Consider the following 288358-nt stretch of genomic DNA (forward strand, 5'->3'; position numbering starts at 1 on the left):
TTTCACATTCACATTCTAGGTTGCCATCCTGCTCTTGAAATTCTTTTACCTTTTATTCACAAGTAAAATGCAGCAAGAAGGAACATTTTCAAAGACAACTTACATTTGCTTGAAGCTACAAAAACTATGACTGGCCTAAGTGAGATGATGAGTTACTGAAAATATTTCTTAACATTGATATGTAATTATCTGAAACTTTAAAAAAATCAGTAACAAATCAACAATTGTAAGAAAAATGAAATGTTTCGAGAATAATTTCAGTGATACCTTTATTTTCAAAATCCTAAAAATAATTATTTTTAATTGTTGCAAGTGTAGCATAAAATAATTTTTAAAAGTTGTCATTGAAAAAACTGGGGTGGGGGGGGAGGTGAAGACCACTTATCTTGTAAAATAGTGAAGTGAATGCCTTCAAGTTTAATATTAAAATTTCATCCATCTCTACTTCTTTGTTAATTCAATTTTTATCCACTTTCTTCTGTTTCTCTTTTCCTTCCCTACTCCTGGGGATGGGAGGGAAGAGATGTGCTTTGATCTTTATTATATTTTGTATTTTTTTTCTTTTTCAAGTATAATTTTAGTTGTAGGACAGGGAAATGGGTATTCTTTGGATGTTCTCTAACATTTCTAAAAGCTGTGTAGCAGCTAATACTCCCCTGAACAAACATACTATTTCTTAAGTGAAAAAACTCTTAGGGACAACTTGGAGTCTGCAGAGTTGAATTTTCCAGTGCTGAATTTAAACCTAATGTAAACCAAAAGGGATTATACATGAGGATCAAAGGACAATGAAACCCCATTATTAATATTAAAAAAAGGCATGTAGTCAAGATTATACAGCTGAAATGTAGTTTCTAACTGGTGAAAGATTCGCATAAATCATTTCCTTCCAAACATATAAGGATCCAGCATTTTGTGAGAAGGCATTGAGAACTGAAGTTGTGTTTACAAATAAAAAAGAAGCTTGTCTGCTCTTATTTTAACCCTAGTTTTCAGTTATCTAAAATTTTGTAAAATCCCAGTAAAAATATTCAATGTAGAAAAATATAATTTCAGTTTTCAGCCTTACCTTTAACTTTGACATGTATCAAGCTTGTTAGCAATTGTATCATGTCATATGTAATGTAATAAAAATATAAATTTCTTACATTCTGTCATTGTTTTGGTACTCTTAGCATACAAAAAATTAAATGCAAAAACTAAACAATATTTACCAGGAATCCCATGAAACATCTCATAAAAGCCTACACTGTTCTGCACTATGCAAAACAACGCTTTTCAAAACATTGCTAGCTGTATCTCATGTGACTGTGCGCCTCTGCAGTACTTTTCCCATTACCAGGCTCCAGAGTCCTCTTCGAAGCTGAGGTACCATGGTTCTGAAGATGGTACTGACAAAGCAAAGTGAAAAAGGAGCTGCTTATATAGCATACACTTCTGAAAGGAACTCTAATAGGAGATAGAGCTCAGGGCACCTCCATCTTCAAAATGTTCTTCCATTAGTGATAATGAGGCCACAACATGCCCTTGCTGCAGAGAAGGTTAATGGCACCCTGGCAGCGTTAGGTGAAGTGTGGCCAGCAGGCCCAGGGAGGTGCTCCTTGCCCTCTGCTCAGCACTGGTGAGGCCACACCTGGAGCGCGGTGCCCAGCTCTGGGATCCCATCTCCAAGGGAGACTTGGGCCTGCTGTGGGAACCAAAGGCCGCAAGCATGATTAAGGGACTTGAGCACCTCTCCTATGAGGAAAGGCTCAGGGAGCTGGGACTGTTTAGCCTGCAGAAGGCTCACGGGGGTGTGGGGATCTTAAACGTGTATAAATACTTGAAGGGTGGGTGCAAAGAGGAGTCACGCTCTTTTTAGTGGTGCCCAGTGTCAGGACAAAAGGCAATGGGCACAAACCGGAACCCAGCAAGTTCGATCTAAACACCAGGAAGCACTTCTGCACAGGCTGCCCTGAGAATTTGTGGAGTCTCCCCCGCTGGAGATCTTCAAAATCCACCTGGACCTGGTTCTGGGCAGCAAGCAAAATCACCCCGAAGACACAGATAACGGTGAAAATTTTGTAATTGTTAGAAGGCCTTTCAGGAAACAGTGGAAGAAAACAGCTTTTTCACAGGAGATAACTGAAGTAGTTAATAACATAGTTAGTACTTTACCCCATTTCGCTTTTAACATTTGGAGACAGTTTGTTTATACTGAGAAATAATGGAGGAACAATAAAATGTCTTCCCACCACCATGTTAGTTTAGTACAACTCAGTCACTGTTAGAGTATTTCTCTGTCACAGTTTCAGAATCCTAACAACCTCTTCACCTAATGCCCAAGCAGATAGAGCACAAAAGACAATCGCTGCTGGACTTCCTTTTCTGAGTTCTGTCCCTGTGTGTTGGGCAATGCCTTCAGTCGAATGCCTTCAGCACAAAGGACTTCAACTGCGTGAAAGTATACTAAATTGTTTGCAGTTTAGTCAGAAATATAGGCTATTTGATACCTCAAAAGACAACCTTTGTTTTTTGTTTTTTTGTTGTTGTTATTCTGTTTTGTTGCATTGTGGAAGAGTTTTATAATAAATCTCAGTTGAATAAATGCCTTGGGCCAATATGATTGTCCTCAATGTGCACTACACTAATAGACAATACACATGCCTGATTTTTCTATTAAAGCAAAGATTATGACTCATTGCCTTAAAAAATGTATTAATTTCAATCTGATCTTGCTCTGCACATAAATACAATACTGCCCTGTCAACAGAATCAACAAAGCTCTCAGATCATGCAGAATACTTAAACACTACAGAGCCCTCCCCTGACACTTTTTGAGAAGATGTACATCTGTAGTAAAAAAAAAAAAAAAAAAAATCACACAAATTCTGACTTTTTCTGGAGAGATTAAAAAAAAAAAAAAGTTTATCTGAAGTCTTTCTCCTTCACACCATATTGTACTTTGATTTAAAAGCAGTCCCAATAACACAGGTAAAACAACTTTCAAATCATGCCCAGAATAAAGGGATGAGGCTCTACAAGCGGTGTAAATGAGAATGCTTTTCAGTGCCTATACACATAGATAATACAAATACAGCCTTACTACATCTGACCTAAATAATCGTGATGAGAGAAAGACTAGAAACAGAAGAGGGCTGAGAGAGCTCAAGTATGTGAACAACATTTATCTTACAAGGCCTTCCTATGAGAAAAGTTGTAACGGAGAACTAAGCAGCCAAACGTAAGGTAACAAACGCTGGACTTCCCTAGGATCCTACTTCCAAGAAGAATCAGTTAAAGAACCATACTCTTATGTCCAAAGTCAGTACAGATGACTAAGGTCTCAAGGGCTGTGAAAGGAAGGGAGTACAACAGTCTAAAAAGTATCAGAAGTTACAAGCATCATCAGAGTTAGTTTGTCATTATCCAAACCTTTTCTTTTTCAATTAAAAGAGACTACAAGGAACAACAAATAATAACAGATATTGAGTCTCAATGCTGTATTGTAAAATATGCTGCAATAGGCTGAGACATCTTCATGAGATACGAACATTTTATTCTCCAAAACCAACCAGAAATAAATTGTATACAAATGACCTCCAAATATACATCCCTGCTCATTCCTAACGTCTAGTAGCAAATTTCCTTGAAAATTAAAGAGCTGAAGCACACACACACACACAAAGCAGCAATCCACTCAGGCATCATCTTTTCAATTTCAAAAGTTATCCTTGTGTTTAAATTCCAAAGTGTGCTGCTCATTAAGTTTGTAACTACCATTGGAACATCAGATCTGTGTTATCAAAGAGTTTGCCATGAGATTGTCATTCTCGTTTGACTCTTAAGAGTTCACATTTTCCACATGCCAACATATAGCAAGATTATATAAATTATCATTAATCTCTGCAGTTCCTAAATTTGTTTCCTATTCACAAGATAGAGCTTGTACACAATCCAGCTGAGACTTACAAAGGCAGATCTCAGGCATAATATTTGGGCAATGAGGCAGAAGAGAATAGCTCTGACTCCTTTTCTGAAGGTCTGAGTTTAGAAGTGCACCCATGACCTTCATTAAGAATATGATGGTCTTCTTGAAGGCTTACAGAAAACAAACACGCACAGCGCACCCGGTCTTGTCAGAGAAGAGCTGCAGAAACATCAATACAACGTGAAAATGAGTTTCCACATCTGACTCTCCTTGATACACTGGATGCCAAAAAATATGTCTGTCTCAGAAAAGATCACAGACAGAATGCAACCTTTTTGAATTGCGGCACTCCAGACTTGATCCATCTCTGGGTGATCAAAGCAATAAATCCTCACTGATCAAATGAGGTGCAATAAAACAAAACTACTTAACTAGACATGTGGACAGAGCACTTGTTCTGGCTGCAATAGTACATATAAAAGAACTAAGCTTGGAATTGTCTCTCTTTTTTACAGGCAGGTCAAGTAAGTTACCTGACAATGAGCACTACTGCACCCCTTAGCAGATCTGGATTTTCTAAATCCCAGCAAGAAAAGATGCAAATTCTGGTCCTAAAAATACCTGGAGTTCCTTACAGGAGGAATTGTTTATCACAAATGTAATGCTCAGGGTACTCAGCAACATTATTTGCTTTTAGGAATAGTTTTTATTAATTAAAAAGAAATTTTAAAAATGCATTTTCTAAGTAAAATACCAAAAATGCCTCCAGTGGTTAGTTATCAGCAAAAAAATAGTTGTAATTTGTAACTTTTTTCCTGGTTCCTTTTCCTTCTCTCTCTATATGACTCACAAGCAGTTTTAGGGCAGCTCTGCAACATGTGTCAGTATTAGTTCCAGCTCTTTTAATATAATTGCTATCTCAGATATGACTAAAATGCAAAATTTACCTAGCACATACATTATTATTTTTGCAATACTGTTTCTATTACTTGATCATTTAACAGTATGGTTCAGTGGTTTAGAAGGACTCCGTTTGTAAGGAAAATAATGATTTTTACCATAAAAATGGATTTCACATTGTTAAAGCATATGGAACTAGAAGCCCCACTCTTGCTGATCCTGATGTGAGAACAGATTAGCTATATTTGCTTCAGGTCACCACCTAGCTTCTCTCAAAGTTTTCACTTAGTTGGAATAAATAATATTAACGGAATAATGGCAATAACTGTATTTGAATATGGAATTATTGAGTAAGCAGTATAGCTGGCATTAGCAGAAACACCTCGAAAAGGAAAAATTTAGGACAAGCATTTTATTTATGCAAACAAATCAAAGCAGACACCTTCAGCTTTCTAGGCAGCACTTTCTGGAAGAATGATTACAAAATGCAACATGACAAAATAAACTTCCTGAGGTTGAACTCTCTGGAAAGGACTATGGATTTTGTTTGGTTGTTTTTTTTTCCTCATCTTTCTTTTGGAAATCCTAGTATTAGGGTAGCTCCAGGACTTCTACCAGAGACAACAGGATTCTGGAGACAAAGGACCATATGTGGCCCTCTCCCGTATTTCCATACATAGGCGCAAGACAAGTATGAGCAGAAAATACATTATTTATAGATATATGTAAGAATTATTGTTTTTACTTCATGTTTACCACAAGTATTTTTCACTGTGCTCACTGAAAATAAGTTTAACCTGATCGTAGTAAATATGGTTAATGTTTATTCACAACTGAAAATTACCTCTGTGGCTAAGGCTCAGCTCAGCATACAGGAAATTATTAAAAGGTATTTTACTGCGGTCCAAGATGTTTACATGGGCTAATTTTATAACATACCTGCAGTGATGGAAGAAGCCAAAGAATTATCACTGTTAGCTATTTTTAATACAACGTAGTCAACAGATAATTGTGTTTGCCTTAATGTTAACTAATGCCCCTCCTACTGTGTTTTAAAAGGAAGTGGATCAGCAGGAAACATTTAATTTACAGCAGCTTCTTGCTGTTTATGTGAACATCAGCTATCAGAACACTAACCAGTTATTTTATGTATGATTTATTTTGTCTTCCTTATTGACAAAAGTTTCTCTTCAGAATAACACATCAAGAAACAGGGTGAAATATAAAAAATAAATATATGAAATGACAAACGTTCCCTATTTTGCATTTAATGCAGCCTACACTCAGGCTGTTTCAGAATATTAAGACTATTTGTGAAGCTGTGTCCCTCAAAGTTGTAGCTAAGGAAACATAGCTGTATATAACAATTCAATCTCATAAATACTATTAATCGCTAATTAATATTATTAATCACTTTCAATGTCATTAGTGAGTGCTGAATCTGTAAATCTGAAAAGCAAAAGGGCAAGGTTTTCTGGATTCTGCATTTGTTTCTTTTAGGATGCTTTGTCTTGGATTCTTTTGCAGGACCTGATTTCATTTGCTTTGATTTATTTTACTCCATGTATGCATAAGTACCACCTGAGGATGTGCTTACACAAAATTCTAGACAATATTTTCAAGGGCTTTTCAAACGGGACCACAGCTAGCCAGTTTGGGATGCTAGACAAGAAAACAGATCAATAAAACAAATAGCTGCCATTTACCCTCTAGTATATCAGCAGTGCTACACTACAGGTTTATTTCACTTTCTGACATTTTCTTACACTTTTACATACTGTAATTCACAGACACTTCTCAGGCTTACCTAAAAAGGTTTTTGACCTCAAAAACGCAAGCTGCAAAACTGGTTGTGAAGTCTAACAGTCTTAAGTGATTTCTAGTGTATTTGGGGATGGAGTTTGGAGCAGCTGCTTCAGTATCCTGTCTCTTGCCTACTTAGCTGGAAAGCACAAGCAGATCTAGCAAAAGCAAAACTGGACAAAGAAAATGATACAAGAGATCAAAAGCTTTGCACAAACAACTGGAACTCCACCTAGAAATCACTATGACAAAGCAACTTCTGAACATTTCTTGTCAAAATGAGGGGGGGGGATGACAAAACACGACACAAGGGACGAGTCTTACTGATACTGAATTTACTTCTATAGTTGTTGTTTATTTAGAAAGCACTTTTATAACTAATAATATAGATGAGGTTCAAGTTTCCTAAGTTTCACTTCCTTGACCTTCTACCTGTGGAGCACACAGAACTACACCTCTGGACCAGACAAAAGCAAAGCAAGTCCTTCAGCCTCTCTTGCCTCAGCCCTGTCCTCCCTTACCCACTTTCATCCTTTCCAAATGCTCTTTGGCTTATATGAAGATGAGCTTGGCTGGGAACTGTAGCATGGCCATTTCAAACTAAATTTTTCAAAGGCTTTAGGGTAAAAATATGTAATTTGATAGCTCTTACCTAGTGGGGTCTTTTCACTCCATACAGTTTTTAAACAACTTATCTAAGATGCTGCACAAAATCGTATGTGGCATACGAACACCACAGAACCTAACCCTCTACTATGGAAATTTCAAATCACCAAAATAAGTTTTTCTGTATTAGAAATAAATTTTGTCACGTTGTTTCAACTGGTTTTAAACTGAAGCTATTTGTACGGAATTATTTCAACCAAGCAACCAAATAGAGACAAAATAAATGTAATCTTTCATTACACAATGCTTATTAAGGAGACAAGGTGGGTCAGCAGACTAGAAAGCCATCCTTTGCTTTTGTAATTTATATTATCTTTAAATGATTAGAAGTAAAACGTGATATGGCAATAACAGATCTCTCAGATTTTTTTTTTCTTACAATATTTATACATACTTGTTATAGTAACAGTAGTGCCATTACAGTTGATCATCTGAAGGTATTTTAAAAATCAATTTCAGTAAGAAGAAATTCTTTTCTTGGGCCAGATGATATGAGGTGTACATCAGACTTGTCTGCTAAAATATTTCTATATCAGAAAAACTTCTTTCTCCTTCTATGGAAATTATTAAATATTTTACACGTATTGTATGCTAGTTGTGTATCAGTACTCTCTGATAAGTAGACCCTCATAAATAAATAAAAAAGTCTTTTATGTATCTTACCCACAACCATTTCAAGAGAGCATCTTGGCACACTTTTCCTTGAAAAAGATCGTTTCAGCTCGTGAAATGTTATTAAATACTCATAAGACTCACAATTTCAGGAAGCTGAAATATGATCTCCAGCCATATCATTTCAGAAAAGAGTTAGTGTCTGGACATCAGCTGTGAAAAAGACAGTTTCTCTTTTCATCATTAGCAATAATCATAGCACCTCATTTATTCTGCTGCAATATATTAGCTGGGCAATAATTCCAGAGTTCTACATTCTGAAAAACAGCTTTTCGTTCTGTGAGCAATGAGGCAAAACGCTGTTGCTTAACTATCTCACAAAATAATTGTATAGATCTTTATAGAACTAACTTATGTAGGTCTTTAAATACTTAATTTCACTGATAAATGAGACATTTCAAGGTATAAATAGTGTATGTTACCCAAAAATAAGAATTTGGATGAAAAATGAAAGCCTGATAAAAATCACAATGAAAATCTAACTCATCAGAAAAGGCAGTAAGCTATTTAGCCAGGCAAGCAGATGTGAATTTGGGAAAAAGAATTCTTATTTAACAGTGTTTCTAACTTGTGAATAGCATAATTTTCTATTTCTACTATAGAGATCTTCAAAATTTTTACCTACTACCTTGCTCATGTCTTCTTCTCCAAAATTCCTTGTTTCAGGGATCTTGCAACCACAGAGAACTTCTTCCTTGCAGGTGTTCTGGATTGACTACTAAGAAATAATGGTTATATCCCAGAACAGGGTTTCTAGTTGTTGTTGCTCACTCCTCACTAAAATACACTAAAAACACACTTGTGCCCACATAAACCACAGATACAGATGACTAGCTATTCCCACAAGATGTTATTCCTTCTGCAATCCTTTATGCTGAAGAATACAGAAATAGCTTAGTAAGTTATTCTGTTAGTCACAGTGTTGGAGAACTAGCAATGGAAAATCATTAATTTACACAGTTTATTAGATTACATAAACAGATTTTTAAAAGCACACTCTGAAACTTGCTCTTTTGTCTAAGTCCACATCTATTTTTATGAGCTTTTTCTCCCTAAAACAGTAAAATTAAATTCTGGTATTTAAGTGACAATTAACTGTAATGCTTTATTTCTTTCCATTGTATGTTAACAAATTTGGCCGCAAAATGAACTTCAATTCACATTTAAATTTATCATTATGTAAGTTTTCTGCAATTAAAAAGTAATGAGATGCTATATCAAGCATGTATGTGTAACAAGTCAAGATTTGAATATTTTACTAGTACAGTTAGTGCCTCAAAACATTGGCTGAGACATGGTGGGCTTTTTTTTTTTTTGTCTATAAATATAGAAAAAAGGGATAGTAGAGAAAAATCACATAAATTCATGTTTGACCAAATGATTAGACTATTATTCCCAAAGGAAACAAACCCTATTTAAGAAAATAAAATGCTCTTCATGCCTAGTTTTCCTTAAAATTGTTTGTTAAAGTCTAATGATAATATAAGGAAAGTAAACCACAGTCATTTTCTTAGGACTGGTGATGTGGTCCCACCTCTGACACTACCACTGACCTGCTCTGAAATATTGTGCAAAATTTCACTTATCTGAGCCTCACTTGCCTTCTGACAATGTGTAGGCTCTATTGAAATATTTGGAAACCTTTCCCGTGTATAGCTTTTCAGTGTATTTCTACAGTGTTTCATGGAACAGGCTTTTTGACGCACTTAATACAATAATAATTTACTGTTATTTATCAAGATTTTCTAAATTAGTACACACTAAGGAAACACAGATAAATTTAATGTGATATTTCCAATAAATGGTAGATACGTTACCATTAAAAACTACTAATGGTTCACAATCAGTTCAGGAGCACACAACAAAACAACAAAGAGCTTTCTTTTCAAGTGCTGCATGTGCTAACACTTAAGTCTTAAGCTACTAAAGCAATTTGCCACGCTGTGCACTGAAGGCAGGTTAAGGAGTTCATGCCCACACGAAATCCTGACCCACTCTGCACAGCTAACATTTGTTTTTGTTTCTTGGGCCATAATGCAAGCCCTGTGAATACTTCTGTGTAAACAAATAGAAACCCATTGTCTCTGACTTCTATCTGTATTTGCATAAATATCATATATGGTTCTCAGAAAGTCTTTAAGAAAAACTTGAATTGCCTCTTATTCCTGACTTTCTTATATGCAAGACAGTGATGTTCATTTTCCTTCCACAAGCCTCTCTCTCATCCACCCCAATCTCATGAATTTCAGATCCTACCCACCTTGTCTAAAATGTCTTTGGGCACTTGTAGTCACTCACAAGAGAAAATCAGTGATCACCCATACCCGTTTTCCAAATGCCTAGAAGGAAAAGTCCTAAAGTTTCTGCTTAGAATTGGGATCAAATAAAAATGCACTGCTGTTCTCTAGATCTGTTTATCACAAATCTTTAATCATATCAATATTACCAGTTATAATAATTGTTATTACTGTCCCTCCTTATAATACTAACAATTATATAGTTAGGAAAATGTTTTTTATGCCTCATTATGATTTATCTGATGCTCAGTACTCTCAGTCCTACAATATTTTTTCTATTAGGTTCTATTGTGAGTGCAACTTTCCTGCAAACTTCTTACTGGTAATAGTTCAAACAACAACCTCAATGTTTTTGTTCACTTACAGTTTGAAGAAATACCAGTTGGAATGCTTTGAATGTGTAAATTTAGCTTATTTTTAAGATAATTCTAATTTTATGTCATTTTTATGCTCTTTTCACAGTACACTTGAGCAAACAAGGACCTGAACACTAGCAGGTGAAGTCCCATGCTTCTTTTTAATAACTCTTCATTCGTCTCACATCTCTAAGTCCCTGAACCTCAAGTCAGAGTCTGGGGGAGCAAAGTCCATCCCCCTGTAAGTAAAGGTTGGGTTCGAGACCACCTGAGGAACCTGAATGTACGTAAGTCTATGCGGCCCAATGCCATGCATCCCAGTGACCTGAGGGAACTAGCTGATGGAGTTGCCAAGCCTCTCTCCATCCTATCTGGAAAGTCCTGGCAGTCAGGTGAAGTCCCCACTGACTGGGGACATGCATCAAAAGACGTGTGGCCAGCAGGTCGAGGGAGGTGATTGTCCCCCTCCATCCACCCTCATGAGACCCCACCTGGAGCACTGCATCCAGGTCTGGGGCTCCCAGCACAAAAAAGATATGGGGCTGTTGGAGCGAGTCTACAGCTGGGCCACAAAAGTGGCTCAGAGGGCTGGAGCACGTCACCTGTAAAGAAAGGCTGAGAGAGCTGGGGATGTTCAGCCTTGAAGAACAGAAGGCTCCGGGGTGACCTCACTGCAGCCTTTCAGTGCTTAAAGGGGACTTTATAAGAAAGACAGAAGGAGACCTTTTACAAGGGCATGTAGTTAGATGACAAGGGGTAATGATGGCTTTAAATTAAAGAAGAGTAGATTTAAATGAGATATTTGGAAGAAATTCTTTACTGTGCGGGCAGTGAGGCCCTGGCACAGGCTGCCCAGAGAAGCTGTGGATGCCCCATCCCTGGAGGTGTTCAAGGCCAGGCTGGATGGGGCTTTGGGCAACCTGGTCTGGTGGGAGGTGTCCCTGCCCATGGCAGGGGGGTTAGAACAAGGCGATCTTTAAGGTGCCTTCCAACCCAAACCGTTCTGTGACTTTTAAAACAATGCTGTAAGAAGAACAAGTATTTTTAACTAAGAGCAGCAGAAACTGCTACCCTAAATTCCATTTTGGGTTGCTCTAATATATATTTAACAAGAAAGATTATCCAAGTATGATATCAATATGCCATTTATTTTTAAAATATCCCTACTGAGAATATATTTAAGATCAATCAATACAGTGCCTTACTCCTAGCTGCTGTAGGTCTTCTCCAAACTTTTTCCTATAGGGCAAAAAGCTGCACTGAAAACTGGCTGAAGCAACACACTAATATTCAGCAACTGCTTAACATTTCAGAACCAAATAAATATTATTCCTCCAGCCTCTATTGGATCATTGTAAAAACCACCAGCTCGGCATGATTTAACACTACACACAAAAACTGCTGTGAATGGAATAGCAAAAATATTACAACTTAAAAAAAAAAAAAAAAGATATAATGTGAATTACACAGAAGAGCTCTCTTGCCCATCTCCAGCAATTAAATCAATTTCTTATAGTACAACCCAAAACACAGAGCTTCCTAAGTTTCCTGTTTAAAGACTAAAATAATTAAGTAGTCATCCTGGTCATCTATTCTAATTTACAAATCCAGATGACCTGTGTACTTTCTGCTAAAAAACTGCCCCTTAAAAAATGAAGTTACGTAATGGTATATACTATTACATTTACTCACACCACATTTGTCAGATGAGTGTTTCCTGAACCCTATTTACATTCAAATAAATGATCACAAGTACGCTGAGCCAAAAATATTCCAGGTAAATAAGTCACAGAGTTCCATATAATGATTAAATACCATAGCGCCCACTTATTCTTTCATTACATAAAGCCAAAGGTAGGCTTGTAAAGGTAGGCTGCCAGTAAGATCCTGTAACACTTAAGTACATCAGTAAACATTTCTTGCATCAGGTGTCAAGCAAAAACCAAGTTGTGCTGTTGTGTTTCTTTTTTCTTTAATTGAACACCGAAGAATATCTTATTTGTGTTCTCTTCATGTAGTTCTATAAGAAGCAGTTGATTTCCTGTCTTTATGTCCTCACGATTTTTGATCAGATGCATAACATTGCAACACTTTCAACTAAACTACCTCCCTTTTTTGCTAGTGGCATTGTCATTTAGTTCTCTCTGACAGCACTAATTAAACAATTTTGGTATTAGATGTATACAAGATGACAACCTATTAGTCCATCTGTCAAAGACTTAGCAAAGAAAGCTCACCCATTTCTATTTCTCTCATCTAGGTTAAGAATTCTCTGAAAAGGTCAGCTAATTCATTCCTCTTACTTTTACGTTTCGTACAATATCAAGGAATGATACCACAATAATCAGTATTTCTGTGCTTTTAAAATGAAATGTTCCCAACCTCAAAAACCTATTTTTATTTCTCCATTCAAGCTTCTCTGTCCTCAGGTGATAATAACTTTTAAATTGTTCAAATAGTACACAAACAACTGATACAATATGGCAGGGAAAACAGAGGAAGAAAGTAATACAGACACAAGCAGTATATCTCAAATTTAACGAAACGTTATTGTGTTTCACTTGACGGGACAAAAGCTTTCCCCTCTAAATACCAAATTCTGGTCAAATTGCAATCATCAAGTTAGCTGCTCCATTGGTGCAAGTCTTTGCATATGATGTACTTGTTCAGATGCATTTCATGCTAGAAGTAAGTTTTGTAGTAATTATCAGAATATCAACCAATAGATATATACGGATACAGTATGTATGCTTCACAAAATACTAAACAAAACAAAACAAACAACAACAACAAAAAAAAACCGTGCTGGTCCTGTGCTTTAAATTATTATCTTATTAATTCAAGGAAAACTAAATAATTATTTTCTCAATGATGAAAATCATAAAATAAAATCCTAACTAAAGCTTTATTTCTCCAGAAGACAAAACGATACAAAAACAGGAGCAAAAGAAGCATCAGGTGCTATGTGCATCCTCTCCTGCAAGGCAGGATAAACTATATTTATGTCATTAAAAAAAGATGTTGGCCCTTTTTTTTCTTTCAATTCCAGAGACTGAGACAAGGTTTTTCCTCTGCTTTACTATTTCGGAGGGCAGGAGGAGAGGTTGTTGTTAGTTTTGTTTATATCTCTAGTATTTTTCTCACTACTTTGAGCTCATTATTCCTTTTCCTAACTACCATTACGACAAGAAAAAAAAAGCTATTCCTCTCCTACTTGCCTTTTGTATAGTTCATGACTGCTGTCCTGAGTAAGTCTGAAGGCAGCACATTCAGGCTTCTCTATACTAAACACCAGCTTTTCAGTACTTTGTCACAGCTCACGATTTCTAGTCTCCAATAACTCCCAGTACTTTCTTCTGGATTCTGTCCACATGGACCATATGTTTCTTACAATGCCCCAAATCAGATAACTAAATCCCACCGTAGTGTTAACAGCATAAGTAAAATGAAAGATTATTTTATGTGCTTTTGTCAGCTATAATCCTGTTTACTCGCCCCTTTCTCCAACCCCATACCTGTAGGATTATCCCAGCCTAAAGCATTATACCTCTTTTGTGTTGTATAATATCCCTATTTTTCATTCATTAAGAACATTTTCACTTGTGTGGTGCTCTTTATTTGTTAATTCATATTTCTGATGCAGATACTGAACAAAACCAGACCGAGAACAGGCCTCTGCAGAATTTCATTCATACCTTTACACACCAGCAAGGTACTTCTACTACTACGAAGTATTACTCCTTGTACTACTGTTATATTCTATAAAGTTACACATTTTCCTGAAAGGATTGGAACACTACGGATTGATTTAAAATAAATATATAGATAAGAGATAGTGTTCTGCCCTGTCTTAGTTTCCTAGTACATCATGTATCTTGCCCAATTTCTCAACAGCCCCACAACTTCAAGTCTCCAAGACTGACTGGGTACGCTATCACCAGCAGAATCTGAAATGTGCGGTAACCATCATGTGTCATTGTCACCACAATACCTGTGCTAGCTACCTACCTACACACTCCGGACCTACCAGTAAGGTTTTATGCATGACACATTTAACTTACCAGCTCAGTCTGGTGGAAAACATTAAAAGACTTCTCTTGAGCAGACACTTCTACTTTTTTTCTTCCTGTTTTTCTATGCTATTTTTTACTATAAAAGCAAAAAATACTGCACATACACTGAATTCTTATTGCTGCCCAGTATCTATCCCTTGTTAAGCCTCAGTTGGACCCTACAAGTTCAAGTTGTTTTTTAATACTTATCTTCAGCAAACTCGCCTAGCTTCCATATAATCCAACCTTCCTGCACTGACTGTAGCCTTCACGCCATGTAATGCCAATATCCTTTAGGCCAGTAAAAAATATTTTGTTAGTTAATATTTTTGAGGCTTACTCACATTTATTTTCATATTCCCTCTATATTCAATACAAATTGCTTCCTTAAATATTCTTTAATTTAATGCTGGAGACATAGGGACAGCTAAAAAATATTATTTAAAAAAAATTGGATTGTAAGTATAAAGCACAGAACTTCTAAACCTGTTTTATGAAGATAGATCCCCATACCAGAGTCACTTCAAGCACTGGCCTGTCTGGTCTCTACACTCTGTCTTGATTTTATCAGCCATACCACTGCTACTCTCGACCTCCATGCATATTTCGTCAGTCTCTATAAAACTTGGCTCAAAACAGACAAACAAACAAACAAACAAAACCACAACCAAACAATACTTTCCTGTATAGTCTACAACCAGATTCCCACATATAGCAGAAGTAAAACATTTTGCCTTTTCAAGTTGCCACTGATGTATTTACAAGTGTTATTTTATTTTATAGATATCAGAGCACAAAGAAAGCAATGCTGATTTGAAAACAGAATGACCAGAAATTAATTTTTGATTAAATTAAAACCTTTACTGCATTATAATACAGCACTTTCAATAGTTTATGACTATAAAATGCCATCTTTTGCAGATTATGAGTGCAAGCAGATTTCATTCTGTAAGTTCCTTTCTTCCTAAGTAGACAAAAATCAAAATACATGCATTGTACATGGCAAACTGAAAAGAGATTAATGATAATTCCCTTCTTTTTCTTTTTTGGGGGGACTTGTTTTTATTTCAGAGTCTTAAAAGAGAAGTAGAAAAGGCCAATAGGGACTATAACTAAATTAGCGTGACCACATTTCTTACCTAGGTTTGAGAATCTCCTGCTATTACAGAGACATTTAGTTTTTATTTAAAGAATCCATGTAATGACGACCTAAATAGTGTGTTCCAAAGGTTAGCTACCCTCACTGTTAAAAAATATGTGGCTTATACACTAGTCTCCGTTTTCAGTTTCAAGCTTCTGGATTTCATTATATTCTTTACTGTTTTAAAGCCATCAACCACTAGAAATCTCGTTTTCATGCACCTTATTTGTGGACTGTGATCAAATTACATCTGAATCTTCCTTCAAATCTATCGAGCAGAGTGAGCTTTCTCAGCCTCTCATTATAACTCACAATACAAGAACCCCACAATCATTCTCATAGCAATTTCTGACCAATTTTTCAATATTTTTTCTTTTTAGAAATATAACAACTATAACTGAAAATAATATTTCAGGAATAGTCTAACTTCTGCCATTAGCTAATATTGCCCTACTTCCCCACTGCTATATCATTTCTATGTCAGCAAACAGTAAAGAAAAAAAGTGATCTATGCACCTATACACGTTGCTCCAATCTTCGAGTACAAAGATCTAAAATTGTAAAGGAAATAACCATTAAGTATATAGAGGTAAATGGGAAATAAGATAAATGGCATGACTACCAAAGTAATCATGTTACAATGAGTGGATGTCTTTGATAACGGAGCAAATTCTATGGTCAAAGAAAATACAGGAGAGGATTTATCCAGACTTCTGTAATACACTACAAGGAAATTTTTAGATAAAACAGAGATTAAAGCTACATTTGTATGAAGCAAGGAAGTGGCTATGAAGGAGATGTCAAGTTCTGTGTGCTGGACCTCAGCGCTAGAGTGAGGTTAGTGGTGGAGTTCCTCAAACACCATCTTTGGGAACAATCTTCCAAAATATTTTTTTGAACTTCTTGGCATACGAAGCAGGAGTGGTGCCGATGCCTCCTAACCATGTGTCAATACAGAGAGCTGAACTATGATAAAGGAAAAACTGGGTGACTTGGGGACTGGAGTAATAGAAGTGTCGTGACATTTAATAATACAAAGTATGAGGTTGGGACACCGGCTCAGCACTCAAGGCTTCTTAGCAGTGTATACCAAATTGGATTTTGATGCCCTCAAGGAGAGGATAAAATTACCTATTTTCTCAGCATGAACAGGCATCAAAACTATATTTCATGGTGATGACAGAGGAACCACGACAGGAACATCCTCCCTGAGAAGTCTGTGAGTTGCTGAGCTAAGTGGCATCCCAAACACCAACAGCAGACGGCCTCAGCCCCTCTGCCCCTTGCACAAACACCCCTCCTCGGCCTTGGGGCTGGTCCATGCACCTTGCCAGAGGAAGACAAGGGAGCACTGCTGGCGGAGGCAGAGAGGTGAGACAAGCACATCGCAGGTCAAAAGGACTTCCAGCTCCAACGACAGAGAGCCAAGTTCCCCGAGTCTGCTCTGTGCTCACCTCTGTCAGTGGCCAAATCCCCCTAGGACACTTTATTATCTCTAATATGGAGAAGGGAAGAGGAGGGGAAAAGAGCCACAACTGAGTTAAATTCCCCAGTCCCAGTAATTTGTGGCTGGTAATTTGTGCTCTTGGCACCCTGAGCTGCTAAGGAAGGATGAGCTATGGGAGCCATTCTGTCCCATGAGAATTTTGCAGACATCAGCATGTCACCATGCACAAGGATTTATGCCTAGATCTAGTTCTGTGACAGTTCCTCAGTAACTAATACACTGAAAACCTATTAGGGAAATGAAGATCATAACATATTAGTCAATCTCAGGACAACCGAACCACCAATGTGATGCAACCCTACAAGGCAAACATGACCTTAAATCAGAAAAGATCATTGCAGAAGAGTAAGAGATGTCTTTATGCTATTTTTCATTATACTAATGAGCTCTTGTGTATACAGATCTGCCAAATTCTGGCAACTTGCATTAAAGAAAAATGGATTTAAAACGGGACATGTACAGAGAAATGTTACTAGGATGACCAGGGAATGGAAAATGTCCTGTTTTATAAGAACTGAGTAAAAGCACTTACACTTGCATAAAGTGATGTCACGTTAGTTTTCCTCCCTTATCGCCAACCTTAGATCTTCGACCCTTACCCCTAAATTCCATGATTGTTTCTGCTTCAGCTTCAATAACACCACTCTGCCAGCCCCAGTGCCCATGTAGCTACACAGTGAACTGGGTCAAGGAACTAATTCTTCATTAAGACAGCTTTCACACATCCCTTTCCTGGTAGGGTTTATTTTCTGAGCATGTATGTCTATGCTGACACACACAAAAAAAATAAGGAACGAAGTTGAGGAAAGAGTAGCAATGCTAATTTATGGTGCAAGAGGATATTTCTGTTTGCTATTAATATATGTTAAAGGACAGCACCAAGAAAACAGCTGTTTAAACTCAGGGACAACAGAAGACAAAAGAAAATGGTTATAAATCTATTGCAAATCACTTCAGGCTTGAATTCAGAAGACTTCTATCACTAGAGTGCAGCTTTATTTTGAGGTAGAGGAACAAAAGCACACCTAGTTCTTACAGCAACTGGCTATCTATCAGTACTTCAAGGTTTTTCAAACCGATATTGAACAAATGTTCCATAGTTTTCAATAATAGATGTACATTTAATTGTGTTGCAGTGTGGTAAAAAAAAAAATCAGGAAACCAAGATTAGTAAATTAATAACAATTGTATCGCTTGTATGAACTAATGCTATGACATCTGAAAAAGCAACTAATAGGAATATTTACTAATAAAGTTAAAGGAAGCTCCAGGATTAGCACCATTTCCCTAAGATCCCAAAACTATTCAGACAGCTTTTTCAAAAAATTAACCACCTATATGTAGTATGAGATTTTCAGGAGGTGTCCTGTATGCCCTGATAACCATTACAATACTTATGAACAGATTTTTAAGGGAAGTTGATTTTCAGTATTTTGATTGTTTTTTTTATTATTATTATTTTTATTTTGTCCATATACTTTGATGTCTAAAGCCAGTGATTTTACTCAGAAAAGGCTAAGTATGTAAAAAAATCCCAGAATAAAAAACGCCAAAATGTAAACAATCTTTTTTGATATACTTTAAATGGGAGCAGAATGTTTCTGAAAGTCATTCTCCAAGTTCTTTGATGCAACTTTTGAACATGATTAGAGCTCATTATTTTGCATATGAAACATGATATACCACGGAGTCTCGAAGCATCCCAAACCACAGCAAATCATTTATATTTAAGCACACATGGTAAGCTGTTACTTTACATACCAGTGACTTGTAGTACAGCAACTCCTTTGGAGCTGGGAGCAGTGAACGTGCATTGCTCTGTTTTCACATTTTTTACAATTAAATAGTAAATTAGGGGATTTTTATAACAACTGGGTAGTTGTTAGGGATTATGATTATCAGATACTATAAAGTTGGTTTGTAACCACTTTGAGCAGATTCTAACACATCAAATGGGAATGAGACATACAGTTCAAAGGCTGCCTGAATTAGGCTGTTGAGCATAACCACACAACCAAAATATTGACATGCCAGTTGTTAAATAACATTCATATGAAGCTATATAAATGAGAACTATGTCTAACATCAAAGAGGAATAACCAAGTTTTCAGATTTTAGACTTGATATTGCTTTCTTCCCCCTCAAAGGATGCCACCTTTGTGATTCTTGGTTCTGTTTAAACTATCTACTTCCAAAATACAGAAGTACACTTAAACTATTGACTTTCAAAATAATGAAACCACATGAAAAAGCAAGTAAAAAATCTGTAAAACATATGCAGAAAATAGTGATGTGAAAGGAATGCAAAACTAAAATTATATTTACAAATACAATAGCTTTTATCATGTATTAAAACACATTATTATGGTTCTATAGATAAGTTAAAAAATAAAACAACAGTTAAAGTGTATTCTGGCATAAAACCCAACAGAATATTTTTTTCTTATTGCATATTTATTTTTTTAAGAACCTGAGGCACTTAAAGCCTAGAAGTGGTTAACAGTAAAAGGCACAGTTCGAAAATATGAACCTAGCCTCATGCTTTTCATCAGTTTTAATCAGAACATTAGAAATGTATATTTTACAACATTTCATAAAAGGCCCCACTATTCTCTTGTGCAATACTGTGCAATTGTCAGTTGCTTGATCCTCTAGTGCTGCCAAAAAACATTTCAAAACCAATATAAGCAGAAGCCAAATACTGCTGACAAACAAAATACTTATAATGATTATTCATGATTTCATTGCATTCCTTACCTGCTGAAATTAATGGTATTACTACAGCTGTTGTAATTGATTTATCATGCCACACTAAAAATAAGCAAAGAATAGTATCAAATAATTTCAGCTTGATTTTCAAATTACTATCTTTTTAGATATGGAGACCATTGGTCTCTGTTACTACAAGTACTATTTTTAATAAGAGCAAAAATGCTTTCTGTACCACTAATAAATATAAAGATATATTAAAGTATTGTTAATTTCATCTTTATCTCTTTTTTTGTTCTATTTTTGTGTATGTTTTATAATATGCATTAGTACAGAAGTACATATATATCATTTATAAAATAAGTATAAACATACTAATGTTATTTTTAACAAGAGCTAAGTGATTGAATAAGCTTTTTTTTTTTTTTTTTCCCTTTTAAATCTTGGTTTAACACCTTTTGACACAGTAATTCAAAGGTCTGGTTCTAAGTTCAGTTTATTTTGTTACTTGGCTTTAATGGCTGTCACTGTTAAAAACCGCACCTCAAAGACAGGTAGATCCAGATGGAAGCACATTGTTGCCTTTGCTGACTAAATCATGATCCTTATTTTTCAATCCCAACCACTAATTATGCAAAGTTTTTTCTTGAAATTGGGCTGGTAAATGTCCATCTTCCCTGATGTCAAACAGTTGTTCTTCCAAACTAATCATAACGTGTTGCATGCTTATATTTTTAACAAATGGGTTCAAAACCCACTGAATATTTTAGCTTGGAATATTTTTCAACAGGTTAGAAAATTATATTTCCAAGTTTAAGCATAAAGATACAATACAGTTTTATAGCTGACGCACTTGCACTGTTTCCAGCAACAAAGCACATCATGGAAACATTTCCAAGCATGTTTTCAAAATGCTGTCTCCATAGCACGAGTTCCTTTCAAAAAGCAGTTACTTTCTCTATCAGTGTGAAAACATCACCTTCGCCTTGAAGGGACACATTGCGTTGTTTGTTTTTTTTAAAATATCTACCAGGTAGCAAGCTACTTGCAGCCACCTGTCATCAGAGAAAAGGTCAGCAAATCTGCAACACTTGTCTTTTTGGAAAAGGAGAATGCAGAAAGTTTGAAGCCCTTTTAAGCACTTTGCCAGGAGATAGCCAGTCAACCCCTGCGTGGTACAAAAGATTTTCATGGTCACTGCCCATCTCATTACAAAGTCTAGGACAGATTTTGTGGCTTACAAAGCTGGTTTTTATAGAGTTAACCACACTGATGACATTGTGTAGCCACTTCTGGCTCCAACATTGCTGCTACAAATAGCTTGCCTATGAGCGATGCAGTGGAACAGTTTCACAGGCGGAGCTCTCTGTAACCTTTTCCCTTTTCATTCCAGTTAAGCCAGCTGCTCTGTCAGTGGTTACACTTGCACAGTTCTTCCATAAAACATTGTTTTTTATTTAAAAAAGCCACTTACTGTTGAGAATATATTTAATCCAATACTTCTTTCCTTTAGTGATTCAGAAGGGTAGTTCTGCGTGCATTTCATTATTGAAATGCAAATAGCATAAGCTGAGGCATGTTAGAAACATGTACCTTCATCCAGCTGCATAGCAAACCTTCCATACAGCACAATTTGTTCTAAGAGTTGTTTCTTCAAATCTTCAGCAATGTCCTCTATGCATCTTCCAACAGTATTTGCTGACAAAGGAATCTATTTTAGTTTGTTGCTATGTTGTTTTCCATGTACTTACTTTTTTTGCCAATTTAATTTCAGTCTTGTTTTGATTGATCTAGTTCATTGAGCAAATGGTAGAGCAAGGAGAAGCATGTTTAGGGGGATTAGGACAAGCAAAGAGAAGGATGGGAACTCCTGCCCCCTTGGCCATATTCTTAAAGTAATTCATAAAACATGACTTGGGAACATCTGAAAGTGAGGTGGCCACACACTGAGTTAATTCTCAACCATGACATTACCTTACGCAAAGGAAACTTTGCAGAGGAAGGTGGAAGAAAGTTACTGTATTGGTGATAATTCAAGAGAGAACAACAATTATTAACAAAGAAACCATGGGTTTTCTTTTTGACGTGAATGCAGACAAACACTGCACAGGAGGTAAGAAGGTGTGAGTCACTCTCAAACATAGGCAAAAGTATAACACAAAAGACAAAATGCAACATTTAGGTGGGATTAATGATTAAGGTACTGACTACTGAAAAAGTGACGTTCATTCTGCTGTGGTAACTCCATGTTTTAATATGTTCACCTACCATTAAGGCAGCAGTACCTGGAATAACCCCAATTCAAGACAACAACTTCAGTCAGAGTTACAAATGCAGATGCATCAGGTAAGTACATCATCAGATAACTCACCAACTTTTCCAGGCAAATAAGCTAGACTGTTACCCAAGAAGAGTCAAGCACGGCATCTTAAGGATGGTCACACTGGTACCCCAATTCTACTAGCACTGCATTCGGACAGAACAATGTAAGTAGTACTGAATGTGTCTTTTTTTGTTGTTGTTTGTGGGAGGTTTTTGTTGTTACTTGGTTGGTTTGTTTTGTATTTTTAAAGCTTTAGGGGAAACGAAATGGACACGTGGGCTGATGCTAAATGGGCCTTCAATAATTCAACAGGTGAAGTAGTCATCCAAAACAGTTCAAGAGCATAGAGATTGATCAGGGCTGCTAAAAAAAAAGAAAACAAACAAACAAAAAAACCCTAACAAGACAAAGGATTTCCTCTTTCACATAAATTATTTTCTGATAGCAGACATTCTGCTGTGCAGAAGACTGAAATGTTAAGACTGTGACAAAGGGTGGCAGCACACAGCACACCATCAAAGTTTTAGTGCCATTTTTTCTTTCTAAAAACTTGCATCAAAGAATAATCTTCCTCTTCTCTTGCTTTTTCTCAACACCAAAGTTGTGTAACTGGGATAGAAACTACTATAGGTGCAGACACATCCATAGCAATAGCGTGAAAGTTGTACCAGATGATTTTTAAGATACAGGCCTAGAACATATGGTGCTAGCATGGAGAAAACAGATGTGGGCAGTGCAGATGAATCTTTGCTTTGAAGAACCACTGTTAGATCCTTCAACTGACTGAATAACAAATCACTACTTACTCTAGAGAATGAATATAGATGGAAAGATTATTATATCCACCAGAACTCTCTGAAGTCTACAAGTATCTGGACGAAGAAATCAGGTTAATACAGTTTTCTCATGCTTCCAGAAGGTACTTAAGTTTCTTACCATAAGCTCTCAAAATAAGATTGCCATAGAATAAGGGTCCTTGAACGAGAAAACCAATGACCAATAAATAAGTAAATAAATAAATAAAACCACCACAAACATTACAACATAAAAAAGGGGAAAATAATATTTGGTGTTCTCTCAGGAATGTCATTTCTCTAACAGAATTCCCAAATGGTCTTTGCTTGACCTTAGCTATGCAATATGTTCATAAATTATCTTGAAAAAGGAATAAACACTGAGATAAAGTCTGATGATATTAACTTGTTCCAGCAAGATGGGAGGCAGAGGGACAAGGAATAGAAAAAAAAGAAAAAGGAAAAAAAAAGAAAGCTTTCTAGTTCTGACTGGGCAGTAAAATCCAGTGTAAATTAAAACCAAATCCAATGTAAATCCAGTCAATTAAAACCAAAAATTTGTTAATATGAAAAAAATCTCAAGCTTACAGATATGACAGGCTCCGCATTGAAAACTGCCATGCAAATGTGACCTCAAGGCTATAACAGCTCTCTGAAAACATTTGTTCCATCAGTTCAGCAATAAATAGAAAACCAAGTATTAGGAATTAAGGGTGGAGCAGAAGAAAACATCACGCTACTGTGCAGTTCCACAATGCGCCCAAGTGTTGGAGGCTGCATACGTTTTGATTCCACAATCACCAGAACAGTGAAAAACAGTAACAAAAATAGACAACAAGGAACTACCATAAAATGACTTTCATGCACTGAAAAGGTAGAATTCCTTAGCTTAGAAAAAGGATGGCTGACATGGTGGTAAAGGGGAGCTCTACTAAATCTTGATGGCATAGAGAAAGTGAATATGGAATGACTTCTGCTGTCCTGCAGCATGAGAACTAAGTGGCAGCAACTTTTGTGCACTGCAGGCTCAAGGCTAACAAAAATACTTCGTACAAGTTGTATTCACACTGGAGAACTCCTTGCTACGTCACATAAAAGTCTGTATGTGTTCAAAACCAACTGAGCAGTTTCTGGAGAAGAAAAGAACAAATCATCAAGACCTTTACTTGCGGAAGAAAGCATAAAGCTATAAAATGGTGAGAAATGGGTGCTCTAGGGAGGCATCAACACATGTTGGTGTTATTGATATATTCTTTGCTGGATATTCAGTACTGCCTGATCAGAGAAGGGGTGGTGGGCTAGGTGGACCAACAGTCTGACTTGCTAGAACTACTCCTATATTGCAATTAAGTTATGCTCGTTTGTTTTTACCATTTCCATTCATGCCTTCTGGTATTTTTGTACGGATAGCCTTGTTTACTTTTGGAAAGAGCATAAGTCAAATTATTTGGAGGAAGAACAGGAAGACAGGAAAAATGAAAATTTTGGAAGAGGAATAAAAACTTTGTATATTATGCTACACGGGGACAGAAAGCAAAACAAAACAGTGATGTATTGGAGTAGCCAAGTAGGAAATACACTGTTCTTTCAAGAGGTGACAATAACTGATGGTAGAAAAGAATTGCTGGGGGAGGTGGATCACACTTCTTTACAGCAATAAAGCTTTAGAAATAGAATTCTGAGTCCAGAAAGAGAATCCTGGCTTGGAGATTACTGCAAGGCCTCTGAAGAACTGGCTTATTGGCAGGAACATTAGTAAAGTGGCAGCCCTTTCAGAAATTTGCCACAACCAAAGGGGAAGAGACTTCCAAAATTCCTGTTTCGTTATTGTTTTTTTATTATTTTTTATTTCCTGTTTTACTATTCCCTCATAAAAATAAAGATCTGCAGTTACAGCAAAAAGGAAAGGCCATTACTTAAGAGAAAGCAAAATGGTAAAGCTATGAGAAGTCCAAATGAATGTTTGTCACGACACAGAAATAGTTCAACTAAAAAGTTAGTAAATGGAGAACAAATGTTATAGGCAGAGGAAGAAAGAAATATTTGCCATTAAAAACCAAACACTTCTCCAAAGACAATATTAGAGTTCTGGAAAAAAAAAAATCTTTACACATAGGTTAAAGAGAATGCAATGAATGCTGTTAGCCAGTGTTACACATTCAAAGATAGGTGTGTGACATCTAGTGGTCAAACACTTTAAATGTATTAAAAACAATGCTGCAGGGCACCTTTGTGCTTTAGTGTTAAAAGGACATTCTGATGTCATCATCAATGATAGGCATTTACAATTTGGAAAGAAAATACTGGGGGAGGGATAGGCAAAAACAAATGTATACACTACTAATATTCTTATATTCTGTAAATATATATGTAGTTAATTTCTGGAAACTTCGGAAGAGTGTGTATTAGTAGGGCCTCTCCCTTGACCGTAAGATCTTAAAATGTCAAGTTCTAGAGTGATATATGAAAGCAAAAATAGTTTTTAACTCAAATGATATTCTACTACTAAAACAAGACATTCTTTAATGCTGTTAAAAAGACATTCTTTAATGCTGTTAAACATGACACCTCAAATATTGAGGAAAACAGGCTGAATTGTGAGCCTAAGCTGAACCCGGGTTCATAGACCATCTGAAGAACGCCCCCAAAGCTGTGGCTGCAATTGGATTTGAGTCACAGCGCACACTTCATGGCATGGCTCCACCAGACAAGGACACAGAATCCAGAAGACCAGTGCCTGGGAAACAAACTGTATCCTTTCATTTGGAAACCCTTCTGGAATGCACCTTCCTCCTATCCATTTTTTTGGCTCCATATACCTGTTAAGAGCCATTCAGTTCAGCACTGCAAAAGCAATAATAATTTTATTTTGAGATGCTTAAAAGAAAGGGGCATACAGAATTGATGCAGCATCTGTAGTAGGAACTTAGAACTACTACAGATATTTTCATTTATCGGCTCTTAACTTTGTAAAATGATTGAACATTTAATTTTAAAAGTAAATATTTTCACATAGTTAATGTTGAATTTTGAAGTACAAATATATTGAATAACTTGTTCACCTATTCAAGCATAAATTTCCTGTCAATCAATCCCGCCAGTTGACAGAAACATTAAATCAGAAAAACAACCTTCTTGATGAATAACGTAACAGGAAGTGATTTTAGAAACCATTCATCTACTTACAATCCAGATAAATCACCTTCCATGTAGAAAGGTTAGCAGACTTACTGAACTTGCATATTGATACACTTGTTTTCTGTAGTTATTTCTATTGCCCAGCTCTAATTCATTCTCTGCATATTCAACACTTCAAGAATAAACAGTTTAATTGTCCTGCCTTACAGGTAAATAGATTTTATTTAAAATGAGAAATTCAAATTAAAAAAAAAATAGAGAGAACTTTATTGTTAGTAGTATAGAGAACAAATTAAGTACACAAATGTACCTAATGCATCCTCATTTGTGATGTCTGTCTACAGATGTCCAAAGAAAGGTCTATTTCTTTATTTAAAGACTTTGGAATGAGAGATTGAGTGAAACTTGCAAGTGGAAAAACAGCTGTTTCTTTCCTTGTTTTTGCAGTTACCCTCACTTGCTGTCTACAGCTCATATTTTATGTGGTGAATGCTCCTTTAAGAACAGAAGCTTGCCTTTTAGGGTCAGCCAGTATTATATGAACTTTGCTCATGACAAGCTTTCTTGGGATGTGCTTTCTCCTGAAGCTATGTTGCTTGGCTTCACTGAATCTCTCCTGCTCTACTCACTTACAATAACCGCAAAACTGTTCACATCTTTAACAAGTCCTACAAAACTTCTGTATTACTTGTTCAAGGGGATTTCCTCCTCCTGAAGCCTCAATTAGTATTTGGTCCAACAATTTAAAAATGTTTATATATGACAAGAGCTCTGTAGTGTTGCAAATCACACGAAGCAACTTTTTCTTTTTAAGCAATCTACAATCCAGACGAGAATTTAATTCTAACTAAATAGAATGAACTAACAACCTAAATGGCAAGGGCATGAATAAGTCTGCTTTTCCTAGATGAGAATGAAATACTTTCTTGTAGAATACAGCAATGTGTAGATTAAAGACTCGCTTTCACTTTTTTTTTTCTTAAGTAATAAAAATGCCGCCTTCAACATAAGCAAAGAACGTCCTGAACATTCCAGAAGGAAAAATCTTATTCTTTGCATTCAGTTGAGATCACATAACAGAATGACTTTTCTGACAAGAATGAAGTAAATCCTTTCACAGGACTCCTGGTTGAGAGCATAAGGTAAGTTCAGAGGGAGGACGGAAGTACCTGGATAAGAGGCCAAGAGGAAGACAAATACCTCTTGTACAACGTGACTAGACAGATACAGAATGAGGGGGAATATGGTGCTCTTCTACAAACAGTATTTTCTCCTGAGCGTATACATTTCCAGATAGCATCTTTACTTACACACAAAGTTAGCTGTACACAGTGTTGTATGAACTAAGCCATGAAAAAGATAAGGATCACACAAGCTTCTGAATTAGCTGTATAGAAAGGAAATATTGGTAAGAGGTGAGAAAATGTCTGTATCATTACTGTCAGACCCATACAGAAGAAGCCATTATGACAGTGTTATTCAGAGTGTATCTGTCTCATCACCACTAGAACTGACAAACTCACAAAAATAAATTCAACAAAAAACATTCATGATCAGATTACCATCCACTTATTTTTGACAGCAAAAACTGGGAATAATTCCTATCCATTAGGCCAAATTCTATCTACAAATTATAGAATCATAGAATAACCTGAGTTGGAAGGGACCTAGAGAAATCATGGAGTCCAACTCCCGCCTCCACACAGGACCACCCAAAAATAAGATACTATGTCTAAATGCACTGTCCAAAGGCTTCTTAAACTCTGGCAGGTTCCGTGCTGTGAGCACTTCCCTGGGGGGTCTGTCCCAGTGCCCGACCACCCTCTGGGTGCAGAACCTTTCCCTAACTCCCAGCCTGACCCTCCCCTGTCCCAGCCCCATGCCGTTCCCTCGGGTCCTGTCGCTGTCCCCAGAGAGCAGAGCTCAGCGCCTGCCCCTCCGCTCCCCTCGTGAGGGAGCTGCAGGCCGCCATGAGGCCTCCCCTCAGCCTGCTCTGCTCTGGGCTGGACAAACCCAGGGACCTCAGCTGCTCCTCATACGTCTTCCCCTCTAGACCCTTTACCACCTTTGTTGCCCTCCTTTGATCACTCTCTAACAGTTTTACATCTTTCTTATCCCGTGGTGCCCAGAACTGCACACAGTACTCGAGGTGAGGCCACACCAGCACTGAGCAGAGCAGGACAATCCCTTCCTTCAGGCTAGCAATGCCATGCCTGATGCACATCAGGGTACGGTTGGCCCTCCAGGCTGCCAGGGAGCACTGCTGGCTCATTTTCAACTTGCCATCAACCAGAACCCCCAGACAGATCATTTCACATCCTGACCAGTAAGCTTACCAAAATACCACAGTCTAATGACCAGTCTTGAAATCCTGAAGCATGAGGTTGAGTGCTGCTGGTGGAGTTTTACATCTGCTTGGCAAAGCCAGTACCAAAGGTGCCTGAAAAGCTAGACACCGATCTCAAAGTGCTAGTACGATGAAAGCAAATATACACCCTTACGTTCACTAAAATGCAGCTTTCTGATTTGTGTTAGCTGCTAAAAGATAGCACCCCTTGCTCAGTTTTGAGGGGAAGAAGGCGCGGGGTGAGAACACTTACCTAAAGCTGCATCGCCCAGCCCAGCCCTCTCTCGGTCAGAGACAGCCTCTCCACCAGGGAGATCAGATGTGTCTAATGATCAGAACAGATGGATGTGAAAATTGAAATAAAGGCCTGAAGCATATTATCTTGGAGTTCTCACTAGCAGATGGTTCTGAGGACTTTGGAGGACTGCTGCACAGACCTCATATACTACACATTCGGCGTTAATTTTGCTGCCAATCAGTGCTGTAAGTAATCACTTTCTTAGACAGGTACTAGGGAAAAGTATATGAAAGAAATCAACAGGACTATTTAATCTCAGGTGCAATCTTGCTTCGCTTGTAGAGCGGCCTAACAAGCTTCCTCATAACCTTAACTGAGAGATGCATTTCAGCCAAGGGCAAGAACACAGTAATTCCTTTAAGAAAGATTATTTTCTTTACAAGAATGGACATGTCTTTATTGAGAGAAAGAACTGAAGTGTCTGAAAATAACAGAAATAGGCATATTAAGAAATACAGGAATGAATTGGGTGACTTAAGCAGAAGTCGTATCGGTTACTTGGCAAACACTTTTGGTCCATCAGAAAGGCAAAAGGTTCCAGTTCACCCCCTACACACAATTATTCCAACCAATCTAAGTCAAACTGGAAACCATTTGAATTGTCAACTCTGCTTCAGGCTTGAGGACATCTGTCCACACTTTACACCTCAGCTTTACTGTGGAAGGTAGAAAGATCAGCAACTGGGATGTGCTATCTTCCCCCACTCAAACACTTCTCAGACACATAAGAAAGATGGCCTTTTCAGGCTTTTCCTCTTAAATAGCAGCCTAAAAGAATACATTAAAACAGAAATTAAAAAGGACATTTGCACTTGGATTAGCAAAGTTACACATAAATAAGAAAAGTCCACAGTGATGTTACCAAATTTTTTTTTAAAAACATTTTTAAAACATTTTCAAAGGGGTCTTAAAAACCACTTTCTGCACAAAACAATAGATCTCTCAGGGCTGCTTTTATTTAAAAGAAATTTGTTTTGTAATTTCAGCAATCAAAATTCCAGCTTACTGGTAAGTGTATGTCTAAATATACAATGTTACGCTGTTCCTGAACACTCAAAAATGACAGTGCTGCAACAGTTTCCAGTAGGAAAAAAAAAAAAAAGTGTATATTGAGACTTACAGACTCTTGTGTAAATATATTAGCATTCTGCCATTTCTATCAGGATAAAATAGGCACGGGCTATGGGTGATATAGCAGGTAGCATGCAATGCATTACTGATTTATTGAAAACTAAGGACATCTGAATAATGGTTAAGATAATATTGAACGAAAAAGATGGCACCTTTGAGTGTTTTGCAGTTCTGTACGTGGGTTGTACGTAGTAACATCTTCCAGAAAAACATGTTATGTTGCTGAGGAGCAAGTGCTAATGAACTGAATAACTGGAGGAAAAGAGGATTACAGCTGATGACAGCACCCAGAACATACTCTCAAAATATCCACAAGCTATTTTACATTCAGAATTCCAAAAGACGACATTTCATATTTGATTCGTTCTGGCACAAGTGTGCACAAACCAGAGTGCAGGACTACCCAACACAAAGTTATTAAAAGGAAATTATACCCACAGTCTAATCCCTGGCAAGCACTCAAAAGCAGTCAAAGCAACAGTCATGCAACAGTTTTATTTTATGGTAAATATCAGACATTTTCATTAGTATACACCAGCAAGAAATGCATACCAGTCTTCTGAATGCCTATAAAAAGCAAAATGAAGACAAAAAAATAGAATAATTACAAGTAATTTATAAAGAAGATGCTCTTAGTTCTTCTTACCAGTTGTAATTCTTTTGAGGTTGCCAGCAAATTCTAATAGAAAAAATATTTTTGGAACGAAAATTGAATATTTCATATGAAAGAACTATGTCTTGCTAAAGCAGACCACAGGTCCACCTAGCACTGTACTTCAGAGTGGCAAAAGGAAATGCTGTTTAGGGAGAACACACAAGTCCAGCCAGTTTCTACTGGCACAATCCCACAGCACTCACAAATGTTGGTTTATGGACATTAGGAGGCACTTGCCTGCCTAGTCTTTTTATTATAAAATTAAGCTGTCATTTTGTTATGACATCAACCCCTTCTTGAACCTGCTTATGCTGCCTGACTCACGTTGTCCAACACACATTGCATAAAGCAGCATTTTATCTGATTTAAATTCACCTCCTACTAGTTTGAGTGCCCTCTAGCTTTAGTACACTTTAGTACATTTTAGTGACATTTTGCAAATAACGGCTGTGTTCTTTTACCCACTGCCTTCATGATCATGGAAACCTCAGTCATATCTCTGCAACTTCTTTTTTCCCCCTCAAAGTGAAGGTATAGCTTTGGTCACACTGCTGTAGATATAAACATGGTCTATCTGAAAGTGTACAAAACATTTTAAAATCTACTTTATATTTAATTTTTACTTTTGAGTAGAATTTTAATCCACTTCTAAAATATGGTTTAACTTTTCAATTTTTGAAACAGGGGTTTGGAATAACCATTAATGTTTTACAGCAACGCAAGCTCTGAAACAATGACTGACCAGAAATTCAACGTGACTGTTTTAAACCCAGACATCTAAATCATACCATGTACTGTCTGCTGACAGATTAGAGCAAAGTATGCACCAGAAAGTATCTGAGAAAAAAAAAAAATACACCATCATAAGTAGTCTGTTTTGGAATCCTATCCACATCTCCATTGCCATCAACTACTGCATGGAATGAAATAGGAGGAAAAAATAAAGTACTTATCTTACTTTAAAAGCTCTGTAAAGATGAACACAATATATGATGAACGTAACACCCATGTTAGCTTCATCTGAATTTCGTGATAAACCAGTGTATCAAGAGAGAACAAGTTCAATCTGTCACATTTAACAAATCTAGTTTCCCATTTCATTGATATCCCTGCAGTGACAGGATACTGACTGCTCGTTTTTTGAGTTCAAGAATTTGCATATTATAATTAAAAATAGCACAGAAAATACAGACAAAGCTTAGAAGATCCTTCAGTGATACAATTTCCAATTGCAATCGTCTTTATTCAGAAATTCGCACTGTGAATTTGAAAGGCCTGTTAATACTAAAATCCATGACAAATATTAGTTGTGCAGTCTTGCTCAGTTAGGGATCATCTTAGCATCATCTAACTCCCAAAGAAGTAATGACTGTAAAATTTCAATGGAAAGAATGTCCATGGCATCAGTATGCAGGATGCATGTTTTTATAATTCCTACGTTCTAAGTATTTTTGTAAAAGCAAAATTCACAACAGAAATCAGAAAGCTTTTCTGTTCCACAGCAAAAGTCCATGCATTCTGTCAGGGCGACAATTGGCACGCCAGAGCCAACCTTTGCTCCAAGAAGTGCCGCAGCTGTTTAGACTCCTTACAAACAGGCTTGGCAACTGTAAGGCAGGACATATGAGTGAGCACTACAAAAAGCAGCGCTGTCGGCAGTTTTAGGGAGGGTAGTGCTTGGTGTGAGGTTCTCCAGAGAAATGGGCAGAAGAGCAATTGTCTGCTAGAGAGCATCAGACAAAGGTTTGGAAGAGTTGGACACATTAATCGGTGGGCAAGGTACTGGTGTGTTTTTAATAGGGTAAAATGAACAGAAAGCCCCAAGGAATAGAAAGCTTTGTGAAATACAGGTGGGGGGAGCTGGCAGATTTGGGTCTGTTAAAGGATATGATTGGCTTGCACACATCTATTGTCTCTGTACGCCTAAAACAAGTCTTTCATCATCAGAAAGGTCACATTTGTTGAAAGGCAAGTAGTACTAGAAAGTAGAAACCTTAAAGACTTCTTACAAAACAGTATTCAGTAAAGTTAAATAGGTATCAATGGAAAAAACCACGAAGCACAATCTAATAAAATGTCATGGGTGGTGAAAATTAAATATAAATCATTTTACCCCAATAACCAAGCACATACTCAACAGTGGTTGAGCTAATATTGAGCATTTCTTTACAACTCATATTTTTTATACTAGGGCACACTTAGGAAAAAGAGCACATACTACTAAGTAAATATATTCATGTCTCAAGGAAAAAAAGAAGAAAAAAAAAAAAACAAGCAACTAAGATTACAACATCTGTAGCATTATCTTGGCCATCTGCACACTTACCAGAACTATTTCCTAGAGGAAGCTCCGAAACTGATATCCTGGCTTCCATTTTTATGGAGCTCAGACTGTTCAGGAAACTTTGTTAAAACCACTCATTTAACCATGCATTAGATATTCATATCACAATACCATGGCTGATTTGTATAAACTTATACAGCACTGTCACTTGAAAGTAGTCCCTGTTTGAAAATGGGAAATGTTTAACTCAAACCCCACACTTCACGCAGACAACATTTTAATTTTCTATCCATAGAAAAATCAAATTTTTGCCAATCCTTCAACAGAGTGTTGAATTGTATTTATTTTATGCTGAAAAACAATCATAACCACAAGTACAACAAAATTTCTACAAGGAAGATTTAATTATTCCTAAAGCTATTTTTGAATATTTTTTATTATCCAAAACAAAAGCACTTTATCTTAACACTAAGCAAGGACACCAACAAACTGGCAGTCACTGGATGTGTAACAGATTGCTTCAACTACTTCTCTATAAACCTAGGAAGGTAGAATAAGAAAAAGAAAGAAATGTTGTGGAGGAAAAGTGGAATCACATAAAATACATTTTTCAGTACACATACTTGAAATCTCCAGTTCTTCATATTTTTTACATCCAAAAGAATATCAAATATTTAAGATGCATGAATAATTTTATGCAAACTTGTACATGGATTGACTTCCCATCTAAGAACTGTTTCGATTCCCTGAGTTGAGAACAAAAACCCATCCAGAAGCAAAGTAGAGAACTGTTAGGAAAGAGGAGTTTTAGTTGCACACAGATGTGCTGGCCAACAATCTGACATCTGCAGCAGTATGTACTGGATGGGTTTCAACCATCCAGTGATGAATGGTCTGTTCTAGTGTGGGAATCACATCCTCTCCATTTCTTCAGTTCCTGCACGTCAACAATCAGCATTCTTGGGAAGCATCAAGAAAATATTTAGTCAGCTTTAGTTAAGAAATATGACTTTTTTCTTCTGAAATATGCTGCTCTAGATCTATACAGTGAACATAATCACTGGGAAAAAAAAATCTTGCAACTTCTGAAGCAAAAACAGGAACAAGTATTTTACAGTCACTTTAATGCCATGGTGTTCAAAATCTTCTAGTCAAAGTTTCAGAAAGATACATTAATACTCCTTCTACCTGGAATGCTACAAGGTAGATCCTTAAATTCAAGCACAGAATTCTTCCAGACAGTCGAGAAGTTCAACGTTGTTGTTTCTTCAAATGGAAGGGAATGATCTCTTTTGATCTTCTTCAAAACAAAGCAGCAAAACTCAGATGCTCACCTGTTCATTTTTCAAGAACACATTTTGAACATTTTTCAAGTACAATCTGCTGAAGGAAGCTTCATTATGGTCAAACTTTGAACACCTCCTGAGATTTAAAAGTGCAAGATACCTTCACAGATGAATTCCAGTTTGATGCCCTGTGCCACTGATAATTCTGTTCTAAAGTTATGAATTTGTGTCTTATAAAGATAAAGCCACTAGATGATATGTTCAGGTTTTATCTAAAATGCACTCTAGTAAACAAAACAGAACTGGCCAAAATTATTATTATTTTTTTAAGCTATGAATGGCTTGCAAGTAGTTCAAGTGAACAGGCCCACTTATGTTATCTAAACAAGCTGCAGAGCTCTGCTGGATAATAACCTAAATATCCAGAGAACTGAACACATGAAGAGAACTAAGGAGGAGGAAGGCAAGAAGAAACTAAGGAATTTGCAGGGCTGCCTGGATTCTGGTTGTTTGTATCTCTCAAATGGAGTGGTAGGACCCTCAAGAATATTTTGCGCTCTTTCTTTCATCTTTAAGCAGTTCCTTGAGCTCCTTCCTCAGATATCTGGTATGCTCTTCACCAGATCAAGATTTGAAGTGTGATTTATGGGATTTGAAAGAATAATCACCAACCAAGTAGAGCATTGAAAATTATCTTTGTTTTTTTGTTTTGTTTTGTGTTGTTTTGTTTTGTTTTTTGTTTTTCACTACGGTAAAAATCTCAGCTACCATGCTGCAATTTCCCAGATACTGCTGAATAGTTTATCTGCTTTCCTGCACAATGATGACATTTCAACAATGAAATCATCATGTGCCCATCTACCTTCACTCATCCTGTGAAGAACAGCTCTGTTTTCTTGAATTGGAAGCATGACTATCTGTCATTCTTGGCTTTTAATTTTGTTAAATCAAAAAGGAATATTGCACAAAGGGAGTCTGCTTAAAAATGAATTGTTTTGATGCTTGAAAATGAGATCAAGTTTGACAGCAAAGACCCTTGCCCACATTACCAGGACAGTGCAGGGATTACAAACTATGTCAGGCAAAACTTAAAAACAGGACTGTTTTAAGTGGTTTAATATGACACTGCTGGTACATGTATGCATGTATGTATGCATGGTACATGTATGCATGAAAAATCAACAATGTGGATATCCTGTGACATCAGGATAAAGTCCCTGGTTCGAAGAATATTCTTTTTCTGTCAGACACATTGAAGACAATCAGTCATCTAAAAATGCATTCTCATACAAAAGAAACAAGAGGAATTAGATGAGGAGCACAAAGAGCATAGAGTTTACCTTCACTGTAGTACACCTCTCTATACTTCTCTCATGATTCAAAACAGTGGAGAAAAGTCCCCAGGAAAATGCTGCTTTTCAGGGGAGTACATCCATTTATCTTGAACTATAATTACACCCCTCAGATGAGCAAAATGAATTCGTTCATGGCCACCTGGAACATTCTACAAATCCACCAAGGAGCAGACTGGGACATATCTATACTCCTTTAGACACTTCCCAACTTATGGCTTTGAAACTGTCTTGTTAGATCCTGAGCAGTTCATCTGTATTTAAAAGTAAAAAACAGAGGTGAAAATAATGCCAGAGGCCCTCCTTCATTCACGCTTACATTACCAGCAGTAGGCCCCAAGCAGCCACTCAGTTTCTCTTGAGAGAAAAAAAGAAAACAATTTCTTCCCCTTTCCTTACATTTTATTATTGTATTTCACCAAATTTTATACAAAAATAAAATTAAAAAAAAGAAACAGCAGAAAATGCCTATATTTGAGAAAGTAAGTTTTAAAGACTTCCAGCTACAAAAGTATTGAAATTCCCAATTCTAAATACACATAAAAGATGAGCAGTTTGGGATTAGTGCTGAAATAAAATTAAAATACATTGTCAGGAGAAGGGAATGGAGTTTTAACTGCTTTTATCATATTAGCATACAGAATTTCAAACTTCCTGCAACTAATGAGAATGAATTAGTGCACTCAGGACAAGACCCTGGTCTATTCCTTTAGCAAGAAGGCTACCAGAACACATTCTGAGAGACCAGAGATCTATTTGGCTCAGATACATTGATTCTATACTGTTAAAGATAATAAAAAGTGTTAGACAAATTAATTCAGAGCACTATGCAAATAAATAAATACATTGGCGATGGCTCAGGATACAGTTGTTTTTGAATTCATAGAAAATAATGTTTTCAGAGAGCTACAAGTTCTGAACATTTCTATCTTGTATATTTTATTCAACAGACATTAACCCAGAGCTAACTACTACACCAATAATAAATATATTACTTAGCTTATGAATTTCACAATCAAAATAACAAATGTCATAAAGAAACAAATAATTCATGATTTGATTATCATACTGAAAATCCTACTGCATTTCCTCTGACCCACTTGCACTGTATCCTAATTGTACTGCAGAAAAAACTAATGCATACGTGAAACAGGTAAGAAAAAAGACAGATAAATGTCACTTAAAATGCTTAGTTAGCTTGCTTCCATACTCATTAAGCCAGTGAAAAAACTCATACGAAACTCCAGTGTTCCTCCCCCTGCCCTCAATTCCTTCACAATCCCAAATCTATTTCTCTAAAAGCTGTAATGTAAGTTTTAAATTGCCATATTTGGAATGGAAATTCTCTTTCAGAACAGCGCTTCCTTCATGAAAACGAGCACAGTGTTTACCACCACATTAGTTCTGGACAGAGCTCTTCCCATTTCATTTCTCTTCTCATTCACATGCATATTTGCCTCCTGGCAACATCAAACAAAAGTAAAAATATGACTTCTAAGAACCTTTTCAAGTCAGTTGTAAAATTGCATGAAGCTTCAAATAGACAGCTCTTTCTAGCCTACTTTGATGCTTAGAACACTTTTGATGGATGTATTTTAGCTACTTTAGCTAAGAAAAGCTAGGGAAAGCCTCTTAACACAAATGGGGACAATTTTTATTTTAAACCCCCAAATAAGGAAGGGACAAAGTAGAAACATGAAAATAATATTTCACCTAAGTTCAAACACAAAATATTTATTCTTAATGTGGAGAACAATTTAGCATTTCAAACCCCGTGGGTATTACAAGGGCAACAAAAGAAATTTAGCTCAGCAGAACTCAGTCAAAGTTTTACCATTGACTTTTCAGCAACAGCAAGCACTGCTTAAGCTATGGATGACAATAAAAGTTTGAATTTGGTTATTTTATATTTTTCCCCTTTTTAAATGACTTTCTCCTGACAGAAATTAATTCTTTACCTGCTAGTGCACACACACACATATATCTATATATATTTACAGGGATTCACTAGTCGAACTAACACAGCTTCCAACACAGCAGCATTAGAACTAAGCAAGCTGCACTTCAGCTCGGAGATCCTCTGAGGAGCTCGCTATTGCAGCCAGTAACTTCCAGAAAGACTGAGCATAGAGAAGAGGGAAAAAAACAGCCAGCAGACACTAAGTTTCTACCTGCCACCACTCCTTCCTTCACCCTTGTTTAGGGTGAAGGAAAAGGGAGGTTTTGCCAGCGAGCCCAGAAACCCCGAGACCGGAGAAGGCCAGAGCGAGCTGCCAGGAGCTCAGGGGTGAACCGAAGCGCGGGTGGTACCTGAGGTATTTAAGCAGCACCCACTGCTTTGAGAAAAATTCGTATCGCCAGCTCTCCTCTGTCGAGCGGAGCCCTGATGGAGACGATCCTGTCAGCCAGCGACTACTCGAGCCGAGCTGCCGCTGGCCAAGCTGCCGCTCAGTGCGGCCTGGCCTGGTGCGCCCAGCGCCATTGCTCACCAAATGGTCGCCCGGGGCCGATAGGGCAGGGTGTGAGGGGAAAGGCGGCGGTTGTCCCACTGCCAGCCCCAAGCTTGATGGCTTTTTAGCTTCCAGATAGGGCTGAAGGGTCAAAGAGCTCTTAGAAACAGGACTCTCATCTCTTTTGAAACTAATTGTATGCTATTTTCTCAAATGCTTTTTCTAAACCTCTGGAAATGACCCTCCCAGTTCTCTTCCTACTGTGATAGCAGTAAAATGACTAACATGTACAGCAAGTTTCAGAAGAAAGATGCACTTTTTTTTTTTTTTCAGAAGTGCCTGTGAAGTGTTGATTCCTGTCATGCTTTGATAAAAGCATCACCTGTGTCTACCCCTCTTGCAGTGCTGCATTTCTGGGGTTTTTCTTTCCAGTCCTGTCCTCCTGTAGGGGTTGAAAATGCCTGTTAACTGTGGGAAATATACAACCTGTTCTATTTTTCTGACATCAAACCTTTCTTTTCATATGCTTCTCAAAGAGGCTCTATGGCAATAGCCACAACAGCACCAACAAACTGCAGTTGCCTGAGATAGCAAAAAGGTGCGGATTTACCTTCCTGCCTGCTCTGCTGTCTCCAAGAGCTGCTTGGACTTCTCACACCTAATAAAGGCCTTGGCTTTGTTACAGATTCGTAAAGAATCAACTGGAAATCAAGCAATGAGGTGAGGTTTGGTTTTTTTTTTTGTTTGTTTTTTGTTTTTTTAACCTTTTTCTATCTCTATAGCTAGCTGTGATTCTAAATAAACCCATAATGGTTGAAGTACTGATGTTGCTTACACCTTATGGGTGTAGTGTTACGTTCCCATCTATGTTTTTGCAAGATAGACTCTGCAGGCAGGACAATTCTGCACTTCTGCTCTTCCAGTGTTTGAAAGACTAATGGTGTGGTCTCCTGTTTTGCATAGGTTTGTGTATATGCTATTTCTCTCTGAAGGACTTGAGTTCATTTGCTATGAGTTTCTATCTTGAGTAACCTGAGGATACCTGATGAGTTGATGAAACTTAATATTGTAGAAAGAGCTGCAATGTAATGACTATTTCAAGAAAAAGTACACAGTAATTTTGAAAACTGTTTAGTACTTCCTTTCAATTATATATCCTGAAAAAGATTGAGTGACTTCTGTAGAGGAATTTATACTTAATATAGTACCTGTAAACCCATAACTAAAACTCAGCAAATGCCCTTTGTATTTAAATGTTACATGGCCTTTAACTACAGCTAAGAGAAATACATGGCAATGATTTTATTTGCATATATTAACATTCTTTACTTCCATGTTATTATTGTAATGTATATTTCTGTCCTATTCTGATGATACAGAAGGATTGCAAAGACAGTGTAAAGGCTGTTAAAGCATTACCTTTGTGAAGAATGTGTTTTATGATCTTTGTACCACTGAGCTATTTGTTTTTACACTTTATAATCAGCTTTTTAATCCATAACCTGTTCTAGTACTGGGCTGATACTAAATCAGTTTTTCCTCTCTTCAGAAAATGTTATCTCTTTCTGGAAAAGCCAACCTGATGCCATTAACTGTTGTTCACCTACATATTTATTCCCATAATACACAATATTTTTCCATCTGAAATGTTAAAATCTGACATTAATTCTAACATTACTGTTTTGAAGCTGTTTTTAGATTTGTGCAACTGAGTTTTATCAATACTGGCCAGTGGTTGGGTGTGGTCCATTTTTTTTTCCCCAGCATATATGATCCCATGTATTTAAAAAAAATGCAGATTAAATATACGGATAAAAATATACATCATACTTAATGTATTAATGCTATTTGTAAAAATAGTGGACATAGTTGGTAGCCCAGACCCTTTTGTTCTGCATTTCATAATGGCACCATTTCAAATCAATGATGATAGAAGTGACAGAACAGAGGTTTATTATATAAGGACACGATTGGTTATGAACATGGTTCAATCTATGCTATAATAATTATTAGGAAGAGGTTAACTTGGAGATAGTAGTCCTGGACGTTAGGACACTGTTTTTGATAGTAAGGGTTTTAAATACACTGGAGAACAGAGCATTTGGCTCATAAAAAGCAAAGGTTACTTAAACTAAACTTCTGGTGAAAACAATTGTGCTCGTGTGCTGAAGACTTCAGCTGTTTTGAGGCCTATGGACACGACTAATGGAGATCTTATGTTTTTTTTTCCTGTCAGGAAGAACCTCCTGGCAGCTCTGCGTTCGCCCTCAACACCGTGGATCCAGGCTGGTTGAATCGGCTCGTCAGAATCCCTACAGCAGAGCTCCCGGGGCGTGCTTCAGCCTTATTGTTGCATCGCTTTGAACTTGACCGAGGAAAAAGAAAAATTTAAAAAGTGGTTTTGTAAGAGGGTGTGGTGACACCGGGCCTTCCCGGCGCGCTCTATGAGGGGCCGCCCCGCCTCGCATGCCGGGACTTGTAGTCCCTGCCGGCCGCCTCTCCCCTTCCGGGAGCGGCCGTTCGTTGCCCTGCCGGCGGGGCGGGGCCGGGACTTCCCGGCGCGGCGGAGGCTGCCGGGGCCGGGGCCGGGATCACGGCCGGGCCGGGCCGAGCCGGGCGGGGCGATGGGAGCCCACGGGAGCCCGAGCGGGGACCGCGACGGCCGGCACCGCCCCGCCGCCGAGGCCACCGCCCGTTAGCGAGGCGCCAGGCCCGAGCCGGGCCCGCAGAGGTCGGTGCAGCGGAGCCGCCGCTCGATGGGGGCTCTGCGGGTACAGGGGCGGGGGGCACGGGCTTGGGGCAGGGCCCGGCCGGCTTCTGCTGTGCAGGGTGTGACCGGGGGAAGGGTCAGCCCCTAGGGGCAGCACGGGTTGAAGTGCTGCTGAGGAGCCGGGCTCAGGCAATAAAGGGAGCCAAAAAGCGGCCAGCAGCCTGGGTGAGATCTTACAGCCGCGATTTGTGCGTTGGTGGAGGGCAATCTGGCAAAGGAAATGAACAAACTGAGAGCTTTGGTGTGAGATTGGGAACGGAAGCGGGATGAAACGCGAGAGCCGGCTGGAATACAGGTGTTGCAGGCCGTGTTGCACGGGAAGGAGGAAGTGGGGATGAGTGTTGCGGTACTGTCATGCTGCTGATACCGAAAACTGCGCAGAAAATACGTTTTTAAATCCTTGTGTTTCACCTGGCAGGGAATTTAATGTCCTTAAATAAATCAGTCATCCAGTAACTTACAAGTGTGAGCAGCTTGGGCTGTGAACTGTGCCACTGAGTGGTCCTGGGAGCTTTGCGTTTCTCGGAGAATCCCCTAATTTCCTTTCTGCCTTACACTGTGCATGCAGTAAAATCAGCATACTGGAAGCCAGCACTTGAAAAAGCAGAGTGAGGGAAGAATTATTGTCATAACAGGCGCGTCTGCCATGGGCTGCAAGGGTCAGATGCTCTTCCGAGATAGAGTTGCCTGTTGACTGTGGGAAACATTTAATTTCCTGGATGTCAGTGTCTAATGAAATGCTGCTACAGCTCTTATTACCGGTTGTCTGTCAGCATGTGTATCCTGGAATTTTTAGCTTAGAAACCAAAACAAATCTAAATTACTTCTACATTTAGTTCCTCAAATAATGGTTAGTAATAAAAGAACTCATGATAGAAATAAATGTTAATCATATGATCCTACTGTAATTTGGGTAGGAAGTTATTACGCCATTTTTGGGTAATCTGAGCACAATTTTTGATGTACTGATATGCGAGTGAAGTCAGTTATTTTTATTGGAAAGCTTGAGTCTGATACATGCAGAAAACTTTTGATTGTTTTGGTCAGGAGAGACACAAAACACTTACAGTGAACTCTAGAACAGATTCTGTGAGGGTTTTAAGCACACCCTGTCCTCCCCCCAAAAAAAAAAGAATTAACACATTTTTCCTAAAAACTGCTTTTTTTCAGTCCTTGTATGCTGTAATGTGGAGTTGGGAAAAGTATGAAGTGATGATTGACAAGGATTCAAGCTAGGTAATGTTTTAGAGAATTCTTAAGGAAAGGGGATAAAGTGACACCTTTGTGCAGCAAAAATGGATAATAGATAAGATTTTAGGCTGGCCAGAATTTCAGCAAATATTCTTATTTGTTTTTCAGCATGTCTCTATTTTCCGTATGATTATTAAAGGGTAGGGAAAGTGTGAGAATGACCAGGTCAAATGCATGAACAAACTGCATTTAGTATACTAAGAGTGGAAGAACAATAAATTCATCTCACAGTGTTAGAAAAACTGTTACATGAAGTTGCAAATCCAGTAGTATTTGTTCTTATGATATTAGTAGAAGCATTATGACTGGAAAGCATTAATTGAATGAATGGGTGTTTAGGAAAGTGAAAACTAACCTCTCCTACGAAGACAGGCTGAGGGAGTTGGGGTTGTTCAGCCTGGAGAAGAGAAGGCTCCAGGGAGACCTTATAGCGGCTGTCCAGTGCCTAAAGGGGGCCTGCAGGAAAGCTGGGGAGGGACTCTCTCAGGAGGTGTAGGATAGGACAAATGGTAATGGCTTTAAGTTAAAAGGGGGCTGGTTTAGATCTGATATGAGGAAGAAATTCTTTGCTATGAGGGTGGTGAGGCATTGGCACAGGTTGCCCAGAGAAGCTGTGGGTGCCCCATCCCTGGAGGCGTTCAGGGCCAGGCTGGATGGGGCTTCGGGCAACCTGGTCTGGTGGGAGGTGTCCCTGCCCATGGCGGGGGGTTGGAACGAGGTCATCTTTAAGGTCCTTTCCAACCCAAACCATTTTATGATTCCATGATAACTTGAAAAAGTGTAGACCTATTGCTGTACATGCTATTGGTATCTGATTTCTTTAGGCTGAAAATGCATGAAAAGGCTGAGGGAAATGGGATAAAACACAGTGGGGGTTTGCCTTTTGTTACGTGTTCTTTAAACAGAGGAAGCCCAGATAAAGGGGTCCATATTCAGTAAAACAGAGTGGCAGCAAGATTGCATTTCTTAAAATGGCAAAGCTGGAACTAATAGTAGAGTCAGGCTAGTAACTAGCATGCTGAAAGTCGCTGGTGGGTTTAGAGACCCTATCCAAAGGCGATTTATTCAGAATCAACCCATCTTATGTTTTTGTTAGGTGCTGTACTGTAATTAGATTCATTAAAAATACCGTGTGTCATAGAAAATTTGGAGTTGCGACCCACAAGCGACATGGACATGGAGTCCAACCCCTGGCTCCACACAAGACCACCCAAGAATCAGACCATGTGTCTGAGACGATTGTCCAAATGCTCCTTGAACTCCAGCAGGCTCAGTGCCGTGACCACTGCCCTGGGCAGCCTGTTGCAGTGCCCGACCACCCTCTGGGTGCAGAGCCTTTCCCTAACACCCAGCCTGACCCTCCCCTGTCCCAGCCCCATGCCGTCCCCTCGGGTCCTGTCGCTGTCCCCAGAGAGCAGAGCTCAGCGCCTGCCCCTCCGCTCCCCTCGTGAGGGAGCTGCAGGCCGCCATGAGGCCTCCCCTCAGCCTGCTCTGCTCTGGGCTGAGCAAACCAAAGGACCTCAGCCGCTCCTCATATATCTTGCCCCCTAGACCCTTCACCACCTTTGTTGCCCTCCTTTGGAGGCTCTCTAACAGTTTTACATCCTTCTTATACTGTGGTGCCCAAAACCATACACAGTGCTCGAGCTGAGGCCACACCAGAGCAGAGTGGGACAATCCCTTCCCTCGCCCAGCCGACAGTGCCGTGCCTAACGCACCCAGGGTACGGTTGGCCCTTTTGGCTGCCAGGGCACGCTGCTGACTCACGTTCAACTTGCTGTCAGCTAATTGTGCAGTCATGTGTGTAATCATGTAATTAATAGGTATGTGGTGCGCTTAGTATACAAAATGGGTGATGCTCCTAAATTTTGACAACACATTTGGGGAGAAGAAATGACGTTTGTGAAGGGGAGTGAAAAATGAATAACTTGAATGTTGAAAGTTGAATCCACTTACAACTTGCTTACAGAAACTTGTGTTCAAATGATTGGGTTTGTTTGAAATGACGAGATGTAAACCTGAATGTTAATGAGTTACAGGATGACCACGGGCTATCAGCGCAAATCAGTTTAACTTGTCTTTTAATAGCTGCAACAGGTGAGGTGTTTCTAGTTGAATTAACAGTTAATGCAGTTACACAAGGCTTTTACAATACCTTGTCGCTAAACCTGTGAACTTACTGAGCATGATTTAATATGGCAGTTGAATTAAGTGCGAGGAAACAGAACTAGGAGGTAGGACGTATTGTATATTTTACAAAAGATGTTGTTTTCAGAAAGAAAAAGAAATAAACCAAACAACAACAAGAAGGCAACCCTCTTAGTTTTCCTAAATGTTGTTGTTGTTGTTCTTTATAAACATTTTGAAATGGGAAGTGTCTATTAAAATAACAGATAATATTAGCACAAGAGCATATGATTCTCTCAGGAACCTTTGAATAAACTTGTTTGATGTTAAAAGGATCTAACAGCCAGAACACACATTGCTCCTTCCTGTGTTTTTTTTGGCATTATTGCTTCTAATGAGTTTCAGGATTAAGTCCGATAGTTTAATAAACAGGATTACATGACACAGTGGCTTCAAATATTGGAGAACAATATTTGATTGGTTACAACGCCTCTTTCTTCTCCTTTTCTTATGGATGTCAGGGAAAGTGATTAGGGACAAAGCAATTTGCAGCGCTGGAGGCAGCAAAACAAAGTAATTGGAAGTTCTGATTTAGCTGACTTTGTTTTGAAGATCAGTGAGTATATTAAAACTGCAGAGCTGTGTCCTTGTAAGCAGCGATTCCTAGGGAGGGTTGTGGACATTGCTGAAGGACAAGCAGTAGCCAAAGCTAACAGCGACTGGGACGTGTGTAGGCAGAGTTTTTGTTCTAAAAAGGAAGCCACTATCTGTTTTTAAAAAGGAAGGTTTCTGTAGAACAGACCATTGAGGGCTGGAATCACAAAAAACTTGAGATCTGAGAGATGCAAAATGACAAATGCTTTGGAATGTCTTGCTTAAGTACCGTGTGCCTTGCGCTGTGTGGGGTTTTTGATGTTAGCTGCAGGAATTCTGTATTTTATTTATTTCTATTATTTTTTGCTGCTGTGCTGGAGTATCTTTCTAACCTCTGAACTATCCTGAAATTAAAGTGGGGGCAACAACATACTCGTTTCTGTGGGTCAAATATATTTGTTGGATTTAATGTTTTATTTTATGCCTACGTGCATGTACATGCCCTACATAAGGCGAGGTAAACCAGTACAGAAATCGTACTTTGTACTAACACTGGGAGCCTGTTCATACTACCACTGTGAAGTCAAACCCCTCGAGTCTGAGAGGTAAACAAAGTAAAATGGTTCAGACTCTCAGTAGCCTAGGGAAAAAAAAAATCAGGAAAACACCATCTTGAAGTGATTTGCATTTGACATTTGGAAATATTTCAAAAACCGTTCTGTTCTCCCTCAGAGCACAAGAAGGGTCAAAATGGGAATCTGCTTTATACTGTGAAGAATTGCATGTAATCCTGCTTTTACCGTCTTTCCTGCTGATCCAAGTGAAAGATTAGGGTTTCAAACTACAGAAATCTGTTTGTGCAGGAGTCTGTTTGCTATTAGAGCCTTTGCATCCTGGAATTCATTTAAACTGTGTTCCTCATATGTAAAATGTGTTTTATATTTAACCACCTCCCATGGTGTTAATGACTAATATTTGTAAAGCTCTCTGAAGAGAAAAGCTATGGTTCTGCCAAGCATTATATTTAATATATTAAATCCTAAAGCTGTTCTATAACTTGCATTAGGCGTCAATGAACAACAGAAGTGATTTCTGGAAACCATTCTTTTCTGCAGTACGTGAAAGAAAGCTTGTGTGCCATCTATTCAAACTCATATGCTTGTAAGCAGAGGACATAATTACTTCTGCTAGAACTTACTGCTACATCCTATCCTATGTTTCCTTTTGGAGAACATGAATTATTTCATACAAGTGCTGATACTGGTATTCATTTAATGGTTTTATTTGGGGAAATAAAGATTAGAGCCCTTTTTAATAGGCCGTTTAATGTGCAGTTCACTCTAAAAATATTATAAATGTAACGTGCCTCTTTGCCACAGACCTTCCTTATGATGGGATGTGCGGCAATTGGGATTGTAAACTTGCTTTAGGTAGGCTGAGATGGACACTAATTCTATTTTGAAACATTAATAACTTGTCTGTATATTAGTATAAATGTTTTAGTGAGAAATCTTTCATGTTAACTGGTTATCAGAGATCCATGTTCACCCAGGTGCTTTTAGAGTGACGGCTGTGTGGCATTTGCAGCCGAGCACATGTGCAGCTCCCAGCTGGGGAAGCCAACTGGAGTAAAAGACAGGCAGGCCTGTGGCTGGACTCGGCAAGCCCTTGTGCTGGATTTGAAGAGTCCTGACTTGTGGAATAACCTAATACACGTATCCTCTCAGAGGGCACTTCTTTGATTGCCCTTTGCAGTTCTGTTTTTTTTTGAATGATGTAATATAACAGTGGAGAAACTAAATTTTGATTCCTATCCTTAAACAGTAGAATTGAAAGCTGCAGCTGTTGTCAGGGATTTCTTAGAGACACAGTCCCATTTTTTTGAAGCCTTCTCTTTTAAGGGTTTCTCTCCATTGTTTAAATATCTTAACAAAGCTTCCTGTGAAGAAAAGTATTTGTGAGCATGCTATCTCTTGTTTTTATATTTTTTCCTGACAACACAGCAAAGATCTGGGTAAACTGTGTTTCACAGTAACCTTTATAGAACTGCTGATCTTACTGTTTAACAGCCAGGTTTTATTCTTGTATGAGCTTACGTCTCCTATTGGCCTTTTAGTACCAGCTTAGCAGGTGCAGGAGAAATTACTTTGGGTTTGATGGTGGTTTTGTTTTGTTTTGTGGTTGTTTTTGTTTTTTTTTAATAATTCAGAAAGGTTTTTGCAGCATAGAGATGCACTTTTCTGGCTTTTTCCTTTTTTTTAGGTTGTGTTGTTTTATTTAGATAAATTCAGCAATGCCTCTCTAATTTTCTGTTGCAAGTTCTTCCCTGTGCTGGTATAAAGTATCCTGCAGTTGGTGATGTGTGTATTGTAACTTACCTTTGGGTCGTCGTTGAGTCATCCAGCAGAGAAGGCATAGCACCTTTTTTCCGTAGACATTTGTGTTATATAGTTGCATGGGTTGTGAGATTTGAAACCTTTTGAAACATGTAATAAGGAATATTTAGTAAGCACAGACAACAGTGATCTTTACTTATAAAGTTAATTATTAAAATTATGTTGTATGAATTCATACCTTAGATTTGATAAATACATTTTTCTTTATTTCTTGCTTCTATAAATTTGGTGCAATTTTTGCAGTTTTATAAAACTAGATGGTAGAGAGCATTATTATGAGAAAAATGGGGAGCTGTTTAGAGTGAAATAGGTGAAGACTTCCTTTCAGATTATGACTGGCGATAGCATGATGAAATCTCATAGCAGTCCGAATGGTTTGTTTATTCTATGAGGAATGGATGCTTTCAGTTTTGAGAGCAGTGCTCTTTCCAAAACCAGAAATGTCCTTTTAGATGCAGGGGGAGATCTCCAAATATCAGAAGCCTATTGTTTTTATGAAATATCTGCGCTGTAGCTTTCTTTAAGTGATGTTACGCCAAATTTGCAGTAATGTAAAAATTTTATTATTTTTTTTCCTCCATGTGACACAATAAATTGGTGTTCGGTGGCATTTATGTAACCATCTATTTCCTTGCAAGCGACATCAGTCCAAAGTCTCAGTTTTGTTTTCATGTTGGGCCTGGCTGCAGTGGTGGCTTGAACTGTGTTTCCTGTAAAGCTGGAACGGCTGCACTTCTGTGTGGCTGTAGCGGTAAAAAACAGCATGCGGTATTTCACTTTTATTTTTCACTATCTCTATTGAAGTACATACAATGTGAATATCCTGGTGAGTTTTCATTCTTGGCTGAAGCTGTTGAGATTCCAGTCGAGAGAAGCATGTTTCATGATAAGAATTTCCTTTTATTGATTGAAGCCAGCAATTAAAAAATCTGACCGGTCTTTCTGAATATCCCCCTTTCTGCATTTAAGCATGCACACTCTCTGTTGCCACTGTCCCCTCCAAAATGTGTCATCATCAGATCTCCTTCTTTCAGGGGATGTGCAGAGAACTGTCTGAAGTGGGGCACCTGTCTCTCAGGCGAAGCAGGCTCTTGTTTGGTAGGCTATTTGCCTTCTCTTGGTGTGCAGTACGATTACTCAGAAAACATGTACTAGAGCTGCCTGAAGTGTTAAACTTGTGCATTGAAATGTAGAAAAATATATATTAAAAGCCCTTCTGAATTACGTGGAGGCTGATTGTTTGCGTTGTAAATAGCATCCTTATGTGCTGCTTTAGAGAACAGTATCAGAAGTCCAGAGTTCAATAACACTGTAGGCTAGCTGACAGCTGTTATGTAAAATCCAAGAAGTGTAACTAGTCCTCTTAGTGGGTGCAGTTTAAGGGTGTAGTCAAATTTATAAAAATATTTGTGCATATGGAGTCCTTATTTGGAAGGCCTTCCTCTTCTGGGAGGTCATAAAGGCAGTAAGCGATTCCTTCGATCAGGTAATGCCGTTTGAATGACAGTGCTTTTGGTCAATGTCACCTTGTACATGGAGCTTTAAAATTCTTACCAGGAGAAGGAAGCAAACTTCCTTTGCAAGGGTCTTTGTATGTAAGCATGAGGTGGAATGACAGGCAAGGGAAGCTTTTTTTTTTTAATCTAGAATACGTAATACAGTGTACAGTGCATCTGTTTACTTCCTGAAGGATAACCATTGGAGGAATTTCAGCCTTGATTTGTGCATAGTTTTCTTACTGCTGCGACTCTATCACTGCCTATTTAGTATAAGCAAGCTGTCACAGCTTTTATCATGTTGTCTGTCTGGCTTGGAGCAACTTGAGACAAATGTGATAACATCACCGTTGTTCAGCTGTGTCTGGGCTATAGAGCTCTTCATAAAGCTGCAGTCCACGCAGCTTTTCCATCGCTAGAAACAGCAGAGTGAATTTGACCACATAGATGAAAGGTCGAAGGCAGTTGATCCCTTTACCTCTTAGTATTGCTGAACAAATATCCCAGTCTAAGAAGGAATTCTAGTAACTGAAATAGCAAATACACAACAGAGGCAGCAGTTGTGGGTGTGGGTTTTTCCCTACCCGGCAGTCCACGTCTGTCCTGCAGAGTTCTGCTGATCAGGTCAGTTCTCCATCGAAAAAACTTTTTCGTTCAATACAAGCTGTCTTTGTTACATTCATTTCTTTCATTCCAGTGTTTCTGTTGGTTGGCTATCTAATCATCAGGAACGGCGGGATTGGGGGCGGGGGGGGGGGGGGGGGGGGGCGAGATTATTTCTGTTACTAGTAACATCAGTAGTTTGAGGGTGGGGGGAAACGTTTTCAAATACTGTATGTTAGTATTGCACATAAAGACGACGAATCTTGATCTTCATAACTAAATCCATGTGAGTGACCCGGAACTTGTTTGTGATAACTAGTCATGTGAAGGAAAATGCTGTTGGGGCTTCTTGTTCAAGGCCTGGAGTTACAGAAAAGATAATGGAGAGCACGATAAGAAAATGCACTAGCTTCTTGTTGAGTATTTTGCTCAACCTAAACAATGTGTTGGCAATGAAAGCTGAACGCAATCATTACTTTGCATTTGTCATTCAGGTGGATTTGCCTAGTGATGGTGATACTCTCCTTATGGTCAGATTATTGTCAGTTTTCTACATGCATGTTGAGACAGATCATGTTGTGAAGTATGTTTTCGTTTGCATCTTATCTGCAGTTAAGAGTGACTAGTTGTTTGGCAGGATGTTTTGTACTGTGACTAGAGAGTAGCTAACAGTGTAGGCTTTTTAAGGATTAATCCTAGTGTTAAGGTTCCATTTAAAAGTTTGGGAAATGTAGAAATATTTGCATTCAAGAATGAATCAAATTAAATGCCTTTCTTTTGGTGTGCTTGTGCTCAGGAAACGTTGTAGTTAGTCACTTTCTCACAACTGTAATCTCTCTTATTATAGTTCAGTGCGGAATTGAAAAAACCCTAGTGAGATGTGTCTGTCAAGTTTAAATATTTCATACCAGCCAAAGGTTATAGGATGGTGTTAAACCTTAATAAAAAAGAATTTGGGGGCTCAGAAATCTGATGCATACTCAAAATATTTTTATCAAGTAACATATTTTTTTTTCCTAACATGCATATCTTAAATGTAAGATGGGTTTCAAGATTTTCTGCAAGGTAAAGATGTTTCCCAGATATTCAGCCTTGCTGTCATACTTAAGCAGAAACATCTTGCAGTGTTACTTTGGAAGGTTTTCAGACTTGAGACTCTTGATGAACTTGTCTTTGCAAAAATTTGACTCGCATCTATCTTTTTAAACAGCTGACATGGAGGAGCTGATAGAGGATGACATCTGCATTTTGAACCATGAGAAAGCAGACAACAGTCATAAGAGAGATGGGGAGATTCCTGTTTCAGCTTACAGTGGAGATGAGTCTGTTGCCTGCCACTTTGCCCTTGTCACCGCATATGAAGACATCAAGAAGCGGCTAAAGGAGACAGAGAAGGAGAACTCTGTTTTAAAGAAAAGAGTGAGAATTTTAGAGGAGAAGGTAAGAAAGAAGTTAACTTATCGACTTCACCAAGAAACACGTAGGTTGTTACCTTTTCAAAGTTGTAAATTTCAAAGTGCATGGAAAGTCAGGAAGTTTGGTAAGGCTTATGTTCTATCTGAATGCCTCTATTTGGAAGTAAAAACTTTTTTGGGGGGTGGGGGGGAAATGTAAAGGACAAAACTTTTAATAAGTAATACACATACTTTGAAGATCAGTACAAAATCAAAGGGCAGAGATAGCAAGCCATAAAAATAAGATTTCTCGTACTTTCTTTCAAATTAATACCTAGAATAGGAGATATTCGTAGTAGCTATATTCAGTCAATGCCTTGATTTATGTATTCTTTTTGTACAGGTCCTAATTTAAAAAAAAATACTTACAAATCTGTCACGAATCTGTATTACGTACACTGAATGCTTTCAGATGTCTCAATTCTTTTATAGCAAGTGTGAAGAATAAAAAGAACGAAAAGCATAGTGTGGTACTTAGTCAAAACAAGAACTTTCTATGTGAACAGTTGTAATTTGAGGTCTGTAAGGCTTCTTGCTGTCTTACCAAATACGCTTTTACTCTGTAAGAAAGAAGGGAGCAATCTCATTGGTAGTGCTTATTCCCCCTTGCTTGTTTTTTTGCCTTAGCAGGCAATGAGACAGTGGTGACCTGGAAGTTAATAGAGGTATTTTTAAAATAATTCTGCTTTAGCTTTTCTCATAGGAATACACCAGGAGAAAAAATACAGTATTCATGTTATGAGTCACTATAAACGTTTAGTTTGCTCAGAATTTTCTGTATGTTAAGCATACGAATACGTAAACCATTTTTTCCGAAAAGTAGAACTTGGAGTTTTTCCATCTCTAGAACTTGGAAAAAATTAAAAAATTTGTTTAAGGAATTGTTAGTGTAAGTAATCATGACTCATGGATGTGTTTTTTTAAATACTCATAGCAGAAGGCTAGCAAGTACTAAGTACGGTTAGAGATTCCAGAATTCATAGATGGCCTTTGTTGTACTTCTGTAAAATTTTGCTCGATATCAATGTATTTCATTAACTTTTTTCAAAACTTAAAAGAAAAAAAGAAAAGTTCTCACTATAAGATACAGAACGTGTTTCTCATGTCTTTTCTTGTCTCTAACTTGCAGCTGCTTGGCTCCCGACTGGAGGAAGAACGCAGTTCGGTTGGCCGTGAACAAGTAAATAAGGCATACCAAGCGTATCGGGAGGCCTGCATCGACCGAGATAATCTGAAAAGCAAACTGGATAAAATAGTAGGTCTTTTAAAGCAATGACTTAAACACTTTATGTAAGTACACTATAGTTAGTTTATTGTAGAATGAATTTTTAATTGCTGAGGATCTGAGGTATTTGTTTTATCACTCCTTTAGGTTTTCCAGGTACATGGTGATACTTTATGTAGGAATGACAATAGTTCTAAGTATCTTAATTTTCTTATAGGGGTAGGCTAATGGTTTAAAAAAAATCAAAGCAGTATTTTCCTAGTATTTACAAAAAAAATGAATTGTATTTAGGAAAAAAAAAATTACTAGTAAGATGTGATAGAAGCAAATTTTCACAAGGTTTTTATTTTTTCTTCTCTCTTGGAAAACAGACAAGAGAAACTGCAGAATCCTTGAAAGCCTTGAATGAACAGCTGCAGTCTAAAGAAGTAGAGCTTTTGCAACTAAAAACTGAAGTGGAAACTCAACAAGGTATGCATTTGGTTACATCTTAATATATGCTGACTACTTTTAGTGGTTATATGATGAACTCAGGGCATTAAGAGTTTTAATTGTATATAGCGGCTAGGTAAGAGAGGTGAGTACTGTAGTGAGGTACTTCGAGTTTGTGTTGTCTATGATGATAGGCATGTTATATTATCAGAGGCAAGGAGCTCCATGGTAAAGATCTGAGGCAGTTGTGTTCTTCCATTGCAGTTTATTTTAATCACTTGAGAAATGTGCACAACTTGACAGTTTTAATAGGCAAGCAATATACATCTCTAGACCTCACCAGCTTTTCATCGGAGTAAGGCAGGGACCTACTAGTTCAAGTATCAAATACCACACAGTCGATACCACTTCTTCTGATACCTGTAGATCATCTGGTATAGTGCTTTGTCTTGCTGTTGGGATGTGACAGGAAAAAAAAATATGGGTATGTAAAATAAAAAATGGGGAAATAAGATCTTTATTTTTGTACTTTTACAAGAAAATGCTGTCTGTATGTTTAAATCTGTGGACTGGACTTCAGATTCTGTACAAACGCAGTCATTTGAAAGGTTCGTATAAGCAATGCTATGCTTGAATTGCATTACTTTCCAAGAGAGCCTGAAGCATGTGATGTGGTACTTCCATCACACAATGTTTTTAAACCTAGAGGAGCAAACTGCATGTTATAATAGCAATAGTTGAGGACGTAATGGTTTAAGGAGATATGGAGTGCAGAGTTTATAAAGAGAGCTTTGAAAATGTGATGATTGAAGCCTTGTTGGGTAATCAGTTTTATTCCTAAGTGGGCTCTGAGTGCCTTGTTTAAGAAACATGAGTGTAACTTAAGCTTGTATAAATCAATAAATCTGGAAGTGAGTGCACCATGTCATTGAAGACTGGGGAGTTTTTTCCTGTCTCATTCTTTTTCTTGTCCTCTAACTAGCCTCCTACAACTGATGAGATTAGGTTGCTTCTTAATAGTGATCACATGATATATTTTTTCTTCTTTCTGTCTAATGAAAAAGTCTAGAAGTTACCGAAGTCTTTTTCTTTTGTTTTTCTGCTTGGAACTTCTTGATATGCAAACTTGGGGAAAAAGAAAGTTCAACTGTGCAATGATACAAACCTGAGGGGAAATGGCTCATGTTTTCAAAGCGTGTATGAAGTGTGCAAGTCAGTAATATGCTATGGGTTTTTGCCATTAACTGATTTTTGTATTTCCAGTGGTTTTTTTATGTTACTTCCTCTTTTTGTTACTTAAAATCTCTAGTGCAGTTCTGGAAAGGAGGACTCTACTTTAAACTCAGAAAAATGGATTATTCCTCTGCCTACAACTTGACCAGTGTTACTGTTTCTGTTACCATGGGCTGCAGTTTATTCAGAAAGTACAGAATAAAGTTTCTGTAGAGCATAGACTGCTTGAGGTGAAACTGTATGTATTATAGGAGTTATATTTTTTGAACGAGGACTGAAATCTGATTGTCTTGTCTTTTTTACAGTTATGAGAAATCTGAATTGTAATCAGTCCAGCTGGGAAATAGAGAAGCTGAACAGTGACCTGAAAGTGCATAGTCTGGAACAGGATCTAGAAAACCTCAAGCAAGAGTGCAGTAGTCTCAGAAAGGAATTGCAAAAATCTAAGCAGAAGGTACCTTCATTTTTAAGGATTTTTTTGTATTAATAGATTTGACTTTGTTAGAACATTATTTTAAATCCCTTGTCCAAGCAAAATAAAGGGTGAAGAAACGGATACAAAAAGTAATTGGTTGCATGATGAACATCTTAGTAAAATTAACCTTAAATATTGCCATAGACTGGCTTACTTCTGGAAATAGTGCACGTACATAGGTGAGATTACCCAGATGTTATCAACAGAACAACAGAAAATAAAGCTTTACTGTTTCTTTAAAGTCACCATTCCGATCAAAGTGGCTTATGTTGGTGTTTGTCTCAGGCTGAACTTTTTTGAAAGTTTGAGCCAAACGTGGTCTTTTTTTTTTTTTTTTAAGCAACAATGGAATGCTTGTGTGAAAAGATTATGAACTTTGTTTAAGGAGTTCTAACACTTTAGCATAGTGGCATGAAGCCTGTCAGAAAAGCGCTTTTTTTTTTTTTTTTGTAACAAGACGCATCCTGGGCTGAGCTAGGATACTGGTGAGAACTGGAACCGGTAGTTGGGACCTTACCTTGAGGTATCCACAGGAAACAGTTGAAACAACAAGAGGAGAAGACAGTAGGATTTGAATGGCCGAGGCTAGAAGAGACTATCATAGTGGGAGAAGAAGAATGTTGGGAATAGAAAGAACATGAAAATGTAAGGTACTAAAAGAGAACGGAACTAGTTGGGCAAGTAGATAAAGAGGGTGTTGAGGGAACCAGTACAACTGTTCAGTGAGTCTCAGTCTTATCCCTAACTATTCACTCAGAGATTGAGCAGAGATCTGTGAAGCCTGAAATTGGATGATGAATTTAGGATGAGAAAGCAGGAATTAGTAGGGTGGAATTGGTAGTTTGGTTAAGAAAATGAAAGGGAGATCTGAGACAGAACAGGCAAATATAGTTCAAAGTAAGTATCAGTATCTGCTTTCTCTCCCCTTGTTTACTCCTGTAGATCTTGGGGACAGTGAAAAGGAGCTACAGAGGGAGAGGAGGGAATGGCTGTGGAAGAAGGATTGTTTGGAGAAAATGTAGCAGGAAAAATATGGCCACTTCAATACATTTCTCATTAGGGCTTAGGAAGAAATACAGGTTTACAGAATCTTGCCATGCCTCTTTTGATGCCCTTACCTGCTGTTTCTAAATCAGGTGTCTGTTTTGAGGAACTCATGGTATAACAGAGATATGGTTAGGACCTCAAAAAGGAATATTAAACTAGCTTAACAGTAATAAAATACATTATAGTAGGTTATTTAAAAAAAAAAAAAGGTGAATGTTTACCACTTTACATCTTACCTTAGATAGAAGGGTACAGTGGCAATCTCTAGGACTCTGCAGTTATATTGAAGTTACACAAAACATTGAAAACATTTAAATGTGATAGTTTCAAGAGGTAGACTATGTTAGGTTCTCCGGTCATTAATAATTTTGATTATGAAAGTTTGATTCATGTAGTATTTAAGTCAATATTCAGGGTGTATAAAACTCTGAAATATAATTCTTGCATGGCGATCATCCTGCCTACAGACAGGATTTGTTTTAATTTGGGAATGTTTCTTTGGCTCTTTTTGTTATGGGCACATTTACGTTGCTACAGAAATGTACTTTTGAAGCAAATCTAATCATCACTGCCTACTGTGCCTTGTATTACGGAGCAGACTGAAGTATGGGAATTGGGTTCCTTTTGGATGAAACTAAGATGCACCCCAACCTCTTCTGGGCATTCAGAGACCAGACCAGAGCTAGCCTCAAGTAATGTCCTACTCTCCTGCCTCCCTCAAAGCACACACAGTTGGAGCATTCGGTTCTTAGCCCTGAATGGGTCCCTACAGAGTTGCTGCAGCCACTCTCCTAGCTTATGTGGATGTGCTTACATGTCAACCGTCTTGTGTCAGGTTTATTCTGCGTTTGTTCCACTAGGTGGGGATAAAGCACATCACCTGAAAGGCAGGCAAGGTGTTTTGTTAACTTTCATTACTGTTGGTTGTTGTTTTCTCTTAAATCTGGAATTATTGTAGATATTTTCAATAGCTTGTAAATTCTGAAGGCGTACTTTAACTTTTATGCAGTTTTGATGTCTTTACGTGGTTTTATAGAAATAATTGAAGATTGCAGACTTCAGTGTGAGAATGAATGTTGCTAGAAAAAAGACTTAAATAGTGTTTCTAAGAGATACCAAACACGACACTATTTAATGTTTATGCCAGCAGCTTTTGTTGTAAAGAACAAATAGAAGGAACGATGGACTTTTTTTTTAATGTAATTTCTCCTTGATACTGGTAACTGCTTAACATAGGAAGTAAAAAAGTAGGAGTTTTCAAATGTAGAGTAATATACTGCAACTGAGTTTTTTGAACAATGAAATTGAATCTCTGGGTGGCGGTAAGAAAGTCTTCGGAGAGGAAATTCTCAGGTGAGATACAGAGAAATATGATTAATGGGTAATTAATCTAACAGGTCAATATTGTTTCAAAACCAGATGCTGCTTCCCTGATTATTTTCTAAATTCATAAACATTTTCAGACGTTTTATATCTTAGGCAGGTATGTATATATTTTTTCCTGTATGGGTAATCTTACTCAGGTTTTGCATTGTAGTTGATGCTATACGTACCTTATACTGACAAGTTGCTTGACGTTTCAGTAGGCCTTCATGAAGCCACAGTAACTGGTATCAAATTCATTATAACTTTGTCTAGAGGAAGGTAGTAGGAAGGGAACGTGAAAAGAAGGAATATGAATGAGAACTCATTGCAGTATTTTCAGATCGGTTTGGACTCATCTCTTCATTTTCTTTCTTCCCCTCACTCTGTTACGCAGGACCAGGCTCAAGATGAAAACCCATTAAATGGAGACCACCTCCAAAGGCAAGACATTCAGAGGTATGAAAATCAAGTGGCTTTCATGTTTTATACTTACTTTACTGAGAGACAGTTATTTGAGGGTGTAGATATTCTTGCAGCCTGCTCAAGTGTGTTATTTCAAACTACATAATCTACTTTTAAATCTGGGCACTCATTTAGCAAAGTCATCGTCTCTTTCCCTTTGTCTATGAAGACAGAACGATGCCTGAAGCCCAGAATGATAAGAAAGTATTTACATTTTCAGATTGTAAAGAAAATGAAATTATCTTGGACTTAAAAATCAACTATTTAATAACACGTTGACTTGAGGAGGCGGTAGGTGAACTTCCAAGTCTCATCTCAGCTATAGGAATTTCTTTGTTTTGCATATGAGGAGGTTTCTGTGTTTGGCTGGTGGCTTCTAATCTCTTGCTTAGTGTTAGAATGTACATTTACTTAGTGCAGTATAATAATATTTCTATTAGAAGACATTAAAGGATTTTTTTTTTTAAGTATCAAGGCATGGATACATGACCTATGCAAAAAGAAATTATTTTCTTTAAAAGTTTTAGTGGAACAGAAAGCATTGTTCATTATTTTACAGCCATTCAAATAATGAGTAATTGTGCTTTTGGTAGTGTCCTATATTATCCCGTGTTCAGTATGTGTACCGTATTAGATAGCAGATATATCCCTCAAGTCTTTCATGCATTCATGAATTGTTCTTTTGCATAAAGTTCCCAAATGTTTTGTCTTGCAGAAATGAAATACCTGCATCTCTTATGCATGGTTATGCCAATTCATGCACTTCCACAATTTTCCACAAGAGGGTAGAGTGCTCCTTCATAATGACAGGTTGTTGAGAGCAGTATCTTTTTGCTTACTTGGCTGTTGAAGAGATGGGAAAGGAAATCAGTCACTGAAAGAACCCTACAGACATTTCTTTCATATGTTCTCTGATATAATGATGATAACATTGTAGACACTATAAACAAATTATACTTTCACCTTTCATCTTGACTGGATAGCTAGCTCACACTTTTCTTGTGGTTTCTGCTGGAGCTTCGTAGTCAGTCTTACACGCCTGAAAAAAGGTGTTATCTCAAGGTAAAACAGCTCTGTTTGATCTTCCAGAGCAAATTTATTTCAAGAAGTCGTGTTCAGGCGGCAGCCATCAGAATTAACATATATACAGTGTAGTGTTTAGTGTAACATGATACACATAATGAGCGTGTGATGCATTTGGAATACGTCAGTCCATCCAAAAATCTGTGTGTGGGGATGAGGGGAACACTTGAAAACTCCTATGTGAAACATTCATTGTAGCAAGCAATCCTGCTATTTATGAAAGCCAAGGGCATTTGCAATTAGTTAAGTTTTTGGAAAGGAATTATTTAACATTTGTCAGCAGCCTGCAAATCTGACTTTAAATTGTTTTGTTTTGCAAATCTACTTTGCTGCAGATTAAGCTGTAGTGATTCTAAAATCTTCTCACGTAATGTTTTTTTTTTTGTAAGGTGATTATATTCTGATTGTGCTTTTCAGGATGGGGACTGGTGGCAAAATAAAATATTGTAAATGTTTCAGACATGTACAAATCATATGTTCTGCTTGTGTTCTTACTGTGGTAATTAGAATAGTAAAAAAAAAAAACTGATCAATTGATTAAATATAGTTCTGTATCAGAAGAAAAAATGAGGTGTATTTGTGGCTAAAAATGCTTTGTTTTTCCATACAGAATGTAAACTGTGTAGAACACAGAAATAAAAGGGGGAAAAATAAGTTCTTATATTCAATGTTTATGTTACATGTTAAAGGGCAATATAGGGTAAGCATCCAACTACATGAAATCCTTGGTTTTTCATTGAAACTTCCTTGAAAATTGGGCTTTGCAGTGGGATTCTAGACTAGTATCCACAAAAACAATTAAAATATGTTGTGTGATTTAAGTGGAATTTTGGTAGCTGCATGCCTTTGCAAGATCCTTTTAATGGAGCTAAACTCATGTTACAAAATCCTTTCTGAATCACAGAATTGTGGAATGGTTTGGGTTGGAAGGGACCTTAAAGATGACCTCGTTCCAACCCCCTGCCATGGGAAGGGCGCCTCCCACCAGACCTCCCAAAGTCCCGTCCAGCCTGACCTTGAACACCTCCCGGGATGGGGCATCCACAGCTTCTCTGGGCTGCCTGTTCCTGTTCCTCACCACCCTCATAGTAAAGAATTTATTCCAAATATCTAACCTAAATCTACCCTCTTGCCAATATACCCCCTTGTCCAATCGCTACGCTCCCTGATAAAGAGTCTCTCTCTATCTTTCTTAAAAGCCCCCTTTAGGCACTGGAAGGCTGCTATAAGGTCTCCATGGAGCCTTCTTTTCTCCAGGCTGAACAACTCCAGCTCTCCCAGCCTTTGTAGGAGATCAGTGGTGGATAGATGGGGACAGACGCTGAGCTGTTCCTATATTCACAACTTCTGTGTGTAAATATTGGACAGTTCTGTTTTAATGTAACCAAAGTTTGTTTAATCTTATTTTTGAGACTTTTGAAAAAATAAATAAAGGATGGTTGCAACATCAACTTAAGTAGATGAAAATTTTACAATTAAAAGTTCAGAGTCAAGTGAATTTTACAGGTAAAGATGACAGAAGCAGAACTTCTTCAAATACAAAGCTGTTAACTTTTCTGATTTTTGTTCTTCATTTTCTCACTAGCTAATTATCTGAAACTTCAACATTGGCACAGAGCTGTTGTTGCTAAATACATTTCTCAAATTATGCTGTCTTATCAGAGAATGAATTGGGTCTTCTAATTTTAACCCTTTCTGATAAGGCGGTATATTAATTTAAATTAGATGACTCGAATATGAAACACTGTGCTGAATTATTTTGCCCTGTGTGCGTATGTGTGCTCTGTTTGGACTTCTAGAATCTAGTCTGAATTCACTGTAGCAGAATGAATGGTGTAAAGACCCGAATATCGATTTTTGAGTATTTAAGATTGTGATCAATTAATGTGACTAGGATCATAACATATAATGGTGTGTGGGGTCATCTATCAAAAGCCATTCAATGATAATAGTCTACCTTGCTTGCAATTTAGTGTTCATTTAATGTCTTTTAAGAAAATACTCCCTTGAGACTACTAATTTTATGGGAAGATAAATAACAATATTGGAGAGTAAGCTTCTTATTTCTTTCCTTTTGGGCAACTTGAAATTATTAGTATTATCTAGTATGTTAATATAAGACTTCCATATTTTAATGTATAATATATATATATGTAACTTACAAAGATTATAATATAGAAAAGCTGTTCAGTTTAAGGTAGTTATTAGTACTGCTCAGCTCATTTTGAATTATGGTACTCTAGTAAAATTGTCAGCGTATGTCAGGTAAAAACAATTTATTAACAGTTAATGCTTGTTAAGCCTTGGAAATGTTAGTAGGCATGGGAGTGCTTTAGAGGTGACAAGTATTTAACTTGGATTTTTTTTTTGATAGTGTGCAACAAGCATATTGGGATCTGAAGAGAGAAATGTCTAATTTGCAGCTAGTGACTGAAGTGCAAGCTGAGGTTCTACGAAAACTGAAAACGAACTCAACACCGACCAAGAAAGGCAAGTCAGTGTTTGCAGTAACAGACCTTACAAGCACAAATCGTAGATCCAAACTGCACCATTTTAAAAAGAAACTAGCTATCATATCTTATCAGAATCTCATCAATTGAAGTTGATAAGCTAGGTTATATTATGGTTCCAGCCTACCCATTTTCTGCTTCTGTCTTATACTGGTCAACTTCACACATAAAGGTGTTGCTGATGTGTTTTTTCTTCAGTACTGTATTCTGTTCCCCTTGTGGCTTTTTTCTCAGTCAAGTGTTGCTTATGTGCACAAGGCTGAGGTGTTAAGTTTACTCGCATTTGACCTTTTACCACAACTACTTCATGTTAAAAAAAAAAAATCTTTTCAAATGCAAGTCCTATTTTCCCTGTATAGAATATATAAAGTATTCATTTTTCAGCATTTTAAAAATAACTTTAATTCCCTTATGGCTGTATATTTTACATCAGCATTCAGAAAAATTGCATTTTCTAGCATAGTGCTATGCAAGATGACATTTCCTGACTGATGTTGCAAAGCTGCTTTATTTCTGCTGCTACCTCGCAAACAATTTAGGGGAGAATATTCTCTGTTAGCAGTTCATCAGATGTTTTTCTCTATTTTATTTGTATGCTTCTCTTGATCCAACTGCTTTACAAGAAGGTTCTCATTATGGTGGGACCAGACCTAATCAGTCTGTTTATCTTGGTGTTTATTTCCTTTGCTTTCTGCTCACTTGAGCTGTGGTATTTACTGTGTTCAGAATACAGGAGGTGGTGGTCAAAGAAACTGAACTTGGTGTAGGAGTGACAGTCTTGGATGTCCCTATCTACTACAAGATCAAGATATTTTGTTTCTAAACAGCTTTGATGGGCTCAGTGACCTAATGATAGGATTTATCTCCAGGTCAATGACTGGCTTTGTCTGTGGCCAGCAGTGATTAATGATCATTCTCTGGTACTTGGCTGATAAATTATTAACACTCATTCTAGACTTGATTGTATAGTTACCAGGTAAGCTTGTGTTCCTTCAGTTCTAAGACACATTTGTCAGATAACTTCAGTGGAGAAATGAAGAACTGAATGAGTTTTTAACCCTCAAGTCTATCAGGGTTTGATGTAATTGTGTAGTATCTTTCTGGTTTTATTTTTAACCCGGAGTTACCTGTCTTGCCACTACACAAGTACTGATCTTTCTCTTCTACCTGGTGAACAAACGGAATTTCTGCAGTTGCTAAGGCATGTGTACATCCACAACAATAAAAGGCAATCTCGATTGATTGGAAAAACAAGGTATTTTTCCTTTTGCTCTGTAGGTTCCTCAATAAATTTTCAGAAGTATGTGAGTGGAGAGCTTTGGTAGAAATTAGAATTTTTTATTTCCTTGTTTACCTTGCTTGTTAGCCACATTGAATGCAATGCAGACATATCTGTGTTAGTATTGGTAGAAAAATACTGGCTTATATAAAATGGGAGTAGAATTGACTTAAATCTTCCTCTTCCTGTTTTTTTAGTACTAGTTGTTTTCCTTCACTCTTTATAGCAGCAACTAGTTTGTATATGGTATCAGGGATGGAGGGGGCTTTTCTTTAACTACTATTCATCATCTTTCAAGGTGTGCGAAGTCTGTGGAACATGGTATTTCTTGCTGAGTGTTTGATGTTTACAGTATCAGTTAACACACAGATTCTGCTTAGCTGTCACTTATGTAAGGAGGCAACTTCTACACGTATTTCCACTCATGAGTTTTTGTTATATTTTCAAAGGCCTTTTCAATAGATCACGTGAAGCCCAGCCTTCTCTTTTTGCCCAATGTCTTGGAGAGTACCTTTTAGCAGGTAGAACATGAACAGATTTAAGATTGAAAACCAAATTTCTGCTTTGCTGACTAGTATTAGTTGTCTTATAATAAATACGTTAAATAAACTACTTCAGGTATCTCAACAATTGACACTGTAGAGAGATCTTCTTACCTGAATTTACTTCCAGATAGCCAGCAAAACAGGTCAAGGATTGCTCTCGTACTCTTTGCATTGCTGCTATAGTTGAACAAACCTTGACCATGGCAAACTTACCTGGCTTCTTCTGTTTAGCTCTGGACGAACTGTTTTGCCACTGAAAAAAAAAAAAAGCCTTATTTCTTGAAGAGTAGCTGTGGCTAGTCTTCAATATGAATACTGCAGACATTGGAGTTTGACTAGTTCTAACCTAAGGGATCATTGAAAATAAATTATAACACCTTTTCTCTTATGGGGCTGTAATGCCACACAATTCTGAATATAGGTGTGCTGCTTCAAACTGCCAAGGTGTTAGGTAACTCAGTGTAAACGTTCCAGAGTGTAAAACCTGTTTATTTGTGTACAGGTTATTAATAATTACTACAGTTCTCCTAACTCTGATGCTAAGGTAGTAGTATTTCAAGTATGTTACAGTGGATTACATTTTCTTTAAACTTCTAAGGGTCTGTAGACCTTGAATGGCTTTTTATGCTTGTCAGGATGAGGAGGCCAAATCCAATTTTGGGTCTTTCAGGCATGGTGTCTCTGCTGCTGGAAAGTGCTTTTGGCTGATATTTGCAAATTGGGTAGCATTCTTTAATTTTTAGTGACAAATTGCAGTTGCAGTCTTTGTCTGAGATACTGGCTCTTCTTTTTGTCCCTAGAACCGAAGTTACAAATTATGCTTCCTACGTGAGCTTCACAACTATTCTAGAAAACTACTTAAGAGTTTATTTAACTATAGGAATCACTTATCTACTCCATTAAAGTAACACTACAAAAACATTACGTGAATATATTTGTTTGTCTCTTCAGGTGTCTATTGAAGTTGCAGCTCTTTCACGTCAGGTAGATACCATCCTGTTTCAAAATCCTTCCCTTCCTAATATGGTTTAAAACTCACCTGGAATTTCAGATGGCTGAACAGTGCAATCTGTGGCTGTACTTTCAAAAGTCAGACAATACAGGAGCACAGGGACCCTGTAACATGCATTTCCTCCTGCTTCATGGACTGTAAGAGTTTTCAGGTTCTTGGCAGCCTGAGAGCACGCCTTGTTAAAAGAATCAGTAAAGTAGGAAGAAGTGTGTTCTTACTTAAGCAATATTCTGAATCTGGTCAATTTTTCCAAGCATATGGAAATCCTTTGTTTCAGTATTCATTCCTGTCTTGTCAAAAAAAAAAATATTCAAATTATTCTACCTGTGTTGAAGTGGGGACTGGGAGGTTTCCTTGGAGTTGGGTATATTTCAGACATGATAATTTGAGGATCTCTGGTTCATCTTGCAAAATCCGAAGAAGTTAGTATTTTCAGTTTGCAGTGTTAAGCAGTTACTAAAGTAAAAGACTGTTTGCAAACCTGTAGCTTGAAAACACTGGATTTAACATACCTGCCATACCATAGTACATTTAGGAGTATATGGAAGGTGCACCAAATAACCTATTGTTATTTAAAAATCGTTTTATTGTCTTTTTCCAGCTGCCTCTTCTGCACCAGTACAATGTGTTGACTTGAAGAATGTTTCGAAGTTGAACTTGACGTCTGGGGTAGTCTATAAAAAACTCTCACAAAATGATCAAGTACTGTGCAATGTTGTACCTCCCCCTCTGCTGAGAGATGGGAAAATCCCATCTGAAAGAGTGACTCTGCAAGCATGGACAGATGAGAGACCCATTCCAGTTGATGGTAAAACGTTCCAGGAACACCATTCTTATGGAAAGAGTTCTCTGGAAGATAATTCCTGGGTATTCCCAAGTCCTCCAAAACCTAACGAGAATGTGTTTTGGGAAATGAAAAATAAAACAACTTTGTTAAACTGTCCAGCAGATTACCTGGATCAGTGTAATCAGAACTGTCTGCACAAGAACTAAGCAATTTTGAGAGTGAACTGAGGCGTTTTGGAATGATTCTGAATAGGCACCTTACTGCTTGAACTCTTAAAGAGGTAAACAAATGGGTTGAAATGTGTTTGGTTTTGGTTTTGTTTTTAATTCTATTTCCAAAACAGAAAGCCTAGTCTTCCTCTGCTGTACATCAGGAGAAGTTAAAGCTGCGATGGCGTACTGTGAATGAATCTAGCACGGGGCCTAGATAATCTTGTCTTGCAAATGGCATACATTTCCAAAAGATTACAGTGAGAAGTTAGTTCTTGGAATAAAACAAAATAATCCAGTTCTGTATTTGTTTGCTATTTGTATGTTATCAAGCACTTGGTGTCACGTTAAAACTTGTTACAGCTCTGAGCTTATTTTTGACAGCGTTTTTTCTCAGATTAAGGCATAAAATGAAGCTCGGATTCTCTCTTCCTTTCTCCTTACAATTAACTTTGATTCCTCTGGTTTAGAAATGCATTTTTATATGATTTTTTATAAGAAAGGTGAGATTTTTGTCAAAATTTTGATTTATATTAGATAATGGCAAGGGAGAAATCACTCCTATGCTATCCTGTTTAGATTGCACCATTTTGGGCCTTACTGTGGATTTAAAAGGATCATAAGTAATGCTGCTGAACACAGTGAATCGTAGATGTTCAGCCTGTTTCCCTCAGTTTATGCTGTAGGAAACGGACTTCATTCTACGCACAGCGGTGTCTGCCGCAGGATCACCCTTTTCACAGTGCAGTTATCCTTATTGTGCCTCCTTTGCACATCACCAGAACCTTGACTTTTTATTTGTGTGGTTGTTCAGGCTACTAACTTCTTTTATCAAAGAAACAAAGCCTTAATTTAATTGGACTGGGTGTTGATACACAGAAGAATTTTTGTGGTATCTTTAGTGCTGCATTGAGAGCTGAAGTTACTCAAATTGTGACTGCCTGCTTTGTAGATTATGGGTGTCCGAATACTACTTTACCTTTTTTTCTCCTCTTAAGGCCAAGAACTGTTTTTAGACAAATACAGTTATGCCTAGTTTTTTTAAGAAAACTGCTCTGCTTCTTATCTGGCTTAATACAACAGGGTTAAGTGAAATGCCTTGACTGCCCAATTCTTGGAAGGAAAATGCTTTGTATTTTAGATCCATGATACTTGTAATGGGTGGGAAGATATATAATACTAAAAATGTTATGTACAGATGTGTGTGGGGGTAAAGTATTCAACTTCGCAGGTCCTGCTTGAGATCAGTGTAATAAAAAATTAATTTCACAGCTGTTTAGTAGCAAATTATCTTAAAATTGCTTGCAAATACACGGGGAGGCTATGACTGTAGGATAACCCTTCTAATGATGGGTGTTACTTAGCTAAGGCACTACATGATCTGTGTGGTTCCAGGCACTTTTTTCCCCGTGGAATAAGTGCTTCATGTGATGCCCATCTTCTCCTGTTTGTTTGTTTGTTTGTCTAGCAAAGTTGAAAGAATCCCTCTTGGATACCTTCTATTGTATTAGTGAACAGCATACATAAATAATGTTTCCCATTCACCAGATAGTGTTTTTTATCTTTCTATTATCTTGCTCACGTATAGTGGCTTGTCTGTGATTAATGGAAATGGTGTCAGATGCTGGAATTTATTCTGACCAATGAACACAGCTGACTCAGGGGAGTACAATCTCTTGGAAAGTAATAGAACAAAACCCAATATGCATAAAACAAATCCAAGTCACTAGGCTTTAGCTGATAGAACCAACTACCTGTGTAATAACAAAGCAGCAGGAAGCATTTCTCATGTGGCTGCATAAACTACATGGTATCTAGTTCTAAAGTAGCTTACTTCTTGGGGCTCCCCACCCCATCCTTACAGAGATTTTTTTTTAAAGTATATTATTCAGCAGCCATCCGCATGATTAATACTTTGATTTGTGCAATGAAGGAATTCCACTGTGTAAGATTTTAAATAAATTATTTTTGTTTGAAATTGGTTTAACTTATAAATCTCCTTTTAGTATTAGGCACAGAAACTTTTACTTGGATTTAATTTCTTGATTATGTATAAAGGTCACTCCAAATACAAAGGGTTTAGTTTGAGGTTCATTCTTCTCTGTTCAGGATGAAAATAAATGACTGCTTCAGTGTATTCTGGGAGAAGCGTTCTCTTGGATGTTGGAACTGAAGGACCTGGTTACCTTAAGTTCCTGTGTGTTACTGGGGTTTCACTGCTGAGTCAAAAGCCAGCATGGCAGCCTGCCCTGTGTGATGGGGAAGCTTCATTTTTAAGCTTTTCTGAGCAGTGACTAAGAATTTCCAGGCTTTGCTTCCAGCCCTTGATTTACCTGTGCTGCTTACTGTGCCGGAGAAGGGGCCATGGAAGGAAAGCAATGTTTGCTGAGAGGGACTTCAGAAGTGCTGACACCTGAGATAGGAGGGCAGCATCACGGAGAGCTTGCTGTAGGCAGCATTTCCAATCCAGTCACTCATTGCCGTGGCCAAACTGTAACATTTGAAAAGGAAGTCCCCAGATCTGCAGCCACTTGGGAGCTGGCTGGCTTGTGAAACATCTGTTGGTCTGAAGCATACAATCAAATTTTGACTCAAGATGGAAAAGTCATTTAAATCCATGCCACTAGTGGCTTAAGGTACTTCTTCCATTTTCATCGTAGTGACAGCAAATTAAATGCAGAAGTAGCTGTAGTAAAGGGGCTGTGGTGCTTTGTGTGCATTTATTACATTAAGCAGTGAAACTGCACAAGGTAAGGCCCAAAACCTTCAATAAGTATGTAAAGTGACAAAAAAAATCACTTGAATGTGAGCTTTGAACATTTTAAAACTTCACTTACCCCATAGTTTTGATAATTCTTAATTTAAGAAAGCACTAATTTCATTCAACAGCAATGAATGACAGCTTTTGGGCAGGACGAGGTTGTTGCTTTGCACGTTTAGGTGAGCATATGGCAAGCTGATGAATATGTATCTGGATGTTTGGAGACTTGGACTAACCTAGTAGCACAATGTAAACTTCCACTGTAACTTGATTAATTTTAAACATTTTTAAAATCTTGAAAGTCTCCCTGCCAGTTTTGTGGGTGTTCAGCTGATTAGTTTTCCTCCAATGTGAAATATCCATAGGGAAGAAAAGTGAACTCCCAAATTAGCTGTAATGTGCTGTCAAATTTTTACAGCTGGAAGATGATGAGAGCTGTACCAGACATATGGTGGAGGTACAGGAAAACAATAGCCATGGCAAATAATTTAACAGGCCCATATAAGCATGCGAAATATACTAGAGACGTAAAACAGATTTAATCAGATTTCATTTCAAAAACTCTTTGCAGTAGACTTGGAGGATCCTATGCTCAGCCACCTGTCTTTTTAATGATGTGGCCTAGTAAGGGAAGAGTGAAAAGCTTCAGTAGCTGAACAACTCGCATGCATTTTTTTCTGCTCTTCAGACAGGTTCTGTGAACAGAAGTGGTGGAAGAAAGGTAAGGTGTTCCTTGTTGCTTTTTGTAGCACAACTACAGAAAGAAGTATTTTGTTTAATGGGTCAGACTTTTGCTCCTCTTTGTAGGGGAAAGAGTATGCAACTTGCAGTTATATGAACGTGGCACAATGGACAAAAGTATTTCTTTATTATTATTATCAGCACTAAAGGTAAGCCTTCACTTTAATTTTGTTGCATATTCTCAAGTCTTATAAGCAGTTCAACCATTTTTGTAAAATTCTCGTCTGTAAGTGTTGTGACATGAGCTGAAATTGGCGTCCCTCGGTCTGTACCCTTTAGCAGAGCAGAATTCATTGCGTTGTACTTTGAGATGAAAGACGAAGTGTTCTGAGCAGCAGGGCGGTACAAGATGCAGTAACTGTGGCGCTGAGGGTGTTTTTGAGCAGGGAGTTTGATCTAGGGAAGAGGCATGGCAAATAACCAGATGCTTACTGTTACTCTAACTAGATGGAGCACTTGTTTCAAATGTACTCGAACATTTTTGTGGCCCTGTAAACAGAACACAATCCTGCAGGCCCTGCTTGAGGAGGAGTATGAGGAAGAATGCACTTCACTACATTACTGCTTTATCAGTAGTACTGATGCTTTATTACCTTGATTAGAATCTAGGGCTGCTTCCTGTAACCAGAGTAGGAAGGAGAAGCTGCAGCTGCGATGAAAGCAAAACCCAAAGCATTTACTAGCATGAGTTTGTCACTTCATAGTTCTCATTCTTTCATTCTGAATTTAAATAAAAGATGTAAATGCAATTAAAATACAAGATACTGCACAAGACATGAAGCATACAAAAGGTGTGAAATCAAGAATTCAAAGCTAGGAAACATCAAATTAAGGCCAGGGGTGCGTTACAGAGGAAGCTGATGCCAGAGCTAAGGGCAGAGCCCAGCTCTAAATGCCACAGCAAACAAAGGAAGAGGTGTGAGAACCCGGTTCTTACACGTGCAACTATGTAGGTAAAGAAAAGTGAATGGGTTATGGCATGATGTGGTAGGTGCAATTTCAGGCTTGACAGTAGAGTTTGCTTGGCAAGCAAGCAAGGTGGTTGCAGTCTTGCATGTGAAGCATGTGTAAAATGGTAGGGGATTAATACTTACAGGTTAAACAGGACTTTGTTCTGTTACCGGTGTAAATTCTACCAGCTGTACCAGTCACTGCACTGGGGTTCCTCCTCACCTACTTCCTGCTAGGCCAGAAAAGGAGGAACACCCATGCTGCTGCTGTTCCTGTCTGCATTGACCAGCGGTGGTACAAGCCTGAGTGAGAGCCAGGAGAGGACGGTGCTGGCACCTGCGTTCCCCTGGCAGCACAGGGCGCTGCCTCTACAAGAATGCTTACCCCAGCCCAAAGCATTTCTGTCCAGGTTTTTGACAAAAATAATGAACACAAACCTCTGGACGGAGAGCCTGTAAGTGTAGCAGGTCTTCCTTCACACTGGAGTAACAGAACAGTTGCTGTCTTTGAGGTATGTAAATAAATAAGGATCAGCATCTATCTTAAGATTCCTCTGATGGGGGAAAAAGATTAATTACAACTAATTGATCTGAAATACACTTTTTGTTTTCCAAGATGCTTGAACTAAGATGCCAAGAGCAAGTACATGTGTAAGAAACTCGTCCACAGAACCCACTGTAGTTCATAGCCCCCATTCTGTGTTGGCTAGTTGTGGAGCTGGGTGCCACTTAAGCTTGCCTGACAAGCCAGAATGCTGTACATCATCTAGTCTTTGTTTCTCAAGCATTCCCTAATCCTCCAGACAATCCGCTATCTAATAGCGGAAGCAATATTATTATTCCGATAAAGGGCAAGGACTAAACTGCAATGTTAACGTAAGTACTTTACATACATACATCTCAGAGTTTGGTTTGAATTTCCCACTTGAATAGCTTTGGAGTAATACTAGTTTTGTGGCAAAACAGTATGCAAAATAAGTCAAAAAAAAATGGCCAATATTATTACTTTTTCAGGCTAATTATTGTTTTAAAATCAAGCCATGGAAGTTACTGTGTAACTTTCAGCATCATAGCCTTTCCTTACTTGTAAAGAAATGTCTTATTTTTGGGGTATCTTTTGAAATGGTAATATGAAGAGTTTTACGGACTTTACTCACTGTACCCTTTTTAGTCACTGTACCCTTTAGTGAAGCCATTTATGGATTTGGGGATTCTACAATTCAGCAGCTTCAAGTATCTGTATACAAAAGATCCTTTGTATACCTCTCTTTATACAGGGACTTCGTTACACCTAATTTTTGCACCACCATGAATGGATGTTTAAGAACTGACCAGCATCTTACGTGCATAGTTTATGTACTCATCCATAACAATTTTGCAAGTGTGGTCACTTACCACTCTTGAAGTATGGAAGCGTGTATAATCATCTCCGTGCTGAAAAGTGAAAGTGGGGGAAGATACTGCTCTCAATGATTTTTTTAATGTATTTTCTGCCCTCAGTGTGCCTTCTCCTATAATTAAGGAAAATCTAGATTGGACAACTCTTCCCCGCGGGAGCTGAAGCAGTGAGTTGTGCCATGCTCAGTCACGGGGCAGCCCTCTCTTCTGACAATGCAGACTCAAACTGTGAGTCATAGCACACGTGGAAGTACTATCAGGCTCTCACATGACTCAACATTTTCATGAAAATGGTGAAGCAAATTGGTCCAAGGAGCTTTTCTCTTCTGCATTTGCTGCCCTTCTTGCAAGAACATCAGGAATATTTTCCTATACCCTCAACTCAGATGAGAAAATACACCAATTTCAGTATAGACCCCATTTAAAACCATTTTATATAGCTTAAATTATTCACCCTGAAGTTTTTATGTAGCCTGTCACATATAACTAGATAAAATAACAAACAGCCTTTCAGAAATTAAAGCTTGTAACAACGTCTCAGGTCTGGAGGGGACCTTTGTAATTTCTCTTGCAAACCATGAGAGCATGCGTGATAGCCTTTATTCCAGAAAATAAAAGATGTAGACCTTGCAAGTTCAGAGATTTTATTTACATCTTATGTAGGGAATTTCAGCTAAATTCCACACAGGAGTACTTATGATTTATAAGAAATGTTTAAATCAAGTTAAGTTGGATATAAAATTTGAAAAGTTCATTTTAAATTTTAATTATATATTTGAAGTAATCTTCTGTTTCTTTTTCTTAATTCCAGTTGCTCTGTATTCTTCTCTTTGCTTCAAATATTCTGTTTTGCATTCTTCATAGAATGACGGATCAGAATAGCTACAAGACAAACAAAATACTGTTTTACATCTTGGAATATGGAACAGATACTACATGAATAGCACTCCAAACTGATCTTCCTTTCACACGCACAGAAATTTGTCTGCTTTCAATAATGTGTGTTTTGTTTTGGTTTCTTTGTTTGTTTTAGAAAGCACAGAAGCAGTGAAACTCATCTTCCTGAAGCCTAAATACTGAGTTGGTCTGCATTCTCTTCTAACAGTGCTCTCTCTCGAGGCATAGTCCTTTTCAGGCTTATGCACTGAAACCATACAGAAAGTAGATAAAGGGAAATACTTCTAATGTTTGAATAAAGCCATATTATTCCTCATTATTTGCAGTTAGGCCTCCTCAGTATGAGAAGCTAGTGGATAACAGGGGTATTTTTATACCTGAACAACTACTCTGGATTTCATAGGAACAGGTTTAAGTTTATAGCTTCAACAGTAAACACGTAGGGCCTTGGATCATTATATTTAATTCATTTTACTTCTAACTTTAAATAGAATTATTCAAGCACTAAATATTTTTCCACTGTGCCTGTTTGTTTTTTGTGCTGGTTTGTTTTTTAAAAAGGCAGAATTTACCACATGGATGTATAGACCCATAAAACTGAGAAACTCCAGGAAGTTCTTGCTGCAGTTTGGTTTGAACACTTGCCTAGCTGCAGAGGTTTTTCCACCAATTCCCAACTATCTGAGACCAACTGCCCCTACCTTAAAGCAGAGGTTCATGTTAAATGCCTTTAACAGGGCAGGACATGCATTCCACCCAAAAACAATCCACCTATACCCACATCAAGCTCAAAAAACAGTAACCCTCACACTAAGACATTCAAGAATCACTTCAGGCCGGTGGCAGTGGGGGTAAACTGGGACCTCAAGACGAGACATTTCAAGCCACTGTGGGTGGCATTAGGTGTGGGTGGCATTAGGTCAGCCCCTCTAATACCTTAACAACTTCTCCTAGTGCTGTTCACAGCAGCAGCAGGATACTTTCAGAGCAGAGACGAAATAGCGAAAGACAGTTCAAGAAGGAAAATCAAAATGAACTTATTCTGTCTCAACAAAGGAATATGAACAGAATACAAAGGTGTTTCTACTGCTTCCTCCCTATCCCCGCATATGCAATTCAGCAGGGTGCATACAGGGCAATGTCTCACCTGAGCTGAAACCCTGGCTCCATTACCATTGAAATGATAAAGTCTTTCTAGCCATGGAACAGCTTTATTAGTGAAATAAAGCCTTCTCAAGTAAAGCCCAGACCACCCCATCTTCTTCTATAGCAAAGATCCAATTTTCAGGAACTTACCACCCAGCTCACAAGCAAAACCCTTCTGAGAAGATTTAGTACTTAATTTTAGATTAGTACAGCCAAAAACATGTAGCAAAACAAGCTCACAAGGGACTTACTAGCCAACCAGGCAATCCTTCAGTGCTGTGTTCTCTTTCCGACACTTCACCACCATAAGAAAACCGGTTTCTTTACAGCATTTAGTAAATGCTATGGAAAAAAAAATTAGAGGAAATGAAAATTGGTAGGAAAATATAAAAATATATTTTTTACATTATTTCAATTTTTATAATTGTTTTATTTAGATATAATATCTATAAATATAAAAAATATTTATAAACTCTTTGTATGTGTATACTATTCTACAGGGCTGGAGGGACTCACAAACCAGACCTGCTTAATTTTTAATACAAGCATCGTTGGCCTGGAGTCTCATGCTGTTTGTGAGGGGTCTTTTTCACTTGTTTAGCAACAGATTTCAATTAGGATTCTCTCCCCTCATATAACACGTTCACACACAAAACTGCTGTTGCTAATACCAACAAGTTTCTGAAGCTATTCTTGCAGCAAATCCATAATTCTTACGCCGACCTTTCATCATGAGACATCAGGGCTATCACAGCAAAGCAAACAGAAGAATGACCAGCTAGGTAAAGCCAGGGTTGTTAGCATTTCCTCTACAATGAAAGCTTTTGAAATTGTTGAAGCACATTGGTATCTACAAATTAAGAGTGCAGCAATGTTGACAGCAACTAATATCGCAAAGGAATGCCACTGGCAGTCACCTCCTTGGGATAAGAAGTAAGACAGATCCTGATTCTCTCCTGGAGGTTCCAAAAAACCTCTTCTCCCAGGAGCGCAAGGGAAAAGCCAGCAGTTTATCAGCCCACAGTGCCAGGCTGTCCTCTACGGCACCCCAGTGCTGCAAGGAGGGCTGCTGGCTTCTGTGTGGTGTGGGGCCTTCAGGTGTTCTGCACCCCAGAGATTCTTCAAAGTCCAAAGGGACACGCAAGGAGCATTGTCTGTGAAAATACTGACGATCTTCAACGTTCCTGGGATCACGGTCTGTGGCATTTCAGAACAAAAGAATATAAAAGGGAGGAGAGACAATCATCTGCCTCCTCCCAAGAGAAACACTCCGGCATCCTTGTGCTCAGTGAAGTGGAAGTACACAGTCTGAGGGCCTCGAGACTTCCAGAGCAAGTCAGTGAGACGCTGAAACACACATAGTTTGGGGGGCTGGGAGGGGGAAGGAAAGTCATGGTTACGGCTGTGTTTTGCATCTGGGAGTAACTCAAATTATGCCTCATTGTTACCAGCACCCTGTACAGATGTTTCACTAAATAATAAACTAGGTAAGAGTGAGCTGTTATTCCTACCAGAAGATTTCAGAGGGTTTTGTTCAAAGGAGTCTACGTTAGTAAGCATCAGGTGGAAAAAGAAAAGCAGAGAGAGAAAGCCAGTTGTCCAAGATCAACCAGTCACCGAGCCAAGAACAAAGTCAGATCTACCAGGTCCCTTTCCAGAGTTACATCTACGACTTCTCTTCCAAGCTCTTCCTGGTAGTTATCTACTATGCAACAAGTTCAGGACAGACAAAAATTGCTACATTCTTACGTATCCTTAGTAAAACTTAGAGCTAATCCAGTAACACCAAAACTTCACGATGATACGGAGGGAAAACAGCATCTGCACTCGCTGTGTACATCCATTATGTTTACACACGGTGCAAGCAAACACGGAGTATGCTCAGCAGTAGGGGGAAAGGAGAAAAGGGGGACATTGGGAGTTATGGTGTTTATCTTCCCGAGAAACTGTTACATGCATGATGAGCCCTGATCTCCTGGGAGTGGCTGAACACCTGCCTGCCCATGCGAAGTTGGGAACCCATTCCTTGTTTTGCTTTGTTTGCGGCTCCCAGCTCAACCTGGGCTCCCCCCAAGCATGTCTGCGAGGCCTGGAGGTGGAGCAGGATTTGGCCTTGTCACCTCCACCCTCTGCCTTCCCCCCCCCCATGTCTTAATCTCAACCCATGATTTTTATTGCCGGCAGATGGCTGTATTAGGCTTTTAATAAATAACACCAAAAAACCCTTAACCTTTTTGTGTCTGCTCAAAGTCTCAATGACCGTGTTGTGTCCTTACCCTGCCAAACTTAGATCTTGGCAAAACTCTCCAAGGACCTGATGTCTTACCACCTATTTTGAACACGTTACCATTGAGCACTTCAACACACACAGCACCTAGCGTTACACACTGGTCGCACCGCAACGCTCCACTTTAAAATGTACCAGATCAAAGTATGCCAAAAAAAAAAAAAGCATTAACTGGTTAATTACTAGTTGGAAAGACACAGTAACCTGTGCTCAAAGGTACCTATTAACAACCGTGCTCAATTTCTCAGACCTCCTTTGGTGCATATTTTGGTTTTATACCCCAAATCACCCCAATATACACGTACAATTTTGAGGACACCTCTAAACAGCTGAAGCTTATGAAGTAGTGTAAGCTCAGAACAATATGGGGAGCATGCTATTACGTTATCAAAACGTTTATTCAACTTTTAAAGGTGACTCTAACATTTTTTTCTGTTGTTTCCTGGAGTGTTTAACATTGAATGTCCCTACATCAGCACCTCAGAAAATCATACCTATTATCACGTTTCTAAAAATGCCCTTTGTTTCTCTGCAAAAAACATCAGAAGTCTTTGAAAGATCATGGTTCAGCTAGTGACCAGCTTGATTTCTGCTCTCTACAGGCACTTCCTTAAGTGCTGTGCTGTTTTTCTGTAGTAATCATTCCTTCTGGAAGCTGTGAAGTAAAAAACCACCGAAGACAACAGGAGGTCCCTCTCACTTGTTAGCTCAGCAGCCTTGATTGGCTCAAGGCGTGATGTCCCCGTGAACAAAACCTGAGCTGCAGCTGCAAGCATTCCCCCGCTCCAGAAGGCCCCGCTTGCGGTGCACGGTCAGGCACGTAAAAAGCACTGCTACGAAGTGATAAAACTGCTTCCAGCTATCCAGCTTCAGCAGCGCTGATGCTTAACAGTGGAGGAAAAAAAGGAGCAGGATGAAAGGTATCAGGCATCCCCTTACGAGCACACAAACCTTAAATCATACTTCTCTCATTTCCAGCACTTTAAAATCCCTTTGACAGCCATGTAAGGACTGCGGTGCAAGACAGGTTTAGTTGTGTTTATCAGAAACCTTACAGGAGCCTGGAGAACGTTGTTTTAATTTTAATCATGCTCAGTCTTGCTCACAACTCTTTCATGAAACAAAGCATCTCGCTGTTGATCAGCACAAAGTATCACAACTACTGGCCTGGAGAATAATCTCACAAATAGCACACAATAGCTCCAGATATCATCTCAAACCAAGAATTCATCTCCATCTCCGTAATCTGACCATCACCACACATTCCTCACTCGGGCAATGCCTGCATTGTAGACCAAAACTTCAGGGCGCAGAGCGACACACCACAAAAGGAGCGGGTACGCAGGATCTGATTACAAACCCATTGTAGTTGGGCATTTTAACAGCTACCAGCAGAAATCAGGGCTCTGGGGACCCCAGCCTCGAGCTCCAAACGAGCCCGTTTCCTGATACCGCCTGCAATACAAAGAACAATTGCTCTCAGAGCAGAATTGGTCTTTGAATAATCGCGCGCACAATCCACCTTTACAACTTTAGCAAGTAGCTTTCCATGACTCTACAAGCTCGTGTGGCGAAATACCATTTTCTTTCTCCTTGCCACAACAGAACCTCAGGTAGCGGCGAACCTAGATGTGAATTTGGGTCAGCCTGCAAATTCAGTGCAGGCTGCAACAAGACAAAGAAATGGAGTATGTTTCAAACAAACAATAAAAGTTTAATAAAATTATCTCAAAATTGACAGTGTTTGATTTAATCAAGAGAGAACAATTAAAATACTCATCATTCTACACTGCTGGGAGTTATTTTGTGCTTGACTAGTCCAGACAAACAGTGCATTATTATTTGCATAGCTCACCTTTCAAACAGCCAGGCATCTCCAGCCAGCATGCTGCAAGTACTCCCTCCTCTCAACATGCTTTAAGAGAGGCATGATGGTATTAACTTCCTAAATACTCGCCCTACCACTGAAAGCTGCTGAACGTGGAAACTCAAACGCAGCTTGGCCTCTATTCACAGCTGACATAGCTGATGGGCAGCACTAGCTGAGGAGCAGAACAAGAGGCAACACAAGCTAAATAAAATGAGGGATGGAGTGAAAATGCCTTGCTGGAAGGAAAACATAAGCTTGAGCCCCTCAGAGTGAACTCTGATAAAGCTCTGCTCTGGTAGCTGTGTACGTCCATCACTAATCAGTCTATGCGCAGATAAGGACAGATCCCGCAGGTGCCTGGCACTTACAGTGGAAACTGGCTGTGGACCCCTCTTTAGCTTAGACCGACTCCAGGTCTCCAAATGCCGAGGATCGAAGGGCAGTGTTATCCCAACTACAGCTCCTTCAAAAATCAGGGCACAGAAAACACAGGGAAGAACAGCTGCTCTGTAGGTCCTGGCACACGTAAGGTCACAGGAAAACAGAAGTAGTTTTTAAAACCCTTCTAAAACTATTGCTCAAGGTGTCTCAGCTAACTTTGGTTTTGTTTATTAAAATTTATTCTGTTTGTAAATTCTATAGAAATAATGTTGGAGGCACGAAGAATTACTCTTGAATGTCTGGCTCTTATTTAGTATGTTTGATGGTTGATTAAGAACTGCATTAGGTTACAGACCTCTCTTTTTATTAAGGTTTCTTTGAAAGCTAGAAGATTGACACAGTGAAGACATTTGTATACAAAAATCTTTACAGTCCTTATAAATCTTTGCTAAAAAATAGTCAGGATTTTAAAAGAATGTTTTTTCCTTAGTAATTCTGAATAGCTTTCCCCCCTCTAATTATTTTTTATAGCTAGACTACAAGATATTATGAGAAACAGATGGAAACTGAAGTGAAATTGGGTAATAGTTCACTTATCTCAGAGTAAAGGCTGGATAAATTATATCCCTATCCCTCCGAGCAGGCAGAGAGGCACATGCAATATTCAACACATTAGAAGAGATGATTTTCAAACTTTGAAAGGTCAGATGCATTACCAGAAAGTTAGTTACAACAAGGTTAGTGGAGGTTCACCACCACATACAATTCTAAATTTAAAGAAAAAAGAAATAAGAAATAAAAGGGAGGGTACTGCCCATTTTTCTGTTAGAACGTATTTATAGGCTCAAAAAGTATTTGCTTCTGTATGATGAAAATAAAAATTTGCAGGATTTTGACCTGAAGGGCCAAGCCAGCATCTGATATAACTTGTCACAATTCTGCGATATAATGATTTTCTTCAACCCCGTTAAACCAGATGTGGTTAAATTCAACATCTCAGTGTCTGCAGACACATAAATGGGGGACAAACAAAATGCAACACCGTATTTAAGACGCAAAGGTTCTTTACGTAGCCTACCACCACCCCCTCCAACCCTCACGTATATATAGGTAGGCTGCTGGTCTCTTCCCTGTGCTGAATGCAAAATGAAATGGCAGCATCTGCATGTCAGACTGCTGCAGAAATTTCGGTTACAAACACATAAAGAAAAGATGACTTAATAGAAAAAAAAGTGTAACGCTCCATCTCAAACATTAAAAATAATCAAAGTTTTGATTTTCTGTGATTTAATAAAGGAGAGCAACCAGCAAACAGACTGTATTTGCACGGAGTTTTTACATAGCATTTATTTTTTAAACTTTAATTTTTATTTTTTTTTAATCAGGTATTTATGGCTTTAGGCAAACATGAAAGCCTTCCACATGCAAAGCAAGAGAAGAACAAAAAGCATTTGTGAGTTATCACCAGACAACCAGCAGCATGGAAACTGGTGATAAAACAATGCTAAGGGATTTTTTTTTTTTTAACTGTATAAACTACAATACAAAAGCCATTTTTGAAGGTGTTGTTTTTTTTTTGCAGACTCATAACAATACCCAGCACTTTGCTATTCACTCATCTTGCAAAACGTTGTACAATTAATACAATATTGAACTGCCACTTATCAATCATCATTGTGTATCTTTTTTGCACATGTTCTTGTACATAAAATAAATGAAATATTCCCCATTATCAAGATAAATTGATCCTCTCGGGTCTGGCTCTAGTTTATTTAAAGACTTTACAATTTTACTACTTAAGAGAAAGTCCTACAGAGGTGTTATCTCACCATTTATATTTTCTCAACACTTATGATACTGCTATCACACTCTTAAAATAAAAAAAATAAAAAAAAAAAAGCTTGTATCATGATCCAGACCAGCCTTATGTTCTACTCCTGGGGTATTTTTTTTTTCCCTTACAAAAACAAAAGGAAATAGTTTTATCCAAGGTTTGGATCAGTCCTTGAGCTCTACCACTGGGTGGAGAAAAGATTTCCAAGCACAGTAGGGATTTGGGGGTCGATGGTAGGAAGAGGAAGAAACAGTTCTATTAAAACGTAAACGAGGACAAGATTTTACAACCTATGTTTATAAAGTTTGTACAAAATCATTAAAGTGACACAAAACTTTATCAGCGACGTTTTATGGTGAAGTTATTGTGCTTTTAATTTTGTATTAAATTGTGATTTCTTAGCTTGTTACTTGGAAGATTATTCAGTATGCAGAGGATAGATTACTGGTGCATTTAATGAGCCAGAGGAAGTAGTAGGATGAACACGAGAAGATTGTTTTACTTAGTAGAGTACAAGCTGTTTGATATTTCTAACACCGTACAAAAGAAAGCTTCTCTGTAGATTGATCATGGTTCAGTTAACATCACTGAATATCTAATACCTCCAACTCAATTAATTCTCACCTGATTAAGATCAGTCTGATATTCAAACTAAATCATCTCTCCAGTCAAGTAGAAATCAATATTTCTGATTTTACTTTTAAATTACAATAACAAATAAAATACGTGCATCGTCAGTATGCCAGGAGAAGCTTTCCTATGCAAGCCATAGTAGACCAGAATAACACAGCTGATTAAAGAATTATTCTAATTTGAGCAACAATATATATAAGACTCAGATTAATTTGAATAGAGGGAGATAGCATGAAATAATTAAATGCATCTTATATAGGGCAAAGAGAAAATTGACATAAAATAACCTTGATTCTTTCAAGTGAACCTGTTATCAGATCAAATACTTTGTCTCCACAAATATTCATCTGATACAACATATAGTCATATACTTTCCATTTTCCTGCCCATCACCACCTCCCAAAAAAGCTGCTCCATTTCAGCTTTTCCAGCTCCAGCATGCTGCCAGCTCTGTACTGGGGCAGATAATCCATGGGTTGTAGTACACGCTGCAGGACTAGAAAGGGGAGACAGTTCCAGGAACCCAGGGATCTTAGAGAAGGGACATTCACCACATTAAAGGTATCTCCTCCTGACCAGTCTTCTCCAGATCACCATGGAAAACCAGCTTTGTCTTAAAATATACAGTGCAGACAGGATCCTCCAATACATCACCGCGTACCTTGAGCTCTGCTACAAAATGGTGAAAAGTCACTAATCTTTAAGAGGTAAACAGACAGCAAAAGAGAGCTGTCAAGAAGGCAGACAGCAGAACTGTGACATGCAGAGGAAGAGTAGTTTCCCCCAAATTAGAAACTGTTTCTCTAAACACACTGCCTTGGGGTAGAAAATGTGTTACCAATATCCTAGAAACAAATCTGAAGACTCTGCTTCAGGGGACACTTACAATTAGAGATGAGAAAATGACATACTGGATCAGACAGAGGGCCCAGTCGTCCTGCATACTGTCTTTCTCAGAAGTCAGTAATAGCTGCTTCAAAAAAAGGTGCCAGAAAGTCTACATTATGGCATAGCATTTTCTCAAGTGAAGTTTCTTCCTAACCCCTATCAACTGTAAGCTTGGCTTGTACCTTGAAGCACAAACTCCTCACATGCCTTTCAAAACACTTACAACCACTTGCACAGTAGGTCTACATTGACAAGCCTCTGAAAGAAGAGGAGGAAGAAAGACCAAAAAAAACAGCCCAATACCAAAAAGCCATATGTTAGCTTGTATTCCTTCAACATAGGCCTGTCTCCAGCTTGCCTCGGTCCAAGTCTCAACTGCTTAAGTCACAACCGCTGCAGTCGTGGTTGTGTCATACCACAGATTCCCTTTTCATTAGCAAGTTTTCAAAATCCTGCTGCAAAAAATTAATTGGCCTCAAAGTATCCCTCGGCTGGATGTGGAAGAGCCGCCTGTATTGCCGCTCCTTCCCTGACAATTCTTTGGCGTAGCTGCAGTAGGCCAAAGCAGGATGCAGGAGAGGCACGAGGCGCTCCATGTAGATTAAAGGTGCTTGGTTTTGTCCCTCCCTCCCCAAACGACCCGGTTACTTGCTCTGAGAAGCCTCAGGGCAGCAGATAAGCAGTAGTGGCAGCACCAGGAGATTATCTGTGGAGTCAGCTGAAGTTTTCCAGAACAATAATCCAGGCTGGCTCCGTAGCTATGAAAACAGTGCTGTGTGAACAAGCGACGTGTACCCAAACGGCAAGCCCAAAAGCCTCCCAGACAGCTGTACCAATAGCCCTTCACTTGGTAGCAACAGTCCTCAAAGCTTTCGTCTCCTAAATACATCATAATGTAAGTGTCCCCTGGAGCAGTCTCTTCTCTCTCCATAAATAGTCCCGTAAAGACTCTCCAGAGTCCTCTTCTCTCCATAAATAAAATCGGTAAAGCAGTGCATGACAAAGACATAGTCCCATTCCCACGATGCACGGGTTCGTACTGGGGAAACCTCTCTCCCTGGACTCACTGCCCATGTTGTGACATCTGAACTTTGTTCGCATTTGGACTGAGAATGCGGATGTTTGCCAGAGGTACAGCCAGAAACCATAAAGTAAGGCACTGCCCCAAACAACAGCAGGGAAGAACTTCTGTCTGTCCCAGACATCTAACGCTAGTTCACAGAAGATTGTTGGGGCCTTTTCTTCCAAATTTCACAATGAGCACTAAGAGACTGAATGAAACTGAAAAGCAGCAAGTGTAAAAAAGATGCAAATTGTTTCACTTTAAACAAAAAGACCAAGGAAGACACAGCCAGGTACAGTAATTCAAGCCAGCACAATTAGTACAACTGAAAAATAGACAACTACTTAAACTGATAACAAAACCACACCATGTTGCACTAATTAGAGTTAAAATCAGAGTTGTGAAATACATATATACACACATCTATATATGTACACATGCGATCTCATGGCATTTTCAGCAGTTATTAGTCCCGCTGCTCTCCTCATTCTACCTTTCTGTATTACTACTGCATGCATGAGGTCTGATCAAAACAACTTTGTGGGATGAGGGGTGGAAAAGTTGAAGTTAGTTTTCTGTTTAATAGGAACTCCAAATGTACAAATGAAACTTGACCAGTGAAAATGTTTTCTTAAGTAACCAGAAAGCCAGAGAAAAGATTTTTTTTTAAAAAAAAGTACACCTTCAAATGTAAGATAGTACTTTCTGACTACTGAATGTTGATGAAATGCTGTGACAGACATGATTTTTTTTTTTTAATAACATGCCTTTATTCTCTAGAACTTCAACAGAACATGGACTTAAACAGCAAACAGAGCTTTGGCAAAGATGATGACTTAAAAATACCTACTTGTTAGTTTGGAGTTGTAGGCACTAGCTTGACCTGAGCCTGATCTCTCGTCCTGGATTTCCAGATTTGTCAGCTTTTTTTGTTGTTGTTTTTGTGTGTATACACACTTATCTGTAAGTGTATATGCATACAAATGCATACATATATTCGTGTTGTGCCCCAAACAGAGGGCTACAGCACCGCAGCACCAGTGGGAAGTTCCAGCAAGCCAGCTCTTGAAGAGCTAAGAGGCAAAGCCCTCCCACCCCTGGCTAAGCAAGACACCCAGAGCACAGCATTACAGAGAAGAGGGTTGTGTCCTCAGAAAGATGAAGATGGAAGAAATTGCAAGGGCACGGCTACTATGTGTGAGGCTTTACAGTGACTGTGCTTTCTCAGGCAAGGGAGATTTAAGTGCTCAGAGACAACAAACTGCCGGGCAGATTCAGGCAGACTTTTCAAGGCAAGCAGACCTCTTTTTTTTCCTCCTATTGAAATTTAAAGAAAAAAAAATCCTTTTAAGCAAAGTAAATACATTGCTGTGAAACAGTTTACTTGGGTAAATGATGATCTGCCTACTGAAGATACTTGCTTTAGGAATGTTCTTGTCAAGCGCAAGCACTGCCTTGCATACACACACAGTTCCGGGTAACCCATGCCCAGCAAGCACAGCCACCCAGTTAAACGACACTGGTTTTCAACAACTGCTTTCTTTAAGGTGGCCTTGATCTAATTTTCCTCCCAGCCTGCCGTAAGTATCCCTGACATCAAGCGTTACCATACCAGGCGCTGGAAGAGGCAGAACTGGAACAAATGCAAGTTCCCCCATGGCTACTGTCTGTCACTGCCTGCTCCTATCTAAACGAGTGCATCCAACTTGAGCAGTACGCAGCAGCCTCGCCGCTGCTCATCCTCCCTTCTCCTGCAGGAGCTGCTGAGCCACGCAGGGACAGCTGAGAAGTTAGCATAACAGATGATTAAAAGCAACAACATCCCCCTCCCTCTGTCCCACAGTGACTGACTCCTTAGCTGAACTCTGCATTTAAATAAAAAGATCTATTTATAAAGAAGACAGACTCACTGCCAGGCAGAAGTAGCAGTAGTGTCCTTCGACCACACGGTGGAGATAGAGCAGGTCATTTATGTAACTGGCAGGGAGGCAATTACACAGCTGTTCCACCACGGCACCAGCTCCAGCTTACAGCACGTTGTTTCCCAGATGCATTTCGGAGATGCCCCCCCGCAGTTCAATTCGCTACATTTCCAGCCATACGATTTTAACTCAAAGTTCAAATACCGATTTTATTATTATTACTTCCTCCTCTGAATAAAACAAAATATCCTTTAAGGAAAAGTGAAACTGATTTCAGGCTTTCAGCTGGAGGGTGAGGGCATACAGAATGGGGCCAAAATTGCAGCGTGCTGCCTAATCCAACAAGGATGCAATATCAGAGATTAGTACACTTGTGCTCCTTACGAGGAGCAAGTGACCTTCCCTAACAGATAACAGTTCTTCCTATGATCTGTCCCAACCATCATTCTAACACCTCCAAAATAGACTACCATGTACTTAAGAAAAAAAAAAAGAGACTAAATATATACTGCAAAATAAGTTTTTTTTTTTAATTAGTAGCCTTCAGTGTATGTTGGTGTGGAGGTGTGGGAAGCATTTGTGTTGGATGAGGTACTTACTATTCAGTGTTTTAAGGATAACAGAACCAGAAGCACATTTTTTTTTGCAAAAAAACTTTTCTGGTGTTTCTGTATTCTGAAGTTTATACTGAAGACCTTCTGCAATGGTGGCCACATTTCAAAAGAACGTGCATCACTGACTAGGTAGGAAGTCACGCTTCCCTATTCATTTCAGGCTTTTGAAGAGATGAGTTTTAATGTGACAAGAAAGCATACTATCAAAGTTTAGCAAGATCTGGTATTACTTAATACATTAGCTTTATAAATTTTGAACTGTTCAACACACATCTTTCATGTTCTGTACATCAGTACTCATTTTAAGTAAGCTGTCTGGGATAACCAGCTTATTAAAATTGCACAGCAAATAATCCAGCCACCATACTCTCCCTGCACCTTTGAAACTGCTGCACAAAGGATGTTTGAAGTGAGAAAGTATTACAGCTCCATATTTTGCTGGGGTCCCGGAAAACTCTCCATGAGCTGTGAGCACTGCTCTGAGCCTGGCAGCTTTTCCACGCTTCCACACCTTCACAGACTTGCTCACAGACTTTCCTGCAACAGTGACCAAAGCTCTCACGCTAAGGAAACTCCATCACTGGTCGGCCTGGTTAGCGCATTGCTCTATATGCCACATATGGGCCCTGCTACAGGCTAAGACATCAAATGTTTGGGGGTAAAAGGTGCTCACTAAGCTACTTTTGATCTCAGGTAGCAAAGCAAGTTAGCCAGCTGCTGCACAAGGAGTTTGCCACTTGCCCTGCAGGAAAAGGGCGATCATGGTTCTCCATTTTATCAGGAATTGTCCCACGCCACACACTCTGCCACAGCTAGTAACGCATGCTTTCTTCAAGCTTTTCAGCAACTTTAAAGTGAACAGATGAGGCCAATGCTATTCAGAATAAATGCAAGACAGGCAGCTTATTACAACCAACTTACAGAGCCGTTACCATTCTGGAGCAAAAGCTTGTGAGAAGACAGCAAGCAGCTCAGGTGTTTACTCAAAGAGGGAAACTGATCACAGGAAGAGAGGAAAACGACCCCAAAACCAACCACCACCACCCACAACATAACATGTCTTGTGGTCCGATGCACGGCTTCCAAAAAGCATTTACTGCACAGGCAGACTGGGCATGGGCCAGAGAGAAGGATGAAAACGCAGAGCTGATGACATAAAGCTCTGCTCGTGGGTTCACTTGTTTTGACGAGGAAGCAGCAGACGGAAGCCGTGATGCCAGGCCCAAACAGGCAGCAGGCTCGGCCAAGAAACTGCTTCTGTGCCACTACCGGCTGTCACAGCCAAGGGGTACGAGGGCAAAGAATTCACGTGTACATGGGGCTTAAACCCGATTGTACGCAGACATCAAGAGATACGGCCATGTCTCTATAGCCACAGCTATAATTTCAAAGACAGTAAAATGAAATACTTGTAGAGAGAGGATTTACAAACAAGCTTTTGGCAACACTGCAAAGCAAAATAAAACACATCGGGAATTATTTGTCAGCTATGGAGGTCCCCCCCCAAAAGAGGAACTGTTCTTCAATGTAATGCTTAACAGGCAAACGGCATAAAAATCAGTGTAATACCATAGACTGTACTGGAACTAATCCAGACTTTGGTGTAATGAAGCCTTGTGGACTGTACTCCAGCTTCTGACAGCCGGCTGCCCCGTGTTCCTCCAGCTGCGTGCACGCATACTCAAGCTTGGACGCAGTTGCTTGTTTAACTCCACCTACTCTGCCTGCTCCAGTTATCTTGTTTCTGATGCAACAAGATTTGAGTAAGACAGTCTCACTACTGTTACAAAAGAAACAGCAAAAATAATCACAGAAGTGTGGTTTTCCTAATCAGAAATGCAACTGCACTTAAAAGTATTTATTTAGCAATCTTATTCTTTGAAGAAGTACTAACAAGGCATCTGCTACAAAACCATTGGCAAATGAAATATTAGAAGGTTAGGCGAGGAAAACTAAGATGGCTTTCGTTTAAGCCACTGCAGTCATGTTTCTTCCCATGGCATGACGATAACTCCTAGGAAATATCATATGCTACCCCAATGAACAATAAATACTCAGGTTTTGTTAGCTGCTTGCTTAGCAACATGACAAGGTCAGTAACAGCAACAGAAAAGGAAGACAGAAGCTCTACCAGTTTCAGTCACTGGGTCCACAAACATGGTTCCAGCTCCTCTACGGCCAGACGTGGCAGAAGACTCTGTGCACTAGTCAGGGGAGACTGAGGACACCAAGAACTCGAACAGCATCAGCACTCAATAGCTAGGATGCAAGCAGGAGCTGAGGGTCACCCTGACCTCAGCAGCAACCACTACAGCCCTGGGCAAGTTTTTGTCTCCCACCTCTGCTTAGGGCTGAAAGATCTTTGGGGCAAATCCTGTCTTCTCTGTAAGGACTGTGAAAATGACCATGCTTACCTCCCCCACTGATCGGAAATTTTAAGATCAGAATCTGGCCAAAAATCTTTTCTCCATTCTCTGGGTTCTGAACTAAACGAGCTTTACTTGCTGAATGCAGATGTACACATGCCTCCACCACCACCACAGATTTGTCAGCATGTAGGTTTTCCAAAGATTTCTCCCACCTTTATTCTGAAAGAAAAAAACACCCAAAAGCTAGCATATGCTGTATTAATGTAAAACCCCTAGAGGGCAACTAAGCGTCAATTTCAACCTGCATAAATATTCAGCTCCTTGACTAGTTTACAGATTATGTAAACTATTTCCTTCAACCTTGGGTTTTTCCCCTCATTTAGAAGAAATGAATCCTTTTCATTCTCAAATCACATTACTGCTGCCTATTTAGTATAAGTTAATCACAACTGCCCAACCAGAGACTGAGTTCTCAACCCAACAAAGCTCAAACGTGTGTAAAAAAGAATAAAGGAAAGAAAACACATGCAAGGGCCTCATTTAAACAAAGACAGAAAACAAGCATATGAAAGTCTGAAATCACTTTCTTTGCATTAAAGCCCTTTAACAATATATCTTGCTTATTATTCAGCCTAGTATTAATTTATTGCATGACATCTGTTTTCTTGTACAGCAGGCTGGTTGCAAGTCACAGATTTAAGAATTTAAGCTTATACTGTTGGGATTATTTGCCTGCTTTCTTCTACATACTATGATTTCAGACTTCTGTATCATACTTATTTAGGGATAAAAGAAAAAAAGTGATGAAGCAGGAAAGAAGATGGCAAATTAGTCTAGTTCCAGATAACAGTTTCATTTGTTCTTCAGTCTTCAACCAGAGCTCAGGCCTGCTGCTAGCAGTGAAGAAAAAAAAAAAAAGTAATCTGAGCCATAAGAGTCAAAAACCTTCATTCAATCCCAACAGTTCTACCTGAATTTTGAAGTGGTAACTCCTGTGTCCAGCTGAGTCTCATATGTTATGTGGTAGAAGGCATCAACTGCCTTCCCCCTTTCTTTCCACCAAAACTTGGTGTGAGCTGAAAGGCACTTACTATCCTGCCAGTCCACATCTGCACAGAACCTGCAGACATTTATTATGTTAGAGAAGGCAGAAGCAAATCATTGGGACTCCCAAACTACATGGAAGCAATTTGAAACAGGGAGGAAAAAATAGCTCAAAGGAATGCTTCAGAGATGCTTACAGAGATCAAGGGTTTCTACGTGGCTTTTACAGAAGACCAAATACCCTTACAAAAATCAGCAGCATAACCAGCCATGCTTTATGCACAACAATGCGATGTCAATATGTACATTGAACATGGCTGTCCTCCTTCATAAAGGAATTATAGCCACTGTTACAATTTACCCTTGATGTGAAACACATCTCCCCCTCCTCACTAGCTAGGGTGGCTGAGTTAGTTTTCAGGCAAGCCAGGCCATTGCAACTCCAATGTCAGGAAACGGAGATGAGCAACAGCACGTCTGCAATGGACAGCTCTGCACTGCAACCGCTGCTTGTGCCTTGGAGTGAAAATACGTTTGTTAACTACAAGCCTTGATTAAGACCACGAGATCAGAACTTGATTGCACTAATAGAATCGCCTATGAGCCGTTGCATCCATTTCCCAATCTTAACTTGATATCATTTAGAAAAGAATAAATTTCATTCTGTCATGGCAATCCAGCAGTTTTCATCACAGAGACAATACATTTTAATTTTTATTTTTTTTTACTTAAAACCTTCCACTGTGAACTCCTTTCACTAACCATAGCAGTAAGGAGATACTAATGAAACTCAGGGACATAAACGCATGTTGGAATATGTAAGTAGTTATCCACAAGAAACGGCACTAGTATATTTAACTTAAGGAAAATAAAGTTTTATCACATGCCAAATTTTCCTGAATTGATTCCTAAACAGACAGGATCGGAAGAGAGAAAGATGAGACCAGAACTATTAACCTGATTTCCTATTCTGTTGGGAGAATCCAGCTAAAGCAAATATTATCAACTCTGTTAAATCTCTTCCTTCTACAGAATTGCAAAAAAATATTTTTGGGGATTGTATTTTACATGACTATTCTCTGTCCAGCAATGAACGTCTCAAAAGTTTACGCACAGTCAGTAACTAGCATTTACATAAACTTGGAGGCAAAGTGAACACGATAGATTCCCCAAAACAACAACAAAAAATCTGACAGTCATTTTCTGTTTTAAAACTGCTAAAGTTTCACAGTTACTGAACAGAAGCAACTTTTACAGAACAGCCTTTGCTGAAAGCAGGAGGATTCGTTCATCCTCACTCCCCAACAAAGGGCTTAAACGTTCTCAACTCGTTTTAATTGTATAAAATAAAAAAATCCATCACATATACACATAGATGCTTTTTATTTTCAAACTAGTGACAGCAGGAATAGTTTTCAAAAGTATAAGACGTGGATGCTTCTATTACAAAAAGCCCTCCAGAGAGCAGAAGACCCATTCAACTCATTGCTGTTATTCAACAGCAATGATACACCATTAGATGTAAATAAAATATTTTAAACCTAGGATATTGGATAGAGCCATAAAGACACCCCTGAAGCTCTGAGTTTGCTTCCTACCCTGTTTAAGACATCAGTAATTAAGTCTTTGGTTATGGAACCCAAAACTGTATACATTCTCCTGTTCTATGAAAAATGGTGGTAAGTTTCTTTTCATTAACCTGATACATGCTGAAGCCTACATTAAAGTAAGAATGCAGAACAATGCCGAACAATGCCTCTAACATAACATAAGACCATTTCAAGCATTATGATCTGGCAGAATTTTATCCTGAACTTCCTAGCAGACAGAAAGGATATGCTTATTTGAACCCGTGACAGTCTATCTGCCTGCCTTGCTCTTGCTGGGTCTTGCCTTTTCTACCGTGCTGACACTTATGTTCAAAAACCTACCTTAGTGAGGTGCTCTGCAATCTGGAAAGAATATTTAAAGATATTTCATATTTAAGAGCAGAATTTCTTCAATGATGTTTAGACTACGTTTTTGTTACGCTCTTTAAACAACGAACATAAGGCACACTAAGTTGGAGAGTTAAGAATAATTATTAAAAAAACATACTGAAAACAGAGCAAAAAAAAAAGAAGGGAAAAAATCAGGACAGATGAAGAATGACAAAGATTATTTACACCAGAAAAAGTAAACGGTACTTTTCATCACTGGCCTTATGAATTATTTTGACTGGGCTGTCAGATTCACTGTAGAAAGCTACCACCCCAAAGGCAGAAAAAAGTAATAGGCAACAAAATATAGTGTCTGAAGTTGCAAATGGTGGTCATGCTCTTGTTTAGTAGGCATCATTTTCTGCAGCCTCAAAGTTCTCCCTGTAAATGCGAATGTCATTTTTAACCCAGTGATACTAACATTTTTTGGTGGTTTTTTTTTGTCCGAATTTGCTATGCTCCTGAAAAGAACTCTGGAACCTCAGGGTCCAGCACCCTCCCTAAGCAATCTCAGGAAGTCAGCAACAGAAATATTTCTCCAGGATGGTCAATGAAAAAGTCTTTCCGCCCCCTTTTTTTTCCTTTTCCCCTTTTTGCCTTTTTTTGGATAAACAGATTGCCCTATTTACTCCTTTCAAAGCGCTGCTTTTATTCAGGCCACTACCAGGAATCTGCCCAGTGTCTGAAGGTCTTCACGAGGACATCAGCATTTCAACAGCAGGCTGTGTTCTTTATTGTTTTGGAATGTTTTATTTTCTTTGCTTTTTTGCTGTTGTTTTGGTTTTTATATATATACATATATATTAAGAAACAGTACATTTTTACAGCATATAAAAACATTCTTCAACTCTTTTCACAAACACATCAGAGAAGTAAAAACCCTGCTCTTTCAAGTGCAAGGTATACACTGGCATTGTGAATTCCCGTACATCAGGAAGCTGCAACATTAATCAGATTACAGGACAAATACAGGTATACTAGACATGGCCACCTTAAAGCGTCTTAAAGTCCAATTCAGCCCTGTATTCCTCTCTCTCGATAAACGTGTCCATATGAAACCAAGTGTCAAGCCACCGGTAGAAGTACATCTTACAACACGCCTCTGCACTGCTTTTTCAACAACTTTATGAGCATCCAATTATAGCAAAATGTATAGGATATTTCTGTCACCAAGAAACAAAGCAAGACTTGGATCAAACCTGGTTTTGAAGTATAATGATGAACTTATACACATATTCAGCCCGTGTTATTTAGGGTTTTGAAAAGGACTGTTCACATAGTCTTAAAACACGTTGATCTGGAGGCTTCAAGGGCAGCTCGCTTACAAATTAATTTAGTTTATGTTAAAGAAGGGAAAAAAAGAATGACTAAATACTTCCACAAAATTCTGGATCAGATAGGAAGAAAGAAGGCTATAAAGTGCAAGACATTATCTATAACAACGTACATACAAGGAAATCCTGAACTTGGCTATTAGAATTGCAAAAATACATTTCAGGCTTCAAGAAACCTTTATGTAAACTCTTTTTAGGAAAAAGGTAAGAAGGCAGATCCCTTAATACCATAACTAGTCTCCAAAACTGCCTACTATTTCAATTCCTTCCCGGTACTGTGGATATCCAGAGAACTTGTTTACCCCACCCTAAGGGTGCTCTTCTACACTATCATCTCTAAAATTCCTAATTTAAGTTCCTGTCCCACTCATTATCCTATAAGAAGAATTACCTTCCATCCCTTGATACCTTTCAAATCATTTGCAGTACCCACTCACATATATCTAGCACACAGCAGCTCAATTGTTTTTCTTGCTCCCTGATCAGAAATTTAAAGCCTCATCCACACCTCTGACGCTCTGTACAGCTCTAGTATTCCTTGTCCATCCCCTTTCATATCCTCTCTCACCAGCTCTGCAGCTCTTGATTCCTCACGCAAAATACTTCTCACCTTCTGTCATACAATTACATTTCATGTAAAGGCATCTATCCTGATCTTAGGCAGCACACATTCCAAGTGCTCTTTTCTGCAAGATTCATTTCTTCTTGTTTTTGAGAGCGTTAAACTGTTAAAAATAAAATTCAGAAGATTACAATAGAGCACAAGTGTCTCATGACCCTTTGTTACTGTAGCCTTTATTCCTCTCTCAAGCAGACCTGTAAATAGAACACTCTTCAGCACACATTTCCCCTACTCTTTTTCTATGCAGCACCACACAGACGATTATTGGAAAACAATTACAACAGCAACAAAACTCAATTTGGGAGCAGGAAAGAGGGGTATTATTTTTGTTGCCATTATTGAAAAGACTAGAACAGTAACATAAAAATGCGTTTTTACTCATCAACAGGCAACACGGTTTCTACTTAAAACAAAGTTACGCCTTGTCAATGATGTTACCACAGGATCCATTAACTACTATATCAAAGAATAAGTGCCTGACGGACAACTCACTTCGTTTAAATTGAGCAATCTTTAGAACTACCATTCCACACTGAAAAAGAAGTTTAAAATGTTTTTGTCCCAAAGCAGGAAGAAAGTTAGAGATTTCATTAACCGCATTGTGATGTTTCCACAACAACAAAAAAGCATGAAGAACATTTAGACCACCACACCTTGTTAAGAGTACATTTGCTAGTTGAACTGTATTTCAACTTTAACCTGTTTTCCCCTATTGCCTGATAAGGCCAATGAGGCCAATGCTTCCTGTGCCTTTTTTTTTTTTTTTTGGCTGGCTGAGCTGACTCATAACATTCCATGCAACGATACATACAAGTATAGTTCTTCGGCCTACAGGAAATAATGGAGATCAGAACTATAATTCTCACAAGGCACCGCCTCATAAGAATCAAAGTCTATTAGATGCATTTGCAACTATTATTCTGATTCCCATTTCGCTCAGCTAGAATTAGTCTTTCATTTTTTTGTGATTCAGATGAGGAATTTTCTTTGGCAAATACACTTGCCAACTTCATGGGTTTTCTAATGAACAAGAATGGTGGACAGAATTCTTCCCCCTATTGCATTGCCTTGAATACCATACGCTCTTTATAAGGTCAAAGCACTGCCTGTAGGCTCTCTGAAAGCTCACCATGTATTGGTTTGTAGTTCCAAATGCACAGCAACTACTTTTTGATGCAAAAGCTAAGTTCTATTTTCCACTGCTGAACCTAATGTTATCTACACAACCCATTCTGACTATTTTCTGTGCAAAAGTAACCCCAGGGTAATATTCATAATTTATATACAATTTAAATATTTATACACATGCATAAGGAATATAGCACGACCTCTTAAAGTATTAGAGTTATTTACACAAAGCGCTAACTGTGTTACTGCTGAATGAAGATTCTAAGAGGGGGTTATATTCCAAAACTGCAAAGCAACTATTTAATACATCATTGAGGACATGCAGTTAAAGTAACAGTTAGTCAGATGTACTACCATGAACAATGGGTTGTGATGTGCAACTACGCCACAGTAATATAATACTGGAATGCTAATGCCTGAGCTATGGTATCTGCAGGCTATCACCACCACTGATAAATAGTAAAAATAAAATAAAAAATAAAAACCTACAGAATTCCAACTATGTTCTCACTTGCTGACAGTGATAATGACTGACATGGAAGAATCAAGTGCCAACTGGGAAAGAAAACTAAGAATCAGCAAACAGTGTATACCACACCTAGGATTCAAACATGGTCTTAGTAAGAGGCAGCACCCATAACCACACTGGCCTCCCTCTTTTGTTGGGAGGACTCAGAAAACAAAGAACTGGACCACGTCTTTCCTAACCACTGACCTCTGCCCTACGAACACCCAACTCAGCCAGGCAGCAAAAGTGGTTCTAAGGTGGATCTAATTACCACCAACTAGCGTATGATCAGCAGCTAGGGGAAGTTTGCATTTCTGTGTCTTCACAGCTTGCACCAAAGGAACCTCTGACACAGAACCAGCTATTCAAGCTAACAGTACAGAGTCAGCCCATAGGAGAACTGGGAATCAGAGCACACAAAAGGCCATCTTAGACTCAAATAGCTGAACACCAGACATAACCCAACGAGATCTAATTCTTCAAAAAGTCAGAAGGCGCACATTAATTCTAGTGTGCTTCGTGAAAGAAGAGTTTGAAGAAGGGATCTCAAAGAAGAGACTGACACTTCTCATGACCGGGCAAGGAATTCCCAGGTGTAAAAGCAGCAGCAATGAAGAGAGAAGCAATGATCCAGATGGGACGGGCAGTTTGTCAGGGGGTCTGATATGACTAAAGAGTGGAAACAGCTGAAGAAGAGGATTTGGGCCTTAGTTCCAACTCCAACACTTCCAACCATCCAAGAAAGGCACAAAAGAACAAAGAATTGTTTTTCTCATTTCTGCATATACAGGTGAAGTACTTCCATTCTGCACATGTTAAAACTATCAGCTCAAGGTCTGAAAGAACAGTTTTCCTCCTGCAACCGTATCCCCAACTTCACGCCACAACAGAATGCCTTCGTCTCCTCAGAAGAGCTGCGAAGAAGCTATCCTATTGTTCAAACTCCAGCAGTTCGCTTGGTCAGTCCTCCTCACAGGTATTATTGCCCATGTACTACAGTAATCAACATCCATGGAGGCATCCTCTATTTAAACCAGCATTTGTTAATATTCTGTAATTAATCTATGCCATGTTTATATATTTATGCCAGAAGGGGAAAACAATCAGAAATTAAGAAACCAATAAAATCTCTAACTTGAGAAAACCCAAAGAGTAGACAGATCACAGATAACGTATCAAGGTATGAGCTCTGAACTACGAACATCACTTCAATATCTATACCTAAAAATCTATAACAGGTAAGCTAATCAAAATTAAGACAGTGCTTGTAGGATGTGGCAACCTGGCTGAAATTGATATTCATTAGAGTACTCTTTGCATGAATAGGAGCATTTGGACTCTGTGGTCTTTATCAGAGCCCCAGCTGGTAATGGTTGAAGGTTAATGCCTTACCCCATTCTGTTCAATTTTCTGTCCTAATTAGTCCTCCAAATCTATAGCTGTGAGCACCAAGTGTCTGTGCTCAAAAGAAACTAATTAATGCTAGCAAATTAGATCAAGTCCAAAGATCCAACAGCCAAACTCTTAAATGCTCCTTGTTAATAGGAAGTGTAGCTGTCAATAACTGCTGTTGGTGGCTATAATGAGGCCTCTTTCTTTCATTGAAAGTGATTTCATTTCTCTTTGTCCCTGTAAAAGCTGTTCCATTCCCTAATAAAAAAATAAAAAACCCTACACAACTAAGTTGCAGTGGTAAAGCTAGCAGTCTGACCCATTTCTTGTGATCAGCTGGGTTGAAATGACATGGGGGGGCGGGGGGGAAGGAAAAAAATCAAATAGGGTAAGTTCTCTCCCCAGACATTTTCTTGGAAGTCCTAACAGTAGTTAGAATACTTACATTTCCATCACCAAGCCACACAATATGCTCTCATATTTCTTTTCTATGAAATCCCCTAAATTAGCTTTGGCTAACTAATGCTGTAAGTATCATTCATAAAAGACCACGAGATCTAGAATTGTAATTTACATATAGCTGTTCCCTCTGCTCGGTTTGTTGGAGCAAAGCTCAATATACCGTAATCCCTCTAGAGATTGTATTAATTCACATGGTTAAATGTGATGAGAGTAAATGTTCGCTGGAAATACATAGACCTGAATCTTTTCCCAAAGATAAAAACTATTGGGCACAGACACAAACATCATAAAAAAATCAGCATCTTACTCTCAGGAACACTAACCAGGGAAAAACACCTAGTAATTTATTACCACTACTAAATATAGCTGTACACCATCAAAACACAACATTTAAATAACTGACAACTGCACAGCATGTACAACAGTAATCTCAATGACTTCATGCAGTCATTCACGGGGTCACACACAATATGACTACAATGTACTTTAAAAATTAATGTACTTTAATTAATAATTGCAGATAATATAGAAATAGAGGATAACATTTTTCTCCCCTTCTCTACCTGCAGTTTTGTGCCTCAGTTGAAATGATGTTCTCAAATTAGTCTAACCTTTCTCTCAGAAAAATGAAGTTGCAGGTAGTAAGGTAGCATTCTTTTTTCACTCTCCTAGATGTCTCTTCCAGTCATAAAGTTTATGATTCCTCCCATGCAGCCTCTCAGGATTTCCAAACTCTGATCAATGTGTACAGAAGCATGTGTAAGAAAGCTCTGGTGACAGTGACTCAATAAAAAAAGTTGCCCGGATTTGTCAAGTTAAGTCACTGACTTTTATCAGTTAGTTGATCTTTTTGATTCAGTCAATTAGAAGATACACTTCTAATATGTACCCATATACTATATAACATGTACTATACCCATATACTATATATTCTAAATATCCCCATATACTTCTAAAATATGTGAATTTTAAAAAGATTCTAAGGACCATATTTTCACAATGAGGCAAAGCAGGTGAGCAGAATTCAGTTATGAATGGTGTTTTTAGTTTCAATTTGCTTCACGAAAATAAGACTGTTCAACATTTTTAAAAGTGAGCTGTTATTTAATTTCCCAATACTATCGGTCTTAGCATCTGCCAGTGTTAATAATTTCAGAACCATGACTGCAGGTACCAACAGGTTAATCCTCTCCCAGCATTAGCAACAGTCTGCATCAATTAATAGATCTTGGCCTGTATTACAAAGGAAAGTGAGCAATGCCACTGAGTAACATCAAGCTGAAATTTGCTAGTTCACACACTTCATTATCTGCATTTCTTATATCGGAATACATATATATGTAACAAGACTTTTTTGGAGAAACATATCTGAAGGTGTGCTTGGACATTTAAATGTGCAGCATCAAATGTACTTCAATCAGAAATTTCTTTCTTTTTACGGGCCTTGATGTGTCAGGTGTAAGGGTCACGGTCCAGAGCAGGTGGCCCCTACGGGGACAGAGATAATGTCAGTGACAGGACTGTTGAGTAACTGCACGTTATCAAAACTCTGGTTGACACTGGTCATGCTCTACTGTAGAGAAGCCTGCAGTGGTGTTGCATCCCATCATTTTCACTAAGTATCAACATGAGCCCTGAGGAAGAGAAGACTAATGGCAAACATGGAGAATGGGAGGAGGGTGGCTGCTTGGAAATGTCCTTTTCCAGCCACGGTTTCCAAACCCTTTTTTAAAGCATTGCCAAGTATCTTAAACAGTATTTTCGGCAATGTAAATCCAGTTGCCCCAATTACATGCTTCCTACAGACACCAGAAACAACCTAACAGCTTGCTCCAGGGAAGGTCCCCCAACTCAGCAGAGAATCATCTCCCTTTCGTCTCTTTCCCATATATTAAAAAAAAAAAAAAACAAACACAAACACTTGTCTTCTTGACCAAATTTGTTCCTTCCATGACAAACTTCAAATGAGAAATGGCCTCATTCTTATTTTATTTGCAGAGTTGTATGCGGGATCAGGTCTTCAATCACACAAACTGTTTTCTTTACTTCATTGCTTCATAATGGCAGAACCAGGCTGATCTGAACTAGCTTTTCCTGTATTCATCCTGAAAAGCATAGAGGTCATTTGCCTACACGAACCCTGGGAACTTGACATGTAGAGTCACAATTATGTAAGAGAACTGCAAGTCACTCTCGCTGACCTTTGAATTCCCAAACACAGGCCATCAAACAATAGCAGACAAGAAAACTTAGAGGAAAAAAGTTTAGGACTAAAGCCCCTTGTCACTAGAGCAAGATTGTTTTTTGTCCAAACAGAAAGGAAAAAAAAGAGATTGTAGGGTTTGGGGAGGTGGGAGAGAATTGCCTTCTAACACAACAAATACACAAAACATTTACAGAAAATATAATACAAAATTAAGGTTTTGTGACTGATATCAAGGTCTCGTGACTGATTCAATGATCTGAATACTTTCTTTTTGCAATCTAAATGTTGTCTTAATTAAGAAATGATTTTATAAAAGCAATGGAAGATGACAGCAGATAAAACACTCCTTTTATCTACTTCAGTTTGTAAGCATGTATTTTATAAACCAAGTATACAATAATACAGGAAAGCATGTATTTAATATGGCTCTTGATACTGTCTATATAAGTACACTGAATATGTTACGTTTTGGGATTGGGTTTTTTGGTTTCTTTTGTTGTTGTCCTGTTTCACTTCAGGAAAATAGCTTTCTTTTTATGATACTCCAACAAGAGTCCACAATTTCACATACATACATCTCAGGGATATTAGCATATTTATGTAATGGTCATGGAAAATTGATTTGTGTTCTTCAGAAAGCATCTTCACCCTCTTAACAAAAGTACTAATATAGTAATTTTCACTGGAAAGGTGCTTGAAAACCTTAAATATAGAAATTATGCTGCAACTAAGATGTACTAAATTCTTGAGAAATATGCAGCACTCACAAGAACTATACTATGACAATCTGAAAAAAGTTCAAAATAAATTTAAATAACTAAAATGAAACATAACCAGCCTCAATTCTACATTGTTCTTACAAGTTATCTTTAAAATGGACACACTTGCATGGTTATTTCATCCCTAAGCTACTCTGTTAAACTAACACCCGAGCACAGCACCGGGTCACCCATTTAACCACGCCAGGGTAGCAGTATCACCTCTTGAGTTAACAAAACCTTTTTTTTTATTTATTCTTTTTATTTTTTAACCCTTGGGGTTTCTTCTCCCTGGATGCCTCTCGAACACGTGCTGGACAGGCTGTCACTGCTTGCTTTATTAGCTCTGATAAGCACGCAGCTCTAGGTGGTATAGCTGCAGGCTAAGGTAACGGCCTGTATACAGATGGACCCCATGCTCATGCAGAGAACTACTGAATGTATAGGGGCTCCCCATAGGGCTAGACAGGAACCTAGCATGATCAAGTCAATTGTAAAGGCCCATACTTGTAGAATAGCTTTGTTTCCTACACTTCCAATGCATTTACCACAATTTCCTAGAGACAAAAATGAAACAAAGGTATACCAGTAGGAGTTGGTCAAACAAAATTAACATACAGCAGAACAAAAAACAAACCAAGAACGAGTTAAATGAGCACCTACAACTTAGCGTAAACAGCAATTTCATACAGAAGCACTCTGTAGCACACCAACTGGATTTCAGGAGTTTTGATTACTTAATTACACAGCTTATGTTCATAGCTTGTAATTGTTTACAGCATAAAAACCATAGCCTATTTACTCTGATTAACACCTATCCCTGTGTACTAACAAGACAAATTTATTCCAGGAATAATTTCACAATGGATATGAGAGATGATAAATTCTCCTCTTCACAAAACCATTTAACCTTTCACTTCCCATGGCCTGCTCTCCACCCTGCTATTAAAAGGTAGACAAAAAGATGCCTGAACCACCTTTTTCGTAGTATGGATATAAATGTAATTTTGTTCATCTATTTGATCACAAAAATTGCATAGGAAATATTCAGTTTCCACCTCTTTCACACGATTTGATCAAAACTGGCTTCCAGCTAACAGAAGAAAGGAAGACTGATGCATCCACAAACCTCATTTTTCAGAAGATACATAACTGAACTCTATTCAGATGAAAATATATCTATAGTTTTGGCTAACATCACAAAGAAGATAATTATGACAGGAATTTGCTTTAAAATTTATGGAGGCAAAAACATGGAGAAGCAGCAAAGGTAATAGTCCACAGCCCTCAATTCAAGGATCTCTAATATGGGTGGCTGTCACAAAACTTAGAAGCTGAAACCAACATCCTAATTTTACACAAAGAAAATATATGGGGAAAAAAAAAAAAAAAAAGCCTGTTCCCCACCCCACTCCAAAAAAATCCACAGCACCATACAGACACCGCTGTGGTCTATCCCAAAAGAAAATACAAATAGTACACAAATTATTTTTAACGGAAATCCTCTTTCAAAGATCCACATTCCTCTAATTGCCTTTCTTCATTTTTCCTCCCAACAAGAACAGCATTCAAAGTAAAAAATTTTCAACAACAAAATGAGAAAGTGTATGAAGGCCTTCTGGCAGCATTGGAAGGTACATGTCATCTGATCCCACCTCCTTCTGGCAGATATTCCCAACTCTTTTCCTACCTAGCTGAATATCATTATGACACTACTCCATCACGTCTTTTGTGTACCCCCTAAAATAATCTGCTTAAAAAAATGCTGGTCCATTTTAACCGTACCCATCTCTGAAATATCTGTTACTCAAGGAACAGCCTCACAGTTTCTTCTGTGATTCCAGATAGCTTGAAACACCAATTCTCATCACAACTGTTCTTCTGCAGGAATGGTTCTCTAGTAACTCAGTTTTCTTTCTCCCTTTTGTGTGCTATGGCTGTGGATGCCTTATATGCTTGTTTTCTGAAGCTATTACCTTTCTAAGATTTTGTTTTATAACCTAGGTAACACCTCTCTGTCAGATTCAGTTCCCTGTAACTTGTTCACAAGAGCTCAGGGACATTTCCCTAACTTCCTAGGGCTCCTCCTGCAGTAGATGTTCTTTGAATCTCTCTCCAACGGCCCTTTCAGCCTTAGAATTTAGATGACAAGAGGCAAGCATCCCACTGAAAGCATGCCACTTGTATGGAGTAATCCTGTGCTTTACATTTTTTTCCCAATCTTACATTAACACTCTCAGCTAGTCCATGTGTGTGAGTAGCTCTAACTCCAGAAAGTTGTAAATTTCTTCCATGAATATGTGAGTGTATATGAATAGTTGAGTGTAGAAATCCAACTTTACAGAGTTATTGCCCAGTACTCTTCAAAAAGAAAATGAAAACATGCAAAAGCAGACTGCATCAGCCTGTTTCAATGTCTGTCTAATAACACGTCTCCATGTGCAAGTACCATCAAAGCACTGGAGTGGGGAAAGGCTGCATTATAGTAAATAAATCTGTTATAATCAAGGAGACCCTACGTGAAGGCTCACGTGAAACAACGCCATTTATATAGGTATTATAAACAGTACAAGCAACTCCTGTGTTGCTCTGTCACCACCTAGTCTAGATCGAGATGTGGAAAGTTTTCTATCAATCAGATAACAATCAAAACCAAGTCATTTTGGAAAGCAGTCCCCATAACCAAGCAGTGCAAGCCAACCTGGCAGACTCATACACTGTCTTAGTGGTTTTGCAGCAAACAGATATGATGCAGATCATACATATTAATTCTCTGACTACTTGTCAAGAATAAGGATCATATTCAGGGCACAAAAGTGAGTACATCTGGTCTCCCAATGAATATTTGACTCTTACCTTGCACTTTATCTGAACAAAGCTCCTTGGCTCGGTCTCTCATTATTACTGGAATCAAGACATCTTTTTCTACATGTCTTAGCTTAGAATTCTCTGCAAGAGAGCCAGAAACAAAAAAAGAGGAAAAAAATTATTTTTCTATACAAAATAAAGCAAATCCACAGAAATAACATAGCATTGCTTATAGAACAGATACCAGCATACTCCACCTGTAACTAACTAGCACCAGAAAATGCTGCAGAAGGAGCACACACTGAAAAGCAAGAAAGTCCCAAGATTAAAAATTGCTTAGATACAGGTACGAGCATTATCCTGTAAGTTTATGTTCTGTTTAATATGCCAAATGAACTAAAAATAATAGAAAAAATTCTGGCAGCACATTCAACTTTCTATCTTACTAATTAAAAGATTGGCATACAGACTGTACAAAGATTGAGAATTATGTTTAATTTGGGACACTAATATTTTTCTATCTGCATTATCTTTACAAACTACAGCTTTTTTACTCCCATAATAAAGCAGAGAAGTATAGCCCATATTAGAGCAGTGCATGGAAGTTTTATTACTACATTAGTGATGTAGTAGATTAAAGACCTAGGTTCTTTGAAAAAAACTAACCATTTGCTTACGTGCAGGGTCTGCAAGTTTTTTCACTGAGAAAACCAACTTAACAAGAGCAAACACTGAAGCCCGAATTCTACATTTAAAAGGAGAGTTGCAGTTTGTTGCAGTCTGCATTCAGCTGCCTCAAAACAGAATTCTGTACTGTGAGTACAACTAGTGATTTTGGATATACTTAAATAACACAGACTGTATGGAAATGCAGTGCTTCCCCCCCCCCGCCCCCCCCCAAATCCACTCTCTTCAAAGCAAAGGGGTGAGAATTTATCAAGCACAGCTTTTTACTTCTTAGGTTCTGATTTAAAAGCCCTTTAAAGGATATTTGTATGGAAAACGGTGTAGTCCAACATCATTATACCAAATACCTCAATTTCCTCCCCAAACACACTATTTATTTACCCTTTGATGTTGGTATTACTCTTCAACACAGAACCAGCTGTGATGCTCACATTAAAAAAACTGTTAAATATGCTGTTTTTTTGACTGAAGTTCATTTCATTTTTAAATAGCTTATTTAAAACTTAGATTAAACGAAAGAAAAAGCATGATATACTGAATTCAGGAAACATGCAGAATTTAACTTACCTACCCCTTTTCAAGCACTATTTTTCAGAGTACCTGCAGTTACTTCTAGATCAAAAGGCAACAGAGATTTACATTTCTCCGGTCATTTTTAACTCACAATCTTTTAAAGTTTAGTAATGCTATACGGCTACACATTATTGAATCTGCAGTATTAACAGGGGAATCTGGTAACAAAACAAAGCATTATGATGGCCAATACACAGAATCAGAACTAAAGACTTATATTCTCAAAAATTTATTACTTGGAATTTCTACAGCAAAAGCACAAATACAGGCTGGGCAGAGAATGGATTGAGAGCAGCCCTGAGGAGAAGGACCTGAGGGTGTTGGTGGATAAGAAGCTCAACATGAGCTGGCAACACATGCCTGCAGCCCAGAAAGCCAACTGCATCCTGGGCTGCATCAAAAGAAGCATGGCCAGCAGGGCGAGGGAGGTGATTCTCCCCTCTGCTCTGCTCTCCTGAGACCCCACCTGGAGCACTGCGTTCAGCTCTGAGGTCTCCAGCACAAGAAGGACATGGAAGTATTAGAATGAGCCCAAAGGAGGCCACAAGGATGTTCAAAGGGCTGGAGCACCCCTCCTATGAAGACAGGCTGAGGGAGTTGGGGTTGTTCAGCCTGGAGAAGAGAAGGCTCCGGGGAGACTTTATAGCGGCCTTCCAGTACCTAAAAGGGGCCTATGGGAAAGCTGGGGAGGGGCTCTTTGTCAGGGGGTGTAGTGATGGGACAAGGGGTCATGGCTTTACACTAACAGAGGGTAGGTTTAGATAAGATAATAAAGAAATTCTTCACTTAGAGGGTGGTGAGGCATTAGCACAGGCTGCCCAGAGAAGCTGTGGATGCCCCACCCCTGGAGGTGTTCAAGGCCAGGCTGCATGGGGCTTTGGGCAACCTGGTCTGGTGGGAAGTGTCCCTGCCCAGTTAGAACGAGGTCATCTTTAAGGTCCCTTCCAACCCAAACCATTCCATGATTCTATGAAAAGAATGAAAGCAAGATGTTTTACACAGCAAATTGATTTGCTTTTATGATAATTTCAATGTCTGAGAATAAAATTGCAATTAAATACCCTTCATTTGAACATTCTTCAGAATATCAGTACAACTACTGCACAGAGCACTTGCTAGGTTCTAGACAGCACAAAGCTGTCTTAAAACTTTAAAGCACATTTCTTATAAAGCAGGACAGGTCACCTGAGCCAAATGACGTGGCAGGAAACAGCATCACCAACCTACCTGCCTCAGCTCTACTTTGAACTTCAGTCAAAGCAAGCTGGCACTACTGCCCTCTCCCAATGCCTGCAATGCTTTTCCCTTTGCCAGAGATGTCTTTTGCAGCCCTGTGGACTGAAAGGGGACTGAAATTTGGTTTGAAGGTAAGTAAATTTGTCAGTTGTCAGGCAACTTCTCGGCTAGATAAATTCTCCAGTCCAGTTCACTATATAAATTCATAAACGGCCCATTAAAGAGAACTGTGTGAGAGCAGGAACAAGCAGAGGGAACGCTGCAGCTGTCATGAGCATCCCTGGCTCAAATTATAGCCTACGCATTTCTGCTTTTTCAAAGCAAGTGGGATGCCAGCTGCCTCTAAAACGGCATTTGACAGTCCCCAACTGCCCTCACCCAACCCCATCACATCAGCACCAGCACACACGTAACCACACAGTAAGCAAGCAGCCAGTTCAGCACGGAAAACTAACTCCTCAAATACAAGCAACAAAGCATTTCCCAGCTGATTTACACTTTGGAGTGACTAGATCCAATTATCAGCGTTCTACCATTACTTCATGTAACTTTTATCCATCAGTATCCACCCCAGCACATACGGAAACGCAGCAGATCACGGAGAAGCAGCCAGGGCCTGAAAAGGGCGCCTGGGTTTCCTCGCCTGGCAGAGGTCAGCAGCAGCAGCGACAGCTCCGACAGCAGCCGAGGCAGCACAGGGCTCCAGAGCAAGGATCAGCCACCCACCGCCGACAGAGGGGAGCAAAACAGAACACAGTTCAGGGCCAAAAAAGAAACCGGACAAGGGCAGCCTCCAGACAGGGAGAGGGCCTCTTGTCAGCCTCAGAGAGTCAAAGGGGATTTCTGGGTTTTAGCTGAAGTACCCAATTTTCTGTTTGATTATTCAAAAGGAAAGGGATGTAAGACATCATGATGTCAGTAGCTTCACTGGTGTTAACACCAGCTCAACCAAAACCATGACACTGCTGCACTCCACGCAAACTCCTGCTTTTTAGTCCCACGTTGTCAAACCTGGAGGGGCTGAAAAGGCAGGACGGAGAGGGCACATCAGGACACAGGGCAGTGTCCAGTAAGAACCAGAAGACTGCCACAACAGTGATTCAAAGGTAATTACAGAACATTATAAAGGAAACAAGAACAAAGACCACTTATGATCTCATTTATTATTTTTTTTAAAGAAAGTTTGTTGGCAAGGATCAGTTTTTAAACCATGAGCAATTCAAGTCATCTTATAAGGTCTAGGTGGTAGCTTCATGGACCTGAGTACAACTGTATCACCAAATAGGTCTAATGCAGACGTTCAGCTTGGGCAGTACTGTATCTAGTCATGAATTTCAACTGTGATATCTAAAGCATTTTAATATTCTTCCTTGATTCTAAGCTATCCGTTGTATTACACACAGTGATTTTCATTGAAGGATCTTAAAACAATTGAAGTTGGCATCCCTAGCATTTATACAAAATGTTAAAGAAAAATAGGGTACAAATATTAACAATACCAGCTACCAGCTAGAAAAATATGTTTACACGTGGAATAACCGCATTTCTGATAGCAACGTATAAGCACTTGCAAAGAAATCATCATCACTCTAACCAAATCAGCTCTGCAGTAACATTATATGGCAAGAACTTTAAAAGAAACAACACCTGAGAAGCAAGACTTCATCAAAAAACATGAGACAACCATGATGTGAAACCATCAATTCCTTTTGCTTTTTTTCAACTATATTACTATTTCTAGAATAATAAGTACTTCTTTTGATAGTTCACTATTCTGCACAAAGATATTTCTTATTGTAATACCAGATTTGCTACAGACTAGTCCCAACAGAATCTGCATTACAACACACCTACTATGTTTTTTTACCTACTGCTTTATTTTCTGTTCAAAATACCAATAAAATTACTCCCAGACAAGCAAGAAATATGTTTTCCTAGTCTGCCCTTCTCATTTCAAAGTCGATACCCTTGGTTCCCATCTGCAACCTCCATGCACTTCACCTGGTCTCCCGTGAAGGCTGCAGCCAAACTAGGATCATCTTGAGCAAAGTGAGACAAGAACACGCTACCTCTCAGCTGCCAGCAGGCCAAAGAGATGTTAGCAGCTGCTTTTCCTCACCTCCTTCCCACCCCACCCCAGCCACCCAAAACTTGGGCATGCTCGTTAGAGCAACTTCATCGTTTAAGATTCTACCTTTCTCTTACATTCTGTTGAAATTCACTCGTACCATCAAAAGTTACACGGGAAATATGGATGAACATAAGCGGAGTCAAGGTTACAAAAATCGGGCTATGATTGACAATAAAAACAGGCATTTTGTACAAACGTACAAATATACATGGAAGTTAAGCCAGAATCGAAACCAAACGCAGGCTTGCAGGTGTTAACGCATCTAAGCCACCGGGCTTGAAAATGAGGGTGAGGCTACAGCTAAGGAATTGGTGTGGTAAAACTACTGAATGTCCTGAAGGCAGGAAGACATCAGCACACTCCAAAACGCTGCCGCTTCTCATGGGGACAAAGAATAGAAGAGAAGATAAAGAACAGGTAAAGAGTTTACGCTTGCAGCTGCCAAAATAAAGACAGAAGGGTAGAAACTACAGAAAAGTGAGCATCCCTCTGAAAGAAAAATCATTCTCCATACCGTCTCAGTATGGTGTAAAGGATTAAAAGGTAGGCAAGAAGGATTACAAAACTGGAAGATATCCATATGCAGCAAAACATTAAGAACACATTTTAAAGTTTTTTCCTTTTTCTTCTTCTTTTCACACAAATAAAATCTGTGGGTTTTAGCTAATCTCAATGCCTGACATAGCTCTCTGGTTGCATACAATAAGTATCTAGGGCACAAGAACGCAACCGTAGTAGTTTTCTGTGGTTGATTAAAACTCTTAGGTGCTAAAACTATTTATTGCCATGGAAGGTCAAGGACCACAGCCATCTGGTTCAACAATTTTCAATATTTTTGTAAAAATGGGAAAAAAAGAAATCTGGAAATACATGCATCAGTAGGAACCAGAGCATCACAACCCCTAGAACAGCAGAGAATACACATCCAGTTCCTTCTGTGGGAAGCTGGGAAAACAGAAGATGACTGCAACACTCTCACTGCTTTCTAGTCTCTAGCTGCAGGTCCCAGGAAGGCCTTGAGGAAAAGAGGACAACGTTGTAGTCCTGTGCAGAAGACAGCAAGCCTGTAAAGAGGACAAGAGGAGGTTGAAACACAAAGCTGCTTTACTAAAAATAAAAGGAACTATAGCAGCTTGCCCTATAGAAGACTATAGGTAGCTTGTCATAGAAGACTATTAGAAAAAGGGGGAACAAAGAAGAAAGCTTTCACTGAATAGTGTCCCACGAAAAGTTTTATCATCTCCCCTCCCTCCCTCCCTCCACACTGCTAGACTGACCCTGCTCACCCCTTTGTCACTGCGCCTGCTGGGAGTTCACAGCTCTGCTTCCATTTCTCATATGGCCTCATGTGGCAGGGACACAGATTACTCAGAAAAACTGAGAAAAAGTTGAAAACTTGTCCAGATATCTGAAGAAGCCTTACACCTTTAGCAACCAAGAGGAAGTCAGTTAAGCGACTCCAGTAAGAGTTTTTAAAAGGTGCATTTAGTTACACAGCTTGTAATTTGGTTCTCCTTGGTTCAGATCATTGATGCACACTTTGAAAAAATGTATCTACAATAAACACTTTGAATATTTTAGAGGTTTCAGTAAGGAACACAGTTTATACGATGGGCTAGACAATGAATAACAAGTTTATAGCTAAGATACTGAAGTGCATTAAATTTGGGAATTGAGCCATTTTTCTATCACTCAACAAAAATTATTTGTGCTGTAAATACAGCGCTTAATATTTTGTCCTAAAACCCTTCCTACGAGCTAACTATAAAATGGCTTGGGAAAGTATACTTTTATTAATAAAGGAAGTAGCAGTGCAGCATTAATTGTATGCTTAGAGGCATACATTCCTTTCATCAGACTATTGGCTCTATAGACTCCAGAGGTTCAATCTTTCCAAAACCCATTTCAGATTTATTTTAGTGCACTTGTAACAGTTGTGTTTTGAATGGGCAAAGATAATTATACCTTACTACTCCTCCAGGAAAAGGATGCATTCAAAATTTTCATCTCCTTTATTTTGCCTAGCTTAGCTACTTTGTATCAAGTAACAGCCACAGATCTTACATTAATTCATGCTAATTCATCTGTGTATATGTGCATCATAAAAATAGCTATCAAAAAAGTCTGTATCATTGAATATATTATCAACTACTTGAAAACTCTGCTCTGAAGCACAGTCACACATCGTTGCAGCAAGCAAATTTAGAGATAGACCTATTAAAGTCATGGGCAGAAAAAAATAGGTATTTCTAAAAATCTTTGATTTCTTCCTCCAAGTGTAGTTTTTGTTGTTGTTGTTTTGTGTTTTGTTGTTGTTGTTTTGGTTTGGTTATTTTTTTTAAATATGTATCTAAATACTTGTTGAAGATGAAATTAATACTTTAAGTACCCAATCCTATAGCCATGGGCCGTCTCCTGTGCCCTTACTGCCAGGAAGCTCACGGGGCCAAAGTGACAAATAGTTTCAGCATACTCCTTTGTTAACTTTGGTCCCACAAAAACATTCAGGATCCTGCTAAAAGCAATGAATTTTATCAGTCAAAAACATCCAGAGCAAACCAAGACACGATGGACCAGGACTGAATATCTTTATGCATATGTGAAACGTCACTGAGCTTGGCAGCTTCATTTGCACATAGGTGTTTGCATAGGAACTAGAGTCTGAAGTACTTTGCTTTCTGCTAAGGTTTTAGAGTATAGAAGGGCAACACACAGTGATAGAAGTGTTATAATCCCAGTGAAGTAACATAAGTGATATCCTGAAACCCTGACTGAGACACAGAAGAGGCTGATCAGCGCAGTTTCTCTACAACCTTTTTTTTTTTTTCCAACTGTATATGGATAATTTTTTTTGTATTTAAAAAGTTACAGATTTTGAGATTTTTCTATCTAATATTCACATCATTTTAAATTAAGATGGAGTACAGGGATGACAACACCAGGGAAAATTTCCAAAGCTTTAACTTCTCACTATTCTATCATCACCTCAAAGTCAATTTTCACCTTTTTCACTGGCTGAATTTGTTATCTTACATTTTGCTTTGGGGCTCATGTGTTCTTGCAATATGGCAGTACTGGATTACAAGAATACTGACAAGCCTGTTTGCTAAAAACGAACAATGGCTATATTACGGCTAGTCTGTAATATCTAGAAAGAAAAGGAAAAGCAAACCTGACCGCACTTATTTGTTAATTACACGTGGCTTCCAAATGCTCATACATCTACTGACTAAGAAGTAAAACCAAGCCTGAAGTTTCCTGTACAGTTGTTTGTTTGACACGGGGAGGTTTGTTTTTTTTACATGCCTGATCACATAGCAGAACCACTTAAAAGACAAGAAGAATTAACTACAGATCAGGGCTTAATATTTACTGTGCTGGTTCATTAACACTATCCCAAATTGTTGTACAGGTATGACAGACCTGCCAGTTAGGAAAGGTTAGGGTAGGAGCAACCTACAAGCAACCACCCTACCCCACCCCAAATCCCTTCTGGCAGCTGTAGATGAAGATTCTAGCAAACTACACAAAATACAAAATGAGTGACAACTAGGGCTGTGGACCAGCTGAGGATTGAAACAGCCCAGAGCGCCTTAGTTCTACTACTGTAAAACTTCTGAATGATTCACTTCGTAAACTGATGTAACACCCTTCTGAGCACAACTTCTTGTCACTTAAACAAGACACCATACAGCAATATTTCAGCAACAAAACACACATTTTGTATTTTCTGGGACAGCAAAAATTACCACCACCTCGGATACAACTGTATTCCTATACACAGGGTTCCACACCTTTCAAGTGAAACCCAAACATTTGAGCACCTTTTGTCTAAAGTGGTCACGAGTGTATAATCCCTACTACCTATGCCCTTTCTAACTAACAGTAGATGTTGTCTAAGAATTTATTGCTTGCTTCCACCTGAAGAAAGAAATAGAGTAAGGTCCACAAAAATCACAAATTATCTGAAGAACATAAAATGAAGTAAACAGACCACATGAGTTAAGCAGCGACCTCAAGAACGTCACAATCATTCACAACAACAAAAAAGAAATCGGTAACGAAGAACAAAGTAACCTGCACTTGGATGACGGAGATATGCGGGAAAATCTACCAACCAGTGAAACACCCCCGTCATTAATAGTAGAGATGCTAACCACACTATTCCCACTATGCTCAATAGCCACTAATTAGTGTTAGTGGCTCCTCTTTGATTTCATGCAATTCTGAAAATTAAAAATAGTTTTTTATAGAAAAAATCTGCCTAAACTCCTTAAGGAAGTGAATATTTAGTTCTTCAACCACTTTTTTCAAGACACAGTTGAACAGCTTCTCTGGGGCTTCTGCATCTTCAGATGCAGTTCACGTCTTTCATTTCAGGGAATGAACACCACAAACAAATTAAGAACAAGGCTTTTTTAATAACAGGACCAAATATCATTCTTCTTGATGTTTCTTTAATGGAAGTGAGGATCAAGAGAGAAGACAAAACAATGCCCGTCTTACTCATCTTTGATTTCTACACCTATGGATTTAATGAGCTATCAGCATGTATAAAATGAATGAAATCCTTAAAAACTAACATGACAGATCAAAACACAACAGTGATTATTCACTATTTCAGAAGTTGCAGAGCATGAGGTGTTCTGACACGAATAGAGACTGAAAGCGTTTTGGTTACAGTCACAAAATGATTGCTGATGTTATTCCGGATTTTCAACTAAAGAACCCTTTCAAACTATTCAGCATTCTAAAACTCACCGGAGTGCCCCAACACATCATCCATTTCTTAGTTCTTTTCCCTGAACAGTTCTCTAAAACGTGCTGTCAAACAGCTTTAGGAAATCGCATTTATCCTTTTCCTTCACGTTCCCAATGGAGGCCAAAGACACTAAGAACGTCAAAAAGATCAAGCCAGTTTAACTCCCCTCATGATGGGGGTAACTTATGTTCTTAATCACTGGTGTTATCTAAGGACATTTAATTAAAAGGTGAGACTGTTCTTCTTTTTACATATACATTTTTCCCCTTTACTGACTGACTTTACACTGCTGTATCTCCCATGACTTCTTCCTATCATTCGAAGTCATGATTTCACTCCTTCCAGTATACTCGTCTAGCTCTGTCTTACTGTCCATTTCATTTCAAAACAAGACCCAACCCTTCTGGAAGCCCAATTTAGTCCTTCCACTGATACACTGCCGCTGTATTTAACTACCTAGATTTCCACACGACCACAAAACAGTCAGAAACACACACTTCAAGTAGCTTACGAAAATGATTACGAAATTAGCCTTTAACCCCTGTTTTTAAGGCCCCTAAGACTAACCAGGCTAGGTGCCAAACCCTGTAATTGTGTATCTAAGCTACTGTCAATAATCTTACTTTTCTCTTTAAGCACTCATGAGTCCTCATATAGGGATCCAGACATCACTATTTGAAAATGACAACTAAAACCAAACGCAAGTTGAAAAGAAAATGGGCTAATAACCCATGATTTCTACTACTGAAAGTAGCATCTTCCAATGACAATTTTAGAAGTGCTGCATACAAAAAAAAACTTCAATGCTGGGCAGCAGCACATTCATTCTTAAGAAGGATAAAACAAAATCAAGTAACACAGAATTTTCTTGAAGAACTCATCTACCTATTCATTTACTGGGTGTAAATCACCTAATAACACAGCTACAGTTCCTTCCCTATCTGTGGCTGTCCAAGAACTCCTTCCATACAAATCATGGCATAATTTACAGCTTCTATATTCTGAGCTTCAGAAGACTCCCTGATATTCACTCCCTACTGCCTAGCAAAGCCATGAGAATATCCGTGTCTTTTATGACCTTAAAATGGAGCATCAGTCGTGGTAACAATTTACTAAACTGTGATTCTTCCTATTTTTCTCATACGTGAGCCAAGAAGCAGTTAACGATGACATTAAAAACCACCGCACCAGGGTATCTGAGTTAACACCTTACTGATACCAACAGGGCAGCTCACACCTCTTGCAGCTATTGTTCCACTTTCTCTACAACCTCACTTAGACCTCTCTGCTTTCAGTTCACGTTCTGAGGTTTTCAGCAGAGCCGTAACAGCCAGGGACCGATGGCTGGGCTGGGGGAGGTACGTAAGAGATACCGGATAACAAGGTAGCAGATTTAGAGAGGTGTCAGTAAGCAATGCCACTGCTTCGCAGATCAATCTCAGTATTAGTGTCACTGTGCATATACCCAAGGTACACCCTCAGCGGCAGTACCGCTGCTAAAACACAACTACAGCATGGGCTGGGAAGCACACGTAATGGCATTACAGGTGTAAATAAGGAAGTAAAGCAGTGGTATATGCCAACATTTGGAGCCATCCTTTTTGGTACACAAAGAACGCACAATAGCTTAATTTAAGCTACTGTAATTACTACAAACCTCTTCCAAAGGACAACAGGGCGCAGAATTATGTTGCGGATGAACAACCGCCAGCTGAAATACAGCTGTAAGTTGCATAACATTTTCTTAATTCTGCAACACATGAATGCTTAGATGATACTACCACCACCAGAGCTTGGCCACCATGACAGGGCCCTGTTTGCGGGGCCTGGGAAGCCAGGCCAAGCCATTTCCATGAGAAGCGGAAAACCTGGCCGGCATCCTGAGGATGAGATGGGGCTAACCAAGGAGCAGCCGCGACTCCAGCAGCTCTGGCGAAGGCCAGCTGGGCGTCATGACCTCCTGACGGCGGGGCCTCGCTCTGCAGGAGGACAGGCCCTCGGACACCGGCGTGCCCCGCTCAGGCCGCCCGAGGGAGGGGGCGGCGGCCTGGAAGCTGAGGGGAGCCCGAGGGGCCGCCGCGCTGCGCCCCTCCCCCAGAGGCAGCCCGTGTGGACTTCCCTCAGGACCCTCGGGCGGCTGAGGTGAAGCACGGTGGGGGGGAAGAGGGAAGTTTTTTTGGGGGAAAGGGAGGTTTTCGGGGGGGTCCGCTGAGGCCCGCCCACCAGCCAACGCCTGCGGCGGCCGCCCCTACCTGCAGCGCGGGGGGGAGGCTCCATCTGCGCCCCGCGTTACGCCGGCGGCTGCGCACTTTGCGTAGCGAGACCCCTCCGCTGCGCAGGCGCGGAACGACCCGGCCCCGCTCTCACCCCCCCCGGCGCCGGGCGGAGGGCGGCGGCGGGAGCGCGCAAGGCGGCGGGAGGGAGCGGGGGCGCGCGAGGGTAGGGCTGAGGGAGCCCGGGCGCATGCGCGGTGTGTGGGGGGGGGCTGCGAGATGGCCGCCAAGGGGAGGGAGGGCAGGGCTGAGGGAGCGCAGGCGCATGCGCAGTGTGCGGAGGGGTGGCTGTTTTACAGCCCTTGTGCCCTTCATAAAAAGGGCTTCCTGGCTCCGTATGGCTCTGGGACCAAGCTCCTGGGGCTGCCCCCAGCCCATCTACACCATAGTTATTTAGGGCGTATGTTTTGTTTCCTTTTTATCTTCGGTTTGCACAGTTCAGGATAAAGGTTTTCAAATTTTACAGTGTGTCAAGGACATGCCATTTTTTTCAAGAGTTTTAAGCAAGACATAAGGCAAGGACCTTGTAACGTAAAACATTGCATAATAAATGCCAGCAGTCAAAAGGTCAAAAGACGCTTTTGATACAACGTCAAGAAATGAGTATGGGACACTAGTTACCTGATTGTTTCCAAAAAGACACAGGTTTTAAGGCAAAATTTGAAGAACGGCATAGTTTCTTACTAAAAATCAAGCAGATTAGGAGGTGTGTTGAAAGAATGCACTTCGTTTTTTGCATAGTGCCACCAGAAGTTTGGTACTGTTCAAACCAACTAATTGATCCGTTTGTCCTTTTGGTCTGCCTGTGTATTGAGACGTATCTGAAGTACACTTTCAGGGTGGAGGAGTAATTTTGGTATCTTTTATTTATGAGTCTCCAGTATGTTTAACTGACCAGTCTTTCTTTGGTTGTACGGTTGATCACTTTGAGAAATGAAACATGGAATGAAAAGCTGTAAGGAAGTACCATACATTCATAAAGCTGAAAACATGACTCCCCAGAAACTAAGAGAAATTAAAAACAAGGATATATAGTAAGAGAGGAAAGTCAAGACTTGTTTTAACAAATACAATCCAAAGTTTCAAAGAGCCTCCTCTCTTTTCCTACCAACCTCTTCTGTGTTTTTGGCAGACAAGTGGTATGGAAAAACAGTTCGTTTAAGCTGTAGCCTCTTATGGAAGATGGCAAAAAAAAAAAAAAAAAAAAGCAAACCAAACCAAAAAAAAAAAGCATTAACTTCACATTCTTAGATAAGTCAGAAGTCCAGGAGTCTCCCTCAAGCACCATTATATGTCTTGTATGCCTCTGGAAGATAAAACATAAGCAAACTAGAAACGATCACTAGGAAGAAATTTGATCACAATGGCATTTTATTTCTTCTTATACTAATTTTCTTTAAAATAAAGGTCTGACTTTCAAGTTCACAGTTTTGTGGTGTTTTTTTTTGTTTGTTTGTTTGTTTGTTTGTTTTCCTAGATTTACATGATTTTCTCCACATGATAATTCAGTGTTTTCATTTGAATGTGGATTGTTTCAACTAGAGGCCACACTAACAGCCATGTTCTTCGTGCTGATACATTCACAGAAATTAGTAGAGCGTGATGTAGGCAAAATCTTCCACACGATTGCTTTTGGTTTTACTGATCTAGAGCATTTCTGTTATAGAGCATTTAGTGTCTTTGTGATGTTCTGTTTTTAAAACACAAGTTTGATCTCATTTCTTAGAGTAGAATATAGGTATTATAATTGTTTTCTGTGATATTAAGCTATACCACTTTCAGTTAAAGTTTACACACTTATTTGATACGTAAGTGAACAGGGCTGTGAAAATGCAACATACCCGTTTATTTTTATTTATTTTATCAAGGTTTTTTGGTCTATGCCACTTCTGCAATGAATGTAAGAGAGTTGAAAAAACAGATGTCAGCCAATCTGCGAAGTTATGTATTTGCAATGAGAGAATACAAGAAAACATATGATGCAAAAAGGAGCTTTCAGCATGAAAACCAAAAAGGAGAGTGTACACTTAAAACAGTAAGTTGAAATAAATAAAAATGAAATAATTGAAGTTAGTCATATTTGCTGCTCTTAGTCTCTTGGCTAGTAGTATTTATATATGCCCTGCAGAATAAGAACTGTGAAGGTTTCTTTAAATTGAAGAACTTCGAAACTAGATGTCAGCTCTGTGTATTGTATTCATTTGATTGTTTTCAGAGACGGGATACTAGGCTAGATAGAACTTTGCTTTGAAGTAGTATTTCTGTTCTTTGATAAAGACAATAAATACAAAGAGAAATATCCAACAACTTTGTAACTCAGGGAACCTGCACTGCCGTGCTGCTTCTTAACGCTATTGGGCCTGGAAAGCAAAAACAATTTTCTTCTGCAAGTCTGATTTTCATGTGTGACAGGAAAGCATGAAGAATTCTAAGAATAAAAGAGGTCTTCAGGAGAGAAAAACAAATAGAAAAGGAAAAAAAAATACAGAACAACTTTGTTTTGGAGATTTGATGGGCTGAATAGTTTTAAGTGAGGGAATGTGGAAATGGATGTCTGATGATAGTCTTACGCTCTTTGGGGCTACTATAAAGTATTGGAAATGAGAAAGTATCAGAAAAAGTGTTAGACAAGTTATTAGAAATCATGACAAATAAGTAAATGAGACTGACATTATGTAGAGCAAAAATAACATAAATAAGGCAGTAAGACAGAAACTGTCCAGAAGGGGCTTTAAATTAAGATAAATAGCTTGTATATGACTCAGGAGTCATTGTGGTGATAGCAAGAGATGTTACAGTGACTAACTCAAAGATACAAAAAATATTTTTTATAGCTATTTGAATGAATATAAACAGAACAATTTTCACAGCCAGAATGAAAGAGATTACAATGTTAGAGATGTGATAAGAGCCATGTCAAGAATTTTAGTAGATGGATAAAAAAGCTAAATACTTTGCAAGTGCATATTTTTCATACTTTTATATGCAGAGTAGATGTAGATAAGATCACCATTCTATAGAATTCTGTATATAGAGAAAAGATAGATTTACTGCCTTCCTTCATGTGGAAATGACTGTTACTTGAGCTCCGTCCTGTGGGAGCATCTGAGGATATAATGGGATAGTTTCATTAAAAAAAAAAAAAAAAGGAAACAAAAAAGAAGAAGAAAAAAATGCAGAAGGTGGGATTCTTATAAGCATGAGATCTATCTCGCATCTTATTGCTGGAGAGAGTTTTGAAATGACATTTGGATAATATAATTTGTGTTTAGTCAGATCTTTAAAAATATGAATCTTGCACACATTCTGCAGCCCTGTGAAGTTATGATGAAACGTGGGGCTTTTGCTGTGTAGCTCTTCTGTACAAGTTATTACCATATGCTTCATTTAATTGACATACTTATCCAGAAAACATGCTTAATTGGGACGTTTCCTGGGGCACTGATGTAAGACTATTGGTCTTACATTACTTGATACACACAACTGCTACTTAAGAGGCTCATAATGGGACAGTGGCTACTGCTTAATAGTATCTGCCCCTGGTTAGTCAGTGCTGCTTACATCTTCTCTCTGTTACAGTCTCCTGGAACTTGCCTATATAAGTAAAATTTTCCAAGCAATTAATTCCCGCAGGGTAAAATATTGTGTACTCTGGTGAAAATAGACTCATGATGGTGGTCGCAATTTTGATGATGATTACAGGGGGGAAAACCTTTTAATTTCCCTATAGTCTTGAAGGATGCTAGAGGTAATGGAGAAGTTTGGTTTTCAGCACGTCTTATGAAATTAAAAATAAAAATATAGTCATAAGTAGTGCTGGATTGCAGTTATTTCTGTGTTTCTAAGATTCATATTGTCATTTGATTAGTTAATCGCTCATTTTCAAAGGTGTGAACATATTTTCACACGTCAACCAAGACAGTGTTAACAATGAAACTATAGATAGCAATAGAGATTAATTATCTATTGCACAAGTCTCTGCACCTTGTTCTTACCAGATAAAGAGACTCTATCTGTCTGCACACAGGTGTGATTTTTTTTTTAACTCCAAACAATAGCCTTGGTCAAATGAGTTCAAATGAATATTTTCAAATGGCACATCTTCACCATGTTTGCTGTTAACATTTTTGATCTCATTTTATGAAATGTGACTTCCAGTAAAAGGCTGTGATTCTTTGCTATGCTTACCCGTGTGAAATACATTCAATGATAGGTGAGAGATGTGGGGGAGCTTTAAATGAGAATTAACATTCAGAATCAAAGAAGACATTTCCTCCTCAGCTTAAGGGAGGCATACTTTTACCAAAGCCACTGTGAAGTTCAAGGCCTTATCTGCAGTTGCTTTCTGAGATTTTCACTGACTGGAGACATCTATTCTAGAAGAGAGAGAGAGATGAAGGATGAGTTTGGATGAGTTTGTAGTTCTTTGTTTGTTTGTTTGTTTGTTTGTTTTGTAGTGTATGTTGGAACATTTTATATTTATTCACCCACAGAAAATTAAACCCATCTGTGTGTCTGGTTTCTAAATGTTTAAAGATCAGAGGTATTTACAGCAGAATATACTATTGCATGAAGATAAACCACTAGGCATGTTGAACTATTTCTATCCCGTCTGATTAATCTATAATTTTGCTTGTTCTAAAAAATGGATACTAGTAGCTTGCAGACCTCTGAACCTGCAGGCCTGTGAAGTCACACCTGAGACTCTTGGACTATCTTCACAGTACGAGCATTAGCGCTGGGTTACCTTGGCCTCTCTCTTGCTCAAAGACCTGCAGTTGGTGTGTCTCTAGGTGGCAAGCTCTCCGGTGGCACTGCCTGTTTTGAGACTCTGTGGCCTGTCTCTTATCACTTCATCAGAAATGAAACCTTTCCCTTCGTGGGGTAGTCCTTTCCACTCATGTGTTGGGGAAGTTGGAAGCATCCAGTCAGGGTGACTATTTACCATCATTTCTGTTTGTTGTCCTAGCAAGAAGTCACTGAAGGAGTATCTAGGGAGCTGGCCATCTGCTCAACTAGAAAAACGGCATCAAATAATAATTATGTTTGCCAGTCACTAGTAGATCTAATTGCCAGAGTGAAAAACAGTTTGATTCCCTTTCTTTTGCAAAGTCTGCTCACAGCAGCACAATCTTTCATTGGCTTTTGTTTCCTTAAAACGTCCTCTTTTATCTCAACAGATTCAGATATACCCCAAAGCTAAAAACCATATACCAGGTAGAGATGACTGGACCGGCATCAAGATTTTCAAATAATAGTAGTTCAGTAGTGTTAAAGGAAGGGGAAGGTCCACCACTAAAACAAGCCAGTCTCTATCTCTTTCATCATGTGATTTACCCTCTTTGCAAGAACAATTACTTTTCAGGCTATGGTCAGATTGTTTTCTTGTCTAAATACATTCATGGAAATTATAGGTCAACTCTTGTATTGGAGGTTTTATTTAGAAACTAATTTGTTACCACATTTTGGATTTCTGTCTTCTTCCTTCCTGTGCTGCATGCAGTCATAAGTTTTCTTTCTGTTCGTTATTTTCTTTAAAAAGCTACTTAGCAATTCTCTTGCTTTATACTTTCTCTCTTTTTTCTTTTTCTTTTTTTTTTTCAATTAACATAAAGACGGGCTAATTCCTGATCTTAAATGTTTCAAAGACCAGGCTAAATGTGTCTTCTAGGCTACAATAACCACTGCCTGATGTAGTCCCCTGTTTGTGAGCTCAAAGTAGAGCCATCTAACTGTCTTTTTATTGGTACTAAACGGACCATTTCCTGAACACTCCATGGACTGGTTTTGGTTTGTTTCTTCTTTTTGTGTGGCCGTGGAGAACATCTTTATGGAAACAAGCTCTAAAGTTCAAAGCTACTCTCCAATCTGTTCATCAGCGTACACATTTTGGCTACATCCTTAGTCTCAGGGGTTGTTACCAATATATAGAAGGAAACAGAGACTACTAATAGCTGGAACATGCTATGTAGTCAGTCTTGTTTGAGCACTAGCCTTGTTTGTACGAGTTCTTTTTATATAGTAAACCCTTGCTTAGAAATGCAAATCCTCTTTATTTCTGGATGATTCTCTTAAGAATTATTATCTATTTCTTCAGTTCTGGGAATGTTTGCTTCTTATGGGACATGCCAATGTAGAATGACCATTGTGCCGTGAAGTTCAAGTGTAATAGTTGCTTGGTTTGTCTTTAAGCCTCAAAAAGCTTTATAGATAGGGAAACAACAGTACAAAGAGTTTAAGCAGTTTGCCCCACATTGTGGAGGAATGTGAGTGGTAGGGTGAAGATGTGAAGATAAAGCTCCTCAATTTATAGGCCACTAAAATTGTGTGAGATCAAGCACTACTCATAGTTCAGGAAAATTAGGGCTAAATACAATCCAAGGTTCTGCATTTGGTTTAGTGTCATTGGAAATGTTAAGATCTGAGTCATCAGGGGCAGAAAACAAAGGTGGTGAAACAAAAACTTATCTACTAAACTACATAGAGAGGGATGCAGAAATAAACAAGAAAAAATGCCATAGCTGACTGTGATTCTGATAGTTTTTAAAAATCTGTCAGCACGTCTTTTTTTCAATGGATCAAACTCTGCATATTTATCTTATAGTAAATTTATAACCTTATCCGTACCCAAATTTGCAGTAGGATAGTTTTATGTAGTTATCTAGGATGTTGCATACACATACCTCCTTGCATTACTTTGTTGAGAAGCCTGTGGTTTTTTGTCTCTTTCTCAATAAAATATCAAAATCAATCTGAGATACTGTGATTTATGTTCCTTAAAACTTGTAATAATGAAATATATTCGCTACACTTGTTACAAATTCAAACTTGACACTTAAAGACTGATAAACAGGATGTGAGTAGAGGAAGATGCTTTTCCTACCATGACCGATATGATCAAAGCATGTTGCTTTTATAAAAGCTTTTCCCCTCCCTTTAGTTTTTAGGTGTTTAAGGGTGATGCAACAATAATAATGCTGAACACTTAGCGTCTTCATATTCACCAATCTGGAAAATTCAATCTGACTTGAACTTTAGCAACAGAACCTCAACTGCTACAGAACCTCAACTGACCAACACTGCTTCTGTGATTTATACTTGCTGAGATTCGGATTTTATTGCGAGTTAGTATTGGCACCATAACCTGAAGTTCAGTAAAGGGAAGAAAACTCTTATGTCCCTCTTTGTGTTCATCCATTGTTTTGGAAATCAACTCCTTAGTTGATAGCATCTTACCTATGCTGGGCAGTTAAACACATGCCTGTTTGTAAATACATGTGTCTTATTGTTGAAGGCAATTAAGTTATTCTTGTCACACATTTTTGAGCTGAGAAATAAATTCTCATTGCAGCAGCAAGCAAACGCAATTTCTATCCCCGTCTCCCTTTGTAATGCTCTTCATGTAACCAAGTATGGTTTTATAGCTGCTGTACTTTTATCTAATGACATTCATCTCAGTGTTAAGAGAGCACTGAATGCAGAGGGAGGAGATCTGATCTGAAAACTCAGCTCTCGACTTACATTTCCCCACAATATGATTCTGGTATGTTTTTAATTATCTACCTTACAGGGATACATACATTCTGAAGAAATAGAGGTTTCATGCAACTCCAGTTCTGATGGGTTACTGGTGGGGTGGCAGCAAGGGATAATTGCAGTTAATATGGCAGACTATAGTATCATCTGTAGAATTGTGAGATATATCTCTGATTGATTAATGTGACGTTGTAATACATAGAATCCAACTGAAAGCTCAAAAGGTATATCCTAGTGATTCCAGTTGGTTTTAGAAGGGCGTAAGAGCCTGACAACTTCGACATTCCAAATCATTTGCTACAAAGCATTTGATTAACCTGCTTTACAATAAACTTTCAATTTTTGTTCACTACTGAAAGATGTATAAGGATATATAATATAATGAAGCTGGATATAAAAATGGGTACTCACGGGAAAACCTTGGCACAGCTAGTAAAACTAAATTTATGAGATCTTGGAAGTGCTGGACAGTTCTGAAATTCCAGTGACAATGGTAACGATTTTAACTTTTGGCAAACTGAAACTGGCAGTTGAGTGCAAATGCTATGATTCAGGATTTTGTAGTCTATCTCTTTGTTCAATTAAATAAATGTTTAAGGTATGACCCATATTTCTTGACTTTTCCTAACAAGCTGCAATTTAGGATTATAGATTTTGCATAAGTAGTTCTATTATTTACCTATAATTCTGCATTAGTATGATCATTGTGCATTACTAATGTATTTATTTGTTAGCATCAGGAATTGGGATCTGTTCCTTCAGGCATTATCTTCATATCTATTCCAAAAGTCTCATAGTATAAACAACTGGAAAGATGTAACAAGCAGAGTTAAGTAAGTGGCAAAGAGAGCAAGAAAATATTACAAATGCCATATCTGGTATGAACAAATCTACTGCATATCTGTTAACATTATACATATGTAATAAGCGTGGAATGCAGTGTATGTATTCTATATATAGGAATGTAATTCTATTTTCTACCTATCCCATAGAATTAGGAAAGAAGCATAGCAGCAAAGAAGACATGATTGAACAGTGATGTGTCAATGAAAGTGTAACTAAGGTTTAGCTTTCTGTCATGTTTTTACATAACCAGGGCTAAGTGTTAATCAGCTCAGAAGAACTGGGATTTTTGGTTGGACTATTCCAAACTGATTGTTTCTTGGCAGTTTTTTTACCCCACTTTTTATAACACCCTTTATTAAATTTCAGTGACTAATTCACATTTTAGATAAAAGAATATTTAGTGCTCTAACCTTTCAATAAGGCTCAGAAAGCTAATCATAACATCTCTGAGATTTCCCAGAAGTTCTACAGCAAAATATGGGAGAGCAAATTTCCTATTTCTAGTAAATTAAAAGCTTGAAACAAACAGAAAACGATTCCTTTAAAAATTAAAAATTATGTAAAATAACATAGAGAAATAGAAAAGCATTTAAAAAAAATTAAAACACCCATCCTCGCAATCCTTCTGTTTTACTTTGAATGGGAATTTGGAACTGTGACTAAATCCCCTTCAGAGGATAAATCAATTTCTTCCCAAGCATTGTGTTCTATGACACAAACACGTAAATCTCCCTCAGTATCATAATTTGTATTCAGTTAAGTACAAGAAGTTGATTGCAGAGTGTGATGAATCAATTCCCATGCTGGGATAAGCTGTAGAAAGAGGAAGCTAAAGTTTGAATTTCATCATTGTCTGATATGGAACAGCAGATTAGGAGTAACAGCAAGATTTTAACCCCCGTGTTCTAAAAAAAAATATTGTAATTTCAGAATAACTTTTTTTCACTTGGCTATGCTGCATATTTTTGGTAGCAATTATAGAAATAAAGGTTTTGCTTGTTTTGAGGGTTCTCACCCCCTGTTTAGAAAAGATGTCAAGACTTGGAAATTTGCATAGCTTGGTATTTGTTTCCTCAGCTAGAAATTATAGCAAAATGGAGACAGCCAAGTTATCTGGAGAAATCATAGCACTTTTGGAAAATCACATTTTAAAAAAAATTATCTTTTTAACGAGGTTCTCATACATCTTTTCTACCACTGCTATTTCATGGATAAAAATAATTCTTTTCTATTGCATCTGTGACAGCTTGGCCCTTTGTAATGTGTAAGGATCACTTTTTGCCAATTTTAGCAGGAGAAGAAGCAGTATGCTGTAAAACTTGATCTAACACCTCTTGCAAATGGTATTCTTGTTATGGTTCCAGTTTCAAACCCATTGGTATGCCAGTTATGCTGTTGACCAGTATCCACTAGTTCCGAAATATCATTCACTTTCTACCACGGTTCATCTTCATTTTGTCATATTAGTTGTCTTTGATGCCACCCTTTGTTGTCCATGAAAGTTTTTGTTTACATTTTTAAACGTGCAGATTTGGTTGGTGAATGGCACCTCATCTGTACTGAAAAATGTATGAATGCACATCAGGTGTGTGGGTGAACTGGAGTTTGTGCAAATGCACTTTTACAGTCCCTTCATGTTCATCTGCCTTCTTGCTTAGCCATGTACACGTTAACTTGCTTTTTATCATAAAAATTAATCCCCAACCTAGAATGTCAAAAGTCATTAAAAAGACTGCATATGCATGGGAGCTACCATTTGAAAGTATTTATAATGCATTTGCATCTTTATGTCAGTGATGCTGGTTACTAATATTGTAATGGAAAGTAAATAAGTAATTTTGTCATTCAGTTCTTGTACTCCTTGAATTGACTAGAAATAAGATGGGATCATCAAAAAATTCAGAGAAAATTTGGATTTACTTTTTTTATTTATTTTTACCTTGTACTATGGTTTACGCAAGCAGGAATACATGTTAATTAAAAAAAAATAAGTATTTTGCTTTACCTTTAAGCTTCTAGAATAGCGTGATGCTCAAGAATGTCTCACTGATCTCGGCTGTAGATTTCATTGTGGAAGACAAAGCTGCTGGGACCATCCTACATAATTGCAAGCAAAGGACCTCCAGGAAGGTGTAACCAATTGTGATAGCAGTTTAAGCCATGTTCTTACCATGTCTTCAACAAAAATAGAAATATTAAGGATTGTTCGAAAGATATTGTTACTTACTTAGCTTTTTATAATTAAACATATATATTTTGAATAGTTTAGCATTAAACCTTAAATGACTGTTCAGGTAATGATTAAGATGTCCATCTACTGAACATAATTTGTGCTGAATTCTGTATTATGTAGGTGAAGTTCTGCCTCAGCTAAAGCCCAGCTAGAACAAGACAACTGTACAAATAGAGTTCTTTTGCTATCAGTGGAGCATACACTACCCAGTTTATTGATTTTCTATTCAGCAGACCAAGTTCTTCTTTGAGCCTAAAGAATTCAAAATGTCCACTTAAGCACAGTTTTTCCTCATAATTTTATTCCATCAGTATAGCAAAAAGCCACAGTGTATGACCATCTGCAAAATCTGAGTGCCAACCAAGTGAGGCGCCTGCAGGCTTCCAGCTGTGGAGCTCAGGTTGCTTGACAGAGGTGACGTTGGGTCTCCAGGGTCGAGGCCACAGAAGGCACCTTAGGGAGACCTCGTGCGGGTGATGCACCAGCCCAAGGAAGCTGAGAAGCAGCTGCAGCGAGTGCTGCTCGCCAGCCTACCTGCTGGAGGTACGGGGCCATGGCAGCTCGGCGCCAGGGTGGAGGAAAGCGGCAGAATCTCAGCAGCTCAGCTCTTGCCAGGTTAGGGAATGTGTAACAGAGCAGCTGTTGGATGTGCAGTGACAGTTACCACGACCACCATGGCTTTGCTGGCTGACAGCATGTCTCCCAAAGGGGGGTAAAGCTTGGGCTACTCTAATCAGATGTTCATTCGGAGAAAAATGAACTTTCTGTCATTCAAGTCCTTGTGGGTACTGCAAAGAGAACAAAAGAATACAGTCATTAAGAAAAAGTCACTGGCTACTGACCTGCCTGTCAATATGCATTAAAAAATGTGATGCTACTGCTGAGAAACTATCAAATTTGCTTTGAAGAGCAATGCTAATGTCACATATGAAGTCAGAATTGGTGTTGATTTGTAACAATCACATTGGAAACCAAGAGAGGCTTTTGTTTTCTACTGTGAAGGAGAAATCCTCCACAACAGATACTTGCTGTTAACAAGAGAGAGAATCTGCTGCTGAAACAGGGAGAAAACAGAGGGCGAAAAAGGCTGATGTTCATTCTAGGCATAGTCTGCCTGTAGTATATTCCTTACTATGCGCAAGAGCAATTAGGCTCTGGAAATTGGCCATAAACCCTGAGAAAGGATGAACACAATGTCACAGTAGTTGCTTCAAAGAGGTGCGTTTAGCCTGGCTCAGGAAGGAGCTGGAGTCTGCAGTGAAGAGAAAGTGGCAAACAGTAGCGTATCTTAGGGCTTTGATTTACAGCATCTCATTCGTCTTAGAAACAGTACTACTGTAAATCAACCTTTTTTTTTTTTTTTTTTTTCCTAGGGAGCATCTGCAAGGCCCTCTTCAGAAGACATGCACATCCCAGTTACGTTTCTGCAGAATTAAATTGATATCCTGTTTCAGAAAAGAAGATGAGCTTTGTGGTCTCGCTTCAGCTTTTACTGTGTTTGATGTATCAGAAATACCCTTTCTTCTCCCAGCTTCTCACACATGATCAGTCAGACGACTACAGTAATTCTATAAGCGTTGTGCTGTTCTGGCAAGGTGGTTTTGCCATAAACTTCTTACTGCTTTTTCATTCTGTTTCTCTCTCCTCCAGCATTTACTTCAGACCACTTATGACTTCCTCAGTAAAAACTTGTTTATGTAGACATGAACAATAGTTGCTAAAAGCAAGGGTTTTTGTTGTGGTTTAGATTTTTAGCTCTTTTCCTTACATAGTTGTGTATGCTATGCAGCTTCTACATTTTTCTCATATTTTGATGGTTAGTCGGAAGGCCATATAGACATCGGGGCCTTTGGGAGAGATTCTTCCTGTTTTTCACGTGAAAGCAGGTCACTGCTCTTATTGATTTCTGGACTACCAGATGTAGTATGTGTCAATGTCAAGTTTTAGGTCTCCTCTTGCGTTGGTATTGCTGATATACAACCCAGTATTTGGGTTGTATGGGGACAGGCCTAGGTGATTTTACTGTTAGAAGTATCAGAAAACCAGAAGTGCTCTTCTGTTTCTAACTAACCAATCTTAACATTGTTCAAATGTATTTAGAAAGTTCATTTGTATAATCTTGGTTGTTGATTTTTTTCCCTTCTGGTATTTCCAACAAAATCCAACAAAGGACTTCCTTTTTTACTATTAGGATTAGGCTCATTTCTGGAATGTTAGGATTAGTGTTACCCATCCTAGAAAAAAAAAATCAAAAGGGGGAGGATTATTCTCTTGCAAAACTGATGATTAATGATGACAAAAATATCCATGGGGAAATATGTAAAATTATTAAGGTGTGTAGTAACTAAATGGTGTTTCCTTTAAGATTTGTATAATCTGTGAGAAATACAGAAAACTTTTTAAAATGTTGCAAAACTTTTAGCTAAAAATATATGAATTTCTGTCCAGATCTTATTGTAAATATTTGTCATATGAATGAAACCTCAAATTAATTTCCTTGGAGTTAAACTGCTTTTCCTAGCAGCACAGGCTGGCACTATGGATGCTTTTCTGCTATAAGATTTGCTGGTAAAAAAGCGTTCCATCGGTAATCGCATGGCTTTCAAGCTCAGACCTTTCTGATCTCAGCTCGTTCCCAGTAGGCCCAAGTCACTGGCACTTCAAGCACCTCTCAGTTTCCCAGCTGTTTTTTGGAAATACTTCTCCTCTTGTTAGTGTTCCACAATGAGACGTTTGAATGAAGCCACTTAAAGGTGCTGGGCATGATGTCTAATTTCATGTTATAATCTGGTTTAGGAAAGAAGTTCTGGAAAATCACAGCGTATGGGAAGGAGGGACAGTGCAAACTCAGGTGTGTCACTGTTCCAGGAATAAATCTGTGCTGAACTGCACTACAGGAGTTGGGTAGGAAAGAACTGCTGCAGTCCTGTGACTCCTGTGGGGAGAAAAAAAAAAAAAAAAAAGAAAACAACCAGGAAGGGCGGATGCCCACTAACACCCACCACGTTATGCAGCACTGAATGCTGTTCTGGCTGGGAAAGCTATCTTCTCCCTATTGAATAGCACTGGATATTTTGCAGCACGCAGAAGTGCAGAGCAACAGAAGTATCTTTGAGGAGAGGATCTCAGAAGAATCCTATCCTTTAAAACTACTCAAACCTTCCCAAGAAATTTAAGAATACAACCCACAGAATGAAGTGGGTATGTTTATTAATGACATTCTTTATTTTCTTCTCTTCACTTTCACTCTCTGGAGACTGCAGCAGAAAGCATGTGACCAGATAATTGCCTCTCAGATAAATTCTTAAATTAACAGTCTGTCCTTGAGAACGTAAGCAAAACTAAGAGTACCTTAAGAAACCCCAGACATTTCCAAATGTGTGTTTGGTGGGACAGGCAGGTAGTATTTCTTCTAAGCATAAATTACTGTATTGCAAAAAGAAGAGGTATGTTAAACCCAATACTTTTATGTATAAAATAGTAATAATAATAATAATAATAATAATAATAATAATAAAATCATTGGAAACTGATCTAGGAACTCATCATTCATCTTACAAGGCTTTTGTCTGAAGTCAGCATACAAGATGCAATGCATTGAATGTCTAGTCTAAAGTTCAGGTACAAGAGAAACTAGTTCAACAATTCTCCAGGTATGGAGAGAGAAAGGGACACTTCCGTACAGATTTATTGAGCGTGGCTCTGAAATGACGATCTTTTGGGGCTATAGGAACAAACTTTCTCTACTTGTGCCACATCACGTGTGGCACATTACATTACCTTCACCCAGAGATCACTTTTTCCAGTACAAATGGGATAAAGTTGCCAATCAGGTACCCTGTAAGCCATCTTTATGTGGATGAATCGATTATTTTGTCGTGGTGAGACCCTTTTCTGGACTGCTTGGGAAGAAGCTCTGACAACATCATTGCTTTAGAGTCTGATAGCAGGGTAAACTCTGCCTACCTTTAGCAGCTGTCCTCTTTGGACTGTTTTGCTTACACTGAAGCAGGGTCAGTCTTTACTGCATTCCTGTGACCTACTGTACTCAGTGGTCTGTGCTTCACAGACAGACTTTGAAAAGTGTCCCTAAATACTCACTGTGCTTGATCTGAGGCAAGATATGATTATTTCAGAGTTTTCTCAAAATCTGAACTGGAACACTCCAGGCAGTTTTTTAGCATAGCTTGCTGTTATGCTGTTATCTTTAACGATAACTGCCCTTTATGTATTTCATCTTTCTGATGAACCTTTTCCATATTTGCAAAAAGGATTGTTGTTCTACAGCAAGACATAAAAGTGGCCATGTGAAGATTGGTTCTGTAATTTTGAAACTGTGAGTCTAGAGGACAAGAAATTGAGGAGGCAAACTCTGCAAAGAAAGGAGACAGTATATGACTTGTACCAGGACATGACACAGCTCTAGAGATAACTTAAAGGATTACCACCAATCACTTTGAAGCATGTGAAACCCCTACCGCAGTAGTAATTGCAGTGGCCAGACAGCTCTGTTTTTTAGTGGGGGAGCACAGATTTTCTATCCATCTCACTGCAGCAAGGCAGTCTATTAGGCCTTCTACTCAGCTGGAGGGGAGTACAAAGACAATTGCTGTCCTGATCCAAGCATTTGTGTTCAGTTGTTTTCATAGGCTGTTAAGTATCTCCTGGAAGTAGTACTGTTGGTTGCCAAAGTGTCTTATTTTGTGAAAGCAGTAATATGTCCAGTCCATGCAAACTGCAATTGCTCAGGCAATAGTGAGCTTTCATTTCTGCTGCTCAGGTACTTGTGTAGCTTCATGAGCTGGGTTACTGAAGAGTGAGCTGGGAGTCACTGGAGAACTATCATCTTTGAAACTTTACTAGTGCACATAAACAGGCCTGAGGAACAGCTTTTGAAAAAGTCCTTTCTGATGCTAACACTAGTCAACACTAGTTGCTTTCTAGGCAACTCAATGCCAAAGTCAGAGAAGTGCGCCTATTCTTCTCCTGCTCTCAAATAGCCATGGTGAGTACACATTTCTCTTTGTGTTTTGAAGCCAAGTGCAGTAAGCCTGAATTGAAATACATGCCCTGGTTATTGCCGTACAACTCAGCTAGCTTTTGCCTCAAAACTACCTGCTTGTTACTGCTGATTGCTCAAAGATGCAGCACTGATTTAATGACCCTGCATACCTGGGTGATGACTCCTCCAGCACTGATTGCTCACTGACTGAAGGCAGTCAAGGGTGACAGGCATCCATAGGATGATTGCCATTCTACAGCTACAAAAATGACTGATCTGGAGAGCAGGGGTTAGATTGAGGATCTCTGAACTGCAGAGAAATGGCCATTCATCTCTGGAATGGTGGCTGCTGATTATTTTTCTGTGTTTGTTTCACAGTCCAGTACCACTGCTGAATGCTTCCTTCATAGATTAGGAATGTCCCCCTACTGCATGGATCTGGTTGTTGTATCCCTATAGCCTTGTATGCATCATTCACTTCTCTTGCTTTCTCATTTTCACTGTTTGTTTCCAATATCTAAGGATTCTCAAATTCAGAAGAGTTGAATGGACTGTCTTTAAGCCTGGAAAAGAGAATTCTACCAGGCAAGTCAAGAGAATAGTGGAGAGGATCTGGGGATTTAACAAAATGGATGGTATTTTTTAAATGCAATATGAAGTTACAGAATGGAGAAAAGCTATTTTAGGACTTCCTCCTTCCTTGGGTCAAGGGCTAGTAACCTGCACTGCTTTGAGAAAACATTCCAGCTGACAGGGGACTGGCCTGAGGAATCAGGGACACTCGAGATAAATACAAGCTTCTTTCTCTCAAACCTCTTAATGTAATTGGTAAGGAGAGTGAGCATTTCATGCGTTCTAGTGAGTTTAGAATGTCCATGGCTGTCTGCCAGCATAAAAGCACTGATATTTTTTTCTCGTTTAATCCTATTGTGGTGTTACTTTCAGTTTAACTCGTAATTACTCACTGAAAGACTTAGTGATGGAAACATTCAGAGTTGTGAGAGAGGTTATGTAACCTTATCAGTCATTTTCTGTTTGCAGCAGATACCGTAACTTTAATTTTTAGTAATTTGAATTATTTATAGACAACTGGCCAAAGTATGTAAGCTTCCTATCAAAGTTTAACTACATTTTTTTTTACAAAAATGACTAAGTTATATGAAGCTGATTAGCAAAACCTGTGGAAAAATACTTTTGGCAAGAGGCTAGCTTAGGACATATTTTATGGGCTTGTCCAGAGATAGCATGTTTTTGGAAAAAGATAATTAGGGTAGTTAGAAAAATTATAAGTAATTCAGGCTATTTATGTTGAGTGGCAGCATGGGAATAAACAGTGTCTGATGAAAGATGGCACAATTTTTCTTCTTACTTTAATTGCATGAAACATTTTGTCTTTGTGTTGGTTCAAGATAAAAATATAGGAGGCTAACATTTTTATTTGGTACAAGGGGAGAGAGGTAGAGAAAGAGGAAGAAAAGAATAGCAGAGAGATACCATAAACACATTGGCAGAAAATAATATAATATTTGACGTCATAAAATCAAGTAATATAGAACCTCCTAGTTTGAATAAGCACACAATATTTTTATAAGTTTACTATTTCAAATGTTTGCATTTGGATGAGGCTTTTTTTTATATTTATTTGGTTCTGCCTTTTCCTATTTTTTTACACAATATTTGTATTAAGCGTATTATCTGAACATTGGAAAATGTACATGAAGTAAAGTGACAACGGTCGTTCTGAGGCTTGCTGAAATTACCTAAATTCGTTGTCCTTTGGATAAGATCATTTCTTGTCTCATTTTTTGAGTATTTGCTTGTTTTCCTAAAGTGCTGAATAGCAATTCTGATCTTCAGTGCAACAAGAACACCCTGCTTTTTGACCACTGATTAGTCATACAGTAGGGAGCAAAATGTGTTTCTGTATGTTTGCTCTTCTGTTGCTGTTCCTTCATATTTTCCATGATTTGTTTGACAGCATGTTATATAGAAGTCTTATCTAGTGGTTCTTAAAACAAAAAGCAGACAAACAAACAAAAAAATACCACCACCACCAACATACCTGTGCTTGGTGAGGAAATTACTCCTTCTAATTTGAAGATCCTAACCACCCCAAGTCGAGTCCCCAGAAGTTGGTTGTATTATACACAAATGCCCAGTAGAAAAAGAATCTGTACTACAGATAGTTGCCACCTCAGAAACCATTCTAAACTGCAAGAAAAAGAAAATGGAAAATAACTGAAGCTCCAGACAAATTGGCAGGCTGGATTGTGTAAATAAAATGGCCAGCTAATTGTATTCCCTGGTGAATCCAGTCCAAATGGACCAGACGGGTTGAGTGCATAATAGAACACATGCACCACGGTTTGAAAATCTCTGGGAATACTGAGCTGTCTTGTGCCACCCCTGATGGAGCTGAAATTGTAGTGAACAGAATGCTGGAACCATGTTGTATTATCAGAGGACATGGAACCACTTATTTGAACTAAACACTTAGTGCTGTCATGCTGGTGTGACAGAAAATGGCACTAAAGCACAGCTGAGTGGCTATTTTTGTCTGGATAAATACTCCTGTTTGTCAAGCTCTGTCTTCAGATCTGCTAAAGCACACAGGTAGAGTTCAAAATTAGACATTAACAACTTTACTTTATGCTAGCTCAGGAAGAAGTATCACCTCTTTTTTTTTTCTTTCTTTTTTTCTTCTTCTTTTTTTGGCTATGTGCAATTCCAAATGTCTAATAAATTAAAGTATCTGTGTTCAAGTTATTCAAAGATGATAGCTAAGCCTATGTTTCATATTGTATTCCATAAAAGCAAATCCTGTATAAATTTACTTTTAGTTTTATTTAGTTAGTCAGTTTTTGGCATTTCTGTTAGTGGATGTAGTCTCCAATTTAAAAGTAAGAGAAGGTATTAGCTAGGTAGGTACGAGCATTGTTGCCACCAGTAAAATTATCCATATGGTGCTTGAGCACTTTGAGTTTTTGCTTTTGTGTCCCAGAACTAACTACAAAATATAAACTATAAAAAAGGTGGGAGTTACAGATACTAAGGCTAGAGTCTTACTGGCTGAGCAGCCAGGCTTAGGATAAAAGTGGGAGTTCAAGGTTTCCATTCCTGAACTAAAAGTCTGAATTTAATATTTGCTTAATACTTCTTTGGTGGCTTTTTGTCATTAAACATGGCTAATGTTGGCGGTCATGTCAGTTAGGGGAAAACCGTAAATTAGGGTTCCTGATTTCTCTGAAACATTTTCGGCAAGTGTGTGAGGATGGGCCTTTATCCTGTGACATGTTCATGGCTCCTTGCACCCGAGGAATGCTCTGTGGTGAGCTGAAGAGGATCAGTGGGAAGCTGTTGCCAGTGTTGGGTGAGAGATCCAAGAAAGAGTAGATCGATGGTAGAGAAATGCTTTGGGCAAATCTCAAAGCACCACAGGGGCACAGCTGTCGGTATACAAGAGTGAGTCTCAGTGTATGGCCTACCTGCGGCCTACCGGCACAGAAGGCCTGTGCTTCCCTGCAGGACAGCTCCTGGCTTTCCAGCAGGACTGTTCCAGCAGAATTTTTTTGTTTCCAAGTTGATCAGTAATCAAAACTATAATTTTAAAAAGGGATTTACCACATAGAACTGGGAGAAGGGGCTAAATAATACTCCCTTGAGTATGGTTAATGGGCATCTCTGCCTGGCTTGGGATTGAATCCTGCCGATGTTGCCTTGAAGCCAGGAGTGCTATGCCCTGGGAGAACAATGGGAAAAGATTAAAACAACGTTTTCCCTCTCTGGTCCCCTAAAGAAAGTGCTCGTGGATTTTCATTGCACTCTTCCTGCAAAAGAAGAGAAAATAGCTTGGTCATGAAAAGTAGTTCTCTCTTCCCCATAGTTTTCTTTCTTTTCAGTTGAACACTTCTTTGCTTGACACTGATATGTGTAGTGTAAATAGTAATATCCAAGACGTCAAACTTACAAGTTGAGTACTGCTATAAAAACATGGCTTATTCGAAACCTCTTACACTCACAATTTTAAGAGTTTCTATAACCTGTTTTTAAACTCTTCATGATACTTACACTGATTCACAAGTGTTGCTTCTGAATGTTTAGGTCAAAACATAGGAAGAGGCAGAATATCTTCTAAAAAGTGTTGTTTCTGAATGAGGCATGCATTTTACAGCCAAATTGTGTGTGAGTATATGTAGGGAAATTTTGACCACTGGTCAGACTTGAGCTGACTTCTTGGAAATCTCTTGCTCATTGTCTGGTAAAAGTATTGCCAGACAGAAATTAAATAAAATAAAACCTATTCATTGAAATGAATAGATTTAATACAGTAACATCTTGGCAGAGATCCAGGACAAAAGGATTTTTCTGCGTTGTATTTCCCTGGTTTCATTTAAAAACAGATTAATAGCTAAGGCCAAGATCTACCAAGTATTTCTGAGTGCATTTGGTTAAATCCTCTAGTCCCAGTTATTAAATTTAAAATATACTGGATGGATATCAATTATAATTCTTGAATACAACTATTCAGTGCAAAACTTGGTCTTCCTAGTAGCTGGAAAACATACATAGAAAAATACTGAGTTATTACGGATGTGGACTTATTTTTGTTGATGTCATTGCTCATGGTGTTGGTGAAAAACAAACAGGAAGACAAGCTGAAGATAGGAAGGCAGCAAAGAGGAAGTGTGATGGAGAATCAGGATAATTTGTGTCCATTTTGCTAGTTAGTATTTTTATGTTTAGAATTGGAGAGGATTTTTAAACATCATAAGCATATTTGAAGTTAACAATGACAGTTTTATAGTAATAGTTGTAAACGCCTTGATAAATTTAGCTTATCAGAAAAAGACTAGGGGGATCAGAGAAAATACAAAGTGATTCATGCTATATGTACCCACTAAAGAAATACATTACAAGATTCAGGAACTAAAAAACAAAGCAAGTCAAAAGAAAATGAGCAGTATGCTCCAATTTTTAACAAGCTCAGTAATGGGTTCAACATCAATCAGTTTTCCAGTCTAAATATTTATTTCTTTGCTTCATATTCTGTAGCTCAAACAGAAATTGTAGTCCTTTTTTTGCGTAGCAAGTCAGCCACAGTAGACAGAAGAATTCCTTCAAAATACCATAGAATCATAGAATCATTAAGGTTGGGAAAGACCTAAGTATATAAATACGTGAAACTAATAAAAGGTATGGACAATCTGTAATAGATTACTTACCTATCTAAATCATGAGACCTAACAACACTGGTGGAAGTAGAGGTGGATCTGCTAAGAATGCTTAACTCTTGAGAAAATTTAATTGCAATCCCATCTCAAATATGTAATTTTTCATGTTTCTACATTTTATTTAGGCATAATATTCTCTCTTTAGTCTTTAATATTTTTCTGGGTTAATACAAATGTCATTTATATTACAGTTACAGCAAAAGTTCTGTTGTGCTGTGTACACTATTCTTGTCACTGTGTAGATATGCTTACAGTTAGGGTGGCCTGACAGGCCTTTTGCTTTGAGATATAGGAAGCCATGCAGTTTGAAATTCTTCCTCGTTGAAGTCTTCTTTGAAGCTTGCTTTTTAAAAAAAGTTGTAAAACAAACAAAATCCATCTTTTTTGTGGAAGTAGTGTAGGGAAAAATATGTGTTTTTTCATCATGTTTATTTGCCTGTTTGCTTAATTGCTGCTTTGGTGAGAAATCTACTGCCTTGATGTTTGTTAACATTACTGTGCAATTTTCAAAAAATTTATTATGTACAAATCTGTTGAAGTTTCGTGTAATTTCAGTAAGTGCATGCCTCTAGGGAATGTATACTTTAAACAGATATGTCTTACCATTTCAATTTCTTTCTTGCATGTTCTGTTTCCAAGATCCAGACTGGTACTGAAATAAACTGGAATCTTTCTGTCTCTTGGGTGTGTTCATCCCTGGTAGGCACACAGCTCCAATTGGTGCGTGTCAGAAAACACTAGGCAATACTCTGAGCAAATCAAAATACAAGACTGCCATGAATTTAACGTCATTGATTCTTATGATCAGGACAAATGGGCTTGGTCTGAGAATATAGCATATTGACACGTAAATTGAAGAGCACAAGAGCAGGATTTTTTATCCTGTTTGAATATCTACATATTGACTCTTTGTTTTTTCCTTTATTCAGATGATGCATTTACTTATTTATTTTTAAGGAGAAGCAAATGCTAATATTTTGAGCCAGTTGACTTGTAAATCTGTTTAATAGACTCCTCTGCTGCTAGGCTGCATCTTGTAACTAGTAACACTGACAGATACCATGTCAGAATTGCTGTATGTTCCTCAGGACAAACCCAAAGCAAGTGTAAACTTCATTATGTATTGTGCTTTGTACACAGTTTTACACAGCTTTTCCACAGGCTACACAGACATTTCCAAATGTATTTCCTGAGATGGCTCACTCTTGAATTACATGATGCCAACCTAGAGAATTGACAGGAAGTAATTATTCAGATTCTTCTAAATTTTTAATTTTTAAAGCACATTGTTATGTATTTCCCTACTAGGTAGGGGTAGGGTAAAGCATCTTCTTGGCAATACTGGAATGCCCTGAGGATCCCCAAAAGCCTTTTAGAGAATATTTTATTTACTGTGAGGAGGACTTGAGATAACCCTTTTAGGTGTCTGCAAGATTTGTAAAGTATGGTGAGGACAGATTGGCAGTGGATGCCTTCATCTCAGACTTTACTGCATAAGGTTTACTGTGTATGGTTTCAGGCTAATGGCAATACTGTGAGCATTAAGAGTGTCTTTGTAACATTAATGTTGATGATGTGGGAGCTAAGATGGAGGGCTGAGACTGAGTCCTAAAGATGGCAATCCATGCAAAACTCAAAAGTAAGCTTCTTTCTTTCCTGCTGCTCTGTGGTACCTAACAATCTTGTTTTACATATTAAATCCCAAGAAAGAGGTGCTAGGCAAAGGCTTAGTGTGGTGCTACTGGTCTGAAGTGGTGCCAAGGTTAGGGCTGAATACAGTACTATTTCAGAAGTTCAATGTTTTCCCTCTTTTCCAAAGCATAAATAAGCAGTGAAACATTAAAGAAAAACAAACAAACAAACAAACAAACAAACAAAAACCACCTTTGTATTTCACAGATTTAATCAATGTGACATACTACTACATAAATTTAATTGTGCAATATGAATGAATAGATTTTGAAAAAAAAAAAGTGTATCCAATTATGCTTCATTTCTCAGGATATAGTTAAAAAAATAACTTTGTTCATGCCATGTTCTTCTGAGCACATTAGATCGACACTATTAAAGAAGGAGGAAGCTATATATCTCTTCAGTAGATCTGTTCACCTGACCCTAGCATGGGCAAGAATCAGTTTCTAGTTTTCCCACAGAAAATTTCTGTGACAGACCACCTGGAGGGGAAGCTTCACAGGTACATACACATTTACAGATTTGGGGAAGTCTTTGGTCATTGCCTGCCCTTCCTGTGCATATCTAGGGCTACAGCTGGACTGAACTAAATGCACAGGTGATTGACTGAACATTTCAAGGTATAATTGAAAATATAAATGGGAGGATAATAAATATGAAATAAAAGGTAGAAGTACACTTCGTTTTACAAAAAAGAAAACATCGTCCTTGGTATAATATAGTGCAGCCAAGTGTCTTAAGCATGCAGTATGGTAAGTTACTAACAGAAACAGACCTAATTCTTTAAACAGTGCAAGCCGCAAACTCTTATAAATCTGATAGCTCCATCATGGGCATGGATTACATAATATGTTTGAATTAGCAGGGACAAACAATTTTGTAAATAAGCAGAGGCCACAGGAAGATATCTGACTAGATACAGAGATACAATTGTGTGGGATTTAACTACTTTAGGCTTGTAGTACGTAGCAGTATGCAAACTGATGCGAGAAAATACACAACCTGATGTGTAGAACATCAGTAGCTTGACTGGCTTCATGATACGCAAAATGAGGAAGAGTGATCCTATTTAGATAACAAATGCCTGGGCTCTTTGTCCAAAATTCAAACCGAACTTAAATAATTTTAAGGTTCGAAAGCATGTAGTGGTCATTCTCAAACGGTACATACCATTCTATTTTCGCTGGATTTCTAGCTAGAGCTAAACAGAGTAAATGCCAAAAAAGGTTGTTCTTCTGAATTAAGCAGCAGAAGAAATGACCTGTAATCTTGCTGGAATGTCTCATTGTGCTCAGTTTTGCATATCTAAAAGGGTCGGGTAGTATGAGTGAAATTCACAGAAATATCCTAATTCTGTAAGTGTTTAACTGAGCTGTGTACCCATCGAATTTAGTTTGATTGGGATAGTTCAAAAATGATTAGAAGTTAGACATAAAAACAAAAACATAATAATCAAGGTTTTCATAGAATCATAGAATATCCCGAGTTGGGAGAGGCCCATGATGAGGCCCAATGATCCTCAATGAGGGTCATTGAGTCCAACTCATACGCATTTTGCATGCACGTTTAGGTTTCTTTTATAGTAAATATTATATAAGCTTAGGACACCTGTGGAAATTACTACCAGCTTTAGCTGAATTTGTTTTAAGGTGAATATAAAATCATGACAGTCAACACAAGATACAAACTTTTTCATCTTCTGACACATAACAAAAGCCATCTGGATGTGGCTTTGGGCAACCTGCTCTAGGTGGTGCTACTTGACCAGGGGGGTTGGACCAGATGACCTCCAGAGGTCCCTTCCTACGTCAACCATAATATACTAATATCTGTTATCTAATATACTTCTTGGTGGCAGTCAAACTAAATTTCATGTACGTAGTCAGAGTCATATTAGTAACAATAAAAATAAAAAACATACTTCACAAATAATAATAATAATGAAAAAAAGTTTGAAAAAAAAAGTTAAAATACAAATCCATTCACTTTCTTCATAAGTAAAGGCAAACAGCTGATTTTCTGTGTTTGTAGTTCTTCTGAGTCATTCACAAGTGAATTTCAGAACCACTTCAAATTCAGATTTATTTATTTCCACATACATAAATGTGTTTTCTATGCTGAAATAATTTCTAGAGCTTAACATTCATTAGGACTGCCAGCGTATGTTCGGTATTTGTTACAATTTGAAAAAGAATACCAAATTCTTCTCCCTGATCCTTTAAATAAATACTGACACCAGAGGTAGCTATGATACAAGTAGTTCTAGACTGCTACAGTAATGAATATTCAAGTTCCATCCTAGTTCACTGCTTATTTTTCAAATATGCATATACATACACTTGTGCGTTAACATAATCAGAGAATTGATAAATATATTCTTTCTTATTTACACACTTGTGCATTAATACTGTCAATATATTCCTTTGTAGCAGGTGATAACAAACATATCTTTTCCAAATTACTGTATCCAAAAGATTTCTAGAATTATAACTTTTAAGTAAGCTCATGGTAATTACAGTAACCAGCCGAATAAAACATTCCTCTTCTTTAGCTCTGAAATTTTCTCTCAGCTGGCTTACATGTACCATCTGAGTCAGGCTTAAAATAAAAAATAAAAAAAATAAGATGTGCAAGTTCTTTGACTCAAGCTATACAGTCTATCATTGAAGTAAAGAACATCATCTCCTTTGTTCACCAGGTTTTTTTATTATTATTATTTCTTTCTGGTCTACTTTTCTGCTCCTCCAATAAGGCTAATTACAAAGGAAAAAAGTTGAAACTGGTGGAGAGAGATCCTTTAAAGCCATTCCTTTTGCAGAATGGAACAAAAGAAAGTACCAAGGGCATGGATAGGCCTTGAAAAAAAGAAAAGAGAAAAACCACCTAATGAGGATGTTGAGATAAGTGCTTGTGAAGAAAACTGGCAAAAAAGGGCTTTTAGTCTAAAATCCATAAATAAGTGGGCATTAGATGGGTACTAGAACATTTTTAACAAGAGAGGCCACCAAACTGTATCATCCTATGCAAGAGCTACAACCCTAAAAACTCTTCTTCTTAACAAGGTAAGGGTTTTTCTCTTTGAAATATTAATTTGAAAAAGAAATACTTGAAAATTAAGGAGTATTATTCATGTCTGTGAATCCATTATAGTGGAAGACACCATCAAAGCTTCTTTAGATATAATTATGAATGCTGTAGACTTTCTAAAGGTCAAAGATCCTAAACAGTATGAAGAAATTGTTCGCAATGTATGATGGTTCAGGCAGGATTTGACCTCCAATCTCTCATTGGGTCTTCTAGGCTGTGCTAAAGAAGCAGCATGTACAGCGTCAACTAGAGAAGAGTTTAAGAATCAAATAATTTGCCCATCCTCCAAACCTATTTCTTAATACTCCTGGGTAATTGGGCACTCAGACGTGCTTGATATCCATGGATGTGCAGGTCAGGTGTTTGAGACTCAGTCTAATTACCAGAGAATGACTGCCAGCTAAGCATTGTCCATTTCAGCTCTCAGTACTGCTCTTGTAACACATAAAGGAGAAAAACAAATCTGAAAGGGAGAGAAGATAAAAGGAGAGAGAAAAATAAACTATAGAACCTGATCCAAAGACTGTAGAAGTTAATGGAAAGTCCCATTAGCTTCGGAGAAGTTTAGATTAATCCCCATTTTTAACAAGCCTGGCAATTCTTTATCTCATCATGCGTTAGCTCTCCTTTCGCCCATGTGTTCCAGGAAGTTTGCATGTACCACTGATCTGACTTTTGAGCACCCTCTGTCAGATCTGATATTTATGAATCAGGCAAGGAGTGATTCACTTTAGCTTTTTTTTTTTTTTTTTCAGAAGTTTCTCATAATGTGAAATGTTAAAGACTTTGAGAAAAGATTACAGTACAATGGTGGTCTCAAAAATAATACCCCTTCAGCTTTTAAATCCCCTTAGCCATAACTGGAAATCTGATGTTTTCACAGTCTGTGGTATGTTTTGATCATAAATAAGGAAAGTATTAAAATTCTTAGTGAAGATCTATGAACAAAGTGTTTTCTAAACACAAGATGTGCTTTTAATGCTGTTCCTTTCTTATTCACCTTTAGTGAAACTTCTGGCACACGTTCTGTGCTGCAGATGGACCAGCAAAATACACATGTATGTAGTGATCAGGTGTTTGAAGTTGATTGCCAGCTTGCAGCGTTTGGTGCGAGAGAGGATTCACCCACAGGTGTCCTACACGCAGGAGAGTAATCTTTTGGCACTAACTTTTCCCAGCAGGCTACCTGTGTGGCTGACAGCTATTGGCCCTTTTCTGGGACTTGCTGCAGCATTTCCCAAATTCTGGATCAATGATGAGCAAATAGAGTAGCATAATGCCAAATGCTGTGTTATTTCCTGCAAGTAATTTAGGTTTATTTATTACAGTTGACAGTCTGATTTACTGAATAGTGAAGCTGAACGAACATGAATCTTGGATGATTTTCTTTCTATCAGTGATTTTCCTCATATCACGGGTTCTCCTGAAACATCGCCCATCAAACTGGTGTTTTATGAGTTTTTGAGAGCACAGATACTGTGATAGACAAAATCTTCTGCATACTGATTAATAAATCTGCAACATAAGAAACAGTAAGGGTATTTTTGCGCTAGATCCAAGCCAGAGAAATCTAATAATATTCCTTACTTGTGAGACAGTCTTTTATTTTGCATTATATGGTACAATCAGTATCAGTGGAGCATCAGAAGTAATTCCATAATTAAACCCTGTTCATACTTGCTTTTAAAGCAAAATTATAATCCTTCTGATTCACACATTAAAGATTGAGTTCAGTCTCTGAACAACAAAGTAACCCAGCAGAGAACACTTGATTTTCTTTATCACATTTAAAAAAAATATTTACTGACTGTGGCAGAGGAAGTGCATATAAATGCTCTCTTATTGACATTTTGCACATTTTTCTCACATATGTTTGAGTTCAATTAACTAAATAACCACAGTTGCCACAAGCTGCAAACTTCATAGACTGAAGTAATGTCTTAAACACATTTGAAAACTGTATATTCAGAGCCTTCTCTTATTATTCGCTGCAACCTACGTGAGTTTGGTCAAAGCTAGTCAGTGGACCTGCTGAGGCTCAACAGTTCTCTCTTTTCCATGGGGAAAGAAATGTAATTTGAAACAACAACAACAACAAGACCTTTCTTGCTTTTTTTTTTTTTTCATCAAGATGTTATAGAATTTACGTAATGAGATTGAATTCCACCTCAACAATCTGTATGCATGTTGTGCTGTACATAACAGAAGTCTTAGATGAATGCAAGTTGTCTGAGACAAAAGAAAAAATGTGGATCAAGTGGATGGTGCTGATTTATGTTGAGGAATAATTTTAAAAAGGAGAATGATAAATCTTGTTCTTCTATTAAATATAATTGCATAAAGAACGGGACAAAAAGGCATATTGATAATAACCTAAGTAATTTAGTTGCTTATTTCCTATTCTTTTGTAATTTGTTTGGGTCCAAACTGTTTTTTGTGCTAATTGTGCTAAATTCATTTTTGCTTGAAATGCCGTGTTTGTGCTCCTTGCCATATTTCTTGACACAAGGGAATACAGAAGGCTGGACTGAGACCAGTTATTATTTTGGACCTTTTCTCCCTTCGGTAATGGAACAAACAAGGATTTTTTATTCCTAACCTTCTGCCAATATATTTTGTTTTTTCTTCAGTAAAGACAATAAGGTTCTTTTAGTATATTAGCATTGTGACTTTTCTGTAGGATGGAAACAGTGTCGTGAGTTGTGTAATAAAGACATTCTGAAATGCATATGTAGTCAATTACCTGAGCATTTCTCAAATGCTCTTTTTCATAAATTCATCTGCTGATTAAAAACAGGTATGTATTTTGATCTATCCACTGTGGCATCTGTTGTCTTGTTTATATGTATTGTGTCATACCACGTTTCATTCACTTCCATCATCACTGCGAGCAAATTATTTGTACCTGGTATAAATCAGGACAACAACACATGTCAAATAAATAAAAGGAGACTGCATTTTTGCTTAGATGGTTGCTGTCATTAAAGGAGAGGCAGCAACTGCTCTTGTATTATCTATATCATATTCAAAATTATTCCGTTTATATGAAGATACTCAACTTACTTTCCGATGGCTTCCAATGCAAGTTAAGAAAGAACAAATAATTTATCATTTTTTTCATTTTATTCTCCTTGCCATAATCAATTGATTATCTTAAAATAGACAGAAATTACTAGTTGTTGCAGCAATAGTAGTTCTCTTGATTTTGGCTTTATATAGACTTCGAATGGAATTATTGCACATAATGAATTACTAATCTCTCATTTTTCAGTGGAGGTTTTCCTCATATTTACGTTTACTTACTTACAAGTGCCAGACATAGTTGTAGCCATCTTTAGTTATCTAAGCAAAACCCTTCCCAAATTCATCATAAGAGACTGAACTCTCACCAGCCCTCAGTTGCCTGCCTACATCAGTAAAGCAGTGCCATCCATGTTTTGAATTATTACAGTTCAATAGCTGTATTTTTTGAAAGCGCTTCTCCCTTGGGTTTCCATTCTGTGCTCATTTGTCTTTTCACAAAAATAAGGAGAAAAAGGACATTTTGGATCATCACTTCTGTTTTTCTATGTAGAAGAGAAAGTAGGAGCAGGTGGGATTGCATTTCTTATGCCTTTGTCTGTTAGTCTTAGGGAGTTTGATAATGCTGTCTTATTTTGGCCTCATGAAATAGTTCTATTTAGGAACTGTTGGTGTGATTTTGTGCACAGTGATATCGAATCCAGAACAGCTTCATTAGGTTTCATCTTTTCTTGAGTCTATTTTAGAACGCTAAACTTTTACCTTGGTATTCTGGGCAGCTGATGTTTCCCTGTCTCAGTCTTCTGTTGTCTTGTGTTGTTTTCATTATATTTCAAATCACTGGCACTCTGAGCAATTTTCTTCACCTTCACCTGCACAGTTTACCTTTTTTTTTTTTTTTTTTGCTCAGGCAAAACAGTCTTTCAGTCTCTACTTGAGGAAAAATACTGCCAAATCATCTAGGACTCTAAAGACTCTAAATTGTAGGAGTGATTTCAGCAGTAATACAAGTTTAAGCACAATTGACTACTTTTTCCTGGATAGAGGCTCAGCTCAGTAAAATATATCACTTAATTGGAAAATGTATGTGGCAGACATTTACACAGTGAATGCACTGGATATTATTATTTATCAAGCTGAAGGGTCCATTGGGATATATGAGAGAAAAAAAGACTTTGACAAATGACATTCAATAAATGACATCCAAATATTAAATGAATTATTCTTATCTCTGAACGTATCATGAGCAAAAAGATCTGCTTGTGTTTACAGTTTAACTGGGAAAATCTTAAAGATAGTGTGATCCTACCTGTGGCATATGACTTTTGGAAAACAGATTTGGGCTTTGTAGTGTGCCAGAGACCCATTATTTTGCCACAATATGCACTTTGCCTTATCTGACTTCCTGCTGAAGAGAAACACTTCCTGTTGGTTGGAGCTTTGTGCTATTCTTGTTTTCCTACCATTTCATACCAAAAAGATGAAGACCAGAAAAACTAATAAAAAAATTGTATTGTCTTTAAAGAAGTGTTTAGCTAAGTGCAATAGTACACATGGAACATGGTGGCAACAATCAGTTTATCTGAATGCTTGCCACACAGAAAATTGAAACTTGTGATAAAGACCTTGGTTCTCTGCTATAGCTAAAAGTCAGTCAGAGTTAGTGTAGAACAGCAGTACCTACCTTTTAAATGATTTATGAATTACTATTAAGCATCAACATGAAGTATTTTAACAAAGCAGTCATCTGGAGAATACAGTATTTATATAAGAAAATGAATGCCAGGATGTGGTGAGTCTAATATTACCTAATATTGTGAATTTGTGTTACTTTAATCTACACATTCTACTGAAGTATACGTTTGGTGACAGGTAAAATCCATTAAGACTCTTAGTTGCTCCCTTGGATTGCTCCTTCTCCCCCTGCCCCTCACCCCAGTTAACCGCTGGCTGTGTCTTGGATTTAACAAGTCATATATTAATTGCAGTAAAATTGGATGGATTGTAATGCATTTTCAGTTGTGGTTCTTGTTGTCAAAAATGTGCAGGATGTGTGGTATTAAAATGCCTGCCAAAATCATTGTCTAAACCAGAATGCCTAGCTATTTCTTGAATGTGTTTGGAGCAAGAATGATGATATACAGTTGAATGGAGGAGAGACAGAAGTGGCCTTGGTGGAAGCTTGGTTAGGTTCTTGACTATAAATGGATGGTTAAGGGAACCTGGTCATGGAAAGAAACAGAAATTCTCTGAGAGTACGAACTAGTTAGTGCCACACCCTGTGCTGTCAAGATGGCTCACATTGCAAGCTCCTGTATTTGATGGCAAACCCTAGAAGTACCCGCTGCTGGCTCACATTCAGCCTTTTCGTTGGTGCAGAACAACTGGCTCCTAGACAAGAAAGCTTAGACTGGAAATGCAGAGCATGTGTGATAGATGCCCATACTTTTGTGGTTCACTTAAAACTCAAAGATGCTGCTCTGTCATCAGCCTTCTCATGCTTATCATGCAAGTCTCAGGAGATGTCCCTTGTTCTGACTACAACACAGTGGCCTCCCCAGTTGGTGGGCAGACAATTCATAAGGTCAATCTGCTCTGAATCCCGTCTGGTAGTGAACTTTACTGAGATGTAGGTATGGCCTGGCATTTTCAGAATGTCATTGTGAACATCTTGTAAACCTCACGTATGATGGAATGAGGCAAGGAGGCTGTGCAGTGTCCGGCTGTCACAGTGGCACTTGCATGTGACAGCAGATTTAGAGGTCAGGTACCCCTTTCCCAAACTCTTCTGAGGGGACTTCTACTTTCTTAGTTCCTATTAAAATGGAATATTTTTCTTCTGCCAAATGCAGAGCTTCTGCAAACAAGTAGTATAGTGAATCTTACAGTGAAGTATATAGAGGTCTCAGCAATCCTAAGCCTTTTGCTCAGTGACTAGTGACTGGGCTCCCCATGTTAGCATAAATTTTTGGCCCTGTTGAGGAAGGCGATATGGTGCAAGCATAGTACAGGTGTTACCTGGCTACTTATCAGATAGCTCAGGCTTGAAATGGATAGCAGAACACTTGTTAGCCTTCTATCCCATGCAACAGATATCTATTGTTTCCCCCCCCTTTCTTGTTATCATTACTCAGTGTTTGGTAACGCCTCCATGTAACTTCTTAAAGAAGCATGTCGCTATACAGAACCTCAGGTTTCTGCCTCCCACCAAGCCCGTGCTTATTTAATAGCAACTGTTCTACCAATTACATCCAGAGCTTCCCTCTCACAACATTTTCAGGACACCCACTGCAGTTTTTTCTATGGCAAAGGCCGTGTATACTGACACTAAAGAGCAGGTGTTTAGGCACCTGAACAGATCTTTGCCAAATCCTAATTAGTTATGTCATTGTGTTTATCTTTCACAGGGTCCTGATATGTGTGTCATCACATATCTAGGCATGTGTGAGAATGATGTGATCTCGCTAGCACAAACTGGTTTTCCTCCTAAAGCAAGTTTATGCAGGTGCTTTAAAAAGCCACTGCTAATGCAGTCCGTCTAGGTCTGGATGAATGTGGAAGAACTCTTCTTGCTGGGACTTTAGCTAGACCTGGCAAGATTAGAGTAAGGAGCAAAGAAATTCTGGGTCCTGTAGTTCCAGGGATGTCGGCTTCAAGGCAGAGGAGCCAAATGGCCCTGAAGCTTCTTACTCATGTCATAGATTTCATCAAGCTGTGTCATGCAGTACGTTTGTGTGGGCAGTTCAGTCCTGAGTGAGTCATTGTAGAGCTGAGGTGCCCGTCAGTCTAGAGCTGAGATTCTCAGAGTGTGCTGAGAGATCACACAGCTCTACACAAGAATTTCTCCATGTTAAATCTGGAAAGGCCTCTAGTTTCTGAGTGCAAAAGCAGATGAGATAACTCCTGGGCCCAACAAGCCTTGTAAGGGACATTGAATGCAACAAGCGTCAGCCGTGAATGAATGTGGGATGGCAGTGTGGGCACAATTGGCTTTAGCCATTTGGCACTGTAAGCTTGATCCTGACAACCAAGAGCTCATAGACATACCCATAAAATGCAGCAGGAAGAAGTGAGATCACTAGACACTTTTTTCTTGATGATATAACAGCTTTACAGTGGTACACTGGAACAGATTTGTGTCCAGCAATAAAGAAAATCAAGGTATATTGTGAGTTACATTTATAAAATTACATTAAAAGATGAGTCAGCTTCAATCCATTTTTAGTTGCTAAAATGATCTAAATTGTATAGCACATATAATATCATTAGCATGTATCTTGTAAGACACATGCAGGTTTAATCACCTTAGCAGAATTTTTAGACCTAAGATTCACATTTTAGTTGGTGCTGAAGGACAGCAATAAGTGCTGCTTTACCAGCATGCAGATTGAAAAATAACATAGAAACTGGAAAAAAAAAAAAAAGGAACAAAAATGAAGCTAAAACCAGGGGTGGCAAGGCCAACCAAAAAGGAAAACTATGCAGCTCTCTTCCTACCAGTACCACAAGGCTTTAGCCATCATTGTGGTTGAGTCTTTGCTTCTGAAAAAAAGTTGGATGGGATGAGGTATTCAGAGCTAGGACTGCTTTACTTCTTTTAACTGACTATGCTGCTAACTCTGCAAATAATTGTGTGAGTAAACATCATTTGTGAAAACAAACTGTGCCCGTATACACAATGCTGCTGGATCTAAGGTATATAATGGATAGGATTTCTAGCAAGTGAAACAGGAACAAGGATAATAGAGACTGTTTTCTGATTGGCATTTGGCTGAAATCTTCAGGAGACATAGAAGTTATGTATAGCATTAAATAATTATAGGGTATCTTTCCAGTATATAGTGCTGTATTTGTCTACAGATATTAAAATATTTACAAAAATATAGGATAGATTTAAAAAAAAATGTATATAGAGAGTTATATACTATGTAAGTTGCACTTGCAGTCAGTAAATTACCATGTAAATTACACCAATAAACGTAGGTGAACTTTTATGCCTGTGCTTATACAACCAAAGAACCAAAGGTCTGAGAATACAGTCATCTAGGTGAAGGAGATTTTCAGTGATCATCCAAATACGGCTATTTTGAAAATAGAATGATTCACATCTGCATTACACAACACCACAGGAAGGAAAGTCAAAGAAATGCCCCGTTCAATGGGTCTGAAGAACTTCCTCTTTTAAAATTTACCATGTATTAATTATGTATGACATTTCAGGGAGTGAGAGTTGTTTGTAGCCTATGGCAATGAGCTAGTGAAACAAGACATTACTGAGATAGAGAACAAAAATGTGTCAGCATATAAAATTACACAGATATTGGTAGCCTAGATAGATTTTCTAGTTTTGAAAGCAATGTTTGATATTGTAAAATGAAATTTTTGCATGCTGGTTTTAGGTAGCAGTACCACATTTCTTTAAAAATAGCAATACTGAAGTGGTTGGATGAAAAGAAGTTGAATTCTCATTTTGTAGCATCACTGCAAAGAGAAACTATAAATAAAATATCTTCTCTTAACCTATACTGCAGCTAATAATGACAGCTACTGAAATGCATTTAAAAAGCCAAAAAGTATAGAAACTCCTTCTTATTCAACAAAATAAGGAAAAAATCTTATTTGGGATTTATATGCTGCATGTAAATATTTTCTTTGTTTTTCCCCTCATTTGGAAGAGTATTTTTCTCTAGGGTATTTCACTAAGCTACAAAATTCAGAAATAATTCCTTCCTTCACTTAGAGGAAGGGTCTCAAACTTTCTGGCAGTCAATTATTAGCTGCATTTTTACAGTATGGTGGTTGTTCTTTTTATATCTTTTGATCCCATGGAAAGAGAAGCTGTCTCTCTTACAGCCAAAGACAAGCTGTTGAAATGGCTGCCAGCAGAACTGTGGTGTTAAAAAAACCACCCTGCAAACTGGAAGCGGTCGAGTCAGTGGGAAGTCTTTAACATGCCTCCTACCCTACCCACTTGGGTGCCTGTCTCCCTCCTGAAGTGTGAGCTTTGTGAGTATTAAAACAGCCACTTTAACAATAATATCTGAAGAAGAGTTCCTTCTAGCACCTCTGCTATTTTAAGCACTTAATGTTTCACTCTTTTATGTTCCTGTGATTTCCATTGTCTCTTACGAGAATTAGATGGGAATTCCTCAAAGTCTTAGGACTCACTGCTGCACTGTGCAAGATGACCCATCTTAAGGATGTGCAAACCTCCTCTGAAGTGCTCCAACCTTTTCCTCATCTACGTTGTTAAGGATTTTTGCAGTCGTACAGCCCATCTCAAAGTTAAATCAATTAGGTACACATAATGTTCAATGGAATTAACATTGCATTTTATCAAAATGTAAAACAAAACAAAACAAAAACAGCCCTTGTCTTAGCAAACAAAATGAACAAAATATAAGGTGGAAATAGCTGTTCCTACAATACCTGCAAACCGTGGTTATCAGCCAGAACATCAATGTCCGTCTGCATGCCTTACAGCATTTTGTTTTCACTGCTGCCCCTGTTTGGAGTGCTGTGATTTGTGCTGCTCTTATTCAGGACTGCCAGAGCTTCCATATTCTCTATTCTTATGAGGGGCTTTGAAATTTGTGGAGAAACACCACTAAATTTCATCCTTACTGACTTTTTTTTTTGACTTTGTAGGATTTTCCAGCTCATAGGTCTCATATGTTTTTAAATGTAAATGTAAAAAAACAAACAACAACAACAACAACAAAAACTATCCATTGTTTGCTGCAGATTTTAATTAATTTTACAGTTTCCAAAGTACTTCACATCTGTCTTCCAAAAGTAGTGTGTATTATACTGTTTATAATGATCCAGTACTGAGATCACATGCTTTACAGGAACTATGAGTGCTTTTAATTTCAGAGACTGATTGTACTTTACACTCAACGACCTTTACAGAGGTTTTTCTGTCCTTACCTTCTACAATGCAAATGCACTTACAGTCAATTATATTCATACTGATGTATTCTGTTCTCTTCTTCAAAGCTTTTGCCATTGTGTCCATGCGCCTTCCATCAGAGTGTTAAGCAGCGTGTAGATGACTGATGTCTGTTGTGTTTGTTCTTGGATTCCAGAGAGGCAGCAGTGTGTTCAGCAAAGTGAAAAAATGAAATGTTCGTTTTGAAAGGGTTGTATTAGAGGAAGAAGCTCAAAAGTATATACTCTAACTTGAACAGGCAGGCATGAGGTTTCTGATGATCTTTAGTTCCTCAAGAAGTGAAGAAATGAGCAACCACTCCAAAATCTGCATCTTGCTTGCAGACAGGATTTTCCTGATTGCTGAAAGCTCCACTGAGCCAAGCAGAAAATTGTTGTCAAACCTCATCGTCATTGGTGTGCATTAGGCTGCCTTTCAGATTGATATTCTTTGTGTCTGCAACTGAATGCAGTATTCGGTATTTTGGTATTTGGGGGCAAACGAGAACAAAGGGTGGTGGAGGATAGGTCGATGCACTTGATACACAGATGCTGAGAAGACACACTGCAGTGTTTTGTATTGGTTCTGCCATGCATATTTTATAATATTGCAATAGCAGTCTGACAACCACATGACAAATGCAGTTTTGGAGAACAGGTCGTGGTTTAGCAGGATGAAGAAGTCACTTAGCCAATTGAAGATACTGTTCAAAGAGATGATATGGAAAAATTTAGTGTTAGCTTGCTGAACTACATACCAAGCTTGTTATTGTATAATACAAATCCTCAACTGTTTGATTCTACAGACAGTGGTTTCTTTTATAGAGTAAATGTTATAAAATGTTTCACTCTTTAAAAATGGATTAACTGCAGGAGAATTCCACCTTGTTAACTGAATACCCCAAAAGAACGAGAGGAATTGTAGTAATGGAGGAAGTAACGGTAAGAGCAGGCAACTGTGAAGAAACTCTAAAATCTTAATAAAAGCAAGTGTTTAGTGATAATTTGGTCACATGGGGAAATTAACTGACAGCAAATGGAATTTAGTAAAGTTATCACTGTTAACAGTGAAAACCATGAGAGTTTCTTTAAAACAACAGCAAAAATCGCTCATCCATCTTTGGTCAATATAAAGCAAAAGAAAATTTGAATAAAATGTTGAAGAAAAGTGACTGCACTCTAGGCGTTTATATTGCATTCTTCTGTGCCATATAGAACTTGTTACTGTGTTTTTTATTGCACGTAATAAAAAATGGAGCTGGGTTTTGACAAAAGCTAGGAAAATATCTGCGAGGGTTTTTTCTTGACAGCAAAAAGGGAAAATTGTTCTTGCTTACTTTATCTTCCCAGTCCTTTATGTCTACAAGGACATGCATTACTTCTTTCTTGTTTCCATGTCATCTTCCTCTTCAGCCCCTGTTAATGTCTTCTCCTGGTCTTATCCTGCTGTGACTGAGCATTACAAAGTTTTTCACGCCTCCATGCGCAAGTCCATCAACCAATTAGTTTTAAGAGCACATGATACATATAGATGGCATGGCAGTGGGTTCAGACCTAGGTCAGCATACTCCAAGCTTTCAGTCAATATGAAAAAAAGTATAGGCCTACATTATCAGTTGTATCGATTTAGAGAGTGGATTTTTTATTGTTGTTTCTTTTTCAAACTTACTTTCAGCTGTGATCACCGTTGTTATTCTGATTTTCATCTTGGTGTTCACCACAGAATTTCTTACCATAATAAACCCTGATTTTCAACAAGCACCTGAAATGTATCAAAGTATGCCTTCTTGAAAGGCATGGAGGACTTGTGTGGAAATCTCTTGTTGGCCAGTGCCTTCTGTGTTGGGTCTACCTTAAAAATACGTGTAAAAATACTTGTAAAGCAGCATAGAACACAATGCGTATTTAATTGATCTAAAGTGTCAGGTATTACCAAGTCCAAATTAAAGTAATCAAGGATCAATTATTACTGACTGTATTTAATGTAGATTGAAACAAAGTTGAATAAAATAGTGAGACATTGTACATTGGAATGAACCCATTCGGCATTCTGATGGAGGCAGTGAATCATTGTACAAATATACTGAGGTTTTGGGATCACATGCATTAACAGAAAAAAAAGGAAAATGCCTTTCTGAAAATTTAGGTGTCTATTTTTTTCCTCTATTGCTATCCCAATCTTTCTGTTAGGAAAAACTTTTCTGTTGAGCACTTTGGTCTCTTATTTTATACCAAAGAGGGAGATTATACCAGCATCATCTCTTTAATTTTATTTAGCATGCTGATGTATAAATCTGCTGATGTTTGGCTGTGATCTCCCTCTGTCTTGCATTAATTTGTTATTTTTTCTTATATAATTTCTGGTTTGTCATTTGTGATCACTGTAAAAATATGAAAGCATCATTATAACTAAAATGAGAAGTAAGCCAAATAGTTTAAAACAAAAACAGTTTTATACCATTATAAAGTTTTGAGATTAGAAAATGAGGTAGTACTAATGGTTGTTAAAGAAACATAAAATTGGAAGCAGCTCCATTCAATGTCTGCAACTAGAAGGTAGTGTTTATGGGGGAACAACTGCCCCTCATTCTACTTCCTTTCATTTTGCTTCTCCTTTCCTTCATCCTTGCAAGGTAAAAGAGATTACAAGTTCTCATATAACCAATAAAATCATGATAACATAATATTTCTGAAATATTTTTTCCAGTAATTGGAATATATTGATATCAAAGATACCTAGTGTGGGTAAAAACATGATACTTATTTATATTGTTTCTCTGTCAATATCCACACAATTCTGAAGCTCTAATGATGAAATCTATTTCGCACTCATTTATTTCAGCTTAGATTTAAGCTCATGAAATTCTCTTAATAAATCAGAGTTTTAAAAATATGAATCCTAACTAGGCTCCCACATCATTTCAAAAGATCCTCAGGCCTCTGACATATCCATATTTTTACAGCAGGCAGTAGCAAAGATATCTCTAAAGGAAAGAACAAAATAAAAACCACAACCCTTCAACCTCCAAATCCAGACAGTGGCATTTCATAACACAATCTGAATCTGACTGTCTACACAGAATTAAAATTGAGCATCCACCATCAGATACATAGCCAACAACTCAAAATACATCTGGGAGGCTTTTCAACTTCATTCACATTACCCTTTACTATGTATTGGACTGGTACTCTATGAGTAGTTTCAAGAGATATGAGCTTGAAAAAAATTTAAACTATAAATAAATTTTTGACCTTTAGTGTACATACCAGGAGTTAAAAGAGGAAGTTTACCAGAGATATTGAATAAAGATCATCCCACAAGTTTTCACATCCCAAAACCAAACTATCAAAACATATTTCTGTCTTTTCTGGAGAAATAGCCTCTGTTGTTTTGTACTTTCTCTGAAGCAGGTTGAACTACTGTAACTGCATATAATACACTAAATAAGTGCACTGTAATATAACGCACATCTTGAAATAGTTGTGATAGTACTTAAAAAAAAAAAAAGATTTGTGTATCCTTTTCTGTGAGATTTTCTGTGATTATAAGTGACTGTGGTAGAATGGAGATTGGTAAATGATATTTCTTATGGAAGTTAAAAAAGATTGCTACCCAAGATAAAAATCTTAATCCTTGCTTAGACATCCAAAAATGTTTTGATATTTTAGGAGTAACGCTTTCAGTGGGCAAGGGAGATGGAAGCTGCTGGGTAACCAGCAGTGTTGATTATGAGTCTGCCAGGGTTAGCAGCTCAACACAAAATGTAGGTGTTTAACTTCAGACATCAATCAAAGCTAAAAAAGACTATCTTCTGCTTTCCCTTAATTCCCAAATACAGTGAACTCAATTGTTTTTTGCAAGTCAAGTTGGTCAAGAGACTAAAGTCTTTTTTCTCCTTCTGTTTACTTTAATCAAACTATTAACCTTGCAAAAATATTCAGCTTTCTGAGTTTTTTTTTGTTTGTTTGTCTGTTTTTTAGAGTGGTTTTTGGTGCCTTGGCTTTGAAACATGGATGATCAGACCCAGCTTCTCTCAGGCTGCTAGGTTTTCTAACTCACCGTGCTGGAAAACACACCAATCTTGGGAAATCAAGCTAATGTCTCTCAGCTGTGCAGAAAAAGTGTGAACAGCTCTGTCAAATGAGCTACCCCCATCTCCTTTTTTCCAGGCAGCATCTTATACTCGAGCAGTCACTTCACATTTGCCATTTGAGCAGTTGTGATATAACTGCTGTTTTATTGCCTATAGGAGAGTTCCTGTAAGGAATCAGAAGCTGGTCTTTCAGCTACCCTGGCCAAAAAAGGTTTTAGTCACAGGACTCTATTACTGGTGAATGAGTAAGGAGTCCTGACAGGATAACAAGAGAATATGAACACACAGCTCTGGCCTAAAGGTTGCTAATTGACCAAGTGGTAATACGAGGGGATGTATTTTCCAGCCTTGGAACTCTTTACCCCCAGATAAGTATATTAAATGCCATCGGTTAACCCTTTGAGTGCAATGACCCAGTGCTGCTAGGGACATGTCTGATGTGATAGACCCTTACGGTTCTGAATCAGTGGTGACATATAGAGTACAGTCGTAGGTCCAGGTCAGTGTTTCTTTATTGGATGCAAAGATGTCTCTGGGCATTTAAAAGGTTAAACAGTAAATTTTAAGCATGCAGCTACAGTGGCTTAAACACACATTGAAAAAATTCAATAAAAGAAAAGAGCAGTCAGGAAAGAAATTAGAACATTAATAAGGCAAAGAAAAATAAATCTCAGGGATTTTACCTTGGAATTGAGTAGATAATTTTTTTTTTTTACTTATTTTATTGGATTTTTTCTCTTTTCTCCAGATTGTTTCCTTAGCAGTAAATATGCTTTCTGAGATATCTTCAGCTTAGTTTCTTCCCATACCCATGTTCTTCTCATATCACAGGTATTACTAAATTTATAGAAAAGTATTAAAGCTGTTAGGTGAAGTGGGGATGAATTTATGAATAACAAGTTAGAGTTCATAAAAAATTTCCAGTCCTGTAAGGTTTTTTTTGTTTTGTTTGTTTGTTTTCCTGTGGCACCTTTCATTTCATTTCATTTCCAGGCAGAGTATTTCTGTTGTCAAGATGATTTATTTTTAATCAGTGCTTTTCTTTTGGTTAGTAAATAAATAAATAAAATGTAAGGATCTACATCAATCTATGTGTCAAAATTGTCCATTCTGGGAGGGAAGTACTTAGAAAGCAGCAACTCACAAGCTACATTGTCTAGTCTCAGATGTGGGGTGTGTTACACAGGCTTAATCAAAACACACAATCCCCATCTGAACTATTCCAGAGAGCCATGTGGTGGGTCTTTGGGTAAAGCCTGAGAGCAGAGCTAGAAGGCAAAGATTCTCCTGAGATTTGCGGTCATGAGACATCGTAGGCTTTACGTGCTACCTTTGAGCATGAAGGGCTGATACAGTAATGAACATGGCATTCTTTTAAAAGAGAAACACCAAAAACTGTGGGGGAGAGAGGAAGAGACTGAAGATGTGATTAGGTAACTGCATTACATGGCAATGCGCATCAGCAGATGTGTAATGTATAGTGTATTTAAACTTCCCATTGAAAAAATCCTTCTTTCAAAGCACCAATCACTTTGTTGATCACATTGCACTGTATTAACTCAGGCTGGAACAACCTGATTCTCTGCATCCACCCTTGTTTCCAGCATCCCCGCTGTATGACTGCATACAGCCTGAGCTGCCTCAGCCTGAGCTGAGCCTTTCTACACATACTAAGTGGCAATCTGGCAGGTGATATTCTAGGAGAGGTCCCTCGGTTATGTGCCACCTGCGTGCACTGCAGGCTTATATATGTGCTTGGACTCAAACTAAAAGACAGCATGAACCTGAAGTTTTCTCCTCTCTGCACAGCTGACAAGTTTGGATTTGAGGTCTTGCCCAAATCCTGGAGGGTCTGTACTGTCCAGTTTGCTGCCTGTGTTCTTTTTGGTGTCTTGTAGTCTTATCCACGCTTATAAGAAGTTTTAGCCTACCCGGAAACAGCAGAGGAGCATGGCAGCTGGGGATCCATATCTGAGTGCCCACCAACTGCAGCTCAGTTGCCGCCACTATTTATTGTGTAGATGTATGCCCGTCTCCCACAAAATGCAGTACAGGTATCAAATAAAAACTGAATGGCTCACCTTCGAGGCAATAGCTCTCCTTGTGTTTCACTGCCTCTCTTGCTTACAGGATCCCACCTTACAAGTGTACATTGATGAGATACATGGTTTCCTGCCATGCTGTTGATTTCTGTAGTTGGCTTGGAGACATTCTAATAATGAAAATTAATAAAAGCATTATATTAGTGTACATGTTAATTATAACCTCTTAAAAAGGTACATCTCATGTCTTTAGAATACTAATAATTAATATGCATATTGATACAGTCTTTCAATTCTTCATATTAAAGATATCACTGCTTTAATTGTAACTGAAGCAACTTATAGGGTGGGTATTTTCTAGGAGGAATAAAAATATTCCCCTTTAGAAATGCAAGTTTTTAAACAGAACCAATCATAGGTTTGTCTTGCATACTCTGAACTCCAGAGCTACTTGCCATCTGTGTTCTGCCTTCCCCAGTGTAATGCACTACCAAGGTCCCTTTCTTCCATGAGGCATCAGAGCAGGCCAGTCGGAAGTCATACTTTTTATATTTGTTTTAATTGGTTTTGGTTTCTGCATTATAATAAATTTAATCAGATTATGGTCACTTGACCCCCAGGGGCTCAAGTCTAATTTGCTCCTACTGCCTGGTCATTGGTTAACTAGATCTAGACATGAACCATTCCTGGCAGGGTTCCCTACACATTAGTTTAAGAAGCCATCATTTTTGTATCCGTCACCCTTGCCTTCATTCAATCACACCTCTAAGGTTTCCCAATTATACAAGAGGTAGAAATTCCTCCTATCAATTTCCTCTTTCCTGTGTATGCCATCTTTATCCCATCATGCAGTAAACATCATTCTGAACTCCCTTGTTTCTCCTGGGGGTAGTGAGGTGTGCGTTCATGCACGTACCAGCAAAATTTGCGTGCACGTACTGACTATAACTTGCTCTAACTACAGAGCTCTTTATCCATTGCTCCTTTTAAATTTATTAACACAAACTCAAGACTATACATCAAGCAGACAAACCAAGAACATTCAGATCTGTTTTTTACATCTCTCTTTTAGCCTAATTTTCTGAGGAAACAACACAGGCAGTTTCCCAGGAAATATGTGTATGTGTTTGTCTCCCTTCCCTGAACCTGTTGACCAGCTTCAACCAAAACTGACAGAGGTCTCAAAACATAAAATTCACCTTGCATGAAACAAGTCATCTGGGGAGTGTGAAAGACTATCAGCGATCTACAAGTCAAAGACTGCATTGTGAACGCAATTAAGATCAGATCCCAGATAATGCGTACAGGGGGAGGCTATTAAAAAGACCTAATATAGAATAAGCTTTAATTACAGATAAAACTCAATACAAAGACAAATCAGGAGATATTAGTTCTACTTTACATGAAACTACCCATTACTTATTTTTTTGTATAAGTAACTCACCTTAATATTCCAAATAAAGCTGTGTGGGTGATCAGTAAACGGTATAATCCTCAGCTTTACCGTACACTTCTTTACATGGAAAGTAACATAAAGATGACCTAAAATGTGAAAGAGTATTTCCTCTGCTCTTTTACCCTTCCTTGTTAAGAACATTGTACTAGAAGGAGACATTTGACTACCGGGCCCAGTTCCTGCTAACAGTGGAGATCACACCATGTAATCCTTTTAAGGAACTGGCCAAGCTCCACATAGGGAAAGACGGTGTTACCTGCCATGCATCTTGCTCCTCACTGGGCACACTTGATGCATTGCAAGGTCTAGTTGATAAAATGAGAAAACACTACTTAGGAAGGCTAAAGCCTTACTTTAGCAACTCTATTTAGTAAGGCTTTGAAATGTTTGATTCTTATTTACTGGTAATGTCTATTTAGCCCAAATGTTTAAGATGGAAGTTTGCTCTGTAATGTTTTCCGCACTTCATCACTTCATTTCAGGGCTGAAGTTCAGTCACAGAAAATGATTAACGAGCCTGCAGTTGCAGGGATAGTAGCGATACTCCCAAGGCACAAAACAAGCACTCAAAAAATTTAGAACTCTGTATGTATGGATAATGTAGAGATTTGAAAATACAGCAGAGGTGGTAAGAATAAGGGGGAGGAAAAGAGTTCATGGTCACCTCACACGTAGTATGATAAAACTACCTTTGCTTAATTCTTTGCTTGTTCCTGAATCACTGTATCCAGAAAAAGAAGTCCAAATTTTAAAAAACATTTCTTATTTTCATCACTTCTTTTTTAAGTTTTTGTGTGTCACACAAGTTTAATTTTTCTGATGTATTTTAATGCTTCCTCAACCAAACGTAATTAGCAAGCATGAGGTCCTTTGTTCTTTTGTTTTCTTTTCCCATTGAGCAAACAGTTGAAGAAAACATTCCTGTTTCTCTTAGAGTGGTCTGATTCCATTGCCTTAATTGGTGTTGTTCCTAATTTAAGAGTGTTAATGTGCTTATTTTCTGATGGAGTTTATAATAGATCTTTACAAAGTAATTGCCATTTTTCACTGTAATTAATATGTCTCATTCTGTAATCAGAAGATAACTTTTCTGTCCTACTACTTCACTCACTGTGAAACCTTTCATACTGTTCTCTCTCTTTTCAGATGTCTCCCCTTGCTAATTATAAATCTACTAAACTTTTTGGATTTTGTTACCTCTTCCATGTATCTCTTCTCAATTTCTCTTATTACTTTGCCCAATTTTTTCCTGATTTTCCAGTATTTAATAAACTCATTTTCAGGCATACACTACAGAAAACTGGCATTATATTCTGGTCAGCTTGTATAATCATCAAATCACAGCAGTTATGTTTCCTTGAACAAGTAAAAAGTAAAAAAAATTTTACACACAAAATCAACTGAATCCAAAATCACCATTTTTCAGTAGAAGGATGGAGTAGTCCATATGAGGAAATTCAAAATGGAGAGAAACACTAAAATCTTGCCAGGAAGCTTTCAGAAGCCTTGGGTTTCATAACATATAAGAGAAGACAAAAGACTCCTGTACTTTTTTTTTTTATCTTGTGGTACAGAATGCAAAAGGGCTTTCAAAGCAATAAGATCTCTTAAGATTGCATGGCATGAAACATGGTTGTTGTAACTGCCATGCCCCTATAAAGTATGAATCTAAAATCCAGAACTCAAAAAATGGAAAGTAGCTCTCAGAAAACGTCTGCAGTGTTAGACATCTATCAAATTTGGGGCAGATTGAGTAAGCTGGTACCTTTCCAGTTCATTTGTGAGTTTGTTCATAGCTAAACAATGAACATAGAGAAAGGAAATCGCAGACAGAGATGGTTTAATTTTCTTCATTATTAAAATAATATAAATAATAATTTTTCTATATGTAATTTCAGTTCAATGGCCATGACGTGTGTGGAAGTGTTTGGTAGTTGCCAGTATCCTACTTTCCTCAAGGAACTCCACAGTTGCTTTGAGCTGTTATCAAAGAATATTTAACAAGCTGATGAATGCTATTGTAAGGCTCAGCTTTAACCTTTACTTTCATTTTCAGATGTAAACTATTCATTTGTGCAGTGAAATCACTCTTAGCTGTATGAGGTACTAACAATCTAACACTCTTAGGCCTGCTCATTCATTGAGTATTCCATTCAAAGCCAAAGAAGAACAATAAGTAAACTCGGAGGAGAACCGTGAGGATGTGAGGGGTTATTTAATCACTAGGCCCAATCTCATAAGCCCCCACACATGTTTTGATTCTTAAACATGCAGATAGACATATAGTGCTATCATTTGCAGGATTCACCAAATAACAGCATTTGTCAATACACCTTTTCTGTGACTCTCAATTATTTGAGAAGTGAATAAAAGTACGTTGGGTGTATTAGCAATGTATCTCTCTTCCTTGAGCTTTATCAAGAGTTATCACGCATTATAGTTTGGTGACAGTGCTAGAAAAAAGTGAAGACAGAACTGACCTCTCATAGCATTTTTGTGACCATGGGGCTCACACAAGCAGCTTGGCATCTGCCGGCACATCTTTAGCGAGTTGGCAGCCCCAGCGCCCTTTGCAGGTTGCAATCAAACCTGCCTTCTACAGCAGCCTCTTTCTGGCTGATTAAGTTTAATGTAATTTTAATTAAAAACCACAGTGTCAAAGGGTTTAGCTGCTCGAGAAATGAGCACAGATTGTGGCACAGTGGCAGCAGTCACTTGGAAAATGGAAATGCATCCTGACAATATTGTGTAGGGGCCAGATAAACAAAGCTGCAGCTACTGTACCTTGCAAAAAGCTGAGAGACCATCATTGCAAGGAACCTTATTCAAAAATAAAGTATAGAGCAGTTCTGCTTCTTGTCTTTTAGCAATCGTAAAGTGCTTCTCAGCAACTGAGTAGAAATAATAACTGCCGAGGATTAATTTCAGCCTTTTCTCCCTATTTTTACAGTTGTTCAGGGAGATATAGAAATGTAGATTTGATATTTCAGTCCTTATTTATTTTAAACAGCAAAGATTTGCTTCATGCAATAGACTAATACAACTTTTCTCCTTAGGCTATAAAGAAAAAAAATCCTGAGACCAGAGGTTTTACCAACGCTGAAAGCAGGTTCCATTTTAGGGAGTGTTTTGCTTTTATCTGTTTCCAGCTTTTCTTGTCCCTTGAAGCAGATCACAAGGAGATTTTAATACTTTACATACTGCAGATATTGAGCAACATTTGGAGAATGACCAAAAAAATCACTCCACTGACAAAAGGTTACATCATATCTGCAAGATTTAATTTCACTAGGTCCCAGTATACATAGATATTGTTAATAATGGTTTCCCAAAGAAGTATCTCTGTAATATTTTATTTTCTTGGTTGCCATATATTTCAGTAAAGAAAATTACTTTGGAGTTATTAAACACCCTTGTCTTGGCAGAAGTTGCTCGTTTTTAAACCTGTCCTTTGAATGCATGTATTTGTGAAATGAAGGTTTGATCCAAAGTCCACTGAGATCAGTGGAAAATCCCCAGTGACTTAGGCTTTGGATCAGGTCCTGAGAAGTATACAAATAAATAGGTAGGTATTACAGTAAGATTATTCACAGGAATTCCTTTCAGCAAGAAGCCTTTTTATTGTTCGTAAATGCTACTGATGCTCCGGGGCCAGAACCCCAGGAGAATTCCACCTAGTGACGTCAATTCTGTAGAGGAGAACTTCCTCTGTCCCCTTTTAGGTTTGTGGGACATCTTCGAACAGATGGAGCCTATATAGGTGGGATGGGTTCCATCTGAACAGAAGGGTCACAAATGCACCGACTGAGAGGATAGACAGAGCTATGGGGGAGAGTTTAAAGGAGTGGACAGGGGGATGGGAAGTCTGTACAGAATCCAGCAGAGAGGAAGAAGCATCTAAAATAAGCAGATGGGTAGACAAGGGGAAATAATATTAAGCACTGAGATATGTAACACACCTGCAGAAAAGAAGAAAAGGTTGAGAGAGAAAAGCAGAAGACAGAACTTCTGTTGCAATACAATTAGAAGTCATAGAAGAGACTTGTTTAAGTGACACTCCTAAGAGATGTAACAAAGAAAGTCTTTTTTAAAAATAGTAATCTTGCAAGAGAAGGGTTCCCCTGAGCATCACATGGTTGATGCTCGCACTAGAATGTATTTGCAAGCATTGAAATTGCTTTGCTACATAGGGGACAATGCGCTCAGTGAAGGCCTGAATAACTGAACTAAATAAATAAAAACTAAAATAAATAACTAAAAAAAACCTAAACTAAATAACTAAACCTCATAAACTAAAATTTACTGAAAAGTAAAGCATCTTGGACATGAACATATGAAGGTATTATGTATTCTTTGCTTATGAAGAGGAGAACAGTGAGGGAAATAAAGGAAACAGGGAAACAGAAGGAAACCAAAAGAACATCACATCACAAAATCTGAAATTCAGACCGCCCTAGAACTAACAGGCCAGGGAAGGACAGAAAAAGATAACCGAGTATAACCAGATGATAGGAGATAACTAGCAAAGTTTAAAAGAAAAACAAGAATAGAACTGCATCAGTACAACTAAAGACAAGTTTCACTTCCAGTTATGCTGACACTGGATCTAGATGGATAAGGTTTTTGAATATAGCTCCATTGACCAATACATTTAGATACTGGCTTAAAGAGGACTTTCTCTCACCCTTAGCCTGGCTACACTGTTATCTGAACCAAAATTTAGGTAAACATAACCAGCTTTTATTTAGTAGTGGTTATGGTGTGATGATAAGATTAACTTTTTAGTATAATTTCATCAAATAGAACCCTTCTTTCATAAAGCAACCAAAAATCTCAGGCTATGTCAAATTAAGAAGTGCTACCATCCACTATACCTCCTATCGCTTTATGAAAAAATATGCAATATATTGGTTTTTAAATAAATACTTTTAGTCCAACACATTTATAACTTGTAATTACAGATAATTCTGAGCTACTAAAAACTCAATCAAGTCCAAATTTCACACCTGGCCTTATAACGGATGAGAGCGAAACCCCACAGCAGAGCACAGCCAACCATATAAGAAAGGTAAGATATCTTCAATTATTTGTAACACATTGCTATGTACATAAGAACCTTCTCCTCATGGTTGTTATCTCAGAAATCCTTGGAGTGCCAGAACCACTCAGCTTTGCGTCTCAGTTCTCTCTGTGCTTGTGAACAAGGTTCTAAGGATATTCCATATGGAAACATGCAAGTGGTGCTTTTATGATCACCAAGGGAAGATGTTTCCCTGAAGCCTTTATATGTTTTCAGGAAAAATCTGAGCATCTGCCCGGAGCCCATTTGCATCATATATGCAGTTCACCTCTACAACAGAACCTGACTATGAATCTAAAGGAAAATGCCCAAAGGGTTACACTGCACAATAGCAGGGTATATACAGCATTTCATTGCCATGCATATAATCCTTTTTATTTATGAATCAAAACTTAGATACATATCCATAATTGTACAAATAGCTAGTTATATGTAATGAAGCAATGCCCTAATTAATACCTTAGTGATAATAGGTATTTTAGAACTTGTGAAAAGTCAGAATATTTGACTTTGAAAATATACTGAAGAGAAATGCTATTATTGCCTCATTACAAATGCTAGGGTTAAAAAACAGAGGGTAATTAATATCTTTCTTCATCCAGTTATAATGGCTAAACAAATGCAAGATGTAACTATTAATAGGGGTTCCACAGGAGATTAGTTGTGGAGCTTCCTTTCTGTTTTTCTACAACAATAAGTTCATAGGATACTGAAAAAGTGCTTATTTTATACCATTTTTTCAGCCCTTCTAAATTAAATAAAATCCATTCCACATGGCAAAAGAGCCCTCAGGCATAATTCTACATACTACTTGTTTGCAGTATTAAATATTCAGTATTTTTCCTTTTAAAAGCATATTTTTACAATTGTAATAAACTTCCTTGCTAAATCATATTTGGGTTTGCATTTAACCTTGTTTGTTTTCCACGCTGTCAAAACTATGCTTTTCATGCACATCACTCTTTCCAATATGTAAAAGACTGAGATGATTTGGAAGGAATTTTTGGAGTAGCATTTTCTTACTGTATTGAGTTCACATGTATTTTTTTTTTTTATAAAATATAGAAAAGTGAATAAATGGGTGTATTAGTCCAAGCAGTTCCTTGAGTCTGATGTTCTCATGAGCATTCGCATTCACAGTTCTACTTGGCTGTTAGTTGCCTATTTAGTTCAGTCTGATCTATACATTTCATACGTTCTCAGTTGACTGACAATGTCTCCAGTTTTCATATTGGAATCAAACATAGACATTTAGAAGTGTAAAAAACTTTAAATCCTAACATTAGGACAATACAGTGACAACTTAATATGGATTCCTAAGTTTTTGAGTCATACTTGATCTTTATTTATGGGCACAGTGGCTAATTTCAGTAAGGATGTTATGGATCAGTTTGCCTTCTGATTTCCTCTAATTATCTCTCAGTTATCATACTAGTGGGACTTTTAGAAGTAGTCAGTAATGTACTAATTATATCTTTGAATCAAAAGACTGCTAAACAAATATATAACTTGGTTATAATTCCACTTCTGCTTATTAGGAGGCTGATATATTCTATCCACAGTTAGGATAAGAAAAGATTTAAGCAGTGCAGCTCTACTATCCTTTTCAAGGATACAAGTACTGAATTTTAAAGGTTTAATGTACATCAGAATGGATTCATGGTACAGCATAAAATATATTGTGAACTCCCAGATTACCTCATTGCCAAATTTCAGTTTCCAAATACAAAGTAGGTAAACAGCAGAACTCTTCAATAAAGCTTTTTCAATACTGGTAAGGCTACTTTACTTTCCCCTTAGAATTTCTTAATAAATCCTACCATTAGTCTACTGAATCAGAAATTATATTTTCTCATTAACTAATTATTCATTTAATAATACTGAGTTCCAACTGTCAGGATACAGCAATGGCCAGGCACTGCAGGCCAGCAAAGCAGGGGCCACTCCAGCCAGGCCCTATCCCTCTGCCCCCACCAATGGAACCAGGCAGACCCAGAGACAACGGCCAGGTCAAGTGCTGAGATCACTGAGCAAGTTCATGATAAGGCAGGTCTGAGGTCTGTGTGGGAGCCTGGAGTCTATAAAAGACAGGCAAAATGCAGAGAGCATGGAGAAGTTTCATCACGTAGTGAAAGAATAGATATTTCTGATCAAACATCAGCCTGAGCAGGAAGAGATGGCTGCTGCTGCAATGGATTGAAGAAGTCTAAGGGCAGGAGAATCACCTGTAGAATCATCTTGTAGATACAACAAGAAATGAGAAGGCAATGCTGCTCACTACAATGCTGGCATGCAGATGCAACCTTGCATGGTGTTTTAATAACCTAGGTATTAATAACTTGCAGCAATAATCACCTTACACTATTCTGGCTACTGAGTATATAATATTATTGATTTTCCTGTATTGGTTTGTTTGTAAAACACATTTTGAATGTTGTTGAGTGGTACAATTATCCTTTCTCAGAAAAGAAAAACACTCTGGCATGTCACCCTCAGAAGACTGTTGACCTGTGGGCTTCTATGCATCTGCAGCAAGGAGTGGGAAATAGTGTCATCCCAGAAGAAAACAAACACAGAGATTTGAATCTTTCTTCAGTATTGGCTTACTTTGAGGTTGTTATCAATTCATTTTCATAATGAAAAATCATAAAAATAATGAAAGACATTAACATCTTTATAAATACATAAAGCCAAACTCTCATTCACAAGTTCATATCTATTTTAACTTCCTGACCACAAAGGAAGTTGTACAGAGGATAAATTGGTACATTTTCTTATTTGATGAACATGCCTTTTTGTTCAGTTCTTCTTTTAGAGTAAAATATCAACATCTGGAAGTGGAATTCTCTAAAAGCGTAGAATTTCATTATACTAGCAAGCATTAAACAAGGTCAATTCTGTATAAAATAAAGAAAAACCCTCTCCGAGGATCTTATATCAGAATTCTGATCTGCAGTGTTGGCTCTTACGCCATCCAGTTCAATTCATCCATCTCCTGCCATGATCTTGATGTGCTCTGAAATTTCACCAAAGTATAGCTGGTCGCAAATTTCACACTTACCACTTCAGACAAGTGAAAGGTCAAGGGCTTACAACAGTTGTGCAGCTCCTTTTCAGTACCACAAAGCACAGACAGGCATGGAAGTGACTGCAGGTCAGATCAGCTGTAATTTATACTAACTATACTGAGTCTATACAGATATATCTGACTACCCCCAAACAGCAGAATATGTATGTTTGGACATTTATCACTTGTCTTGCTTCTGAAGGCCCCATTAGAGCTGGCAACACAGGAATTTATTTATTTATTTTTAATACTACTTCATTTTCAGGAATCTAACAGTGTAAGACTACTGTTTATTATTTTAACCTTTGTAAGTCACAGAACTGAATTATGGCTGCTCCCTATAGTGACCAAGATAGTGAGCAAAAGCAAACTTAACATTGATGACGTAGCTTTCAGTCCTGAATAAAAAAAAAAATAGCAACTGAACGTAACAATATTTTAAATATATAACTTTCTAAGGTGTACGTCTTTTACAGTTTAGCTTTGTCCTACAAAGGCCTCAGTTAAAGATTCACGACCAATCTCAGCCAAAAATAAATGAAGACCTCTTTGTCCTGAAAAAAATCCCATTGGTCTCCTTTATGAATATGAACTGAAATAGTTCATTTTCCGATTTTGAAATGTCATGTTTCTAAATTGATGTCATGTTTTAAAAGGAATTTAAATATGTGATGATCATAGAAAAAGATTGTAAAAAAAAAACCCTTTTGGAGTATAACCACACTATGTTTTATTTTTTAGAATTGATGCTCAAGTTAAACAACTGATTTTCTTCCTCACATTGTTTACCCAACAGCATATTTCAGCACATCCGTTCATTCCTGATTAACAGAGTCTGTTTCGTTTTTCATTACTGGTGGCTGATTAGAATTATATTATATATACTGTTATTCTAGCAAAGATTATTCTGTTTATGCAAGCCGTTCTGTAGTCCTTATTATCAGACTATAAAATATATAGAAGTTCTTTGGAATAGCTTTTAATCATACAATATAGCAAGAAGCTAATTTTTACGTATGCCATGCAAAAAGCACTTCAGTTCTTTGTTAAATGACAACAAATCAGTCTTGCATATCCAAAGTAGCTCTGTTTACAGGTATTGATGGTACCTTTAGCTTCTATTGCCACATTCTGGTAAAAAAGTTTTGGAGTCAGTGAGAGTTATTGTCTTAGTAGGCACTACATCCAGTCTGTCCAATGCGTAATACTTCAAAAGTTTGTTCAAACAAAATATATGTATTTTCTCTTGGAAAAGAAAAATATTCTGAGATTTATTCAAGCATGACGGTGGCATAGGCTATATCACAGTACTTTTGGACTGTTGCAGTACAAATCAATAGTAATGAATCTTGTCCTATTATGTCTTCAGATGTACCAGATGGAATATAAAAGCTCACTTACCATGTATTGAACACATAACTGGAATAGCTGGTGGAATAGATACTAACAGAAAGCAAGCAGAAGCCATCACCAAAAGTAAATCACAATTGGCTACTTATCTGATGTTGACCTTTGGAATTAAAGGAGGACAGGATCTTTTGAGCATATCTGCCCATCTATCACTTCAAAATGCTGACATTAGTACATGTATGAAAACACCTCCTAAAAGAAAAGAGCAAAAATTTGCCTCAGGTTGTTGCTCCACTCAGTGAGAACTTAACTGAACTTCAAATTGTGAAATAACAAATCTAACAGAAATTAGAAGGTTTTTTTCTTTACCTCCCAGTGTGTGCAGTAAATTAAAGTCAAACACCAACAATTGGCAGCTGGCATTTCGGACTGTGAGGTGTTAGACATCTGGTCCCATAAAATAAAATATTTGATTTGTCTTAAGTATCTAAGTTAGCAGATTACTAACACACATGAAGATTTTGCTTTCAGGAATACCTTTTTGTTGCAATTCCATCAAGAGTTTACATACCGTTTACTATACATTTGTCTTTGCTAAGTCAGATAAGGAAGTTCAGAATAAAAGTTGTCTTCAGAAACTCCCATATGTTTTTGAGTAACAGTTGCTGTAGCACGAGCCAAGTGGCACACTCAGCTTTATATAACACTGCCTACATTGTGTTTTCTGTTACAGGGTTTCTTTCACTCATTCCCTTCTCTGTGATGAATATGCTGGTCCCATCATTTAGAATATCCAAAGGAATTTCATTTTTCATGAAATCACATTGCTAATGATTTCTGCAGTAGTCCTGATGTCTCACGACATTAAAAGCTTATTTTTAAAAGTTTACTGCTGCTAATTCTGGCTTTAGCAACCAGATAATTTGAAGATACTACTGCTCTATCTATCCTTCAGTATGACACCGAAATGGTTGAATACCACCTTTTAATTGACAAGATGATATCTGAAATCTGCTAATAGCCTTCAATATTGCTCTGTTCTGAACAAACCATTTGCCTGAGAATGTTTCATCACTAGGTGATAAAACTAAAGCCAACCACCCAAAATGAGACTTCAAATAGCAGCAACTTCTTCTTTGGCATAATTCATCAGTGCTCCATGTTTCTGTTCATCTTGCTTGGGGATTTTGATGTTCTCAGGAGAACATCAGTGGTACCCTTGTTTTCTAACACTGAGGCTTTACCACAGAGAACAGTAAGGGCTTCTTACCATTCCTTTTCACTGTTTGAGATTCTCTTGAAAGTAAAGGCTTACGTGCTCAGGTTCTTGCACGTTATGCCCTATGGGCACTGAAACATATTCCAAGACAGTGCTGTTCTCTTAGGCTCTTATGCTTATTAGCATGAAGTCATCCAATCCTAACCAGGATTTTTTCTGCTGGTGTGCATTACCAGTCAATAAAAAGCACCTCATGCATTTTGCACATGCAGAGGAACACAGTACTTTAAGTTCATTGTGAGCAACAGAAATGTGTATATTTCAGTGGCAGTGGAAAAAAAATCTATAAGTAAATCCCAACTTAAATCCCTTCACAAATAAGTTTCCTGTAATTTACAACTATAGATATCCAAGAAGGGAAGGAGGGAAGGAGGGAGGGAAGGAGGGAGGGAGGGAGGGAAGGAGGGAAGGAGGGAAGGAGGGAAGGAGGGAAGGAGGGAAGGAAGGAAGGAAGGAAGGAAGGAAGGAAGGAAGGAAGGAAGGAAGGAAGGAAGGAAGGAAGGAAGGAAGGAAGGAAGGAAGGAAGGAAGGAAAGGAAAAAGAAGAAAGAAAGAAGATAGTCTTACATCACAGAAGACATCACGAAATCAAAAGGACTCCAAGGGAGAAATCACCAAGTCTGTTAATACTAATGACGGTTCCCCATTTAGGGGACTATCACATAATACAACATGGCAGAATACAAGAAGGCACTGCAGAGTGACTATGATGTAAAAACCATTTGATTCCTCTGTTTGCATGATCAGTAAAAGCTGCAGACTGGAAGGGTAGATGAGAAATAGACATGACCAGACAGAAGCAGTTGTAAGACTTGGACTCACACACTAGGGCAGGATTCAGCTGTCTAAATGCAACTACTTTCCATTTGAGCTGCCCTAGAGTATCCAAGACATCCACACATATGATCTTTGCTAAAAGGCTTTAAAACAGGTATGTCAGGTTATAGTGATGACAGGTTGCAGATAAGTGAGGGAACAGAAGTTGGGGCAGTAAATATATGGGACAGGGTGATGGGAGCAAGAGAGCCCTCAGGACGGAGAAGACAGGTTAAAAGAAAGTTTGCCTCAAGTGCTTGTGCACAAATGCACGCAGGCCGGGAAGCAACAGGAGGAGCTACAGCTCCGTCTGCGAGTGCAGAACTAAGAAATCAGAATAACTGAGATGGGGTGGGGTAGTTCATGTGGCTGGAACTCTGTGTTGTTAGGCAAGGCAGGCAAGGTAGACAAGGAAGGTGGGTGTTATCTACGTGAGGGAGCAGCAAGGATATACGGAGCTCTTTTAGGGAACAGAAGACAGCCAGGCTGAGGGCTTGTGGGTTATTATCAGAGGAGAGGCCTCTGACCAGTATTAGGAAATGGATGAAGTCTTCTTTAAGCAACTCAAGAGACTCACCAGATCCAAAGTCTGGTTCTTATGGATTAGTAACCTAGCATTGGAAGGTTCTGCTGAAAAGGACCTGGGGATCCCGGTCACTTAGCACAAGTCAGTAGTGTGCCCTGTGCATACTGGGATGTATCAACAGCAGCATAGCCAGTAGGTCAAAGACAGCTATTATTCCCCCCTGTTGCTATGTGTCAGAATGCATCTGGAATGCTGCCTTCAGTTTTGGGCCCCCCATTACAAGAAAGGCACTGATAAACTTGAGCATGTCTAGCAGAGGACCACCAAGATGATCAAGAGGCTGGAGCACGTGGCCTGTCAGGAGACCCTGAGAGAACAGGGCATCTTTGGAAAGCAGGATTTTTTAGAGAAGGTGTGAAGGGACGTAACAGCAGCTTTCAGATACTTAAGAGAGGGGTACCAGGAAGGCACAGCCAATTTCTTTATTGAGGAGCACAGTGGGAGAACAAGAGCTGTAAATAGAAATGCTGTAAGTTATAGGTGGAAATAAAGAAAAAAAAATCCGCTATGGGCATAATTAAGCATTAGAACAAGGGCCCAAATAAACCATGGAATCTCCATCCTTGGAGGTTTTCAAGACTCAGCTGAACAAAGCCTGGAGTAACCAGTGTTGGTGTTGACCTTCCTTCATGCAGAGTGTTGGAGTAGAGACCTCTTAAGGATCCTCCACAATAGTAATTATGTAATTCTGTTATATATAGGACATACATGGTGCAGAAACCACAAGAGACTCTAACTCTTCTGGAATGACGGATGGAAGTCACATGCAAAACCCAAGGGCACCTCAAATGGCTTTAAAGGCTTGTGTTTAGGCAACTGAAAGCCGGCTTGACTTTGCAAAGTGTTGAGGAGACACATCTGTCTTCTCAAGTGCAGTATATGCAGAGGAGTATATACTTGCCTCTTCTTTTCCATCTCTCGTTAGCTGTTGTACCATTTTGGAATTCATTTCAAGAAAGTTTATCATCACGGTCTTTTGACCAGATGGATAGACATTTCTGGCAACTCCTAACAAGTAAAAATCTCTTTCCAAAATGCCACTCAAACTAAGGCTCATGTTTCAAGGTTGAATCAGCACATTCTTGATGGATTTCATATTCATACTGTAACAGACACCACTGAAGCTAAAAATAGGGACAGGAGTAAAATAGATTTTAAGATGCTCAATAAAATAAATAGTAATTAAGTAGTAATTAAATATGGTCTGACTGAAAATATTATTGTGGACACTACACAACTAAATCTTTATTCTACTTTAATTTAAAATTAATGGGACTGTTTCATATGCCACTATATTAAGGGTGTATCTGATACAGCTTCACTGCCACAGGCCTTGTGAAGGCTGAGATTTTGTGTTCACACATATACTAGTGAGATGGGTTATTTCTTTCAAATGATTTTTGTCTTTTATGAAAGCTTAAGAGAAATAAGACGCAGAACAGGGATTTTTTAACTTCACCAACTTAACACAGCTCAGAGCAGGCCCAAGTTTTGTTTCCACTATCTATATATTATGCTGTAGTGTTGCCTATCAAGTTCAAGCCGAGCAGAAGGAAAGGATGAATTTGCATATCCATTTCCATTCAAGTTATGGACTTTTAAATCCACGTTGCTTGTGTCTATAGACTAATGAATGCACCATTATGGAAGAAGCTTAATATGTCACTGCACTTGGCATGCCCAGGTTTTTGCTCGGCATATAATATTTTGAGAGCCATTTTTTTCAAGCATAGCGTAATAGGCTTTAACTTTGCTAAGCTTTTCTGCCAGGCCTCCAGTGCCCTGCTGTTCTATTATATTGAACTTGTAAGCAGGACGCTCTGCCAGGCTCACCCAGATTACTGCTGCAATAAGGGCCCTGCTGAGTGACTAGTGTCATGATAAGTGCTAGGGAGGGAGTTCACCATCTTGGCATACTGTTCTCATCTTATTAAATTCAGCTTTGTGGAAGCAGGGAGTCTGCCTCTCGGCCTCACTGGCTCTGGCTCAGTCCAACTGCTACTGTCAGACAATATGAAAATAGGAACCACCACAGCTAATGGCAGGTGCTGCACCACCACAGCTGAGGGAAAAAAAGAGAGCTTTCTCTCACTCTCTCTCTCTCTTTTCATTTTATAGGTACTTGACAGGATTGATTTGAAAACATTTAGCTTTTTAATATTATTATAGCTCTCCTACCCGCAGATACTTGCTGAGTCACTGTTTTTTTTGAACACATTTATTCCGTTCACTTTGCACAGACTCTTTTGTTCTTGTTTACCTACATTAGGGAAATGCATTGTAGCAAACAAGCCCTTGGAACAGGACTGATGCCATCCAGATTTGGTGAAGGATGGTATTCTAAGGATCCAATCCTGACATCCCTATTCAGGCAAAACTGGGTGTTTACCAAGGAAAAATTCCCAAATTCCAGTCCTGGGTTTGCAGTGGGGATGAAGCAAATTAGCCATTCAAGCCCCCCAGAACTCAGTGGCACCTGCTTCCTGAATTCTCATATATTGTTTTAAGATCTAAGTTCTGGGTGGAGGATTCAAGCAGGTGATCCTTTGCAGAACCCCAAAATGACCAGCTGTGCTCTGAGTGAAAGCTGCACTGCTGAATGCAGCAGGAAAACTGCAACATTCACAGAGAGGAGAGAGAGAAGAGGGGACTGACTATGTGTTTGCAAGCCACCCCTATGGAGAGGGTGAGAATAAAAAAACACTAATTTTATGGTATGAATTTGCACAGGATTAAGGTATGGCTCTGTTCTGAATATTAGTTTCTAAAAGAATATGTGCCCTTTATTTTTGAGCCTAAGACTCTTCTCAGCTAAGAATAAAAAAGCCCTTCCCAAGGGCTTGAGGAAGGCTAGGTAAATTACTTCTGCACTTGCTGGTATCTCAGCACTTCCAGAGTCTTCCTTGACATCAGCAAATACGTTGTTTCTCACTGTTCAATGGTAAACTTTCAAAGGACCCGATTATTGTCACTTCAGCATTTTGTAAATTGGACGTGATCAACACATGCAGTGTAACCTTTCTGACGGAAATATTGATGTGGTCCAGCTACAGAAGTCACTGTATAGCAAAACCAAGTTGGGATCAATAGAAAACCCAGATTTTCAAACGTGTTTATGGCAGGAGTTGCTAAGTCTGGCAGGTTGCAGTTCAGCAGCACACTTGTTGGCCGTGTCAGTCTTCATAAGAGTGACAGGTTTGATTAAGCTCTTTGAGAGAGGCTGATGTAAAAATTCAGACAAAATCAGATCTTTCTGCCAATTTGCAATATCACATTCACAATCTATTCCAGACTCATCAAAGGTAAGGAATAAAGGACTTAACATTTTAATCCCCCCTGAGAAAATGAATAAGGAAATTATGTTTCCAAAAACTGTGATTTAAAAAAAAAAAAAAAAAAAAACAAGAGTGGAGAACTATTAGTGAAGCTGACTATCATGAATATTGTGTCACAGACATTTCAGATCCCAGGCAATTCACATGCAGGGGAATTCTTGTCAAAATTCAAGGGCAAATGAAAGGATAAATGAAATCTGTCTGGTAAAGTTCATTAGTTGGACAAATCCAATTTGTATATACCTGTTCTTCATTTCTGTATCACATTCATGAGGCTGTCATTTGCAAAGGCTTTAAAATGTTCCTTCTAAGCTATGCTTTTTTTTTTTTTTTTTTTTTTACTTTGTGTGTATATGTTTGCTTTTGTGTTGTTTTGTTTTGTTTTTCTTAAATCTCTTTTTATCCTGATTTACTGTGATGGTATTGAGGAGAGGGGTGAAGGTGAGGGTGAGGGGTTGGTTAGGGTAGGGTTGCTTTTTTTTGTTTTTTTTTCTGGTCAATATATGGTTTACAGAGAGCAAATTGCCAAGAAAAACATGATTGATTTTGAAGAGATTTTAACTTTAACTTTTCTCTTTTTACCTACCTCTTTCTCTATAGACTTAAAAAGTTTACCTAAAGCTCAGAGCAGCTGACAAATGGGTTACAGTGGAATGGTTGCTGGAAACCAGAAGTGTAACCAAGGGGTAAGTAAAGAAAGCTAACAATATCAAATGAAGTTCTGCATTATGTGAAATTGTTTTTATTTTTATTTGCTTTAAGAAAACACAAAGATCCCAGGCTTATATCTTTGTCACTGAATCCAGGCTTGGAATCAATAAATGGGGGGATGATTGTGGCATGATTCAGAAAACATTTTATGAGGAGTGCATGGAATCTACTCCAACCTAGAGCTGACACTGATGTCTAGCCCTTGTGCCTGCAAACATGGAACAAAAAAGGTTGTAATTTCAGTGGTTTAATGGGAGTTGCTCCTTCTGTCAGATTCTGAGGGATTAAATGGCCTTGGGATGTGATTGCAACAGACGTCTCTTTGCAAGGAAGGACATCAAATCAAGATTCAGTTGTTTCTGATTTTTCGTCATTTTTTTATGGAAGAGGAATGCCCCTGAGGTATTCTAACTGTACAGCAAAATTGTAACAGGATAGCAGAGCTGAAAATAGGGTTTTCTGGAGTAAATCTGGATCTTGAAACTTGATTCCATCTCCAGTGACTCTGCTGTTGAAAAGTCTAATACTTTTAAATTGTGTAAATCAGATGGGCAAGACATCCTGAATGGAGGCAGGCTTAAAAAAAGTTTTCGCACTATTTTTTTCATTGGTTGCATTGGTTGCAAGAGTAACATAGAGTGCATTACCAAAGACAAGAGCACTGTACCGTTGCATTTCAGGTATCTTTTGTCCTGGTTAGCTGACAACCTCTTTTTACAAAAGACATTTGTCAAGCACAACAGGCATGCACTAATTGTATAAGCCTAGGAATGCCTGTGTTATGTTGGGAAAAATAACATAAAAATGGAAAAAATGGACCAATCATTTAGTTATTTTAATAAATCAAATTACTTGTGTTAGGTTTTCTATGTATGTATATATATTTCTAATTATATGAAAACAGCATTTTTTGGACATAGCACTTTGGAGACAAATATACTCTTACAGTATTTGTAACAGAAAAACTGAATCATTATGCTAGCATACGAGATTGAGAGAAAAAAAAAAAAAAAGAATCTATTTTCACTGTCCAAGTTGAATGAAATGTGAAAAATAAACAAACAGCACAGATGGTGGAACAGTTTAAATTTTTAATACTCTTCCAGTGTTAATTATTTCCGATGTTTATAAGAGCATCATAGCAACATATATTAAAATGTTATTTCATTCTAAAAAACAGCAACAACAAAACAACAACAACAACAAAACCTTTAAGCAGATGAGCAATTCACAATTTTCAGCAAAGTCATATTTAAAAAATATTTTTGGAACATAATCAGTTCAAATTTTCCTGGATAAATATTAAACAGTCTGCTCAAATTCTTCATTTTTGGCAGGATCTTATTTCTGTGTACTGTGGGTAACGTATCTGAAAACTTACAGTTTTGTATGCTCATTTCTTTTATTAATTTGCAATGAAATTGCATTTCCAGAAATGCAAGAGTAGACAAGCAAAACTTGAATTTTCAGTAACTCCCGTCATTGTTTTTCAGTATTCTCACAAACCACACAAATTTTGGAGAGAATCCCAAATGGCAGGTGTTGACACTAAGTAGAGACAAGAACAGCCTTCTTGTTAACATATTATCTACTCCTCACCTACCACTGCTCTGTTACGAAACTCATTGACAATGAAAGCTAAACAAAGTATCTGAAAACTAATTCAGTAGTGTTACAAATATTTCAGACAGCTGCATGAACCTTTCTGCAGCTTAAATGCAAACCCGGAGAAGAACCCCTGAAGCCTTCTCTATGCCTGGCCACATTGGATAACATCCAGGCAAGTATATTTTCTTTCCAGAGCAAATTTAAAGCATTCTTTGCAAAAGGTGGTGTCCTGGAGAGATGAACTGGGAAAACAAAAAGACAGATGGAGGAAAGCAAATGAATCAGGTACTCCTGCTTGTGCAAGGAAGTGAATGAGGAGGACAACTAGTTATAACCTCAGCAGATCCACATTGCTGTGTAGCGGACCCATTAATAAATTATACAATACTGGAGCATACTATACATTAGCATTTGATCTAAATAGTCTCATCCCAAGTCACAGGAGATGGAGTCTCCTGTGAACCACCATTTATTTCTTTCATCCCCATGAGAGATACTGTGACTCCTAACCAAGGAATATACTAGCTTATGTAGTGTTGCAAGTAATGAGTGTCGTGGTATTTTAATACTTTTTCAAATTACTTTTGCTTTTGATAGCAAAGTATCAAATATGGAGAAAGCAAATATTTGGTCACCTACTTAAGAGAAGAATACAGCTTTTGCAGGCTTTGTTTTTGTGTTCAGCAGTTTCCCTCAAACGTAGAGAAACAAGAACTCTTTCAGGCCTGTTACTGTCCTATTGTCCTCCAATTCTACATGTGACTGTGGTAGGTCTTCGTAGGTATTGACAGGTTTGTCAGGAATGTCATGGGCTCAGTTCTGTGGAGCTGAACTTTTCTTGCCAGAAGCAATGAAATGGTTGACTGATTCCACATTAAGTGCATGTAATATTTATAGCAAGAATAGCCAATCTACATTGTACAAAGAGTTTTTTAGGGGAGGTGGGAATTACCGGACATTTCTTAAAAGAATAGTAATTTAAATTTTCTTTTTCCAACATCATCTAGTGTGGATTATTTGCTTTTTGCAGCGAGATTTTTGATTTCCTTTTTCCATATATGTATTCCTCTTCCTTTTCTTTCTTTCCTATTGGCAAGAAAGAGAAAGCAGGGAAAAAAGAGAAAATGAAAAACAGAAGCTGTTTGAACCAAATTCATACCAATGACAGCTGTAATTGGAAAGAAACGAGAAAGGACAAAAGAAAATATCTCAGTCAGTGCCCTACAACTATATAATCCTTCTCTTAATTGTTCCTAACATTTTTTATTTATTTATTTATTTTTTGCATGAAAGCCCAGAGCACATCTCTTGTTCTCATAGACTGAAGAGCTGTAGAGCTTTTTTACTTGAGATCAGAGACAGGTATGGGGCACAGACTATGCAGGATATTTTTTATGTAGAGGTCCCTCTGAGGGATCATTCTCTGGAAGTTACTGACTACTGTCACTTTGATAGGGCTTTCTTTTTTCTTTTCTCTTTTAGCTTGAGGATTGTACTTCCACATTACTTAGCTGGATATTGATGTTCAACTCATCCTAATCACTCAGCTATTAAGGAGGTGCTATACCTCCATGATATACCTTACCTTTCCTCTGAGGGAGCTAACATCCACATTTTCCATATTCCTTTTGGAAACTATAACCAAGATAACAGTTAGATAACAAGATTACAGTTAGATAAGTTTTGCTGGGTAAATGCAAAACTGTAGTTTCAGCTTGCTTCCAGGCTACTCATTCAGGGAGGAGAGGATGCTTCGCATATACCCCATAAATGTGCTTTAGCTGGTGTGTGCCCCAGCTGAGATACCTTATAATGAGCCTGATTTTTTGGAAAATAGCCTTATAATGAGCCTGATTTTTTGGAAAATAGCCTTTGAAACTAGGTCTTTAGCAAGAAACACTACTCCCTGTCAGATGCTTGACAATATGCTGCCTTGTCTTCCTCTGTAATTTCTACAGACCTCACTGGGGACTATCTCTGGTGACTATCACAAAACCCTTCTATATTAAATGATAATTTAGCTGCTACCTGTTATAGATTCACATCCTTTACATATCAGCCACAAGAGGGGGATGTGGAATACTCACTGATTAGTAGGTTTTAGTCCAGTGTTTCTGACAGTTGTCAGTGTAGCTTCTATGATTTTTACCATCCAGCCACTTTTAGCACCAAGCTTATTTTCCTGGACAACATGGCTTTCAATATTCTATTTTCAGCTAGGAGCAACCTTTAGACAGGGTTTATACGGAAACATTTTGTCACCTAAATTTGACCCCTCCTTTACTCCTTGAAAGAACAGTTACAGTTGTTTAACACTTTCAGAGAACTATGCAGCTATCTCAACACAGAAGAAGGAATTAATGGTACAATGAGATTTTTTGAATAAATAAATGCTAATTGATAGATAGGTTCTAATTACAGGGAACCTGATTTAAAGCAACTGTACTGTGATAGATTATTTTGGAGACAGAACAGTGCGTACTGTAGAAAAATTGTACATGAGGGCAAAAGAAATAGACAATTGCTTTTGGGGACTGTGTAGATTAGTACATCATTGCATACTAACAAAGTGCTAATTGCTCCTTTTGACCACAGGCCCAGTTTACAGAGCTTTAGCACAAATGTGCCCTGTACACTAAATTACAAAACTAACACTGCATTATTTCTCGGTACAGCTTGCAAATTCTTGTAGGGCAGTATGCATTAGCCTTAATTGGATGCAAAGAAAAAGGATGGCATAGACATACTCACTTGCAATTTAGAAAGAACAGCCCTGGTGCTAATTACTCATGTTGCAAATGTTGCATTTGCTTTGTGATGATAGTACTAAAAGCAAACAGTACACCTATATTTATATAATGCCAGGATTATGTTTTAGTATTGTACATGATAACTACACAAGCAATAATTTGTCTTTACTTGATATGCTAGCTAAAAAAAAAACAAGTGTGAGTTACTTTAAAGAGGTTGTTGGTACTGATCTTAGAGAAATTTTAAAATAGCAGCAGTTTAGAATATTTGCCGATTATTTAATGACCATTTTGCAATAACTGAGAAGGTAGAACAGAACTATGTAGAATAGTCTCTCTTCTTTATCTTGAAGATATCAGAAAACAAGATGTTTTAGTTTGGGAAAATGGCATCTCATCTTTTTGCTCCTTTTCTAAAAGTCAAGAATTATTTGCACACTGAGCTCTTTCCACCCCTCAGACAGGATAGGAAGAAGCATCATGACTGGATAAGAGAAGAGGCAGTAAGAGACTCCTTTGGTTTGAAAAGACCTAAATCTACAGGTGTCATTCCCATTCTGCTGCACATCACTTAAAACTTTCCTGCAGCAGACTTGACCTGTGTCATCCTGCTAACAGGGAAATTTGGAGTTTGGGCTTCCTTCACATACTGGTTAGGTCCCTCTCTTCTTTTTGTGCTGGACTTCTTACAGGTCTGACACATTCTTTAGATATGCAGCTGGGCACTAACTCAACTCATTTTCTACTATATGTTAATTCCAGCACTTTTAATTTGGGATTTGAAGACCTTAGTACTAGAGGCCCAAACTGACAATTCAGGCATGCATTGTAGTGTTTTAGGGTAGGGTAAATATGACAGTATTTTAGTAAGGAGACAGTATTTGGAAAAGTGAAGATGCTATAGGGATTATTTCAGACTTGTGAAAAGAATAGACAAAATATTCTGTGGGGTTTCCTTTCACCATTGTTAGAACAATGGTAATACTGAATAACACAAAGTCTATTCTCTGTCTTTTTTAATAATTAAGTTGATAAAAAAAATATAAATCGTAACTGAAAAGGACAGGTATGTGTCACCATAAGGGCGCTCTGTGTCACAAAGCACGTATGTGTCAGCTCCAGCCAAAACAACCACCCACTCAGGGTACTGAAGGGTAGGCATGCTGTTATGACCCAGATTCAAATGGTGAGAGTAGGAGTGAGAAAGTGAAAGTGTTAATAATACTTCAAGCACAGAGCTAATGAGAGGGGAATTTCTGGGATTCCCCTTTCGTTCTCATTCTCTTTCAAAAGAAAACTACAGAGTTCCCTCAAAAAGAAGAAAAAAAAAAAGCATCTCTTTGGGTTATCAACAAATATTGAACTTGTAGACTGAGTGATGTGCAGCACAACTGTGTGCCTATCATGGCTGAAAATATGCATGTGAATACTGAAGAGGGATAGATGAACTGAGAGGTATAATAACCTCAGAGGATTAATGACATTTTGACTAGTGCTGAAACACTTTTTAAGAATGGAAAAAGATGGGGAATTTAGCATACTGACATACTTCTTTGTTTGCTGCAGCTGACATAAATTTGAAATACAATAAATCCGTTGCAGCTGTCAACACCAAATCCAGCAGCCTGCCCCACCAAATAGCTTGCACAATGGCTTTTTGGAGAGGATGGAGCATATGCTTACCATACTGCTGCAAAAAAACTCCTCTTCCTTGCTCCTTCATCTTCCTTACTCGATTCATTCTGATTAGAATAATCATGGTTATATTGCTGAAGTATTTAATATTTTGTATTTTACAAAAATGTTAGGAAACCTACCAACTCAGATAGGCTTTGTATCCACATGGGATGTGGTTAAACAAGTAACATTAGCAAATTCAAATATTTTACAATGGTTGCTCTTTTCATTTTTAATGAAGTTTAATAATTAAGGAATTACAGTTCGATCAGACTCCAGCAGTTTTTGTGCTGAACAGCACTCCTCGTGGATCCAAATTACTTGCTCCATCACAAGGAGGTGACTCATGCAGGTAGATTCTACACAGCAGAGACAAGGATTGCAACATCGAGTTCTCTGCAAACTTCTGTTCCTTGGGAATTCCTGTATTCAATGCGTTCTCCCATAGTAAGTGTAGAGCAGTAAAGATAATCATGTGGTAGCTCTCTCTTTAACCTGTTAAAACTGCATTGGATTAAAGGGCTACCACTGTCTCTTTCTGTTAATGTTTTCTTCCTTTGATGTAAGCAGCTTTTCGGTTGAAAAGAATGAGAAATGTCGGTATGTGGTTGCTTGCTTACAATATTTAGAGTGACTTCAATAAATATGACTCTTGCAAAACAGAAATGATTTATTTACATTATCAGTTGTGCTTGTAGAGAGATTCCCCTAAGGTAGAGCATAAATGAATTAAAAGTGGGGCTCAGGGATGGCTCATTAGCCTGCCTTCCTCTGAAGCTTTCCTGAGGTGCTGGAAGGTTGAGGAGGAGAAGGACATTATCTCCTTTTGTGAAGGTTCATGTCAAGGCTTTTTCTGCCAGTGACTGAGCACAGATATTGAAAGTCTGTTCTATCTCCCCAAAGTCTGATGTCAACATCAGATGTCATCCTTAGCAGCAGCAGCAGCAGCCGCCGTGACAGTAAAAGGCAAACAGTGGAAGACGTAGCCAAAATGTTGAAGTCCCTGCTTCCCTCCTCGGGGCTAACAAAGCATGCAGAGACCTACATTCTGAGCCTGGGACACAGCTGTTAAAAGCACTTTAGTTTTCCAACCTGTGTGTCTGGAAAACTTCGTGATTGCAAGTGATTCGGACATGTCTGGCTTTTAGAGCAAAGCAAAACTGGATTCTTAAAGTTTGAAGGCGTAACAACTGAGCAAGAATGGCAGAATTTCACACCTCTTATTTCAGATTTTCAAAACAGGCAAAATAATGTGCCCGCTGTTTTAACCCAACTTTGGTTTTAATAAAAAACAATATATGGCAATATATAGCTATATAGATGGAATTAAATGAACCGTAAAATATACCCCAGAAACCATAACAAACTACATTGGTATAGAAACCTTCATTCTAAGGGACAGTTTCAAAAGTATTCACTTCACATAAAAGCTGTTCATTAGTCTCATCACATTTCCTGGAAGAGTGGAACTGTTAGCAATATACAGCAGTATTGGAAAACACTTTAAAATGACTGTATCCAAGAACTGGAGTGAGTTGCCTTACAGTAGGTTGTCATGCTGTTTCTTTTTCTTCTTTTTTTTTTTTTTTAGCTGCCATCTGTGCTCCAGCATTTAGGCTTTTATTAAAGCAAAAATCCACTGTAAGGTTTTGGTCTCTTTCACATTAAATTCTGAGTTTAATATTCAAAATTGTTTCCTCAGAACAACTGAGAACTTGATCATATTGTTTCAAAGAAAAACTGAAATTCCATCCTCTTCTTTTCCAGTTTGCATGTGATCCTCATCAGTTTAAAATGTGAGCAGTTCTAGAGCTGTATGGAGTCATCTGAAGGCAAAACCAGAAACCAAATACAAAATGTTGTAATGAAGCTTATTTGCTCTTCTGCAAGCTTGCAATTGCATGCCTGAGAGGTCAGGATTGCTCCATTAATCTTAGCAGTACCAACTTAAACACCTAATGACAGTAACTGAACGGTAAATATTATTAACCATTTCATCTTTGATCAAATTATATGACATTAGATGTACAGAGATTGACATGAGTTGCCCTATGCAGTAAACATGAGTAATTGAAGGGATAAATTACTAACTGTCTGAATTGCTTGTTAAGAAAACTTATGAAATTTCCTGTCATAATTTTAAAAATATGTTTTAATTCTTGGGTAGTTTGGTGGGCGGGTTTTTAGGGCAACACTATTTTTTTCCATCCTTCTGTTTGTATCTTTTTAAACTGTAGAAGAACTCAGGTGGAAAACAAAACTTGCTAATAATTATTATTACTATTTCCATCATTATCATTGTCCAAAATATTGAGGAAACTCTGTAGTGGTTCAGAAGTTGGTTTTGCACTTCAAAGGAAATAAGCCACCTGGTGGTGCCGGTATCAGTGTATCTCCAATTTGTCAATGGTGCTCAGGAAGTGATGCCATCACGAATTGTTACAAGAATATATGTAGATACAAAAACAAAATAATCTGTGAAGTAAATTGCCTTCCGTCCCATTCTCCCTGAACTGATCTTTTTGTAGGGCGGAAGAGGGAATTCTTTTTCAAACATTTTAATCAAAATTGTTATTATTTTTGATGGCATTCTTTACTTGCTGGCTTCCCATACAAAAACATGGTTTTCTTACTGTTTCAAGAAGCTCTTCAAAATGGCATTGACAAAAACAGGCTCAGTATAACCCAAATGAGAGCCCTTTCTGGAAGTTTTCATTCTGAAACTCTTTCCCCTTTTTCTGTATAGCGCCATCCATTGGATCTCTCAAATAATTCCCTTCCGAAACTCTGGGATTTAGGGAGACAGGAGAGAAGGTCTCCTATCAGAGTACTAACCAGTCATGACCTCATTTAAGTTGTAAAAACTGAGAATTGTGAAGCCTAAATTAATGCTTGCACAGCCCTTGAGAAGTATAAGGTGCAGTATAATTGCTGAGTGCAACATATTTGTTAATGAATATGATATGGCTTCAGGCGACATGAAAACAGCAGTGTGCTCACACCCTTCTTCTGCAGGAGTCACCAGAAATCACAGGATTAAAAAAAATACTGTATTTCACTGGCCAATTCACAGAAAAAAAATGGTGTGGGGGAGCAAGCCTAGCATTCTGAAACGCGACTTTGCTAAAACACACTATTTCCTGGGATATTTCTATCATGTGGTACTCTAAGGTTAAATGTTTATCAGTAAACTTCTTATTAACTTGGAAGTACGAAATATCAGTTCTGTTGGCATTAAATAAAATGAAAGAATGCAAGGTTAGGCTTGTGGCTAGAAAACATTATTCTGAAGATTGCTTTTCTTTTACCGATACAACACAGAATGAGGCAGTGCTGATAAGAGGAAAAGGAGAACTTTGGGAACCGAAGAGCCAGTGACTTGACCTGGTGGTGGTGCATTTGACGCTTTTTCCAGGTAGATTCCTTAGAAATCTGCATACCTGGTAAGTAATGTTTTATTGAATTGTTCTCTTTAGATTGTCAGTGGAACAGAGTGAGAAACTGCAGTGTGCAACTGCCAGCTGTGTGCTGCAGCTGCAATTCTTCCACAGGGTGGGTCTAGCTTCTTGCCAAATGAAGGCTGGAGAGATGACAATGGCTGAAAACTCCTGATCTTCTTTGCTAACCTGCAGCAGAGATGTCCTAGGGTGAAATTATTATTCAGTTGTCAGTGGCAATGCTCTTGCTGACTTCCAAGGAGCTGGGTTTCACCCTGATTTGTGCTCTTAGAAAGGTAGGCTCTGTGAGAATGGTGCTTTGTTGTGGTTGCAGCTGGGGAACATTTAAACAACACAGAACTATGTTTTTTACTTGGAATCAACAATTTTATTTTAGGTCCATATGTTTGTCATCTCTGTTTCCTTGCTACATGGCCATGACAGAGCTCACGTACTGTGAGAAAGCCACAGCTAGCTGTCCTGTAGGTCTTTATCAGTTCTGATCCATAGAGGCTTAAGGATTTTGGTGACTACACTTGCCACTGAGCCGCGGGAACGAGCAGTTGCAATTGCAGGCTCTGTGCACTATCGACATTGTTCTGTTACATAGTTCAGGCTGCTTCAGCCTCTGAAATTTGTTTAGGTTTCAGTTGATAAATATGTGCAGAGCAGAAAGAGGTGATATGAAATGATATTCAGAAAATATGATGGTTCCTCATCAACACATATCAGTGCAAAATCAGATAGTAAAGAAAAGCTATTTTTGTCTAGCTAGTATAAGTGAAAGAGTATCATCTCACAGTACAAAATAGCTCTGGAGTTACCAAGGCCTTATATTAATTCGGCTTATATCACACAGACTGGTGTGCACTAGTAAAAAATTAACAACTGGGTATTTTGAAAGGACTGGTACATATTACTTATATGTGGGTTTCATAGTGGAGACATTTTTTCTGACATTGGAGGTACTTTTATATGCAAAACTTCACCCACAACAAATGACTCAGACCTAAGAGAGCAACCCCTGTAAGAAGGCTGCTTGTTAAATGATGAGCTGGCAGAGACATACTGATTTTATAGAGAGAGCAGTTTGAATACATCTCATATGACTAATGGGATATGCTATCACTCTCAGTCTCTCTCTCTACTGAGTATGGCATGTGTACAGTATAAGAACATTATTTTGCAAACCTTTTATGTAGATATTTAGCAACACATTTACAAAGCTGGTGGAATTTTCTTCAGCTATTTCCTTCATTATGTAGTAGCTTGTTCCAGTTATTAATACAGATGCAACACAACAGTGTGAGGATGCACGTTTTCAGCTGTTAATGCATAATTTTACATTAGATCTGCTTGTCCTTACACCATTACTGCAAGCTTTTTGGGGTCTTTTTCTTAGCTACATTATATACAGTTACCCCAGCTGTTCTGTGTCATGCTGATACCTTTTCAGATTACTACATTTATCGGAGGAACCAAGGGGGAAAGTAGCTAGAACACTGAATTTCTGATGAGTTTAACAAAGTGTGATGCTCAGGGGTGTTTTAGGTCATCTTCTCTGGTTTTTAATGTACAGAGAAGTTTAGAATATTTAACTCTTACTGTGGGAATCTTTATGTTAAAAACAAAACTTTACTATAGCTCTTTTTAATATATAAAATACTTTGATGTAGGCTGACTTATAAATGATTCACATCAAATAGCTATACAGTTTTAAATAGTGCTGAAGTCAAATACGACATAGTAGCAATGCCACCTAATAGTCAAGATAGATCAGAAGATATGGAACAAAAATGACTGATTGATCAATCCCATGTTAAAGAAGTTGGGATTTCAGTGATGATTTAACAAGCAAACAAAAAAAAATAAATTGACCTTTAATTATGCTTGCCCAGGAAGACTGTGGTGAATTATGTAAGACAAAGAAAATTAAGTGCTACAAGAGCAGACATTCATTTGAGAAATCTAAACAGCAAAAATAATCACATTTGTATCACAGATTTGAAACATACATATCAACTCCAGAAGGGATTCTGCATTTTCAGAGACAAGGGTTTCTAATGTAGTGAATAGAAAATTCTTGGAATTCACTATGGGCTTAAGTTGGTAGTATTACTTATCATTTATATAAAATTCCCATGGATGTTTTAGAAATGTGATAAAAAGCACTATATCTCCATGTGAAGAAATATACCAACCATATCAATATATCAATCACAATGGCTCTTTAACTTAAAATATGTAAAGCTGCTTGTTTGTATGAAAGAAAAATGTGTCAGGCAGGGTAGTTTTAAGTCTTATTTAAACTTTAAACTACGACTACTTTTCTCTATAACCAAGTATATCTCTGCTGTTAATAGAAATACACTGCAGTGGGTAAGTCAGTTAAATTATTGCATAAAACATAGAGTTTAAGTTACTGTGCAAGGAGCAGAAATTCTACTTCTATGTTGCTTTTTTGTTTTGTTTTGTTTTGGGGGGTGGGGTTGGTTTGTTTTTTCTTTTGTTCTTTCCTCCTGTATTCCCTTGGGATGTGATTAATGCCATCCCAGAAAAAAAGAAGCAGCGCCAGAAATGGCATGGTTCTAAGGCAGTTGAATTACAAGCCAGGAAAAAAGAAATGCCAGTTGGACAAACACAGGAAGTGTAACAGTCAGTTTGTTAGTCATTGTATCTCTGTCACAAATGAAAGTAGTATAAAGAAAGTCTGTTGTTTCTAGCTCGTGACTATATTGAAATATTGCTCCCATATGATAATGTTGAAATCGTTATCTCTGCTGTGTTTGTGGTAGGATATTCATTTGACTTCGTTACTATTTTACATGTAGATTCGTCATTTGGTGTTCCAGCTTTGATTACGGAGAACTAACATCTAAGCATGCCCGCCTGGCAGGTAGCTGTCCAGGCCACATTACCTTACCTGGCTTACAACATTGTCACAGAAAATAGTGTCAAAATGGAAGTGAAGGTTAATTATAGCATGGGTGCTACTTCTGTCCTTGATACGAGGCCTGGTATTTGTCATAGACAGAAATTAGGTTGGCCTGACCTGATTTAGTCTTAACAAATGTATCTTGACTGTTGCTTTTCTTTTTATTATATCCAGGGTTTATAAATATCTCATGTCATTATTTGTTGAGCTGAGTTAGGCTGACCAGCTGCTGAGTATGATTGTGTGGTTATGTTACCAAAATAAACTTGGGATGGAGTGTTTTCCTCCTCGCACCTCATTTGCTTGCTCCCTTTTCCTTGTGTGGTCTTGGTGTCCACACAGCCACACACCAAGTAAATTAAGGATTTTGATCCATCAGAACTAACACAGCTGGGAGGAGAAGGGTAGAGAGGGAGGTAGGAAGAGCTTTCAGGCAAATCAGTTCCTTGACCCCACTTAGCACACAGATGCACAAACGCCAGTGCTGACACTAGGGAGATGGCCAGAAATGTGGGACAAAGCATAGCTGCCCTGCCCATTGACTGCCTGCACACATGTAGGGTTAAAATGATCGGCAGCCCTCTTTCTCTCTGTGCATGGTGGCTACCTATTTCCAGTCTTTTGGAGCCTCTTGTATCCTCGAGGTTGTAAGCAATAATTGCTAACAGCTTTAAAGTTCTTTATCCATTTCCCCATGAGCTCTAGGCCATAGCAAACTTCATCAGGTGTATATGATGTAAAAACCTCTAACTTATCAAAGTAACCTCTAATTTGTTCTCTCCCTTTCATAGCCAGAGTGCTTGCTTTACATCATTGTTTTAGTTCTCTGATCATTGGTAACCTCCTGAGGCTGCAGTTTTGTGTTTGTTGACTACATGGTATTCCTATCCCAGTTGCTCTGGTGTTTGTCATGGGACATCACCCTCCAAGTTGTGCTGGTGCAAGTGGTTGGGAGTCAGTTTTTGGATTAAATCAGGGAAATGATCCAAGTTGAAAAAGTCATGTTTTATTAATTGTTTTATTTTAACCCAAATCCCTGAGGGGACAGCATGCCAATGAAAACAAGCCGGGGATTGGGAATACCTTAAGCCACTGACCACTTTCTATTGTGAAAAAAAAGCCCCTGCAAAGACTTCAGCAAAACAGCTTCAGATTTACATGACTGCAGCTGAGATTAAAATCTGGCCTTGATGCATGAACCATCTGTTTCCATCCCAAGAAAAGAGACTCAGCAGGAATATTTGTAATTCTGAGGACAGGATTCTGGTTTAATTCCTGTAGCTGTGTATCACAAATAACTCTACTGGTGATGCTAGAGTTATTTTCTTGTTTATTCCAGCATACATTGTTTCTGAACTTTCTCTCCAGAAAATTACAGAACGAAAGACATGCTGTGGGATTGTCCTGGATTTCAGTTTCTCCATGTTTACACCAGCATAACTTCAGTAGAGTGCTCTGGATTCATACCAGTCTAGCTCAGAATATGGATTTTTTTAAGCAATATGAAATGCATATAATTTTGTCTCGGTAACTTTGGAGTAATGTATCTCACCACTGCTGTCTTGGCGGTCCTGATTAAATGTGACATTTTTTCACTCCTTGAATTTTGCCCGTACTTGAAGTGATCTGCACAGGGAGAGTATTAAATCTGTGAAGTAAAAAACATATAAATGCCTATATTTTGATTTTCTGCAAATCAAATGGAAATGTCTAAAATAGAAATGAAAATAACTACAATGAGATTCATTTCGATTAAAATGATCATCAGTCAGGGATCTCACCTTGCTGACCATTGTGTTTGCTAGCAGGTACAGAAAAAGTTTTACTCTTAAAAGGAATAGTATAATTTATATATGAATAAGCATTTTGACTAGTTTACTCAGCTTTCTGCTGTTCTTTTTTTTATCTGTTTCTAATACTTGTGTCTGGTGCACAGTGGCACCCATTGGTTAATGTACTACTGGTAAGATGAAGTATGCACTTCTGTTTCTTGGTAAAAGTTAAACGAACTGGGATCCACAGTGTTTATAAGACCTGCTGAAAGAAAATGTTATCCATTGAGATAATAGTTACTATCTAAAAGATCATAGTAAAATATATGAGAGATTAAATGCCCTATACTTTTGTGTACATAGGGTTATGTTTGCACATAAGAAGACATACAATTTGGAGTGCCTTAGAAAAAAAGTTTTGTCTTCTGAACTGATGTGCATACCTCTTTGAACTTGCACATAGCACAGTATATATTTGTTCAGTATACATTTGTTTTAATAGTGTCTTCTTCTGTCACATCATTCCCCCTTCCCTCCTATCAGAGTCCTGACTTCCTCCATTTCCATCTTGTGCCATGCTCCTTCCTGCTGTTGAGTCTTTAGATTTGCCTGCAAAGACAAATAACAAATACATCACAGAAAAAACATCAGATTTTTGGGGGTTCTCAGCTCTGGAACCCAAATATTGGGGATACTTACAGATGTTTCTCTCTTTACATCTTCTCCACTTGTAGCCTAAACAAGTCTTGACACATTCCTCCTTCCATGACCACACAGGAACCATCTGTCTCATTTGCAGACTTAGCTTCAGTCTATCTGTTTCTGCAGCTTCAGCACACATATCCTTCTTCAGCTTGCAGATTTACAGACCTGATCCTCCATTCAGGCAAACTTTACGTTGGTCCTCAGGCAGGCAGCTTATATTTTTCTACAACTTTATGTAAAATCTGATGAAGATTATGAGAGAAAATATAATGCTATCCCCCCTTGCAGGTCTCTATGACTGCTGTGATATTTAAAGCAGGGCACAACATAAAACCCAAACTGTTGGCAAAAATCAGTTGTACTGATATTTTTTGATATCTCTGTCATTCTTTTGAACTGCATTGTGGAGCAAGGACCAGAACTGCTGAATGTGCTGTGTGGCTGTATGTGGTGTGACCAATATCAATTTCTTTATGACTTCACAGAAGGGTGTCCTGAAGATACGACTGAAAGAAGCTGGGCTATAGGATGTACTGTACAGCAGCAGTTTTGGTTAGGTGTCAATGCCACAGACTTTAAATATATGACATGAACACATCTTTCCAGAGAAAAGTTGGATATTTCTCCTGCAAAAGTGCTCCTACCATTTCGGCTGATTCTTTTCTTCTCTGGCTTAAATCCACAGTTTAGTAACGCATATGGGGAGAGCAAGTTTCCCAGCACAGGAACAAGAAGTTGGTGAACAGAAATGTCTGTGCTGACTCCACACAAGGCTTGGCACAAAATTAAATGTGGGACTGACTGAATCAGTTCCTTCTCATAAACCTACACAAACTGTAGATATCAACTATCTACAAACCAAAGAGGGGAAAAATAAGTGCTGAGAAGGTTTCCTCAGGATAAGCTCTGGAGAACAGTAGGCATATTGAATTTGCAAGCACTAATTAATTTGAGACACCTAGAGTCTGCTGAATGTAGTGTACTAGTCTGCTGAATGAGTGTACTAGCATACACTGGCATCAACAGTGGGTTGTATAACTTGGACCACATCCTGGAAGGCAGTGGCTGTTATATGAAAAGACTACAGGATTACCTGTAAACCTGATAAAACAAAGGACTCCCTGAAGGACTTTCTGACCAACTACCTACAAGCCATTGGTGCTTCATCATGATCCTCTGATTCCAAAAACACAGTTCTTTTTCTAAGAAATTTTGGTTCTGGCCAACATCTATGCTGCTCAAACCCCCATCAGGGATAAGGGAATTTACAACACTTCTACACAAAGCCAGAAATCTAGTGAGGCAGAAATGGGTTCTATTCCGCTGGTTTCCTTGCTTTTGTTTTTCAGTTAAAAATAGGTGGAAACAAATGAAACAGCAAAGTTTGAAAACAAAACCATTCAATAGAAAGATTCAATTATAATATTTATTTTATACAGTACTAATCATCTCTATTCCAATAATTATCCATAGCAGTGTCCAGAGTAAATCAGATTCAGGGCATGTTGTCCTACCTTGAAGAGTAGCTGATACTAGATATGTTAAAGAAAGAGCAAGAAACCTGGCAATATATTGCTAGGCAGTTGGTTGTCTGTGTAGAAGGGTGTGCTTCCAAAACCTCTAACTGCTGGTTGATATATATATCTGAAATAATTATCTAAAGTTCAATATTTAACAACGTAATTCTGTAGTCTGTATATATATATATATATATATACAACATGTCTGAATTTGTCTAGCCCTTTTGCTGTAATGATGTTCTATGACAAGGACTCCATAAGGTAATTTTACTTTGTGTGAAGGGTTTCCTATTGCCACTTGACAATGCCATTAAATTTCAATTTCAATGAATGCTCCCTTGTTCTTGTACCGAGAGCGTATTATTTATTACTGTGATTCTTTTCTTGTGTCCTCAATTATTTACTGTCTGTTTAAGGCAAACATAGTATAATCTTTCAGTGTGTTTCTACTATTTTTTTTTCTGCTAATTCTTCTGTACCATTTTTGATAGGGTGATTAAGATTGTGCACAGTATTCTGAATGACAAGTAATTTATTTAGTTAATTAAATCACAATATGCAGGCATGCACTTTTTATGTTCTATTACTGTTCTGTTTCTTGTATAGCCCAGTAACTGTTTACTTTTTCCACCACCAAAACTTCATAAGTAATGGTCTTTTTTGATGTGTGTACAGTTTTGGTTGAGTCTTTTTCTGAGATAGAGTCAGTTTAGAACCCACAAAAGTGAGCAGTTCCAGTGATTTCCTTTAAAGTGTGCTAAAGAGATTTGCCAGCATCTGGTTTCGTCTGCCATCGTATTTTCTATTCACTCAACTTGCTTAAGGCCTCCAAAGTTTTTCACAGTTTCTCTGGTCTTGATCAACTTAAATAATTCTGGAACGTCAGTAAAACCCTTTCCAGATAGTTGATAAACAACAGATGCCCTAGGATGGAACCTTGTGGCACACCACGGATAACCTCATACCATAGCAACCATTTTTCTTTCTTTTTGTTTCTTATTACTTCACCATTTTTTTGATCTGTGCAGCTACTTTGTCTCCTCTTTCTCCTCCTCCTCCTTCTCCTCCTGCATGCCTGCTTAGCTTCTTTCATTGCTCTGTATGAAAGGGTTGGGCAAAGTATTGTACTCTTGCATAAACATGCGGTACCATCACATGTAATGCAACAAACGGAACACACCGCGGAGGTGCTGGGTTATACTGGTATGATTGCATTTGTTGGCATTAACCTGTACTCTTTCCATTTGAATCTCACAGTTTCCTCCATTTCTTCTCATATTGTTTTCATAAGAGCTTTATGCTCTTGCAAACTATCTGTACAAATGATAACACCAGTCTTAAGTTATACCAGTCAGGAATTTACAAGTGCTGGTTTGTAGCTGAGTACAATATATTCAGCCACAATCTATTCCAAAATTCTTAATCCTAAACTAATCTCTCTATGATCAGCTCCTGACACGCAGCTCCTTCTGAGGACCACACTGCCAGCTCATCCCTTACCACTCGTCAGTGTTTGCTTCTCTAGCGCAGGTAGTGTAACGTCCAGTCTCTCCTGGCTATGGCGTCTAATCTGTCTGTCAGAGAGCCTTATGTACTGTATATCAACCAGGCTGTACTGACTTCAGTGATGTTAGATTAGTCTACAGCACCAGATGGCCTTCTGTCCTTTTGGCACTCTTACAAAATGGCCAGTCTTTCTGCTCCTGGAATGGTGAGTGTTTGCACATGGAGGATGTTGGCTGCACTCAGAAGTCTTTCATTTTCTTAAACAATGTTTTGGATTTAGAACAGATAGAGTCATGGATGATGAGGTAGCACGCTCTGACCCAGTCAACCCCTTTCAGATCAAAAGAGCATCCCCGAATGCTCCCAGTAAAAGAATCTACCTTGACTTGTCCACTGCATCTGGAAATTATGCTGTAGAGCTTTCTCCTCTGGGCACACAAAGGAGCTCAGAATAAACTGAGATGTTGGGAATGCAGGGTAAGCAAAACGAAGAGTAGAAACAAGAAGAATTTGTCGCAGACAGCTGGGGATTGTTCACTTTGGCATGTTTGATTTGGAAGTAAATTACTAGCTGAGCCAAATCTTCAGTAGAAAAGTGGCTCTTGAATAAGCAGATCCATCCCCCTGGAGGATCCTGTCTGAGACACAACTGCTGTGAAAGCTCCCATGCAACTCTAATTACAACACCTGTCTAGGAGGACAGGAGCATAGTGCATAGAGCATCATCCCCTACGGCTCTCCAGCTACTGCAGAAGCTTTTCCATTTGCTGCAGTAAGCAGTTAGCACAGGCTCCAGCGGCTTTGAGCCTCTCTAGTCCACAGAGGAAAAGTGAGCTTAGCTCTGAAGAAGACAATTATATACAATAGTTATAGGCTGTCACAGTGTCACCCTGCACTTACATCATACCTCTCTCTAAGGACAACTGCATGTCTTTTTGTAAATGGGCATACTGAAAAGAACTATCATATTGGAAAGAGTCCAACAGAGGGCCACCAAGATGATCAAGGGACTGGAGCACTTCTGCTATGAAAGGAGGCTGAGAGAGCTGGGACTGTTCAGTCTGGAGAAGAGAAGGCTCGTGGGGATCTTACTGATGCATATAAATACCTGAAAGTAGGGCGCCAAGAGGACAGAGCCAGTCTCTTTTCAGTGGTGTCCAGTGCCAGGACAAGAGACAATGGGCACAAACTGGAACAGAAAGTTCCCTCTGAACACCACGAAGCACTTCTGTACCGTGCAGGTGATGGAGCACTGGCACAGGCTGCCCAGAGAGGTTGTGGAGTTACCCTCCTTGGAGGTCTCCAAAAGGCATCTGGACATGGCCCTGGGCAACCTGCTCTGGGTGTCCCTGCCTGAGCAGAGGTGTTGCACCAGATGACCTCCAGAAGTCCCTTCTAACCTAAACCATTCTGTGATTCTTGGAAATTTTGGACATTTTTCCCTATCCACAAAGCTAGGGAGAGATGATCTCTAGTAAGGAAGACAAATGGGCTAAAAAGGTGGAGATATAAGTTATGACAAGGAATTTATAAAAATGTAGAAATCAGAGTGTAAACTTTGGTTTTCCCAGGAGGCAAGATCCTGAACTCTTGCACCTTGCCTTTTGAATGACCCTCACCTCAGCAGTCCTCCTCTTTTCAAAAATGACCTCACACTCGTTGTCTGGTCACTTTCTGTCGAACCAAAGTGAGAAAATAAGATGGCATTAGATCTATTAACACATTTGCTCGAGTGAAATGGAGAGATGAGGAGTCAAGGCCTTGTCATGATCTGTGCTGAGCTGATGCAACAGGCTCTTCTGGGGCCCTGAGGTATGGAGCAGTACCTGGCTAGGAACACTCAAAACTTTGTTGTCCCTATTTTTTGGCACCACAGTCAATACAGATCATTTTGTACCTTCCATAGTAAATGACAAGGCAAATTATTTGCAGTGAGCTCCTCCTGTACAAGTGGTCAACACACATTTCATTGCAGAGCCAGCAAAGAGTATATCAAAAGTGAAGACCTGGTACTTCATTAATTCACTTTCCTTCTTTTTTATTTTTTTTCCAGCTGTTCTGTTTTCAATATGTAGTCAAAAAATCACATTCAATGGAAAATCACATTTTTAGAAACATGTTCATTTCATACCATACGACAAGGCAGTGGTAGATTTCTCAATTGATTTATCTGAGACAACTCAAAGGCTTTTGGAAACAAATCACTTAATCCTGAGGACTGTCTAGGCAAATTCATCATCATGTATGGGAATTTCAAAGTGCCTATTGGGAATTAGACACACAAGTACAGAGAAGTAGCTGTTTAAATCACTCTTAAGGCTCTCTTAAAACCTGCAGCCGATGTCATCAGAATATTTTTTCTTTTATGGAAAGAACTTAACAGATGTGGTGTTCCTATGTTCTGAAAAGTGCACCGGGTTATTTTCCCTCTGTAGGGGCAAAGGTAATGTAATAACTTTATTTTAACATCAGTGTTTCCTATTTCATTATTCCTTAGTGATTTTCTTTAAATATTCCTGTTTGCCTATTTTATTTTATTTTATTTATTTTATTTGATTTTATCTTATCTTATTTTATCTTTTATCTTATCTTATCTTATTTTATCTTATTTTATTATTTTTTTTTTGAATGCATGGCAGATGCTAAATTCAGTACAACCTGAGAAATCTTCTCTTTCTAATGTGTAAAAGCAACTGTTTGAAGCTCATTATTCCATGGCCACAGCTCACGTAGTGTTCATAATGCCTGTAAGAGCATGTGATCTTCAAAAATGGCCAAAAAAAACTTGAACCGTAGAAGAGTTTTTCATCCTCAAGCAATCCTCTGGTCTACACAGAAAAGTGATCCTAATTCTCTGGATTGTATGCTTGAATGTGGTCTAAGCAAGTCTCTTTCTTCAACTATGTGTAGTCTATGTGTCTTCAACTATGTATATTCCCTATGTGTAGAACTAAACAGAGCTTTAGCTACAGCAATCTCTAAACAAACAAAAAACAAAACAAAAACCTTAACCAAAAATACCCATCTTTTACAAATATTATTTCAAATTAGGAAACTTCATCACATACTTAGGCCAAGTCTGGAAAAACATTTGCCTTCCCTGGTTGTAGCAAATGAGCGAGGACATTAGTATTTACTAGAGATTTTGATAGCGAGAGATAAGGATTGGTACGGTGAAACAGGGATACTGCATGAAACTGAGAACTGATATCATCCACTACTACCAGGAAAATTACTCCAAGCAATTGGGGAGTTAGTTAAAAAAAAATAGCAAAGTTTACACTAAGAAGCTGTGAAATAAAGAATTAATTTATTCTTCTGTCAGGCAGACTCTCCCAAGTAAAGGCTCCTTTTGACTGACTGAAAGCAAAAGGGATCACATTACTTTGCCTTCAAATCCCTGTTGCTTAGCTAAAGCATAGCACTGAATTGAGAGGATGGTGTTTGCTTGTTGTAAGATTATGGAAACTGTGTGCAATAGAAAACTGGATGTTAACTGGGTGAATGAGTAGATTCTGAGCAATAAAGCATCAGTGTATGACAGCAGAACACAACACTGAAGAGGTATCATAGCACATGGGCTTCTCTAGACCAGAAAGGCAACGTGGATTAGATAAAGCCAGTCAATGTTCTTTGCTTGTTGTAGCCTCAGAGGGAAGTTGCTAGTAGAAAAGATTTTTTCTGAAATACTCACAAGCTGAGTTATTGATTAATGCTAGATATCCACCTCTTCAGATGAAATCCCAATTTGCTTTGCCTGGTTACTAAGCAAAAATTGAATAAAAAGTCACTTTACTCAAATCTAGCTAAATAAATATTTTTAAAACTAAATTAATTGTGCTCCTATGCTATCTTTTTTTTTTTTTTGAGCTTTATGGCCAGCCAAGGATCGCCGTCGATAAGAAGACTATCCCTATTTAGATCAACTGGCAAACATAAAACCCATCTGTGTGTAGCTTAACAGGTGCCATTTTAGATCCATGGGGAGCAAAGCAAGCTTTGTACAGATGGACAGTCATTCATTGGACCTTTGCTAGCAACAGAATATTTTTTCAGCTATTGCCTACCTACAGGCTCAACATTTGAAATATCCAGTGAAAAACGTTTCTGGTGGAATATTTTCATGAGGCAAATAGTAGGAGGAAGTTGAGGAAATTCCATTAAAATTGTTGGCTTACATTCACTAACATTCCCATTTCGATCAAGAACTACAAATTCTGGCAAATGTCCTGGGTAGTCACAAGATGCTACCTGAAGGCTTTCATTACTAATAGGAATACTATTAAAGTTATACGTTTCATGGAAAGGAAGGGAGTTCCTTGGAAGAAGTTGTATAATTTGGAATGGAAAGTGGTAACTCCCAGCCAGTATGCCAGGTAGTGAGGGACTGTTGGGTCATCTCATCTATTCTTTTCTTTCGTTTCTGTGCTGGATAAAAATTACGATTTCTATTGTTGTTATAGTAAAGGCTAAAAAATTATTAAAGAAAAATATTTTTTAACCTCTGGGGTAAAACAAAAGTACCAACCTTTGCCAGTTTTGTGTTATTGTAATTTTTTATATTTTTTTTTATGCAATATCTGCAAAGACAGCATCCTGGCAATTTGGAAAAGAGAGATTTTGCATCTAGATCAACTAGATGCCACTTTCCATTCCAAATTATACTGTATGCTTTCCATACATTTTATGGAAATAGTACTTGCAGGTAAAGAAAAGGTCAAAGCTATATTTACAAAAAAAGAAAGCACATAAATATTTATATGTTGAAAGGATAGCAGTATTTTCTGTTATTTTGGTTAAAAGAAACCTCCCAAAGTATTTGGAGTACATATAGTATAACAAGTAGTTTACTAAAAATGAAATAATCTGTATATTATCAGCCTCCTGATATGGAACTCCTCATACAAAAATGCAACAATCTATTTAGTTTAATAAGCTTGATTGCAAGCCCATGGAGATGCACCCCAAATCAGAGTAGTCATAGCCTCAATGGATCATTTTTAAGTTCTGGTACTTCTCCTGATAGATAAACATTAACATTTCTCTCTTCTAACTTCAAACCTCGAGAATTTGCTGCTATGTTTTCACATTGTTATGAGGGTTGCTTTAAAGAAAAGGAAAACAGCAGATACCACAAACAGGACAGTGTGTGGAAATCACACAAAAAAAAGGAAAAATAGAAGTAGAAACACCTGCAGAAACCACTTTCTGCCCTTCCCTGGACACAACGGGATGCACTGTAACAGACAACCATAACTGTGGATTTCCATAATAAGTATAACTAAAACAAACATAAAAGAAAACAAAACAAAGAACCCTAAAGATATATATTTTACACATTTTCCAAAAAGAAAAAAAAAATCAACTTTCCAGTTGTTTCCAAATATAAACAAAGAGGAAAATTAAACCACAGTAGAAAACAAAAAGGCAGTATATAGCTCTTATTTAGGATACAGGATTCATTCTCAGAAGAAAGCATTAAGGGTTAAGTTTTGAAAGTGCCCAGGAAGACATAGTTCTCATTAGCCTGTGAAGAGCTGCCTGTACTAAAGTCACTGCAGTCCAGTTACAGATGTGTTTGCATTAGGGTAGATTGTTAGATAGATATGTGCTTTCTCCCTGCTTTTTTCCAGGGTTTAAAAGAAGACCTTGATGAGAATTATAGCTGTTTATTCAGAACAGAAAAGGAAAAGAACAGGGAACAGGCTTCTTTATATGCCAGCAAGTCAGACCAAGAGGTAGAAAATATGGCACAACTAGAAGTATTAATATTATGTTTTAGAAAATTAACTTCTGAGAGTACCTGTAGAGGATGGAGCTATGGCTATCACGTTTCTGAAACTACCCCACTGGGCATTTCTAAACTTTAAGCATCCATTGCTCAGACATAGGATGGAAGAAGTTCAAATCAGCAATAAATCTACATTGTAACTACAACAGTCCAGTTTTGATGGTGTTAGCCATGATTTTTACTTATGGCCTTCTCTAAGGCATTCTAGCTTGCCAAGGATCATGCCTACAATGCAGATACAAAGTAAAGATGACTATGCACAAAAAGATATTTTCAGGTAGTTCTGTCTTCCTTATTACGAGGAAGAATGCAGCTTTAGATCAGTGTCAGAAAAAAAGAGACTCAAGAGACTGCTGGTCATCCACAGCTGACCATTGCAAAATACCTTTTGACATCAACACCAGAGAGTGGGGCCTCTGCTCTCATCCTGTTTTTAATGGCTACCTCTCCTGCTAGGAGTCCTCAGATTTCCCTTGTGTCCTGGTGAGCATCAGCCACGCAGTCCCATATTCCTTTTTCTTTGCTGTTTGACGGTCAGCTATACACCACCATGCATGTACTGGGGGGAGGCCTTTCTCATGCCCCCTCCCCAGCCCCCCAGGCAGGTGTGAGAGAGCCCTGATTTGCTGAAGGCTTCTCTTAACCATCCTCTTCTTTCCAAAGCTTGCTCTGCTTCCTTTTCCTTTAGAGACCATATGAGCCTTTCTCAATATGTTCCATTGTATTTTATATCTAAGTTCACTGCTTATATTGCATTGTGAGTTCATTCATTTTCTTTGAGCTTGCTAAGTGCAGCTAGTCTGTGCATGGCTCATTGAATTATTTCTAAGCAGCTACAGCCAAACCTCAGCCAGAAGCCCCTGCTGAAGAAGTGGCATTTTTCTTGCTTGCATTCTGTGAATAAGGAAAGTAATCATATTTGTGTAATTCATGCTTCAAGTTCATCCAATAAAAAAGGAGATTCTTCAACCTGTTGTGTTTTTTTTTTTTATCCTCCAAGTGTGAAAATTAGATTTATCAGTTATTAACTTGTTTATTTTTTTAAGGTATCTAGCTTTGTGTCACTGTTGATTTCAGTATTTGCAAACTGGCTTTGTCATTTTATTGATAGCACTTGAGTGAAGAACTCTCTGATAATATATGCAAACTCACAGCTCTCAACAAGCTTTACAGCTCCGTTAATGAGGGGATTAACAAGAGCACTGCAATGTATTTAACCTGCGGCACTAGCTCTGTTTCAATAAGATTTCAACAGCCTATTAAATGGAGTGGGGGCTCAATTAACCCAGACAAAGGCCACTCTACAGAACATGGCAGGGAGGACCACAGTTAGCATCTGCCTAAGCAGCTTGTTCTGAGCTGGAAATAAAGAGGGTGACATGTTCTCGCCCCGAGCTATGATATAACTGAAATGGTGATTCTAGTTCATCTGGGCTGACTGAATAGGTGACGGCATTGAAACCCACCACTATCTCGCCATATGACAGTTTGTAAAATCAGAGTGCACTCAACGGTCACCCCAGAGCCTCCTGCGTGATAGGATGGAGGTATTGTTTGGAGCTTGGTGGGAGCTTTCGCTACCGCAAGGCTGCAGTGTTACGTTTGGACAGTCGGGGAGCATCACGTCAGTAGATCTTTTGGGGAATGTTATGTTTTAACAGTCTCCTGCTGGAGAGGGATTGGGCATAGAGGTGTTGTTGGTCTTTGTGTAACCTGATATTTCATTGGGGGTTAGTATACAAACTGAACAATGATACATAAGCAGGGTGGGAGAGAAACATAATTGAAAAAAAAAATGCAAATACAATAATAATATACATATGCTTCTCACTAAGTTTTGCTTAAATTTCATGAGTCTGTTTTAAAAGGTGCTACTGACACTTCTAGTTAGAATTGTGCTGAAAATGCTTTACTGGTTAAAGATCTATTTTTCCCCCTCGATCAGGGTAAGAGAAGGAATGCTTTTTGCTGTACCTGGGACAGAAACAAGCTGATTTATGAATACCGAGTATTATTCTATTTGGTAAATCTTGGTTTAGGTTTCTCAATAGATAATGTTACAAACCACAGATTTTATCAAGTAGTAGTCACTGATGAAAGAAGGTACAAACAGCATTAAGGTGTCATTATGGTGCCCTGGTGAAAGAATCTAGAAGCATAGTGTCATAATGATGAAACTATTTGCAAGAGAATTGAAAATAATACTAAGTGGATTCTCTTTTCTATTGGATGAAGTAGAAAATAACAAAAATATTTAGTTAACCACCAATCAGTTGCAAAAATGCAACTATCTTGTAATTATCTACTGCAGACTACACCAGAGATACAACAACTAGCTAGGAAAGGACCATTTGTTCCTGGATTAAATGTTAAGTCTTTCAGAAAACATGTTACACATAGGTAGATTTTTTCCGTGTAGTGAACCTATGCGACAAGTCTGATCAAAAGGGTAAGATAGGTTTTTTGTTTGTTTTCATTTGCTCCTTTCATTAGGAGTGCTGTGTGTTCCTTAGAAGAGTATATGCTTGTGAATATACATAAAGCAATAGGCCTTCTGGTAGAGCTTGCCAGAACCTGATGACAAGGGCCAATAAAGATACCTGTGTTATCAGCAGAAATAGTTGAGGAGTACCAAAATAATTTGAAATAATTGTACTGACTTTGGAGAGTGCAAAGTTGAGTATGAAGTCCATGGCTAAGCTGAGGATAAAAGTATATGAAATTAACTTATCCATTTCTAGTTTGAACAATCCCAAATCTGTTTTTCATAGATATCAGGCCTGTGAATTTATCTACCTTGTATACAGTGAAAAATATGCATGCTACCTTTTCCCATGGCTGTTTATTCTAATGTTCTATATATTTGATCGTCTGTGAGATGCAAGCACGCAGAAACATAAGAATCCTTCCCTTTTCTGCAAGTCACTTCTGGTTTTTTGATTCTTGTGAAATCTCAGGTCTCAAGTCAAGACAGAAAACATCTGCATTTCTAATGTAGGGAAAAAAAAAAAAGACAACTTTTTGTATCCCCTCCAGAGATAATTAAGAAACACAAAAGAACAGAGACCCAATTACTTTTGCTTTGGGGTCAACTTTAAGTACTTCTGATTATCATAGTAAGGACACATGCTGCTAATTTTATACTTTTTTATGGAGAGTAATTTTCTTTGCTTGCATCTGAATGTTATTATGGTTTGAGGATGAAATAGGTGAATTACCATAGCAATGTATTGATTTCCAGCAGAGAAAAATAAAGGGAAGTTATTAAACGAACACCAGTTTTCTGTTAAGATGTATCTGCTTACTTTTTTAAGTCTTATCTGAGGTTGATAGGGCATTATCCCTTCTAAGCACATCTAACTAAACATGCCTCATCAGTAGAATACATACATTATTAAAAGCTCTAGATGCAATGTTTAGAAAAATAAAAGGAAAAATAAAACTAACAACAAATTATGTTGTTAAATAATGAGGAACTACATTCTGTTTTCAGCAAGTGTGTTATGTAGTTTCTGCAGACTTGTGCATATCTTACTACTGTTTGTTTGGATTCCTTGGGTCTTTGATTTGGAGAGGTCCCTGTTGTGCTGGGAATGGCACAAACATGTAGAAACTAGAATGAAATGATGGTGCATGGGTGATGGTATTTTCTAATTTCATTTTCCTATCCGATGTATTCCATCCCCAACAATGACAATAGCAGATACTGTCTGGGAACAGGATGCAAGCCTAGCTACTCGCTGTGGTCCGTTCCCTTTGTATTTCCACAGCATCCATAACTGCAGGATAAGGGATGTTAGAGAAAGCATCCCGTCTACTTATTTTAGTGTCTGCTTATGCACCTGTTGTCTGTGAATTTATCCATTCCTCTTTGAACCTTTTGATACCTTCTGCCTCCACAACATCCTGTAGCCATAGATTCCAGAAGCTCATTACAGTTTTTTTAAAAACAAAAAGAAGTACTTAAAAATACTTTTTAGAATAATCTCTTACTTGATGTGAAACAACCAGTTCAAATAGTGTAGGATTTGCTGAATAACTGCTCATCTTGCCCACTGTCAACATGAGCATCTAAACTCATCATTCAATGCTCACCCATCTGCTGTCCAGCTTGACAAGTCCCAACCCGTTCGGTCTCTCACAAAGGAGTAGCTCATTCTACTAAATTATTTTATTTGCTATTCTTCATACTTCCTCTAACTTTGCCACATCATTTTTAGGTATGGAGACTGGAACTGTGAACAGTACTTAAAGAAGGTCCACAGCTACAACATCTTGCCTATCACATGCACCTTTTTCTACTCATTCTTGCCTAGGAAATTTGGTCATTGAATGATAGCAATAGTTTAATCATAAGAAGACAATAAAACATTAGGCAAAGTGTTAGTTATAATAATAATTAAAAAATAAAATCTTAGTACATGTTGCTCTTGCTCCTCTTCAAAACCATTTTTTGTTATTAGGAAAAACATATGCACTATAAAAGCCACCCATAGATCTTTGCTTTCTGTTAGTGCCATGCTAGATATACTGGCTTCCAGCCAGGCCAAGTTAACTGGAACTCAATTAGCATCTTTAACACTTTTAGGCAGTTATTTTCTTTACTTTTATTGGCAAGTAATTCCCTGTGAATTGAGCTGCACAAGAATGAAGATGTATGGTAATTTCTTCAACTTATATATGGCATTTAGCAGAAGACAAAATCAGTGTGGTATTGGAAGTGATGTGTGAACAGAAAATGGATGAGTTTATGACAAATAATAATATTTCAGAATGTCAATAGTATAGAAACCAAATGAAGTTTGAATCAGAGGAATAGCCATTAGTCAATCAATCAGATTCACTGCTATGGAAAACTAGAAAGAGTTTGGCTTAAATTCCTGTCAAGGGTCAAAGAACAGAAACACACTGGAATGTGGACACTTGAATGAGCGGAGAAAAGAAAGAGGATGAAAGCAAAATGGAGGATGGTAGTTGAAGGGAAGTATGGAGGAAAAAAAAAAAAAACAGTAAATGAAAATATACCTCACAATCAATGTACACCCATGATTAACAGTTAAGTTTTGTGGAATCAAACCAACATTCCCTTATTTCTGGCCCTTCAGGTGAGAATTGTTTTCTACAAAGGATCACCAGACCTGGTGAGAGGTTAGATTGTGCAGCTTTTGCCGGTCACAGTAAACCGTGAGCTCAGGAAGAGACTGGGAAGTCTTTGAGCAAAGAAAATGAATATCTTTCTGGGATACTTGGACAGCTGCCAGCTCACGCATTAAGCTCTTTTTTCTTTTTTTTCTTTTCTTTTTCTTTCTTTTTTTTTTTTTTTTTTCCCAAACCAATTGTTCTGTTGTTTCAAGTGCAAATAGATTTCATCCTCTGCCTGGATTTCTTGTTTTTCACAAAATGAAATTGCCAGCCTAAACGTGTGTTTTGTTTTGTTTTGTTTTTTCCTATAACCTCCTGAAATATCATCATTTACCATGATGTAAGTCATAGAGGAAGAGAAAAATGACAGTTATCATTAAAGTGAAACTCAGATACTGAGGAATCACTGCTTGATCATGTTTTCTGTGCTTTTTTTGTTTATTAAACACTGTAGTTTACAATGAACATAATAGCTATTAATTATTAGTTAATAATCATAACACTGCAATCTGTTTCAAAGCTGAGTACTGCTAAATACTGTTAAATCAACAGTATTCATGTCTGCAGAGAGTTAAAGCTATTAGTCAATATGAAATCTGAAATTTTACTATTAATCATTCATATCCTGAAAAATATTTGCAACAGATGCCAAAGATGTTATTAGGTATGTGCCAGTAAAGCTTGTCTTGCTGATGGTTTTCAAATGTTGTAAATTACTTTATTATTTTCAGAAGGATATGCATATGAGAAAATGTGTGAATGATCTTGAATCTTTCAGCCAAGTAAGAAATACAGAAGTTGCTTTACTAAATCAGACCTGTGGTTAGAGCACATCCAGTATGACAATGAGTGACACTTAGATGGCTCTTACTCTCTAATCATTAAGTTTTGATTAACCAGGTTTAACATCCCTTCAAGGTTTTTGTAATTATTTATGGTGTATCTGGATTCTCTTGATATCCATTTAATAACTTCCAATCCCCTATTGAATCTTATTGTGTTCTTGTTTCCCTGGATTCCTGCAACATAGTTCTACAGTCCAAGCAGACTTTGCATGGAGAAAAAAAACAAACAAAAAAAAACTTGATTTTTTTTGAATTTTGGATATCTTAGTAAATGACTGTCTTTTCATCGTAGAGTAGAATTTTCGTTTACTATACATTCTATAAATACACTTGCACTTTTATTTTTATTTTTTCCTGGTTTCTCCTGTCACAAGGACCTGAATAATAGGACCTAGATAATTCCCTGTCTGCGAGTAAGGAGGATGAATGGATTAGGCTGAATGTGTCATGGTTGTTTCTGTCATTCTAATCAGATAATTTACATAGGATTTTATCAATCAGTATTGTAGTTATAGATAGTTTATGTTAATAGGACCTAGATCAGTGATCATTGACGACCTTTGTTTTTGTGCTTTTATTTGAGTTGAAAGAATAAAGATGGGAGAAAACCAAGAAATACGTTCTTCCTCTCAGCTTCAACAAACTATTTATGATCTTTTGTCCTCATTGAACCTTTATCCATTTTTTGTTAAGAAAGTTTTGAGTGTTTGAAAGCATGCAAATCCTGAATATTTATGAAGAGAGACATGAGGTCTGTTGTACTTATGATCACATAAGTGATTTTAATTCTTTTAGCCACATGTATTGAATGTGAGAATAGATGCTAGCCTATGTACATTCAAATTAATACCTTAATTAGGCTTTGGATTGTTGAGCATAGTAACAATAAAAATGAATAGCTTGCAGCTAACAATTACCTCAGGTAATCTGATGGCATGATGGTAAATTGGTCCACTGGTTTATAAAGTTTTATACACACATGTATAAACAGGTACATTGAAGACCTCTTTGTTTTTTAAATCCATAGATGGTGGTAACCATTCTGTAACAGTTATTGTGCACAGAAGCATAATAGGCCCAAGTCTCTTGGTCCCCTCTCATACTGTGAGGATCTGGTAGTGCCTTGTCAAGACCCAGTTACAGATGAAAAAACCCTGACTCTGTTCGCCTGAATCTAACTCCTGCAACGTTTTTATGTTGACCAACTCAACTGCAATATGACAAAGGGGGGAAAAAAAAGAACTGAGACAAGTAACAAAACAATGAAAAAGAGAGAAAGAAACAGCTGTAATGAAACTCTCATTTTGGCTTAATTGGTTTGCACTGTTAGTATTGTATACTGCTGCACTTTCTGGCTTTTCATGTTGCTTGCATCATTGGTGAAAAGTGGAATTTTATTTTTTCACAAGGGTATCCTACAGGCCAGATCTGTGCATGGGCTTTTAAGGAGCAAAATCTTAGCACTTATATTCTCACTGAGAAAATATGGCTGCTGCTTCTTAAATTTATGTAAAGTTCCTTGCCTAATGTAACAAGATTTTGTGAATAACTGTTATAAAGATCATTTGTATATGTAATGCTACCTCTAATCATTTATTTTCAGGGAGGATGGATTATAGTGCTTTAGATTGTCCGTTCAAGCTTACCAGAGTCCCTGCTCAGGCCTTCAGAAGCTGCTAACTGCCAGTGCAATATTGAGTGGAATGTCAGAAATTTAACTTGCAACTTCCTAAATTTGAGTAATCCTAAGTGCTGTTTTGAATTGGTTTTGAATTAGTTTTGACTTACATAGATGAATCTTCACCCCTTTTTACCAATGAACATCTGCACCTATAAACATCTCAGCAAGACACGGTTATCACTGATGCCAATGTGAAAACCAGTGGGGGGTTTAATACCCATGAGGGGAAGGGGGGAAGTTTGTATTTCACTTCAGCTCATATTAATACAGTCTCTCTCTCTCCTCCAAGACATTAAATTCTTCCCTGCAGAGGCAGGTGCTGGAGACAACCTCCACTTCATAGCCAAGCTTTTAGCTGAACACAAATCTCTGAAGATGAAATGCAACTTTGCTCTGTCTGCATTTTGCTAACTCAGTCCTTTCAGTCAGTTAAAAAGAAAGGAAGAAAAGAATCTCCTAAATATTTTTTTTGATTAAAATTGTTACCTGTATCAGTTTCTACTGAGTAGAAACTGTAGCATTAATTTGGCTCATCAGGAAACAAGTACAATTATAGAGTAAACAGTTATTTTTCTTTTGTATTCCTGACAACAGCATTGATAGACCAGCATGATCCTGAAAACAGTGAAATAGTGACCATAGCAATAGTTTTCATATCCCTTTAGCCCTATATAGTGAGGAAATGCAGATGGTATTTCTTTGCCATCAAGGGAAAAGAGACTAACACTTCATAATGTTAAGACAAGACTGTCAGACTCCACTGGAAATAATGAAGCTTGACAGTTCCTCGGTTAATACTGCAAGTACCGATCCTGTAAATTTCAATTAGCCCTGACAGCAGTAGGGTTTAACGTGATGTTTATGTGAAGTGGTATGTTGGTAGCTTTCCTTCACACTTACAAGGAAAAGGATCTCTTTATCTCTCCTCTTTCTCTCTCTCTCTCACACACACAGGGTAGGGTTCAGCCTTCATCCACTTTAAGTATCTCAGACTATATACTGTATACAAAATTAAGACTCTAGCTATTCAGAACATATTGGTCCAGCTTGGATGCCTAAAACTTGCCACAAAATATTCACATTTTAGCATCTAAAATTTTCACAGATTCTCCACTATCAGAGCTCTGTGGAGTTCTGCTGATGGCAAAGCATCAACCTGAGCCCCACCTTCCTGCTTAAACCTGGTGCTGATGTCTCACTACTGCTGACTTCTTCCCTAGGAGATGCAACTTCTACCATGAGTAGCTTTGCTGGTGAGACCAACCATGCTTTGTCCTTCCAGTTTCTTTCCCTGTGGTGTGAACCAGTCCAAGACCTGTGACACAGTGTGATCATAGCTGTGCAGCCACTTGGTTTAGATCACTATGGATGTCCACCCGAACTTCTATCAGCAAAACACATTTTTTCACTATATTTTCTATCAGTTCCAAGAATGAAATAAGCTTTTACAGGCAAGAAGCATTTTTTTAACTGTGTCTGTGCTAGCACTCATGCTGACATTAGCGATGCTGCACTAAAATCACACCTCTAACCAACTCAGTGCTACCCGCTGCTTTACCAGCAAAAGTTTCTAGTGCAGTCCTGCTGTCATGTAGTCCTCCATGTCAATTTGGTGCTAAATATAGGTGTTATGTGTGAAAATTTTGGCCTACCTACCGTGCTTAAGAGAAGTCAATGATAAACCTCAGTTTGGCCAAGGTTCCTCTAGCAAAGTGCAAACACATTACCGACAAAAACAATTCATATCTATGCTTTAAACAAGCACAGATACTATTTTTTTAAACAACTTGCAGATGCCGCAAACATAAAAGTGTGGGACAAACTGCACGTAGTGGGTTTAGACAGCATTGTGTAGTGTTCTTCCATCAGCAACTTCTTTGCTAGCTGTCAGGAGAGACATTTTGTGCATGCGATCACTGAGAGCCCGGCCTACTCTCTGCTCCCGCTGATGTTAGCAGGAGATGAAGGTTCAGAGTACATTGAACAAAGAAAAACTAGCTCTAGGACTACGTTCTCTTAATAGACCACAGATATTAAGGACAGCAAGAGCCTGAGACGGAACCAAATTTTCAAGTTACTTGCTACCACTGAAGCTGGCCTCTTGGCACCCTTTCCCTTCCCCTGTGCCAGCTCTGGTGTTCCTTTGATCCCATGCTGCAGTGACTGAGATCCCCGGACCAACAGAAAATTATGCGGCAAAAGAATCAACAGTTTAGCGCTTAATTTGTGAATCAAATTAGCTCCGGAGCTAGTGTCATGAAGTGGGACTGTGAGGCTGGGAGAGGTGATACAGGGGTGGGAGATGCTGGTAGTGGTGGAACAAGGGGGAAGCAGAGCTCTCCTTTTGAGTGTTGGCAAGTTATTAGTGCAGTGTGAGTTTCACCGATGTTTCCAGCAACTTTGTATGTGTCTGCTCAAATCTCATTTTGATATGTGATTTTATCATCCACAAAATCAGGGAGGAATGCATAACATTTTAAGAATACAATAAACCTAGTTTGTATTATGGGTGTTCTGACTTTTCCATAGGTCTTAGACACCAAATGCAGCTGTAGGTAGAAAGATTATTTGAGTTGTTCAACAATTTCTATTTTCATTTAACTGAAAAGTTTGCCATTTAAAAATTACTCTTGCATCAATGTAATATAATCAGGACGAGATATTGAAATTTAACAAATCCTGAAAAGTCACAAATGCAAAAAGGTAAGCATTTAAATCTGAAATAAACTGACATTAAAATAAAAACTAAGTTTAAGACTAGCATAGAACATTTTATCATTTCAATCAAGTCGGAAATGAGGGAAAATTAACCAAAATCACTACTTGCATGTGGAAACTATGAAAGAATTACATACTTCTAGTGGGAAGAAAAAAAAAAAACCAACTTGAATATTGATGTACATATTCATTATTGCATTTTGTGCGTGCTTTAATTTATCCTGTAGTCTGTCTGTCTTGTATCCTTCCTTTCTTCCTCTTCCCACCTCCCTTGTTACTTGTTAGGTGATTTACTTAACACTTTGCAAGTGCCTCTCCTGTGCTATGCAAATTCAATTTATCAGAGCTTTTCAGAACAGGTGTCCTCAAGAGAGGAAGTCTTTTTCTTCCTAGCCACACTTTCTCTATACAAGCAGCAAACTGCAGTAATTGTCTCAAGAATTTAGAGTCAGACAGTGAAGAAAGTCCTCCTTTTTTTGCCTTGTCTAGCAAATGTGCTGATTCACTACTGTCACTTATTTCAGAGCATTAGTTCCTCTTCAAAACCAACTCTGACAGTAAGAAAAGAGTGTGTTTTCCCTCACTGTTTGATTGAAGACTCATACTGCCCTCGCAGTCTTTAAGTTGAATCTCTTGTAAGAATTAAATTTTCAGAAGTACGCAGTTCTGTTGCAGCTTTGTTCTTCTGAATTAATGAAGGTTTTATAGGTAGCTTCAGTGGGACTAAATCACAGCAACAACGGGTATACTGCAAAACACAGTCCTGTATCTTGCATTTTTGTTGTTGTTTTCCTATGTCCCTCCCCAACCCCCCATTTCTACAGACAGCTTCCAGGAAGAGACAGCCATCAGACAACGAAGTTGTGTGATAGCGTGAGGGGAGTGTTGAGCTCAGAAAGAAGTTTCCCTCGCCTTGAGACATTTTATTCTTCCAGCCTGTCTTTCACCAGCATCATACTACCTTGCACTGCAAGTGTATTTGCATTTTTCTTCTGTGTTTGCACTTTAGCATCTCCTTACAGCATTGCATAAATGCATGGTAAAATAGCCTATGAAGGTTCCTGACTCAGAGAAGCTTAATCTTCCACCATCTGATCCCAAAGTGTACAGTGGGGCATCTCATGGGAAAGCAAAAAGCTGTTCTACTTCCTCAGGAGTTTTTGGCACATTATAACTTTAGATTCTACTGTGGCGTCACCTGGTTCCAAATTTTGGTACATGTGGATATTTGAACAGCATGGGATTTCATTGTTTTTCTCCTTTTCCATTCTTTTTCTTCAGTTGTTTCTTTTCACCTTTATTGTATGTCAAAAACAATGGAATAAAGATAAATGAAAAGCTAGTATGATGGAAATCGATTGCAAATTTTGCTGTTGAATGGAACTGAGTAAGGATTTCACTCTTTCCAATTCAGATACGTGTACCTATTTGTACATGTATATGTCTACCTAGAGAGCTGCCCACAGTATTCTTGGGTCCTCTGTAACCAGTGGTTTGTTTGTTTCCTTTTTTTTTTTATTTTTTTTTTTTGATTAGTGAGCTGCACTCAGAAAAGGAAGTAGAACTTTCTTATTAAACCTAGAAGTGCTGTTGATAACAGGGAACTTCTATCTTTGTACCATGGAAATGTTTTGTACATGTTGATATTACAGTGATCTTATTTGGTAATCTAGCTCTTACCTATTTGATAAGGTTGAACATGACATTCATATAAAAACATTGCATGCAGCACATTGTGGGGCTATTATGGAGAGCTAATGAGCACAGCTTGACATTCAACAGACAAAATTCAGAGATTTTGATCTGATCGCTTCTCTCAGCTTGTGCCACACTATGATAGTTTCCCTTGGCCAACCTAACACCATGCAGACAGTGATACCTTCTCTTCCACCCTTCACAACACAAATGCCATATGCTGCAACATTGGTTTGCTTTTACTGCAAGAACAATTTTGTACTAAATAGAGCTCACATGACGAAGACAAGCCTAGAATTTTTTTTTTGTATTGGATCATTTTGTTTAAATCTCTAGTAGCTCACAGAGCATGCATGCCCTCTCCCCAGATAATTTCAGGCACCTCGTAGTACCCTGGTAGTTAACCTCATGAGCAGTCCTTTTGTTTGTGTGACTCATGTTTAGAGGGTCCCATCAACTTAGGGACCCAAAAGTAGACGCTTAATACTGCTGCTTTGAGAATGCACCATACTGCAAAATACACATGGGTGTGCTTATCTTGACACAGTGCGAGTTTGATTCTGCAAAACAATGAAACTGTGATCTGATCCAAGCAGCTCTGTCCTAAGGCATGTGTGTTAATAACGTATTTGTTATCTACGTGTACGATGAAAGCTTCATTCTGTGAAAATGGCTAGACTGGAAGAGGGACATTGCAGACTACAGGATCTGGGTAGCTGATGGTTCTTCTCAGAGCTACCGTGAATGAGCAGCTTTGAAAAATCAGCTCAGATTTCCAGATTTGTGTGTGCACAAATTTAAGCATCAAAAACTAGAGATACTTGTGAAAATATGGACCTTGACTGTGCCATGTTTTTCATTGTGCTATCAGTCAATGGGAAAAACACATTTTACATACTGAAAAAGAAAGGACATGTTTACAAAGTCACAGCAACTTCTAAAAGTATTTGCTTATCATAACCACGTGAGCATTGAAAGTAAAAATTGGTTGCATTTTCTGTCAGTGATGGCCTCTACTAAGACACAAAAATTGAAAGTAACGTAACTTTAAGGCAGTGCAGCAGTTAAGCAAAATAGAAAGAAAGGTATGGGGAAATCTTGAGAATTCTTGAGAAGTGGGCTCTGATGATTTGCCTGAGATGATTAAAGACATTACTGACACAAATACCTGTTCTGCTCATTGACTGGAGTTCATATCTCCATTTGTAGGGGCCAGAAAGGAACTCTTGCTTGTACTTCAGCTCTCTAAGGCCTCATTTCTGCACAGGACTGCCAGCCCACCACTTCTGGGAATGGAGCAAACGGGAAAGATGAGGGGAAGATTGAGAGCTAGGTGAGAGCTATCAGGGAAAGAAATTAAAATGACTGCTGTCCTAAATCTGTCAGAAGACGAATAAACAAAAAATGTTGTGCTGTAAAGATGAACAAAAAAGGGTCTTAGTAATTTTCTTTCACTATACAGGGTCAGTATTCTTCAAAGTGTAAATGAGCAGTTTAACAGGGAGAATTAAATGAAAGAATGAATCCTGTAATACAACTTTATTTTTTTTTTACTTCAGCACAATCTCTTTTTATAGGTAACTGAATCACCAGGTAACTGAATCTCCAGGACTGTAATCAAAGTCTACTGGTAAGGAAACAAGTCGTAGGTGGTTTCTCTTGCATTCAGTAACTGCCAGCCTTATAGCAAAGAGAAAATGGTGCGACTGGGAAGTGGGGTGGTTGCTGTGCTGTCAGGCCCAGTTCTGGCCCTCCTGGCTGTAGAAGCACAGTGAGAGTCTGTAAATTACCATGGAAAGATCTCTGCAAGTGGAACACCTAAAATTGAGCAGAGTGCCATAGACTTCTGCTCCTGAACCACTATTCACTATCTGTCCATTGAGTTTGGTGGAAGTTTTACTGAAGTCAGGAAAGTGGAAACTGGCCCGGTCTGACTTCAGGGAATGTATCTAGCTTCACACCATTGCAATAATGCTGATATCCTTTGATTGACCTTCATAAAATCAGTCACATGGGAGTCTTGTAGAGTTAAGGCCAGTATTTTATTTTTTTTGATTCACTTTGAGTTCTCTTTTTACTACAACACAAGACATGATGAAGTGACAGGACTGTGTTTTCTCATTTATTAAAAAGAGTGGGAAGGAAGAACAGAAAAAGGGACAACAAAGACAGACACCTGCAACAGGCGACATTGTGTGGGATAGAAAAGTCATGTTAAATGAGGTTTCCCTAGTTATGTATTTGCTCAGGCTGGAATATTTTCTGTTACTTATTTTACCCATTTATATGCCTTTTGCTTGAGTTTCCAAACTGTGTGCATAGTAGGCGGTACAAAGACATATCTGTCTTGTAAAGCCAAGTCATAAGAGTGTATCCTCACACATCATTTCAATTAGGTGAGTTATTGTAAATGTTTGGTTGGTTGGTTGGTTGGTTGGTTAGTTTTATTTGTTTTTGTTTAAAATATCTGAATGAGGTTTTTCAATCCTCCCTTTCATCTTAGGAGGAGAGAGACAGAGTTACTGATATTATGAAAGCAATACTATATATTATATATAATTACAATTATAATAATATAATATATAATGATATTATATTAAATATAATGATATTTGGAGCCTTGAGAAGCTCCAAATAAGCATCCATTCTGTCCTTCTTAAACCTTCTGATGTTAGAGGGACTTAATGCTAAGACAAAAGGAAGGTCCCTTCGGCATAAAGGACTCAAGTTAATGTTTCTAATGTCTACAAGGCAACATTAAGCAGGGCAGGGAACACTACATTAAGCACCCCACTTCTGTAAGGTGGTCAATGCCCACTTTTGGCAGTAAACAACTGCCGGTTGGCCAGAGAAGTGATCACTGCATACATGCAGAGAAGCATCTGTGGCTTTTCAACATGCCCCAGACACTGGGGTTTCACAAAACACGTGGAGTAGAGGGCCCTGACCATGGAGAACATGTCTAAGAGTGCTGGAGTCCATGCATGCATCAGGACTGATTCGTGGAAAGCCAAAGGCATATTGAAAAGTGTTAGCTTTAATGAGCTAACCAGCAATGCCTGCATAGTAGGTCTCTCCCAGATATGATCATATTCCTATCACTTTCTTCGTGATGGACATTAGCAGGTGTGAGTGAGTTCATTTGATGAGTGAGTTCCAGTTTGACTATACTTGTCTGTGTTTGTTATTAACATCCAGGATTAGTGTTACTCTGGGGTACAGACAAAGTTTTAGTTGTCCTCTTAGCTCAAGTGATGGTTAGGATGCAATTAGTGAGCAAGTTGAGAGAATTGGAGGGAACATGTTTTTCCAGCAATGAGACAGCTAGATGATTTCACTTGTAAAAAACAATCTAGTATTCTTTAAAAATTAATTTTAAGAAGAATGGAAGTTCACAGGGAAGTAAAGCATCTAACTACTTAATTATTTGTTGAGGGAAAATAAGATGTTCTAGGGTACCTATTTTGTTATACAGCTGTTGACTACAACAAAAATTTAAGAACTATTCCTCTGACAGTAGTCTGTAGAGACAGTCTGAAGGAGGAAGAGCTGAGAATGGGTAAGAAAGTAAGTGACTTGGAGTTTCACAACGCTATGAAGTCTAAGCCTCACTTTATGTTGCAGAAAAGAACAGAGGAATCTGAGCACCAAGTTTAATTTAGGTAATCATCCAGACTGGGTGAAGAGGGTTAAAAAGGGTATAACCCCTTTTAAGAAATTTTATTTATGTAAGCTAAATAAAAATGCCTGTTATTTGGCAGTAAGTTTGTCCCATTTTCAAATGCTTGTCATTTTATGTCCTGATCTGTAAGTCCTGTTTCCAGACTGCAAACATGTTGATGCAAAAGTTCCTCCTGACACTATTCAGTCTTGCTTGTCCCAGTTTGTGCTGCATGGAAGAGACATTTTCCAGCACCTGTGTTCTCACTGGTGCCTTTAGCAAAGCCCTGCAGATGAACCATTAGAAATACATGCTGACCTTAACAAAGAAGGAGCCGACATACTTCACTCATAAAACTCAGAGAGCAATCAGATGGCATCCCAGTGACATTCATCACAGCTGCTGGCAACAGCCTTTAATTCATCTGGTATTTAACCAGGGTGAAATGCCCTGTAGCTATATCATGTTTGTTGGTGTTAGATGAACCCAGCTCATCGCCTGCTCACTAAAGTTCAGGATTTAACACCAATCCATGGTTTACAGGCAGTTCATCTCCCATACAAAATACTTGTCTCCTCTTTGTCCTTTATTATATTTTCTGTTCTCTGCAGCTTGTTTTCTAAACTCTCTTCTGCTCACCTCCAAAATCTAATTGAATAGTTTTGTCTTGACTTGAGAGCTTTGTTACATTTTGGCACTAGTCAGGTATGCAGCCCATCAGTGACATGATTTACAGGGAAATTTTCCAGCTTTCATCATTAAAAGGTAAGAATACTCAAGATGTGAAAAGCACAACTGCGTTTTTAAGGTTTAATACTTAATTTTTAAGTGATGTGGCTGTAGCAGCCTTTTAAAATGATGGATGGGAATGGTAGATAATTAAGAACAATAGTTCAAATAATGAATAGTTTTGCCTCACATACTCATTGACTGCTGAGTCTTTCAAGAAATTAGTTGGACTTATTTCAGTGTGATTCTGATCCAGAGAACTCATTGGAAGCTAATGCAGTTTTCTTTACTGGGGACTAGAACAAATTCAGTGGGTATTAAACAGGGCCAATTAAACATGGTTGAAATCCTATAGGAATATATCCCCCAATTTTGTGAGAATAATGTCATGCCCTAATGCATACAGGACTTGTTCTAGCTGAATGCTGTAATGCCAAAAAGTTGGAGAAGGAAAACTTTCTGGATGAAATCCTGGTTCCATTGAAATCTATTGAAATTCAAAAAGCTTGACTGAAGGTACACAGATCATTAGATCTTAGGTAATACTAAATTTGAGTACTTTTACAGCAATGGCAAGAGTTGGCTTCTATATTGAAGAGTGGAAATGTTCTCTTTTTTTCTTCCCAAGTAAAAGAATATTGAGATTGCCAGGTGATCACTTAAACCTAGGAATTTGATATATGTAAACAGAACATCAGGTACTGTGAGGTTTGTGTTAAATCTATAACAGATGACACAACTGAACATTGGTTAAATTTTGGAATTAATTTTGGTAAAGTGCCAAGACAGCATAAAGTGGATGATGAAGGACAGAGAAAAATCAAATATATCTTTGAAATGACATGATGCTCAACTTAAAATAGTTGACCAATTTGTACTTTATATAATTGAATTCCTTAAGATCACGCTCAATTTATTCCTAATAATCTACTGTGATAAATTTAGCATTTTGCCATTTTTGGATTAACAGCAAAATTGATTTTCACATTCTGTTTATTTTTAATAAATGCTTCTTATGTTGTCCAGCTAAGCATATTCCTTCTGGTGCTGGAGTTTTAAACCAAATTGCACCTTGACATTTCAAATGTGTCTTGTGGTTTACTCCATATGAATGTGTTTCAGGGACTCAGCTGAAACATCTCTGAGAACTGATAGAAGAAACATTCACAACTGCAAGCTATGGCCTTTAAATATCTTAATGCTATGTGCCCAAATTCCAGGAAATCTTAGAAACTTTTCTCTCTTGAAAGTGAATAGCTCTGTGTTTAAAACCTGAGGGAATTATTTATGTTCTTCTTGCTCACTGACAAAAATATCCACAAAGCAAATGGAGATGTGACTACAGAATATTCTATAGTTTATACATCATAGTAACTTTAACTTGCACAAGAAAGCACAGAGGACGTGCATCAGCTTCAGTGCAGATTGCCAACTTTGTTGCTGCTGGACACCCTGCTATTTAGTGTATGTGTATCTGCTTGTGGTGCTGTTACTTCCAACATAGACACATAACCATGTTTTAACAGCCTTGGTGCAAAGGGTGTGTTTTTGTGTTCATTGGTGCTGAGCATGTTGATAAGCAGATCACCTGACACTGCTGGAACATACATTCTCATTCTTAGGCTGAATTAACTGCAGAGCAAGTTAGAGACTTTATGTTATTCATGGGCATGCAGGACAAATTTCATACTGAGTACCCTGGAACTCCATGTATTGCTTTGTGGCTGCTTGCTGGGACAGTGTTGAGGGTAGTGAAAGTCCACTGGTTGGTTGATCTTTGTATACAGCAATATAACCGTGGCCAGGACAAGTAGTTTAGGAACTGCTACTTTAGAAGAGTTACTTACCTGAATAGACTCATTATCAGTAAAACTCCTGTGGTGTAAACGGCCACTCATATAGTGCTAAAGGCCCGGATTGACACCCCCAAGGTGAGTCAGTTGTCATCGGTGAAAGTGTCATCATTACCCTTACCTTCCCATCCATCCACCAGAGACTACATCCCAGAGCAGGAAGAGTAGAACAGAGTTTGTTCCTCAGCCTAATTCACAGCCTGCTGTATTAACCTACAGCAAAACCAAGGGTGGGTTGCACAAATATGACGGCCCCTCTTCTTAAGTGCCTTTGCAAATTTCTACTTGACCATTCTGGCATCCATGTGAGGGGGGTTGTAACCTCTGCTAGGAGGGCCAAACAGGCAGGATGGTGCAATAACTGTGGGGTAGCTGATCCACCGGAGATGGAGACCAAAACTCTCGGGCCTCAGCCCTTTATATAAAGCACTCTCTCTCCCCTGACAGGTCATTCACACATCCATAGTGGGGCAAAATGACACTGTTATAGGCAAGCTCTCTGAATCTATGGATTGGTGTGTTCAAATAGGCCTGGTGTGATGCCCACGCAAATTCATACTGAGTTATCAGATATGACTATTTAACATAGTGAATGTGGAACAGATAAAAGTTTATTTGCTGGTACCAATTCTCCACCGCCTGTGTGTTGACACTTCCCACACTCCAGTATTGGTATTTTATTAACATGATTTCTTCTCAGTCTTGTTGTTCTGAAATGACCCTTTTAAACCTAAGTAGGGCTGTCAGTGCATAAAAGAGTATGGAGAGCATCATGGGTTTGAAATACACATTCATTCTCATTTGTATATGATAGATGAACTCAGGATGAGAGAAAGACCTTAAAATATCGTTAAGTGCACATGTAAAAAGTATGTATAGAACATGTATCTAGGTATATGTGTTTCCTACAAACACAATATTACATATGAATATTCTGAAGGTGTCCTGTAAATAAAGGGATGTGAATGCAATGAAAGATGCTGTTTTCATGAAGATGAAAATGGCAGGTAAAGTTATGAGTGAAGCGAGAGGGAAAAAAAAACAAAAACTAAATGTCAAACCATCTGTCTGGAGTTTCTGAAGGTGTATTTTACATTTATACCAGAATTGGTGATGGAGTTTCATTTTTAGGAATGGGGGCACAGGATATTAAAAGGAGTTTGTATAGGTGGTTCATTGGAAGTTCATGCTAAGATCAACTCAACGATGGTCCTACTCCATCTCTGTGTGGAGAGGTAAATTTTCTGTGTTTGAAATACCAAGAGTTCTGGAGGAACTATTAGTTTGAAGGACCTTGCAAGGAATATCAACGGAAAAGATATCAGTACCTTTGTCATTCTTACTGTGATTATAGTCATAGTGTTAAGATGAATTAAGACAGTATTTTCCAGTAATTGCTTCTCTTCCATCACTTTTGAGCTTGACTGTTGTATTTGTTTTGAGTTTTCTTGGGTTTGCTTTTGAAAGCTCTCATTATTTGATGTCAAATAATTATTATTATTAATTTTTTTTAATATATCCAGGAGGGCAATTAAGCCAACTGTTAATTTCAGAATTCTTTACATAATCAATATGATGAATATTTTTGAATCTGTGGAAATCAGAATTATTTTGTAATCATATCTGAATAGGAAAATGTAGCTGCGTTCACACAGAATTAGGTTCAACTATTAACTCCAGTAGCAATTACTCTAAATAATACAATATAGCTAACAAGAAATGTGAATCATACAGCTTGCCTGAATTTGCAGTATTTGTATATGAAATGACAGGCATTTCTCCATGCAATGACAACAAAATATTTTGTCTATCAGTGAATCGTCTTTTTATTGTCTATTCTAAACGTTCACCAGAATATTTCTCTTTGTGCAAATTCCCTATCACTTTGCTGATCCTGGGCTCAGACAGTATTTGCATATGGTGTCTCCAGTAAATTAGATTATAACACTGCCAGCCCTTGCTGTGCAGTGCAACTCACTGCCGCCTTCGCCTCTCAAGGCCCTGGGACGTCAGCTCTGGGAGTCACTGAGCAGGCAGTGCTGTCGCTGCTGCCACATCAGCTCTGATCGAGTCTGATTCAGCCTGCTGCTACACAGTCACTTGAGGGGAACCTTGAGGGGATACCAAAGCAAAAACGCTTCTTGCATCTAGGATGAAGATTTCTATTTTGGACACAAGGATCTCTCCTTTCCTCCTGTGGGATTCTAAGCAAAGACCACTGCCTGTTATACCACCTGCTGGATGGAGCTGCTCTAGGGTATCATCTCCCCAAGTCCCCTTTTGTGCAGTTCTATTTTAAATCTGATATACTATATATATACAAGATATGTTCCCACAAAACAACAAAATCATGGGTGTAATTATAGATAAGCAACATTTTACTTCATGCAAAGTCAGCCGGCCAGATCATTCCAGGAAGCAATCTTTTTAACCAAGGTGTGGCACATGAATATATTTTGCCCAAATCCCAGGCTTTTGATGTCTCCTACATTCCTGCAAGATATCCTGCATTTCTTTCTACACTGGAATGCTGAGCTACGTCTCCAGACATCACCAACAGCACCAACCTACCAAGGCCAAAATGACCCAACAGAGCTGAAGCCAACACATGACAGCTGCTTCCTGGTATCAGACCTTGCAGATCTATAGGCTAAATTGTCAGTGGTCCAAATTTCCCAATTTTGGGGGCAATTTTCACCCCTGGAAATGTACCAGGTGTTGTGCCTTTAACAATGGCAGGCAGAAGAGTATGGTGAAAAGTCTGTTTGAAAATGAGTCATTTGTAAGGTGAAATTTCCAGGCTCTCCCCTTTGATTTGTGATTCAGTTAAAATATCAGGGCAAAGGAATTGGAGTTGATCATTCGGTTACCTTTTTTGTTTGGTGATAAACAAACTGGCATTTTTGACTTAACTGTTCAAAGTTTGTTCTTCCCGGATGGACGTGCCTCCAAGGATGGATATTTGTTGCCTTTGAGTTAGATTTTGCAATTGTCATCGGCTGAGTTCTTGATTACTGAAATCAAGAATGGCTCAGACCCTGTTTGCCTTATCTAAAAAGTGCAGGGCAGAGCGCAAGGTAAATGTTTCTTATGTTTCTTCTGCTGGCCTATCTCCATTGCAGGACAGGGAGGGGTCTGTTTGCCTCATCAGCCTGTGATCTGAGGGTTTGTTTTGCAAAGGAGAATGTGGGGATGGTTTCCTTGGGTTCCCAAGCCTGAGGCAATAGTGCTGGGAAACATGTAATTGGGGCCCATTCTTAATATTTGCAAAGTGGCTCTTCTTTTTGTTGTTATAAGCAAAGCCAGACATGCAGCAAGGCAAAAGTATGTCAAAAATAGGTGTTTTATATATAATTCACTGCATTAAAAACAAACAAACAAAACCAAATCCAGTCCAGTTCAACCTTTGTTTTATGTTGACATATTGTACTTGCTCTTCCTCTTCTCAAGATGACAGTCCTGGGATCTTGATGCCGACCTGTGGAAGATGGGTTCCCAGACACAGCATCTGGCTCCTTGTGTGAGTCCTCAGGCAGTCAGTTGTGTTGGTGGCCATGGAGTTGCCTCTGGCTCTGACATGTGGTTGCGTTAATCGCTTGATGGGCTCTGTGGCAGCTTTGCTCTTCTGAATGCTGCCTCATTCTGACTTCTCAATCTGAGTCAGTTTGCTCTTCTTGATTATTTTTATAGTGATTGTTCTCTTTAGGAGGTATTGCTCTTCCCTTCCAGTCTCTTGTATTCCTGAGGCTGGATGCAGTAAGAGCAATCCTGTAAACTGCATATACAACGTGCTGCTAGACACAGCCCTCCCCATTGTCCTGGTCCTGAGCTATCTGATAGACAGAGTAACTCTTAATTTTTTATTTATTTTTTTCCTTCACTTAGCAACTTGAAACATCATTGTTACATGTCTTTCTTGTCTGAGCAACTGAGAAAAACTACTTAAGGGAGTAAGGACATTAACATTGAAGATGTGGGGATTTGTTTGTGTGAGTAAAACAATAGGGATATAGGGGGTTGACTCCCAAAAAGGCTTGCATGGAAGGCCAGAGGAAGAAAGCACACACTGGGTGCTCTGTGCCCTGACTTCTGCTGATCCTCGTGTGGGAGTGGTGCATAGTCTGGATACTCCAGATAGATCCACACTGGCACAGAATTAAACACAGGCCTTCTCTTTAGTAATTGATATGCAACAGTTTTACTTGCTAATTAGATCAATGTTGATGATTTCTCTCTCTCTTATTGGCAGGCCCTAAACTGACCCAAGAACAGAAATTTTAATCCCCTTCGGCATCCAGCCTGAGTAATTTACCATAGATCAGAGCCTACAGCCATCAAAGCTGCAAGTGCACAAGGGGGGTATGTAACTCAATTACAGGAGGGAAAGCTATAGCTGTCTGAAACTGATGTGGAAATTGGGTATGGCTACTGCAAATCACTGTGGAATTATTCAAGCTGGTGTTAAACAAGCGGCAGGGCAAATTAGTCCTGCATTGAGCTGCATGCTGCTGTGCTTACACAGCTACTGGTGCCTAAGTTAACATGTTTAAATGCAGCACAGCTATCCCTTCATAACCCTGCATCCTGTTTGTAGCTATACCCAGTTGGAGACCAAGGAATAAAAACTGCTTAAAATAAGTTGTCTACATTTCTGCAAGTTTAGTGCCTTGTCTAAAAGCCTGGGAGCCAAATGTGAAGCAGGGAAAATCCTATTTGCTATTAACCAGTCCTGACTTTTGTCCCTGAGGACACCTTTCTGCAAACTGCTCCTCTGGAGCTAGAGCCAAACAGTGCTGCATTAGCGCTTCAAGATAAGCCATGCCATGGTTGCAAGTGCTTTGTTTTTATTTGGTAGAGGGTATGCTGCACGGCTCCTTAAGTAGTGGCACGGCACCCAGGAGAAGGCAGGAATTTCTTGGCCTGGATTCATTTCCATTTATTGAGGCTGGTACGTGCACTAAGAGCATGAGAGATGTGTGTGAGGTAGTTGGAGAAGGTCTGGGTAGGGATGCAGAAGAGAAAAAGGGTTTACAGTCAAAAGCAGTTTTATAAAACAAATATAAGAATGAAGAATTGCAGTAGGTTCTTTTGACACCAAGCAGGCAGATGATCAGGACACCCATTTTCCTCCATGAGAATTCTCATGCTTTTGTGTCATGAGTAGCCTTGATGTCTGTTGTTGGCAGTGAGACAAAGATTTACTGAACACTTTTTGAAATTATACCTCAAATACTAAAAGTTGGATCTTTCACTTAGAAGTACACAAGCACAGCCTATTTGGTAGAAGTCACAACTAATGTTAAAAGTCTGTTTATGGCAAAGCTTCTTGCCCTGCTGTAATTAGCATTTGTGTGGTTTTCCTTTTTGCTCCTTTCTCAAAAATCAGTAGCTTCAGAAATAGTTATAAAAGGCAGAATGTAAAAGAACCAATGACCTTTCTGTATGATGATAATTGTTGGCAAGTGGCTTGAAGCTTAGATACACAAAGACTTTATTAAGCACCTACTTTGGGTTAGGCTTGAAAAATATACTTTACAAATGTATGCAGATTCTTTGTCAAATGCTTCATTTTCATACCATTTTTGACTGAGCAGAGAAAGACCATCTTTAAGGGGCTGGCTTGCCCATCTGGGTTCAGTGTGAAAGAATGGAACAGATTTTTTTATAATTATTTATAAGATGTCTGCTTTCATAACACTGTTCTTTGAGTGTCTGACAACCTCGGGGGCCCTTGCCCTTCCCTCTCCATGTGTTGGTCATCTGTAATGATTCACTCACAGAAAGAGACAGAGCAAATCTTAAATCCATGTAGGTTCTCCTCCCCCCACATGACATCCAACCAAATTGCCAAGGACATGGATTTTAAGGCTTGAGGGTATCGGGAGCACAGCATTTTCTCAATTCTCTTTAAGACTCAGATGTTATTTTCAAAGGAAATATCATTTGCAAATTATTAGTATTGTTTATATTGATCCTATGTCCCCACCCTGACAAAAAGCTCCTCAGAGGTGCATTCTGGCTTTGATACACCTCACACACACTCCTGTGACTGCTCCCTTCTCCTATAATTCTTATTGTTTGATAACACTGGTGGCCCCAATCATTGAGCTAGGTGCTGCACAAACCTTCAGTGTTTATCTATAAAAGATTTTACATTCCTAGCTTAAATGGCTTGGCTGATTGACTGATAATGAAACTATGTTAGGCTGGAGAGACCTCTGATCCTCAATCCGGGATTCAAATGTCAGTGGTTCTCTTTACATTTACTGTAAGTGCTCCAGAAAAGATTGTGTCCCAGGAGAAAAAAGTGCAGTGTTTAGCTCTTTCAAATACACTGGGAACAAACAACCTCAGTTTAAAAATGTAATCTAAACTGCCAATCTAGTTATATCTTCCAAGAATTGATAAAGTTTATAGTCTAAGACCATACTTAAGGGTGCTCTTGCAAAGCCACCTAAGGTAGCATCACCTGTACATTAAAACCCTGTGCAGAATTTGAATAAGCAACTACACTAATGTTCCTCTTCTGTTTCACAGTGCAAGCTGAGTCAGGTTCATCTGAAGAATAACTTCTTAAACTGCGACATATATACTTGCAAGAGAACATCTCACTATGGTTGGACAGACAAGGCAGGATCAGAAAAAAAAAAAAGGTGATGAGAGGATCAGACAAAGATAGACTGGTATTTTTGTCCTCATTTATTTATTTTTATTTTTTATTTTTTGACCAAGGTTGCTAAAAATTGTAATTAACACATTCCATGACCATGGTGGTTCCTCTGTAAGTACAGGAAAGCTGCTTCCTGAACATGGTCTTCTGAGTGGCACCTGCCTGCAGTAGGTGAAGTGAGAAGGACTGGATTTTTTGACTTCTGTCCACTATCATGGGGCAGTAATAAGTTAAATACTGGATGAACACATCGGATATGCCTCTGTGTCTAGAACTGTAAACTACAGTCTGCTCTTTGCTGCTTGGAACAGGTAAACACATTGCCTGTACTTAGCTTTGATTATAATATTCTCCAGCTGCTCTACAGGAAAATTGAGACAGACAATAATCCCACCCAGGAGTTGACCTATAACAAGGGTATGTTGAAAATTTTCCATCAAGCTTCCTTCTTTTCCATTGCTAATGTTTTGACTAGTTGGCATTATTTGAATTACTTGATTTACTCTTCAGACCTGGCTCTTTCACAGGGGAAAATGACTTGTTTCTAATTCTTGGCAAAGTCAGTGTACTCTGGCAGCTGATGAACTTCCACTGTTGGTGGTTGCTTCTCATGGAGAACCTGTCAATGGAAAGCAGTCAATGTTGGAAGGGAATGGCTAGGCAAAGAAGGCAGATGTTTGTAAACAAAGACTGAGACTGACAGGAAAATGCATCCTTTTCTGAGGATCTGAAGATGATGTCACATTTGGTCTAGTTGGATGTACTTTATATATCACGAGGCCTACTGGTTTGAGAGGGCAGAATGTCTGGAACAGGGATCTCCGATTCCATGTCATGCCTCAACCTTGCTTTATGCAGTTGAAGCTATATATGCCATCCTCTTTCTTTTCTCTCTGCACTGTGTTTTGGCTACCATGTGCATGGCATTGCAGAGGGAGGCACTTGGTCTTCTATTTGGTAATGTCTTCAGGGCATGGCAGCAGAAAATTCAGAGAAACACGCCACTAGAGGGCATCTGCACGTCCTCACAGCTGTAAAGTAAATATGTTCACAGTTGTAAAGACAGTGAAATATTTCAAGCCAAAATTAGGAGGTACTGGAGCTCAGAGCCAGTACCGTATGGCTCCATATGGAAATTCCATATGGAATTTTTCTAATGAACACACCACTCTGCTTTGTGTCCTGAACAGAATAATTCAACAAGATACTTTATTCAACAAAGTTTAAGATGGTGATCTTCAGAGGTGACCAAGGAATAAAGTTTGAGAAAACTCTTATGACATAGAAAAAAATGGGTGCTTCATTATCTTCACTGTGGAGCAAATTAGTTGTTATTTTTTAATAAAGCAATAATCCCAAACATCCAAATTCACAGTCTTTCATATGTGAGATGGTTACTCCATAGCAATTGCATGTCTGGTTTTCTTGTATTCCTCATGGCTTAGAATACACTGTGAAAATGGCCAACTGTAAAATTGCCAAATGTGTCAAACTGGCCATGTGTACAAATGCATCCTTAGTTCATCTGTGCAGTCATGGTAGCACAGCTTTAAAATCCAATTACAGATGCGTCTATAGGGGTGAATGAGTATAAATTCTATTTAAAGTCAGGCTTTAGAATAATGGACAGGATTAAACAAGAAAGTTGGAAGGGGAAAATATCCTGTCAAGCCAAAAAATCATTCTGCAACTCTACAGAAAATTGAAAATGGACTTCAATGACAATAATTTGCTATTAGAAGTGCTATATGCTTTTGAAACAGAACAGTAAATATGTTTTTCAAAGAAGAACTGTAAAAGAGCTTATTTATTAATGTGTTTATTCACATGAACATACACTGATTGACACTGTTCTTGTAGTTAGACATAGGGATATTCTTATAGTATCTTTCTGAGTCAGGCCCATAGTAAAGGACATTTTTCTTAATGTATTGAAAGGAATTTAGTTTTAGAATATTTTTCTTCAGTTGTATTAGTATACCAAATATGGGTAGTTATCAAACAAGAGAGAATATGGATTTCTGCTTTCTTAAAGCTACAGTTTGCTTTGCTTTACTTTAGAATGGCATTTAAAAGTTACATTTTCTTTTTGAATAGTTTGGAATATGCCTCATTAAAATTATCCCTAGTGGTAATAAGTTTAATCAATTTAGTTTAAGTAGTAAAGTTTAGAGTTTTACATTAATGAACTTTTGTACAGAGAATTAAACTATTTCAAGTTAGAAATGCAATAAAAAGGATGAATTTAACCCAAAGTTGATAATTTTGTGTAAGTTTGCATTGTAGAATAGCCCTAAAATACCAGGTGTGGGGAGGATGCCAAGGAGACTAACTAACATCTTCAGATCCTGTTGTTGACATTTTTGATTGTAACACATCACATCTTGCCCAAGAGTGAATTTGGCCATGCACTGTGAGCAAGTCTGTTCTCATGGTAATTCCAGTTGCTCCCAGGTAAAGCTAGGATGCAGCTGCCACTTGCCTGCTACACCCTGAAGAGACTGGAAGAAGAGACGGATTAAATGGTCTTTGAGAGAGAAGGAAAAACTAGTTTTGCCCAGGTCCCCCATGAATACACCTGGAATACATAGAGATGGTGAGGGAAGTCAGGAGAGCATTCTCATTCTCTGATATGGTGGCCTTTTTTGATGTGCTTCAATTCTCCCTGATAACTAAAGATTTACATAACTTACAAATTTTAATGTAGGTACGCTCCCTTCACAGGTTTTGTTGATTTGCCTTTGTTATTCCTTTGCTTTTCCAGGTGCTGCATGTAGGTGCTTCCAGGTGCTGAAGCTGTGGCTTCAGCATGGTGTGTGAGGTTTTCTGAACCCTGGGGACTCAGCTGGTAGCTGCAGAGTAGTCTTTGTGCCACACCACAGCAGGAGGACCTGACACAGCCAGCTGGAGGTTAGTTGGACACAGCCCACAGCAGGTCAGTGTGGCTACAGTCTCACCCACATGGGGTTGTTTTCCTGCGTGTGCAGATCTCTCAGAGAGAGAACCCCACACAGGGTGTTTCAGTCCTCCTCATACTCTTCAATGCTGCCATCTCCAGAGAGATAGGCAAGGATTTGAGTTGAAGTATAAAATAAAACTTGAACGGTCTCCACCTTACAGATATGATTCCAGGTTAAAGACGATCCAAGCCTTCCCATCCAGACGTCCTCAGGCTTGCTCTCTGCATCTGAGAGACAACACAGTCCTGCACTAATGCAGGCCAAGCCTCATCCCTTCCTTCCCACATTTCTAAGCAGGGATCCTAAGATATGTCATACTGTGCCAAATCCTTTACAGTGGTTTCGTGATGTGAGCTAGTATCTGCTGGAGATGCCGAGCTGAGACATGAACTCGTTTCACAGAGGGCTTGACCTGAATTCCCTGAAGTGAGAGTCTAGTCCTTTTACTCGCTGAGCTCCCTCTTTCTGTACTTAATCAAATCCTAAATCCTCTGAAGTGAAAAAATGCACATTTTGTTTTCAATGACTTGCTGAAGCTGAATGCTTCTCACAACCAGCAAGGCCTATGAAACTAGTATTTATTAAGGATGAGTGATTTCTCACACTTATTCTGTTTCTATCCAAGACTGCCAACTTGGTCCAACTGGGCCTCAGAACTGAGATATCACATTTCCCACGTCTCATGCCTCCTCTACACTTGCCCTGCATTATTTATTACAGCACTGAGTGCTCCTGGGGTCCGCTGCCAGGCAGGGCCAGGCTCCTTCAGGCTCACCTCTGCCATAGCCAAGTGCATGTCTCTGCTGCAGGCAGTGCTGCATTCAACACTCTGCTTCTGGAGTAAATGGGAACTTAAAAAAAGCTGCAAGCGCTCAGTGGAAAAACTCAGAGGAAACCAGGAGTCAAAGCAGCAGCCAGGGCCTCCAGCTTCTGACTTCTCAGGAAGATAAGAGGGAGTTTAATTGGCATCTCCCTCAGAGCTGTTTTGGCTATCAGTCCTCCTAGGGCAGGCGAGGGTGCAATATCGCTGCTGGCAGTAACGCCCATAAGGACTGAGTTGATCACATCAGTGTAATCCAGTCAGGACTTTCTGGACAGGTTGGGACCACCGTGTGTAAAGGGTTTCAGCAAAGTTTTCCTCAAGGGTTTTCCCAAACTTGCTCGGAGGGAAACAAAATAGTGCTGTTTAGTACAAATGATTTGTTGCCGTTTCTAAACTGCTAATCAAACACCCTCTCTGAATCATTCCCAATCAAACATGTATATGGTTAACTAAGGCTCTAATTTGGAAATTTTTTGTGCTGTCTGTTGTCCCAGTGAAATGAGAGAGGTAGTGACAAGATCTGCACAGACACTATTTTCCTTGCACCTATTATATTTCCATAGCTTGGGAGGAGCAGTAGATGGTTGTGATAGAAGGAAAAGGTAAAACAAATGTTTGCAACTTGGGAAAATATGCTCTAGAGAAGATTATAGAGGTGCTAATTTTCACAGCGTTTATTCCAGAATAGTTCGGAGAGACACACAGTGCAGCCCCAATCTCTCTGTGACTGTGATGAGTGTGAGCTACTCCATGAAAGGTGCTGCTGGGATAAGACCTTCAACTACTGCTGACAACAAAGGAAGATACGGGCATGTGGTCCATCCTTGGACTGCAGAAGAGGGGCAGACACTTCCCAGATCTCTCAAGGCAAGTTTCATATTTTAAAGTTTTGGGTCACTTCTTTAATTAAAAAGTTATGCTTTTAAAAAATGTTTCTAGTCAAATGCACTGCAGCACTGGGAGATGGGGTATTTCTTTGTCTGAAATTTGTATCATCTATCAAAACGTGCTGCATGAGAACAGCTGGATCTAGTGTCTGAGTCTTCATAACCGAACTGAACACTTAGACTGTCTTTTTTCATCAAATGTGTGATTTAACAGTGCAGCAGTAGATGAATCTAGGACAGTCTCTGAATTGCAGATTTCTGTACTAGCCGTCTGCAAAGTAGGAAGAAAAAGAAATGACAGGCTGTTGGCAGAAAAATACGATGTTACTACAATAAGCATACACCACAGTTCATTTGATGGACAGCAGTGCCTACTCCCATAGAAAAGGGTTGGGATTCATGTAGATTAGTTCCTTGTGATATATGCATAGAAATCCAAATATTCTCTTCTCAAAAACACTGGTTGCTGTTTTGTTTTCCTCTGGTCATTTACTAATATTAGAAGTGACAAACTGTGAAACCAAAGTTGCAGGAAAGGCATTGTATATTTGCAAAAAAATTCAGCTTGCATGAGTCCATCGTGCAGTCTTTCCTCCTGCAAAGCTTCCCATAGCTCTCTGTGTGTCTGTGTGCATGCCCACGCACGTGGGCTCCTGATTGCTACAAATGGCTCTGTCCCTTTTCTTTTGGATCTGTCAGAATGTGGGTCTGTACAATGTTCGGCTCTGTGCTTGACTGAAAGCTTGAGAAGTTTAAAAGCTTTTAGAAGAGTATCAAAGAAACAACATACACACATAACTGAAAACACATGAGAGATGAGAAAAAGAGAAATAATGCAGCATGCAGTAACATTTGGAAGCTTTCTCTCTTTTTACCAGTGTCAGAGAGTCTCAGCAAGAAAGGGACCCCTGCAATCCACAGGGCCTCCCTAAGAAACACAGCAACAGCTGAACAGTGTATGAGAGCTGAGGCTTCAGGGAAAACCTCCATGAAAAATAAAAGGAAGGGAAAGAAAAAGAAAAAAGACACTTTTTTTTAAAGCTTTGTACAGATGCGATGACAATTTGATGAGTCCTTCTGCTTTTTTTGCTTTCATGCAAATTGATAGGCTGCTCTTGGGAAAGGTCTACAGTGCTTAAGAGGATCTTACTGTTTGCTTTAAGTTACAAGCTGACTGAAAAAGATAAGAAAAGCAGCACTGTGGAAAAGGGAAAAGATGTTTAGCAATGTCAGGAATTATATGTTGCTGGTGGCACACACATTCAGAAGTAAGGACCACAGGCGAGTTCACACTGTTGAGAAAAGCTATAGTGGAACCAGTGTATTGCCAGTGCCAAGCACTCAAAGGACTGTAAGTTTTGCCTCCTAGAGTCATGAGATTGTTATAAAACTACATGGGTTGTTCAGGCAATGATGCGCTGTGGTGATCTGCTTTCTGGTTTTTGAACTGCTGTGGGTTGCGCTCTCACAGTTTTCCCTGCAACCGCAGAAATAATTTTTGTATTTTTTAAATGAAAGCTGTTCCTTCGGCTTCTTCAAGAAGAAAATGGAGAGTGCAGCCTTTTAGAAAACTACCAAATGTGACAAGTGTTGCAGTACAGTCACAAACACTGAAACTACTTCTATTATGATGATTCAGTTTCTTATGGATAAGAGGACTCCTTTTATGCTTCCGTATGCTTCCGTTTTGCTTGCTCTCTAAGGTTTCTCATATGTAACATTCCCTTCCCATGTTGTACCAGCTCCACCCTGGCCCCAGTGAGAACAGGTAGATGTGACAGGCCTGGTGCAGTCAGTGTTGCCTCTTCTCCCTTACTGCCAATCAGTATGGGAACGGACCTGCAGCAGCATTGATGTGGATGAACATCTGAGTTTAAGCTGTTTTAGGGGGTGAGCAGGCACAGTGCAAAGCCACACACAGTCACTGTGTGCACTGCAAGGCTTCTGAGGACTTGTCTCTTGATACTTATGAGTGTGGCAAGCTTAAATGCTCTGTGATCCTTTCCTAGTCTTAGACAGGACTTATCTTTCCCTCTTATCTCATCACAGGGCTGTGGAAGATGGAGAACTACTGGCCAGGTTGAACAGTTTCGTGTTCACAACCACTGCAAAATGAAGGGGTTAAGAGCCCTCCACTGAGAGTTTCACTCAGGATTTCATACCCTAAGGCAGGCCAGGGAGGCTGGACTGAACTACTCCAAGTGGAATGAGGTAGGAGCTGTATTGCAGGGGACACAAATCAAATTAGAGAGCATGGGTTAATTCTGCAGCTAAGATATATCCCTGGGAAAAATTACTAGTGACCAGATTTTGCTTTTTATTTGTGCAGCTTCTCTGCTACAGGGTTACTGTATAAATAGCAGAATCCTGGAAAATCTGTGGAGAAAAACTTTTGTTGATTTGACTTGAAAGAGTACTTTGAACCTGGCCATGCAACAATGTAACTTAATCTGCACGTTTTGGTCCAAAGCATGTTGGGTCTATTTTCTTGAAAATATATAGTTATTTACACCTATTTAAAGTAAGTGAAGGAGGGTGTAAAACGTGACTGCTCTCATGTGGTAGCATTTCACACCTACAGGTGTAACAGGTGCAAGTGACTACACAAGATGCAGGGCAAGACAAATCCAGGCCAATTGTTGTTAGGTCTGAGCCATGACCTTTGTCAAGATTTTGAGCTTGTCTACCCTTGAAAATATTAATTGGTAGAAGTGTACAATAAACCCCTCAGTGGAAACCTGGATTATATTAGCAAAAGAACACTTTTGCAACACAGCCTTTTTGTAACTCTTCCATGAACAACAAGAGAAAATGAGTTTGGTCTGGGGACCTGAGTAGTGACTCGTACTGATTGATTAAAATAATTTACTGTGAGGCTACTCACAGTAATGAATCTGCTACTAGGTTTCTCCTATAGGCACACAAGTTGTAAGGAGTGCGGGGTGTGACTGTCAGTTTTCAAATATGGAAGATAGATAATGTGTAGATAATGTTTGCGAAGATTGCTCCTTTGTGAGTGTGGCTGTACATTGAAACAAATAAGCTACGATAGCAAAGGGTTAGAAGTTTTACCCTTTAATTTTCTAGTTTTATGCCAGCATGGGTTTTCAACTCCTAGCCAGCAAAGCTATACCAGCACAACCTTTCAGTGGAAACCAGAACACTTTTGCTTGGCCTGTGTAGACAAGACATCAGAGAAAGGCTGCAATCTTTTGATCAGCAGCATAGCAGCCTGAAAGTTCACAAGGTGAGAAGTGCTTCTCACCAAGAATATACACTGCAAACTGTATTTAGAAATAGCATTTTTAATTAAAAACAGCATTTCTGATCCTGTTGGCAGTAGCTATGGGGCATAAGTGAGGATATCTTTTCTGACAGGAGATGTCTGGGATCTTGATGTAAGAGACTGTAAACCAGTCTCAAGCCTGCTTGAATAATCAAATTAAGAACTTTTCTTCTTAGGCATACATTTCTGAAGTGGCACATGCAGGTTTGGCACAGAGCACTCGTTATTACCAATAACAGAGCTGACATCAAAGACTTTCCTATGTTATGGAAATTTGTAAAGATGCAAATACAGAACCTTCATGTAGATCCTGGCTGTGGCTTCACAAGATGCTATTTTTGGTGTCGTGACCAGCTTTAAAAGTTCCAACTTCTTTTGGTTCCCGGAGCCTGTTCCCGTTTTTGTGCTTCTGTTATCCCCCTACTGTGCACCACACTCACGTAGGATCCAGGTGAAAAGCAAACCAAAAACTTTTATTTTTAGTTGGGATAATTTTACTGATCTACTTTGCAGTGCAGCCCTGTACACAGTGATAAAGATAAGGCATGTGTGATAGCTGCTGAACTGCAGCATGAAGATGATAATACGTCATTAGGAGTGGGGTTGGACGTGGGTGGGACCAGCTTCCACCAGCTTCGTGTGGCCAGCAGAGCCAGAGACTACACAGTACTGGGGAAAGCCTATCATTGCAAACCCCATTGGGATGGCCTTGACTCTGGGACTTACACCCCTGGCTCCAGAAACCACCGTACAGGACTCTCTGGCTTCCATCCCCAACTGCAATCTGATTTTACCCAATCTTACCCAGTGTTTTGCTTGTAGAGAGATTTCAATTGCTTTTGGAACCTGCAGCATTAAGAGAGGATAATGGAAAAGCCCCCATTTTGAAGAAAGACATTTCTGGTTCTTTTTTCACCTCTCACTCCAGCACAACCACCCGTGGAACAACTGGGTCTGCTGTTCTTCTTTAATGCCACCATCTTTATTGGGAATTCATCTCACTACCGTCACTGTAAATTAGAGGCTGGTTTATTCCATTCAGCTACCTATGTCCAATTCAGAAAAGCTGCAATAGTCACAGATGAACCTGAAGCTCTCTTTGCTCGTTTCAAGTGTGTCACCATAGATCATCCCAGCTAAAAGGCCATATGCCACTTTGTGATATGTTCTCTCAGTTAATAAAATGCATTAGAACTTTATGTCTCAAGGCAAAAAGATGAGTCTTATGGATCATGCTTAATCTATTGCAAAGCACCAGGTAAATGGACAATTCTTCATAAATTATGACTGCTTTAACTTAGTTCCCACTAATGAGCCACTGAAGAAGAAAATGAAAATCTTTTTTATTGGTATTAAGTGTTTTCAGCCACTGGCTCAAAAACAATTGACAAAGGATATTGAGTTCAATGTCATAACATTTTGCACATATAAAGGCAGACATTTCCCCCTCAACACATAAACACTAACATATTTACAAACCAAGGAGGAGTCTTTCCCTGTGTTTGTTTTTTTTTTAAAGCTTTTAACATTCATTTTTTCTTTACAAAAGCTAGAAAAGTTATTTAATTAAAAAGAGGAAAAGAAGACCAAAATCTCCATTTAATCACAAGACCTGCAAAACTAATACTTAAAAATTACTTCAGTTCAGCCAACAATACTAGAGCTATTATAAAATTGCAACATTTAAAAATCTGGTACTACAAATAATTCTTATGTTTTCATTTTGAAAGGTGATTGGGGCAGAACTTGTTTGTGTTGTGTGCTGTAGAAATATAAAAGAAGAAGGCTGGTGCTGCCTCAAAAAAATCTGCTGAAAGAGATAAGAAATGTTATTTCTGGCAAAAGTTAGGAAAACCGGGATCCTCCTATGAGCTCAAGAAAAGCAGTCCAGTGTACAGGATTGTTCATAGACACGATTCCTCTTTCAGTTATACACTAGCACATAAGGCAAAGTGAAAATGAATTTCGGTTCTCCTGACAGGATTAAACAAATGTCTTTCTTGTAACAGTAGGCTTATTTTATTCCTGAACTATTAACCAAAATAAGTGGCGGAGAACAATTAAACCATTCGTCTCAAATTATGATTCTAACGCACACCCATGGTCAAGCAGCACTCATAAGTTCTTCATTTTCATCAGCATTCATTTTTAAATGGTTTAATACTGCCTCGGATTGCCAAGTGCTAAAATATGAATCTTCACACTTCTGAGTCACTGATGTAACTAAACTGTGACTTCAGCATCAGAGAGTTTCCTGGGAGTAATGCAAGCTGTGGCCATGAAAACATCTGAGTCACGATTTCCAGGGTAATTCAAGCCCACCTTTGTCAAAACTGAACAAACTCCCACGTTCCCCCTTTTCACCTCGCCATCAACCCTCGGCAGCTCCCTTCAGTGGTAGCTGGGTGGTTGGCACCTCGGTTTTGGGCTTTTTGTCAGCCTGAAAGTTACTCACTGCTGACAGCATCTGCTCTGGCTTCCATAAAAGTGTTAAAATACAGGTTTTCATCAGAAAAGTACATTCCTCTTGACTGAACATCCTCAACCCATAGGTGTCCATGGGAGCAGGAATGGGAGCAGGTAGAGTAGGAAAGCCATTTTAGGTGTTGGGCCTGTTAGCTGAGCACACCTAGTGTCTCACACTTTCCCAGCTAGACACGTGATGTGAAGAACCACAGCTACATCCTCAGCTAGACCTTTTTGAAGCAATGGGCTGTAAATAAGAAAAGATGGAAGCTATAAATCAGTAGATGAAAAATATTGTTTCTGGTGTCAGTGTAATGAGCTAACCACTACAGTAACCACAATAACTGGAAGAAAAATGAGAGAATATTTTGTCACATTGAAACAAACGTGCAAAACATCCTTTATCTTTCTTCCACTCTCCTCCAATTTAGCAAAATAGAAGAAATTAATCTGTAAAGTTGAAGGAAATGTCTTTCCTTTACTTCCTTTTGTTTAGCTTTTTCAAGTCTCTGCTTCTGGAGTCTTCTAGGATTGACTGGGCTATTTAGATTGCTGCCTACTTGTCTTTGTAATAGGTTTTTCTTTGTTAGAGCTCTGCAAAACCACGTAATGGGAGGATACAGGAAGTAGAGGTGCAAAGAGGTGGATGTTGTCCTCCCAAGGGCCTGTCAAACCTCAAGGTTGGGATAAAACACATCCTTAGCTGAGCCACACTCCTGGCACACTTTCTCCGGGGAACCCTTCTTCTGCAACAAACTGTGAATTGGGCCCCAGTGCCCTGCCAGATAGCATCACAGACTGGTGTGGAACTGACACAGAGGAACAATACCTCTCACCAAAAAGTCAAGGATGGGTAGACAACAGCACCCCATTCCCCTTCTCCATCCAGTCAATCATGAACAGGTTCCTCGAGATGATACTCAGACCTGGATGTCTTGATTAGTTCTCACTAGATGTTCTTAGGGAAGACAGACTTGAATTGTTCACTGACTGCCATTCTTGCATGGGAGCCTCTGTTCCTTTGGCAGCGATGTGGCTGCAGCAGGGCAAATAAACATTCCTCAGCAGGAAGGAAAATTAGGGAGGAAAATGCTTTTGAAATGCCTTCTCACCTCATTCAAAGAAATATCTAATTGTCGTTAGCAGTTGTAAAGCACTATTCGCTATCTGTATTACATCAGTTACTCTTTCTTCCATTTCTTCCCCCTTTTCATATAAAATATATCTGCTTTACAAAAAGAAAATGAACATAATCTCTCCCAATCTGTCCTGTAAATCAAGCATAAAACAATTATATTTGTACTAAACCCATGCAAATAATTGCACAGTTCTGGTTATGAGTATTTTCATCAGAACCTGAGACTGTAGACAGAAATCTGGAATTAGGATCATATGCCAGAGAAAGAGGCTCTTCTTATTTTCATGTCGAAAATAAATCACAGAGTGATCTGTGTCTGATAAAGGGTTAAATACAGTCTTGATGACTTCAGTCAGACCAAGTTTGGGTAAGGAGATCTGGTTTCGTAACACCAGACACAAGATAAGGACCAAAGAGTTCAGTAGAGCTTCCTTCAGGAGCAATTTGTAAAGTACACAGGTAAGCCTGTGAGTCAGCTGTTCTCTTGCTTGCATAAAATAAGCAGAAATCTCTTACTGAGGCCTTCAGTGGTCTGAATAAATCAGTATGAACTCCTTTTCTTCCTTTCAAAGGGTAGCACATAAGTCCTTTTTTGGTACTCAACTGCTTTCTTTAACTCAGATAATTCATTATAAATATATTAAAAAGTACCTGTAAAAGGAACTATTAGTCTGGGAGATACCCTTAATATTTTGTACATCCTGACACCTAATTGTTTGCTGGGCAAAGGGTACCAATAAATATTTTTGACTAATGCTAAACCAAATGTATGTCTAACATCAAAGCAGTTCTTTCTCTGTGAGGGCAAGCCATATCCAAAATTGCCCTTTGTGTTTTGATTCACGGCAATTTGTACAATAAGTACACTAACAGGACAATTAAACCAAGTACACAACTAAAAGAAAGTGAAATATTGGTTCTACTTTGACTGCAAATGAAGTTATTCATTTCTTCTGTAGACTTCAGGTGGGTCCCTAGATTTGCTAAACAGTTAAAATTCTTTGGGTGGAAATGTTGGCCTTTGGCTACAATGAAAGTGGTGCAGGAGAACACCTGGAGAACAGTGAGAAAAGCTTTATCTGAAACAGTGTTGGGTATTTGCCCTTCAGAGTTGGCGGGGATGATCTCCTGGTAAGATGTGAGAGCCTTCATTCCTCTGAAACTTTCCTTGTGCTTACTGCTATGGAGCTGCGCAAGCAGGTAAGTCTCTTTTCAGTGCTTCTGGTGGAAAAACAATGTATGCATAGTTTCTTGGCTGCTGCTTGTATGCTGCAGTCCCTTGGCGTGTGACTGTACCGTCGCTTCCTGCTCAGCCTCCTGGTCCTTTTAGAGTTACTTGCATTTAAATGGTCCTAACTTGGCTTTGAAGTTAATATTTCTTTGAGGGGAATGAAGTGATGTACTTATGCCTTCAATTGTTTGTTTGGTGACAGTTGTTTGCAGGCCTGGCTTAGTGAGGAAATGGAATTCGTGGAGTTTTACATCGGCAATAATAACCCGTAGCATTTCTACAGCCTCTTCTGTCTTCAAAGCCCTGTGCAAATACGAGCTGATTAATCACACCTGAGCGCCTGATAGGCCATCGTTTTGAAAAGAAAGCGTTTTGTTCCGTACAAAAGCAACGGTAATGAGGAGCTATTAAAAACACACTATCCGTTTACTCCCCCAGTTTCTAAATAGACTGAAGCTTCACATAACTTACAAGCAAAATCAAAGGTGCATAAATTGATGATTTGAGGAGACTTTTTCCCTCGCCCAGTACCGCCGATGTCAAACTATTTTCCTCATTGTCTTTACATTTCCTAGCATTTGAAAATTAAGAGGGTGTAAACCAAAAAAACCAGCTCAGGAATTCAACTTGTTATCCACCTGGCCGTTAAGGTGATCACTGGGAAAAGCCAGTGTTGTTTCGCGAGGAGAGCCAGACAGGCTGGGACAATAGCCCTGTGTACAAACTTTCCCCATTCACCTCAAAGGGGTCAGGTTCTAACACCTCATTAAGATGGCTTAAATGCTAAAGCTGCCGTTCTGTCGTTGATTATCATATCAGAAACCTTCACCTAACATATTTAATTAGTAAAGCTACAAGCCCTGGCATGTCTTCATGGAGGAGCACGTTGCAAATTTAAGCTATCTAATAACTGGAATCGCACGTCAAGTGCTCCTTAAGGCTGGTCCACAACTGGTTTTGTCAATGCTTTGTCAAGGCACTGAGTTATTCTTTCTGTTCTACTTTTTTCACTCTTGTTCCATAGATCCAATTTTCTTTTATCCCGTGTTCATTTTGTACCCACATAATACTTGTCATTAGGATCACAGCTGTACCCCTGCCAGAGGTAGTAGTTAACATTTCATGCAATTAGGTGTAATGTACAATTTTGAAAAGCAAATTTCTCTCTCTTTCTCTCTCCTTCTGAAGTCTCTTTGCTACAGTTAATATTAACTTTTTCCTTTGCATCTTGCTAGTGTGATTTCAGCTCAGTTAAATTGAGGATTTATTGGCATGACAAGCTATGCAAGCGTCACCAATGTGCTAGGGAGAAAAGAATCATGCTACTCACTCCGAGCGTGAACCGATAGTGAACAGCACAAGGTTGGGGAACCAATCCTCTTCAGCTCCCAGCCCTGTGGACTTGCAGGGGACCAACCTGAGGCAGCCCCTTGTGAACGTTAAACCGATCCCAGCAGTGGTAGGATCTAAGGTGGAGAGGGGATGAGGTGTGTTGCGCAAGGAAAATGCCAGGCCCACAACACCTGCAGTGTAGCATTTGAACTCCCTTGAATTGTAGTCAGGTGCCATTGATGTCAGTGTGTTACAAATGCCTAGGTGGACAGTTTAGAAGACTGAAATTCATTAGTTGCCTTTAAATAAGCAGGTGGACAGATAAGATCTCTCTTTTTCTACCCCATTTGCTTTGCCCATTCCGTAAGTGCTCTCTTTCTGGTGAGCCTATCCATCTGCATGTCTACAAAACAGCACATCTAAGCTAGCATCTAGATGCTGTCTAAGAGGAATTATATATGATAATGCTTGATTTTTTTTTAGCACAATAACTTATCATTTTCTCTACTTGCATCCCCAAATCTTTTATTTTGCATTCAAAAACATGTAATGCCTTACCTCTACCTGTAAATGGCACTTTACTAAAATTCAAAGCCACCCCCTCCAGCTCAGAGAGTCTCTGCACTGCCGATTGCTGGATGAAGGATGGCTGTTTTGTGATGCTTATACACAGCCTTAGGTAAGCGCTGTTGGCCACTGTTGGAAAGGGGATGCTGGGCTCAGTGGATTTATGTCTGAGCTTATAAGAGTATTCTTACTTATTGGTGCAATGAACCTGAAGTGTCAAGGTGCCTAGCACAGGTGAACAGTCTTGCCCCGCTGCTGAGGTTGGTCACATTTGGCTAATGCCAATTTGGCCACTCCACCTCCTGCCTATGCTGCATGTTTGAAACAAAGGGGCTTAGCAGAGCGTCTTGGGGTTTTGCGCTAGCATGAGCTTTTTCCCATCTACAGGCACCGTGGACACCTGTTGTTAGCACTGGCTAGCTTATCTAGTGTAAACAGAAAGTAATTCTATTCAATCTAATTGTCAGCTTGTCTATTGACTCTGCTAATAGAGAAGCCAAATAGTGTCAGTTACTAAGAATATTTTTAGGAGAGAGAAGTGGAAGGAGGAGGAATGAAGCAGACACATGAGGATGTATGGGGACTGCTAATCCCTCTGACATTGAACAAAAGCCAAGCCTCGAATGCAAATGATCTTGTATGTAGCTGGTTTCTTGATTCTTGACTGGATTATCCCATCTTCCTCTTCCCCAAAGGGAGAATGTCAACCAAAACCAAAGCTACTAATAGGTTACCTGTTGTAATGGTATCATAGTCGTATTTTCTGTTTTTCCAGCTCACACTGACTGACCATGCACTTGAGTTTAAGCAGTAGAGTACACGTGCATCCACAGGCATGGGTGTGAAAGCTTGTAGTATATGGACCTATCATATGCCATTAACATGGCACTTTGAACTGAGTCATGTGGTAGCTCCACTGCCGAAATGAACTCTGATGAATTGAGCTCTTTTCTTTTGTTTTTTCAAGCTCACCCCCATCTACAGGATGTCCATGTTTAATCTCCATTTTCTCTGCACTGTAAAATATATTTTTATTTATTGGACTTAAGCAAAGCAGTTCAGAGAGAGCAACTTACTCCAAACAAAGAAAATGGAAAAAAAGTCCCAAACAAGCCAAGAAATTTGGTTTCTTTAGCTACTGTCACATGGTTCACCTATAACAACAGTTCTTGAGGAATAACCCAAGAGGATTTTTATTATTACTGTATAAGTGTTCAGTGCTTCTCTTAACCCCCACGGACTCTGAAATAAAGTGAAGTTAAAAAGAACGAGCACTTTGATGTAAGAGTTGCTTGTTTATGTTCAGACATGAGTTTTTTCAGAACTGATCCGAGTACGGTAAGACCATGCTTAGATTAATTCCTAGTCATTAACACTTAAGGTACAAATTTCCAGTCCTTACTCATGTTGGGGAGCATCTATGTGAGTAATACCTTGTTTGAGTAGAAGGGGGTCCTTGAGTGACTCAGTGTTCACCAGTGTGACTAAGAGTTACAGTCAGGTCCCTAGATGCTGAAGAAAGAATCTAGTATTCTTTACGTTTCAGTTGAGTACGCACCCCCCATTGCATTAAAAATGCAGGATGTATGTCTTCCACTGAGTAGGTGGCCTCTAAGGAATTGCTTTTTTTGTGGGAAATTACCATTCCCCATGCACTAACATATGGGTTTCACAGACTAACCTGAGAAGAAGAAAAGCTGTTCCAGGAACATTCAGAATATCATATTAATTTATAACCTGATAACAGTGCAGACAGAGCTGGGAAGTGCAGAGCAGAGCGAAGACGTATAAAATACTTCTTCTCTAGTATAGAAGGTAATTAAGAAGTAAGTAATGATGTAGATATGGTTTGTTGAGATCAGGAGTACAATCATCAGAGAAGACATCTTTACACATCAGTTACCTTTTTTTAAAAAAAAATAATGATTTCTTGTAAAAGACAGGGGAGGACTAAATTTGCAAAGAATCAAAAGAGAAACTAGACTGAGCAAAAAGATGGGGAGGAAGGAGAGGGTTGTGGTTACAATACTCAAAGAGGACCAACTTAGAAGATCTGGGTTCACTTTCTTGGTCTCCCAGAGGTTTCTTGTGCAAATTTGGGCAAGTCACTTAGCATCTTTGTACTTCGGTTCTTTGTGCAAAAGTGCAGAATATTTCATTTGGACTGAAATCTCTTCTGGTCTGGGCTTACCTCTTTGTCACCTGTGCATATCCATTACATGTAGCACAGTTATATTACACGAGACATCCTAATATCCTATAGAGAGATTTGATAAGCATATATGTACTTTTGTACAATTCTGTCTCCAGTAACAACCCGAAGGCATCATTTCTCTCAAGCCCTCAGTACTAAGTCTCTCATATCCAATGAAAAAGGTCAACTTCCACAGAAAGGCATCCATCCTGAAACAGATGAGTAAACACAGGAGGCAGAGTAATTACAAACTGATCAGCAAATATATCCAATTTTTGCAAGGGATGACACTGTTATGCTTCTCCTGCACTCCCTGGAGCAGTTTTTTCTAGGTACCAATACAAACCTCATCACAGTAGTAGCTGTGGCTTAGCCTTTTGCAACACCTGTCAAGGCGTAGAAAGGAAAAGCAGCTTTCTCCTTCAATGAACAGGTGGAACTGAAGCACGGGTTACATTCAAACTCAAATCACATGGGAACTTGTTATAGAAACAGGAATTGAGCCTACATCTCTTCAGTCTGCATATTACTTTATTTTCTGAAAGTAGACTTCAGCTCACCTGAGTTTAGACAAAAGACTAGAGAGCTTAGCCTCAGTGGTGAATAAATGATGGAAGGAGTCATTTCTCCTGACATCTAAATCACCATCACTGGAGGAGCATTCATCTCTCCACTGATTATACAAAGAACCTCAATCAGATGCTTGAAATTAAGTTATGTAAGTACTTTGCTATACTGTTTACTTATTCATTGTGTGATTCCTTTTTCTTCATAAACATTCTTTGCCACAGAGCAGTGGTGTCCGAAGCCACAATCTTGCCTTAGATGGATGGTATTATTTAGACAGATGGATGGTATTATTTCCTTTTTAACAGTTTAAATCACTGTTACACATTGATCGTTAGTCCAGTCCCAGCCAAGAGACATTCTGAACTCAGGATTCTGGGCAAGTGAGGGAAAAGATCTTGAAATATTCGGATTCTTTTTTCTATGAATGCTAAAATACTTTGTTACAGATTAGAGGTTATAAACATGTTGCTGATTGTCTGAAGCTGCTTTAAAATTCATTAATCATTAACAAAAATAGGGTGGCAGGAAAAACATCTTGGCAAAAGAGAGAGGATTTGACCTGGCATTACCAGTACTGGGGGGGAGAGTAGAATGAATCTGTATGCTATGCACTGTCTCACACCTCCGTTGTGTTCTGTGGAGCTCTCTTGGTTTCAGGGTAGTCTAGTGTAGATAATTCCTATTTCTTCTTTTTTTTTTTTCTTTTTTTTCTTTTTTTTTTTCTTTTTTTTTAATGGTGTTTTTAGCTTAACTACCATCCATCTGCTATCAAAAGCATTTAATTTCATTTTCACTTTGTAACATCTTGAACTAGACATTACGAAATGGCTCTGAATTACTGAAGGCACGTGTATTTCTCTCAGCAGTATACAGCCACTCCATTAAAAGACAAAATTATGGTGTAACAATATTATACTTTTGTGTAGCCCTTAACATCATTCTCATCCTCAATCAGACTAGTTTTGTTGCTGTGTACAAAATAAAATAAGCAGCAATGAAATTTCCTTGAAAAACTTTCTCTGAAATGGAGAAAAATCATTGCTGAAAAATCATAGCAGAAAAGTGAAATCTGCACAGTATGCCTACTGTAATTGGAAGGATATTATACATGTAACCTTGGGTATTGTCTAAGACAAGAGTTAATAAAATAGCAAATTTCTGACAGAATTCCTTGTTATATTTAAGATACAGTGCTTTTTTGTTGAACAGATTGTTTTCTAACAAATGCTGATGATCAGAACAGTAGCCAATAAGAAAACTCATCTCTCTATTGATATTAAAGACATGATGAAGGCTAAAATATCTTAACAGCAGTGACTCTTCACTACTCTTAATTACTTTTAACAACAGCTCTTCACATTGCCTGTATTTTTGTTTCAGCACAGGTTGTCCCAAGCCTAGCTTCGCAGTGGAGCCTGTTGTGGGCAGCTGTGATCTTAATCTGAGCATTGGGCTTGATGTTGCTTATCTGTGAGCAGTCACACTGTAAAAAGAAAAACAGGCAAACAATTCACTGCTCCTTGTTATTGCAAGGGCCTTGCTTGGTCCTGTGGAGCTCGTCTTGTGCTTCTTGGCCCTGTGGGAACCTGGCCTGCACTGGGAGTCTTTGCTAACAAGCTGCCATAAAACATGCCTGGTGCTGACACGTTGGGAAAGTCGTGGCATTAGAGGGCTGTTAGCATTCCAGTGGGTTAGCAGGCAGCTTGACTGCAAAGTGAACAGGTTACTAACTGGAGTGGGGCAAATACATGCAAGCCTTAATTTCTTGAGTGGGATTGGTGGCTGGAGACACCAAAAGCATAGCTAAGCTTAGATCAGAGGTTTCTGTGCATTGATGGGGGAACGAGTTAGGGATAATAATGGAGCACTAAACTTGATTAGTCTGCAACCAAGATACTTGAGTAACACCTACCAAAAACCCCAAATCGTGTCCTTGATGACCTAAAGCATTATCTGGCCCTCAGGATGGGGGGGGGGGGAGGGGCGGGGGGGGTGGGGAGAGACAGAGAAGGTGAACATAATGGTTATACTAAAGATGATGTTCTTGATGGTGCTCTTGTTTCATGTGAAACATGTAAGGGAAACCAAAATTACTCTGCAAATATTGCCACATACGTTTGCCCCTTCCCTTCCCTTCCCTTCCCTTCCCTTCCCTTCCCTTCCCTTCCCTTCCCTTCCCTTCCCTTCCCTTCCCTTCCCTTCCCTTCCCTTCCCTTCCCTTCCCTTCCCTTCCCTTCCCTTCCCTTCCCTTCCCTTCCCTTCCCTTCCCTTCCCTTCCCTTCCCTTCCCTTCCCTGTTAATGAAAGCCTGCTAATGAGTCTGTCCTTACTTCATTTTAATTTTAAAGAATAGTAAATCCAGTTACAGGACTCCTTGTGTGAGATCCACGTGTTGTGCTCACTCTGCAAGGTTCAATTTATTATTAAAAAAAAAAAAAAGTGTTGAAGGTAACTTCATTCTGACAGGTTTTATGCCAGATCAGGTGTTGTGTGTTGTGTCATGGCCACAGTGGAACCAGTTATGGGGCAGTTGTACAGGCATACAATGTACCCCAGTGTCCTTAGGAAACCTGCTTTGAATTTACCATGCAATAAGGGTATGGACATATACAGCTGGAGCTTTAAGTCTGCACCCTAAACTAGGCTCACTATTTCATGCATCCAAGTCCAGTATATCATAACACGCTATTTACGTTTCCATATGACAAAGTCTTGTATTCAGTGTAAGTTATTCTGTTTAGAATCAATATAAGAACTTTAGCTACTGTATTTAAAGATGTGCCTTAATGAAGGGCTGATTTAGGCTGCCGCAAGCTGGTAAGAAGCAACTTGACCTCCAAATACAGTGTGAGTATACCCCACACTAGAATACTACACATTATTCTGTTGCCTACATGGGGAGAATACAAAGGAGGCTGGAGAAAGCACCCTGCAGTCAAACACTTTTAAATCAATATTTTAATAAAGAGAACAATGAGGAGCTGCTTTGGTATAGTGTGTAGGTACAGAAGTCTTCAACCTAACAATCAAAACACAAAGATCCAGTGGATGAGAAGGAAAGCCAATTACGTTTGCAGTGGAAACACGGTGGGGTTTTTCTTTGTTTTAATTGTGAAGAGTATTAATGACTGGTGGAAACCAGCACCAGCAGTTGTGGCCTTTTAGTCTCTTGGTGCCTTCATACCAAGGCTGAATGACTTCGTCAAACACATGTTCCTGGGGTCAATTTAGGGGTAACACTGAGACTCTGAGCAGTGTGTGTGTCAATGTGTATGATATGATGGTCTTAAAATCTACAAAGAATCTGTAGAAAATACTAGTTAGATGGATGAATAGCCTCATATTATCTTTGGCATGCTGCAGGATTGATTGTGTGTAGACAAGCCTGGGCCTGTCTGGCTACATCTGTGTGAAAAGACCTCACAAATACGTTTCCTTCAGACCTGCATTTGGTCCATGCCCTCTGCAGTTCTGCTGCAATCAAGTCTAAATTCTTATCTACTGCATGGAAACTGTTAGACTGCTGGATTGGATCCAGCTGACAAAAAATAAAAACAGATTTAGGATGGTCCTGTTTGTGTAGCTGTAACTGTTTGAGGACCCTATGAACATTAGTATAGATGTGGACATCACCATTGAGTTGATTTGATTGACAGGTGTATTACAGTTTCTATGACAGTGTGCACACATGTTCTTTGCCATTTTGCTGACAGATATATTTGGGAATTGCCTTTTGCTCCAGTCAGAATATGCCATTATAACATGGGGCATCACCATGTGTACGACTGTAGGCAAACCCTCGTCCCCATAGGCAATGTGTTGCACAGGGTGCTGAATGGATATCGAGTGTCTGGTCTTCCCGATCATTTCAGGGAGATTTGGAACTATAATCTGTCTCTGAGACAGAAACTTCAGCTATCAAAATACTTTGCTTTCATCTGTACCATGGTCTTATTGACAGCCATTGGTGTAATGATCAACACAAAAAGGATGCAGTGATGAGTAAGGGCCCTGTGTTCAAGCTGGGCAGTAAAAAATGGGCAAATTTTGTCTCCAGGGAGTAGCTCAAAGTAGAAGTGAGACTACTGTTTGTCATAACTGTGGCATTGTCCATTGCTGTGCCTCAAGGAGCTGACAATACAGCCCTCGGTGCAAGCTTACACAGTACAAGTATAACTTCTTAATCATCTTATGCTTTCTGTCCTGTACAACACAAAATGAGAAAGCAAACTCCTGGCAAAAGCTACGGAGATGGAAAATTACAATAATCAAGCCTGGAGAAGACAAAAGTGTGAATAAGACTTTCAGCAGAAGTGTGACTGAGACAGTGTTGAATATAGGGCAATATGGTGAAAGTGTTAATAAGCAGATTTACAAAGACAGGAAATGTGAGAAACAAAGGTAAGCTCAGGATCAAAAAGAGTAGATGGATTTCTTTCTGCAGACACAAAATGGCATCAAAGACTTAAAATCACCAACACAAAAGTTAATGACTTTTCTACAGTGGCCACAACTAGGATGAAATGGAACAGATAAGTTAGAGTAATAATAAGATTGATCCTTGCAACAAGGCAAGCAGAACCTGCTTAACTTAAATCAATTTACAGCTAATGGATATGTACCTGTCTGTAATTCTCATTGCTCAAAAAAAAAAAAAAAAATTGACAATTTCTGAGCTGAAATCTTCAGCAACCCAGTAGAACTCCCTGAAAAGTTTTGTCAGTGAATTGGCATGCTGCACTAAGAGGCGTTTTCTAAAGAATTCCTGACTGGCTCTTGTTTTCCTGGGTTTTAGAATGCTGTTGCATTTTCTGATCCATTTGCATTTCTTCAGGTTGCGGCAAAGCTGTTGTGGTGTACAGCAGTGTTGCCAAGGGCAGCCTACACCTTCAGCAGCAGTACCACTGAAGCTGTCCCCACTTCCAGCACCTCAATGCCACTCCTGTGCCAGGGATAACAAAGGTATGGCTTTATATGCAGCAGTATACTACCTGGATAAGGCTCCGGTACAGCTGATACCTGCAATTTTAATCTGGGATCAGTTGCACCTTCTGGTTCACCATGTTACCTTACAAATGTTATGTCAGTTCAGGTGTTGGAGATGAGAATCATGGAGCAGTATTTCTCCATTTCCAGACAGTAAAGAAATTACTGCTCCCAGCCACCTATCTAATGTTTCTAGTGGATATTTCTGCATTTACCCAGGCTTATGATTTTTTTTTTTTTTGTAATTTTTTTTCCATCTAGTGGCAGTATTACCCAGTATATTCAGACCAACCAAGGCTGATGTGCATCTATTTTAGTAGGCCAAAATGGTGCTTCAGGAGCTCAACTGTAAGGGGATCAGATGGCTGTGTTATGAGGATATCAGCATACATTGGTGTAGAGTGGACTGTTGTGAACAGAAATAGTCCTGACCATCCCTGTTACATTCACTCCCCAATGTCTGTCCTCATTCTTGAAGAGGAATCATGGCTTCTTCTTAACTGTGGTCATGATACGGCTTTCAAATAACACTACTTGGCTAGGACATGAAACATGGCTGGGATGTGCCAGCTTTCCTTTAACAGAGGGATTGTATGGACACATGAAAACGCGGATGGCCATTGCAAAATCGAGTTAAATGTAGTTTTGGAGTTTCTTTATACTCAAAGTTTCACCTGCCAAGGTTGGGACTTTGACGGTCACATTTTCCTATTTTTAATATATTTTTCTCTCCCCTGCTGCTGTGTGAAGCCACACAAACAGTGGGCAAAGCTGACGGAGTGGCCGGGGCGGGGGAACTGAAGCTGGTGGTACATGAAGTGCTGCCAGGTGCACAGCGTGCAAAATTGGAAACCTTGCATCTAACAGTTGTTCCCACCCTGGTCAGGCTACTATTCAGTATTATCTTTTATCACTATAAATAAAGACTTGCCTGATAGAAAGTGAGCTTCAAGTTTCACAGCGCTTTTTTCAAGCGGCATAGGTGGAGATCGCAGAGGAAGTCTGTGGCCCTGGTAAGACCTCTGGCCTTGTCAGCAAGAGCTATCAACCCAGATAATACCTAAAAATGGGCTGTGCAGAGCCTCCCGAGACCCTCACAGGGAACAAGACTTCCAAATTCAGAACAGGGAGCAGAGAAAAGGACAAGTGAGGAGCATTACCCCGTCATAGCCCTGGCACCCCCTAGCTACTATATGGGAGGAAGTACAAGTGAGTTGTGGTCAAACAGGGTGAGGGTCAGATGAATCCCCACAGGAGATAGATCTGATTATATTTCTTTTTGAGTTTAATCATAGAATGTCCTGACATGGAAGGGACCTGTGAGGATCATTGAGTCCGACTCCTGTCATGATGCTAGAGCCCTAGGAGCACAGAAATTCATAGGAAGGTTCCCTTTTTAAAACAGGCAAGGTGAGACCAGTACCTAACTGAATCAAGTCTCGGTGAGGTGAGCAGTGCCGTTGCCCACAGATTCCCTCCAAAATGCTGTGGTTCTCAGACCCAGCTCAACACTTGCCCAACCCATAGCTATTTTAGCAACTTTGACACAGTTTTCTGCCCTGGGGACAGAAGGGACCTGTGGTGCTATCTGAAGCCTTCTGTCCTTTCCAACTTCCAAGCTGCAATGGTCCCAAAGATTTGTTATACCAAACCTTGCTGGGTGTGGATAGGTGAGCTGTCCCAGAAAACGAACACATAAACAGGCATTTTCTGACTCCCTAGGTCGGATTATTCTCCCCAGAGATTTCCAGCAACTCTCTTTTCTTCCTAGAATGACTATGACAAAAAGAGGATTTGCTGTGCCAACTAATTCAGAAGAAAAGATGAAAGGGAGGGCAAGCTCTAAGCTTCCTTGTGGAAGTTTCCCTTCTGACGCCTCTTTCCCCCCAGGGAGCATAAAACAGCTCCAGTTTAGTTACCAAGACTGTGTAGCTGCTCATGATTTTATACAGGTTCTTGAATGCAAAGCAGCAGTGTATCTTCTTGGTATGGTTTATACCGAGATGGCTGTCATAACACCTCTGAGTTCCTTCTGTCTATCTAAATTGGCCTTCATGGGTTTCCCATCGAGTTATCAATTGTTTCTGCGCTGTAGTTGCGGGATATGTACGCTGAGCCAACAGGCAAACATAAATGCTGTTTCCTGTTGAGTTTAGCTCAGCTATGGTAAACATGACCACAAAAATGTCTACATTCTGCATCAAAATAGTAACATTGAGTTTCCTACCAAACCCACAGAAGCCAGGAAATTCACAGCCTGTTCTAGGTTACAGAATTAAAAAAAAAAAAAAAAAAAAAAGAGGGGGGGGGCAAAAAGGCACTACAAATACTACAAATACCAGTATTTGAATGTCAGGACAGCATTTTAGTTAAATTTTATTAACAGCAATTAAAGGGGAGGGGCAGGAGGAAGGATTCCTAATAACCACATGAAAATATGATGCTGCCTTGTATTTCCCACCTTTACTCAGGAAAACTTTGACTGAAATCAATTGCAGTATGCTGGCGGGTGGGCTGTGGGGATGAACGTGGGGAGAGCTGCAGGACGGTCCCAGAGCAGCACTAGGGCAGCCCATGGGAGGCTGGCACTGCTTTGTTTGCTGGGCCCTTGAGGAGACACAGTCAACACTTAGTTCCCACTTCTGTCTGCAATTTGTTTGCTTTTGACATTTTGTTGTTACAAGAGCTTAAAGATTTTTTTCTGCCCTTCCAATCCTTTCTGTGGGCCTGTTGACAGCCTTTGGTGCATACACATTTCCATTGTTTTCTCTGCATAACCAGTTAGTCAGATTTGCCCATTTGTTTGTGGGTTCTTCAACTGGCAACAAAGGAGACTTTTTTTTCTCTCTTTTTTTTTTTTTTAACATAGGAAAACGTGATGCAAAACCACAAACAATATTAAGGGGGATTCAGGGACAGGTGTAGTAACCAGGGCTGCCACTTAATTTGTTTTTGAACTGGCCTAGATTTCAGCTGTTTCTCTGTTCTTTTAAGTGTTGCTTTAGAGTGTGGAAAATCAGGAAGGCACTAAGTGCTCTGCATGTTCTGAGCATAAACAGGAGGTGAGCAAAATTCCCGAAAGGTGAGTAGGAAAAGCATAAGGAAGGGGGAAAGAGGAAAAGACAGACAGTGCCCCTTCTTTCCAGCACTGATGGAGATCTCCTTGGGGGCAGCCCTTCCAGCGCGCTGCCTCACCCACATTACTCTGGGCATGCTGGCCCATCTGTTAAGGTATCACTGTGTTTTGGGGTGGGATGGTGCCTGGAGACACCTGCCAGTGCTGGTCAGAGGTAGTTCTAGGGGAATGCGTGGGATAATCTTGGAATAAAACTGGCCCTCCAGCCTACACAGCCTGGCCAACCCTGACCTGGGAGACAGGAGCAGCTCACTCCCATGGGGAGCCCCTCCACACAAAGGTTTGGAGGAAAGCACCAAGCTTGGGTTGGTGTCCCTGTTGCCAGGTTATCTTCAGTGAGTGATGCTGAGGTTGTGGGAGAGCAGTGAGTATCTTGCCCAGTGATTTTTCCCGCAAAAGCAAGAGCAGGGCTTTGGGGCAGTGGTAAAGGCACGCAGCAGATTGAAAACTGTGACCATTTTATTGTCAGGGGTGACAGAGCTGGCAGGGTGACTTGGAGCATGCCCTGAATTGCCTCTTTTGTTTGCTGGTTCTCAGACTGCAGAGCTCAGGCAGACCAGGGCATTCAGCCTCTGGTATTGGTGTGATTTCTCAGCTGTGCAGAGCTCTCCCTGCCAATCCTGTTGAGGGTAGAGTGAGGCAGGAAGATCTCAAGTTAATACAGGTATACGCATGTGTTTGGGTGCGCTTCCATCTGTGCATGTGTATTAGGCATAAATGAATTCACACAGATTTAGGAGAATTCCTAGTGACACATGTCCCATTATACAGCTAAACAAGTCAGCCAAATACTACGGGGAACAATACAGGCATGTGCCACATTTTCTGCTGTATTGAACTTGCATGTGCTGAAAAAAAGACACATGCACAACCGCATCCATTATTTAAAGTGAGCAAAATGAGTTGCTACCTAAGCCACTGATCTGCGGGCAAGTGTGCTGGCTGTGTGCCTACCAGCATGAGGTGAAAAGCGAGGAGGGAATAAGCAGCGGAGGCACCAGGGGCGTACACAGTCATATGTTCCTCTTTTTAACCTCAGTAACCTCTTTGCTCCCACTCATAGCCCACATACCTCCACCCTCACCCCGAGCAGCCAATGACTATCCGAAATGACAACCCTGTTTGTTGGTTATATGGTTCATGATGACTAATGGAGACTTGGTTTAATAAACTACAGCATGCTTTTTTTTTTTTCAATTGGTGGTAAAAGTAAATGAAAAACTACTCACCAGCTGCAAACAGGGACTGTTTGAGCTTAATATTGCAGAAATCAAGTGTATGAGTGAGCCAAAATGAAAACAATCATTTGGAATCAGTATTAACATGCAGAATTTAAATCTGATTTGCTGTAAGCTTATGTTAAATGACCGATGAAGTGTAATGTGAATGACTAGTTCTAGGAATGTGAGTAAACAGGGAGAAATGGGGAAAATTAGGGGATGGGGAGGGAGAATTCAACTCAAAAAAATAAAGCAGTAAAAAACTTGCACAGAAAACTATGGTGCTCTTCAAGGAATTGTTCCTTTTTGTTTAAGTAAAAGGCACCTTGCCTTTTTCTCTATACATCTTAAAACACTTTTTTTTCATTTAAATAGTAATCAATATTCTTTCCAATAAAAAATTAAAATGTATACATGATGAGGGGAGATGGGAAAGGCTATTGAAAAATTTTTGGAAAAAAAAAAACAGTTTTCTTTTGCTCTTCCTTTTTTCTCCCAGAACCTCAATTATTTTTCCAATCACTTTTGGCTTCTTGCTATCGACAAAATTTTGCAAATAAGTGGGAGAAGCCAAGGTTCAAACACTACATTGATTGTGTGATAAATATTCTGGGCTATTTAATTGCATGAGTGAATATGGATCTACTTGATTTTTCATTAAAAAAGAAAAAGCCAAGAAGCTGAGGTTATTATCAAGCAATGTGATTTCAGGATCTAGGACTTCAGAAGCGCCATATTCATGAGACATACGATAATCCGTACAGGCTGACAATGCTGAAAGTGAGCAGGTACTGATTCTGATACATAGACCCTGAGGTCCCAAAATGTTCATTTGCAAATTTACATTTTTTACAGAGTATATATGCATTTGTCTCTTAAGCAATGCTTAGATCCCCCAGAAATAGTACTATTGCATATATTTGCTTGTAACGCTTCATAATCAAGGGAAAAAAAAGTGTCCCTCCTCTGAAGCGCATACTACAGGGGCCATTAGCTGAGTTCCTTGAAGCCCTGTGTTGATGAACTTGTGTACTTACTGGGTTTTAGTTAAGTTTCTGTGGAGGACTTCCTCCTAGTCTGGAAGTGGAAACGTCGATGTACACAGCGAAAATCTGTTCTCGCAGTATTTCCTGCCTATCTCACAGCAGCAACTCACAGAAATTGTATTCATTTCTGTGTTCGTGTGTTGTTTAGAAGCTGTGAAGGATTCAGATAGCCCTTCGGACAATGCCCAAGTGACCCAGCATTCAGCCAAACTGACCTTAACCCTCTATCAGCCCTGATCATCAGGTCTCTATGTGAGAAAGGAGTAGATGTGGTTTTTGGTCTTAAGTCAAAAACTTAGTGTCCTTGTGTTTCCTTTTTTTTTTTTTATAAAAAAAAAAAAAAAGAGGTGCTGGCAGGGTGGGGAGGTTGAATGGGGACTGTGTCAAAAACAATTGCAAGCAGTGAGGCTTGCATGAAACTTTTTGGTAACTGCAGACATCATTGCATTCAACCAAGACATTTGGTTGTCAAATGGGCATTTGACAAACATTTATTTCAAGTTCACTCATACTCCTCCAAGGTGTTTGCTCGGGGAGCACAGCGCTGTCTGTTACTCGTGCATTCTTCCACTTTTGAGGCTCAGAATTGTGTTTTGATGTAATCAACTGAAGTTTGGGTGATCTGGAAACAGTCAACGTTTCTGGAAACCAGGCAGCAGCTGTTGGGGCAAAGGGACAGGCTGACTCATTTCTGGATACTGGGTGTTAACCCTGGTGTTGCATCCAGCTCAGGCAGGTGTTGCTGCTCCCTGGGAAGGAGGAGGAGGAGGAGGAAGAGGAGGTGCGCGGGCAGGAGCTGACACCAGAGGGTTGAGATTGCAGCGGGGAGGAGAAGGCGATGAACTTTTGGCAAGGAGGCTGGCAGTAGATGCAGCTTTGGCATAGCCAGAGCGGTCTGTGAGCAAGGATGGGCCTGATACGTGCTAGACAAAAGGGCTGGCAGGTGGCCAGGGGCTCTGTGAGGCAGCAGCGTGTGCTTGTCCTTGGGGGTGACTGTCCTTGGCACCCGGCCTGGGGGCCTTGCCATTGTCAGCCTCTCCTTGATTGCCCAGCGGGCCTGGACGATGGGGATCTGTTGTGTGTTTTGTTTGTCATCTTTTGTTTGCGACTTAAAGCGATCCTGCAGAGGGTAATTGCACTGTTTGTTTCTGACAGCCTGAGCAAAGCATCCTCTGCTGTTCGTCAGGCCTTGCTAGCCTGTGTGGGAACCTGACGGGGAGGCCGCACCGGCCTCAGGTCCCATTGCCCAGATGGAGGGGAGCCGGGGCCACGATCAGGCCTGGCCCTGCGGCCTGCCAAAACTGTGCAGCCATGGCTGGCTCCTTCCCCCAGACTTCCTCGCTGGGTGGTCCCTGGGGAAGGGCAGGGGAGGACCCTGGCAGCCGAGTGTTGAGCAGCCTGAGCTGCCCAAGGAGCTGTGTTTTGGACACGTGAGGCTTTGCAGCCCTGGCTGGCGCACCGTCCTCCTCTGCCAACCTGCCCATCCAGGCGCCGGCCTAAGGCCTGGACCACCCGCCTGGCTCTGCCTTGGCACCTCACTGTCCTGGATGAGGAAGAGGAGGAGAAGAAGTGTGGTGGGGGGGCAGCAGCCCTGGGAGGCTGTGGCATGCTGCATTGACACTGCCACCAAACGCCTCGTGCCATGAAGTCACAGCAACAGGAGGTGTGTGGTGAAGCTGAGACCCAGCTCTCGGTCTCGTCTCATGGCCCATACAGCACGTTATGGTGCCCTTGGCCTGCTGTGTGAACGTGTGGTCCCACCATGTGCCCATGGGACACTCTAGCCCTTCCTGAAAGAAAAGAGGTGCTGAGATCATTGTCCACAGCCCCCAAAAAATCCATGGTCTTGCCATCACCTTGGCCCTGGCAAGGAGAAGAGCCACTGCACCTCCAGGCTGGTGGGCACCATGCTGACCTTGCAGACCCCCTTGCGATCAGCTGGCAGAAACCGCGTGGGAAACCTGCCAACGCATGAGAAAGGGCTGAAATCAGTCACGTCCTGAGAAGTACGAGCTGCTTTCCAGTTTGCAAGCAGCAGCGTCCCCTTGGTGGTTCGCACCTCTTCGAGTATTTTTAAAAACTTTCTGATACGCTGCCAGTTTATAGAGATGTGGTTTCTGTCAGCCCTCTGCTCTTTTTAATGCAGGGATTTTTAACATATTGATGTAGAAATGCTTTGCATTTTGATTTAATAACTTTTCTCTTCCCTCCCCCCCTCCTCTCACTTTTCTTTGCTATGCCTGTTTCATTCACATTGGCATAGCTCTCACCCATGCACCCAGCCCTGGTGGTTTTTAATCTGTATTAACGGTATGGAGAGCATTGCTCTCTCCCCAGTAGCAGGGTCTCTTGGTATTGCTCCACTAATGCAGGGACTGCGTGTGCCCAGTCCTGGCCACATCACCTAGTCACAAAACCAAATCTAATTCGGAGGGATTTGGCACCCATCATCTCCAGCACTTTGGAACCTTGTTGAGCTTACTTTTCCTGCACCAACCACTTTTTCCTTCAGTTTTTGTTTTCTGATGCACTAACCTCTAGCCCTTTTTAAGCCATTTTAACTGTGAAGAGCTGAACTACATGATGTTTCTAACCATTTTGTGATACATTAAAACGACTTGCAGTTTTCCTCATTTTCCCATTGCATTTTCTCCTCAGAAACACGGAGGGTACTTAAACATATGTTTCACTGCAATCTCTCTTGCCTTAATCAAAGTGTTAAGACTGTTGCATTTCTAAGAAAGACATTCCTTCTCCAAAGTGTTTACCTATAATTAAAGCTACATAACTATTAAAAATAAAAATGTGTTAGACTGTAGACCTTCCAGTTAAGGTCCTACCTGCAAGAGTCAGGTATCCCCATTCTCCTGTGAAAAACATCAGTAATTTTCCAGCCTCAGCAGGGACTAGAACAGTGCATTCTGAATACAGAAAACAATCAGAAGCCTTACTTCCTTTCTTTACACACACACATATATATATATATATAATTATATAAATTTAAAAACCCTCCAGGCTCTCCCTGTGCATAAATAAAGAAGCTATGTCTTCTGTATTTTCACAACTTTGTTGATCACAATTAATACTAGGTTTGTAATGTAACTAATACTAGTACTAGTAATGTAACTAATGCTAGGTTTGTAATGTAAATTACATCATTGTTTTTAACAAACTCAAAGAAAGAAAATAAGAAAGTGAAAATAATAGTAGCAGATCAAACTGTATTCAGAGATTTTTTTTCAGACAGTATTTTGCAGTCACCGTAAATTATTGTGAAGCTGTTAACCTCCATTATGGCATCAAGTGCTAGTTTGTCATAACACGGTGATGAGAAAAGTGTGTGAACGCAGTAAGCATGTGTATATACTAGTGATAGAGTTCATTGTGCATATACAGGGGGAGATGTTCTTTCTTGCATGATTTTCAAAGGGGAATAGGCAAATTTGTGGGATTTTAACTCACCTAGGTCTACTACGAATTCCCTGAATCTCATTATTAGTAGAAGATGGGACGATAGTCTCTGGAAGTATCAGAACATGCTTTTCCTCTTCTGATATATTTTTCTGTCTGCATGATATGAGGATAAACAAGGTCTAACCAGGACAGGCATTCTAATGTTCTTATGACATTTTGTATACTTTTTCAGGAAAAACAAAACAAAAAATGCCCATTAAGCTCTTTGCCTCGTGTATCTGGTTCCATTCATTTCCCAGTGATCCTCTACTATGAAAGAGAACCCAGTATAGTGTTTTATTCTTTTTGCTTTCTCTACAGATTAAAAAAAAAAAAAGTGTAAATGGTGATAATGCACAATGGACTTGGAAAAAAGCGATACTACTACTGATAATTTTATATTCTAGCTGATACAAGAAAATCAAATTATTTTAAAGTTACTTTAAAATTCTGTTTTTTCTTTTTGTTGTTTGTTTGTTACTAATTTTGTTGTGGAAGAAGGCAAATTTTTGGCATGGTCTCTATTTTAGTTGGACAAAGAGACAAAATGAGAACCAGTACTCTGAACTTCTTCGAATTTCTAAGTATTGTCTCTGAGAAAGTGGCAAACTGGTTTGGAAACCTTCAAACAGTTTAGGAATATTAAGAATCTACTTTGGTTTAGAATCCTTTAGGCAAGGGATCAGTTTAAATTAGAAAGACTGACAATGGGTTATTTACTGGTTTAATTCTGTTTCCACATCTGTTTGGGTCATGTCTTGAAGCTTCTGGGAGCTGAAGATGCTTTCAAACTAATTTTTTTCACTGTGGTTTTGATTTTTGGCTTAAATGCAGATTTTAAAAATAAATAAATATTTGGCAAATTTTTCCTTAAGATATAAGCTTCATTTTAACTGAAATCATTTTGATGTTGTATTTGTGTTTTCTAAGGCGACTACTTCACTGTATTCACTGTCTTTTGAGCCTGAAAGCCTGTGGGAACAGCTAATTCCGAGCCCTGATTTTTGAATCCAGATTCCTGTTTAATGCTAGCCCTGCCATCCTTTCAGCCTGTCATCATGTTTCTTTCTGCCTGGGTGTGCTTTCTGAACATCCTTATATCTTTGAGGAGGGAGTGGTGACTGAAGTTATCCATAGCTCTGAAGAGCTTTTGGAATGCCATTAAAGCTTTGTTTTCTTTTGATGAAAACTTCACTTTGGTACAAAAGCAACCTTTTCAGACGCAACTGGGGAAAATTCTCCTCAATGAGAAGTCATGGGATCTGGAAAGATGACTTTCAATTAACTAAATGTTTGCTATTGTAGAAACACCTCACTGTGCTTGACACTGTTGGAAAGTGAATTACTCTGTAAGGGATCTCAGAGGTTGCAAGGGGAAGGTGGAGAGGAGCAAAGGAGAAAAGCTGGGTCTTGCCTGGAGCAGTGAGCTAGAGCAAAGCCCACTGTGAGTTGTCTCAAAGAGAAAGGAGGGCTGAGGTCTATCCATTTAGCTAGCCTCCAGTTCATTCTGGTCTTTTTCCATTACTGCACTTTTACAAATATGAAGTTCTTACAAGTTTCAGAGTCTTCTATAAAACAGTACAATCCTACTAGTTATTTTTAGCCTGATTAATGAGAGAAAAGAAAAAAGGTGAACCTTCTTTAATCTAAGTCCTACACCCACTTGTAACCTTTTGGTTGAAACCAATAAGATACCCCATGAAAAATCCTGCTGTATGAAAATCCCTCTGTGCTACCCACACACTTCTGGGGTAGCTCAGTTTCTGAACTCTCCACAGGTAATTTTGTTCAGCCTTCAAACACTTGAGCTTTGCACCAAGCGTTGGCTTAGAAGTCCAGTACAGAAATGAGTTTGGAGGGGCTGAGGGGAATCTGAAGCGGGGGAAGTTGTACTCGAGTTGTTCAGTTTCTTCTGAAAGGACAAGGTAGAGCAGTGTTAGACTCGTTGCATTTAATGGATGTCGGATGAACCTCCTTGGTCATCACTGGCAAAATTGCAGTTGCTTTTCTCAAAGCTTCTTCAACAAACATATTCTTGATGTTGAAGTAACTGCTCTAGCACCGAGGCAGTAAGGTTCCCTCATACCTGCCGGTTCCCCTTAGATTAATAGATGTTACATCAGAAAGAATATTAATCAGAGGATGCTATTTTCATAGATTTCCCAATGCACTTCTAGGATCTGTTTGAATGAGAGCACATTTTTCAGATGCGTTCTTGATTTAAAGCCTTGAGGAGGAAAACTGAGTGCATGTCCAGCAGTTCATTACCTTCTCTATTGCAAGGCACAAGTCTAGACTGAATTAAAGCTAATAATTTTGCCTATAGACTGAAAAAGAAGCAAAGAGGGGGAAAAAAAGACATGATTTAAGTGTTCCTTCTTCTCCCAGTCTTTCTCTAGTGGTTTCTACCCCTTTGGTTAGCACGTGGCTGCACAGAGGGTTGAAGCAGGTCTTGGCAAAACCAAGGGAACAGCAACTTTTGCCACAGCAGTTGGGTCAGCCCCTGCCCAACCAGCTGGGGCTGGAGGAGGGACCTCTAAAGATGATGAAGACCCCATTCTCCAACCTCAGCTCCAGCTGGGCAACAGAGAGGAGCATGTGGCCAGAGGGCTCTCAAAACTGTGGCAAATTGGCAAGTGATACATACCTTGAAAGTGAGCATTAGTAATCCAGTCTTGTTCAACGGTCTTATCCAAAAGCACCTTCCCTCAGCTCTTAGCCATAGCACGGTGTCCTCCTTTGCAAACTAAATTAAAGAGCCCTCTGCTGCCAAAATTCTGGTTGACAGGGTGCTTAAGCTGCCCAAGTGTATTGAGTATAATAAGGCAAATTTATCTACTTAAACTCATACACCCCCCTGCTGACACTCAGGTCAGAATAAAGGTTATAGAAATTTTGTAGTGACTCCTGTTGAAGAAGGGAAATAACATTTACTGTACAAGATGCTTTTATATCAACTTAAATGCATTTGCATACGAGTTCTTCCTGGAATATGTTTCTGAAAAAACAGACTCCTCTCCAGCGTGGTTACCACTTCCAGTTTCTGACCAGGCTTCAGAGGAACCGAAAGAAGAGCTGGCTGTGCGGACAGCCAACTGCTGATCTAGGTGTCAACATTAGTCTCTAGATCCTGTCATTTTTCTGTTAGATTTGCTTTCTTTTTCCCTAGATTGTGCATCCTTGTAACAAAATGGCTTCATACAACAGTGAACTAACTTCTACTGAAAATACATGGCGTAGCCCAGGGGCAGTTTCAGGATGTGTTTTCTTCTTTGGTTGAATGTAAACCACATGAAGTGGCACCACGTGTTTAGAGTTTAGCTCTGCTGTGGTCTTATTTCAGCTCACAGGTGCCAATGCGCAGTGAATTTGCCTTTGGTTGTTGCATCATGTACTTTGGGCCAGAATCCTGCCCCACTTTGCTTGAGCTATACCACTGGAGTTCAAAAGCACGGTCATGACAAAATAGCCTAGACCAACGCAGTTATGGTGACTCGTGTCACTGCTCCGCTCTCTCTGAAACCTGGTGGTTGTATACTTGCCTGGAGCAAAATAAAGAGAAACCTGGCTTCTGCCCCCTTAGGCGCTTAAGGCAAAGTGTTGTCTTGGAACAGGGATAAAAGCAAAAACTTCTCCCAGCAACATCCCCTGGGAAGAGCTGCCTCTGTGCCTACCAAGGCTTATAGGCTGCTGCTGTAAGGCAGAGACCAAGGACAGCATCTGAGATGGACTGCCCAGGGTGCACCATGTCTGTTAGGGGCTGTCAAACTGCTTTAGCTGTGTTAATAACACATTATAGATTAAAGCTTCTCGCTTGTACTTTTCAAATGTCAGATCAGAAATCCTCTGCCAGCAGCACTCTCACCAGAAGCAACCTCTGCGGTTTAGATAGACAATAGTTATACCAGACCTTGAGGTGACCATGGTTTATCTCCATATCTGCACTTCTGTCAGTGCTGCTGGTCCTCTGGGCCTATACTCAGAAGAGATGGAGTGGAGCATCTGACAGCAGTATTTCACCAGGACATGTGAAAATGGTTAAATACGTCTAAAGAAATATTTCTTTTATCCATATAACACGGGAGTTGTAGACAAAGCTAAAACAGTGGAAACGGTGGATAATTCCCAATTCTAATTATATTTTGAGAAATCAGGAAAAATGAGGCATAGGTGGTGGAGATATATGTGGTTGTATCCGACAGATGTGAACTAAACCGTACAGGGCAAGGTGTTATGGGGAGGGGATCCAATGGAAGTTTCTTCCTGTTTCTCACAAGCCCAGTACAGCAGTGTCCTCGGTGGTGTCTCCCTTCACACCCCTCTTCCATCTCTTTTCCATGAGGTGATAAATTGTTTTTAACAGCACAAAACCCACACCTGTGGTTCTGCGGTGGATTAGAAGTCACCCCAAGCAGGGATGACTTCAGGTGTGCCATGCTAGTGGCAATTTCTCCTCCCAAATGTGCTTAAGTGATGATGCAGTCTGTCCCATCCACTGCTTTATCAATAAACAGTGATGGAGAACTACAAACACTAAAACAAGTGAAGTACAGAAGCAGAAGGAAAGCCAAGAATACCTTAAATGGGGTTTATCTTTTTTTTTTTCCTGTCTTTAGCTGTAACTGAGTACTCGTGGCACGCAAACGCACACTCGCCTTTCAAACTCAGTTAAATCTGTGGTTGTGACCGTGGCTTTCACAATTTCACCACAGATTGAGTTGGTTGGTAGAAAGAGTACACCCTCCTTCATGCTGCCAGAGACCCCCATCCGTTTCTTTTTTCTGCCCTGGAATTCAAAATGCCTGAGTATTCTAGTATGAGTTTGTTCTGTATTTCTAACCAAAAGAAACATCTTGTCCCCTGCAGTTAACTTTGCAAACAACAAAAGAGAGAGGTACCACCCAAAAGAAGGGAAGCCTCAGCATCAACATGGCTTAATTCTTTGGTTTCCTGTTAAGAAATCTGCAAAAAGAATTAGCAGTTAGGAAGCTGATTGGATCTGATCTGTCTGCAGGATAAACCTGAGGCTGCTGAAGACTTGATTGAATGGCTCCATCACTGTACATCAGTGGTGTTTGGAGAATTCATTTTGCTTTTGCTTTTTAAATCATGCCTGAGCTGATTTTGCAATACTGTCTCACAAGGTAGAGAGGGAGGAACCTGAGAAACTCTGAGAGATACTCCAGCCCTGCCCTTCATCCTCCTTTGCTGTGTGCACGTAGAACAGTCACCTCCCCAGGTACAAGAAATAGCGAGTGAATGAACCTTGAAGACATGTCTTAGTTAACTCAGAAAAGTTTTAGAGGGATGAGGAAATGGGAGAACAGAAGAATGAAGCTACTACACGCACACACACGCAGCAATTAAAACTTTCCAGCCATACAAGGCTGGGAAAACTTTCCAGCATATAAAGCAGGTTTCTGTGAGAAAACTCCGTGTTCCTACTTCCCCTAATGAGCAGAGATGCATCCAGCTTGCCCTTTCCCTCAGCTTTTCCTTGAATGTTTCCATCCATAAACCAGAGTAAGAATGCAGCATGCCCTCTTCACATGCACAGAGAGGAGCGAAAGTCTCCAGGCCTGGCAAGAACCTAAAATGTCTGGACTAGGATATTATTTAAGCAGGAAAATAAAATAATAATAATTTTTAAAAAGGACAAGAGGAGGATGAGGAACCCTGTTATCAAATAACTAAGACCTCAGCACTTAGTCTGCATAATGCTAAGCACAGAGAAGTTAGCTGTTGTTCGCTGCTGCATTTGGACTTTTAGGATACGCGAAAATCATGTCTCACAACCTTCAGAGCAGAAACACAGCAGCTATTTTGGGTTGGGAACATTATGCTGGTGTTGGTTTTGTGTGGTGCAAACAGGTAACCATATCCTGAGAGAGGAATCATCATGTTCAGAATGTATTTATTTTGTACTGTGAGGCTCTTTAAACATGCAGTGTTTATTTATCCCTTAAACTGCTAGTGCATCTCTCCTTCCCAGCTAAAAATTGTCCATGTGACATTGTCATTTAGCACTTCCAACAGAGTTGGTAATACAGTACATCTGTCATGAACAGAATTACGATTTGGTTTCACACCTCAGTTACCTCTTAAATTTTTAACAATAACAAAATCACAAACTGTAGGCAGAATACAAAAGTATTTATGTTTTCTAACATTCAGGGTATTTCAGGGCTTCCTAAAATCTCAGCATGAGAGCAAGAGCCCTGTCAAGAGATAATAAGGAATCCATCTTGAATTAACTCTGATCTAATCAAATATGATTTGATCTGATCTAATCTAATCTCATGTCTACCCAACCAGTAGGACTTCATTATGCTATCTGCAGGCCCGATGCTCACACAATGGCTTGGGAAGTTACTCCTTGCTTCAGCCATGTGTCTTTCGATAGCCGTGCTGGTTAGTCTTTGGTTGCTGGCTTCAGGGATTATACTATGAATCAGGGAGGCAGATCGCTCTGATATGGGTACGAAGAAGTTGTGTTGTGTTTAGAAGCAGCAGATTTAGTTCGTTTAGATGCTCCCTTCCATTCCAGAGAGCTGATGCAAAGTAATTTTAACAGTAACAGCTGGGCTAGTCTAAGGAAAATAGCAAGAAGGAGGCAATACTGATACTAGCTCAAGAAGAAAGAAGGGATAAGCTTCTGGCCACATCAATATTTTGCTTTTTGTTTTTAAGTCTGTTATTGCCAGTTGTCTTAATTGCTCTAGTAAAAATTATGGCTTCAGCTGTGGCTGTTGCATTCTTCTGTGGTTTCCCTGTTTCTTCCACTCTGAAGCATTGTCAAGCCACCAGGGAATGATGTCAGGTCCCTGGGGCGACTGACAGAGCTGTGGGGCAACTGTCTTTGTGGTTGAGGTGGGGCAGGTTCTGCGTATGTGCCATGCAGACACCATGACAATATGCAACGTATGCTGCAGGGCTACCGGAGGCATCTGGAGAACCTCTGGTTTGGGCACGTGCTGTGAGCAGGGAAGGTTGGCTGCTGCTGTTGTGTGAGGACTCCTGGCTCCAGTAATGCCAAGGTGCAGTAGCACGACAGAGGAGAATCACAAGTGCGAAGTGCTTTAAGATCACACGCCAGCAACTTTTGCCAGAAAAAATACTCTTGATTAGAAGTGTGATTTTTTTCAACAGCATACTACCAAATGTCCTTTGTGGACGCAGTTACGCTAAGAAAAAAATAATAGCTTTGGCCACTGTAGCTTATTTTGTTTGGGGAAACTGCATAAGCTGCACTGCAAATGCACGGTGCTATAGGTGGAAGCAGTTCTTTGTGAGAAGGGCGTAGGTATGCCAGCTAATTGCTTCCTGCCCTCCTCCTGCCAGCATGGAAGAAGGGCATGCAGCTTAGAAGTCTCAGTCAGATGCCTAACATCAGTAGATGAATCCCCCCTTTTTCCAAGGAAGTCATGTGTGCAAGGAAGAACTCTTTCTGCAAGTATACTATATGTAGTATGAGAAAGGAAAAGGAAAAATCAATAGAGACACGATGACCGATACCATATCCTGGTTCGGATCACATAGGGTTTACTATGCAAGTGCTGTGAGTCTGTATGCGTGCACACTCACTTGTGCCTCTGGTATTAGCAATAAAAGCTCTCGTTCATACGTATCTGGTACAAAGCACACAGGACATAAGGGGAAACCTCTTCTGTAAGCAGATTTGCCAGCGTTTCGATCCTGCATTAACAGTGCTTCAGGACTCAGTAGTCTACCATGCATGCAGGAGATAGGGCCCAGCAGGGAACCACAGTGCGGGCACTTAGTGGATTACATGCTAGCCTCTTCTCAGTGGGCTTTGCAAGACCATCAGCTACAGAGATAGAAGAGAAGGGATTTTGCCTCCTACTGAGAGGCTGTCAGAGCAAAATGAAACTACATGAATGCTTTTCTCCTCTGCAGTAGACATGCCGCATGAAAATAGAGTCTCAAAAGCAAAGGGTAGCGGGACCAGTTACCTGCTCTATGTGAAATGTTCATCCTGTTGAGCAGCGTAACAAAACAATTCAGTGAGGATTAGTTGAAAGGCTTTGGGCAGAATTCTCTTTTTCTATGTGTCGTCTGTATAAGAGATAAAGGATGTGTCTGTCCTGCTCACAGGTCAGGACTCCACTATACCAGAAAACCTACAGATTCAAACCAGAAAGATGCTCCTCATCTCATAAATTTGTGGTCTAACAGCCAGGCGAGAAGCTCTGAATGGAGACCCAGCTGTGCCAAGTGGTCAGAAACTGAGATATTTCCGTTGAGTGCCCTGGCTGCCTACTCACCTAATGAAGAATAGTGGGTTGGAAATGGTGTTTCTGGTTGGTGTGCTTTTCTGGAAATGCATCTCATCAAAGTGCAGATCTAAGAAAAGAATGGTAAGTGGGAGTGCAGGCAAATGCATTAACCTGGTCACGTGCTTGCAGGACTAAGGCACAAACTGTGGCAGCAAAAAGGGACAAGCCTCAGGGGAGATGGTCACATCTCTGTTGTGGTGTTGTCTCAGATCACCTTTAGACATGTCTCTGGCATTTGATGTGGCATAAATATACCCTTGTGCTGGGTGTGGGGAGGGAAGATGACTCTTGAATAAGAACTGTCACCTTTGGCATGAAAACCTGGCCGTGAAACCCATCGTGAAAGTGCAAATTAGAGAAGGGACAGCTGAAACTCTAGTCTGAAGAAGGCTGCACATCTGCAAGGCTGTGAGCAGGTCATGTGGAGCACAAGAAGAGCTGCACAAGCGCCTGCATGGCAGGACTGCAGTACTGCAAGTCCAGCGAGCTGCTCCTGATCTCACCTCTCCTGGCCATAACCCCCTGAGATCTGATTCTTATGGCTTTGCACTCTGTGTGATCATTAACACTGCTGCCAAGGGCTTGGTTAGTGGGTGTAAAATGCTACCAATTAGTAAGGCATCATTTTACCACCACTTCACACCACTTTAAAACAGGAGTGTGGGCTATGGAGCAGCAAAGAACCAAGCCCGGGTATTCAATTCATTAAAGAATCAGTTGCTATAGAACAGGAAATAACAACGGTATTCCATCTGTGCTGGAACTGCACAAACTTCCTGAGCTTGAGCTAGCAGGCTTAGTGGAAAAGGAGAGAAATGGAATAGGAAAAAAAAATATCGAATATTCAGTGCCAGTGGAATAGGAGCAGAGTGAATTTTAGTTCCCATTCTCCTGCTGCTTTGCAAAACTTCAGGCAACACCCTTCTCTAATATATTTAAGATAATTTGTGTAAATATGTAATATATACACATACAAACACATGTATGTAGTTATGTGTTGGGAGAGAGCAAGCTAACACTCTTCTCAGTATGTTTTCCAGGGCAATTCCATCTGAAAGACAAATTCTTTTGCGCTTTCATGTGGGTTCTCATGCTGTTTGCATGCATCTTGCATGCAGAAGGTAGGTAGTTAATTTTTTTCCTAGTTTAGTTTGGTTTTGGGTACTTTTTTTTTTTGTTTTGTTTTTTAAGGTCTGCTTTGCCGTAGGCCCTGAAAACAATAATAAAAAAATACTCTGGCAGTTGCTTCCATGTGGCTTGCCAAAGGGGTGTTAAGAAATTTTCCTGGTTGTTCTGTATGTGTGAGCTGCAAAGAGGTGATAAATTGCTGAAGGAAATTAAGTGGGGGGTGGAAGCTAAAGTTTTGTAATCTTCTGATTTAGGCAGCCTTGGATTGCAAACTGCTGGTTGTGTTGGAAATCAAAAGGTTATTTTCTCTCGCTGACTTACCCAGGAGTGCTGCAAAGACAGATTAATACATAAAAACATCACACAGCCTCTGGTGCTCTCTGTGCTTGGTGCTCAGGTGCTGCTAAAACAAAGCACGGTACACCAGAGAGGAGCAGCTGAAGTGGTAATCGTAGTACTTTGGACAAGCAGTCATTTCTTGTGGAGATTCCCATGGCCTTATGCCACCCTCCTCTTGCTGCAGCGTGGAGGCACCAAGAACCCCTCAGGAGCCCGCTGCTCCCATGGCTCTTGCTGGGCAGCAGTGAAAGCGGTTTTATCAGCCCGAGAGTTATTTCTGGGACTCTTTTAAGGCCACATAACCACTGGTGCCTCTCAGCAAGAAACGTTTTGCTGTGAGTGGGAACTCGTGGATGGCACGGAGCTGGTCACAGCTCAGTTATTTCACTTTATCTTACAGTGCTCTCAGTGCACCCCTTCTTTCCAAAATGAAAATCCTGTCATTTATGCATTAATCTATGGTGCTGTTTCATGGATCCTCACAAAGGTGTTTTTTTATTCCCCTCTCCCCTTCACCCAAGTCCCCAGCTGTTGCTGTTTTGCCTTCAGCAGCATCAGCTGAATGGTGTTAACGCTGTTTCTTTGCTAGAGCAAAGACATTTCAGACTTTCTGCAGTACCTTCAGAAGGAAGGGAGGTCTGTGGGGACACTGAGACATGGGACTGTGGCAGAAATAACCCCCTGTTTCTCAGCAGCCTGCGAGGACACCTGGCCAGCTGGGACGAGTGCTCAGGGCAGCGTGTGGCTGCACCGCAGGTCAGGGCCTTCCGGCCTTAGCTACACTGCCTTGCTCTAAACCTGCCCAAAGCGTGCTTTAAACCTGCCCAAAGCATGCTTCAAACCCAGCCCTGGTGCTCGGCTGAGAGCCAGGAGGTGGGAGATCTGCCCGCAGCCCCACGCCGTGTTGTGCAGGCTGCTGCCGCCCTGCCCGGCTCCCCGGGGAGGCTCCTCGCCCGCAGGAGCGCTAGGTCAAGGTCAGTGCCTGCAGCCGCGGTTCACAGTTCAGCCCCTTTCTGCGACCTGTTTTTCTCTGCCCTCGGTTGTGTAACCTGGGAGCTGGTGAGGTACAAGCTGGCATCCTGCTGCCCGCTTTTGGGGTGTTGGTGGGGGCAGCAAGGTGGGGGCAGCATCACCTACAGCCTTCAGCGTGCCTCAGGTGTCAGTAACTCACTTCAGCCTGCCTTACGCAGGTTTTCCTAGCCTTGCTGCTGTTGGCAGGACTGCAGTGGAGAGGGATGAGCCTGCTGAGGTTATCTGGATGCGGTGATACAAAGGGGCAGGGATTTCCCCAGCTGATATCCAGACTGGAGCTGCAATGCTGATGTCCCAAGACTGCCACTTCCTTGTGAGACTATCACTGCTGAAAAGAACCATCTTTTTTCGTCGTTTGCAAGGCTGTGAAAGCACACACATACACAAACACGTATCCGGGAAGAGGCCGGGGTGAGATGCTAACGCTCACCTTCCTGCAGACGTGTGCGGAGCGGAGGTGCTGGCTCAGCCTGTGCAGCCTGCCATGGGGTACGGCAATGCAGCCACCAGCCCCTGCTGCCCAGGGGCTCCAGGCTCCTTTGGGTCAGGTCCAGCAGTGCAAAGGCTAGAGAGCTGCAGAGAGGGTGAAGGAAGAGGAGGAGGATTGCATCTGCCCTTTTTCTCTTGTACGTCTTGGCCCCATGAAACACCCCAAAGTGCGGCTGCCTGGTGAGGAGCGGGATAAATGCCAGCCGGCCAGGAGCAGCTTGTGCTGAGGTTAGACACCAACACAGAGGAAAGCATCTTCTTCATCCATCCCTCCAGGAAACAGGAATTAACTTGGGGGACTCTCCTTTCAGCCTGTTGCCAAAATCCCCTTGTTAAAATAAATATCGCCCTATGACAAAGAAAAGCACTGCATTAAGGCGAGTGTACACGACTATTCAAAGCAGCAATGGCAAAACATTAAAACTGAAAGTAACAGCGTGCTGCCCTCAGATCTGCATCGCTGGCTGTTCGCTTCTGAACCATGGGCCCCTGTGCAATGCTGGCAGCATGGGGAGGATCAGGTGGGAACGGGTGGGAGTTTTGGGGTGTACAGTGCACGCTGCCATGCACAGTGCTGGATCCGGGCACGGGACATCTCCAAGTGTTTGTAGAGACAGGTTCTGTCCTGAAACATGGAAAAAGAAGAGTGAAAAAACATTGTCCCATCAGATGACGCCTGGTCAACCAGCACGAGTTGTGAATACATGCGGTAACCGGTCTGCTGACACGACAGAGTTTTGCTTGCCAGCAAACATACCCGAAAGCTCAGGTTTCACTCACAGCGTAATTTATCTAACAATTGCAAATAGCAAACTGGTATAGCCAAAATTAAGTTGCTCCCTCAAAGACAGAAGGAAGGGAAGCTTTGTTTTCTTAATAATTTATCACAAATATTGCACTCTGCCCTTGCACAATGCAGCGTAAACTCACTTGTAATTTGTGCTGGAGGGGGAAAGTCAGCTCCATGTCTCTGCTTCATTGTAAACTTATAGTGGAAATCCTTTCTTTGCATTGATCCCATGTCTTCTATGCATTAGTAAACATTCATGACATCAATGTTAATATGGAATGAGCTTATATTGATTTATGTTAGATACTAAAAAGCAGTCATGAGACCACGATTTGCTAGTGTTATCTCAACACCTTGCGTAGAGATGTAAGGATGGTTTGGTGACATATCATCCTTGACACATGACACATAGAGGCCATGCTTCAATCAACACACCATGCCTCCAGGCAGCGTGGTGTAGCAGCCTCTGCAGGGGAAAGCCACTGCCTGTGAAACCACCTCCCTTGCAACTAGTGGTGATGGCAGTGCTACGGGGACTGCGGGAAGCAACGAACCAAGCCTGCTATTCAAAAATCAACTACAGCAAAATACAGCAAGTTTCCTGCATGATTATTGATGTTTCATTATTTGCAGACAAGTCTAAGCAAGTCGGAATCTGCTTTTGTTTTAATTATTTATTCTGCAAGTGGTTTGAGGTGTAATAATCCTAGTAGCTCTATCAGCCCTAGGTCTGGGCATAAACCTATCATAATTTGTGTCATTTCATCTTAATTCTGATGTAAATCACCTTGTTTATTTGAATTCTAGTTACCTTGATTTACTTGACCATGGTATGCCCATGCGATGTACCTTAAAACAAGTAGTGGTAGTGAGCAAATGGGGGGATGTTATAATTAATACATTTATGCCAGATGTTAAAAAAAAAATAGATTATTATTTGTTTAGAAGTGGGTTCGGGCTGTTTTCATAAGCAGTAGCTGAATCTGGTTTTGCTGCAAGCAGAATCTGACTTTAGCTGTCCATTGGCAAAGAAATGGCAAATTTCATCGCTGCCCCACAAACCTCTCTTCCAAGGGGAAGGCGAGGTTGACAAACCTTTCCTGATGGTGTGACTTCTTGTCAGCTGAGCAGGAGATGCTGGTGGAGGTGCTTCTTCATACAAATGAGACTGCAAGCCCAAGCTCCCCTTCCTTCTGTTGAGGAGGTAATGCTTGGCTGTGAACTGGAGGTGCCTGTCTTGTGAAGTGTGCGCTGACTTTTGGCCATGCCAATGGTAACGAAGGGTTACCGAAATGCTGAAACTCAAAAATACAAACACAAATATCAGACCTCCAGCCCTCCCACAGGGCATTTCTAATTGTCAAGTGAATGGATGAGAAGTGTCGTGATAAATGTCATGTATCTTGTGGGTTGTTACACAACAGTGATGGGGGGGGGGGGCGTGCAGAAAGGAGAAAGCAAAGCGCCGTGAGAAAGCCAGGGCTGCTCATCTCTACTTGGGAAAATAACAAGCCTTTCAGTAGAAATGCCTCTAATAAATGTTGTCTGAATGCGCAGGGAGACATGGCTGGTCCCGAACATGCTGGGCAACAATCAGGGCTTTGCACCCACCAACACTTGCCCGTTGTGACCTTGTCTGGGTTCAGCGACAAACAAGCAAGAAGCAGGGCTTGGGGCTCCCCACGCTCGGGGAGCTACAGCTCTGTAGGCGCATGCAGGCTTTGATTTTGTTTGGTGACTGTGGTAAATGACAGCAGTTTTGCTAACACTGCACTCTGCTGCGTACCTGGCGTGGGAGTTACCATGGGCTAGTGCTGAAATTTGCAGTGTCATGGGTAGTAGTGAGTATGCGCTCTTCAAAGCCCTGCCTACTAAGGGAACTTTCAATGGTTTGACTTAAAACAAGTTTCATACTGAGGAAAATACTGTACAAGCACTTGGTTTCAGTTTAAACACAGTTTATTTTAATGTCATCTCAGGGGAGGGGGAAGGGTGGTGTTTTGTTTTGTTTTGTTTTTTACCAAAATAAGTGAAACCAAATGAAGGGTGTCTGTCTACCAGCAATGTGCTGGAGTAATTACAGGCCCTGTAGTGAGACCCAAGCAAACGTTTCTGGGGCAGTTTCTGAATTTCACCCGGTGGCTGTCTGCCTTTACCCCTGCCAGCACCTCCAGCCCGGGGACAGGCAGGGCAGCTCTGGGTGCTGCTGCACCAAACTACTGCAGCTGGTCATCGGGGTCCCTCGTGAGCATGGAGACACTGATTTCAGGTAAAGCCTGTCTGTCAGTGTGGTCAGAGGTGAGTCCCAGACACCCTGTGATATAACAGTGTATTTTTCCTCTGGGGCAAGAGCTGCAGCTGGATTCATCAGGAGGAATGGGATGTGAGGGCCTTCCTCAGGTGGGCTGCATGGGGGATTGAGCGCCAGGTGAGATGCCATCATCTCTTGCCACATTGGGTGATAACGATGCCATTGACACCTACTCCAACTCTAACCTGATCACCTCTTCTGGGTCCAGCTGGCCCTTTGAAGATACCTTCTCACCCAGTTTGCTTTTCTCCCTGGTTCCCCTGTGGTGGTACGTGCCAGAGCCTCGGGCTGGGTGCTGGGGAAGAAGGGTCTCTTGCGGGGGCACTGGAGGGACAGAAAGGAACTCTGGGTCTCCTGGGAGGTGACTTGCTTCTCTTGGTGCTTCAGGGCAAGGGAAACCACCCAGTTTGGAGGATTTGGTGCTGGAAAGCAGGTGAAGTGGTCAGGCATCCAGAATCTCATTCAGGCAAGGGCAAGAAAGATGTCCCTCAGTAGTCATGGGGGTGTCCTGACAGGCAGCGAGTCATGTGAGTCTTGAGGACAGAGATGAAATGTGAGGGTGTGTAAGGTGTGCTGGAGAAGATGCCTCAGCTCTCATCTATTCCTTTCTGGGAACAGAAGATACATAAGTCTGTGATTTTTCCAGCTGGATGTCTGAATTTTCTATAGGCCTTGGAGAACATCTCCCATGAGAAGGAGGAGGAGATGCCTCCAGGCTAGTCCTCTGATGCCTGCAACCATTCATGTCCTGTTGGAGGATGTTCACCGGTGTGGTGCTGCTGTTCCCTGTTGTCCTGATGGCTCTGTTTATCCAGAAGGATGAGTCTACAAACCACTTTGTAATGGACAAAGTGGCTGGAGTTAGCTCTCAGTAAAACAAGGAAGGAGAGGGTTTGTGATCCCCTGCCTCTGTCGTGTGGTATTTCTGTGGTGGGAAATCCCATGGGGAGAGCGGCCATAGGGCTGGGGAGCAGGGCACAGTCATCCTGCTGCCTTCTGAGGGCATTTATCCGTGCTCTGCACTGGTTCTTGCTCACAGGTTCAGAGTCTGCCCTCGTTCACACTTCCCCTTCACTCTGCAAACAGCAAAACTGAGACAATGATGATGGCAACTAAGAGAGGAAGGGCCAAGTACAATGTCAATATTGCTGACCTGCTGCGTGAGGAATGAACCATGCTTGTATGTAAGTATGCACTTGTGAGAAAATCCACAAACACTTTCCTCACGTGTGATGATCCTTTTTCCCATGTACAGCATTATTTTAGCTTTGTTTTTGTTACTTCACACAAAAAAACATAAATTACTGGATGTACAAAATGTCACAAAGTGAAGTAAAATCAACAGCTGAACTTCCACCTTGAGCACAGGTTTGGTCTTCCAAACTTTGACCTAGTGTTTTTTTAATGTATGCTTTTTAATGTACATTTTAATGTAACATCTTAAGATTTTCTCAATATATTTGGACTCATTCCATAATATATACAGTAACTGCTTTTCAGTGAGGTCCTAGGTATGTGAAAGATTCAAAAAATGTAAGACTTTTCATCGATGGCAACTTTTAAAAAATAAAAGCTGGATTATTACTTGAAGGAGATAAAAGGCCATGAAACAGGTATTTTTACTTCAGCAAAAGAGAAGATTTTTAGCTTCTAAATATGCAGAGACACTATATCAACTATCACAAATGTGTGCTGGTGATGCAGCCAACAACACTTAATTATCAGTTCTACAGGAAAATTAGGTGAGAAAATTACTTGTCTTTTTATATTTATTTTATTTATAAAATCCCAAAGATGATGACAATTCTCTCACTACAGCATGTTAGACGTAGATGACTTGTCTGTCTTATTTTTCTCCCTTGCTGATACAGATTGATAAATTCCTGCAGTGTGCACAATTTAATTCGCGTTACTCTTTTACAAATTCGTACTGTGCCATTTTGAAGACAGCTGATCTGGTAGAGATGAAGCAGTCTCATCTTGTATATTGTCTTAGAAATGTTTGAGATGGGGGGGAAAGAAAGCTATTTGGTCCGCTGTATTGACCGTCTTTGCAATGTGTGGGTCATTGTTGTTTTGTGTTGATATTTATATGTGTGTCTTGCTTTCTTCCTCTAGAAATTAATTGGGGCCTTAACCAAAATCAAGGCATGAACATGCTGGTCTTACTTGCATAGTTGGATGAGTCTTGGTAGCTTGTTTTGTGCATATTTTTGGCCCCAATGAACCAGTGAACCAGTCTAGTTTATGCTTGTAATTTTCTTTCTCATTTCCATTAAGCAACCAGCACATACACACTTGCGGGTGATAGTTTTACTTTGGTAACGTCTCTACTTTATGTTGTTCCTGGGTTATACCCAGCCTGATTTTTTTTTTTTCCTCCAGTGCAGGGGCAAGCAAAGATCAGCAGCCACAGCTGGACAAGAGAGGCATCCCAGAGGTACTGCAAGCCTGTTTTGCTTCCGAGCATTCTGTACTGTGAAACCACAGCCCCATGGAGCAAGGGAACAACAGGAGACGCTTGCTGCTTTCAGGATTAAATCTAAATTTGACTGATGCTATTTCACCCCTTGATGATGCTTTAATATATGATTAGTTTCTTGTCCCAGATCACGCTTTAATTCCTTCAAGCCCAGGTATGCCGTGAAACAGGAGACCGCCCTGACCTACAGTCCAATCTGTCTCTGGTCCTGAGCACTTCTGTAATGTCCTCTCTTTCTAGATGGACAGGTATCTGCTAACACACATTAAAAGCTTTTGTGCAGCCAAACATGGCTTGTTCTTAAAGGAACTCCAGAGAAGAGGACTTGTTCTATTTGTTTTGTGTTTAGAAGATAACTTAATGGCAGTGGAGGACATGTCTCAGCCTGGAAAAATACTGAAGCAGTCAGGGATGATTCCACAGGCATATTTCTTTCTGCTGAAATTGGTTTCTCTGTCCAGGGGGCAATACAGAAACAGGGAGACGGGGTAACACAGGGGATGTGGAAGTAGACATTGCTGATAAAAAAAAAATGTCCTTCAAATGCCAGCCTCTGTCCTATGCTCAAAGAAGGTATCTGAGAACAACAACAGCTGCTGTGATGTTTGTATAATTTTCCTCACCCTTGAGCATCCTGGGCAACGATTCTGCATGGGTCAAAAGATAGGAAAAGGGAGGTAGAAAAGCTGGGAGAGAAATCAGTCTTTGAATATGAGGGTAAGAAATAAGCCATCAGAGACAAAACTGTTTTTAATTTTGTCTCTGATAATGTAGGACTCTGGCACGCAGCTGTCACCGTGCCTGACATAGCTGCTATGCAGAAATGTGATGGGAAAAATCTTGGGTAGAAAAATCTTATAGTCCGTGTATGATGAAAGATGGAAGGGAAGAAAATAGAAGAGGGAACAGGACGTCTGGGTCCCAGCAGTCTGCAAGTCTCCATCCAATATATCCTACACCGACAGTGGCTGTCCATTCACTGGTGGTAAGGGGAGGGTGCCCGTGGGAGTGTGTGGCATTTCAAGGAAAACAGATCATGAACGACAACCTTTTGAGAGTGGATTTGGTTGTCCCCTGTGTGAAATACAAATCTCTTCTGAGGCTGAGCAAGAGCATAGCATTCCCAGGGTGGAAACTGAAGTGGTTTAGAAAATGTTAGCATGTCAGTTAGAAGGAACGTGTTAATTTTCCCTTGATTTCCATCAGGTGCCAAACCATTAAGAGCATATCAGGTGGGTTAAAACTGGAAGAGGTGAGAGAAAGAGGGAGAGGGGCAAATCTGGTGAGGGAGGAAGCAGAAGAAAGCCAAGTATAAGCAACCTTCTCTCCAGGGTGCTCAGGCAGGCTCATTCATGAGCCAAGGCTGTTTCTTGATCGTTTGTTAACAAACGTGCAAGCAGTAGTCTAGCTGTTGGACTCGGTACTGGTGCTAGCACTGGTGTGCCCAGCCTATTTCTGTGTTTTCTAAGAGTGCACATGCCATTGCAGCCAAAGAAATCACGCTCTCCCAGGACTCAGATCTAGCGGTGTCTAATAAAAGGCCCGACGAAGAGAAATTTCTGCAAGATCTATTTTCCCCCGGGAAATTAACCATTGTATACCAGAGCACACATAGCATATGGCTGCCTGTCCATGGGAACAGTGAATCCAGCCCCTGATTCAGCAGAATGCTGGAAGTGGTGTTTAGTTGTGATAAATGGGACACAAGAAGAGGTCTGAGGTTGTGCATGGTTTAAATGAATCAAAGCCATTTGCCAAATTTGTGCACAGACTAATCTGAAACAGAGAGATTTGTATTGTGACTCAAAGCTAATTTTTTCTTAGACAAGCACCAGATCAAAAAGTGGTAGTGAACATGATTTCCAGATTAATTCCATTCATTTTAGGTGTGTGTTGCACTGTCTTTTTGTCTGCTGGATATCATGTGAAAATGAGAAAAGGTAGGCATACGTTGATATGCAGGACCCAGTGCACAATTGACATAGTGCAGTGAATTTTCTATTATCTTTATTATTGCTGTTATTAGATCGTCCTGCTCTGGGCACAGAATACAATAGCCATATAATTTGTAGCAGACGGTTAAGAAACTGCCAAACAATCAGCCAGATTTCTTTTCATGGCTGATCATTTACAGGTTTGATTATGCTCTAATGTCCAAATGTTCCTATCCTGGTATATCTTGCTGTCTAGGAAGGAAAGCACTCGCACTGGCTGCTACCATGGACGTACCTAATTCCTTTCTTAAAGGTAAGTCATAGCAGAGAGCCCTAGAAGAAGATTTTAACTTTTAAAAAGCAAGTCCCCTTGGTGTTTTTAAATAATTTGCTTCTTAGTTACACTGAAAATGTCCTTACTCTAAAAAATGAACTGATAAGTCATTTTTCTAAATAGCGATACTTCTGGAAAACAGAGATCTACCTGCTGGGTGTTCTGTGTTCTCAGACATCACTGTGTTTCTGTTGGAGGTTCAGAAATTGGTGTGCAAATACCCAATACCCTTTTGCATTAAACCCATTAAGGTCAATAAACATTTCTCTTTAAACAGCAATACTCCCAGATGGGAGAGCTGAAAGTCCAGCCTGCTTATCTCTTTTCAAACTGGTGAATCCTTATTACCCTCTGAAAAACTGGAATGTAAGTCAATCTCATCTGTAGCTATTGCATCCTTTGATGCAGTGTGGTTAGGGCTCATTTGTTTTCTCTCCCTTTACTCCCCAACAAATTCAGACACACTCTTTCACACTCTCACATGGTCACACTAGATTCCTTTTTTTTTTTTTGTTATTGTTGTTGTTTTACTAATATTTATCTAATATCTCTAGTATTTGCACTAATTTTCTTTTTCTCTACTTCACAGTTGGCACAGAAAACTACAGGACCACCATAGTGAACAAGAGTGACAAAGCACTGAGCTCCTGCTCCTACCGGGGAGCTTGGTGCTGGTGCCACCTGAACCAAAAGGAAGAATCAGCAGTATGATAATTTTGACAAAATGGAAGGCAGAGCTCTGGGAGATGGTGTTCTGGCCTTACTTGTAACTGGACCCTTCCTGTCACCCATTAATAAGCAGGTTTGATTTGTTTGTCATTGTGCTGTGTTTTGTTTTGGTAACAATAGTCTGGGTGGTGATAGAAACACTTCAAATGCTGGCAATGTACATCTTGCTGTAAGAGGCAGAATTATGCTTTCTTTATTATTATTATTACCATCATCAACTAAGATTCAGAACCAAATAACCAGATTTGATGGGAATTCCTCCTCTGGCTTCAGGGGGTACTGAAAATTCATGCTGTTTCAGCGGCTCTCCAGAGAAGGTTTCAGTTTATTTCCTGGCACAATGCGTTCTAGTTGGTATAGCAAGCAGTAAGCTGGCAGTGGTGGATCTTTTAATACATGCATTGCAGGAAAGAGTAAAGGACTGTAGTGCGAGAACCAAAACAGAAAATTGAGGTTTTGTGTTAAGTGTGAAAAGTAGAAATTTGTCTCTGCATTGAAAGAAGAAGTGTGGCCTGTTGGGTAGAGCAGAAACAGAGCCAGGGCAGATTTCTGCATTTGATTTCTGGCTTTGTTATTGGCTGCAGTGAGACTTCACATGTGCTCCCACCTCCTATTTTTAAGATGAGGGCTTTGCTTGCTAAAACAGTGCAAATCAATGGCTCTGCAAGAGCTTTGGCCGATAGACACAGAAAAAACTTGGGGTGTCTCCTGTCACTCATAGCAAACTGTAACTAACCTTCTTTCAAGTCACTCAGTTGAATTACTAAATGCCTGATTTAAAGAAACTAACAAGTTTTAAGCTAATTTTTAGTGTAACAACCTTTAAAAATATTGGGACCTATCCCCACACTTGCCCTTCATCCTGATTCTTTTCTGTGCTAGAATACAGTACGTGGGCAGTGCAAGGAGGAAGGAGAAGAGGAGGCTGTTCCCCCTCTCTCCTCCCTCACCCTGCAGCCAGCAGAAGAGGTGCAAACAAAACACCGGTGTGCTCTGACTCTCGGGGACCTCCTGTGCCTGGCTGATTTACGCCTGTGTGACAACTTCAGCACAAACCAGAAATCCAAAGAGAGGTGGCTGAGGAGAATTCTTTGTACATATTTTTTTCCATGTTTGACAAAATTTGAAAATGAGCTCTTTGGCAGGGAAATGTAGTTTAAATTTTGGGAAGCTTTTTTTTTTTCTTAATCATAAGGGGAATCTACAGAAGGAATAAACTTCCAAAGAACAGAGGAATGTTGTTTAAGACTACGTTAATGAATTTGCTAAAAGAGAAATATGATTTTGTACAAGATGTTTTGCAGGCAGAAAATAATACATTGTATGGGACTTTCTCCAGTTTGTCATCACTGGGAAAACTTTCTCTGGAGTCAACTCACTACTGGCTAGCACCATGCCACAGAAGTTTTTGACAGGAAATTGGTGTCAAGTGCTGGCATTTTGCAACTGACATTCACTTTCCCCTAGTGTAAATGACACTGCGAGACAAGAGGACCCAACCTCAGTGAAGCCCAGCGAGTGTAACCATAATGCCTCACTGGGGCTGCTTGGCTCTGGCACAAGGTGATGGCTGTCACAGGTGTGTGATTTGGGGGATTCCAACCTCAGGGAAAATTTTTTGATAACGATACATCTGCATTGTTTGATCTGTCTGAAGGTCCATCCATCCTCTCTCTCTGGCAATGGCATAGATGCCACGCTGCAAGCAAGGAGTGCTTGAAGAGCTCCCTGCATTGCAGGAACATGCTTGACAGCCCTGTCTGGGTGGATTTTACCTGAGCTGTTCCAGGCCATCTTCCATCTCCCCAGCACTCGGTTGCAGTGCATTATCACCATTTCCTCAATTATCGCAGTTATTGTCTTTCTGCAAGTGAACAGTGAGGCAGTTGGTTAGATGATGTGAAATATATTACCATCAATATTTTTTCTTGCACTGTCAAATCTTGTGCCTGATGCTTTTCCTTTTTCTGTCGCGCTCTCATTGCTACAACTCCAGCACCTCTGCCTCGTTGGTCACAAATTTCAGGAGTGCCAGTGAGGGAAAGCTCCATGTGCAAACACACACACCCCTTTTATTTCCCCAGGGTCACAGGAAACAATAGCTTATTCCTGTTATTAACAACTGATTACAGTTTTTGTTCTATTACTGCAAAAATAACTTCCGGAATTGGAGGAGCTGTACTTCTGTTTTGAAGAGAAAGCAAGTGTTGGAAGTGATGCCTTGTGATGGAGAGTTTACTCTGCTTCAAGATTTATTTTTCAGATCTCATGGGAAAGGGATATTGGTGCTAGGATTGTCCAATTCCAGGAGAACATCCTCAGTTAAAAGGACATCAAGGACTGCCTGTTAATCCACAGGCTAAAACTTAAGTAAGCAGAGGCTAATGTCTCTTTACTGGTTTAATTAACAACAATTACTTCTCTAAAGATAAGGTATTTCCAGTTAAAAGCCATCTCCTTCAACTCCAGATCAGCTGAGAATAGTTCAAATTAGTTTTAGGGTAGGGTCAAAGACCAGAATTTTAGGGGTTTGAAGTTTTTTAACTGAGCAGATCAACATGTATCTGCCAGGGGAGAATCCACATCTGGGTGCAAAGAGGGAGGCTGGCATTTCCATCTGCATGAGAGGGGATTGTCTGGGGGGTTTAAACAAACGACTTAATGAGGTGTCACCAAAGCACACATCTGTCCGCTCTGGAGTATCTGAAGTCTGAGCAGCCAGCACGCAGCCCCTTTTAAGGTCACCGGCAGGGGCGTGGAACTGGAATAAACCAAAATGCAGCCTGACAGAGTAGTGCCTGACAGGCTCTGGCGGGATGTTACGGACCTTTACAACCAGGGGAAGAGGAACATTTAGAAAACAAGTGGAAATGTGCAGGAAAAAAGAACAGAGAGCAGTTTTGGTGCCAGCGTTCTGCCAGGCAGCAAGGTGGTCCTCCTGCTGAGGTGGTGCTGGCAGTGCTGGTGGGGCTGCCTGGGACAAGCTTTTGGAGATCTCCATTGAGCAGGAGAAGGGGAAGGACTCATTTCAAAAAAGTGTAAATATTTGATCTTATTTGATTTTGTTTGTTTTTGTTTGGTTGGTTGGTTGTTGTTTTGCAACAGGAGGCAGCTCCCACGGTGCCCCTCCATCCCAGCATGCAGCAAGCAAGAAATGACGGCTGGCATTGCTCCTCAGCCTGCGCTGGCAGAAGGATCCCAGTAGACAACCCACCCTGGCTTGTCTGCAGGGCAATTTGGCTACACGCAGCCAGGGAGGTTTTGGAGGGACAGAACTAAGTCCGGTGACCACAACTGCAACTCTCCTTGCCACACAGGGCAGAGACACAGGGGCCTGGTCCTCCCTGGGACACTAAGCAGCCTCCCCACCCTGCTCTGGTGGCCCAAGGTTCACAGAGATTTCTACCTGCTGCAGGAGGTGTTTCTGGAGACAGTTCTTCAAGAGGTGATCTTGAAACCTCGGGCAAAGTTCCTGATGACCTGAATAGTTATGAACCAAGCAGAGCAGGGATGAGGGCTATGGCTCTTACCCCCTAAGATTTTGATGTCTCTGGTTTATTGGCTTACTGAGAGCCCAGAGTGTTGGTTGAGGGCTCATCCTACTTTTTGATAAGGACTTGGGCCCAGTGCTTGGAAAATCCCAAGACACATAGCTCACATCACCTTAGGATTTGGTTAAAGTAGTTTCTGAAATTTGTTGCTATATCATTTTGGGGATTTACATGCTCTATTCTCCCCCTGCCCCCCTTCTCCTTGGCAGCACTGCTTACGTTGTGTGCTGCCTGATGGGTCAGGGAGGAGGCTCTGCTGTGACACCAAGGTCAGGGCTTGCAGGGTCACAAGGCCCCTTTCCACATCTTGCAGAGGTGTGGGAGTGCACAGGCTGGTATTGGTAAGCTGGAGTCATTAATGGCCCATCCATAACTCAGCTGGCCAGCCACTGGTCTCCGAAGTACTGGTTGCTTAAGGGAAAAGGAGATTGCTCCTGTTACATTTGGGATAGGGAATCTTGCCTTCATCCTGTGTCTTGGGCACTGGAATCCAGCAAATGTGAGCATCTGAGGACACAGGTTGTGATTCACGGATGCTTCAATTCAGCATCTTTGGCTGGACCAAAGTCTGCTCAGAGCACTGTGAGTTGTGCGCTCTGTACACACAGCCCTGGAGAAACCCTCACCCAGGCTGGCTGTGATGCTTAGCCTATGGGCACGTGGTCCCAGGGAAATATTTGGGGAGTCAAGGGCCTAAGGGCTTTAGACCTGTGCCCTTTTACCCTTTCCTGACCATATATTTTTGTGCTGTAAGAGCTTCAGAAAACAGCCCTGCAGAAGTTTCTTGGCCTGTTGTTTACTTCTGCCTAACTGTTTTTATCTCCTTCTCCCCAGTTGCATTAGGCAAAGCCATAGACAAATGACCACAAGTAAAACTGGCAGGATGCAGGTCTGTGGACACCTCCTGTCACCACTGGCCTGCTCTCCAGAGTGACCACAGGTTGAATTTACTCCCTGAGTGCAAACTGCAGGGGTTGTGCCAGGGACGTTGAGATGCCATGACCTGGTTTTACGTGCAGAGCTGAGCTTGCAGCATGGGCAGGCAGGGGGCTGATAAACGTGTGTATGGTAAAAGGAAAATCCGGAACCTCTTTCCCCTTCTTGTTTCATGATGCTGTTAAGCGAAAGCTGGGTGCTGGGCAGGAAAGCAGCAGCCGAATACTCCAACAAGTGGCTTGTTAGTGAGGGATGTCCTGCGGTAAGTATGGAGCAGCCTTGTCACTTCTCAGCCAACCCTCTGAGGACAATAAGGAAGGAGGACAAAATGAGTGCAGCCCTCCTGGGCCTCCCCTTAAGAGTTTAAAAGCAAAATATTGATTTTGAGTTACCCTGCTTCAACTCAGCTTCACTCTCCTGATATTTTTATTCCCTTGTAGATTTCTGACTCCATTTGTTTTTTAAAGAAATCACTGGTGAAATTGTGGTGTGTCCATGTAACATTCCTGCACCTAAAAATATGGTCAATTGACACCTTGAAGTTTTCCAGGCAACTCTAACCATTTGTGACATCTTTAGCTGCATCTCCAGTATGTTCAAAACAGATGAAGTGAATGAATTGATTTTAGCTGTATAAAACCCTTGATAAAAATCTCTTTGTGGCCATCCAGTTAGTCTCTTGATGATTTGTAGAGTATTCGCTTATGCCATGAATTTGATCCTTCCCACCTCTCCGCTTGTTTTTCAGTGAGCTTTGCCTTGGGCTCCCTGCTCCTGAATGCACTGCAGCCTCCTTCCCTGGGGTCAGGGCAAGAGCCGGAGCCAGACAATGCCATACTGACTGCTGCAGCATCACCAGGTTGGACCCAAAGCACTACGTATGCCATAACACACTATCCAAACAGCGGCTGATGGTAGAGAGAAAAAAGAAGCAACTTTGCTAGGTGTTTTGAATCACTGCAACCCTCAGTATGCCCCATAAAACCAGCAGAATTGCAGAATCCGATTCAAAGCCCCAGCAAAGTCAAAATGATTCTTTGACTGGCTTGAGGAGACAGGGGATAGACCAAAGCAGCCAAAACCTTTCCCTTTGTCCCCAGAAAACGTTTGAACATTTGCATGTAATGAAACATTCAGTAGCCCAGGGATAAATTAAGTGCAGAATCTCAATTCCTTTAATAAAATAATCTGCTAAACTGACACTTGTGTGTGGTCCAAACGAAATCCCTTTGAAGACATACGGTCTTTTCACTGTGTCCTATTCTGGCTCAAGTTCCATTATGTTAACAAACACATAAATAAATTGTTGATGGGCCTGATTGTTTTTTGGGGTTTGTTTTTTCTTAAAGGTGCCTCTGAGTATTTCCAGCCCTGGGGATTCAGGCTTGTCCAAGCACAGAACACAGTTACAACATGATAAACAAGAATTTTGGTTTCTCAGTTCCCCTTGACAAAAATGGAGGAATGAATAGAGATGGGACCCCGCTGGGTGTGGTGCTGACAGGTCTGGAGTGCTGATAATAACACATACTTCTGAAGTATGAGATATTCTTGGTTAATTAGAGAAAGACCTGAATCCAAGAAAAACAGCAAACACTTCTGCTGTTAGTAAGGGAGGAGGAAGCAGGGTGTGAGTGGGACAGCAAGGTCTGGCTTTGGCCAAGTGTTTTAAGACATGCTGAAGAGTTATGCCCACATCTGACACCCTTGGTTGACCAAACTGGTAACAACCAATTATTATTAGCTACTAATGGTAAGTTTCTGTGGAAGTAGAGGTGAGTAAAGACTCAGCCCCACCTTGTCCTGTGTTGAATAAAAAATAGAGTATTGAATAAGGAGGTGTGTGTAAGTACTGCTTTTTCCCTACAAGACCTTCCTTTTTGTCTTTTGAGTACTGTGATGATAAGGCTAAGAGCGTAACCTATAGAAATGCAGAGGAACATACATAATCTATGGGTAGCTATATCAATGTGAAAAAGCCACCTCCTCTTCCCTGCTTGTGTCATCCATGTTGCTGTTTCTGACTTGTGCACAAGTAGGTAAGACCTTGCCCTTTGCGTACCATGGGTGTAATGCTGCCGCTGAAACTGTGCGTGGGGTGAGAGTTGCTCATTCTGCTCACAGCGAGGCCTTGTGTGTGTGGACATGGTGTGCGACAGCCTGGCCACTGATGGACAGATGAAGGAGCCTTCCCCAGCATGTTAGGAGCAAGAGGAATGGCAGCTGCATGTGGATGCAGTATCTGGTCTACGCTGCATTGCAGATGAAGGCAGGATTCTCCATGGTGTCGGGGCTCCTCTTGCCCCATCAACTCCAGGGCCTGCCCCGCATTTCTGGCTGCGTGCGTGGCTTCCTGCAGAGCTGCTCTGAGCTGCACTTGTTGGGAGCCTTCTCTGCAGCCAGCAGCATGCTGAAAATCATCAAGTTGTCTCATCTTTTGCAGCATACGCTTGTTTTAAGAAGCTGAGATCGTGTCAGCAAGCGCAGCCCATCATGTTCCCCCCACCCTCCTGCTGAAATCACGGCCTGCCCCATGCTGAGCACCTGGCAGAGGTGGCCGGGGGAAAAGGGTGTTAAGGAGAGGGCCCAGCTGAGCCCAGCTCTCCTGCAGCAGTGACGGGCAGGCCTGGGGTCCCCCGCAGGGCCATAGCTGGCAGGGGACAAGAAGCAGCCACCTCAGCCCAATGGTGCGGGCCTGGTGGTGTTTGGGAGCAGGCATGCAAGTCTGGAGGGCTGATGGAGTTGTGTGTGTTGGGGTTTGTGCTGGGGGGTGCCAGTTGACTTCTGAGGCTTTTCTTTCTCTGAGCAAGCCAAAGACAGCGAGACAGATTCACTGCTTCCTGCCCCTTGTGCTGGCACCAGGAGAGTGGGGGAAGAGGGATGGGAATGGGGTGCATGAGCCCCCAATAGGCTTCCTCCCTATTTGCCCACACGGAGGAGCCTCTCCAGAGCATCCCTGAGGGTGAGGATGGGCAAGCAGCCTGCAAACCTGCCAAAAACAGGGCAGAGATGGAGCAAGGAAGTTACACCTGTGGTAAAAATCAGGATTTAACAAACTCACAGGAAGACATTTCTTGGTTAACTCGCCCTGCCTACGAAGATACCAATCTCTGTGGGCTATGAAGTCTGCAACGTTGAAAATAGTTGACAAAGTAATTTCTGAGCTGGCTGTGGTTTTCCTAGTCAGGCACTAACATAGCAAGTAACCCAACCCTTTTCTCTTCAAACATGGTAGCTTCTCAAAAGCATTTATTCTGAGAAGGAAAAAAATGTTATTCCAAGCTACAGAAATCCAGATGGGAGAAGTGTTAATTTGAATTTACACACAGGGCATCACAACCTGTAGAGGTTAAGGAGAAGATAAGAAAATAAAACCTGTATTTTATTTTTCTAAGTACATTTATTTTCTTTTCCTAAGTAAATTACACAATCAAGTTGTCAGCACCAGAGGTGGAAGCCTCTTGATACAGCTGGTGCATGCAGAGCCAGAGAAATACCAGGAAATGGCCGCTATGTAGCCACCCAGGTCCTGCAGCAAGGCTCGTGGCCTTCAGCCGGGCTGTGCTTGCTGAGGATGCCTCCAGTGGGCTGCGCCCAGCCTGGCACCATCTCAGCTTCACCTCACCTAGACCCGAACACACAAGTGGCAGCCCTGGTGGATCTCTGCCAGCCTCACCTGAGTCACCATGTCAGCCAGTCCCATGGCTGCTGAGAGATATGACGGGGAGGGAACCTTGTCATAACATTTTTTGTGTGTGTGTTTAGTCGCTGGTTTATTTTCCTGTGAATGATAGTAACAGTTCAGCCTACAAAGCTGATGTAATCGTGAAACTTTTTTTCAGCAGTCACAGTTCAAATGTCCCTGCGTGGACGTTTTAAAGCAGACCGCCTTAACGCCAATTCGGCTATGCCCGAGACATTTACATAATCTTTTTCTTTAACTTTTTTTTTTTTTTTAACAATGCTATTACACTAAAAATTCTTTGAAAGCTTCTTACTGCAAATATTGTTTCCACTTTTAGTTTTAGTTGAAAACTGTTGCTGTTTATTAAGGTAGACTTTGCACGAAGTCTTTCATGCAGAGAAACCTGCCGCTAGCTGAATGAAGAGGCTGAGGCAAGCTTCAGCTGAACACCACTGTTCAGGGTCCACATCTTTTCAGAGGAATAAGACGCCTCTGGCAGACTCATATTTATTTGGAAGAAGTGGATGGGTAATAGGGAGCAAATTTAAAAACAACTCTGGCAAAGCCTTTGCCCAGAGCACGGGCACACAGTCCCGCTACTGAAATGTGCAAGGTTGCAGCCTGTTAGAAATGACACTGTGGTGAGAGAGGCAGGAAGGGCACCAGGGCCTGATCTCACTGCCTGTTGTGATTCTGAATTGTCAAATTTCTAACTCTTGGGGTTTACGCAAGTAAGTATAGAGGAAGGGAGGCAGCGGAGAGTCAATTGGGAGGTATAACTGCTTCTGCCCTGGGTGTTTGAGATCAAATCTGAAGAGGGAAACCAGCCTGGCCTGCGTGAGGTCCCTGCTTGCTGCTCTGCTTAGTGTCGCAAGGCTGGCACCGGTGCTGCCCCAGCCCCTGCCATGCAGAGATCTGTGTGCTGGCCGGGCCGGCCGCTGAGCTGCCCACATCAGGAAAATCTCCATTTATCTCCCTGTGCCTTAAAATGCCACAGTGGGTTGGGAGCTGCCAGCAGACCAGACCAGCATTCAGCAAATCTGGTCTTAAGGTTCTCAGTAACTGCACCAAAAGTGCGGTGGCCTTCAGTTGCCGATCTATGCACCCACTCCCCATCTCAGATTTCTTCTGAACATGCCAGCCGGTCGACATTTCACTGAGCCAGGTGCCCATGGACCCACCTGACAGAGGCACGACCGCACACCTGTGCCCAGCCTGGGTCAGCATCGCACCGCTGGCTCTGCCCATGCCGAGCACAGCACCCAGCCCTTGGTGGCCATGCCACAACCTGGCTGGCCAGGAAGGGCTCGAGGGGGTGCCTGTGAAGCCAGCGGAGGAAGTTTCTGCCCTACAGTTCTTGACTGTTTGTCACCTCTGTTGTGCTGGTGCAGCTGCAGGTGAGGATACACGCTAAACCCGGTCATTGAAGTGACCAGGGTTAAAAGTGCACTCTTTTGGGAGGGGGCAGTTATTAACCTGAGCTACCTGCCGGGTGCGATTCACAGCAAAGGCTTCCAGGTGTTCATACGGACTGAACTGAGGGGCAAAGGCCTGAGCCACACGGGCAGGAGTGCAGCCACCAGGAACAGCCACCGCAGGGACGTGGTGCAGGCCCCGTCACTTTCAAGATGTGGTCAGACAGGGTGCTGCAGCATCTCATCCAGGCTCCCTTTCCCACCAAAGTCTGGTCATGACCCAGTCATCTTTCAAGGTCCCTTCCAACCTGGGCTGTTCTATAATTTCTACGAACTGGAGATTTCATGGTCTGGTGTTGTCAATAAAACCCATATCTTGTGGAAATACAGTCAGAGTCCTTTTGCTTCTTCACACAGCAGCTTTCTGTACCTGGCACGCTGTGCTTGGACCACAGGCCTCTCACAAGATGCAGGACCACTCTCTTTTATGTGCTTCGTATTCTTCGTCTGAGCTACGCGTATCAGTTTGACTCCTTCCTCCCATGGGACAGGATTTTATTGGCTTGCAGATTACATTCGCTCTTAACACAGATTTCTTGCATGCAAATCAAGAAGTTGAGAGGAAGACAATGTAATGAATATGCTAAACATGTAAAAGTGGTATATCGTTATGGTTACATTACAGTGCATTTAAAGCAGAAAACCATCAAATACAAATACCCCAAAAAGCAGCAGTTCTGCATCAAAACATAGGAACAAAAATGTGAGTTTGCAGAATTTAAAGTTCTACTGAAACGAAATGACTGTGGCTTCAAATATTTACTGAAAACAAGTGGCTGTAATCTGTGAACTTTAAAAAAAAAAAAGGAAAGAAAAGAAAAATACTTTTCCATATTTTGAACATTTCTGCCTTGTTACAGGTTCCTTCTTTAGGATGTGGAGAAAAGCACTGTTATATGGCCAGGTGGGAGGACACAGGGAGGTAGAAATTTCAAAATAAAAAAGCAAGAAATGTTAGAAAAAGGGAGTGTTTAACAACTGAGTCAAGTCAGTGGATAAAGGCATAATGACAGAATCTCAGCCACTTGGTCAATACAGCATTTCCACCTTTCTCACTGTCAAGCCTTGAACATCAAACAATGTGAGTCTATCCCCCTCTCTCTTCATCGCTGCACCCTTGCATTATAGTTTGGCTGGAATATCCTCCCGAGGGAACTGGTGTGATTTATCTCAGCTCGTCCCCCCTGTAAATAATGAGATAGCCATAACCAGAGGGTCCTGCTGGTTCTGTCTGATGGTTTTCCTGCTTCACCAAGCCACAGGAGCAAGAGGGAACAAGGCTTCTGTGCAAACACCCTTGGTGGTGTGATGCTCCAAGCATCCCTCCCATGGGAGCCAAAGGAAGAGCCAGGCTGGTAACTGGGCTCTGGGGAAGGCGGGCAGCACCCTGCTGAGCCCACGCTGCTGAGCACCTGGGTGTGGACCTCCAGGGAAGCCTCTGCTCTGAGGCTGAGGACTGTTTCTGTTCATGTTGGAGCCTCAGCTCTTCAGAAGAGCCTCTGGGGAATGATGGCTCTGGCCTTGCTGACTTGCCAGGTGTCACTGCCTTTTCTCCCATCTTCTTAGTGCCTTCTTTTCTCTTCTCCCAGCCTTCCAGGGGAGCCAAAGGAAAAGGGAAGGAGGGCTGTTAAATACCACATCCCTTAAGACAGCTTCCATTTTAAGCTTTCTCTGGCATCAGTAGTAAAATAGTTCTCTACAACACAGTGTATCTCACCAAGAAACCCAATTCTGATTCATACGCATTTTGTGTCCTTTTTAGAGATAACTTCTAATTCATTAAAATAAAATTGTACAAATATTAAAATCACTTGAAAGGCAATGATATTGAATGGAACTTAGAAAAAGTAGCAACCCAGCCCTTTGTTCACTGCAGCCCCTCAAACAGAGGTGAGGCACAGATTATTGCTTTTTCTTGCTCTCTTTTTTTTTTTTTTTAATCTTTCCCCTCAACACATGCCTATTCATTTTTTGTTTCTGTGAAACTGGGTCTTGTCGTCCATTTGTTAACTATTTTTTTTTTTCCATAGGTGATTCCTATCACATCAAAACCCCAACCAAAACTGGACTTCAGTGGGAGTTTAATCTGACTAGGGACTTGGAGGATTTTGGCCACTGTGCGTGTGCATGCTATAGACTTGTGTGCATGTGCATGTGTACATTGTAAACATATATATATGCCAATCTGTGAAAATGCATAATTTCTTGGCTCCCATCTTAACCTTTGTGCAACTGGGTGCTGGGATCTGGATATGCAGCGTGCTTAGCAGCACTTTTTAATGAAGAGGTGTTTTCTCCCTTGGAGCTGTCATTCTCTGCCACATCACAGACTCCTTCAGACAGAAAAATAATTGGCCACTTTCTTAGAGCATGGAATCAGAGAGCCCCAGGGACCGGCAGAGTGCTCAGCGAACCGGGACGGTGACTTGCTGTGGCGCCCACTAGTGTCCCCCTGCCCTCTGTGGGTCTCCTTCCCACGCAGGTCCTGGCCCTGGGGCTTGCCACCCGCCCCCAGGCACCCGAATGAGGGCTGGTAGATGGTGTCGTGCAATGTGACAGCGAGACCCAAATCCCCAGAAGGAGAAAGATGAAACAAAATGGACAATTACTTCCAGAGCTGTTCAACTAGTAAACAGAAACTCAGGACTGCTTTGGTTTCTTTTTTCCCCTGAAACCTGTGTACTTGCTGCCCGGTGGGCTGGTTTTCCATGTTTGCAGGAGGCTTTGTTATTATTTTGCTTTGTAGTGGGTTTTTAGCAGCACTTATTCTGCTCAGGGGCTCCTAACATCCACCCTTCCTCAAATACTGCCCAGAGTTGTTAGCATGCATAAATGGGCGATGGAGTAAAATTCACGCCTTAGCACCTCCCACTACTGCACCACAGGTAGGAAAACGACAAAATAAACGGTCACGGTGTCCTTGAGACACTGTCCTTGAGACCCAGGTGGACTTTAAGAGTACTTTGCCTGGCAGGAGCATGCCAGTGTCCCACGCCAACCAAATGCTCAAACAAACACAACACAGTTTTTACCCGAAGTAAGTTACTCTGGGTCCAGCTCTGCTACTTGCAAAAGAGTCCTTGCTGCCCTTAACTCTCTTGGCCCTGGAGCCAACTGAAACGAAGGAAGAGCCCATCCTTTGCCTTGCTGTGACACCTGGTCCCAGGGGGCACACGTGGAGGAAGGCAACGGCCACCACCCCATGGGATGGAGGCCCTCTGATCTCCGCACGCTGAGGCTCTGTGGGTTACCTGCCTTGCTGGCTGAAAGCCCTATGGCTCAGATTGTATATAAGGGTAACTGGGAGGTGAGATTTCGCCTTGAGTGGGGCTGGATAAGGTGTGAAGTAGGCAGAAAAGTTGCCGTGATAGTATTGTGTCTACGGAGACCTCAGCACCCTGTGGACATCAGGGTCTGACTACTCATATCAGGCCACCAGCTGCTTTCTAATGGGTCTTACTAATGGGGCTTGCATTTTAATTCAGATCAACACCTGAAACAAAAGATCAGAAGATTTTTTTTCCGTGCCCTTTTCGTATTCATTACATCCATTCCTTTACTACCCTTTAATCCATAGCCATGGACAACAGGAGAACCAGTAACAGCCTGAAACATGACTACTGGGGAAATGAAAAAATATAGTCAAAATAAATAAATAAATAAAAATATATAAAAAGGGGAAGAAGAAATAATATGCGTTTGTGTGATGGTTCAAAGTTCTTCTGTGATCCTGCTCATTTGTCTGTTCTCATCTGTATTACCCAAAGTCTTCGAGCTAAATTTTCCCCCACTAATGTGCTAGGAATCAACACAATCATCTGTGCTAGAAAAAAAAATGCAGAGCTCATACTTCACTCACTGGAGTTAATCGGAGAGAAATGGTGCAGGGAGACTTTCACGTTGCCCTTGTGTCACCGCAAAGGAAATTACGGTGGCAGAGATTGGTTATTACAATTGATAAATTACGAGTACAGGGATTGGTTTGGGGGTGTCTGTGTTTGATTTTGGTGGGGGGTTCTTTTTGGGGGGATTTTACATTCGGGGTTTCTTCAGAAGGTAACTTCTGTGTAGGTCCTAAATCTCTGCTGCCAAAAAACAAAGAGAGAAAGAGAGAAAGAGAGAAAGAGAGAAAGAGAGAGAGAGAGAGAGAGAGAGAGAAAGAGAGAAAGAGAGAAAGAGAGAAAGAAAGAGAGAAAGAGAGAAAGAGAGAGAGAAAGAGAGAGAGAGAGAGAAAGAAAGAAAGAAAGAAAGAGAGAGAAAGAGAGAAAGAGAGAAAGAGAGAAAGAGAGAGAGAGAGAGAGAGAGAGAGAGAGAGAGAGAGAGAGAAAGAAAGAAAGAAAGAAAGAAAGAAAGAAAGAAAGAAAGAAAGAAAGAAAGAAAGAAAGAAAGAAAGAAAGAAAGAGAAAGAGAAAGAAAGAGAGAGAAAGAAAAGAACTCGGCAGGGGTGGTAGCAAGGGGAAAAAGCTCTTCTTCACCGGCGGCGTGGGGGCATCTCACCGGGCTGCCCCCGGCGGCCTCCCCCGGGGCCAGTGTTTCCCGGTGGAAGGGTTTCTGCCCGATTTCCCCTCTTGGGGCCGTGCCAGCCCCGGGGCGGAGATGCAGGCAGGCTCGGCTCCGCGGCCGCGCAGGGCTCCGCAGGTGCGGGGGCACCTTTGAACCTCCCCCCGCTCCCGCAAGCGGCTTTTCCGAGCCGAAATTCCCGTGGGGCAGAAAGCGGCCATCGCCTTCCATCAGCCCCTAACGACCCCGCTCCCCTCTGCCTTTGGTCTGGCTGCCGCCCGCCCGGATGGGTGATTTGGGAGCTATCTGCGCCCGTGGTTGGAGGCCAGCCGGGATGCTTGGAGCCGCTGGGGGCACTTCCCCCTGCATGGTGCCCGCAGCCCCCCGCCGAGGGGATTTCAAAGGGTCCCGGGCTCCCCCCGCAGCCGCCACCCCACAGCCCACCGCTATTCGCTTCTCCAGCCCCTCGGGTTAATGGTGGTCCCACTGGGAGCCCCGTAGCGAAATCACGGAGGGCGAAAAGCCCCCGCAACCTCCAGAGCGCGTATTTCTCAGCTCTCAGGTTAGCAGCGGGAGGTGCTGCACGGCTCCGCCATCAGAAGATGGCCCCGAGCGGCACGAAGTTTATCGGGGCTTTCACGTGGTGAAATTGTACTTCTTAAAGTGTCGGGACGAAAAGGAGAACGTCTTTTTTTATGGGCTTTGAGCTGCTAATTTTAATTGCTGTCATTTAAACAGTTTAGTTGGGTCCAGGCTCTTTCAATAGGCATTGTTTATCTAAACCAGGCAAGCAAACCAAAATTAGCTGTTTAAAACACCCTTTAATAGACCTGTAAATGTAAAGAAGGTAAAACCAGATCTATGGCCATCACACCCGTGTCATGGATCCTGGCGCGTTCCCATATTTCCATGGCACGGCTGTCAGGCTGACAATTGGCACCGACCTAGAAGCGAGTAAGCGATCTTGCTTTAAAAACAGGGAAAAGGTGCTAGGCATCCCTCATTAAGCTTATCGGAGGGTGAAAAGACAAGCATTTAAGAAGAGCTGCTTGGAGATCCCTCTGTATGAATAATACAAAATATGAAATGATGCTCGTGCTTATGCTCGGCTTTGTGATCCTAATTTTAGTCTCTTCCTCTCCCTAAGTTTCTGCAATTCCTTTTTAAGAAAGCAAAGGCACCTCAAAGCTAAACCCAACTTAATGCTTTTCCCATCTCCCTTCTTGTAGGTGTTCCATATATTTGTCAATATGACAAAGGTATCTGCTTTACGAAGTCTTACACTTTCTAGAATGTGCTTTTTTGTTGTTCTGCAGCCAACAGGGTAGCTTAGGCCCAACAAGAAAAAGTGGTTATGTGAATTTGCCTATCAAAATTATCCATTGCCAAGAATTTAATTCAAGCACCGAATATATTTAACCTTGTCTGTGTTACACTGCCATATTTTACATATTAGTATCAGACCTTGATTAGTTTTTACTAATCCTTGCATTTCCCTTTAATTTAACATCACAGCTAAAGATACAAGCTTTTAGGTATTTTTCCTTATAAGGTAGAGAAAGGATGTGACCAATATGGCTACTTTGAATACCACTTTATTTTCAAATACTGACTTGTTTCTTCCAGCTCCTGATTCATTAACTCATGTCTGTTTTTTTCTGTTTCATATACCTTGTCTAGAAAAGGATATTCTTCATCATCTCATTTTTATAAATTAATCCCATAATAATTATGTACAATTATGTATACTGGTGTGCATTTTTTTAATATTTTGACACTGTCTTTTTAAATTGTTTTCGATGGGTAAGAAAATGGCAGCTAAATTTAATGAGTTACCAATGAGTAAAATTGCTGTTAATGTGACACCATCCCTAGTTCATATTAAAAATAATGTTTCTTTGGTTTTGTAGATCTATTGATTTCTTGTATTTAAGGTCCATATATGTATGTTTGAACAACAGCTGACTACTTTTTAACTCCTTGGGGTTTGAGTTTTTGTGAGCCAAAATGTATTTGAAGCTGCACTCCTTGTGCCTCGAGGACTGTACATTTCTGCACGTGGAAAACCCCATTTGTCATAAACTAAAATGGATTCGTGGTCTTCGCAGCTACAGGACAACTCTTTTCAACAGAAAATAAAGAGCATTTCCAATTAATTTAGTCTGCTAACATTCCCACAAAGGAGGTGGCTGTTGTCTGTGTTTGACAGATGAAACAACCAGAGCAGTAGCTGGCTTCATCATAAGAATAGCTGCTGAGGTTAAGCGTCAAGCTGCAATGCCCTGAGCCTTTCATGAACACACTAATACATCTCTTATTTTTCTCAAGCACTCAACTGCCTTGAAAAGACAGGTAGCAAGATGAAAGAAAGAGCAAGAGAGAGAGGAAGAAAGAGAGAGAGAGAGAGGAATAGAGAAAGAGAGAGAAAGAGAGAGAGGAGGAGAGGAAGAGAGGAAGAGAGGAAGAGAGAGAGAGAAAGAAGGAGGGAAGGAAGGAAGGAAGGAAGGAAGGAAGGAAGGAAGGAAGGAAGGAAGGAAGGAAGGAAGGAAGGAAGGAAGGAAGGAAGGAAGGAAGGAAGGAAGGAAGGAAGGAAGGAAGGAAGGCTCACATATGACTAGCCACATCTAAAAAATCTCTGATTTTGTGATTTTAAAAGTGACACTGAATGATGGTGGAAGTGTGGCAAGTCTCATGAATGCATCTAAGAGTATCCTCCTTCCTCTGCCTAGCCAGCTACTCTGCATGTAGTTGAAGGGGGGGGGAGGAAGCCAGATTGGATGACTGGAGAAAAAAAAAAAATCTGCAAAATTCCAGCACCGATTTGCCATAAAGGTGAAAGTATTGAAGCCCATCGAGAATTGGATGCTAGCAAATTGAGGAG

The 288358-nt window shown here is 39.6% G+C and overlaps 2 protein-coding genes and 1 long non-coding RNA gene across 4 annotated transcripts; 2 read left to right on the forward strand and 1 right to left on the reverse strand.

The window, feature by feature from the left end:
- The first annotated feature begins 40574 nt into the window (after positions 1-40574).
- AZI2 (5-azacytidine induced 2) lies at positions 40575-65692 on the forward strand. Its single transcript, XM_083824290.1, has 8 exons — positions 40575-40802; positions 50519-50748; positions 51892-52017; positions 52359-52458; positions 53958-54106; positions 56934-56995; positions 60459-60574; positions 64032-65692. The coding sequence occupies exons 2-8, from the start codon at positions 50524-50526 to the stop codon at positions 64421-64423; spliced, it is 1170 nt and encodes a 389-aa protein (XP_083680416.1). The 5' UTR covers positions 40575-40802; positions 50519-50523; the 3' UTR covers positions 64424-65692.
- A 5214-nt stretch (positions 65693-70906) lies between these two features.
- CMC1 (C-X9-C motif containing 1) lies at positions 70907-112281 on the reverse strand. The gene is made up of 4 exons (XM_083824291.1): positions 112063-112281; positions 100470-100562; positions 72571-72661; positions 70907-71158 (listed from the first exon to the last, which is right to left on the reverse strand). The coding sequence occupies exons 1-4, from the start codon at positions 112085-112087 to the stop codon at positions 71044-71046; spliced, it is 324 nt and encodes a 107-aa protein (XP_083680417.1). The 5' UTR covers positions 112088-112281; the 3' UTR covers positions 70907-71043.
- LOC310894330 lies at positions 106313-217790 on the forward strand. 2 transcript variants are annotated; one of them, XR_014579813.1, is made up of 8 exons: positions 106313-111952; positions 113952-114118; positions 160215-160321; positions 171366-171451; positions 173164-173256; positions 179279-179486; positions 180833-180954; positions 217751-217790. It is a non-coding gene; the product is annotated as an uncharacterized lncRNA (long non-coding RNA). The 2 variants fall into 2 exon arrangements; XR_014579814.1 differs by lacking the exons at positions 160215-160321; positions 171366-171451; positions 173164-173256; ... (1 more) ...; positions 180833-180954; positions 217751-217790 and adding an exon at positions 124072-134900.
- The last annotated feature ends 70568 nt before the right edge of the window (positions 217791-288358 follow it).

Source organism: Anser anser, assembly GCF_964211835.1.
Source record: "Anser anser genome assembly, chromosome: 2".
In the NCBI taxonomy this organism is placed as follows: domain Eukaryota; kingdom Metazoa; phylum Chordata; class Aves; order Anseriformes; family Anatidae; genus Anser; species Anser anser.

Coding starts and splice junctions, on each gene's coding strand:
- CMC1 (XM_083824291.1), bottom strand. CDS start 112,087: ATGGAGCCTCCCCCCCGCGCTGCAG. Junction 100,563..112,062: donor GCCTCCCCCCCGCGCTGCAG/GTAGGGGCGGCC, acceptor GCTCTCTTGCAG/AGAATTCTAAGCTAAGACAT. Junction 71,159..72,570: donor AAGGATTGCCTGGTTGGCTA/GTAAGTCCCTTG, acceptor TTTGTCTTGTAG/CTATTCTGATCCGTCATTCT.
- AZI2 (XM_083824290.1), top strand. CDS start 50,524: ATGGAGGAGCTGATAGAGGATGACATCTGCATTTTGAACCATGAGAAA. Junction 52,018..52,358: donor AAAGCAAACTGGATAAAATA/GTAGGTCTTTTA, acceptor CTTGGAAAACAG/ACAAGAGAAACTGCAGAATC. Junction 56,996..60,458: donor CAAAGGCAAGACATTCAGAG/GTATGAAAATCA, acceptor TTTTTTTGATAG/TGTGCAACAAGCATATTGGG.